The sequence below is a fragment of the Eleginops maclovinus genome, chromosome 11 (assembly GCF_036324505.1).
Source record: "Eleginops maclovinus isolate JMC-PN-2008 ecotype Puerto Natales chromosome 11, JC_Emac_rtc_rv5, whole genome shotgun sequence".
Lineage (NCBI taxonomy): Eukaryota > Metazoa > Chordata > Actinopteri > Perciformes > Eleginopidae > Eleginops > Eleginops maclovinus.
In genome coordinates, this window is record NC_086359.1 from 16,588,205 (window position 1) to 16,835,227 (window position 247,023).

The 247,023-nt window shown below is 38.3% G+C and overlaps 7 protein-coding genes across 9 annotated transcripts; 3 read left to right on the plus strand and 4 right to left on the minus strand.

Moving 5' to 3' along the window:
- The first annotated feature begins 15,785 nt into the window (after nucleotides 1–15,785).
- Nucleotides 15,786–102,632, plus strand: LOC134872766 (protein turtle homolog B-like). The gene is made up of 20 exons (XM_063896197.1): nucleotides 15,786–16,005; nucleotides 38,463–38,654; nucleotides 48,718–48,864; nucleotides 55,829–55,980; nucleotides 57,647–57,764; nucleotides 63,483–63,624; nucleotides 65,950–66,095; nucleotides 69,112–69,254; nucleotides 69,668–69,808; nucleotides 69,935–70,051; nucleotides 70,555–70,705; nucleotides 71,443–71,554; nucleotides 72,551–72,726; nucleotides 73,741–73,967; nucleotides 77,139–77,223; nucleotides 79,189–79,353; nucleotides 79,936–79,981; nucleotides 88,647–90,281; nucleotides 95,282–95,409; nucleotides 96,270–102,632. Exons 1-20 carry the CDS (start codon nucleotides 15,942–15,944, stop codon nucleotides 96,482–96,484), a joined length of 4,302 nt encoding a protein of 1,433 aa, XP_063752267.1. The 5' UTR covers nucleotides 15,786–15,941; the 3' UTR covers nucleotides 96,485–102,632.
- A 3,633-nt stretch (nucleotides 102,633–106,265) lies between these two features.
- tbc1d8b (TBC1 domain family member 8B) lies at nucleotides 106,266–124,130 on the plus strand. 2 transcript variants are annotated; one of them, XM_063895143.1, is made up of 21 exons: nucleotides 106,266–106,503; nucleotides 109,186–109,296; nucleotides 109,455–109,573; nucleotides 109,835–110,060; nucleotides 110,340–110,580; nucleotides 111,322–111,529; nucleotides 111,621–111,788; nucleotides 112,239–112,400; nucleotides 112,629–112,779; nucleotides 113,655–113,869; nucleotides 114,812–114,929; nucleotides 115,012–115,297; nucleotides 115,392–115,521; nucleotides 116,193–116,291; nucleotides 116,371–116,439; nucleotides 116,549–116,789; nucleotides 116,874–116,939; nucleotides 120,545–120,637; nucleotides 120,794–120,841; nucleotides 120,940–121,037; nucleotides 121,149–124,130. In XM_063895143.1, exons 1-21 carry the CDS (start codon nucleotides 106,377–106,379, stop codon nucleotides 121,563–121,565), a joined length of 3,393 nt encoding a protein of 1,130 aa, XP_063751213.1. In that variant the 5' UTR covers nucleotides 106,266–106,376; the 3' UTR covers nucleotides 121,566–124,130. The 2 variants fall into 2 exon arrangements, with proteins under 2 accessions (XP_063751213.1, XP_063751214.1); XM_063895144.1 differs by lacking the exon at nucleotides 120,545–120,637.
- A 3,905-nt stretch (nucleotides 124,131–128,035) lies between these two features.
- On the minus strand, nucleotides 128,036–131,529 carry gja2 (gap junction protein, alpha 2). Its single transcript, XM_063894245.1, has 2 exons — nucleotides 131,314–131,529; nucleotides 128,036–129,628 (listed from the first exon to the last, which is right to left on the minus strand). The coding sequence occupies exon 2, from the start codon at nucleotides 129,575–129,577 to the stop codon at nucleotides 128,531–128,533; it is 1,047 nt and encodes a 348-aa protein (XP_063750315.1). The 5' UTR covers nucleotides 129,578–129,628; nucleotides 131,314–131,529; the 3' UTR covers nucleotides 128,036–128,530.
- An 812-nt stretch (nucleotides 131,530–132,341) lies between these two features.
- On the minus strand, nucleotides 132,342–136,995 carry gjb1a (gap junction protein beta 1a). The gene is given in 3 exon segments (XM_063894371.1): nucleotides 132,342–135,695; nucleotides 135,698–135,787; nucleotides 136,968–136,995. Coding segments are annotated over 3 exon segments (759 nt in total). The 3' UTR covers nucleotides 132,342–135,054.
- Nucleotides 136,996–140,609: 3,614 nt separating this feature from the next.
- On the plus strand, nucleotides 140,610–169,551 carry LOC134872093 (oligophrenin-1-like). Its single transcript, XM_063895222.1, has 24 exons — nucleotides 140,610–141,308; nucleotides 142,794–142,889; nucleotides 143,657–143,718; nucleotides 145,244–145,315; nucleotides 146,193–146,294; nucleotides 146,385–146,495; nucleotides 147,605–147,709; nucleotides 147,801–147,930; nucleotides 148,020–148,120; nucleotides 150,950–151,041; nucleotides 151,813–151,891; nucleotides 158,509–158,542; nucleotides 158,687–158,749; nucleotides 159,332–159,406; nucleotides 160,319–160,403; nucleotides 160,678–160,736; nucleotides 161,956–162,061; nucleotides 162,206–162,365; nucleotides 164,305–164,449; nucleotides 165,409–165,717; nucleotides 167,146–167,293; nucleotides 167,924–167,974; nucleotides 168,498–168,545; nucleotides 168,677–169,551. Exons 1-23 carry the CDS (start codon nucleotides 141,155–141,157, stop codon nucleotides 168,538–168,540), a joined length of 2,382 nt encoding a protein of 793 aa, XP_063751292.1. The 5' UTR covers nucleotides 140,610–141,154; the 3' UTR covers nucleotides 168,541–168,545; nucleotides 168,677–169,551.
- Nucleotides 169,552–173,652: 4,101 nt separating this feature from the next.
- On the minus strand, nucleotides 173,653–200,261 carry LOC134872141 (androgen receptor-like). Of its 2 annotated transcripts, none has more exons than XM_063895294.1 (8): nucleotides 199,131–200,261; nucleotides 192,341–192,492; nucleotides 192,086–192,202; nucleotides 185,304–185,582; nucleotides 183,121–183,265; nucleotides 179,533–179,663; nucleotides 179,286–179,437; nucleotides 173,653–178,111 (listed from the first exon to the last, which is right to left on the minus strand). In XM_063895294.1, the coding sequence occupies exons 1-8, from the start codon at nucleotides 200,183–200,185 to the stop codon at nucleotides 177,953–177,955; spliced, it is 2,190 nt and encodes a 729-aa protein (XP_063751364.1). In that variant the 5' UTR covers nucleotides 200,186–200,261; the 3' UTR covers nucleotides 173,653–177,952. The 2 variants fall into 2 exon arrangements, with proteins under 2 accessions (XP_063751364.1, XP_063751363.1); XM_063895293.1 differs by having other exon boundaries at nucleotides 192,086–192,205; nucleotides 199,131–200,248.
- A 23,787-nt stretch (nucleotides 200,262–224,048) lies between these two features.
- Nucleotides 224,049–243,058, minus strand: msna (moesin a). Its single transcript, XM_063894750.1, has 13 exons — nucleotides 242,776–243,058; nucleotides 234,310–234,393; nucleotides 233,686–233,781; nucleotides 233,305–233,579; nucleotides 233,105–233,188; nucleotides 232,197–232,343; nucleotides 231,998–232,094; nucleotides 231,751–231,914; nucleotides 230,808–230,938; nucleotides 230,521–230,681; nucleotides 230,296–230,388; nucleotides 227,161–227,394; nucleotides 224,049–226,148 (listed from the first exon to the last, which is right to left on the minus strand). The coding sequence occupies exons 1-13, from the start codon at nucleotides 242,785–242,787 to the stop codon at nucleotides 225,984–225,986; spliced, it is 1,743 nt and encodes a 580-aa protein (XP_063750820.1). The 5' UTR covers nucleotides 242,788–243,058; the 3' UTR covers nucleotides 224,049–225,983.
- Between the last annotated feature and the right edge of the window lie 3,965 nt (nucleotides 243,059–247,023).

Consider the following 247,023-nt stretch of genomic DNA (forward strand, 5'->3'; position numbering starts at 1 on the left):
TTATTATATCATATACATAATTATTGACCAGTTGGTCATTTTTCTCTGACCAAGGGCGTCACTTTGTCTTGAAAAGTAGGGGGAGTGAGAATATTATTAAAGGGTCTTCAACATGCACAATTGTAAGGCAGTGTAATAAGGGAGATCAGTTTAAGGTCAGCGTTGATAATTACTAAGAATGGTAAACAGAAACAAAAACTATGTCAAGAAATGTTTAAAAGTTACCGATCAGTTCATACATGATTTTTGTTTTCTTTATAATGAGTATTATATGCAGCTGAGAATGTATAGTCAGTCTTCCAGAATGAACTTATGCTTTAGCTTCATATATCAGTTAGTCCTTCAACTAAGCCTGCCTCCTAACTCATATTAATTTGGTATTTGGTATTTTAGTTATAAATGATTAAAGCACATTATTTATTTGCATGCTCTTGCTGTGACAACAATTTATCAACAAATAAGCAATAAACTCGTTTTCAAATTTGTGACAGACATACATTAATAATTATATGTTTGAGTGCAGGGTATTTTTGGACTATTGCATGTTTGGTTTATGTACAGGTTATAATGATAATATACAGTAATTGGTTTATGATGATGATATAAATTGGACAAATGAGCACATTTAAATAAATCTTAAACAAAGGGTAAATAGGCTTTTTAAGCAACATATAGAACACACACACACACACACACACACACACACACACACACACACACACACACACACACACACACACACACACACACACACACACACACACACACACACACACACACACACACACACACACACACACAAAACATCCCTCTCCAACTTACTTAACATCTAAAACAAATTGTTTAAATAAATGATTTGCTTCACTGTGATAATTATGAGACTGCAAGCAGAAACTTAGCAAAATACGCATTTTCAAAGCAGGCTATTTCAAATATTAATCAGCATGAGCCAGACAGTTTAGTTTATTCATGTTGGAGATCTCTGTGAAAAGTTAAAATTAATTTAAGTGATTTTCTATTTGTGCAATCTGGGTCTCTGAGGAGCAGACACATTTTGCAATAACACAGCAAAAAGAAACAGAGATCCGGATGCTTGTGTATAACTTCAGAGAGTCATTCATTGAGAAACTCTTTCACAAAGCTTATCATCTCTGCTCCATTGTAAACCAGTGTGACACTGACGATGCGGACTGACTAGTGGAATTTCTGTTTGAACTTTTGTACGCAAGGTACTTTCATCATGTCTTCAGCAGCTTTTTTGTTGCTCCCAGTGTAATCATAAAAAATCTAACCAACATTAATAAAAACAGTCCACCGGAAATACAAATATGGCTATTTTATGGTTAAAACTGCCAGGTTAATCCTGAAAATGTGTACAATTGATTCAGCATCCTAAATAACCTCCAAAATTACTGCAAAATTGTATTGTTTTTGTGCTATTTCTGCTAAATAATGCAACTTGTACTAGTTGTGCAAATTGCCCAACATATGAAAGTTAGCATCCCGCAGTTTTTATGTGCTGGGGACCCATACTTTACATTTTTAGGATAAAACTTTGGGGCACTCAATATTTCCAACAGGAGTTAGTAAAAAGTATTTTTCTTTAACCTGTGTGTGGCTCCACCATGCAAAAAAGTGTTAGATTTTAAAGTATTTCCAATCACAAATCATCCTAATGTTTAATTTGTCTTCATTAAAGTATCTATCATGAATATGTTTTATAAAACATTTTTCCTACAATAGAGCTAAAAGAGTGACTATTGGTCATCCACAGTAAGCCAAAAAACATGAATAATATTAATGTATTTTAGGGGTGTCTGACTAAGAATTTATATAGCCAAATTTGATTGGTCAACTTTTACCATGTCTGATGCAACAGTAAGGAAAACATTTAAATCATTTTAAAAGATGATGGACTTCCCACATTTGGATCAAAATAACAAGATACATCACATCTGAAATCTTACAGTATGTATCATATACGTATGTTCTCACTGGTGGATATACTGCCATCCCACCGAGACCAGAGATGTGGAAGTCCAAGGAGAAAGGATATACACTCACATTATGTTGTCTTTTAACAGCTGAGTTTTTACACATACTGTATGTGCCAAATGTGATACCAGATGCAGGAAATGATGGAGGGGTTGATGAATTCCCAACAGCATTGATACAATACATCTGCATTGCCTTCAGTAACATTGCCCAATTTATCTGGCTAGCTCTAATACCAACATATGCAGCTTTGGTGTATAATACCTGGTCTACTGCGATTTGGCTCCATGACTCCATCAATGTTAAAGCTCACACACAGAAAAGATGTCAGGCCAATTCGGGCTGACATCTGTGATTACATGGCACAGTGTGCTCTGCATCATTCCTCACCCAACATTAACCAAAGTGCGTAGGTACTGAAGCTGCGAACACATCACACCGGTACACCCTTTACTTTGGTGTCAAAATACTGACCGTGGCCACCTGGCAACTACAGACACTGAATCAAAACCAATGCGGCCCATGCTTCATCTCTTCATGTGAAGCTACAAAATGATCCTGTGTATTTCAACTGCCAGCAATGCAGCAAGAACTAATGAATTAACATGAGGGTTAATCCAGGCTCTGCTGTCTTTGTCCAAAATAATTTAACAACACTAAATGGTGCTGCGCCTTCCAATTATTACCCAGTAAACTGTTTGAAAACAATAAATTGTGAATTCCGGCATAAAGATTATATATAATAAATAAATAAATATTATCATTTTACTTAACTGTGTAATACTAATACTTTGACCAGACTGTCACAGCCCTTCTCTATATTTATCTAATGTATATAAAATATGTGTTTCTGTAGCACAGAACTTAGAGGGGCCCTATTATGCTTTTTGGGGTTTCCCTTTCCTGTAGTGTGTTTCACAGGTTTTTGTGCATCCAAATGTCTGTAAAGGCTAAAATCCATAAGTTCCCTCCAGAGGGAGTTTCCGAGTTTCTCTCACACTACAAATTATAATCAAATTGATAGGCAATTATGTAATATGATACAGTATATTTATACTGTATCTTAAAGTTACAACCGCTCCTTTGAGGGGAACCATAGCGCTCATGTGGCCCACTATTAAATTGAGTTTGACACCCCTGTCATAGAGGATTGGTTGATGGTCACATGCTGACTGACGATATTCATGCACACTCAGAGGACCAGAGGGAATCTGAACCTGGAGTTTCAGTTAGTCACAGAGTACGCCCAGCTCCTTTTCACTCACACTGTCCACATATGCAACAACATGTAGGAGCAGAAGAGGGGGACAGAGGGGTGTGTGACTCATTCATGCGTCGATGGCCACACACTTATCGGTCACAACGACTCAGTCCTGTAAGTGGCTGAAAGGAGGCAATATCTTCATATCTTAATGACAACGCTCAAATGAAACGCGGTGACAGGTCGCTAAATAACATCAGGTGTTGGTGGGCGGCTCCTGATGATGTCAGAGGCAACAATACTGCTCCGGCTGTAGGGTGCATGGCGTTGGCCGGACCAGAAAGGTCATTAATGTTAGTCACCATTATTCACAGTTAGATCCCACACACGGAAATATCAGCTGCTGACTCATGTTGGCTTCATGCTGGCTCTGCGTCAGCAGGAGGGCAGGACGTAGGCCTATGCGGTGTCCTGGCCATTTTTCTAAAGTAATATAATAAAAGGTGGAAGACCAAGAAGGTTTTACAATATGTTTTTTGGTTGACGTTTTAAACATCTTCCATTTACAAACGTATACTGTACCCTGTTGATGATTGGTTTTCATTGTCCTGTTTAAATCACTTTTTAAACTGATTTGTTGTAGAAGAAATAGATATCACTAAATGTTGATTTTAATGGAACATGTGTCAGGCAGGAAGTCTGTCAGCTAATTTCTGTTGCGAAAATGGATGAGTTAAAGGAAAATGCTGATCTATAGCACTTACTGTAGCTACAGTATATGCAACTACGCATTATGCTCATTTAAACCTGCACATTTTAATTTTACCAGGCAGTACAACAAGTTGTTAACAGAACATTAACATACATTATGACAGTAGATATTCAGCAGTTACAGAACAAAATTACCATTTGATGTTGTGTTTCTGAGCACCTGATGAATGAAAGTGAATTATTTTCCCTCCTCTTTGATGATGTGACATGAGAAGGTAAGCCAAAATTAGGAGACCACTTCAGCAATATCACTTTCTCTTGTTTTATTTTTTATAGGTACGTCTTTTGAGTTGATTTTTTTAATGTATTCTATAAACTACTGACAATTTTTTCTCTGTGTTGGAATTCAACACACACTGTAATGGCTGCCATATATGTAGAGATAAAGATTTAAGAAAACATTGGAGTGGTCTCTTAATTTTTTCGCGGCTGTACACTCTCAAATGTATGACAAGTTAAATAAAAATGTCAAAAAACAAGTACTTGAGTAAATGCACTTTCAACCAGCTGTTTCATATAAATGTCTCCATTGTAAATTAACGCAAAAACACAGATGATGAGGCAGCCCAAATCAGCAGTGTCAAGCTTTAATCTGCTTTAAAACAGCAGAAACCCTACTGAGAAACTCCATGTGCAGATGAGACTTAAATTGTGATCTCCCAGCATGCAGTCTGGATATACTGGCTTACATCTAAAAAAATCCACAATCCAGTGTTTGGGAAGATTATTCAGCAATTAAACAGCACTTACCATCTGTTTCAGAGTGAGCTGCATCATGTGTTCAAGCTGCTGTGTTCGGACAGCCAATCAGAAAATATGCTTTGCCTAATGCCTCTATGAGCAAATGTGAACATTATGCTTGTTAATTCATTAAACAGTCACTGGCTAATAAAGATATATATAAAAAATGTGACTTTAACTAGATGTATTATATCAACAGACTTCGCATAACTGTATTAAGGGTGAGTTGAGAGCTAATATTTTAAGTTAAAATAAAAAACATTCAACTTAAAACTATTGCTTTCAACTACCCTAAAACAGTTGTGTGAAATTTGTTTGCAAAATAGATTTAATTAAAGACAATGTTTAACTTCTTTCAGTCTATCCCAATATGTTCCCCTGTATTTATTGTAAATGTAAAAAGTATTCACTCCCCTAGACAGTTTGAAATAAAATCAATTTTACAAAAATAAATCCTAAATATACATTATATATGTATTCCGAATTTATGTACTAATTAACACAAAAAAAGCTTTAGCCGTTGTGTGAAAAGCCGTATTCATGAAGTACTCTGTCTAAAAGCTCTATTATGGACTAGCTCTTAATTATTTTTCCTCTCGTCCACACCTCCTCCTCTACCAGTGTCCTACACACCTCATTAGTAGGATACATCGTCCAGGGCCTCCTTAATTGATGACAATGCAGTTTTTTTCCTCTCATTGACATGCAAAGTTGTGCTTTGGGACGGAGAGGTGATAAGAAGGTGGAGTGACTAAGAGACATGAAAGTGACAAATCAGTGATCCAAACAAGACATCACTCATAACAAGAGATGTCCATTTCGAGTGCATGGCACTTTTTATGATTCCCCTATTGCACTAAAACCACCACTCTATGAAGCTATGGTAAATATTCTTGGTTAAATTCATCTCACGTGCAGAGATGATGCAGCAGGTACATTGTGTCCAATGTAGCAGAATAATTTTGTCCATAGAATTGAAGGATTATGCATATTATTCCTAAATTGGCCACAAGCATCGAGGTAATAATACTAAATCAGTCAGAGAAGACGTTAACCTGCAATGTCTCATAGTATTGGAACTTTAGTTGATTAAAGGACCTGAATATAGTCAGTCCATGGTCATACTCCACTACAATTCAGAGATAAATCATGTACTTTTACTCCATTACATTTATTCAATGTTTTAGTTACTGTGCAGATTTGCAATAATAATGTGAAATATAATCAACTCTCAAATCAGACTTTAGTTCCACCTAGAGTAAATTCACAATCTACCCTGCAGTATAAAAAGTCATTAAACTAGCTGCACCTTTACCAGCTTTGATAACACTTTAATGCATCAATACTTATAATCAAAACATATCATATATATTATTCTGAGATGGACCAATCTGCACAATGAGTACTTTTACATTTGGTACTTTTATTTTGATTCTAATACTTTTGTACTTTTACTTGAGCAACATTTTGAAGGCATGACATTTACTTATAACAGAGTATTCCTACACTCTGGTACTTATTTTACTCAAGTACAAGATCTGAGTACTTGTCCCACCTCTGCAGAGTGACATGCTCAGACATGGTAGAAAGTTCGATTTTTTAAAATTGTTGGCATTGGACAAAATTGCAGACAGTTGCATCACATCATGCTACAGTATATTTTCCTCCAGGGAGGTCACGATTGGTTTCTCCACCTCATCTGCTCTTGTTGAGGTAAGCTGCCGAAGTGTTGCTGCTGCTGCTGTGAGAAACTGCACAGCACAGGGACGTTTGCATGTTAGTAGCAACATGTTAAAAACGCATGCCATACACTTGTGGGAACATTTTGATTCTCATGACACCAGGGAGCTCTAGAATTCTTTAATGGCTGATGGGCATGAGCCATGCATGTCATATGTCATGCAACTATATTTACAGTAGACAGCAGAAGGGAAAAATACAGTATATATGAAAATGCTTTCACTGTGGGGTCCAACATGGGTTCCACATATATTTCCTCAGTATGTTCAAAAATGATGTTGGTAAAGAGGTAGGCAACAGGGATGAGTACAATTTAAATGAATAAATAATTCTTATTAGGCACAACCAGTCAAAAACAAGACCTTCCTGAGCTGGGATAGCAGCAGACTCGGCATACATTACCATGAGCTGAAAGTTAACCTAAGAAATCCATCGTCTGTTGTTTTAATGACTTGCTGTGACCGGACCGGAAAAATGGTGGCGCTAGGATACAGTGACATTACGTGGTTCTCATGAATACAATCCTCAGTTGGTTTTGTCTTCCTATATTCTAATAGATCATGGTGTAAGGAACACCTTGCTAACTATGTTTCCGGTTTAGTAAAGCCTTTAGTTTAAAAAGTATATAAGTTTAACGTACACAATAGCCATGTTCGGTTGCCAGCATATGGAATGAGGCCATGTAGTAGAATGCTAGCTACCTAATAGCTGCTGTACATTTAACACACTGTTCCTCCTGGACTGTTAAGAGGTATAATGTTTAGCATGAGAGGCTGGTGGTCCCTCCAGAGGTCTTGAGTGGCTTTCCCACTACGATGACACTTAATGCCTTGATTGCATTCCTCTTCAGTGGGTGTCCATTAATTTGAAATGAGACAACCTGCTATCACTGTAGTAGTGCATTGCATAAGTATTGCATTATGATACAAGTGGGGGTTGGAAGGGAAACACCAGGCAATTTTGAAAGAAACAGTCTCTATTCAATCCTCTGAAACACAAACAACCCACACATCTCAGTGATCAATTGGTTGTTTTATTATAAATTCTTGTTTTTCATAAAGCTGTGAGAAGAACAATTCAAATCTAAACTACACTGTCCCACTGGTGACCCTTCTTTTTGATTTAAATGTGTATTTTATGTAACTTTTACCTACTAGCAACCAGACATACAGATTTGTTTCCTTGGCGCTGATGGCATGTTGTTGACACTGTAATGACCTATCAGTCAGTTACATTAGATAATAATGGTCACTATTGATTAAACTGCTAGTTAGTGAGAGCCCCACAGGGGTTTTCAGATGCTTTCGTATTAGTTCATTAATTGCATTTGATTTAAATATTTGACATGTTGTTACATGCAGTTTTTCTATTCTTTTCTTTGTCAGCAAATAAAGATGGTCCATATTTAGAATACAATCACTGCTTATCTCATACATCCGTTGATACTGAAGATAAGTAGCATAGATGGCATTTTTAAGTACTATTCTGTTTAAAGATTATTATTTCACCGCCCTGTTTAAATGTCATCGGATATTGCCAGTTGTTTTTCTGCCCAATAGATGTTGTTCAGAAAGTGCCTGCAACCCCACCCATTAGGCTCAACATGTTGAAGTCTTTGTCTTCATAACGTTGTGTCAAGATCGGTCTGTTTTATTATGAAGGGTGTTCACCTCCTATTTCTCTGTTTTCCTAATGTTTGATTACCTGATTGTGTTCACCTGGTGCCTTTGTGTTTTCTGCCCTCCCCAGCTGTGTCTTGTCTTTGAGATTAGTCCTGCATGTATGTAAGTTCTGGTTTCCTGTCATTGATTGTTCGATCCGTGTTTGCTGATTGCAGAGAGTTTGTTGTTTTCACTTGTTGTAGTCGTGAAATTAAAGTTAGTTTGGGAGAGCTGATATTCTGCTCAATGTTTGCATGGTAAAGCCCAACCCACAGGAAGTGATCATTATTCACTATTATTCACAGTGACAAAGCGGTGGTACTCCAACTTCTGTGTCAGTCTGGTGCATCATTTGGGCCCAATCAAACCTTTTCATATTGACCTAGATTAGGAAAGAGGCGTCTGCAAATCAGTGTACATTGTTTAGCTAAATTAACTTCACAGTACAAAACAATTGAACAAGATGATCTGGATTCTCCACAGTCAAGCTATTTTAGCTTCTTGTGCAACTTAGCAACCTGCATAGGATTGAACACACGCACGCACGCACGCACGCACGCACGCACGCACGCACGCACACACACACACACACACACGCACGCACACACGCACGCACGCACGCACACACATGCACACACACGTCACACACAGAGACAGAGAGAAAGAAAGGCTCTATACATAAAAGGCAGCTGGGTACAATCGCTAATTGACACAGAGAAATGCAGTTCGGGTGGGAACAGGTCAGACTTTTGCTCGCACAGCAATTGACATACATCTGCTTCCAGTCTGGCAGGATAACCACTGATACCTATTGTTTGATTGTCTGCCCACAAAACTTTGTTGACTCCAGTAACATACAAGTTAATAATGCATAAGCAAACTGCATGTGTTTCCAAAAATGACTGCAATATTCAAACTACCACCTTCAAACTGTTTCTCTGAAATCTACTAGGGACTTTTTCTGGAGTCTTCTGTTTGTCACTGCATTGTCATATTGACATAAACGCTGTGTAAATTGTAATAATCCAGATCAGAATTGAAACCTGATATCAAAAGACATGAGGACATAACACCTTAATGTAGATGGCCTGTACAGTATGAATAAATTCATTTGGTTTTAGTTTATTCATGAATATTGTTGTTACCGTCTTCCATCTATTGTTTCCCCTGTCTGGCCACTTTTATTCTTCACCAAGATGAAGTGGACTTGCAGCCAATAAATAATACACAGTGTAAATACAATTGTAATTCAAAGGGTCTGAAAGATTGTTGAGTGAATAACGCTGTCCTCCTAATAAATACATGAGCTTTATAAAAAATACAGAGACTTTTGTAAAGGCTGGGTTATTGTACACTGCTCCTATGAAGAAAACATATAGAACTCCTTTCTTTGTGTCCTTTGAAGTTTACTGAGGCTTGAAAGCTTGAAGCGCACAATCTGTGCTCTTCTGATAGTAATGCCATCTCTGATATTCATTTTGAATTATACTCCACATCCTTGTTAAGAGGAGGCTGCAACAGCAAATCATAGAGGATATTTACCCGTCAAAGCTCTTTTCAGAGTAGATCTGTACTGCAGTAGCCAGCCTGAATAAAAAGAAACACTGTTAAATAAACACCATTCTGGACTATTACATGTTCATTTAAAACAAACGTGTACCAGACATATTGGAATTCACATTCCTCCACATTCATCACATCAAACAACAGTCTAGGCAGCTGTTTTTAAATGGATTTCTCTGTAAATAGGAAACTATAAATGTAAATGTTGAGCTGATGTGTCATTTTGGGCAGGTTGAGTGAGATGTGTGTGGAAGAGATAGAGAGAAAGCCTGCAGTTTGCAGTTGGAAACTGCAGGTAAATTGAGCTATTTAGAGAATGAGTTGTGCTTAGACATTTGGAAGGATTTGCCTCTCCCACAAGCCTCCTATAAATGGTTAGAAAATTAGTCTTGCATTTTTAAAAAAGCGACACACAACAAAAATAAGCAGCACAGAACACAGTGACCTGACTGCAACCACAGCGTCTTTAAAGAGGACATATTATGCTTTTTTTCTCCAGGATTCATATATGTATATTGTGCTTCTACTGTTTCCAGGCTTTAATGTTCAAAAAGCTCTTTATTTTTCTCATACTGCCTGTGCTGCTGCACCTCTTTTCACCCTCTGTTTGAAACCAGAGCCAAATCTGCTCTGATTGGTTAGCTGGCTGGCTCTGTTGTGATTTATTCAGACATCTTGTTGCACTTGAAGCTGTAAAAATAATATATAACCTTCCTTAAAGCCTTGTGTTTTAAAGACATTGCCTCTATATTCTCATTGTTGGCATCCAATGGGGAGACTGTGACTGAGAGGTAATGCGGTCATCTTTCAACAAGAAGGTTGTGTGTTCGATCCCAGCCCGAGCAGTCAACATGTTGATGTATGTTGATGGCAAGAGACTTAACCCTGATTTGCTCCTGATGGCATGGCCAACAGTGTATGAATGTGTGTGAAATGTTGAGCAAAAACTGTTCTGTGTGAATGACATGTAGTATGTAAAGTGCTATATAAGTCCATTTACCATCCCACACACCTCTGTTTTTTCTTACATAGATGGTATTTTCTCCTAAAATATGTGGCAACTCTAATTTGTAGAGGTCTCTGAGAACCCAAACAAGGGACTGAACTACTGGCCCATTTATTTCTGGCATCCAAATTATGTGTCTCATCAGTGGCTTTGTTTTCCCACGTTCTCGTCAAACCCTGCACTCCATGGCACATTTAATGCTTTGGTTGGCGTAGTTTGGCAGTGGTGGAAAGAAACAAAGACATGTATCACTCTTAAGTACTATTTTGACTTTCCTTCAGTATTTCCATTTAAGGCTACTTTATACTTACTCCACTACATTAACTCAACACTCATAGTAACTATTTACTCTTTACATACTACAAAATATAATTTGCTCATATGATATGATGCAGAACTGCAACACCAGATAGAAAGATACAAACCAGTATTTAGAAAGTATCTAAAATTAGCTTCCCATTAACAATTTACAACAAAGAAATGCCCTGAAATGTCACACAGTATGTTAGTGATACAAGCAGGATAATATAATATTATCAGAATATATAATATTGTGAAAAGAGCCATTTGGCTTAAATAGTACTTTTACTCTTGATACTGTTAGTAAATGTAGCTGATACTACTCCTACTTAAGTTGCATTTCACAATTAAGACTTAGACTCGTAATGGAGTATTTCTACCTTTACTCAAGTAAAGGATCAGAGTACTTCCACCTCTGCTTTTTGGCTTAGGTTCAAGATAATACAGTAGATATAAATAAAGAATTGATCATTCAAACTACTATGCTTATTAAAAAAAAGTTGTCTACTGTATGACATATTGGCTATCTTAACCAAGAGTTTCCCAACAACTGAGTTTTAGCAACAGATGGTTTTGAGCTTAAATTTAGTCTGGCTTGATTTTATGGTGGCATTTCACAACTTGCATCACAAAACCTTTGAATGCAAAACAACATACGAATCCAACTTTGTTCTCTTTTCATCAACATACATCTCCTTGCGTTATTTATAAATGATATTCGCTGTTATTGTTCTTACTTTGACTTTTGCCAAGTTTGAAACTCAATTTAAACAGCATTTTATTATTGTCCTGTTAATAGCCAAGCATGTGTGATTAGAATTGCACTTTTAGTTTATGCATCAGTTGTTGTTTGGTGACCTGGATATTATTTGTTTGTGATTTTTAGTTCACTCCCCATGGAGGTGGTCAGAGGGGGGGGGGGGGGGGGGGGGGGGGGGGGGGGGGGGGGGGGGGGGGGCACGACCTGGGCTGCATGCCAGCTGGACAGCCATCTCTTCTTGGTTGTGGGGAAAGGTTGAGTGAGGAAGAGACACAACAGTCTGTGTGTGTGTGGGAGGAAAAGAGAGAAGGGGGGAAGTCCAGCAGACAACCCTAATTGATCTCCTCCACCCCAGTGCCAACTCTACCCCAGTCATGTGCGTGGCAAACCCAGAGGACAGAGAATGTGATGCATTATGAAAGGGCTCAAATGTATCCTGAGTTATGACTGAAAGCTAATGATGTCCTGAATGGTGGTGGTGCTTATTAGTTGTGTACCCTTTCCCAGTACTGTGAGAATTGAAGTTGGGAGGTTATATCCACTGCTTTGATCCTGTAGCTGCAGGTAGGCAGATCGGACAGCTTAAATAGAGCGCCAGATTTAGGAGACTGTTAGGTTGGTTGCAAGAGTGGTGAGGGGCGTTATGTGCGAATGTATCATTGGTGCTCGGGTTGACTGCCTGAACTAGCTTGTAGGCTTCGCCCCATTTGTTGGTACTAAGAGAAGACAGAGGCTTGAAATAACTTGAAGAGGACATATTTTGTTCCTTTTTAGGTTAGTATTTGTCTGGAGGAAACTTTGGGATTTCAGCTTTTCACCTCTTTTTTCTCCGCCCTGTCATGCTTGGAAAAGCCCATTTTTGCTCATTTCCCATTAGATTGTCAATAATGTGAATCCTTTGCTTTCTGAACCTGTACATTATCTTGTCCTGTTCCTGACCTGCTGACCTGCTGTGCCTTCTTAAATTTAAAATGTTGACTTGTCAGGGTAGATGAAAAAAATGTATTATTTGGAAGCATTTAGGCATAAACTATGTATATGTGTATATATTTCTGTAAAGGTTCAACATTAACCTTGTTGTTATCGACGCATTATAGCAATCAGCACAAAGTACAGCATCGATTCCCTCCCAGTCTGCACGGAATGCTCCCAGGCACATGATAGAACAGATTAACCAGATCACTCAGCAGGAAGCACAGACTTGTGGAATGCCCCTATGAAGTTAACTGACAACATGCCAAGCTACTGGAAATGGTGTTTGACTAGTAGTCATGTTTTTTATGGAAATTCAGTTCAACTTCTTGAATGCAAGAAAACAATGTGTTTTTTTACCAGCATGACTTTAATCTGTGCAGCTTTCCGCACCTGCTCCGTTCAGACCATAGACAGTCTATAATAGGTCAAAGTGATGTCACCCGTTGGTATGTGGACTACAGTTTTGAAGCATCAGATGGGCATTTTACAGGGACTACTTTGTTTTAGTTAGTCAAGCCAAACAAGGCCGTCTGAAGTAGGGATGTGGGAAAGTAGGGAATAAGCCATTGGCCTCAGATGCTCCTATGACATAGTGACGTAGATTTCAGTACAGAAATGTCCCTGCCCTAGATAAACGACAAGATCCGTGCTTAAACTTAAAGAACAGGCAATTGCGCTATTTGCACATCAGACAGCTCCTCAAAGCACACTTCTCAGTGTGACAGTTAGCTGTGGGACATGGATATACTCCCATCACCATGGTAGCAGGAATGGCTGCTGAGCATCAGGATAAGGGCCTTCAGCTGCATGCAGTGATGTCTCTGTTCTGAGTGAGATGCTAACATGCTGGGGCTTGACATGTCAAACTCCAGGTTGTTTTTCTAGAAGAGCCGACAGGAGAAGCTGAGGTTTTACAGACTTTATGAGACATGGCAAAGAGGAAGATCAAAGTTACAATTAGAAGTATAGTTTGTCAATCACAGTAGTAGCAGTCAATCAAAGCCCATTGAGGCAGGGCTTGGAGCAAAGCAGTTGGAAAAAAAGACTGCCTCTAGTGACAAAATAAACGTTATTCGGACGCTCAATTAATGCATTGGAAAGACATATTTCTTCTACTCAGAGAAGAAATGGGATGATATGCAACTATCCAACAAAATAAACTAACAACTTATTGATTCAAAATGCTGCTGTTTTGCTTCGGCTAACTGAAAATGACAGTTTTTTTTGGAGTGAGTTTTTCTGTTAGGGTCCAAATCTGTTCACATTTTCTTTTTCCATGAACCAACTAAAACAGAGTTGTTCCTGTTAGTGCTGATTTTATTTTATTTTCTGGGGACAGCCATCATGAATACGTGCTCTCCACAACAAATTAATATTCAAAAAGTGTTCAAGGGCGTTTGTGGTCAGCAGCTGAAGTTAAATCAACTGGACTTCTTCCTGCGGATTGATATGACTGCACATAGTCCTTGATCCTCCTTAGCAACAGCCATGTTATCCTTAGGAGCAGTGTGTTAGCGAGTATTAACAACCTCTGAAATGTCCAAATTGACCAATCAGAATAGAGTGTTCAACTAAACTCCGTAATATCAAATGGTTTAGTTGAATTTTTGAATCTGAATGCTCATTTACAACATTCTGTGTTCCTTTCTTTATAGAAGACTGTTGACAAGGATGTTCCGATAATAGGAGCATGTCCCCTATATAATTAAAAAAAATAGTTTGTGTTTCAGCCCTTTGATTCGTTCAAGGTAGAATACGTCTTTTATAATAAATCTAAAGGTGCAAGGTGCAAAATTATTTTATTAAATTATTTTTTTACACTCTACATGAGGGATAAGGGAGGAGTCACAAAGACAGATAGAGCACATGTAAATCAAGTTGTGATGGGACTTTAATGCAGCCTAACCTCCTTTAGAACAGCGAGTGTAAGGATGGCAGTGATGTGGTGATGCACAGCCTAGGATTCCTCCCGTCTAATTGCGCAGGATGATACCGCAGCTCAGCTACTGCTTTACACTTCAACCCACCTTAAAACCGTCCCTCTTGTGCTGCATTCAGGTCCTCCATGAAAACCAGGATGACACCACAAAGTCAAAAACACGAGAAGTAGATCCTGACACCTAATACTTATCTATATGTTGATTTATGCTTCCATCTTTTTGTTTTATTAAGTAACAAGTGTGACAGAACATATGTAATGGTGTTACATGTAAATGAATGTCTTGACTGTCTGTTGATGTGTGTATAATGTAGAGACATGAGTTGGAAATGATCTAATAGCTAAATAATAATAAATATTCTCTTCTCTTTATGTTATTCATGTATTAAAGGCGTGGTTCATGTTGAATAAAAACTAATAGTACAAACACTAACTTATTCAAACTGTTTTTTGAACAAGGAATTTCATCACAACTACAATTTAGTTACCTACCTACAGTAATTGATTTTGCCACACTGTGGTGGCAATAGTAATATATTAAATTGTTGAGTATATTTTGAAGGCTTACTGTAGCTACTAAATCATAACAATGTTTGCCTTCTGTTTTATGATAAGCTTACATATTTTTGTCCAGCTTCTAGTAAATGGTTAGTTATTATTTTTGTAGTTACTTTTACTGCTTTTAATGATGTTGTTTTTGTTACTATCTTAATTACTTTGTTGTGGTTTGCTACTTTTTACAGCACTATAAAAGTATTTACTACTTACAATTTAACATATTATTATTATAACTACTATTATTATTGTTATTCACATTATTATTATTATTATTACATCAGGGTCTCTTTCCAGCTGCTGTTAGCACACTGACTTGGTTTCTTTAAAAGCAATACTGAAACTTACGAGTATTACCGTATTCGTTGAAGGTAACACTCCAGCTTTGGAACAGACAGCACAGTTGACCAATCAGCGCTCGGACCTCGTCCCACGCCCATCAATGAAACGAATGTGGAGGCGGGCCTCGGTTAAAGAAGCTTGCTTGGTTTCACTGCGGCTTCGTCAGCTCTCATCACATTGGCGCAGGTGATCCGTCTCAGGATGCGAGAGGAGCGCGGAGGAGAGGGGCAGAGAGAGGGGAAAGCGCCGATGGGAAAGTGTCCGGGGCTCGGTTAACAAGAAGACAGCATCCGGTCCTCTTCAGTTCGTCCTGGGACACTCGGCGATGAGAGATTCATCGAAAGGGGCACTTTGAGATATGATGAGGTTTATTTCTGGTCGGCAATAGTACTATGATTTGGTATGTGGCCACTTTGATAGCAAGTGTATTCAGCACCCGAGGAACGGCCGCTCAAGGTGAGTCGAAGTGCAGAATTTGCATCCACACTGCTTACTGTGCAACTTTTAACTCAGGGTTTTTTCTTCTAAACCAGCATTTACACACCTGTCTGTTTGCTAACTTTGAATATATCGCTGTTAAAAATGACATACTTTACGTCATGAAGTTCATGCGTGTTCATCACCTGAGTGGAGCCGGGCCGGTGATGAGGAAGCACCGGCTAACCGCTCAAAGATTTTACACAGCTTAGCAAGGACGATATTTAAACCATTTTGGATATAAGACAGCCGTTTTACCCACCAGGATATAGTATGGGCATGTGTGTTTAATGGCATGTTTTTGGCGTCATGGTGTTGGTTTCTTAGGGTTGACATGATTTTCCACCAAATGTTCAGTTTGCTCTCAAGGAGCTCCAGGACATGTTACCGGTCTGCCTCTGCAGCAGCAGCCGGGCACACTGCTGCACACCGGCTGCCAGCGCTCCATGAAACGTGAAGGCAAATGTGATTAGCATGATGCGTGTGTGTTTCACATTAAAATGCTATGAGTGGATTAACTTCTTCATGGGTAGCTGTTCCTGTTAAATCAGAGTGTGACAGTCTGTGTCCGTTAGAGGGAGCGCTTTCTGAGGCACTACGTTAAAATGAATTTAGCCAATTTGTTTGTCATGTGTGATGCACATTTGAACACATATGTGATTTCCCGTGAGTTTTCTTTTATACATTTAAATGTTATTTTTTTGTGGAAAAGAGCAGGGGTCTTGTTTGACAATGGTTTTATCCTTGATCCTTCAACCGTCAACCCTGCAGCTGATCTCTGACTGCAAGGCCCCTGTAGAATCAGTTTCAGCTTTCATAATAGTATTAATAGAATTATATTCATATATTATATTGTATTCTCATTATCATTAGATAATGTGCTGATCACTTTCAGTTTTTTCAGACCTTAACATTTCAGATAAATGTGAATCACAATTTCCCAAAGCTCAAAAAAAAAAAACCCGTCATATTGCTTCTTATTTCAGACCAACATTTCAAAGCCCAAAATGTATTATTATCATAGGTTACTAAGAAAAGACGGAAATATTCTGAACACAGTGCTTTTTACGTCTGCTTTAAAACATAACTTGGATTTAAATTAAATTTAAATTTCTTGATCCATTAATCAAGTACGTATAACTCTCATACAGCTCTAATCCAAAATGACATCACTTGTAGTCGGTTGACCCACGTGGTATTGTGTGAACTGATGGTGTGTAATGTGTGCATGTGAGCTTGTCTCATTGGTGAGAACTGTCATATGTGGTGAGAAAGAAAAGCTGCTGCGGCATCGCACCTTGCCTGAAAAAAAAAGGAATCCCCTCATGTTCTATAGAGAGGAGAGATGCAGACAATCAGATCAGCTGATTAGATGATGAAGAAAGATGCGTTTGGTATAAACTCATTTTCTATCACGTGTTAAACTTTTGAAAAATCATACAGGTTCAACTATGTTTGGTCTTGCAGGGTTGCCACTTGACTTGGCTGGCTCCACAGTTATGTAATGCTCTGCCTAAAGAGGATACACTTAAGCATCGTCTGCGAAAAGAGGGAGACTTAGGGAGATGTGTTTAAGCGGCTTCCCTCCTCTCTTCCACAGTTGGGAGAGCAAGCAACTTGGCAGAAACACACTTACTTCTGGAGAGGAGCGACTGTGACTCGCCCTGCTTAAAGACACTCCCCTCAGTCAGTGTAGCTGGTTATGCATCTGGCCCCTGTCCTGAGCTTTAACACACCCACAGTGCTCTGCAGCATCCATGCTGTACACACACACACACACACACACACACACACACACACACACACACACACACACACACACACACACACACACACACACACACACACACATACACACATACACATACACGACAGCATCCTTCTGGCCTAGCGCTAGTCTCCAGCTGGCAAAGGACTCGACTTTTGCCAGAGATAACCCTGGACCTGCGCCAGACTCTCCCACTGTCCTCCCCTCCTCTCGGGTTTCCTCTACTCCTCGCCTTGTTTCATCCCTCCCCCCTCTCACTTTTTTCCCCCGTCAGGCAGAGGTGGGAGGTAACAAGTACCTTTACTCAAGTACTGTACTTAGTACCAATTTGAGGCACTTGTACTTTACTTAAGTATTCCCAGTTAATGGTGGTTATACCTCTACTCCACTACATTTAAGATAAGATTACATGTTAAAACAAGGCATTGCACATCATTTGAGTAGAACATAATCAAACACAAAAGGAAAACTTCTCAAAATAGAAAATAAAACCAGACTAAAAAGTAAAGTATATGCAAGCTGACTGTGAAAGATACAAATCTGTAGACTATCTGTCAACTATACACTATGGAAGGCCAAATTACAGCCACCACAATTTAAAAATAGGATATTATTTACATTAAGCAATAATGGAATGTTACTCCACTACATCTATTTAACAGTTTTGCTACTTTTAACAAAATGCCTCTGAAATACCTAAACAAGTGGACTAACACTTTCAGTACTAAAGAGTCAAATTATACAATTATTTTACAAAACGTAAATCAGAACTTTGTCTGTCTAGAACTGTAAAATGCTACTTGATGCAAAAATATTATCTAGAAATGTCACATACTGTATAAATATAATTACATACACACATTTTCTGCACAATGATTACTTTGATTTTTTACACTTTACGGACATTTTGCTTATAACACTTTGTAGTAAGATTTTGAATTGCAGACTTTTGCTTGTATTGAACTATTTTGACAGTAATGTATTGCACTTTTACTCAAATAAAGCATCTGAATACTTCTTCCACCGCTGTATTAGGCTAGTTGAAACCAATAATATTAAGTTTAAATAAAAAACATGAGGTTCAGTTTAATATTATTGCTTTCAACTAACCTAATACTGTTATGTGTATTCCTTGACATTTTACATTTAATTAAAGTCAACGTTTCAGTTTTTTCAGTGTCATCACCGCCCTCCCACCCTCTTCCCGTCCCTCCTCTCTCCCGCTCCATCCTGTCACTTTCCTGTTCCGCACACTCGGGTGAACACACTCGTCTCCCTGCAGGTTTCCCGTGGCCTCGCTCCTCATGACTGGGTAGCCGAGGGAGGGGAACATGGTGGGTTGTGTTAATGGAGGCTCAGGGCGCGCTCCACAGCAACCGTCTGCTGCCACACGCACACACACTTGTTACCCCTACCCACGCACACACTCACACAACGCATACACACACATGTCAACATGCCCCTGGGGGAGCTGTGTGTCTTTTAACCAGGATCTGAGCATATGCCCACTAACAGGCTGCCTGCCTTGGACTAAGTTGGACTAATTATGATTAAGCTGTGAGATAAATGCCACTCTGTTGCTCAATAAGTACATATGCCAGAAAAACGATGGTGATCGAGTAGGAGGGGTGATGCTTTATTATTCATATACCATCTATCCTGTTTGCGATGTGTCATTTCAGTGTGTCTGAAAAACACACTGACTCACTAACCGGCAGCTCAAAGAACACACAGAGTAGCTTACCACTTAGCCTTCAGATGCACTTTCCGCTCATTAATTTTTTTATTGAATTAAGCACAGTTTAGTTCTTCTTAAAAATCTTCTTGAGATCGTAAAAAATGATAGTCTGATTTAGTAAAATGTGTCAGAGACTAGAGGGGGAAGTAACTGAGTCAAGAAGTATGTAAATAAATATAAAACTTTAAACTGTAAACCATTTTCCGTGGTAGAAGATTCCTCTGGCTTTTTAAAGCTTTCGAAAGGAAAGTGACCTCTCCTTAATGTTAGCACTAGCTCTGTTTTGTGAAAGCACATATTTGAATAATTTGCTCTCCCTATCTATAAAACATAGATAGGGCTCCAACACATTGTATGTGATAGGCTAAGGGCCCGGACATCTTTAAGCGGTTGATCCATCACAACAGAGCCGGCCAGCTAACCAATCAGAGCAGACTGGGCTCTGGTTTCAGAGGCACAAAATACAAATATGAACCTGAAAATGAGAATAATATGTTTTCAGCTTTTATAAACAATATTTGACCAGTGAATATTATCACATTTTCAAACTGATTTAGCAAATTAGTCACCTCACAAAACCATAATGTTGAAGAGGTGACTAATTCATAGTTAAAAGCAGTTCAAATGAGGTTTTTTGTACTGTGGTGTGGTTTCTGTTGTTGCTATGGTAACATGGTCACATGCAGTGGCAAGTTGAAAAAGTTCAACCATCATCAACTCAGGCTGCAGAGCCACACACAGCAGCAGCCCCCCACCACCACCTCATCTCCATGCTACTGCTGAAGTTGTGCTTATTATGGAAACAGTGTAAGTGGTGCTAAACCCCCGCTGTGTGAAAACACCTTTACATCTCTCTGTGATCTCTCTGGGAGTTTGATTTAATTGGATTACATTTAAACCTGACTGTGAAACACATCTCCGTTCCACACTTTACACTGAGAATTTGCGGAACTGTAACACTTAGTCAGTTGATTTGAGTTGGTTATTCTTTAAGAAGAATAGCAAAATGTCTGTTTCCAGCACACCTTTTTTAAAGCTCTGTTTTTGCTTGAGTGAAATGAGATTCACCCAGTAGCTCCCAGGAAACTTTGGAATTTGGGTTTATGATTCAGGGATGTAAATCTGGTGTATTTTTAGATGAACTGTGTGGTGCCTAATTAATTTCATGCTCCGAAACTTCCCTGATATCCCAGGTTTTTAACGAACCACACCGTATGATGACCTGATGGCTGTTCCTCCTTCCTTTGTGTGGGTGGCTGCATGGTAAAAACAAAGCTGCTGACCAAGAAAAAGAGAGTTTCGTTCACAGCATGATTTAAATCCTGGGGATGTTCAGCATTTTCTCACTGATGCACTTGTGTGTTGAATGATTTGTGTGGCTTCGATCTGGCCTTTTATCGATCTGATACCTATCCCTGCACTTAATGACTCGTGACTCAACATATTTCAACGTAAATCTTGTCAGCATCTCAGCCTTGCACCAACATTCCCCTGGACTGTGCGAATGGCTGCCTTTATATGGAAATTACTCTCTCCATGTCTATTTTTTGCCTTCAGGACTTCAAAAGGCTAATTTCCATTCTGGAGTGTACATGCAGTTTAAAGTTCAGTTCAGAAGCTTGAGTTAGATTGAAATGGCCAACAGTGTCAGTGTACAGCTTCAGATAAAATGTTTCTCTAATTCCAACCTTCTACTCTGATGATTGAGGCCACAGGTCCTGTTAAAATCAGAGGAAGCATCTTAGCTTAGCATCTTGATCTTCAAAAGAAATACGAAAAAAACCCCACCATGTCAAGATTTAAGATGGCAGTTTTCAGTCTGATTGTTGAAGTTAAAGGTTTACCCTATACACTTGTCTGTTTTCCCTTTACAAAGGAAGGGTCGTGTATGATCATGGATTCTTTTCTCGCGCAAACTGAATATTCACAGAATTTTACACAAAATATGTAATATTCCAACCTTCATTGAAGGTTCAAATGTTGCCCACTAGTTTTTGGACTACACATGGAACACAACTCATCTTTTATTTATTTTGTCCGCAATAATAAAGTTTGGACACAATAGAAACATAAATCTATAATTGAACCCATAAAGCTGCACATGACAGGCAACAAATCTCTGCTCTATGGAGAGAGCGATGGCGCCCAACTACTAGGAAGCACTACCCTCGGCATCGCACACTGCTAAAAATGTACGCTGAGCGCTGCGCTCAAAGTTAAAATGATTTCAACTTTGAAACAAGCTAGCAGGAGAGGTTACCGTAGAAACAAAACACAGCTGGCTGTTTTCACCGCAATACTCTGCACACTGAGCAAAGAGCAAATTGCGTATCATGTAAATGCAGCTTTAGGGTGCTCGATTCTGTGGGGAAACACTCCCTACTCATGTTATACACACAGACCGAAATGATTTACTTTATTATAATATAACGCAAATAAACAACATTCTTACATTGGAGGAGCTGAATTGGGCTCAATGGTTCATGTGTGTGTACTGTGTAATCTGTTGCTGCTCCGTACAGAAGCCTTCACTCCCATTGAGTGAAACTGAAAGCTGCACCCCTGTTGCTTAGGGCAAATGGCACACTTCATAAAAGTCACCAACCTTGAGATGGCAATCATTCTGCTATTTGGGCCAAGGAGCAGTGAGTGGCGGCTGCTGCCGGGCCCCGGGCTCCCAGCAGCCCCTGTTAAGGTTCAGTGAAGCAGTCGGTGAGCTTGTTTGGCTCGATGAACCGATGGAACAGATTGGCAGCAAGAGAGGCTCCATGTGTGGTTTGAGATTGTTGCCGGTCCTTTTTCAATTATAAATGGGCAGTCCGGAGAGTATTGGGGTTGTGCTCAGGTCAATGTGTTTTTAGTTCAGTCCAGTTAACCCCGAAACACTTGATTCATGTTTACAGCATGATTATTATTGCTGTCATGTTTAAGACAGATTTATCACTAAGAATGCTGTTTCCATGTGATATGTTTTTAGAGGTTTTGGGATAACAGATTAGATACAGTACTATGAAGCAACAGTATATTCCTGACACCCTTTAACAGAATAATGTAATATGGAACTTGGACTGAATGGGTTCGGCTTTTGATTGGTTCTGTTACTGTATTCAAATCAAGCTATAACATATTATATACCTGAAGAGAAACAATAAGTAATGTTCCGTTTCATTTTGCTTTCATTGGTCGTCTATTATGGTGACCTCATTGTTGTTGTTGGTTGCCAGAAGTTTCCATAACATTGACTTCTATACAGTCTCAAACCACATTTTTACAATACTCTACTCTCAGCCTGTTCTGACTGAAAGGTGCTGGCAGAGCATATTGTTACTATGACAATGATATCTCAACTACATATCACCACAGTTGTAACATTGCCCCTTTGGATTTTATCAGCAGTTTGTACTATCTTATATTTGTTTGACCATTTTTTTTTCACTATGAGCACCGACTAAAAGATACTTACTCCCACGCTTTGTATGAAAAACCCGCGACAGCTGACAGCCGTATAGCGACGGAAAAAGGATGATCCGTGAACAATAAAAGTCACACACTCACGGACAGCAACATCCAGTGTCCGCTGGCAGATCTGCTACAACAGGCTTTTTAGTCTTTGTTATGATAGCTTCCGTCGGACAGACACAGCCAAAGACAAGCCTTACATTCAATTTCTACAGTGACGTCACCGACGCTTTTGTGAAATATTTTAAACTCACAGCGTTCGGAGTGGGCACACAAAAAAGGCGCTGGACGCGACACATCTTCTCGAGGCAGCCGCATGTGACGGCATGTGCTCTGTTCTCAAATAAGACGCTGATGCTCATAAAAGGTGCTCTGTGGACATGGGCCTTAAGTTCTCGAGCTGAGAAAACACTTCAGCTTTACCATGATGCTTCTTTTTTTGGATTAAGCTTAACTAACTGGGTCCCCTATCGGAGGGCTCTTAATCAAAACTAGGGTATTAAACCAAACTTTATTGATGGATGATATAATGCGTACAATACTGGACTACTAAAATATTCGATAGCTGCTGTCCTGTCAGAAACAAATGGCAGATGTTTGGTTGATGACTCAAATAGATTCAGTTGTACTTAAACACAAGTCTGATATACTGATCACGCTAAGTTTATGATTTGATCAGACCTTTCAGCTCAGCTCTTATGAAAGTATTGCTCTCTGGTATTTGTTCTGAATGTATTGTACCAGTGTCCTTCAGCTGACTCATCTTAAGCTAGTAATTGCTGTATCTCTTCTGCTGCAGTCAGGATAAAGTGTGTGCACATCATCAACATATTGTCTAGTTGCATTGGCTACTCGTAGTGCTCCTGTGGAGTTTCCATTGATTAATCTATCTTAGTTTGGTTGTGCTGTAGCACTAGACTTAAAGCAACGTGATATTTCACTTTAACTGCACATACGTATAAAGGTGTGTATTTATCCAACTGCATTTCTTTTTTCATTATGAGGCTCCAAACTTTGAGCTTAATGCTGATGTCACCATGCTATCATGCTCACAATAAAACAATACGGAGGAGATAATACTTTTAACTCACCTTCATAGTTGCTACAGTATGTTGATAGGTAAGTGTGCAGCGCCCCAGACACATGACAAGCCAAAAGAAAGACTTACCTCAAGATCCTCTGGGTTAACAGCTCTCTCAGCACATCAACCTGCACTCTCTAACTAACGGTTTAAGGACCTTGGTTTTTTCTTCATCAGTACAAATCAACTCAATTTTCCCTGGGAATCACCAAATTGAAAACTCTGGCCTGATCATGACGCTACATGATAAGGATCACCAGTCATTTCATTAATTGAGGAAACGGAAACATGAAAATCTGAACCAAAGTTCATAGAAATCCATCCAATTGGTGTTACCTCCTCTGGACACTGTAGGGATCTTTAACACATGTCATTAGAGCTCAGCCCAACAAAGACTGCTGTTCCTAATCCTTTATAAATTCTACTTTTATGTAGCACTCTGATTTAATTAATGTGAAAGTGTTAACTCTTGTGTCACCTCTCAGGCTTAGCTGTGTAAACACAGTGATGTGTGTGTGTAGTCTATTTCCACTAAACTAAGCCTGTTTTGGGTGCAGGTTTTGAATAGCGCATTTCCAAAATATATGATTCATATCAATACAATCTTCATTTAGAGGGTTGTTGGTGCAGCAGTGTATCTTTTGGTTTCCTGCTCAAATGTATACTTTCTCTGAATACTCCCTTCCCCTCCCTCCAGCCGGAGCTACTGGCTTCCTGTCGGTCTCATTTTACAGCCCGGCCTACTGATGCAGCACAGTCAGCTTCCTCCTGGCCGACATCTCCAGACCCATTAAACATTCATTGGATAGGGCCACAAGATACCTCAGATAGCCTCAGCTCTGCTAATCTAAATTCAGCCCAAGATATGAACTTCACACCCTCACCCTGGTGCTGCGAACCAAGAGGCGAGTTCTAGGTATGTTTTGTGTATGGGTTCAATGGAAAATTCATGCAGCAGACCAACTGATGGATGTTGGTGTGGCACAGTATCTGACACATGATCCATTCACTGCTCTGTAGTACATTGATTGATACAGTTTTCCCAAGAGAAATGTGGTTAGCAGTAATTAGGCCCAAAATCTTAAAAGCAGCTAAGATTACCAGGATGTTCCCTCTTGAACTGAAATGTTAACTTTAATTAAATGCATTAAGTCAACAAATTTCACATAACTGTATTAGGGTATAAAGCAATAATATTACGTTGAAACTGAACTTTTCGATTTAAAATTAATATTATCAGTTTCAACTAACCTAATACAGTTATGTGAAATCTGTTGACATTATACATTTAATTAAGGTCAATGTTGCAGTTCTTTCAGTGTAAATCTGAACTTTCAGTGGAGTTGTTAGGGAACTGCGGCTGTCATGAACATTTCCACTCAGTAACACTTGTTTTATCGATTGAACATGTCATTTCTCTAGCAAAAGACATTTTTATGTGCTTTTCAAGGTGCTGCATGTGTTGCCGCTGTGACTGCTTCCGCCTCCACACAGCTCGTGGACTAACTGTAGCGGCTCGTCCACACGGTTCCGTTGCGTTGACGCTTGACGCACCTTCCCATTCACTTTGAATGGGGTGACGTCAAGCTTTGCCGAACTGCATTGTGGCTCCGTTGCTTCGCTTTGGCTGCGTTGCTCGCGGTGAAAGTTGAGAAAAGTCCACATTTTCAAGCGTCGACGGAAGCGCCAGCCAATTAAATCCTGTTTATGCAAATATGCCAGTACAAGTGCTAACCAATCAAACCACGTGTATGTATGTCCGGGGTGGGTGATTAATGTGATTGGTTGTTGGTCACGTTAACCCCACGCGCCAGACACGCCCACCGGCAAGCGTCAACGCAACGGAACCGTGTGCACGCTGCGTAACGCTTCTGAAATATAGTCTTTATTGCGACCCATAAAGAGCTTATGAAAAAATTGCCCCTTGTATCCACTTTTTGGTGTTGTTGTACTGCAAATTTGCTAGATGTTATTAATAATGAATAGCGACAGGACTGTAAAGGGTTTGTGGACCAGATTTCAACCAGGACCCAATAAACCTGAATGTTCAGTATTGTTTTTCTGTGGGTGAGGCTATTATGGGACTTTGCTTGCAATAAAAAAAGGAACATTTTGATTAAAGTTTTACGATTCTATATTTTGAGGGGGAAATTGTAGATTTAAAAATATGTAATGATTTATTAACTCATTTGAAATAACTCAGTTAATTGCCCAATCAGTACCATGTGACTGATGTTTGGTTGTTCAAATGTTACTCAACCCTGGTTGGTTCAGACAAACATTTGACATTACCTGTTTCCAACTGAACCTGCCACTCCAAATCGAGATACATAGGAAAACAACGTAGAAATTGAATGTTTGGCCGACGCTACATTTTCTCATTTTATTTCTCTGATATCTGAAGATCCAGACATACAATGACTAAAATACACAATCTGGTAAAAATAAATAAAAACAAGATAAAAATGTATTTATGATGCCATAACCAAATGGAAAAACCTTGATTTTAAAAACTACCTGTTTTTTTTTCTGGGTTTGAACATTTTGGGAGATTTTGAGAATGTTATTATTCAACTCAACCCAATCTCACATAGCTTTAGTGTTTAGGCATTTAAATTCTGAAATGTTACCTATTTACCTTTGTATTATTTTAAACAAACTGCTGTATGTGCAGTAGCTTTATCCCTGTGTCTGTTGCAGTGTCCATGACTCTCAGATAGATCATCCTGCTAGCCTCTGCTTCCAATGTCTCAAGTAACAACTTAATTAGCCAACTGCTGACGTGAACTTGTTGTTATCTTTCCATCGAAAGGTCAGATCTTTACTGTACAGCTAAGGAACAATGCAGACACATGCATCAATGAAAGGCTCTGACAGTTCACTAAAATATCACAGAGCAGCTTGGAGATAATGCATGGAGAACAAACGTTTGTCTTCATATGTGATTGTTATAGGAAGATTGTAAAAAAAGGAATGAAAAATTGTGAGCTTTCTGGAAAGTAGAGGACATCTGGCTGTTTTCAGAGCAGGGGGAGCGCACTGTGGACATGAGGACATGAAGTGAGGCGGGAATAGCTGTCATGTCTAAATAGAGATGTATTAGGGGAGCTGGCATTGTATATCCTCTAGCACCAGGTAAAATGTGCTTACTGTGGAGATTGGACAGCAGCATTTCACAAATAATACAGGATTTGTGTCCTACATATCTGTCAGGAATCCTGCTGTAAAAAAAAATCCTTAGTCGTAGTGTGCAACTCTCCTGCTTTCTTACAAAACGAGGCATCTATTTATATTTATTTGAGTTAAACTGCAGGACTTAGAATACAATGGTTTCCTGGTAGACAATTTCAGTGTTTGGCCATCTTATCTGGTGTGAGCCGCTGCCATGACACTGTCAGAATTCTGATATAATATCACTGACTAATAAGCAGCTGTACACATGTTGCCATCCCAGAGGCTTATAGATGGTGGGTGGCTTCTGGGCTTCTTCCTTTCAAATTAGGACTTGACATTTCTTCATTGATTGGGGTTGGCAAATGCAAGTCTGTGGAGACAGATGACTAAATGCAGAGATAGCATGTCATGTTAATTCTAGCATGTTACATGTCCCTTTTTCACAAAATGCAGCCAGATCAGTAGACCAAATGTAGACTTCCGGCATCTGATAAAGTGGATATTTACACTTATCAGATGTATTTTCTATGGTTTTACAAGAAAGACTTCAAGCAGGACTTTTTTTTATTTAGGAAGATTAAGTCCTTAAAAGTGCAGCAAAAAGCCTTTTTCTGATTCTTTCCATGAAGCAGGGCAACAAATAATTGTTGTCCTGAGACTGTCTAGATTAGGTGTGTGTGTGTGTGTGTGTGTGTGTGTGTGTGTGTGTGTGTGTGTGTGTGTGTGTGTGTGTGTGTGTGTGTGTGTGTGTGTGTGTGTGTGTGTGTGTGTGTGTGTGTGTGTGTGTGTGTGTGTGTGTGTGTGTGTGTGTGTGTGTGTGTGTGTGTGTGTGTGTGTGTGTGTGTGTGTGTGTGTGTGTGTGTGTGTTGTACAGTGTACATGGCAGAAAAGAAAATGGAAAACACACTAATGCTTTTTAGCTGGTGATCAGCAGAAGCAATAACTTGATGTAGTTCACAAAGATGTGAGGACAGTATATCTAGTCCTACACCAAGTGATATGATTACATAAAAACTCAGATTGCGACATACAGCATTCCCTTTTACAGGGACTGAAGCAATGTAAGAGGGAATGCTGTTGATTTGAATTCACATGTTCAACCAGTTTACTGAAGGATTTTGATGAGGACTAAAAGTAATCTTTAGAAACAGCAAAAAAGAGCAGCAAGTGGTTTTGGCTGAGAAGAGAGGAAACCATCTGAGTCAACTCCTTCATGCTCAGTCAGTGTTTGGAGCTGGAACTGTTATCTGTAGTATAAGGGAACACACCGATGTAATGTTGCATGTAATCCAACACATTTGATTAATTTTCAGAATACTTGTTGCTTCATGTCTTTGAAGCTGAGAAAAGCTTCTTATTTAGAACATTTCTATTGCTGTTTGTTAAGCCATTCACAGCTTGAAATGGTACAGATTCCAACAAGCTTTTTAAAAATATAGCGGGCTTGATGAAAACATTCAAATCAATTTGATAACAGATTTTCTAGGAAACATTCTGTATCAGGTAGCAAATTAAACTTGAACTGGATTTCTTTTGATTTCAGTGAACTATACTTGTGTCCCCTGGGCCTGGCATTAATTATCCTGTCTTTCTGCTTTAATTAAGATGGATATCAACCGGTTCCCAATCGGGTTGTGAGGATGTTCTTTTGAAAGTTTAAGCTGCACTGTCCGAACAATGGATGTGACGATAACAGAAATTTAGTCCATACCTATACACTGTATGCGACTCCTGATACCAATTTGAAAAACAACCTAAAATAAAACAATTAATCCTATGTTCTGGTTAAGCAGATCATAATTGTATTGCATTGATGTGAAAACTGTTTTTTTACGAGAACACATTTGAAAATAGGATATCATTATAATTAGCCCTTGCCAAATATTTTCACTGAAAAGAGCATTAATGAACCATAGTGCAACTATATGGACACTTGCTCCACTGGCTGCTAAGGAGCAAGGTACACAGAAGCCATTGTAGAGGTTCAGCACCAGACATATTCCACAAAAGTGACAAACGCTGCTATAAATAACAGCCCATCCATCCATAGCGACAAAAACTGGTGGCTGTTGAAGACAGCGTGTCATTCTTCGCTCAGTCCATCACCCTTGACACCCTTGACTTGAATTATTGTAAATTATTTCTGTGGCTTGTGTCATCCCCATAACCATGGCATTATAATGGCAGAGAGAAAGACCAATAAATCTGAAGGGAACAACCGCAGCTCAAGCAAGATGTTGAATCTCAAACTGCTCGAACTGGTCGGTCCTTTGTTTGTATGAAGAAAGGGGAGGCAAATTACAAAATAAAAATACGGTCTTTCCAAGATGTGACACAGAAAGAAATCTTCAAATGTCATTTTTAATGAAAAATCAAATTACATCTTTAAATACAATCTATACAAGACAGAGTTCTAGGAGTTCTGTAAAGACAAAGAAACTCATAAGACCACCTGTACCACTTGCACTGGTTAACATTTGAAGTAAAAATGGAAATGTGTGTGTAGAAATGTATACTATTAGTAATTTTCATCGGTTTAAGTGTTTATTTACAACTGTTTTGCTGGATATGTGGGCATTAATGGCAGTGATCAGTGCATAATTATATAATGTTCTGCTATTGTAACTTATAGTAGCTTTATCCTTGTCTTCCTGTACTATGGAAAGAATGAATGACTTTTAAAATCTCTGTTTGACAGTGACTTACATCAACACTCCTTGTCCTGTGTGCTGCTTTTAACTTCTGCTGTAGTTAGGAGAACCAATCACTGTGGTCACTCCTTCATTTGATGACTATATTCCCTCAATCATGCTAAGGACATCTTCAGGTAGCAAAATGCTCAAGGAATACTTGAAATGATGGGATGTTATGGTGACCTGTTCCCAGTGTCTTTATAGAGAAAACATGCGGGGCAGACTGAGGCCCTGTGTCTGCATAGCATCTTTTTTCTGGCAGAAAGGCCCTGGCAGGGTGATGGGAAGAGCTTCCTTCAAGCAATTCATCAAAAAAACTCTCCTATAGCTTTTTAAAATGTTTGTGACATCGATTTATTGACAACATATCACACATTTTATAAGACGGACTATCTTCTCCCTTTTTGCCTTTTCATTTATCTATCTGAGCTACTTCATATTTATTTGACAATGGTTTTTTCACCATTTAATCCAACCAGAAGATACTTGCTCTCACACTTTGTCTGAATGATCTTCACCACTCAGTCTGACAGCCGTAGAGCGAGGAGGCGGATGGGCGCACAGAGATAAAAGTCACACACTCACCAACAACAACAGTGTCCGCTAGTTGATCTGCTCAAACAAATGAGCTTTCAGTCTTTGTTATGATAGTTTCCGTCTGAAAGACACGGCCAAAAACACAATTTTTCCTCTAATTCCTACATCAATTTCACCAGCGCGGTTCAACTTTTAGAGCTCGGAGCGAGAGAAAAAGACGCCGGGTGTATTGCTTTATCTCCAGGCGGACGCATTCAACATCTCCTCTTTATAAACAATTGAAAAAAGGTGCTGGTGCTCCAAATAAGGAACTATGTGGACACAGGCCCTGAAGCTCCTAATGATCCGACAGCTAAACAGACAACACATGTCCATTTCTGAGCAGAATGCATCTCTACATAGCCGGCCCAACTAAGTCAATTCTTGTGGTAGAAATCATGTGTAGATGCAGTATGGTAACTGATTTGTAGTTGCTGTCAATTAATATATATCACTGAGAGTCATCAAGATGAGTCATGCATTGGGTTTCCCCGGCTTATTTGTGAGCATTCCTGAACTTGAGTGTCCGCTGATCCTCCCCATCTGCCCTTAATTCCAGCCAGTCAAACATAGTTAAGAGACTCAAAAACATTTCTTTGCCCTCAAGGTAGAAGCCTGTAGCCTGCAACAGCTTTAAAAGCAACTTGCCGAACAAATTTCAAAACATGATCTTCGGACAATGTATGTGATAACTATGGTATGTGTTTCTAAAATAGAGATAAATACACTTGTTTAACTTTCTTGTTTCTGCTGTCAGTATTGAAGAGTTTTTAACATAGAAACATAAAATTGGTTTGGAAATGTTTACCTATTCTACTATTTGAAAACCCAGCCCCTCCATCACGGCCGGTCTCTGATTAGTCAAAAAGAAAAGAAAATAATTCTGGATAGCACAATTTACAAAGTTTTCAGGGATAATAAATGTTCAGAATTTGATTTACCCCCCCCCCCCCCCCCCCCCCGCTCCCCCGCTGATTAACAGAAATCTCTTTCCCATTAGCGATCAATTGGATTAGGTCTTTTTGGGAGCTATGATGTCACGATGACACGGAAGGTGTTATGCCATCGTTTGGCCACTACGAAAATTTGCATCAATGGCCAACTCAATTCTTTGGGACTTGTGGGGCGTGAATTTCTAATGCTGCATTATACAGCTGTTCTATGAGGGGTTAAAACGAGCCGATGGCGATTCTAGGTACAGATAGTGATACTTTTTTGATGAAAAATAAACAAATTGTTCAATTTTAAGTCTTAAAGTGATAATACAGGGTTTTTATTTTATGTGCGAAAACGCAGTGGGTCGTAGTTTTCCACTCTGTAACACAGACTGCTTTGCCATGACGGGTACTGTTAGGGTGAACAGTATCAAGGGTGAATCATCAGTGCAGCTAGAGAAGCAGCAGCTAATTGGTGGAATTGTTGGCATTGCATCAAGGGATTGACTGTAATATCTCATCAACAGTTATTCATTTGATGGCTAACAGAATCTTTGACACATTTTGCTCTGTGGCAGAGAACACCGAACTCTGACTTTCATGCAGGATTTTGTATGGCCATGGTAGATAAGCAGCAGCACCAGGGAAAATGGGTCACGGAGAAGGACAGGATTATTGGACAAAATCCGTAGTGTACATTCTGCTGACAGCAACACCATGATAGAACTGGCTGACCTGAAGTCTGTTTGGTTCAAGTAAAGGGTCACCTTGACAGTTGGCTTCAGCTGTTTGCTTAGACATACAATGCAGTTAAATGTCTATGGAAGTCAACAATGTTGTCCAGACTATTCACAATGTTTGCGGTTTTATAAATCCAGGGTGGTGCAGTACGGATCACATGCTCCCTGGAAAGTTCTCCTGTGAATTCCAAGTAGGAATAGGAGACCAGAATTAGGTCAAGTCTCAGCCTTTTACTGTTTTAAGCCCCCCTGATATATCTAAGGGGTTGTAGCACATGCTGACAAACACAACTAAGCAACACTGGTGTAGCTCTAAATGGAATATCTTATATGTTTTATTAAAACAAATTTATTGGATATTAACTGCATTGGATTTTAGTTTTGATGCACTTAAGTCATCTTATTAGTACTCGGTTAAAGTATCACTTTCTTATAGGGAATGATCAAAGTTGTAATGTATAGTTAAAGGCTGGATTGTAATCTGATGCTGCTGCAGATTCATTTGTAATTGCCTCCGTCTAGCAGTTTAAGGAGATGAGAGTAGTATCTGGGGAAACAAGAATGAGTGGATGGCTTGATATTCAAACATTTCAAATCAAATCTTAGTTTAGTTTGACCATCACCATCATTTGTTTTAATACAAGGACATATTGTGCTCAATTTCAGTTTTATATTGTATTTTTTGACATGTTTACATGCTTTAATGTTCAAATAGGTCTCTGCCATAAGTGGAAGTCACTATCTTCGCTGTTAGCTAACTAGCGAGCAACAATCTTACGCTACCAAATCATTACAATGCTGAATTCCCCCATAGGCGGCTTCTTTTCAACACCAGTACTGTGGTACATTTATTAAACAGTGAAACCGACTTGTAGAACGCTTAATAACTGATGGGCTTCAGTATATTCAGTCTCAGCTGAAACAGTACTAGAGTGTGTCTTATACATGGTAATGTTTCATACTTGTTTTGTTTATTCGTTGCATCTCTCTGAGTTTTCATGCATGGCTCATTTGTCAGCTTTACTAAATATAAAGGTGCGGTTTTCTGTAAGGCTTGTTCTGTCACATGGAATTATACTGTCATATAACCGCAGTTATACTGTGAGTAACAGCTTATCTTTGACACCCAAGGACCTGGAGTCAAATATAAGTTGTAAATCACAGGACTTTGGAAGGGCTGTGTAGTGCGGCACCATGAGGGGAACATTGGTCTGTCTTTTCTTTGCAATAAAATAGGGGCAAAAAAAACATTTGAAATGTCTTTAAAATGTAAATACTGTTGTCCTTCTCCGAAGTGTTATCCAGTGAACTACTTGGATGGCTCAAATATGCCAACCTTTGATGATCCTAGTTCACCTGTTGCACCTCTCTGCTGGGACTGTCATATTTATACACTGCAATATTTATGGCCAGAAATGTCACTGTATTGCATCACTTTGCATCCTCAAATTCTGCTATTACCGTAACAATATAGTAAAATGACAAAATTCACATTTATTGGAATTTGAAAAAGCATTGATATGAAAATCCATGAAGCACAACATTAATATTCAAGTTAAGTGATGGTGGTTAATAAAAAGTGTTTATAAAACAATTGAAAATGTGCGCAGAAGAGACAGACAGAGACTGTCACTAGCACCGCCCTTTCCTCGTACGCCAGCTCCACATTAGACTAATGTGTGGGTGTTGTGAGCAGGGATGAAATAAAACTTTTTCTAAAATCAGAGAGGAAGAACTTAATGAATTCAAGCTTACATTTTTTGATGCTGTCTGTATCTTACCTACATAATTCAACCCCTGCAAACTAGTTGTACTACCGTATACTAGTGTAAAAATGAGTAAAACAAATATTGGTGAATTTTTTTAAACCTGCTTTTGTGTTTAAGTATATAATGACATTAATTGACAGTCACTATGTTTCACAGGTAATTATAGTTAAATCGCAAACACATTTGCACGGGTTGCCATAAAGCTCGACACAGCCTCTGCCCAAACCAACTCTGAAGTTCTCGTTCATTGTCCACCACTCCTAATAGCATAATCAACATTATGCTAAGACGCTGCAAGTCCTGTCAGTGGCAGGGTCAAATCGTCCTTTTATTGTCTGAATAAGAGGTTGTTTTATGGTCACGCCAAGACGTTGGAGCCCAAGCCTGCCTTATCATACCGGTAGTAACAGCTCTCCCAAGGCCCTTTGCCTGCCTAGGAGAAAATAGTGAGAGGAGATGATGGGAAAAGTGACTTCACTCAAATGCACGAATCCATCATAAATACCAATTTTTTTGTAATATGTGCTACATGTTTGAGGTTTGACTTGCAATTTTAGAATGAGTCATCAATGGAAATTCACATTTTCTGGAAAATTCAGTTAGATATGCACTACATTTGGATGGAAATCTAGCTCTGGGGATCTCTAAATTGGCTACAATTCTTCCTATAAATTGTTCTCAATGCCAGCTCTTCAAAATAACAATAACTTTGCACATGTTGCTCACTTGTGGAGTCCCTACTGGTTTAGGTAATATTGCAGCACAATAGCATTTTTAGTCTGATGGCAGCTTCAAAGCATAATTACCCAAGTGTTACAGTCCTCCTGGTAACAATCACAAATACTCAGCAAACACACACTCCCCTTCCTTCTCCCACATTGCTTACTGTGTGTGTGTGTGTGTGTGTGTGTGTGTGTGTGTGTGTGTGTGTGTGTGTGTGTGTGTGTGTGTGTGTGTGTGTGTGTGTGTGTGTGTGTGTGTGTGTGTGTGTGTGTGTGTGTGTGTGTGTGTGTGTGTGTGTGTGTGTGTGTGTGTGTGTGTGTGTGTGTGTGTGTGTGTGTGTGTGTGTGTGTGTGTGTGTGTGTGCACCTCAGTGGTTACACCTTGTGATGGTGCACTCCCCTGGGTCTTTGATTGTAAATGAGCTGAACCCTGATGGGTGGGGGTGGGCACATCAGCTGCTCTCCTCTTCTCTTCTCTCTAGCTCCCTCTCGGTTATAAACAGTGAAGTCATACCTTCCTAGGGGCCTGTTTTTGTGCTATCTGCCATGATGTCACCATCAGCCAATCAACACACAGCGCGGCTTGAGGTAGTGTGTCTGAGGAGGGGGGGCTCACCACTGGGAAAAGCATAGTTATTATCTGGTTCTGTCGTCAAGCATGAGAGCACGTATGAACATCAAATCACCAATCCACAGGCTCCCTTCGATACACAGCCTCTCAATGATGTAATGTACTCCATACATGTTACATAAGAGTGCTACATACTCTATGCCGTGTGCAAGTAACCAGTCTAGGAGAGTTAAGGTGTATTCACACATTCTATGTTGTGCATTGTATTTCAGGGCTCTTGAAATGCGCCTCTCTAGGGTTTAGTAAAACTATGCTACTGGTAATTGTTGATTTACATTTCACTCCTATTAGAGTGTTTAACTATTATGCTTTATTATAAGATAATAATTTACTGATAAACCAAGACAATTAGTTTCTCCTCATACTGACCTCAGTTCAAGGTGACTGTGGAACCCTTTCATGCTTTCTGCAGCCTCAATATGCCTTAGAAAGCCCACTCTGTGAAGTAGAGACTGTTAATAAGGTATTATGAGCTGGCCTTAAAAGAATCAATGCAGTTAGTTGTGCTGTTTCACAACAAGCACTTATAATTGAGAAAACGTCAAGTGGGGGATTGGGGCTCAGCCGATTGGAGTCGTTTGAATATTTGTGAGTTAGCCCACTGAATGTATTCCAACTATGTATATATTTCACATCCTCAAATCTTTATTGTTGATATTGTAAATATTCTTCTCTCTTTTTGCACTATTTTATTTATCTTATTTGCACCATGTATGTTGAGTTGTTGGAGGAGCACGGGACATAAGATTTTCATTGCCAACATATACGCTGTATCTGCTGTGCATATGACAAATAAAACCTTGAAACCTTGAAACCTTGAAACTGTTATTCCTCACCTAATTCATCACTTTTCTTATCTCTCATCATCTAGTAAACCAAGCTTCACACTACACTAGTTTTATCTGTTTAAATACTTGAATATTGTTTGTGTAGTGTACCATGGCTTGAAGCAAGGTTTATTAAGTTGCATTTTATTTTTTTATTTTGAACCTAAGTTTGGAGGTCAATCATAAATCAATAAATAAGTATTTAAATTTCCGCCCTGCAGTTTTATGGAAGGTGGAGATTTGTTTACATTTTCAAACAGGGTTTTTGTTGTTAGTTATTACTTTTATGTGGTATGGCATTCTGATTCCTCCAGGCCACCACTGATCAGGTGTTTTTTTGTGGGGCTAAAATGTACAAATGTAAATACATTTTCAAACATCGAAAAATAAATAAATACTGCGATGCCGTAATAATTTGGAAAAATACTGTGATATGATTTTTTTGTCATACTGCACAGCCCTAGTACACGTAGCCTGCATATGAGACCAGATTAGTGCACAATGAACCAGGAACCAATCATTTAGGGAGCCTTAGTTTTCTCTATCCGCTTCTGACTATACTTATTTTGTTCAGTCTCAGAAAATGTTTTTACCCACTCAAACCTATGCTATACTTTGTTACAGAATATAGTGCCAGATACGCTGATGTCTAAGTCTATTGCAGATATTATAGAATACATTCCTGTTGGGTTCTTGTGCACAATGCCTTACACTGTTTACTTTCAGTAATTAGAGGAAATGTTGGCCATCATCTGTGTGCAGCAGTAATTAGCTGCCTACTTCCTTACAGCCACAGAGGGACGTGCATTGTGTACATGTGATTAGCTGAATCGCTAAAATGCTACCACGCCGGGTTTCCACTTTTAAAGCCGAGCTACATTGTAATTAGCCCGGGATCAATGCGGCTTCACAGACACACTATTGAGCAAACATAGTGAATCCTTTTTGTAAATAGGTTAAAGGTCAAAGTATTATTGGACATCAGGCGCATTACTGTCACATTCCTATTTTATGTTTTTTTTCTGGCCACATTCTGTCAGACGAATTAGATGACTATGTCAAGATAAATCCATTCATGTGTCTGCAGGTGCCGTTAATCTTTCTCTTCCCAGCCCCTTGTCCTTGGCTCTGTATTGGACCTGTCACTGGCAGTCGTTGCAGTCCTGAGTGATGGAACACGTAGCTTAGCACATGTTTGTGTTATCGCTCTCTTCCTGGGTTAATCTCATGCTTTTCTAAACACCTTCTTGCTATTTTTCCTTGTAATCTAAGCCATCTAGTGTGCACGGTGGCATTTCTCATGAAACTAATGGAATCTGTTAACCACTCCTACCTTGTTTACCTTCAATTGACTGATGTCTTGATAGCTCGAGGAAGTAAGGAATAGACTGTCAACACTGGCTCAAACAAGGAGAAGGCTTAAGGGGAACATGTGCTTACACCCCGCCTGCCTCAAATACTACAATTCTGGCAAGTGCACCTGATTAACTTTTTGAAACACCCAAATGGCAGAGAGTTAGATGAGAAGTTTTAAAGAGAGTGGTGTCAATCTTATCAACTCATCGTTTTCCCTGAAAAGTAAATAAGCATGTTGTCTGACAGGTGTCAAAAGTATTCGCTTAAACAAAGCATGCATTTTTTTACTGTGTGTTGTTTTTGGACAATGCATGCTAATCAACAAGAAAAATGTTGGTGTTAATTACAGTAATAGTCTGTGATTATTCAACTAGTTTAAAAGACTATTATTTACTTGTATTTTTGGGGGAGAAAGAACAACTAATGTGCGGTGTTGTTATATAGAATTGCATGACAAACTGGAAAGAGGAATCAGAGGGTTTTTTACTTTATTATGTAATCTAACATAAGTTTTGACAATTTCTGAATTATTGATCTGCCAATTTTCCACCAAGCAGAGCTGTGATTCCCCTCTGTATAATGTTCGCTACACAGGGCATATTATCTCTGCTGCTATCACACTGCGAGCATTATCTGTTCCCACAGTGGTGACCCTGTCTGCTGTCTCACACCCCTGTGAACTTCAAGAAACTGGACCATGGTTAAACAAAATTCCTTTTCTCTGTTTCCATCACGCTTAAAGAACGATTGCAGGACTTTTGCCATGGATCAGGTGTGCCGTTACACTGGGGTTGTGATGGTTATTACTGATGTGCAGTGGTCTCCAGTGTATTTGGAACTTAATTGTGTGAAATGCTACAGAGCAACCTAAGTTGTGTATGCTTCAAATTGGCCTTTAGCCACAAGCTGGGTGGGTGATCCCCTGGGATTGTTGACCTGGCTAATCTGTGGCTGTTTCACCCTCCAGGTGCCCACGGAGTGCGAGAGGAGCCCCAGTTTGTGACGGCACGTGCAGGAGAGAACGTCATCCTGGGATGCGACGTGTCCCACCCCCTGAACGGCCAGCCCTACGTGGTGGAATGGTTCAAGTATGGAATGCCCATCCCCTTCTTCATCAATTTTCGCTTCTACCCTCCTCATGTGGACCCGGAATATGCTGGTAAGATGGTGAAGGCAGTTTCATCAAAACTGTATCTGTGACTTGATACGAAAAGGGTTGGAAATGTATTTACATTTTACATCAAATATTTTTTCTTGTAAACACAATATGACATGAGTGTAGGTAAGCTAGTACCAACCAATTTCAACGTATGATAGAGGACATCCATCAATCAATCTGCAGTTCTTAGCAACATTGAAGGTGCGGATGTCACTGTCCTCTGTATCTCTGCATCAAGCTACATCTTAAGCCCCCCGACAAGCGCAAAAGATTTAAGTCCCTCCTGAATTGTACACTGCTGAAATATTCTGTTTCACTGCATCAAATGTCACAGTGCAGAAGTCAAAGTTCCGTTTCACTGGGAATTGAATTCCCCCCGCCAGTTAATAATGCGTTTTGCTTACAGCTACTTCACTGAGGTACAGAGGTTTTCTTTTTACATTAATTTGCTCTTCTTAAAACACAGTTGTATCTACTGGAACAAATGGCAGGATTTAGTGTTGTTTGCATCTAATTTTAGCCCAGCATTCAATTTACTCACAGTAAAGTACTCACATCTACTACTTTATTAAAAGTAGAAATACCAGAGTGTAGGAATACTTTGTTGCAAGTAAAAGTATTGTCATAAAAATATACTTAAAATACCAAAAGTAAGAGTAATCATTATGCAGATTGTTCCATTTCAGAATAATATATATTATATGATTTGATTATAATTATTGATGCATTAAAGTGTTATCAAAGCTGCTTAAGGTGCAGCTAAGTGTTGACTATTGTTTCACATTATTCCAAATCTGTAAAGTGACTTAAAGTAAAAAATAGATGTAGTGCAGTAAATGTACACGATTTCCCTCTGAATTGTAGTTGAGTGGAAGTACAAAGTACCAGAAAATGGATGTAGTCAAAGTCAACTTTATTGTCAATCTTTCAGTTTGTGTGTACAGACGGAGAGATCGAAACTACAGTTTCTCTCAATCCCGAGGATTAAAAAATAAAGGACCTCAACATTTAACGTATGAACAGTACTTGAGTAAATATACTTAGTTAATTTACACCACTGAGTAACAGTGAACAAAAAGGCCTTTTCAGGGAAATAGAGACATGAACTAATTAGCATATTCATAGATTCCGTTTTTGGCTGAGACTAGCAGCTTTATAGCTCACTTTGTTGGTCAGTCCTCAAAAATGTTCCCTTCTTATGGATCCCACAGTTTTCTCCAAGATGCTGAGGTTTTGCATGGAGACAAAGTGTTTGTGAGATTGGATGTGAATGCCCGGAAAACTTAATATTCACAGCATTGTATTTGTATCTTTTTTGCCCAGAGGGGATCTTTAAATAAGTCTTAATTTCTTAAAGACACAATCAAATGTAAAAACGTTTTTGTTCAAGTATGAGCGCTGTGTCCTTGTGGCAGTTATTAATGAATTACTTGTTGAATAGATGCTAATTGTGTCAACAAAAGTCAGTTTTTTCTGTAAAGCATGAATATTTGTTCATAATTCATAGTGGAATCTGTGCTGGTTACATATATTATTGTGCTTTTGAACTTGACGGAGCAACAAAGTCTTTGTTAACGTTTCCTAATTCATTGTTTCCCCATGATTCTCCTGCTTCCCCTCCTCATCTTGGATGAGGGAAGTAATACAACCGTTAGTCCTCTTTCTCTTTGTACAGCTCTCTATAAATCTGTTTTTTCTGTTAGTAAACATAAAAAGCGTATGCTGGCTTTTGGTTTTATGTTGAAACTGTTGAAATTATTTTTCTCTCAGAAAGGTTCCTAACGGATTCAAATGACCCGGGAGTTTCAAATTGTCAGCATTGATAAGAGCTATTTGAATTCTCTAGATCAGAGGTCTTCAACAGGGGGGTCGCGACCCCCAGGGGGTCCGCGGAGGTACTGCAGGGGGGTCGCGAAATCTTTGGTTGATTAGACAATTTTTTATATATATATTTTTTTTTTACAAACCGTTTTTTCCCACAAATTGCAATGTCTTTAAATGCACAACACAAATCCAAAATATTATAGCTAACGGAAAAATGGAGGCAGATGTGCCAATCACGAGGCCGTGTGACACACGCTGGCTCATAGACATAATATTATGTCTATGCGCTGGCTCTGTCAGGTTCCCCATGATTGGACGAGAGCCTATTCAGGCCCCAGTTTACTGAAGACCCAGACACAGGGATGCACGCAGCGACATTATTGAGAAGACCATACATATAAAATGGATCGTTTTGTAACTCGAGCGAAAAAATCAACAAGCACAAGCGAGATACCATCCACCAGTGAACATGCAAGTGACGAGGCAGAACCTGCTGCGCCTGCAGATGTTGCAGCTAATAAGGGTAAGCGCAAAAGGGAGAAGACACGAAAATATTCAGATCATTATCTGAAGTTCGGGTTTACCTTTAAGGAGACAGATGGCATTGAGTTTCCAATGTGTGTCATTTGCTCTACTGTTCTTTCAAATGAATCTATGAAGCCATCAAAGCTGCAGCGTCACTTGGAGACAACACACAGCCACTTAAAAGACAAACCTGTTGAATACTTCCAAGCTAGCCTCAAATCCCTCCAAGGTCAACAGACATTGATCAGAAAATCAGCCAAAGTTGGGGAGCTAGCTTTGAAATGCTCTTATCAAATTGCCCTTCGGATTGCCCAGAAGAAACAGCCATACACACTTGCAGAGGATTTAATATTGCCTTCAGCAACCGATATGTGTAAAACCATGTATGGAAATGATATTGACATTAATAAACTGAAAACCATTCCAGTGTCGGACACAACCATAGCTCGCCGTATAGACGAGATGGCATCTGATGTGAGGATGCAACTGATAGAGAAGCTGAGGTTGGCAGATGCATTTGCGTTACAATTAGACGAGTCAACAGATGTGTCGAAGGACGCCCAGCTTCTGGCGTTTGTGCGCTTTGTCGATGATAAGGAAATGCAGGAGGAATTTTTGTTTTGTAAGTGCCTCCCTCAACGCACAACTAGTTCTGAAATCTTCAAAGTGATCGATGTTTTTTTCAGAGAGAATGACATTCCGTGGACAAAATGTATTGCGCTGTGCACTGACGGTGCAAGAGCCATGGCTGGTTTAAAAAGTGGACTAATCGCGCTTGTAAGGGATGTGTCTCCGCAAGTGATTTGGACGCACTGCATGCTACACAGGGAGTCACTTGTTGCCAAAGATATGAGCGCTGAATTGGCAGATGTCATGGACTCGGTAGTGAAAGTAGTCAACCTAGTCAAGAAGAGCGCATTGCAAACACGTCTCTTCTCGAATCTCTGTGCTGCTGAGGGAGAAGAACACACTGCGCTACTCTACCATTCCGAGGTTCGGTGGCTTTCACATGGAACAGTGTTGTCACGTGTGCTGGAATTGCGCAAGTCTATTCGGGAGTTTTTACTTCTCCAAAAGCGCACAGAGCTGGCTGCACTTTTCAGTGACAATGTTTGGGTCACCAAACTTGCCTATCTTGCTGATGTTTTCGCTGAGCTGAACAAACTGAACAGTTCAATGCAAGGCCGCAATACCCATGCCATTCAACTGTATGACAAAATGGAAGGCTTTCTAAAAAAAATCAAAAGGTGGAGGGAGCTCATCGGGGAGGAAATATTTTCCATGTTTCCATCAGTGGATGAGCTGGGAGATTCTGCTGTGCTCTCGCCCCCCATTACACGCGCAATTCTTGCGCATTTGGAGGCGCTCGAGGGACAATTTGGGCACTACTTTTCTGAGGCTGACTCCTGGAGCAGGGACAAGACATGGATACTGTTTCCATTCACAGACAACGCAGCAGACGGCACACACCTGACAGTGACGGAGGAGGATCAGCTAATCGAACTATCCACTGACAGTACGTTCAGACACATATATGACACAAAACCACTCACCCAGTTCTGGATCTCTTGCCAGAAAGACTTTCCGCAATTGGCAGGAAAAGCCATGATGAGCCTTTTGCCCTTTGCCACAACCTATCTTTGCGAAAGTGGATTTTCCTCACTGACTTACTTGAAAAACAAATACAGGTCAAGGCTGCAGCCTGAGGCTGATATGACCCTCTGCCTGACAACCTCCATCCGTCCAAGGCTGGATCAGCTGTGTGCTGCTCATCAGGGTCAGACATCTCACTGATGTGAGAGTACGTGTGCCATCCACAGATGGTTTGAGGATTCATTGTCCCATCTACATGCATGTTTAGTGTTAAAATCTCATAGCTCAGTGTTTGTTTATAAATGACAGTGGCACAGCCACTCTGCACCTTGCACTTGTTTAAAGTTCAAACTTTTATTGTGATTTATTTTAATAGCCCTGTGTTGTGTGCAAGATATATGTTCATAAATGGCAGTGGTACGGCCACACTGTACCTTGCACTTGTTTAAAATAAAAACATGAATATATTAACCTGTGTATTATTTGAATAGCTTAGTATTGAATGTACAATAACAGTATCTATGTTTACACACTGCACTAGGCCCCGTTTAATATAAAACACAATTGTATGCCATATTAATAGTAGGGGGTCCCTGCTCCAACTCTCCATCAGTTTGGGGGTCCCTGGCCTGAAAAACGTTGAAGACCCCTGCTCTAGATGAAAGGAAGGAGCTTAAAAGCTTCGTTTATAATCTCCTTTAGTTTAGCGCACACCGGACATTCCTTTATGAACAGAACGGAGATACTGCTGTCTCAATATTCCTTGTGGCTGCAACATTTAAAGTAATGCACCATTAGGCCGTTCAACGAAACAACCGATCGTGACCGAGAAACACAGACATGTAAATGATTCAGCATTTTCCATCTAGGCCATATCCTGCCAAATTTGCTTCTATGTTTTGAACTTCTAACACTAAAACTGCAAGGCAAACTATGAACTTTACTCTGACTACTTTAAAATGATTCGGTAAAGTCAGATTTAGGTGGTGGTTCAACATTGTGTGTAGGCCTAACAGATGTATGCATATAAGTGCACTCATTGCTTTTATTCCGTCTACGGAATATTGTAGTTTCTTTATATCAATAACATCTGCTGGCACACCCTAAATACATTGCTCAGTGTAAGTGCAATTTTTTATTTAATCATTATGAATTCCCCTTCGCGTCTCTTTTCAACCCCATAACTCTTTTTTTCACTGAGGTTAAGGAACAGTGGTAAGGAAAATATTTTTTTTGGCAACCCATGTCGTCACACTTTAACTTTATAATTGTGGCATCCGCCGTTTTTAGTATTTTCCAATATTAAAAAAAAAAGTAGTTTTCTTATTAAATGAAAGCAGTCACTGATATGCTAAGTAATAGGTTTAAATGTTATAAATTAGAAAGCAATATGTGGGTGGAGGAAGTGGGCTGGTAAGGTAATCAGTGTTTACCCAAACACTGTCTAACACAGAGTGCCGTGCCAAGTCTATTCACCACAGGACAAGCTGCAGTTTAGAGCTGTGTTTTTTGGCAGTTTGTACTCAAAGCATCAGACTGTTTGAGTTAAAGGGACTGTGAGTCTTCCTCTGTGTTGACTGGCTGATGTCCAGTGAGTGTCTGACATCATATTCAGGACATAGGGTCTTAGCCGGTCCCCTCACCAACATTTATGATACTTACCAATTTTATTCAGCAGGATTATATTGTGGAAATGCAATAGCCAGAAGTAAAAAGCTAACGTTATAGATATAAACAAACTACTTCATAGATGGATAACTTCAACTCACCTTAACACTGCTAACTTAAAGCAGCTAACTTGTGCTTTTAGACACTTGTTAGCAGTCGCCATTGTTATGACACATAAAAGCTTCAGACATTCACTGGTGGGTTTTTTTTAAGAACATATTTTATGTCTTGGAACAAAACAAGACAATCTCTTCAGCTTGTGTAAACCAAAGAATTTATTTCTGGCTTTTTAGCACAAACACGTTAAAAAAACTTGATTTTGGATGAGGGAACCGAGGTGGTAAAACGCTATGTCATTTTTGCTTTTTAGGACTCTATGGCATCGCTTGCAAAATGTGTTAACAACTTGCTTGATCTTTGTAGTGTGTCTGTTGGGCTGTTCTGTGTGTACCTGTTCATGGGACATGTTGACTTGTCTGTGCTCAAAAGTACTATTTCTGTTTGTTAAGACTGACAAAGGGTGCGTCCTATCAGAGATCAGGATATATCATCTAATACTTACGTTCCACTTTTAATGTCATTATATTTTGTCCTTTGCTGGTGTTTCTTCTGCAGTTTTATCTTTTTTGAAATTATATTGTGTTTTGACCTTCAGGGCCACAATAGAAACAAATGAACATATGCTCAACAAATGCTTCCATTAATACATCTGTATTAATGGAATCACATTGGATCACTTTTGCAGTTGCTATTTGTTCTTTCTCTATGTTTTGGTAAAGAGTTTAGACATTAAACCATCACATTCTTGACAGAGCTTTGTCTGATCAGTGGTGTGCAGTGTAGACTGTAATGTATTTGCTTACTAACAAGTGTAGACAGCTTTATTAAGATGACATTTCCTTTGGAGGCAGCCACTCTTTCCTCCTCAGATTATCTTTGTGTTGTGCTCACGGTGACGTTTGCTGGGGAGGCGAGAGGGATTTTGCCCTTTACTGCTTTTTCATTTTACTTTCCTCTGATCACTGCATTTTATATAATCCCTTTCTGTTATTAGTTTGATCAAATAGCTCAATGTAATCCCAATGTTCCCAAATCTATATTATCTGTAAGAGTAAAACGGCCACTGTGTTTCGATTCTTAACTTGATACCGTGATTTCAATATCATGATCACAAAGATGATACTTTTTTTTCATTTTGAAGCTTCTGAAAATAATGAAGAACAAAACTATTCAAACTGTTGTCGATCATGTGCTGCTTGATTGGATTAACGTTAAAGACAGCAGTTATTAAATACCAATGACATTTGAGAGACTGTGTGCACAAACTCTGCTTGGTTTATGTGCTGTTTTAAAATTCATCTTGCTGTGTCTTCAATCCTGAGACACATCAGTTGCTTAAGCCTTAAGCAAAGCCACGATTCATCTTGTTTCAGAAAGCAGAAGTGAAACATCTGAAGTTATAGCTGCGTACAGACGAACACCAACCTCCCACTGTGCTGCAGTGTGACTCTAATGTTGCATCATGGAATAAAGTCACAGGTCACATTTGAAGCTTCTGAGAGTTACAGTGGCTCACATTGTGCCCTGTTTAGACTTATGAGGATGTCGAGGGGGTTAATGAGTTGAGCCTACCACAGGGTCACTGTTTCCTTCGCCCCTCTGCCCTTGGTCTCAAACAAGCCATTCTCTTATAATTTTTTTCCACAGGAAGAGGTAGACAACATCTGAGTGGAAGAGGCAGAACAGTATAGAACTATTCAATGAGAGTACAGAGGAAGACATGGACTTCAATTGATAGCTAGAGAGAAAGAGAGCAATACAACATTGAGATGAATGCGGAAATGGAGGCATATAGAAAGAACAAAGAAATTGCAGTAGTCCAAGATTACATCTTTGAATGCCCCTTATCATTGTTGGGTTCCTGTGCTAGGTCCAGCAGAATTGTTGCATTCAAAATGAATTGCCCCAGCAGACTGTTCCTGAAGCTATCAAACCTGCTTTTCTGTTCTTCTAAATGTATGCAGCTTACATTAGAGTGTAGCTTGTTTGGTTGAAATTTGATCGCATTATGCATCTAAAAGAATCATATCTTTGGTTGGGTTCATGGTAAAGGACAGTTAAATATCGAGTGCATGAATGAGAATGAATGCAAGGTACAGTTTATCATAGGGGTCATGATTTCGATTCCGAAGCTTAAGGCCTTTTGTACACTAAGCGGCTTCTTCTATCAGAATGGTTCTGGCAGGGTAGCATAGCCCCCTTGGATGTTATTACCTGTACGTGCTGCTGTATAATGTATATGTTTTATCTTGTTTTTTCACCATTACAATATTTGCTCTCTCATTTGGGAGATGAGTTTTTGTCAGTGCTCAGTTTGACAGCTGTAGAGCGAAGGGTAGATACTTATCAACAGCAACATTTAGGGCCCGCTGGCTGATCTGTTCAAACAAATCAGATTTGTCGTCTTTGTCATGATTGATTCTGTCTTAAAGAAATGTTTAAAATCACTGCTGGGTGTAGCGCTTTTTCTGGAGTAGGCCCAATTCAACAGCATGTGCTGCCTACTCATTGAAAACAATTTCAATTGAAAAAAAGCAGGCGATTCTCCCAGTATTATTTTCTCTGTAGCTTACAATTTGCTCCCAAGACCGGTAAAACATTATTTCATTTTGGCCTTAGTGTCTTACATTCCAAATATAATTTAGTGGATATATCAGCTTGTTACCATATAACCTTTGTGTTCAAATCGAAACCAATCCAGACTGCATCAATGGCATAGCTCAAAGTTCTGGAAATAAATATTAAAATTGAATCATGGATTTTTGAAATCAATGACATTTCAATGACATCGCCTTGGATAAACACCGCAGCAGTGAACAGTCAACCCACAGCACCTGAGGCATCTCAGGCAGTCCTCTTGCGTTATCACAGTTAATGCCAATCATGACGAGTGTCGCTCTGTGGCAGACTGCTGTGTGCTGGCTGCAGGACACTGATAGAAGAAACAAGACATAGGGTAGACTGAATGAACAGAAAACGATTGGAGAAACAGCTCGACTGTCTCAATTACTTCAATGAACCAAAGTCCTGCTGACTGCCGCTTTGTTGCCCTAGGGAAATGCTTCTCTCACTTATTATATTGTTCTATTGACAGAGTTCAGGATGTATAATCCTACTGTAAATTGATCAGAGATTTTAACGAGATTTTGAACAAGGCGTGTTTGCTGTTCAATTTATTCAGATTTGAAATATCTCTTCAATTGTTTTGTATTATGTGCTACTACTAGTGAACACACATCCCTATTATCTCTGTACCTTAACTCAGTGCGCTTGAATTATTTACCTGGTCTGTGATATTGCAGAGGGGTTTAATGAAAGCAACATAATGAGTAAGGAATACCCAAAAAGTGTAGAGAAAAAGGGGGAGGGGGTGGATTAATGAGGCATAGCCAGGCTTTGATATTGCTGACGTTTTGAGCTGGCCTGTGCCTCCTTAAAGCCCTTTGTTTAGCCTGTATTGCCAGTCGCAATCTGTTATGATTCAGTTGCCAGATTGCCCGGAGCAACATCATCAATCCCCCTCTCTCAGCTTTTGATCTGTAAAAGGAAATGCAGCTATTCCTGACTCTGTCCTCCAAATCAAAAACCGATATCTGTTCTGACGGATTGCAAAGCCTGTCTACAGCTGAGGGTTCTCTGTTGTCATGTTGGAGTCTTCCCACTCCTCAAAGGAAGTAATGACCTGTCCTTGCCTGAGAGCATCTCCAAAATAGAACGGCACAAACATGGAGATAAGGACATCTCAGCCACACTAGGGTTTAAGTGATGCATTTCACTTCATATTTACCACGGCAGGTAGATGTCATTTCCATAGATGAAAAAAGATAAGAACATTACAACATAGGCAATCCAAATGACAAAAATCCTAATGTGAATATTTAAAGAAGGGTTCGATCAAGGTGGATTTCGACAACCTTCCAGGTTCTGCCAAAAATATATATACATAACATGGTTATCAGGCAGGTCAACAACTCATCATACAAAGTTAAACTTTAATACTGGCAACCTGCCAGGTGAGGGACACAAAAACTCCAGGAATGATGCCACGGATGCTGAGTTAGTTTATTGGACATGAGCACAAACAAACAGTCGGACCCTATAGCAACATAACGAGTGGCTGTTTCAAAATAAGCCTGAGCCATCCCTAACTATAAACTTTATCAAACAACAGGTCTGCACACTGACATTACCCTGAAACTCTAACACTGTGATACCTACAAATAATATCTGAACATTTCAAAGGTTGACCACGTTTTAGACATTCATCTGGTGTTTCTTTCCTCCTTGTCCTCTCCCCTGTTCCTTACCTTCCTCATTTAATTCTATCCACCCAATCGACTCACCTCTGTGTGTCCTTTTCTGCTGACACAACATCTCCTTCCCTCTCCCCCAGGCCGGGCCAGTCTGCACGACAAGTCCTCCCTGCGGATAGAGAACGTGCGCTCAGACGACCAGGGCTGGTATGAGTGTAAGGTGCTGATGCTGGAGCAGCAGTACGACACCTTCCACAATGGCAGCTGGGTGCATCTAACTGTCAACGGTAAGTGAAGTCCGCATGCTCTATTCATACCGTTAAAAACAAACAAATAGTGCTGGAGATGCAGATATGATGTTACGTATGTGGACTTTTGTATTGTTTTATTGTTACACAAGTATATGGACTTTTAAATGTATTATCATTTGTAGCAGAGGTGTTAGCTAGTGAGGATGGGCTCCAGAGTAATGGCAATAGGCACACAGTTTAAGACGCAACTGGAAACGTATATGTCAGTCTTTTGAATTATTATTTGTAACACACAAGGACATGGAACTAGACACATTAAATGAGCTACTGTAAAACTTAAAATAAGCCTGCTGGAATCTGTAACGATGAGATTTTGCATTTGTTATGAAAATGTTTTGTGTGTTTGTGCACGTGATAAATGGATGTTTGCAGTATGCAGAAAGTTTAAAATTAATCAATCACAGAGGTAGTAACTTTAGTCATTAAAATGTGTATTTTCCAAAATGAAGGACTTTCTATCTAAACAGAACGTTGGTGGGCAAAAGTATGTGAAAGGCCTGAAGTCAGCAGATCACTGCTCCTGTAATGACGTCACTATGTCACTATACTTCTATTGGTTAGCGCTCCAACACATTGTACCTGATAGGCTAAGGGGCGGAACTTTAAGCGGTTGACAAATAACTGCAGGACAGCCAGCTAACCAATCAGAGCAGACTGGGCTCTGGTGTCAGACAGAGGGTGAAAAGACGTGCTGCAGCACAGGCAGTATCAGAAAAATAAAGAGCTTTTTGAACATTAAAGCAGTTTAACACAGTGGAGGCACAAAATACAAATATAGACCTGATATGAGAATAATAGGGCCCCTTTAATAATGAATTCATCTGTCCATTATTTATCCAATTCACTTGTATAATGTGTTCTGCTATTAGTTTAATTATCTTAATCTCCTAACTAAGGATTGAGATGCAGACCATGATACACACCATCTGTTGTTCAAGTCCAGCCCAGATAAGGATACCACAAGGTCAAAGGTTAAATCCCCATAGTGAGAAGTCCAAAGTGTTCTTGACACTGATTCTCGCTCATTGTTTGTGGTGACTCACCGGCCTCATGGTGGCTGTGTAATGACTAGAAGGTTGATAAAGTTGTCCCAGTTACATTTTCTGAATCATCTTTCTGAAGTTGTCTCTGGAGAGGAACTCCAGACAAACACAGAGTATAGAGAAGTAACCCACACTTGTGTCAACACCCACGGGACTAAGAATATGTTGCCTTCACTTGGTAGCTCAAGCATTCATTGAGACACATAATCAGACAGCATATGATGACTCTAGTTGCTGTGGTAACAGATACAGCAGTTAGGGTCCTTTTACCCCCCCCCCCCAATGTGGTTACGGTACATTAGCTCAGCTTCATCAGTGTTGTGTATGCTTGGCCTTGCCTCTTCTCTCTCTCCCAGAAGTGTTTAAAGGCCTCCGGCATCCTCCTCTGCCTTCTCTTTTTCTGTCCATCACTCCTCGGCTGTCCTTTAGTGTTGTGTTGACACGGCAGACATAAGCCACAGCACTTTTATCAGTTGTAGTAACTCAGATTGTCAGTGCTAATGTGCAAAACACAGCTCACTTACTCAGTCTACAATACTGTGATAATCCTTGTTCAGATGTGGACCAACAAAGTTCATGTTGACTCGGATGAAACTAACATTTCACTGGACTTATCAGGCTGTGAGTGTTTGTGTATTTAGAAATGGCGCACCATAAAATCATATCACTGAATTTATTAAGGAAGTGGTGAAAATGTTTTGCTTTCAACATTCCCAAACGCTCAATCTGCTGCACTTTTGGGCACGTAGAATCAACTAATTATTAAGTGCAGGTTCACATTATGAGTCTAGTTTTGAAACATGATTCCACTTCAAAAACAGGATGTAGTGTACTTCTTACTGTAATCACTTAGATCCTCCCTAAAGGCTTTTGATGATTAGCAAATGTGTTTAATTGAGCAGATAGTCTAGACATTAAAGACACCATTGTGTTTGTGGAGTTTCCAGTGTCTATTCTTTCACCACTAAGAAAAATGTTATATGCCAGCAGAGTTGAAGGAAATGGCCAGTACTGTATGTGGGTGGGAAGTCAACATGAACAGAAGCTTAAATTATAACAATATAACCAAGGGTTAAAGGGGCTCTATTATGCTTTTGGGGTTTTTCCTCTTTCCTGTCGTGTGTTATATAGGTTTCTGTGCATAAAAAATGATCAAAGAGGACATATAGTCCACTGACAGAAAAGGTTGTACCCCGTTAGTTACAAAGAAAGGCAGAGAAAGGCTTACGTTTGCTGATTGGGCCACTTAATATTTAATTCAATAAAGTCAAAATAGTATTACATGTGCTTGATAAAGCTTCCTTGAGAGATGGTTAGAACATATTTTACTTGGTGAGATTGGCAAAAGTGTAATGAATAGAAAACAACAAGTTCAATGTCTCTAACTTGTGTTTCTGTCCTTGCATTTTCATTTTGCTCCTCTCAAACTGGCTGTACATTGAAGGGCATTGTTACTTCCTGAGCATGAATTTGAACTCATTGGCCAGTTCTGACATACTCATGAATAATAAGAGTATTTTGCAGTCATGGAGTCATGATTTGATTAGCTTTTATTTTTTATTTTGCGTGAATTTAAGATGAAGAGAAATTTTTTTAATCTTCATCTTGGAACTAAGTCCAAAATTTGACTTTAATTTTACAGGCTGTAAAAAAGGTCCTCAGGGGTTGACTGAGAATATGCCTGCACTGTTTTTGATCATACAGTGTAATAGTGAAAATGAATTATCCAGGCTTATGAGTGCCATTGGCAATGAAGTGTAAAATCGAGCTGAAAGAACCTGTGAAAAATGATTGAAGCCTGCTTTTTACAGGGTTCAATATTAATATATGAGATGACACCCACAGTAGATAATTCCACATAAACGTTACATCCTCATGTCCAAGTTTCTGTCAATATAGTTTAATAATACAGCGCTGATAAGTCAACATTGACATTAATGTATATCATTCACTAGTAAAGCTGTATTACCTGTGTACTTCCTTTAATCCCCTAGGCATTAATGTTATGAGTATGTTGAATTATTGGCGGTGACAAATCTTGAAGGATCACGCCCTGCTTTATACTCCTGCTGCATTGCTATTTATAGAGCTCCATTTGCCATCCACCTCTCACTATCACAGTCAAACATCAGTGGTTGTCGGTGATTACTCTGAGCACTTTAGCTGTCAGCCTTGGTGGCATTGAAGAAGTAAGCGATGCATATAGATTCCGTGTGAGATACATATAGATTGTGGGCGGGAGTGCTACAGTATATCGCGCTGATGCATTTCCCTCTGCAAATTCACACCTATCCTGCATTCTTTTGAACCATTATCATCCTCAGACAGAGTGCGAGTGGAGAACAGGATAAGCAGGAAGAGAAAATAATCATGGCTGCAAACACGTAATGTTATTATTTTAAATGATGAACACATTTTATTTAATTATAGTAAACAAGATGCTTCAAACATACAGTATCAAATGCAGTGCAGCACACACAGCATTGAAACAGGATTAATGTAAAATACATTTAAGAAGGTTGATAGAGTTACCAATGAAAATAAAACTTTGATATTACAAATTAAAGAACAAATGACAAAAAGTGCAGATACCTTATTTGACTAACTTTAAAGCTGGCCAGCTCCACGTCTGATATTTCTGGGTATAAAGAAAAGGATGGGGTTAAGCCTTTCTTCAAAAGTGCAAAGCAATGCCTGACCATGCCTGCACAGTGGCATGCTTAGCACTATTAAATACACATTCTGCTCATTTTCAGGTTCATATTTGTATTTAGTGCCTCTACTGTGACATGTCTCCATGCTTTAATGTTCAAAAAGGTCTTTATGTTTCTCATACTGTCTGTGCTGCAGCACCTCTTTTCACCCTCTGTCTGAAACCAGACCCCAGTCTGCTCTGATTGGTTAGCTGGCCGGCTCTGTTGTGATTAGTCAACTGCTTAGAGATATCCCAACACTTAACCAGTCAAGTACAATATGTTAGAGCGCTAGCCATTAAAAGTGCAAGTGAATCATATGTCACTATGTAAACAAAGGAGTCCAACATAGTGGTTTTAGGCAGGGTGGGAAGGAACACAGGGATTTTAGCCTTTGGAGACCATTGACTTCCTCGAAAAAAACCTATACAACACACTACAGGAAAGAGAATAACACCAACAAGCATAATGGGACCCTTTAAGTCATGCCATTGTGCACAGGGATGCTGTACACTGGTAGGATGCAATCCAGTATTCACACCTCGGTAGAGTGGGATGAAATCATATGGTGTCTTTGTTACACCATAAGGCCTCTGAATGTGTCAATATAGATTTTAATACATAAAAATGTTTGTATCAAAATATTCTGTAAAATAAAATACTGCACACTCGTTCTCTGGTGGTTCAAAATCTAAAATGCATGGAGATGATTGTGTCTCAGAAGTTGCATGGTGCTTATCTTCACCATCTCTGTGGCGTTCCAAAGCATGTGGTGGGGAATAAGCACTATGGCCCGGGTTTATGGTTGCAGATAGAATAACATGCTAGCAATTGAGAAGCTGAAGGATTACACATGTAAGCAGATCAGCTTCAGTCCTAAGGTGATTAGATAGAGGATATCAAAACAGGAATTATGACAACAAAATCTGCATTATATCACTGACAGTGGTATTGACGTGTGTGTGTGCATTGAACTGGGAATGTTAAGGTTAAATGAAGATGGGTAAGCTAGACAAGAGTATAAAGTATTTAAGAGAATTTGGAAAGCTGTGCCAAATGTCTTGTATGACCATCCCTGTTACGGCCACAACAGTTGTGGCTCACGCGGTGACACCCAACATAGATTTATCACCCAACAACCAGTGGAGTTTACAATCAACATGAACTTTTATTTACACAAGATTATCTTAAATAAGGAAGGTCTGGAGGACTGGCCAAAAAAGAACAAAAGGGGTGGAGGGAGCCTACACCATGGGCCGTAGTTTAAGCCCCCCCTAAACTAAGGGCAAGTGAGCAACATAAACTGAGGAAACAAAAACGAGAAAACAAAAACTAGCAGGTCCTCCAGGCATCACAGTCAACGTGCAATTAGGAGAACGCTAAAGCCATAAGGGGGTTGACAGCGAGAATGCCAGCCGCCGTCAGCCAGAGAGATCCTCCTTCTCCTCCAGCTTCCTCCTATGGGTGATCAGCCCCACGTTGGGAACACCTGGGCAGAGGCGGAGCCAGGGGCAGTTTAGGTGCGCCTGCGCACTAAGGAGAGAGAGTGAAAGGACACATAACAAAAATATGTATATGATATAAAATGTTTATTCTTTAGCTTTTAAGGAATAAACAATGTGACAAGCAATCCATTGCTCCTTGGCTTCCACCCTTCCGGTACTTATAGAAATCTTAAACTGTTATTACTATTTCGTATTGTGTATATTTGTATTGTCTCTATGTTTCTAATGCTGCTGGAACAAAAGAATTTCCCAAATTGGGATCAATAAAAGTCATATCTATCTATCTATCTATCTTATCCCTTAATCAACCAACCCAAATGCCAAATAAAATCCATTACACATTAGGCAGTGTGTTGGTAACCTGTTGGATTCATGGCTTCAAGGAGGAATGAGATGATTTCATACCCAGTTAAAACATATCTTTAAAGACTTTTAAGTCTCCTAGAAAGTAAATATCATCATTATAACCTGTTTACATCATTTAAAACTAAAATACCTTCAAGTGAAATGATTTTTGGGGGGAGTACAGTGAATATGTGAAAGAATTGGCAATCAGTGGTGAACATCCATGCTACATCCATGATCATTGTCTTAAGAATAGTGCAACAAAACATTTTAACAGCTGTAAGTGTTTGATGGTATTACATATAATGTACTGTGCCATTTACATTACACACATGTTGTATAAAAGTTACTCTTTGAGTATTTAAGGATCTCAATCACCATGACAACACAGTCTCTTAGCTCATTTGTTGCCAACATTAAGGCTGTTGACTTTAATGACTCTATGTAGTGACATGTCACCTGCTTGAGAAGAGATATATATTAAATGCAATCAAGAGTCAAGTGATGAAACACCCACTGTGTTCTGAAGGGTGTCAAACTTATCACAAAGCCAACTTATGACAGATGACAATTTTCCTTAGCCTCTATAGCACAGTTGATACATGTATCCCATAGTCTAACATCCGCTACTAATTGGTCATGCAAATATTCTATAATCTACCAGGAGATTGTATGTATTGCTTTGTAATATGTTCTATGAGTACAAAAGAGGTTTTCAACATTGAGGACCTCTTTTGCATTTCTCTTAATCTAAATCTATTGTGTTTTCTCCTTCTCTCTGTCCGACATCCAGATTTGATCAAGTATATTATCAAGCTTAAGGGGACATCGCACACTGTCGTTCATAACTTACTATTATTTGTTACAGATACATATTTTATCATAAACGGTAATCGAACAATATATAGCTTGCCAGAGCAGTTTAGTCTTCATTTGTGGAAGGATGGAGGTACCAGAAGGTTTTGAACTTATAACAAGACTGACCCAGCAAAAGAGATGTGAGATCAGCAGAATTTGCCCATCCACAACATATTTATTTTCCAAATTTCCCTGGACTTTCAGAATATGTTTCAAATATTTTGGCAAAAACATATTGAGGGAATATTGTATTTATTTCAAATAATCAAAGATAAGCTAATGTTTGCAATGACTGTCTACGTCTTATAGCAAAATGCGTACTCTACAGGGTATTCTATTTACTCAAAACTGCTTAGATTTGTCAGATGAATGTGTTTTGTTGCTGCTCACAGTACACACCATTTTATATTGGGTTAACAATGATCTACACAAGGAACTCTTGTCCATTGTACTACCTTTGCTTGATCCCTTTGAATTATTTCTGTCTCTTCCTCAGCCCCCCCTACGTTCACGGATACACCACCTCAGTACGTAGAGGCCAAGGAGGGTGGGAGCATCACTTTGACCTGCACAGCCTTTGGCAACCCTAAACCGTCTGTCGGCTGGCTGCGAGAAGGCAGCCTCATGGTCAGCAGTGCCAAGTACAAGGTAAATTCTGTCTTAATGTATCCTCCGACTAGTGATCCAGTTATTTCTCTTAGCATGGTTTTCAGACTTACAACACTGCTGTTTGTAAGGATCACTCGTTTTATTTAACCGGGCAAGGCAGTTGAAATAGACAAATGGTGATTCATACTTCACAGAAAGTTGAAACACTACACAGGATCTATATCAAAATCACAACTTACACTTACATTTACTTTGAAATAATCATACAGTTGCGTTAATTTGTGAATATTATCCTCCTGAACTAAACAATTGGAGTAACATAAGTGTGCGTTTGCCAATTATATGTTTTTTTGGAATATTCCAAAATCCAAATGAACAGTCCCGTTGCCCCATCTTCTAGAAAGCTTTTATAGATTTTACTTCAGACCCCTTTGATTATTATTTTAATTATTGATCAAGTCAGTCTTATTTATACAACCTAATATCAAAATACAGCATTCCACACCCTCAGTCATTAGACCTTCAATACATATTGCGTAAAAATCTTTAGCTGGAAGAAAATCAATGAAACCTTGGGAAGCAATTGAGGTGGGATCCCCGGATGAGAAAGTAATGACAATATGTAAAATCAGCATGACAATTTATAGATTGTAATCATAAATGGCAAATCTGCTGCCAGACAGATGGGACCTAAGCCTCATGACCTCCTCTCCACCACTGAGACCTGGAAGAGGACAGAGCTAAAAAAAACAAACACTAGAGACAAAATCAAGCATTCCATTCAGAGACAGACAGACAGACAGACACAGACAGACAGACAGACAGACAGACAGACAGACAGACAGACAGACAGACAGACAGACAGACAGACAGACAGACAGACAGACAGACAGACAGACAGACAGACAGACAGACAGACAGACAGACAGACAGACAGACAGACAGACAGACAGACAGACAGACAGACAGACAGACAGACAGACAGACAGACAGACAGACAGACAGACAGACAGACAGACAAAAAAAAAGAGGGGAGCTGCTGAATCTCCTGGAGAATTTGTGAATCTATTAGAGAGTATGATCCTTGTGGGATCAGCTGTAAGTGGGGAGTGTAGCAGCTCAGTGAGCACATTGTCGTTGCAGCTGGGATCCTTGTCTCTGTCATCTTTTACACTCACCATGGCAGAGAAGGGTTTTAGATTTTACGTTTAATGAGGAAAAGAAGACCTAGTGTTCCTCCACACAGTAGACAACTTCATCTTATTAACAACTAAGAAAACCAAGTGTTTTACTCCTGCCCCTAAATATTTACACTGGCTTCTGGTGGATTATAAATAGATTTTAAATGTGCTGCTGCAGGTTTATAAATCATCTAACAACATTTGACTAAAACTATTCATCTTGAGGAATAGAAAACACAGAATATCTCTTATTTGTTGTATAATCAATGAGATGCAAGTAATGCAGTAGTGCACTCTACTACATGAATAAAACATTAAAGACCCTGCTGTTCTCATGTTAATTTTATTTCTCTGCTGCACTTGAACATTCTTTTTTCAAATGTGGGCACCATTTCCAGGTTATTATTAATATTTATTATTATATATGTTTTTAAATATTATGTTACTTACTTATTATTTTATATTTATGTTTTGTTTTTTTTTACTTCCCTGCACTCTCAGTACTTTAATGTGTGTGTGTTCAGGTGTCGGATGGGAGTTTGACGGTGCTATCCATCACTCGCGAGGATCGTGGAGCTTACACATGTCGAGCCTTCAGCCCCCAGGGAGAAGTCGTTCACACCACACGGCTGCTAGTACAAGGTAGCTACATGTGTCGCTCAAACTTATTTTAATTAAGAGAGTATTTGAGAAACAGCTATTAAAACATTTCATTGGAAGTTTTTATAATATCCATCATCCCATGTGTTTCCATCCTCAGACAGCATGATATATAACAGCTGACACTGAGCCACATCTTCAATCAAACTAATTGATGCTTTAAACTTTCAGTTTTTCTGTTGGCTTTCATGGCTTTTGTAGCTGCCAGGGTTCATTATACAGATGTAACGTATGTAATGTACAGATTCGACAAAGTGTAGCTATTTTGGTGGGTATGAATGGGATGCTGAGTAGGGATGCATTGCGAGATTAGTGTTTTATAGAAATGATGCTCTTGTCTGCTCATTTGTGACATTTTTGTTTGATGTCTTCTTTACATTATCTTAACTTATATTGGATTTTGTGTAGTTCTATACTTTCTTCTTTGTTTCTAAGACTACAATATCGTGTGCTGACAATGTCTTTTGCATGGCATTTCAGTAAGAAACAATAGCTCCTAACATCATACGACACAAAGCTAGCTCTAAGTAACAATAGCATGTATGCACAGCACTATTCCTTCCATGGATTCATTTCTGATTTGTAAAGTTTATTGCAGAAAAAGTCCTTATGTTGAGCTATTGACATTAGTCATTCTAAGTTATTAGCTACCACATGCATACAAAAGTATGACATTGTTCAGAAAACCCTTATAAAGAATGTCCTCCACTTGCAGAGTATGTGCAGGTTTAAGTTTGGGCAGGCCCCCAGTACCTTTTAAGAGTCATTAATGAGCAAAAGGAGAAAATAGTCTTTGCAAAGGAAAACTGTGCTCGTGAACAAAGCTTAAGGTCAGATAACACATTTGAATAATATGAAGCACATTTACAAGACACAGATATCTGCTTTAGGCTTCTACAGTACAATTTGTGTAAAAATGAAATTACTGCCAGTACTGTTGAAAAGAGCAGAGCAGATAAGATAAGAGAAAGAACAACATTATTACAGCGAGAGGTTCAGAAGTGAAACAGTATATAGAGAGAGAGGAAAAAGAAAACTGTTGTTTCTAAAATCAAGAAGGATGGAGCAGATTTTTGGGTTCACTATTATCCAGCAGAAATGTTGTTTCAAACTAATCAATAAAGTAAACAGCAGGCGACCAGACCTGTACAGCAGCAAGGGTACACAGCATTGATCTGTATTGATCCACAACAACAACAGGAACTATGTGAGCCCCCAAATCAGTGTTTTTCTACTTAATCGAGTTTCTCAAAGAGGCCCTATCATGCTTTCTGGGTTTTCCCCTTTCCTATAGTGTGTTTTTGTGCATGTCAATGGTCTGCAAAGGCTAAAATCCCTGTGTTCCCTCCAAAAGAAGTTTGTTTTGGGAACCTCTGTCTTAGTGGTTGCAAAATTACAAAAGAACGGACCAGATAAGAAATCACCTTTGCAACATTAAAGCATGTAAATATGTCACAGTAGAAAATAAAAAATGAAGCTGAAAATGAGCATATTTAGTTTTAAGTATTGAATCTATAGGAAAAGACACTCAACACAATAAGGTATCGTGTCGTATGAATGATAGGCTATGTGGCAGAACTTTAGCTAAATGTGCATCTTAGCATAACGGTATAACATTTACTTTAGGTACACCTTGTGTGTTGTTTATAAACAGATACATATGTAAAAAAAAAAAATCTTTACAATAATTGTTGGCGCATTTCCCTCAAAACAACAAATGTCATAGTCATAGTGGTGCTAGAGGAATAGTTAGGGCATCACCGTCTGGAACAAAGTTATTGACCAGGTGACCGACATAGTACTTCCACTGAGTTAGAATAACAGGCTTAACAGCAACAACTGAAATGGTAAAAGTTTCATTTTATTTAAAATGTGTTAGCTAAGTACATCTTCTCTGACGTTGTGCTATCACATCAGGCTGAGTAGAATTTAAATAGTATGTTTATTAGTGGGACTAGACAACTCTGAAATTAGTTTGGGGACGACTGCATTTTAGAACATTTAACGCTAGATGGACCGTAACGATTATATTCAAACTTTTGAGCAGATGATTATTTATAGAGGCCTACAGAGAAATGAAGTCAGATGATGAGAGAGCTTTAAGCTGGCAGCTCCTAAAAAAATGTAATGGCAGCTTCAGTAACTCTAGCATCTGTCTTTATCAGCTCACAGTCTGCTACAGAATCAACACATTAATTCTCTAAGATCTGCCTCATCACACATCAATGGTCATTATTTGTAAGTTTTTCTAAATTGAAAGTCAACACTAATGTGTAACTGTGCCGCAACCTTAGATATGATGCACCAATTGGATGAATTATGAAGCAGCAAACATTCCAGGTCATCTCGTTCAGAGCGCTGCCTCAGATCAACACAGCTGGACGGTCCCGACCTTAGATGAACTGAGGCTCCAACTCTGAATCTGTAAACACTTTCAGAGTTATTACCAGCTTGTTGCAATTCTAAAAGAATGATGGAAATCAGAGTACAGAAGCAGAGACATGCTTATGTTATGATAAATGGCAGTTAGATAGCAGAAAAAGGACTTAGCAAGACTGGACTATGAGACCTGAAGCTGGCTGACACAGACTGACCAGGTCTCAAAGTCCCTTCAGTGTGATGTAAAACAACCCTAACCCTAACATTTCCAGATTTTGCTGGTTCACTATAAAAGCTTTTTAAAATGTGAAAATGTATAGGAACTAAAATGTGTTATTTCCACATTTTACTTACGCTCCTTTGACCACAAGTCAGAGCTCGCTCCTTATAAATGCCATGGACTCAAGACAAGAATACATCTATCTAGCATTGTTTGTGACACTGTCAGATCTCCCGATATTTGAAAAAGAATATTGATTTGTTTGGGACATTCAGTAAAAAACTGCTAGTAAGTAGGCTGGCAAAAGCTACCGTAAAAAGAACAACCATTAGTACCCCAAAGAACTCGAAGCCTCAATCTCAGTGTTTTGCTAAAGGCATAGACAAACACCCTGTAAAATTAACAAGCAGACATGCTGTCAACGGGTCTTTTCTAGCTACTTTACGCTGTTTTGTTGAGTTGCTTTCTATCGAGCTTTCTGTTAAAGTGATAACTGCTTATGTTTATGTCTTTTATTGTGAAAGGCAGGTTGGGCCCAAAGGACACAATGTAATAAGAAACCAATCTAAACATTTGGTGTTATTCTTCTATGACCATGTCTCCACTTCTGCTCTAACTCACTCACTCAACCCCAACCCTAACCCTGAGCTCTGTAGTTTAGTATTCATTGCTTCCATCAATTTTTTGCTAGACTACATCAGTATTTGTGTTTTTTTGGATGTTAGTTGCTTCCTATGTCATAGAACAGGCAGTGAAAACGTTCAAAGAGATCACATATTTCCTTTAGTGACTGGGTACAGACGGGCCGAGCCAGAGCCCTTGTTTGATTTGTATAATTCAGGGGAGAGACGGATTATTAGAAGTGCTCTTGGAAAGCCACTGAGCAGCAGATCAACTAAGAGACTACAGTGCCAACAAATCTCCAGCACTCAGCTGGGTACAAATATACACACACACACACACACACACACACACACACACACACACACACACACACACACACACACACACACACACACACACACACACACACACACACACACACACACACACAAACTCAGACACCATCAACACATTTATCAGCGCAGGCCTGGTGCTGGTCGTCCCGCTAAGGGGCTGGCAGATGGAAATGCTGTGCCTGTTAAAGGATCAGGCCCTGGGCTGCAGATCAGTGCTAACATATGGCGCTAGCAGTGTGTCAGTGTGTGTGTGTGTTTGTGAGGGGGCCGTATTTTGGGTCAATCCTTGTGTGGACCAAAAGTAATGAAGCAATATTGAGGATAAATGCGTGCTTGGGTGACATTTGAAGGTTATTATTAACCAGCCCCTACAAATTCCGTCTCAATACTTAGTGTTCATGCAGGCTGCAGGATTTTCATTTGACATTCTGACTAGTATTCAGTGTTTTTAAGGAGAAGAGCAAAGTTACTGACAGCGTACTGCTCTGTTCTTTAGCTGACAGTTTTTCTTTTTCAAGATGGAAATGCTGTTTTTATGGATACTATTTTAACTACAACTGTTTACTATTGGCCCACATCTGTCCCTCATTTGACATAGAGATGCCTTCCTTTCTCAACTTCAGGAATTAGACCGTTTTTGAATTTATGCATGGCAACTGATAGTAACATCCAGCAGATACTTCAACATTCTCAAACTCCAACAGCTGGCTCAGGTCCTTGCTCAAGGATTGGAATGTGTTTAGTTTTAGTCATGAACAGGTAGGTTCATAATGGTTCACTGCCAGCCAACAGTGTAAATGAAAGTGTCTGAAATATTTAAATCCAGAGACAAGCACTTAAAATAAGAGGTATTTGGTACAATCAGACAGAGAGATATACTGTAATAGAGGTTGAGTATGAAAATGTTTTTTGAGTATTGTACTGTCAGTGCACACCATGTTTTTCACTTAATTGGTCTAATTAAGGAAAACACACAGTCCCTGAATGTTAGCTAATTTCCTTTACTGAAGTCATCTCATCTGCTCCTGGAGCAGTGAAGTTGAACTGCTGAACTCAAATATTTTTATTCATCAGCCAACTGAGGGGGCAGAAAAAGATCTCTTTGGTATTTGGCCCCTTAACTTTCAGTCTCACTTAACATTCATTTGGCATTGTTATGTTTTGTATGGACTTTAAAGTGAATGCCACTTTCATCTGTTTTGCTGAAAATCTTTGGATTCAAATAACAAATCCACATATTAGAAAGCAGAACTGACAGGATCAAATTTAGTTAATCTTTCACTAGCAACAGCTCAATTATCCTAAGCTATGTTCATGTGTAATATTTCGGGTGGTATTGACACATCTGCTCACTCACTCCAGACACCTATTGTGTGCTAAGAAGCTGAAATTATATGAACCTAAAAAAGGCTGCTTTTCAAACTCGGCATGCTTATGGATGTATTTATGGTCACAGCTAGGAAATATCTTCAAATCCAGCATCAGAGTATAAATATACAGTATCCGTACGTGCAAGGAGGATGATCCGTCTGGCACAGCGAGGATCACTCAATAATTCTCATAATCCTTTACTGAGTGCAAAATAAGTCTTTGATATGACTCTGGAGGCTGCAGTGACACTTAACAGAATGCAGAGCGGTGTTGATTCTGTGTGTCTGTGTATTATGTGCACATGGCCACATGACCCCTGCCCAGTAAGTAACTAATCACTGTGTTGTGTCTGCAGTGGGTGTGATGGGGATGAGTGGAGCTTTCCCACTGAGAGGGGTCAGGCTGTATCTGTGGGACGTCTTTGTGAATGTCACACCGTCCTATGTTCCCCATGTGGACAGGAAGCTATTGTAGATAGCAGAATATAAAGCTGAACACAGATAAGATTCCTCTCATATTGTGTATTCAAAAGCAAAGTTTAATCAATTTGAAAGATGATTATGAATTGAATATTTCATTTTTTTATTAATTGTAATATTGTCTTGTAATGTTTTAACCAAAGTAGTTGAATTTGAAATGAAAGTGACAGCCCCTTTTTTATTTATTTTTCAAATTTCAATTGTCCCAGCAAAAAGAAAATATTTGGTTTTAATTTTGTTGTTTTTTTTAAACCCTTTTTTTGACAATTGCTTCTGGGTTTTCCCGAATCAGGCCCTCCCTTCATCGTGTCCCCACCAGAGAACATTACAGTGAACATCTCCCAGGACGCCTTCTTCACCTGCCAGGCGGAGGCCTACCCTCGTAACCTGACCTACACCTGGTTCTGGGAGGAGGACAACGTCTTCTTCAAGAAGTAAAGTTATGATCCGTGTCATTATTGTCTGCCATATCACCTCACATGTTCAGCAGCCGCTTCCCAGAGTCATGTGTTATTGTGGTCTGCAAACAGTCTGCAGAAAGGAACACACACTAAAAAAGTATTTTTAAATATTCAATGTTAAAACAATATTATTGTTTTTATAAATGAATGAATTAATTACTTGGATATTTTAAATGTTTTTATTTATTGAATGTTGAAAGCTATTTCAATTTGGTAATCAGATGTTTTTAATGTCAGTAAATCATTTTAATGCTTTGAAAAAATCCACACATTTCCTGAGGTAAAGCTTTTAGTTTGCTGAGCTGTTGTTATCACGTTAGCTGTGATTAGCTCTGCTGTTTCAGATCCAATGATGTGGCGGACTGAGTGTGTTGAATAATCTCTACACCTGCTGATCTTTATTCACCTGCACACAGCCTTTTAGCATGCTGCGCTGCTGTAAAAACACACCACAGGCTCTGCAATGTGTGTGCAGCAAAAAGCATTTGATTTTAACATTCATGAAAGGTAAAGTAATTAAAGTATATAAGTGCCAGTTTGAAGCATATTTTGATGATAATTCTGATCACTTTTTGTAATCAGGATACAGTGTTTGCTTCTCGTGTGCTACAGAAGTCTAAACAACACAGTCGAAAAATAATATTATGTGCCTTTTAATAATTCAGCAAATATATACACAAAATTAACATTACCTGCAGGTTGTTGCACTGCAGCAGCTTAGAATCTGTCAGGTCTTGTGGCTTAAGGCCAACAAAGTATTTACTTCAACATAGTGTAGAAAAATGTTTCTGGGATTTGTTCCTTTCTTTCTCGTGAGAACATTCCTTTAGGCAGTTTTTTTTATTGACTAGGGGATGTATATTCACACATTTGCAATGTTTGAGTTACCATGATCAAAATGCGTCTTGCTTGCAACACTGACAAGGCAGGCAATGTAGATTCAAGAACCTTTTTTAATGATTGTAATGGTGTTGGTTTGAACAATATTGCCATTTGGCCAACAAATGTATTTCTCTCATGTTTTATTCAAAGCAGCATTAACAGCTCTTTGCATTTTTTTTACATGCAAAACCCTTCTAAAAGACACTAGTGACCAATTTGGAAATGATCTCTGACTTCACATGTTGCTTTTACAATATTTGTATTTAATAAGCAGATACTGCTACTCCTATAGTGACATCACAACAGTGATTAAATGGAAGCGATGAGGTGTCTCCATCAGGGATCATTTATTTCATTTCATTTTTATTTGTTCCGCTCATGATAAAGCACAACGTAAGAAAAAAAAAGAAAAGAAAATCAATTCACATTCAAAAACACAACTCTTTACACGTTCCATGAGCGAAAGGGAGCAGGGAGAAGAATACATCTTATTTTGCCTGCCCCTTACTCAACACATAAGTAAACAATCAAAGTAGATGGTCTGTCAATTATAGTTACTTACTAAAGTTTAGCTTCTCTTTTTTTATACATTTTCTTTAACTGAAAAATATTTATACAACCCTTTAAATCATTCTGTAGACAATTCCACAGTTTGACACCAACCACTGAAATACACATCTGCTTTAAAGTAGTCCGTGCATACTGATGCTTAAAATTTCCGTATCCTCTGAACTAAAAACAAACACTTTTTGAAAATGTTCTGGTAATGCTTTGCTTTTTCACCTGAATATAACTAGTAGTGTCTGGAACTCAACTAAATCCTTAAGTTTCAATTTACATTAAATTGTATTTCTCAAATGATTAAAAATTGTATGATAACGTCTATATTTTTGATTGGATTAAATACAGGAGTTAACAGAATGGTATTGACTTCCTTTAATTACAAAAATAGACTTTGTGCCAAGTCATATAAAATAGTTTCCAGGGCCAAAACCACTTCTTTATTTTTCATTGGCTCAAGCTATCAAAATATAGATTACCATTACTCTAAATGTTTTAATTAGTTGAACTAAAAACTTTTTTACCCACCAAACATGTGCACCAAGGACAGGAACATGTTTCTCTGAACAACTACACAGTCCCCATTTTCTTAGAAGCATTTAACCATACATCAGTGACAGTATACGCGTGCATCCATCCATTAATATTCCCACTTCATTCTGAAAATGTATGTTCAAATTGTGTTAAGTATTGGGAAGGATTAATCACACAAAACCGAAGCTTCTGAGTGGAAGTCTTTTTAGGAATTTTACTTGAATGTTTGTTAAATGTTTTTTCTCCACACTGATAGATTACAATCAGATAAAACACACTTATTCTTAACACTTATTTTTCCCCTTTCTTAATTTTTCGCAGTGACTTAAAGCGCAGAGTCAGTATTCTCATTGACGGTTCCCTCATCATTGCCCAAGTCAAACCTGAGGATGCTGGCAAATATACCTGTGCTCCTAGCAACAGCCTGGGCCGACCACCAACTGCCTATGCCTTCCTAACAGTGCAATGTGAGTTTGCTTTAATGTACTCTCTGACTTTTGATTCACTGTGCTAAACTTTAGAGTCTGTCCTGGTTCCTTTTGGATTGTTTTGGTCAAAACCACACACATAAGTCTACTATTATTACCTAAATGCAAGGGCTTATCTTGATAGATGCTCAGAAAGGAACAGCGTGTAATGATTTAGATGTTGTCCAATGCAAGAACATGGATCACATGAACTGTGGTTCAGTCTGTTTAGTCCACATTGACTACCACCTCCGCCCACCCACCTGTCATTATCATTCTACTATTACTGCTGCTGCTCTGTCAGCAGCTGCTGAGCATCTGAGTGAACAGCAGCATACCAACCGTCTTCACCAGTCTGGCTGATGTTACACATGTTCTAGGTAAAGGTAGCTTTCATTGGGCAACACAACACATTAGCTCACTTAGTACAGCTGGCAGCCCATGTTCTTTCTGGGGCTCAATTCTTGCTGTGGATGTCCCCGGGTCAGATTCGAACCTGGGGACCATTCAAGCTTTTCATTCCCTCTGTTTCCCCCTTTCAAATATCTCTCCAATAAACACACTGGTGGCCCAAAAATGATCTTCAACAAAAAAGAAAGTATGCTTTGAAATAAGCTCCATGAAGAGTATTCCTGAAGAAAACCAACAACATTGTTTTAATTTGTTTAAGTATCATTCTTTTTTTCTTATGTCTTATGGACTTATTTTGTATTTGTAACCTTTTTGGTCATTAATGGGTTAATGAAAAGGATATTTGTTAAAGAATATTGTGAAAAGCTGCTGCAGTATAATGTTGTGTTATATGTTCTTTATATACTGTATATAAATATATTTTTTTATGAAAAAAAAGAAAAAGACAACTGTAAAGATTGGTAAACATGTGATATATTGATTGCATGATAGATCAATGTGTCTTATAGCAGAAACATTCTGTTGAAGATGCATTTCAGACTTCTTGTATGCTTTCTACATAAATAATGTCTTGACTTACAAATGATAGCTTTCACAGAGTACTCTAGATGACTAATCCTTTTTTACATAGCTCAGAGGGATTATGGTTTAAACAAAGGCTTATCTGTAATTGGTAGTTATCTGACACTGTGGATAATCATAGATAGTCGTCAACTCTCATATTTGGGTAAAAAATGACACTTTTTCATCCTCTGCAATGTGGATTTCAAACACTGTTCCACCTCACAGCCAATTAGTGTTCTAAAAAAACTCCACTTTTTTTACGTTTGCTGTCTCTATCCCCAGCGTCCCCATTTCTTTCTCCAGTCATTTCCCATGTGTACTTATATTATACTTATATATATATATATATATATATATATATGTATAGCAGCACATCTATTTCCCTCCCTCTGCCTTCATCTCTCTGCTTTCTCATTATTTTCTCCTCCCATGAAGCACTCCCTGAGTCACTGGGATCAGTAGAGAGATGTCGCCTTGTGGATGTGTCACTCTGGCGACTCTTATTTGGAATTGACGACAGATTTTTTAGCATCATCGACTGGTGACCGACCACTGGCAGTAGTCAAGGCAACCAACATTTTGCATTCCTTTGCTCTCCTTGATAACTCTATTAGACTGCTGTGTGTGTGTGTGTGTGTGTGTGTGTGTGTGTGTGTGTGTGTGTGTGTGTGTGTGTGTGTGTGTGTGTGTGTGTGTGTGTATGTGTGTGTGTGTGTGTGTGTGTGGGGGGGGGCGAACAGAGGCAGGCAACACAAGTCGTAAGAGGAGAAGGGGGGGTGAGAGTGGGGATTACATCATTGCTGTGAGAGCAGGGATTTCTCTGTCAGACTGCAGACTGCTCTCTCTTTCTTTCCTTTTATTCTCATCTTTTCCTTTTTCCCTTTTCTTTTCTCTCAATCCTCAATATTTATTTCACTCCATTTCTCTCTCTTCTGTTTCATTCTGTTTAAACCTCTCTCCCTCCCTCCGTCTCCCCTGTCCTCCCTCGGTCTCTGTCCCTGAAATGCTTGCCAGAGAATAAGTTCCCTAAAGCATGGTGCAGTGGGCACCAGTGTGTCGTGAGCGATAGCGCTGTCTGAGGGCTATTTTTAGAATCCTGGCTGATATTCCTGTCTGTGGTGCTGGTGGCGGCGCTGCTCTGGGGGGCTCTTTGTGGCAGAGTGCTGCCGGGCTGGCGGTCAGGACTCGGTTGGACAGCAGCTGCGGGACAAAGTTGTTGTGGCAGCAGTGCGGCCAATCGATCTCTGTGTTTGTGTGTTTTAATCCATCCCATCATATCACACATTCATACACTCACTCTGTCACCCTTCATCCCCTCCCCTTGCTCTATTGTATTCACCCCCTCATCTCCTCTCCTTCAGCAGCTCATCTCTACCTTACGTCATCCCCTTCCCTCTCTCTCTCACACCTGTCCTCTTTCCCACGCTTGTGCTCAGCTGCTGATGGTGCTCAACCCCCCCCCCTCCCCCCCGTCTTCCTTTCACTCCCATCATTTCTGCTCCTTATTACCCAGTGTCTACTTTGATGTTCTCTTCCTTGACCTCATTAGAAACCACCTCTCACTGCTTCAGAAATCCGGATTTAAGATGGACACATTTTAGCTTTTCTTTTTTCCCCTCCTTTTCATAATTGTAGCTTCTTTCCTTTGCCACATGGGATCCCTTTTTTTGTCGGTGCCTAGAGGAAGTGGCTCGACCATATCGAATCCCAATTATTTGATACTTGGAATATAGGGGAGAAAAGTTAAATGATAGCCACTAATGTGGAGCAAATATAGTCATAATATAGTCATACAAGTTAAACGGTTGAGACTGGATCTGATTAGACTGATTGAGAATAGGCGGTCAGGTGTGATAAAATGCTGTCAATAAATAATTGTTAAAATAGTTTCATTCATATTAGATACCTTACTTGGGAAAACACACATTCAACTCCAAATCAATTAATTTAGTATTTGATGATAAGCCCATTTCCCATAAACTACAGCAGTTACCAGGTTACCAAAGCTACAAATAACACATTTTTTCTTGTTTTCCACCAGATCCTGCCCGTGTGGTTAACATGCCATCCGTCATCTATGTGGCCATTGGAATGCCTGGCTTCATCCGCTGTCCTATAGATGCCAACCCCCCTGTAACTGTGGTTAAGTGGAAGAAAGATGGCCTCCCTCTCCGGATAGACAAGGTGAGCAGATGTGCTGCTGCAGCTTTTGTTCCGCTCACTTTACCCTGCCTTACACTGGAAATGAGTGTATCATTTCTTTAAAGCTCCATGTGATTTTACTTCCTGTAGTTTTTAGTGTGTCTCTTGGAAATATTCAGTTGCCCTTTTGACTTTAATTAGATGTTCTATGACAACAGATTTCACACAACTGTATAAGGTTAGTTGAAAGCAATAATATTAAGTTCAACCTAAGATTTTATTTTGTATCGCTTTCTGCTAACCTAATACAGTTATGTAAAATCTGTTGATGTAATACATTTACTTAAATTCAACATTTCAGTGTGAGGTTTCAGGTTGGTTAGGAATCATTATCATTAGTCTGTTAAAAAATGTTACTCTTCCTTACACATCCTCAATTACTTCTCCATCCACAGTTCCCTGGTTGGAGCCAAATGGACGATGGGAGCATCCGTGTGGCAGAGGTGACGGAGGACTCTCTCGGCACCTATACCTGCATGCCTTACAATGCCCTGGGTTCTTTGGGATGGTCATCTCCTGCTCCCCTGGTGCTAAAGGTACGCCCAGAGCCAGTGTGCATATCCCACAGCAAAACAGCTGTGATGCATCCATGAGGCAATACAAACTTACAAAAGCAACTCATTCTTTTTATCTAACCTGTGTTGGTGCCTCCCTTTGGACAGGAGCCTCCTAAATTCTCAGTGGTTCCCGGAGGGGAGTACAGGCAGGAGGCTGGGAGAGAACTGGTTATCCCCTGTGAGGCAGAGGGAGATCCCTTTCCCAACATCACATGGAGAAAGGTAAGACACCTCCCCCCCTGCTTGTGTATATGATTTGGCAACTAGATTTTTTGAGAGGCTGTGTTTTTGCCCATCATTTGTTTTAAGTTTCTCAAACCTGTGCCTGTAGAAGGTGCTTTGACTTTTACTTAAGCTACAGTATATCATTTTGATTTAATCACATCTAAATGATGTCTATAAAATATGCAATCAGGGGAAGATATTAGTTTTCCTCCATTGGTTTTTTGATTATGAGGCATGCTTTATCCGTCTCATTGAATACTGTCTGATTAGCAATTATGAAATGCATCATTCTGTCTAATTTCAACTTATAATACAAATTGAAAGCCATTATCTTGTGGTATATGTGCAATTGTAGATGTTTGTTGTTGAACAGCCGATTACCCTCTTTGCTGTATTTTAAAGTTGTGACTTGTGAGTAACATGTACCAACCCTTTACTCCCCTCTCTCCATCTCTACTTCATTGGCTGACTTTGTCTCACCTTGGATGGGTGGACTGCAGGTAGGCAAGCCTAGTAAAAGCAAGCACAATGTTCTGCCCCGGGGCAGCTTACAGTTCAAGTCACTCACCAAGGAGGACCATGGGGAATGGGAGTGTGTCGCCACCAACGTTGCCACGAGCATCACTGCCAGCACGCACGTCCAAGTAATAGGTACCCAACATATACACAACTTCACAAACACATTTACATATATAAACCTACACATATTACATGCATTACATGAGAATCTTCTCTAGAGTAGTAGAGTAATTGACAGTTCACCAAATCCCCCCCACTGAGTTACTGTTGTTATGCCTGCCTGTTACATTCTAGCATGGCACGTTTAACACAGTGTACATTTTCTACCCAATGTATCGTTGACTTCAGAAAAAGGAGGCAAAAGCAACATTTGACTTCTAGCCAGTAAATGAAAACATGCTTGCATCTGTTAACATTAGCCTAATGAGCTAGCTAGCGGTTCAACAAGCAATCGTCTGGTTGACTTTTTAATGCTTCAAATTGACTTATTTTCAAAAAAAAAAATCATGTTAAAGGGACTTGAATATAGCTACCTACTGAAATTAAGGCTAAAGCTACAGATGAAACAAGGTATTCTTGACTTTCATGTATGATCAGATTTGACTTTTATGATCAGACAAGCTAGCCAAATTCTGATTGCTTGGCTTAAAATCTTTACCAAGAAAAAGGATTGATGCATGCTTTCTTCTTGCTAGCGTTTTCAATTGATACATTTCATTTTTACAAGAGAAAAAGCTTGATGAGTCTACATTGGTTTGCTGGCTTGTTCCATCACTCAAGTAAATTACATGTAATGGAACACAGCAAGACTACTTTGTGACTAATTTGCCATTTTAACTACACATCCTCACTGCTTCCCCTCTCCGCAGGCACAAGCCCCCACGCCCCCACCAGCATCCATGTGGTGGCATCCTCAACCTGGGCCAATGTGTCCTGGGAGGTGGGATATGACGGAGGCTTCCAGCAGACGTTCTCAGTCTGGTATGGCCATGTGTGAGTCATTCCAGCATGCTTTGCTTCCTGCTTCTTTTTCTTCCAAAACTTCCTTTGTTGTTTCTGAAAATGTCTTTTTCCAGGGTTGTGTTCAGAACAGTTGTTAAAACGTTGAGATCGAAATACAAGGAGATCGAGGTTCAGTGAGTTTTCATCTCTAATCTTGGATTTTCTGCAGGAACGCATAAAGACAGTTGCAACAAACCTGAACATGACCCAAAATTGTCTTTCCTGCTGCTGCTGCTGCTGCCGCTGCCGCCGCTTGTGCTACTGCTACTGCCGCTGTCTTAAATTAACAATACTCATTTAAATGTAGGCCGACTTTAGTCTCAGTAAGCTCTTTGCAGCTGTATCATATAGGGTAAACAAATACAACCTATATAATATTAAGGAAGTCAGTATTTGACAAAAAAAAATGGGCAAAAAACACATTTTACTGATAACTTAATTATTACATGTAATTATTCTGCTTCACACAGTACTATAGAAGCCATGTTGCTTAAATGAAAAATCTCAGTTAGGGATTTGTTGCATGACAAATGTTTCCTGCAACATCAAAACTACTTAAATATAGGCTCTGCTTTATAATCACATCAGGGATAAACAGTAGGAGTGTTGTAGCTGCATGTTACAGTTTTCTGCTTTATCTGGTGAAGTCAGTCAGCGCTGAATGTATGGCATGGGCAAACAGCAATCCGCAAAGCTGAGCGCAGCATGGGCTTAATACCATCAAGTGAAAGTCAAGATGAGAATGAAGTGAAAACAATTCATTCAAGAAATAATCAATTTTGTGTCTGCAATGATGGAACTAGAAATGTATCTGAAATGATTTAGCTAACTTCATTTATATTGCATCGATGTACAGACATCAAATTTAAGTCAACTTTTTCCTCAGTCCTTAAGAAAAAAGAGAAGTATCCCCACTATGTTTTTTTCAAATCCTTTCTGTCTGTCCGCTCACCTCTCCTGACTCGCGTCGTTCAGGCTGAAGAGGGAGCGTTTAGGTCCACATGACTGGCTCTCCATACCCGTGCCTGGAGGCCAAGACTGGTTGGTGGTGCCCGGCTTGGAGCCAGAGACAATATACCAGTTCAGCGTTCTGGCCCAAAACAAGCTTGGCACAGGCCCTTTCAGCGAGGTTGTCACTGTGAACACACTAGGTGAGGATACTTATAAATATCTACGGCTGTTAGACTCAATCAAAGGGATAAAATGATTAATTGTGCAGCTTTATTAATGATCAAATCTGATAATTTTGACATTCTGAGGTCTGTTATTTTTGTGAAGCAGACTGCAGTATAACAGACCTTTGCTAAGCACGCTCTCATCATGTAGGATCAAATCCAGTCACATCAATTCCCAGTCCACATCTCACAATATAAGCTTTGCCAAAAAATGCATTCGTTTTTCAATATTACATTGGAAAACACCATGGAATATTTTTATTTAATGTTCTGATTATATATGTAGAGTGCACAGTTTCAACTGACGCCAGTAAAGAAAAAAAAGTGTAGAAATACAAGGTTATGGCTTAAAAAAAGCAAGAGGTTAAAAACCGCAAAGCCTCTTTTTTTGATGCCCAGAAATGACCAAAATGCTCAATAAGAAGAAAAGGGGAGAGCCAGACAGAGGCCTTCGGGGTATCAAGAATAATTGACAGGGGTCTATACTGTACACTGTCTTTTGAGGGAAATGCTTCATATTACATCTTTTAAACAAGACTTTGTTGAATCACTCTGCATTACTCATAGCAGTGGGCAAAAGGAAATGTACTAGGTCGAAATAAAGCTGTCACTTGAAAGACGAGTGACATACTAATTTATGATTAATATTCACGCTTTATCACCTTCTGTGTCAGCCAAGAAGTAGAACGAAAGAAGACAAAGCATTGAGACAGGGGCTGATTATAAGATAGCATCATGCAGGCCAGAAATGGACTCTCAGGATGCAAGAATGTAAGGATTCAGAGACTAAGTAATGTACAAGATGTATGTGAATGTACATGTGAATATGTTAGAGATGCATTTGATATAAAAGCTTAATCACTTCACACTGTAGTTGTCATACATGTCAGTGTCAAAGTGTAAAGGAGGATGATTCACTGGTATCATGCTGGTGAACAGTACACTGAATACATAACTGAGTTGCTCACAGACACTTTTGTGCTCTTTCAGTATTTCCTATAAGTACCCCTGAACCATTGGTGCTGCTTACCCCACCACGGTGCCTCACAGCCAATCGCACGCAGCAGGGAGTTCTGCTCACCTGGATCCTGCCTGCCAATCATACAGCACCGATCCAGCATTATGTCATGGAGTTCCGACTGGGGGAGCGATGGGAGGTCTTGGACGACAGCATTCCGGCAGGGGAGACGGACCTGCTCGCCCGAGACCTCATCCAGGTAACAGACCGGACATGGACTGTAGACAGAGTGTTAAAGAAGACGTTCATCTGAAGGGATGTCTGGCCTGCGGTGGAGGTTAATTGTATCTTTCAATATGCAGAATCTAAGTTAAGTTAAACACAACTGAAAAGAGAGATTAAAATCCTGATTAAAATTCTGACTACAGCTATTACCTGATTTTACTTTTTAATGTGTAAGACATATATTTTTAGAACTTCTACTATGTCTATTATTCTATTATCATCTTAGTCAGAACATGGCTGTTACTTCAAAGCATTTCACAATAAAAAATAAGTGTTAAGAGTACAATATTTATCAAAAAATTGTCAACACCCCAGCATAAGTTCTATTAAAAGAACACATTTGATTTTTAATTTTCTTTATATTTTGATATAAGAGCTTGATATACATTATAATAAGAAATTGCAGGTGTTTTTCTGATGAAATAAGGCAAAAGAAAGTATAGTTGCAAGCAGCATGAGCAAGTCTTTCAAATAAACAAGATTATAAACACACCACCTGAAAAAGCTTGGCTAACTATGCTTGCTGTTTTGTTAGCAGATTGGCAAACGACTGCTGACACTGTAAGAAAGCTGTGCTGCTTGCTGCACTACAGGTTGTTGAGACACGTTTCCTTAAATGTGAGTTATAATAATCCAAGACCAGTATAGTATAATAAAATCATGAAAATGAGTCCAGGGTTCTAGCATTCCAGAATATCCCTTTAAATAAACATCCAGAAAAGAAAGTTGCCGCCAATAGTATTTGTGGTAGTTATAATTAGTTTTCTCAGATTAAATGTTCCATCATTTAATTTCACTGCTTTGTAATTCACTATAAACTAGCCACAAGTGTTTAAACATTAAAGCGTCTCTTTTAAATTGATGTCTGTGAGGTTTCATTGTAAAACTTCTTGGTGTTTTTAATTGTAGCAACTTGATCCGTGTCTCAAATTATACCGTGTTGGATCCTTAAATTTGTGTGATTTGGTCCTGGAATATCCTTGGAAGGGAATAAAATTTGATGATTTAAGAAGGTAGTTGTCATAGTAACATTGCAGGTGTGCACACGCCGACTTGACTCTCTTTCTGACATCTGTGTTTTACTTTGTGGCATTTTTTCTTCTTGCCACAACACATTGTTAAACCTGAAAAACACACACATGCTTTTACTTCTGCAGAGAGGAGAGAATAGCATCTGGAACATGGAGTCAGAGGCAATGTAATACACTGTAAAAATATGAATAATGTATACAATACGCTTTTTGGATGACAGTGAATTCACTACAGCAGAGAAAAAATCAATATATCCTTACGGATTTATGAGACACATTACTGCTTTTTATGCATTTCACATCTTTGCTTATGTCAGCTAATCTCTGTCCATATAATGTTTGAGCTTTTTTTTTTTCTCCAACTACCACTGTCGGCTCCATGCAGATGCTTTTATCTCTCCTTCCATTGCACAGCCAACACCCACTCAGTCTCTCCAGCTCTCTCAGCACACACACAAAGCACCTCGCTTGCTTAACTTTTTAGCTCTAAATCTCTTACTGCATCAGATGAGGTAATTTGGCCAGAGGGACGCTCTGTTTGGTTGTCTGCGTCTAGGTGGTGCTTTGTTAGGTACCTTTTAAATTCAAAACTCAGTCTTGAGCAAGACACCGACTGGATCCGTGCCAGCTCCACAGCTGCTGTTCTGTAGCTGACCTGCACTGTGGAGCGCAGCCAACACCAGCAAAATGAAAGAGGTTCTAAAAGGCTTAATCTGTTGTTTTATCATGACTTACTCATAGGTGATTTATCAATTTGAGACGCAATAGGCTATTTGAAGAAATCAGTGCAACTGCTCTCTTTTATTTTCTATGGAGACTTTTCTTTTTAATCTTCTGCTCCCCCTTACAATATATCTCATACCTGAAATGATTTTAAATTGGAACACCAAATCACTGATACTTCTCTTAGTTTGATGTTTACAGATATTAAAGTTTCAAACATCTTTTGAGTTTCTATTAGTAAAAATTAGGCAAAGCAGCAGGTGTTTGATATTCTGATGACGGGTCAAGCTTCATAATGCTTGTTTCTACTTTCACATGATGCAAAATTATTGAAAGATTCAAACCCAGATGGATAGACAGCAAACAGATTGAAAACAGTCAAACAAATCCAGGAGGGGCATGCAGGGGAGCAGGTCAGGAACAGGCAACAAAATGTAGACATAGATTGGGCAGACGTTCAGAAGGCTGGAAAGCACAGGCCTGCGCAACACTGTCAATCTGTCAAGGAGAAGGTTGATATGAGCAGGTGAAAATACTGCAGGGCTGATGAGAAGCAGGTGAGCAGGTGAATGAAGGAGTCAAGTGACTTGTGTGAAAGTAAGACCGTAAGGCAGAACTTTGAAAGCCTTTCTAACAGTTCCTGCCTGATAATTCCAAAACCCTAGTCCTAGTGCCGTTTTTCTGTTATTTCTGTGCTGTTTCTCATTATACATCCATGCAGTGAACACAGAACTATACAAACAGAAGTTATACAGTACATGGGTTTTTTATTTATTGGTGTCAAAAAACTGTAACTTTATAAGGTTAATTAAGCAGTCTGTAATGATTTGTTACTGCAAACATTAATAATGCTAGCTAGCTAACTGCAGTGTCACTTCCAGTGAGGGCACAGCAGCGGTGTGCGATTTGTTGGGTTGGTTGGTGTTGCAACTGATTTGAAACATTACATGGTCAAAATGTACAAACTGTACATGTGTTCGTAGCGTACGACATGCAGTGTAATAAATGAAGTGTCCGAATTGAGACACAGAATATTAGTGTCAAATCAAATCAAAGATAACCCTGATCACTATGACATAGCTTCAGGAGTTATCCTTGATTTCCTTTAGTGCTTATTAAACTGATCTTTTTTTTTTTTTTGTATAATTAATGGATTAAATAAAAACCTAAATCCTACCAAAGTTTGCAATGCAAAACTTGTAGTGTCCATTGTGACATACATGTAGGACCAATGATTTTTTATTTTAGATGTTAACGAAATGGTATCAGTCAGTGAGTGATCTCCAAAGCCTTGTCTATCAGCTGAGACACTAACAGAATGAAACGTGACTGACACCACATGACTCTACCCCTGGAATGACCTCTCTCTCTTTCTGTTCTCCTGCTCTCAGGAGGCTTGGTACGAGTTCCGTGTGATGGCAGTCATGGATGACATCATCAGCGAGCCGAGTAACGTAGTAGGTGTGTCCAGCACAGGTGAGACATTTCAACACATGTTGCATATATATGGAATACACATATATAAAAAACAAGATTATACAGTATATGCATGTAAACAAAATATGTAACTGAGAGAAGGAAGGGCAGGTCGACATTAAACTGCTTGATTCAAACCAACCACCTCTGGCAGTAGCATGCATCTCTAACCTCAGGCCATCTTTGCAGTCCTGATCTGACTAGAGGCGGTAGATGTATTGCACACTCAGCAACTCCAACTTTACATTTTTCCCACTCAGCACTATTAACACAAGCTCTCTTTACATGCACACTCCTTTCTACCATCCTTTAAAAGTATGACATCATCCTTGTGTCTGCCTCACGGGATTGTACTGGGCTGCTTTCTGCAAAAATAAATCTGAAATAAAAAGAGAAATCAAAGTCTGTCTTTTCTCGGTCCTTATAATTAGAGGCGGTTTTAAATCTGAAATGAAACCCCTGAAACGTGATGTCACTCCCCTGCAGAGGTCACTGGGTACACATAATTTGATAAGAGCAGCTGTTGGTAGCATTTATAATGAAGAAGGTTTGCAGTGGAAGAACTTTGCTGCCCCCTACTGGTAAAGCTGGAGATTAATGCAATATCAGAAGCTGCTGCTCATTTCTCTGTTGCTCTTGAACTAATTTGACTACTTTGTCGTTGCATATAACACAATTGTATCTTAATTTAATATTTAGTCTAACAAAAACCAAAAAATGAAAGAAACAAACATGCTTTCATTTCCATTTTCGATGTTGTCATAGTATGTCCAAATAAGTACAATACCTTTGATCCCTCACAGTAATCTCAGTGGATAACAACATACAGAAGTATCAAACAGGCATTATAGTGCACATGTACTTACTGCAGCTTTCACTGTGAGATCTCTATGCAGATAGTTTTGGAAGAAAGTTGACTTTCTGCTTCGTCGTCATGGTTTATTGCTTGCAGAAATGTTTATTTTAAAAGCACACACAGTTTCAAAGGTCAGATAGCATCTTATTGGATATGGAAGGACTTTTCTTTCAAAAGGCCCTTCAAAGCCTACAGATTATAGCACAGGGTGTCTTTTTTTTTTTGGTTTGGAAGGAAGAGAAAGAGAAAATAATCTCTAATGCATACCCCCAAAAACAGCCTGATTCAGCCATATTTGAAAAGCTTCCTAATCAGAGAACAGTAGGTTCTTGAGGGAACAGTGTGCTGTTTTTCAGTGGAATCATGTCGGATTAGTTATCTAGAGTAAATAACCTCCCATTATCAGAGCCAGAAAATGAATGTTGGCAATAATGATAATAATAATAATAATAATAATAATAATAATAATAATAATAATAATAATAATAATAATAATAATAATAATAATAATAATAATAATTATTATTATTATTATTATTATTATTATTATTATTTAAAAAATATATTTTAAAAAAGTATTGTGCGGTAAGTCAAGTTTTACCTTGTTTCCTTTATTCTCTGCCACATAAAGTTTACAATTCGGCATCCTAAGTATTTCTTCAAACTCTTCATCTACTGCCACATACAGAAAAATCAAATTTTGTTTGTTTCTCGAAATGAAAGCCAGTTAAGTAAACGCCTCCCCCAGGATGCTTTAGAAAGGACCTGTTTTTCAAATAAAAGCGCCTATAGTAAAACTGTAAAGTAACAGAAAGATTCAGGTTTAGGCTTGTTTTTCAAAATAAAAGCCCCAGAAAACGCAACACATCAGCTACTGCTATCTATACCTGCTTAGAGCTGGCAATATTACTTGTGGGATGGTTGTACAGTGCCAGTCATGCAATCAAAATGTAGCTATCATTAACATGTCCTCATACCTCTGGGTAGGCCAAGTGTGTGTACACTCTGCAGCTGTCGTTCCCTTCGTTGTTGCATCGTTTTCATTCTGTAGCCACACTGTGACTTTACCCAGTTTTGCATCCCTGACTCTCCCCCTCCTCCCCCTGCAGACTTCTTTCCTCCTCCAGAGATGGTGGAGGAACGTGGACTGGCGCGGCCTGTGGTGGCAGGCATTGTGGCAACCATCTGTTTCCTGGCAGCAGCTGTCCTCTTCAGCACTATGGCTGCCTGCTTCGTCAACAAGCAGCGTAGGAGGAAGATGAAGAGGAAAAGAGGTGAGTGAAGTCCTGGAAAATAATGGCTACCATCACAATCACTCCCAATCATTTTTAGGGGGCAATTAAACGATCAAAAATAAAAAAGATTCTACCTAAGTGATTTATGCACTGCACCTCATGCTGCTCTATCTGAGTCTCAGCTTCAGTTACATGATACAGTAGGAAACATCAATAAAAAGTTAATGCTGGAATTAAAATGAAAGCTAAAAGTGGACTGATGACATTTCAAAAAGAGACCATAGCTTTAATCAGTCTCTTTTCCATTTAGTTATTATTATGTTACTCTATTACAAATGCAGCAGCAGCAGCAGCAGCAGCTACTGTGATGTCATCTTTGGAAATTCCAAGTTTCCATAAACCTTTGTCCAATCTTCTTTGATCAGTGTTGTTTATCATTATAAATATGAGGTGCGGGGACTTTGAAAATGAGTCCCCGCACCTCATGAAAAATCTGTTTCCAAGTTGGTAAGTTTGTTACAGTTCTTAAAGAATACCTCTAAAAGATGAGTGACATACTAATTTGTGATTAATATACCAAAAATTCACCTTCCTTATCTCTCTTTCTCCCATCCCTTCCAGACCCCCCTCTATCCATAACGCACTGCAGAAAAAGCATGGAAACTCCGTAAGTAGCACACAACATCGCTTCACTGCAATACACAGTGATCTACAGCCAACCCATAATCAAACAGCAGAGCATTCAGCATTCATTTGATCCCTGATCAGAAGTGTAGTTGTATGTCTACCAAAAATAATTGTAGTCAACAAAGCAAGTACTTCTATGTGACATTGCATGCAGCAAACAGCAACCTTTGTGTGTTATGGTTGGAAGGACTGACAAAGGAATGGATGAATTTAACAATGCTGCTCACCCTAAGTAATAAAAGTGATATGTTTCAATTTCACAAAATACACTCCAACACCTACTTAAAATTAATCGAAATGTCAAATTAAGCTCTGTTAGCTTAAGTTATAATGACATGACCTTAGTAAATTTACCTCTGAATGTGAAGGATAAACATACACAACTGGAGGCTGGCTTATATAGGGAGGCACTCAACCTTTACATACCCCGATGTGAACTTTACAGCAGCTCCATGTAGCTAATTTCCCCATTCATGTCAACTGCGGTGAATTTTTATATACAGTTGACATTTTGGAATATAAAATACATTTTGAGGCTTGCTTTATATCAAATAAATTGAACAATGAGGTGGTCAAAAATATTAGCCCCCATGATGGGGTGGTCAATAATATTACCCCCCCCATGTGAATTGTTGCTTTCAAAACACACCTAATTAACCAATCAGCTTTCAAAGCACACCTTTGCAGTCAATTGGCTTCATAACAACAGCTGAGCATTCAATCAGCATAAAAGGACTCCAAGGAACAGGGCACTTGAACACATTATTGAGAGGGACTACTTTTACTCACCTTGCCAAAGACAAAGGAAATCAGTCTTGAGCTCATGGCATTATGAAAAAAGAAAATTATGTTGAAATTTTGAGGGATAATATGCTGAAATCTGCTCATAGTCTTAGGTTGTCGCTGGGTCTTCCAACAAGACAATAACCCAAAGCATACATCGAAATTGATCCAACAGTTCCTGAAGGTGTTTCAATAGAATATCCTAATCAAACTTAGTGGACATTTTTTCTTTGTTATTTTGGAAACAACACTATAAACACTTGTTGTTAATGGTCATTTCCATGGAGAAATCAACAGTTTTGTCTAATTTCATAAGGGGGGCTAATCATTTTGGCCTAAACTGTAATTCACCTGTTTTTAAATATTTTAAGGCTTAGGGTTATAGATTATTAGGGTGGATGCTGCTGTGATTATGATGATTGTGTTCATTCATACAGTTGGTCAAAGGCTGTTTGGTTTTTTTAGAATCAGGGGAGCTTCATAGTGATATGTTTTATCTGAAATTTGTTGATGTGATTATATAATTGTTAATAGCCGCCCTGTCAAGCTGATACCGGCTGTTTTCATTTTGGCAGTGATGTCAGTACCTAACTCCCACCTTATCCGGTCTTATCCAAAAATTGCGGACAGAGGTAGACCCAACTGCTGAAACATGCCCACCTAGCTCAAAGCTAAGAGCTAGATTAGGCAAACAAGCTAGACAATTTTGCTCTGTAATTTGCTTAGCAGCTAACCCAACACATTCATGACCTAACTTGCGTTCCTGTTGCTCCTGGTTCATACACCGTCCTCCCATCCCAAATAGCTCAAGGTAAGTTAACTTGAAATGACAGTAATACTTGGAATGTACATTTCTGTTACATAATCTTAAAATGCTTCCTAGTTATTTCAATTTATAATTGCAGCACATTTAAAAATTGGATTTTGTTTTCAAGCTATTGTAACCATGTAAAAGTATACCTGTAATTAGATGTTCACATAATGTTACTTACGATTGTTTATTTGTTTTTGCTTATTTTACTTTTAATAGCTAAGATGCATTATGATGGTAGCTAGTTAGAGTTCTTACTATAGATGTTTTTATTTATATTTCCTTGCATTGATACATCTGTGTATTGCAGTTTGCTTTAAAGTTTGTAATTCCACACACCGCTATTGCAAACACTTCACATATGTATGGTTACAGAGGTCTGCAGGGGACTATAACTGATCTACTAGTCTACTGTTATCTAAAGCTCTGTGTGAAATCGTATTGAATATGACTGTTAAGAATGAAAAACACTTATTATGTAATTATCTTTATTACAACATATTTATATCTTTTCAGTTCAGGTCCTCCAGGTCAGGGCCACCTTTGACGTCTCCACCAGGCCTGCAACACACAGCAATAAACTGTACGGGAGTCCTGCTTAAGTTTAGACACGTGAAAAGAAAACAGAAACAAAAATATTTCAAACACTGTTGTTTTTATCTGAGGTGTTGATTCCATTTAAAATATGAAGTACTTGGTTAAAGTATGGTCAACATGAAAAACTTAGCAACCCTTTATAACTTGATATTTTTTTATTGTTAAAAACATTTATTAATCTTGTTTATATTTCAGCCATATTCACAGTGTGGATAATTTGAGTGCCGACGTAGACTGAGGTCCAGTCCTTTCATGTGACTAAATGTATTTACTTATACATTTTAAAGTGTGAAATACTATCCATCTTTTTGTGTTTTATGTCCTTTTTTGTTCATCCTTAATATCCACTGCTTCTCGTTTCAATAAATTATATGGTATATGTACTGGTTTTGTTCTTTGATTTTCACTGTTAGATCTCAAATTCAAATCTGACTATTACTGACTATCATTAGTTTGTGGTGTTGTAAACCCTGTGGTCGTCCCCAGGCTGGGGCTGGGCCGCATGTCGACTTTTTAAGGTAAATCGGAAGACGTAGCTATAGTGTTAGCTGGCTAACAGCCAATTGTTGACAGTCTGTTGGAATCGCACAGCAGGCCATAGTATAGTAATCCAATATTTGCACGAAAAGTAGAATCCTGCCTGCACCACATACGTCTCAGAGTCTTTATCCACACTTAATACAGTCTATGGTACGCCTGACAGTCCAGTTCTCATAAATGAAACATTTCCAAAACATGTTAAGAGAATAGCATTTCCTTTCGGCACACCTTATCTTACTAAAAACCCTTTTGGCCATACCTTAATAATTCTTATACTAACAATGATGATCTCAGACAAATGTCTAATAGGATAAAATTATGAAGGGATAACAGTTTGGAAGGACATGGATTTTAACTGCAATTTGACTTTTGGGCAGCCATCTGCAAACAAAGACATTCCCATTTCTATTTGAAGAAAGTCACATATATCCTATTTAAGATAACAAAGAAATAATCCTCCATGATAAACAAAGGGGAATAGATAAGTAACGGAGAACTTATTATTCATTGGATCTAATCCGTTGTTAATTCAGCCTTACAGTTTATACTCTCTGTGTGAAATGTTGCTGCACACTGCTGTGATGGTAATGACAGCATGATTGCAGATGGCAAAAGTTCCATCCCATTATTTCCTGTCTTTTCATTTCTTTGTCCTTATGTGACCCTGAAATCAATCCAATCCACCATCACAAAGGACACCTAGGGTCATTTTGACATGTGATAGCAGCAAGAGCACAGGTATATCTAATAACATTAATTGTACTTTATAATCGGTATTGGAACACCTGAATGAAATGTATCCATCATTTTGTTACAACTGCATTACACACGTGGAAATGTACGCCATGGTCTGTTCCCCTCAGATGAGCGAGGCCTGAGTAAGATCTATGATGAAGAAGAAGAATCAGAGGATGAAACCCTCTTTATTAGTCACATACATGCACACAGCAGAGCACACACAGTGAAATGTGTCCTCTGCATTTAACCCATCCTAGTACTAGGAGCAGTGGGCAGCTACTGTGCAGCGCATGGGGAGCAATGGGGAGGGGGGGATTGGAGGTGTCCGGTGCCTTGCTCAAGGACACCACAGCAGGGCCTAGGAGGTGAACTGGGACCTCTCCAAGTAGCAGTCCACCTTCCATATTTTCAAGTCTGTTCGGGGACTAGAACCGGCGACCCTACGATTCCCAGTCCAAGCCCCTACTGACTGAGCCACTGCTGGAAATGATCATCCTGTGGAAGTGTTTTCAGAAGGACACTCCCCTGCACTGGTTATCTTTAAACTGCTGGGCCATTGTTCTCCGTTGCTTTCCATTAAAAGCACTGTTTTAATGATTGACATGTTCCTCTCTCACCACGAACACACCACAGTATTTTATCTAAGGTCATTTTAACTCACACCATCAAAATACCGTTACTTCACCCAAGCCTGAAAATACCAATGCCTCGCACATAGGGGGAATTTGAATAGGCTTTATGGCCATTTACCTCATTAAATGGAGATCTGTCTCCAAGTGCATCAGTCACATCTCTACTCGTATTCCTTCCTTCTCTTGCCTTTTTCTGTTTTTCTTTTCTAGCCATTCTTGTCTTCAAGATTTTTCTCCAGTTCTCAGATTATCTCTGTGACTTCCAAAATTCTCTCCCCATTTGGGTCTTTTCCAACCAACTAAATATTTACTGTTGCTGTTTCAGACACACCTCTCGTTGACAAGCTTCCTGTTAACCTCCATACTCTCCTCACTTCTTACTGTCTGATCTCCCCACTTCTACAGGAGTCCAATTAGCCTCATTCCAAGTGTTGAACCCTACTGGGAGGGGCTGGACGCAGACAGGTACAGGGCTCAACTTTCCAGTCCTCAGTGAGTGTGCCAACCATTGTCGCTTGTTCTTGCACACTGTTTACCCCCTTTTGCACTTTGGCTCAACCCCCAGATCCTCAGACTCCTGACCTGGCTGCATGCATCCGGCCAAAATGTCCCCACAATGCAGCACAACATTTGTGGTTTGGGTTTTCAATGATCAAAGGTGAACGATCTCCATCATCAGAAGATGTTAAAACAAATATTTCAGCCCTGATTGTTAGGGATTTAAAAAAGAAATATCATTATCCATCTTGCAATGCAGAATGAGAATCAAAGAAACATGACTGCATGACAAAATCTGTAAGCCAATTTCTCTTAGTTTAAGACTTAACACCATTACTATTCAGTAAATGTTCATTATGCTGTATGTTGTTCTCTAAGAGGATCTTAGTGCTACCCAGCCTTCATGTATGTATGCTATTAAAAAGGTAGGGCCAGTGGACTGTTAGCTCAGCTTAGCATGAATAATAGAAGCAGACATAATAATTTATGTATATCTTGTTTATTTGTGAGCTTTTCGCCTTAGCCAGTCTATCTGAATTCATCTGCTTCTAGCATTAGTGCTAAGCTAACCTTACTACCTCTTTGTCCTTGCTTCGTGGTTCGTATATCAGTGTGGCATCACTCTTCTTATCAACTTAAACGTTTGCCAGGCTCTGAGATTCTGTTATTCAACTCCAATCAGACTAATGATCCTTCCCTGTATGGTAACGGTGATTCATTTCTTGAAATATCAATGAGACCAAGGCTAATCATGAAATTGAAGTGAAGTTAAGAGTTTTACTGTGGTAAATAACATCATACACTGCATCCACGTGTAAGGTGTATATTCAGTTGCTTTAAAAAAAATATATATATATATATATTTAAACAAGAGGGACTATTTAGAGCAGTGCAATCATTCAATAGATGAACGTTTTACCACAAAACTAAAACATGTTAACAAGACCATGGCTGTCACCACATGTTTACCATACTGGTATGAGAGAGTAGCATTTTTTCAAAATGTCAAACTTTTCCTTAAAATTAATAATTAATAAATCATATCTGATGTTTGAGCTGTTTATGTAACCAGGTCCTTTCTCACTCTTTTAATCACTGTTCACCCCCTCAAGTGGCCTGAATCATTTTCTTTTCACACTTTAGAATTGAATGACTTCACTCCTATCCCTCTCTTATCCCAGATGCTGTCACAGACACGTTTTCTATTCTGCCTGTTAATCCCTCTTTTTCCATTCAATGAAAATGTTGAGTTCACAAGTTTTAATTCTTAGCTTATAAAAATTACAAGATAAGTACCAACTATTAAACACAAGTTAAATCAGTCGCAAAGGTTTAAAACAAGCCCACTTGTACCCTGATCACCTTACCCTTTTGACCCCTGTTTAAAATTAGTTTTCTGATAAAAAGAATATTATAACCATTTAGAATGATGGTCAAATCAACACTTTTTCATTAAGAATACCATACCATTATTTATAATTGTTACATTGTGTGAGATTTTTTATATGAGCAGAGTATAAGACAAGCATTGTTGTTGTGATTTTACATTATTATTAGCAGGTTATGAAGACAAGCCACTTCACATTTTATTGTCTTTGTAGGCTAATAAATCAGAGGTACTTTTTTACATAAACCATATCTGAGAATCCATTCCTCAGCCATAGGAAACAAAGTTGGAATATCTATTATATGTATCAGTGTTTTTTCAGTGTAAGATGCCTTTATACCTCTGTGTATTCAGCAGGGTGTATGCAGGAGGGACTTAGAGTTGTTGTATATATTGTACATATAATGGCGTTTATCTAGCGGTAAACACTGAAGAAAAAACATGTCAAGCTATGTGGCGTATCAGAAACAATGCGCGACGTGTATAATCACAGAGGAGAGAGCTTACCTGATGCTCCAAGGGGGCGTGGCCAGCTTCAGGTCTGCTTAAAGCGACAGTCACAGTATCAGCACTTCAGGAACAGGGCTGAAATAGAGGGGTATGAGGCATGGCTACAATGGGTGATCTGGTATTTTCAGCATAACACTTCACAGACAAGTTTTGTATAGATATTGCCCTACAATATATTGGTCAAATATAGCATAATTAGGGACCTTTAAATCTCCAAGCTGTGATTTGTAATGTCCTCACTCTTCAGAAGGGTGGAAGGAGAGTCTTTAATTGAAGGATCTTTGGCTTGTGGAGCGTCTCGTTCCTCAGCCTGACATCACACCACAGCCTTTCATTGCTCAATCCTAATGCTACATTTTTGTTCAAATATAGTCTTTTGATACTACATGGATACTCACGTTTTGGCCTGTGGTCTGGAAAGCTGTTCTTCCCAAGACTGACTCCCAGATTGACTGGAGAGGATTGGTCAGACAATTTCCATTCCAGCCATCCTGACCTTTTCACCAAGAGCATCAAGTAGTGCACATGGCACAAAATGAGTCTTCCTTCCAGCGCTGACACAGAAGAGCAGAGTTGGCATATTCACATATTAACTCAAACGTGTGCCATACAGAAACATACACTTTCATTTCAAAGCCATTCTTGAAGCGAACATACTTTATGTTAGGGTGTTTATATCCATATGCATACCCATGTTCGTTGTTATTATTATACATTGTCAAAAAGTTAGGTGAACTCTAGGAAAGAGCTGCAAGCAGTGGCATTGCGTGACTTTTTCTTTAGGTTTGGCTACAGTCCTATAGGTAGGTCTTTATATTTTGTCTGCTCTTGTGTTTTTAACAAGAACGGACATTAGTTTTAGTATTTACAAAGTATTTTTCATTTCACAGAAACCTTGGGAATCATGTGTTTTGGACGTTCTTATCATACTTTCAGTTTATTTGTGTATTTAACAACCACTCCCAGAATCCACATTACGCCACAGAGCCCTGGCTTTTGGTCTTTTCTTTGTGCTCTACTCACAACTTTTGAATTAATTAAAATGTGATGTAGTATATTGGATTGAAACGGTTGAAAGTCTATCACTTTCCAAATATTTTACCATTCAGATATCTAGAGTGAAAGGCTCTGTGTATGTGTAGCTGGTTATTGTTCTCTTTCTCTATTTTGTTGTGGAAATGCATGGGATGGATAAACTGTATGTTAGATTTTCACATTGGTCCATTTAGTGTGTCATCATTTAGTGTATGTGTCTATGCAGCCTGGTGTTCTAACAATGACATTCTCATACAACTAAACCTTAACTAAATAGTCTATATAATTTTGGGGGGTAGTAGCCTAGCATAAAAACATTTGTGTGGAAGACAGTGGGATATACAGTATATGTTGGTCAAACACTGGACTTTTCAGGAAACCAGTGTTTGGTCGCATATGAAGCTAAGAAAAAATGTTGCGTTGCCTAAACAACAATACAGATTTAATGTGCTTGGTAAGCTTCACCATGTTTGAGTGTGTGGAGGCAATGCTTCAATCAGAAATACTGTATAATCTGAATAAGGTTTTGAGATCCTCTACTAAAGTGTTTAAAATGGCTTAGTTTTAGTCCAACAGAAAATATTATCCCATTTCAATGCTTATATGGCCAATATGGAAAGTAATTTTGAATAAGATGTTTAGGTGGTGTTGCAGCAAATACAAATACGTTTATCATTTTTAGTATTAAGGAAAATCAGAAACTGATTTTAGTCGTTATTTATCTCTATTTCCTAAACGGTATTTTCATATTCAAGACTTTGGAGGTTTATGAGATTCTTATCATTGTATTAAGATGTTGCAAATGGCAAAAAGTTAAAAAACAACTTGTTATTTGTATTCTTAATTGTACTGCAGAAAACATATTTTGCTGGATATTTGTTTACTATTGAATCAACCAGAAGATTTTAGGCTCATAGTCCTGTAAATGAAGTGCAACTTTCACTGATGTTTTTAATGGCTTCTGTGTTTTTTATAAATCATTTTCTTGTGAAAGATCTGTTGTCATTTTTGTTTAATTGTGGCTGAATTTGTTTTCAGCGCCATCAGTAAAGCTTTGTGCAAAGTACTGGCTATTTGATCATTTAAAGCTTCACTTATGTCTTCTTTTCTCTAGGTCGTCTTCAGGAAAGTTGAGCCCGGAGAGCATTCGTTCAAAGGCATCTCCGTCAGAATCATCTGAAGATAGTCATGACCAGCGGGAGGGAAAGAAACCAACCACTGTTCCGGGGAAGAGGGAGGAGTTGTCTTTATACAAGAAGACGAAAAGAGCAATAACAAGCAAGAAATACGGCATGTCCAAGCATGAAGCTGAAGAATCACCAATTGAACTCATTAGCCGAGGCCCAGATGGACGCTTTGTCATAGATCCCACTGTTGCAGAAATGTCTGTAAAGCCCCGGCGAATTGAGGGCTTCCCATTTGTGGAAGAATCAGATCACTATCCTGAATTCCGGCAGTCAGACGAGGAAAATGATGATCCCAGGTCTCTGCCCCCAGTGATGGCCCCTTTACGACCTCACCAGATTTCCCCGATCTCCAGCCAGGAATCCTACTTGCAACCTCCGGCCTACAGCCCTCGTTTCCAGAGGCCGTTCGAAGGTATGACCATCATGGAAAGCAGTCGGCTCCAGGCAACGGGGCAGATCCGAGGTTCTCTCCACCACAGGGCTTTCTATGGCTATTTAGGCCACCCTGGGGATCATGACCCCCCACCTCCTTTTTACATGACTGATACTAGCCCACTCAGTTCTGTCATGTCCTCCCCTCCTTACCTTGCTGAAGGTCCTTTTGGTCACCCCATGATTCCTGAAGAATGCAGGGAGGGTGATTTTCCACAATATGCTGTCCCTGGTTTCCCACTTCCTCTGACTATCACCTCTTCCTCTCGTACACCCGAGATTTGGCAAGGACTGGATTTCACCTTTGCAAGTCTGGAGGGTCCCCAGTTCATTTTCCCACCGCACCACCCTTTGCATCTCCGCCACGACTCCCCCTATCCTCCTCCACCTCATGTTCTTCCCCTAAGTGCTTTCCAGCCCTCCCTTCCAATGCCTACTTATCCAGCTGTCCTGCCACTGGAGGCCCCAAAGAGCCGCTCAACTAAGTCTCCCAGCAAGGCCAAGCCTCATGGCTCCCCAGCCAAGCATTTAGCTATGCAAGAGGCACATTTAGGGCATCTAAGACACACAAGCCACGGAATGGGTGTGCCGGTTTTGCCTTACCCCGATCCAATGGCCCATATTGTACCTAGTGCATTCAGTAGCCTTGACACGCGATGGTTTGAAACCACCCCTCGTTTCAATCCTAGACAGGCTAGTAGGGTGGATTCTGGAATGCATCAGGTGGTCCTCCAGCCCTCCCGACTCTCGCCCCTTACCCAAAGCCCGCTTAGTTCTCACGAAGGCTCCCCAGAGATTGTAGTACGTCCAAGGCCACGTCCCAACATTGTCCAACCTCGCATACCACCAGAGATGTCTGAGATTACCCTCCTCCCTCCTTCCACAGCCAGCTTCTCAAGGAGATCTTCCCCCTCTTCCTCACCTGCCCATGGCCAGGGTAGCAGGAGAGCAAGTCCCAGCTACCGTTCCCACATAGCCTTTGCCACTTCTGCAACCAGCTACCCAGCTTCCCAGTCCCCGTCACCCCCCATGGAAAGCAGCAACATATTTGGGCAGATGCCATCTCAGAGGAGGACTGAGGAGGGGATTCTTCCATCTGAGCCCTCTCCATCCCAGTTGTCAGCTTCAGGGTAGGTGCATTAGGCATGCAGAGAGGGATACCATATGAGTCATCTGCCCCAACCCATAATGCTTTAATGTGTAAAGCTGCTCTGACATTTTGGTTACTGAAGTGATGTCTAATATCTAAGAATTGTTTTAATTATCACTGCAGCAAAGTAGTTTGATAGTTAAGTTGCTTCAAATATATATATTTTTTCTTCTAATTCTCATTTCTAATAACTTATGTGAAAAATTACAACTGTATTTATCCAACTATGGAGGTTCAGTTAAGTTCCAATTTGGTCAATGCTGCTTTTCATTTCAGACATCAAGGTATTCACCCATTGAATCTGTGAAGCATTATTCCAAAGGTATCACCTTAAAAAACATTGCATTTACTACTTTTACAACTAAAGGTAAATTGGACCATGATGTCTTTGTTGAATTGGCAATAAAAATGCATTTGCTTCACAGATTAGATTTCAGTACGTTTGGGGACAAAGTTCAGCTAAAGAAATAAAATACATAAATGATGGTGCTCTGTGTAATGTCTTCGCACAAGCCCCTAAAATACAGGGAATTTGCAGACATCACCACAGGATCCCTGTTTTTCCATCTGTATCATGCGTTACCCTGCTTTCACCTAACAGGAGGAATCCCATAATATTCATCCAATGGATTCCCCAGACAAAACAAGCACCCATTGTTATGTCTAGCTCCAAGCCTATGAAGATGCCTTTATCATGCAGATGGTTGCTTTAAGAAGAGTTCATCTTGGCAGGCCCTGCGGCCCATCCTCGGCCTTAGTAACCTGACTGTATGATCAATTCTCCCTCACCTTCGAACCTCTCAGATTTGTTCCTATCCTCCCTTCCCTTCCCTTTCTGTAACCCTCCTCACCCCAAATCCTTCAATTGCCTCCAGGACAACCCCAGGTCTGACTACCAAGGAAAGGTTGTTGGGCAAAGTGTGTCACAGGGCCTGTCCGCTTCTCATGTACTGCAATGTCTCCATCATTATCAAGTAGGGCCAGTATGGTGGTTCTTGATGGCTCCTGGAGTCTTACCTGCTTTGTTTTTGATTGATCTCAGCTATCTGGGCAGCGTTGTTGTGACCAGGTCCTCTACACAGCAATAGGTAAGGGTTGGATCCATGTCTGAAAGGGGGGGGTTAGCAGGTGGGACTTTTTTGATCACCTCGTCCTTTAAAGGGGAATACTAGACTTTAAGTCTTTGTTTGATTTGTTCCTTACTTCAGTCAACACATGTAGTTCATTTCAGTTCTTTCCTTTTTCCTCTTTTGTTAAAGTTTGTTAAGTTCCATAGTCTTCAGTACATTATGCATTTTGATATGCATATGCCGTCATAGCTAATAGATCAGGTCAGACATGTATCGCCAACATGATTTCATGCTTGAGTGGTTTGCTAACTGACTATGTTCATAGAAAAATCACCCATAAGTAAGACAATAGAATAGTAATCAGCATCAAACCAATTCAAATATGTATTGAAGAATGTATTGGCAATTGTGAAAATATGTTCAGAAAAGGTCACACATTTAGTTTTAGTTAAATGTTTTTTCATTTGTTTTATGCACCTTTGGTCTAGAGATAAAACCACAATTAAAAGTTTTAATTTCAGAATTCAAAGCATATCTATAAATAAAGTAATTACGTCCTCATGGCGATGTCTAAGCCTGCTACTGGCAGCAAACTTTGCGAAAAGTGCAAACAAGGCCCTCAATGCTAAACCAAAGGGTGAGACTTGCGTTTCCACAAGAACATTGTTGGTCAGAACCATACAAATATTCACATGTACGCCCAGCTGGCCTGGATACATAGCACAAAGAAACAGCAAGCGGGAGGTTGACTTAATTCTCTGCTAAAATGCACAATACTCCAATACCTTTTTACGCAGCAAATATTTTTTGCTCGTATGTTAATGTTCAGAATTACATACTGATAATCTGTAAGATGTTTTCTGTGTTCAACCCGCCAAAAGTTAAACCGTTGTTTATACAGATGTACGCCCCTTAGGAGTTCTTCAATAATGAAATAAAGTCTTGAAAGCGTAATGTAGATTGATAGTAATATGTAAGAGCTCAGCACTCTCCTGTTTATTTGAAAGCACAACTGCCTCTGCGACCTGAGACAGACAAATGGTAGTAAACCTTAGATAGGTGGGAAAATTGGTGTATAGCTCAGTGCAATTTAAAGCAATGCAAATCGTGCCCCACTCCCTTTTGGGAGTATAAAGCTTGGGTTATAAGTCCTGCTTTTTAATAATTCTAAAAAAGAAAAAATGCCTTGCTTTCTGCTTATCACATGGCGATGCCTTTTGTTAGCAAACATCTTTCCCATTCAGCCGTCTTTCTCAGGAAGGTATCAATTGCTTCTTAATCCTGTCCAATTTCTTATATGCTAATGCCGCTCAGTATGCAGCTCTTAACCTAGCCGTATTAGAGGTTCTCCCTCGCCACTATAAAACTGAATAAAACTAAACTGAATGCAAAAGAGATTATCAAGGATAACATTGAGGCGGTCACTTTTGCAGAATGCTTGTAGTCTTCATTATCAACTATGAGAGAACCTTGTGTGGTACATCCAGTAGGCCGGACACAGGCACCTTTGGTTGTGCCTTTGGATGCTAAGTGGTTACCACTTTTTTTTGAAAAAACTAGTCCTCCAATTCACTATCCAGCAAGATATTGTACTGATATTCATCAGTCCCTGGTTACCCTTGTCATCTCATTCCTCCTTGTCTAAAGATGAGCCTAGTAGGGATTTGGAGGAACAATCTCATCCACCTCTTAACCCTGGCCAATGGCAAAGAGTAATCCTAACAATAAAGGTCACTTTAACACATGATATTATACCTATATGAAGAAACGGCCAATAGCCCACAACATGGCCCCACAAATAGGTATAGATGTGGATCTACATCCAAGTGCTTTTTAACAATGTTTCATGATTACAAACAAATATGATATTCAAAGCCGGTATGGTCACCAATTTATGTTGGTGTCTTGTGCCTTTCTGTAGTGTGGCATTATGTGTATTCATCAAAGGGTAGTTTATGTTTACGGTGATATAGACATTTTTTATTTTCATATAAAACTTTTCCAAATCAGTTTTAGCATTCTCCTCAAGCGTGACAGATTTGATCACTTGTATTTTACAGATGCTTGTATTGTATGACACCAATTGAAAATATGTGCGGACCAAATATCTAAGAAATATTTTTTAAGATTTATATTACGACAGTAACTTAAGCTGTGTGTCCACTGGAAGGGATCATTCACAGCTATATTTTTTGCATTAACATTAAGGGAAGAAATGCTGTTGCATGTTCTTAGCAGTGATGAAAGCTTAGCATGTGTTCTCAGCGCAGCAGTTTCAAGAAGTTAAGGATAATCCTTGGCTTTGTCAAAATGTATCATATTCGGTTGTAAACAGAACGCGAGCAATAGGAGGAGTCTTGACTAGCACTTCCCGCAAGCATCTCTAGCCTGGATACGTAAAAGAAGAGTCCTGGTGGACACATAGTATTAATGCCAGGTATAAAGCATCTGTATAGAGCACGCATCAAACCATCTACTGTAAGTGTACAAATGGCCCTTGTTAAGTTTGGTCTGCAGAACAGCTCCTCACTACTATGTGAAGCAAGTGTCCAGCCAAAACTGCTTATGCACTTCTTTTTATCCTAAGGAACAAATATTTTGCCAAGGGCTTGCAGAGGGTGGACACACAGGGGGCTTTAGACCCACTTTATGTGTGAAGGAACTGCCCAGTGCTTTTGAATGTATTCCCCTTTAAAGTCGTGTTTCATGTGCAAACTGCCATGCATGCCATCGCTAAATATTGCTCCTTCGTTTCCAAAAAAAAGGAAACAATTATATGGATAAATTCTTGTTACATTTGTTGTTCTAGTGCTTCGCTTTTCTTTGGCTTATTTTTCATTATGTGACTGTTCCCGAGTAGTCATTTTCCCCTCCCGCCATCTCTCCCCCTGTCAGCATGGTGAAGCCCATTGTAGACAGTACCCATGTCTATGAATACATATTGATGATGCTTTGTTGCTCAGCTGTGATTCTCCCCTCTACTAACAACCTTCGGTTTCTCTCTGCAGCCACGGTTGGAAGATGGCCTCTCTGTAATGCTTATTGTTTTCTGTGCCTTGAGAGAAGTGTGTGTGTGTGTGTGTGTGTGTGTGTGTGTGTGTGTGTGTGTGTGTGTGTGTGTGTGTGGTGTGTGGTGTGTGGTGTGTGGTGTGTGTGTGTGGCAGAAGTCTGTGGGCTGCCAAGTCATAAGTGCCTCCTTGAATGGGGGAAAGGTCTTTGCAGTCATGAGCGGCTGAGGAATGTACACTCAAAACCAAGGAAACATTTGCTTCTGTTATTTTCAGATGGAAATAGATACATTTACTAAGAATTCAACCAATTTACAAACATGTCATCAATTTTAAAGACATTCTTACATTATGTCCGGGAAAAACAAGAAAATCCTTTGCATTTTTTTCTGAAACTAACAGTGCAAGTCTTTTTAAATGTTGTACATTCCCAAACATGTTTCTCACTGTTCTAGTCTGCACCATGAGGTACATAGATGGTCTCAGGGGTCGTGTAACCCTTTGCTTTCCTTTTGGTAAAGATTGTTTGGATCAATTTGAGAACAAATATCTTAGATGTTCCTGGAGGGAAATATTTTTCAAGGACCATCTGGTTAAGACTGTATTTTGTGAATCGTAGTCAACCCTAAACATGACTTCTAGTCAATCCAGACGATGCACAATGTTTTAGTAATAGAAGAGTTAATGAAATCATTCCCAAACTTAAAAAAAAGCAATCCATTTTTTGTTATCTCATATTGATCCTTTGGCAATGTGCTGCACCTCTTGCTTAGCACAAGCAGTGCTGTTTTGGGATTGTGTGGGTCTCTGGTTCTGTTGCACTCCGTAGTGCAGAAACACAGTCCACTGTATACGTTTGGCCTGGAGTTACCCGTTTTCCCATCTCTCTGCTCTTTATCCAGAAAATATCGAGGTGTGCCGACTCCCCTTTCGGGGTCTGAGAGGATTGATGCACTGAGATACCAACGTATAAAGAAGGCCAAGAAGATGATGATGAACAACAATAACTCAAAGTCCAGAAAGAAAGCAGGTGTGAACCCAGTTCCTGTTTGTTTGAACTTTGAAGTTTAATGGGGTTTTCCCTTACCTGTAGTGTGTTATATAGGTTTATGTGCATGTAAATGATTTGCTAAGGCTAAGATCTCAGAGTTTCTTAACCCTCACACTCTCCCCTTGCCTGAAATGCCTCCATTGGACTCCTTTGTTTACTTCTGTAACATAATGACATCACTATGTAACACCTGTGTTTTTATTGGCTAGAGCTCCAACACATTGTACACTGAAACGTTCATTGACTTTCTCAAATGTATTATGTCAACAGCTTCCACATAACTGTATTAGGTTAGTTGAAAGCAATAATAATAAGTTTAAACTAATATTTTTTACATGATGGCTAAGGGGCGGGACATTGCCAGCTCTAAGCGGTTCCTTCCCCTCTGCATGTTTGTCTGTGTACCTGTAAGCAGTATATATATATATGTAAATGGTAAAAGAAAAAACACAAAGGAGGGCATAACAGTTGGTTAACAATGAAACGGGTGATACAGTATCATTTCTAATGTTGTGGTGTTTATACTTACCAAATTTGTCTTATCCAGATGTATGTGCTGTTTCAATCCCCTGTTTTGTTGTATAAGCTATTGATGTGTAACGTGTGATGTGGTAGATAGACTAATGATTTCAGGTGAAAGAAACTGAAACGTTGACTTTAACGTTTAAATCAAAAATGAATTTAATTAAACACAATATTTCAGTTTTTTCAGTGTGGTAACATTGGGACAGGAAACGACTAATAAAGTCATGTCAGTGGGATAAATATGCAGAACAGCCTGCAACATGCCACCGTGAGTCGTTGAGGCTATGACGGACTTTGTATCTCCCCTCCTCTAGGTGTCTCCACCTCTCAGACCCAGCAGGCCTACACCTCTCAGGTACTCCAGCCCGAAGAAGTTCTCTACCTCCGCAAGAAGAAGAAACGACCCATCCTCCACGACCCTTATACTCGCTTTTCTGCTCTGCTGTACCGCCGCCCTCCGAGGGAGGACCAGAAGGCTATTTTGGCCAGCATGGACAACATAGACCTAGACCATGCAACCCTCCTCTGAAAGCCCATAAGGACAAAATTACAACCATGCAATATTCTCTCATTCCAAAATCACTACCAGAACGAACAAAAACCAACAAAGATGTTTGCAATTTATTGTTTTTAAAGGGGATTTGCACTCAATTTCAGCAATCAGATTGGGTACATTGTGTAGCTACGCCCTTGGTCAGTTCAATCTGCACTAGTAAGCATTCTGCAGAATTCAATCTGTGATAGCAACAACTGTACCTGGAAGAATTATATCAAGAACCGGGAAGATTTACAGATTGTGTGTGAAATGCTGATCCAAATTTACATTTTGTGATATTGCAGCATTTACAACTTGGAATGGCATCACATAATGCAGTCCTAGTTCCAAGGATTATTTGAATACTACTGATTGGGATGCACAAATGCACAACTGCGACATACTGTATGTATTAAGTACGGTAGTGCCCCCCTCAAAAAATCAGTTTAAACTTTAGCGATTCAAATCAAAACGATAGCTGCCACAATTTTCCAAAGTTTTACTCCAGTGCAAAAAGATAAGTTAAAAAAAGAGGCAATACAAGTGCCCGTTTTCCACATCTAATACAATTCTAAAAAAAGTCCAGTGTTACCCTTTTCAAATTCGAACACGTTTCTTGTGTTAATTGCCCCCCAAAAATCCCTGCCGGTCTCCGTTTACAGCCCCTTACAACAAATCTTCTCCGCCAGCAACGTTTATATCTGCAGAGAAACTCGCCTCACAAATGTGTTATCTCACTTCCTACTAAATATACCTCAGAGCACAGGACACGACACCACACAACCACCAGGATCAGCCAGCAGAGCAAACTAGCCTTTTTATATATCTTTAATCATAATTACTTTTCTTGAAACATGGTGAAGATTTTCTTTATTATATTTACTACTTTTTAGTTTGTTAGAAGTCCATATCTGGATTTATTTCAGTTTATCTCTCAGAATGATAATGATCTTTAACATTCTGTTCTTCTGTAAATGATCAGGACTGACAAACACACAACCCTGGACTACTTTACTCAGCCTACTGAAGGAATAATCTTAATCCTTAATGAATAATGTAATTCAGCAGCGAATCACACAGGGGCTTATTGTACTTTTGCATTTCATGTACTTGTAACAAACAGGCAAAATCTAAATTAAACTATTTTCAGTCATTCTGTATAAAGCCATGTAATTGCTCCAATTCGCTTAAGCTTCATCTCATCACTGTTTGCACTGGAGCAAAATCTTGTCCATTTCCTCAGATTTGTGTCGCTTCTTTACACAAGTTTGTGAGCTTTAGGTAGTGTAGAGGACACCAAATCCTATTCACAATAGTTATGCCAAAAATAGTCAAATAAAAAAATGAACAACACATAGTCGAGGATAAGAGTCTGTGCCATAGTATATGATAGTATTTTATTCATATATATATATTCGAGGGCATACAAAATAATGGCTTTGTTTGGCCTTAATTGAGCTTCTGGTAACCTGCTTCACTTGTGTCCAATTTGTATTTTTTATTTGTGCATTAGTGCATGCATGTGTGAGTATCAGCCTCTTTGTATTTTGTCTCTTTATGTGTTTGTCATTTGATGTGGAGATGCTGAGAGGAGTGTCATCACTTAAGGAAAAAGAACGTGGCATTAAGAGAAATACAAAGTGAGACAAACTATGTGTGGGTCACTGGAAAAGGCAGTTTTGTTTACATGTGATGGTTAAATTTGCCTGTCAAACTGAGATGGAAATATGGACACTAAGGGGCTAAAATGTGTTTTGTTGAATAAGTAAACACAGTGCCATAACATTAGAAACTAAACTATATCACACATACTGCACCTCATGTAAGATTCAACAAACAATGGCAGTGTATTGTACCCATTTCGTTGCTGTGGGTCTTGTTTTTGCTCAAAAGGTGCTCCATTTCTCCAAAAGTTGTTTTCATGTACAGAAGTTATGGACTCATATCTTAGGCTCTTTATTCTAAATGAAAGCGGTGTCCATGTTCTGATGTTATTGATATGTATTTTAATCATGTATTTATTTGTTTGATTTCTTTATTGTGATTTTAAGCAGACTCGTACTGTACCACTCCAAGTTAGTCTTCTTAAACAAACCACATGTTAAGTGACTAAATGTGGTTGCTTTATTAAGATATTTCCACAATGATTGCTTACAAAATGAGGCATTTCGAGTTTTTCAAAAAGCTGACCTCTCATGTCATATTAGATATTTAGAGTTCAGAAAAATTGATGAAGAGATGTGATGTGATTTATTCAACACAACAGGAAATACTAACTTTGTCTCCTGAAAGCAATCATCATTCTTAAACACACAAAAACATGACAGAAATGTACTGACTCAGAACATATCCAGCATACTGGAATAAAGTTCCAAATCAATCGTACAGATACATAAAAGATACTTCAGTTTTTAAAAAAAGCAGCAATTATATTTAAAGAGCTTGTGCCTTTATGATTATTATTATCCTCCAGCATTGGAGCAGCTAATATTTAAGTATTGTGTCTGTCAACATAATGCACTTATTGTGGAAATAACTTTACAATACAATTACACCTGCAACTAAAAGTAAAACCACAGTCTCTTTTTCCAAAGATTCTAAAGTCTGGCGAGCCTAGAGGAAGGTTCATGTGACAGCAACTTGCTTTTAGCTGCTTCGTAAGGCACTGAGCGAAGTGATGACTGAAACATATCAGAGGCCATCCCATCAGGTGCTAAGCAGTGGTGTCAAACAGGCTGCTCTTCAGCCTACGGTGCTAAGCAAACCATGAAGTAAAGCTGTACTAATGAGTATATATTTAAATAACTACAAATGCCACTTCCAGTTTAACAACTGTCATTGCTGTGTTGCTGTCTTGATTTGTTCTGCTGCCTGTGTTTCATAGCATAGATGGTTAAAGGGCAATGAACAAATTAAAAACCCTCTTCTTCCACAAAGGCTTTTTATAACTGCAGGCACTCTGATGCAAAATGTTCTCCAAGTCAACATGTTGTATGGTACTTTGTTGCTATCGAATACCATTGGTTTCACGCTTTTTATAGATATGTTTAGGTCAGATATAATAAGAAGGGTGTCATAGTTTTGTTTGAAAAGGATGTTCACTGCAGACTTTGTGTTGATCTATGGAGGGAATTCAAAGAATGACTGTAGGCACTTTGTTTGATTTGTTAAATTACTTTGGCTTTGTACCTTCCAGAATGATAGAGGAGCCATTGCAAATGCATGTGTTTATGGAAAGACAAGGTGACTAGCCTAAAGGGAGAGTTTGATTGCGATCAATTGACAATGATTTCCCATATTAGATTATTTAATAACTTAGAAATTAGCAATATGTTTTGTTTTGAGAGCAGACCATTTCCAAAAATGTAATTCAAAAGAATCACTATTTTCCACCAGTGCTGGAAAGTTTTAGATTTGTAACTATTTTAACTCAGTTGATATAAAAAATAATCTAAAACAGAACTAACTGACATGGCCAAGCTGTATTTTATCAACATATTAACCGAATACAACAAGTCTCATCTTACAATTACCCCACATTTAAAAACCAAAGCACAGACAGAAATTACATAAGATCCAAAATATACATTATTTTAATTATTCCTTAATTGTAAAAGAAAAAGTGATTCTTGTTCAAATTGGTCAATAATATGCATGTAGATAGAATAATTAATTTGAAATATGGTCAAATGTCTATCTTGTTCTATTTAGATGCTCCTGTGACATTAGACTGTCTATCTGAGCCCAGTGAAGGTCCAAGCAAGAAGAAATAAACAGGATTAGCCTCTATCATCTCCAAATGCTTTGGAAAAAAAGCGCTGAAATGTACATTGCTCTGTTCATACTAAAAGTTCAGTGCTATACCTTGTTTTGGTCAAATATAGATATTGAGTTCACTAACAAAATCCTGAAGATTCAATGTCACATGACAACTCTTAAAAACAGAGGTGATGGGAAATTGTCTCTGTGTGACTGTTGAGCTATTTCCTCACCAAGGACTTTAATGAGACTCATCTGAACAAGGCTGAGGGCTGAGTCAGATCTAAAGTAATGTATACTTCCTAATGTGCCAGTGAGAATGGTTTCATGTATACTGAAAGATACTTACATGGGACATTTGGACGGTCCAGAAATAGGGAAAATAGGGCCAGTGCCAGAACAACATTCTGTATTTGTGTAAGAGAAGCATGATGCAAACAGCTGTCTGTATTTTAAGCTGAAGCCAATGGAACAGCTAGGATTAGCTCAAAGTTAAAGTTGAGCAATCAGTTTATCCCAATGATTTAAAATTCCAAATTTGACACGTTTTCAGTTGTGCCACAGCATTGACATGCAATAAAAAGCACATGTGGTGCGGTTAGATGCGTTCAGTGTAATTGAAGCTGTTACTAGAATTATTTCTAAATGATGTGGTGATTTAGGGGAGGTAGATTTGCTCTTTACTACTCTGTGATGTCGATTACTTTATATTTCTATTGTACGTGCAACTTCACAAACTAGTCTGGAGAAAACAGAAGTGGTCCATATTAAAGCTCTAGTTGTCCAATTGCAGTCTTGTGTTTAGTACAGAATAGATGTTTTGGTGAATTACCCCGGCCAGGATTTATTACAGATGTATGTACCATAAGGAGGGACAATCTGAGTAACTTTGTGAAATGGTTCTACACTTAAAGAAAACAGTGATGATTTGCAGTTGAAGTAGCTTAAAATAGTTATGTTTGTGGTGTTTCTAAAGAAATAGAATCAAATTGTTTTCATCATTCTCAGTACTGTATCACTCTTGAGCTGAGGAGACGTTATGCTCGGGCTGGACGATGCTTTAGGGGAGACTAAGCATGGCTTTGTTGAGGACGTTTGGCTTGGGGAACTGCTTTTATTCCATACGCTGTGGAGAATCTCTGGTGCTAACACATGCTGCACAACTACAACCTTTTTGTTGCCTCCATGTTGGAACCATATTGAGTTGATGTTGAAACTCACCTCTGAATTCTCTGCATCTGATAAATAAAACTGCCTCATTATTTTCCTTATTTCCACACTGAAAAAAACTAAACATTGACTTTAATGAAATGTATTATGACAGATTTCACATAACTGTATTAGGTTTGTTGAAAGCAATAATATAAGGTTTAAATATAAAAAGATTAGGTTCAACTTAATAGTATTGCTTTAAACTGACCTTATACAGTTATGTGAAACTTGTAGACATAATACATTTGATTCGAGTCAACGTTAAAGTTTTTTCAGTGCAAAAGAAAAGCAGATCTTTAGCAAATTTGGCCGAAATGAGAAATTTAAAGACTACTGAAATATTACAATAAAAAGAAAACATTTTCTCATCAGACTTGGCACTGAGGATGCACTGAGGCAGATACTTAAGTAAACCACATTTGAGAAAAACTTGTATAAATCATCAGTGTATTCATAGCAACACGGCGGAGTATTGAGTATCAACTTTTGTCCTAACTCAAGTGTACAAAAAAAGCATTACAGATTTGAGATATGAAAAAAAAAACATTTTGTTACACTGTGTAAATAATATCTCAAATAAGCTTACCTTGTCATATATATTTTTTGTAGAATAAAATATGATGCACATCAACTATATTGAAGACTTGAGTGGGAACTGAGTAGTGTAGGGTCTGCTTCAGTGATATATCATGATGTACCAGACCAACGTCTATGTGTGAGTGATGGAAATCTTCTAGAAATGAATTTAATATTATAGAGCAAGGAATTATAGAGAAAAAAAAACATATATAAATAGATATAAATATATTATCATGGAACCAAAACGGTTACCTGAGTATCTATATTTGGTGACAGTAATTGTTTTCAAGAATGTATAAGTCTATATTGTATAATTTTTATATCAATGTTTTGCTCTATACTGTAGCAATGCAGAATCTTACATAACGTAGAGAAATATGTTTTTCTGTTCAAAAGAGAATGGTGCATCCACTGTACTGTATATCTCCCTGTCTGATACACAGAAACCCAGAGAACATACAGCAATCTAGTTATTATAGCAACCTACATTTGGTGTGATTAGCAACTGTAATTGTTGAGTTATTTGTGGGCCATCATCTAACACTGAAAAAACTGAAGCGCTGATTTTAATTAAATGTATTATGTCAGCAAATTTCACACAACTGTACTTGGTTATTTGAAAGCAAAAATACTAAGTTTAACCTTTTTATTTAAACTTAATATTTTTGATTTCAACTAACCTAATACAGCTATGTGAAATTTGTTGACATAATACATTTAATTAAAGTCAATGTTTCAGTTTATTCAGTGAACCACACTTCTCATTTGTCCTTTTGGGGGACAGTGATTTTGCTCGCGCTATTTTATTGTTTTCAATATTTTTTCGGCTTGACGGAATTGTGAGAATATGTTTCCCTATGTCACTCCCTTTGCAATCTTTAACACAGCAGAGCACAACAATATAAATGTATAATCATCTTCACAAACTGTGCAGCGGGAAATGTTTCACAGCGTGTATTCACAGTATGTAAGTCAAAGTGCTTCATGATGCTGCTTTGAAACGACATATTGGGCAAGTTAATATGAACGTTCTGTTGCCTTTTGCTTAACTTTACTCTTAATTCAATGCTGTACATTGCCAAAAAACACCTCATATACATTCAGACAACTGGTGCTATTACAAACATCTGTGGTGCTTTTTTTTTTAAGTTAGAATATTTCCTTGTTTTATACAAAATGTAGCTACACAATCCTGTACTGTACTGTAGGTTACTCTACTGTAAGTCATCATGTGACCTGGTTCAGTCGTTTGTTTTGATGGTTCACTTTGACTGCTGTTGTTTCAGGGAATACGCAGATCAGATAACATTTTGAGTGGCGTTTTAAAGCAAGGAAATGTGATAGGACATTCATTTGAGCATACATGTCATTATGAATTATATTGGGATTGAGTTTATGATTTTGGTGATCATTTTGCACCTCAAAAGTCTAATGTATTGGTTGTGCACACATTGTGTTTGGTGCTGAGTTAACACTCACCGTGACTTTTTTAATCATCTTAGACAGTCAGATCTCTCTCTAGTCTTTCTATCAGGTCAGGTTTAACACACTCAGTCCCTCTGCAGGTACCCTTTTATTGTTCAGTATAAACAACATGATGACAGGAGGGACTGATGTAAGACTTCCACTCTCCTTCAGGTCATTATTCTTCTGCAGCTGAGCTACGCCATCACCCACCACCAGATGGGGCTGTTGCTCATAAGGGACACCTGTTACTAAGACCACAACAAGCGTTGAAATATTTTCTCATTAAGATACTTTTTGAATGTAGTTCAACTTTTTGGAGTCTCTTTTCACAAAATATTTATGTTTGTGTACATGATGTTGATTTATCTATTGTTTTTCATCACAAAATGCAATACAAGTTGAAGAACAAACTGAAGTTGTCTCCTCGTAATTGTTCTGCCCTCCTGAAATGTGTGAATAGGTTTGAGTTACAGAGTTTGTTTTAATTTTGTATTGTTCCCTTCCGGAAAACAACCAAAACATGTGTGTGTGTTCACTGTTACAGATGAGCTGTACCTCAAAATGTCTCTATTTATGGGAAACTTCACTCCACACATGTAACTATTAAGTTTTTTATGTTCACCATCTCAGAGAACTTAGCACTCATGATGCCTTTTATATTTGTCGGCACAAACACTAAAAAGAATGTATGGCTATTGTATATCCTGCTCACTCCCACTCTTCCTAAAATTGAAGCTTTTAAAGCAACCTGTCAGTTTTTTTGTATTTCAAATGTCTTGGTATGCTTGTTGTTAGTTGTATATTCAAAATGGTGTATATTACATCAGTCTTTATTTATTAAAATGTTTAAATTTTCTAAGATGACTTCATGTTATTGATCGAAGTGGTCCTCATCACTTGATGCTCTTTATATATATTATTGTAGAGCTATTCTATGCATCATATTAAAGGGGCCCTATACATTAAAGCATGTAAACATGTCACCGTAGAGACACACACTTGACAATTAGCAAAGCAGGGCCTTTTAAGGGCCATATCATTTCTATTTATTTATCATGTACGTTTCAGTCAAAAAGTTGTGACAAAGGCTCAGAGGGTCTCGAAAGTTAGTGTGTTCCATTGTAATGCTGAGCGAGATATAATTATCTCAAACACAACATCAAGATCTTCAAAGGTATTGGGTAATAGATATGAATTACATTTCATGTGATAAAGCTTGTAAAACCACTGGCATGGTCCTTTAGAGTCTAAGGCAATGAAAGAATTCAAGAGAGGCTGATTTAAAGCATGTGAATAAAGCACCAAACATTTATTAAACAACTTTCCAAATATACTTTTAAACGGCAGATCTAATTTCAACTTACATTGTGAGGAGAATACACAGACCGTTTATTGTTGGCAAAATAAAATACATATTGCAAAAACCTGTTAAGAGACAAACATGGAAAAATTGTAATGTGGTTATTTGAAACAGTAGTCATGAAAAGTAATTGTAAAGTGTTTCCAAAAAAGTATAATTAAAAAGGCCATAGTAGCTGGAGCAGTTGTAACTCTGGTATAGTATGTCTATACTGGTTATTATGGCATGCTTTAATAAGGCTCCCATTTGATATTATGTTACAATCTCAATACAAAACATTTTTCATACCGCTTACTTAAAAGTATGCTCAAAGGTTGTAAATCATATTCTTTTGCAGTCTTTTTTTTAGCTAATTAATACATGATAGGTAGTTGTACCAGTTTGTGGTGCCAGCAGGGGGTGACAAGTTGGCCTTGCCCTTTTACTATAAAATAATGAAGGGCTCTAATTACTTAAATAGGACCTCTTCTGTCCAGATAAAGTTATAACAAATAATCAGAGTCAGAGAGGGCATTATTTGCTTCCTTGCATATGGTCAAAAATATATTGCTCTTTGTTTGGGCCATGCCTTCAATAAAGGGACACCTTAAAGAAACACAATCCAACAGTAATGGAGAGGATATTATGTGTCTCCTATGCTTGTAACCAAAGGTTATTTATTTTATTTTGAATGTTCATTGTGAAATGTCTGTTTAAGAGTGATGAACAGTTATTCAAAGTGCTGATCCAAATCAAAATCGTTGCTTCAACTTCCTGGAAAGTGAATCACTCATTTCCTTCAATGAAGTAACAACAGTTTTAAAAGATGCAAAAGTTGAGAAGTACATTTGTACTTCATAACAGCTGAATTTTTGTTTTCCAATTGGCATAAAGAAAGCAAGATGATTACAAAACCAAGAGCACAAACAAATGTAATTAACAGTCACACAAAATTTACTTTTTGAATTATTTTTTTTCTGAAACATTTTTGTATTTTATATTTTCCTCGTTTCCACGTTTGAATTATTCTGTATAATCAGATAGTTTAATATGTTTTTGTTTTATCTGTTTCAATGTTATCTGGGCAACTTTTTTTAAAGAAAGGCAGTGGAAAAAATGCATATGCCTATTTGTATACGTGAATGATTGAGAAAAAGCAATACAACGTAATAATACAAAATACATATCTGCGTTTATGTGTATTGGAGTATTAAAAAGACATATCGCAGCTGGATGAACACAAATAAATGATGATCACACACATAAGAAATGAATGAACCAATTTTTCAGTAGTTTTCCCCCATTTCATTCATGAATCAGGTCCTCGACGGAAGGAATCTCTTGGACCCACCTTTTTCGTCAGAAACTACAATCCCAGAATGCCTTGCAGCTTTGGCAGCATTTCTTGTCGACGTGGGAAGGGAGGCACTCGGACACAAACAAACGTCCGCGGGTTTGATGTTGTGCTACGTTACAGCTAACTGTAACATGTCATTTGGATTTGATAGCTAACTTCATGACATTTCAAACATGTGGCTCAAACCGGACGAGAATTTGCTGAAAAACGCGTTCAAATTATGGGTCACCGAGGAGGATAACGAGTACTTCGTACTGCAAAGGAGACGGGGCTACGGAGAAGGTGGAGGCGGGTTGACAGGTAACGTTAGCGGTTATGTTATCACCTCCGCTAGGACAGACACAGCGGCAAAGCTAAACAAGCAACCACGTTTAATGCAACAAGCTATTAACCGGTTAAACCGCCATACGTTTGCATAGCTAGCTCCATGTCTGCGTGTACAGGGCGGGTTCTACTGTAAAGCCTAATCGTCCACAGAAACATTTCTTCATAGCAACAGGTTTATGCCAACTGTCGATATGACACCTTACATGATCAACAGCTGCTTCCTCATGTTGACACAGCAGCCTGCAAGAGTAAAGGTCCCTCTGAGTGTACTTGTCAATATACAGTATTATCCTGTAAGGTTTGATACAGCATAGAATTGTGGTCACATGATAGAAAGTCGACAACATACATACGCGGGAGGAGTACTCAGATGTTGTCATTCAGTAAAAGTAGAAATACCAGAGTGTAGGAGTAGTCAGTTACATCCTGCAATTTACTCAAGTCAAAGTATTAGCATCAAAATATACGTACCTAAAGTAGCAGTGATGCAGATTGGCCCATTTCGAAATGTTTTGATTATATTTGTTGATGCTGTGATATCTCTTTCATTATTTATTACTACTTTACTGCTTGGTAGTTTGTGTATTTAGTCCAGATGTAAGTATTTTTTAAGTATTGATTAAGTTGTATATCATTATTCACAATCTGCAAAGTAACTAAAGGTATTAAATAAATGTAGTGGAGTAAAAGTACAATATTTACCTCTGAATCGTCGTGGGGTAGAAGTACAAAACAGCAGAAAATGGAGATACTCAGGTAACGTACCTCAACATTGTAAGTACAGTACATGAGTAAATGTACTTAGTTACTTTACAGCACTGACAGCATAGTTCATTTCCTTCTGATTGTACTGACCCCGGACCTGTGGATAGATTACAGGATGTACACACGGCTAATAACTTTTATCCGTCTTGTGCCAGATTTAAATTCACGTCACAATACTAGCTAACAGGAACCAGACTGAACACAAGCATATCATTTTTACCAGTCTATTCCTCAATGAATATTTAAGCAGAATATTGTGTTGCTGTGCCCTTTGCAGTTCGTGATTATTTGGACCACTTCCTACCATACGACACCCTTAAATTTATAATGTCATGTCAATGTCAGGGACTGCTGCTCCCCGGGCAATAGATGTGTCAGGGACATTATGGGGACACTGATGCTTAGTGGAGTTGTCACATTGTAGCCTAATGTAGGTTATATTGGAGCTAAAATGAATTGTAACCAAATGTATTTTAGCAGCGAGAGAGGAGGCAAGCCAGCGTCTGTTTTTATAGGCTGCAACCATTATTGTTTTCATTATTGATTATTCTGACAATAATTACCAACATTCTAAATCATAATGTTCCTGAAAGACCATTTGATTTGATTTGATCTCTTGTTTTTATGTTTAGTTTTTTTATTTGTAATTTTTCTTCATTGTAAGCAGCATAACCCCTGAGGGACAATAACGTAAACACATTTTGTACCAGTTTAAGGGAAGAGCGGTTAAATGTCTTAACATAAAACAATGGGAATTTTAAAATTAACATCATTCTCTTTTCAAGTCCTGCAAAATCAAGTCCACCCTCTGGTTCTCACTTCTGACCCCAAGTAATGACACTTTTATCAAATCTTCAAAAACTACTGTGGTGCTTGTAATACCTCGAATAACAAACAGTTTCTAACCGCGTACCACAGTGTTATAGCTTAGAGGTTATAAATAGATAATTAATGATGATGAATTGTCTTCTAGCTGAAGACTGTTGTCCCCCTAATGATAGTGTAGGTTACGTACTGATGACATACTGCACTTGAAGCCCTGTCCAGCACAAGAGCCTTTTTTATCTGAAGTATCCTGTGTTGAAGTCAATGTTCATCTCCACTCTCTGATGGCGATGGGAAGAAAATAAATGATGTGAGCTGTATTTGATCCTTTGAATCCTTTCCTCCTTGGCAGCTCGCTAAAGGAGCATGTGGAAAGCTTTGACCGTGTTCAGCAGGCAGGCAGACCGTTATAATGCTGAGGCATGAGAGTGGTTTCACAGCAACGTTGTTAATTATTCATGGAGGGCATGGAAGAGAGAAGTTATAAAGGTAACAGATTTAGCTCATTTTAGCACTGACGTGGACCTGAGACGTATTGGATTTCTGCACCGTCAGTAAGAGTATAAAAGCAGAGCCCTAGATCAAAATAAAAGATGACTGATATGCAACTAACATTATACCATAGCAGCATCCTTTTTAAAGGGACAACAAACCCTACATTTAAAAAACATCCTATGTTTACATCTACCTGTTCTGCTATTTAACAATCTAGATGGTTTTGGTGTGAGTTTTTGAAATGTCAGCCGTAGTGATGCCTACCTTTTCATTAATATTATGGAACTCAATTGTGATAGGGTGGTGGGGCTAAAGCAAGACAACCTGGATTGTTATCAATAGCGTTAATGGTAAGATAAGGAATATCTATTTTTGATTAAGGGGTTAACTGTCCCTTTTTAAATGTATTCATATTTTTTGATGCTGTTAATTTGTTTTGGGTTGATAGACAAAATATTAAAGGTTGTTATTTTTTGCTCCTGTTGAATATCCTCTATCCAGTGTCAGGTGGCTGAGGCTGATGTGTGATAATGCTGGTTAAACATATTCATTTACCACTGTACGTTACAGGCCTTCTTGTGGGAACTCTGGACACTGTGTTGGACTCCACATCCAAAGTTGCTCCCTACCGTATTCTACACCACACACCAGACTCACAGGTGTATTGGTCAATAGCATGCGGTACGTATTTCCTTTAAGTTATTTGTTATTCGTTTGTATTCCCAAGTTTATAGATTTTACTGTAAATAAAACAGTTTGTCACCTAAAACTCTTTTAGCTACAAAACAATCTCCCATGCATGACGTTTAATACCAGTTTTTGTATATTTGGGGGGTAAGGTGTCACCAAAGAGGAGATCAATGAGCATTGGGAATGGCTGCAGCAGAACATCATGAGGACGCTCTCTGTTTTTGACTCCAGCGAAGACATCACCAGCTTTGTACAGGGCAAGATAAGAGTACGGACTTTTTTTTTCTCGGCAGAGCTGACTGTCATTGTTGTGCTATGAAATACCATTTATAATAAACATAACTGTATCACTTTCAATGATTTAAACCTTTTATTCAAGTTGTTCTCCACTAACAACAGCCACACATTTAGTACACACAATTATGATTTCATTTAGGAATATCAAGCTGTTGATTAAGGCAATTTTAGGAACATGATTTGTTGTTCTATTGTCACCATCTGCAGTAACCCTTGATGTTTAATCTGTTAGGGTCTTATCGCTGAAGAAGGGAAGGCATCGCTGGTGCTGGAAGAAGATCCAGAGAAGTTCCGAGAAGCACTTTTTAAGTTTGAGAAGTGGTTTGAGCTGCCACCGCAGGAAAAGCTGGTCACATATTACTCATGCAGCTACTGGAGAGGCAAAGTGCCCTGCCAGGGCTGGCTCTACCTCAGCACTAACTTCCTTTGCTTCTATTCATACCTGCTGGGATCTGAGGGTGAGCCATTTCTGAACATGAGCTGCCATTTGTCTTGCTCATTTTAATTGATGATAGTTTCTGAGGCAACCACAGCTAGCTTTTATGGTCTGCAAGGAACATTCTTTGGAAATTATTTTTTACAGAAACTGTTTGAAGTAATTACAGGTTCCATGATTATAGGAAGGAATTAGTCCTTTATTCATCATTTCACAGTAATATTCTTATTCATTTAAGAGTTTTGTCCTTGCAGCTGTGAGCCTAAATCACTGACTTTCATTCATTGTGTTGCCTGTGCAGTGAAAATGATCATCTCCTGGGATGAGATCTGGAGACTGGAGAAAACCTCCAATGTTATCCTGACTGAGAGCATCCATGTCCAGGCTCATGGGGAGGATCACTACTTCTCCATGCTGCTGCACCTTAACGAAACCTTCGTTATCATGGAACAGCTGGCCAACTACTCCATCAAGCGTCTATTCGATAAAGAGGACTTCAAGAGAGAGCCGGCGCTCTCAGACCCCCTTCAGATTACCAAGAGGTAAATGACGTTTGTGTGCGCTGCTCTGCATGGCTTTACATGATCCTGTTAGTGCCGGCTGCCAACCGGTAGAACCCGGGGGAAATAAAGTCTGACTCCAGTCAAAAAGCATCTGTGTTTGTGTTAACATTCCTCTGGTTGCAGGTAGGTCATGGATGAAAAAACCAGAGGTATTTTTAAAGTCAGCTTACTGTTGTTGTTTACTTTAACTAAGTACATATTCTCCAGTACTGTACACAAGTACAATTTAGACAAACTTGGATTCTCCTTATTTCTATTCTGTGCTACTTTCTAGTGTTTACATTTACAAAGAAACTTATGATAATGATGCAGTTCTAAATTACTTATCCAACCATTTGTATAAAAGAGATCTAACATTTGTTCCAAATAAATAAAAAATGGTCTTGCGTATTCACAAGAGGAGATCAATATCATATTTTACAATAATACAACACTTAAAAGGAGTCATTCGGCATACTGAGTTCCTAAACCCTCTTAGTTTAAGTACCTTTTGTTGATAATACTTGGGTTCATTTTTGTGTTTAAATACTGCATTATTTCTACTTTTTCTCAAGTTAAGGATCTGTATCCGTACTATATATATCTGTTGTATTCCAAATCACTCTTAGACGCTAAAATATCAGAAAATCTGTGTCTAAGGCTGCTGAAAGGATGTTCTTTGAAAACGTAAACGTGACGTTCTGCTCGTGACATTATATACTGCTTTACTTTTGCCCACAGAGGACTGGAAGCTCATGCAAAGAGTGAGCAGTTCCGGACATTCTTCAGGCTCCCTAAAGAGGAGAATCTGTTAGAGGTGCATGAGAGCTTCCTGTGGGTACCCTTCAGCCATTTTAACACGCTTGGCAAGATCTGTCTGTCTGAGAACTACCTGTGTTTCGCCAGCCAAGACGGGAGCCAATGCCACATCATCATTCCAATGCGAGAGGTAAGGTTTAATAACAATATTGCAACCTGCACACTGATTAAAACTTGTGATGAAAATGGCTGTGTGCTGTGCCAACGCTGCCTTCTCTCAGGTCATTAACGTGGAGAGGTCAGACCCCAGCAGCAGGGCTTTAACGGTGTGCGTCCGTGGAAAGAGGGCGCTGCGATTTTCCGAGGTGCGGGACTACCAGCGCCTGGCAAACACGCTCCGAAGCAGGTGTGGGATCAGTGCCAGCCCTCAGCACTCTGCATCATCAGAGGTAACATGTTTGTGTGTTATTTTTGCCACTTTACTCTTGTAAAGTAGAAGCAGTAGAGAATTATATTGGTTATATAGTTTGTACAATCTTGTGACATTTGGTAACACTTACTATCTGGTCTGATTTGCAATAAAGACATTCCTATAATGCATTATAATCTGCTCATAGCAGATAAATAAATTATAGTTATCAGCATTCATAGATTTTTACAAGGCCTTTTTACAATATTTCTGAGACATTGTACGAATTTTTGAATCATTAATTAGATTACATATCAACACTTAATTGTAGCTCACTGGTTATTCCGTGTTCATTGTGTGTTTTAAGGAAAGTAAAAAAAAATATTGTTCAACTATTTATCGTTCAGATTTTTATACATTAGTATATTTGAAATGCATTACAGACATGGGCTGCATAGATATTGCTACTGAATATGTATTTATGACTAAGGTTATACGAGGCGAGTGCCAGTCGCTCATCAATCACTTTGAGGACAACCCAGAGGACGTCACACTGATGGTGGGACAGAAAGACAGCAGCAAGGCTGTAAGCACCGAGGCGCTCATGACGGTATTCCACCCCCAGGATGTTGAAAACCTCGACCCAAAAATGGTAAGCTTCAGCAGCAACTTTTGGAAAACCACAAAATTCTGACTGGATTACCTTAATGTCATTTTGATGCACTAGAGCCTGTTATGCTCTGGGTGGGTGACTAATCAATTCAGGGGTGGACATAAATAAATATAGGGCATGTATCTGTTTGGAATACAAACAGTGTGAACAGTGTTGCAGAGCTGATGCAGTAACACTGAGGTGTTTATCATCCTGCGTGTCTGACAGCTTAAAGAAAAGATGAAGGAACAGTCTTGGAACATCCACTTCTCTGAATACGGACGTGGCACGAGTATGTTCTTCACCAGGAAGACACGAGACCTGATCGTCCGAGGTGTTCCTGAGGCCTTGAGAGGAGAGCTGTGGATGCTTTTTTCAGGTATTTGTACAGCACACATTATTCTCGCCATGGTACGTAAACTAAGGCCAAATTAAAAAGCCGGCCCCTACACCCTCTCACTCCCTGATGGAGTGAACTGGGTCTGTAGTCACAATCACAGCCGAATGAGACTCCCTGCTTTCAGGTGGATGGTGTAAATAAAACAGGAACTGTTGTAACCTTTCGTGACCATTGTTGAATAAAAAATAATAATTAAACCTTAAAAATCTTTATCCTCCTTTTTCAAATCTAATGTTTTTTAAGCTGCTTGTTTTTTTTCAGTCTCTGTAAATACACAAAACTTTACAATCAAATGAACACAATATTTTCTAGACTACACAGGGGTATACAGCTCTGAAAAAAAAAGAGACCACTCCAAATGTTTCTTAAATTTCAATCTCTACATGTATGGCAGCCATTCCAGTGTCTGTTGAATTCCAACACAGAGAAATGTTGTCAGTAGTTTATAGAATACAATACAATTTAAAATATATATTTAACAGTATGTGTGTTCCATAAAGGACAAAAACAGCAATGCTTAAGGTGGCATATTGTTCCATACGGTAGGGCCCTGGGTAAGTCAGGATCAATGCAGACTTGCTGCCAGAGGTTTTAATATCCCATTCCCACTGCCCACTTGTTGGCTTGGAACATGCCCTTGATGTGGCCGGTCCTCCACGCAAATGCAAAAAACATAGTGGGGGTGGAAGGAGAGGGTGTAAGACGAGTCGGTTCTGGATCTCAGCCTCCGCGGCAAGCAGTGTCAGTGATTTGTTTGGAAGCCTTGCATGGTGCTCACGCAACATAAATAATGAAGCGAGTGTGGGATCTGTGCAGCATGTGTTATTGTACTGACTGCGGCTCTGCCTCTGTAGGAGCTGTGAACGACATGGCCACTCACCCCGGGTATTACACTGATCTGGTGGAACAGTCCCTGGGCACCAGCACTCTGGCTACAGATGAGATCGAGAGAGACCTCCACCGCTCTCTGCCAGAGCACCCCGCCTTCCAGAGCGACACGGGAATTTCCGCTCTACGCAGAGTCCTTACCGCCTATGCATACAGGAACCCCAAAATTGGCTACTGTCAGGTACTTACACACACATACATACCCTGGTGGTAGCATCAGAGCATCTGACAGTTACCTCAACTGTGTAATAAATTACTCTATACTACTATAACTGACACAAATTATTCATCATTCTGTTGTTAATTGTTCTTTAGAGGAACAACCAGAAAACAGATGTATTGCTTTTATTTTTTGTAGAGTAAATATGATTTTTTCCCCCGTTGACACATATTCATACACATGCCTGCCACAATTAACCCCCAAGATTCCCCCTTAGGCACTGGGTAATTACACACATTTAAGTAACAATAACTGTGAGATATTATTAGAATTATAATGAATATTATTCCATCCTTTAGTTAGTGTTTACTTGATATGCACAAATACAATAGAGAACATTTTGACTTTACAGGAACAATAATAATAGGAATGGGGGGAAATAAAATGTAAGCGAAGGCTTGCGTAACCTGGCTGTGTGGTTTGTTTTAGACAAATACAAAATGTAGCCACTAAAGAATATAACACAAAAACAGTGTGCAGTCCATTAGCTCTCATGATCATCCTCCATCTCTTTGTCTGTATTAGTAATTACCCTAGTACCTTATCCCTGCTGTTCCTATTGTGACAGGTGAGGTGAAACGCACTTCAACAAAAACATATCCTCCTTTACTTTTACTTACAGTTTTGGACCCCTGTGTCCTTTTCAATTTACTGACATTGATAAGTGCATCGAGTCTGGATAGAGGAAGAGATTTTTAAAAAAGTACCTTGAAAATAAGGTTATGGACCTGAGAAAAGGCCACAAGGGATATAAAACCATCAATACAAACCCTTATAAAAGGCATCGATGCTCTGAAAACCCTTTTTGAATCACATACACCATTTATATTGGCTTTCCTCCAGTTAACCGTATGATGTAATGAAGTGGTCTGTTTTTAAAGTGTGCTATTTTTCCTTGTACAGGCCATGAACATTCTCACCTCAGTTCTCCTGCTCTATGCGAAAGAAGAGGAGGCTTTCTGGCTCCTAGTGGCTGTCTGTGAGAGGATGTTGCCGGATTACTTTAATCGCCGAATTATTGGTGAGAGGGGGAGCGCTCCACGTACTGTTCCAAAGATTCCAGTGTTGAATTATCACTTTAATGTTGCATAATATTTCTCCAGGTGCTCTGGTCGATCAGGCGGTGTTTGAGGACCTGATCCGAGAAAACCTCCCCCAGCTGGTGGAACACATGACAGACCTGAGTTTCTTCTCGTCCGTGTCCCTGTCCTGGTTCCTCACCCTCTTCATCAGTGTCCTGCCCATTGAGAGCGCTGTGAACGTGGTGGACTGCTTTTTCTACGACGGCATCAAAGCCATTCTGCAGCTGGGCCTGGCGGTGCTGGACTACAACATGGAGGCTCTGATCAGCTGCCATGACGACGCTGAGGCCGTCACCATCCTTAACAAGTCTGTGTGAAAGCAAAGGAAGCAGGACTGACGTATTTCAAACATTACTCCTGTGTAAATGATTGTCTTTCTTTCTGTGGCGGTGTTGTTTCAGATTCTTCGACAGTGTGACAAACAAAGACAGCCCGCTGCCACCGACTGTGCAGCAAGCTTCAGTGGGCAGCAACGATAAAGCCTCGCACGTCAGCGTGGATATCAGCGAACTGATTCGAGAGGCCTATGAGGTATTAGGACTGCAAACAATTATTCTTTATTTCTGATTGATTTTGGCATATTCTACATATAGAGCAAGAGAATACCCCCAAATGGATGACATGCACTAGACAGAGCTACACATATCTAAGTTAAAGTCTTACTTTTGATAATTCAAAAGACATGTCTAATTGTTATACATTCCTTCAATGACAGATGTTTTCACCTGGACACTTGTTTTTATGTTTCTGCATACACTGCAGAGACATTCATTTAAAACCAAAGACGGATACCGCTTCTACAACCATTTGCCTCTGTTTGAACAAATATCACAATTCATTTTATGTTAAATCACGTCAAAGTTTTGTTTTGAAACAATATTCAAACCATGTTGGTTTTTAAAAAGCTTGAGTAAATAAACATTTCAGAAAATAATGAAACATTTCCATCCCACTTTCTCAAAGACCAAGTTTTCCCCAAAGTATTCACCTTTTTAAGTGACATTAAACACATCTCCATATTTCAGATGCTGAAAAGAGCATTATTGCCAATTATACCTGAAACTATTTAACAATTAATCCATTTTCAAAATAAGTTGGGATAATTTTTCTGCCAACCGACTAAATAACCAATTTTTCTGTGTCAGTTTTATTCATTGATGTCGGTGTTGTTATTTTGTTATACTTATTGTTCTTTGTTGCAGAAATATGGAAATATCCGTTCAGAGGAAGTCGAGAGTTCGCGGAAAAGAAACAAACTGCATGTGATCCAGACACTGGAGGACACAACCAAACAGAATGTGGTAGGTGATCCTCGAGATTAAAATAAGTTAGTGCGCATTGTCACGTTGAAATGAACAAATCATTCAAATCAATTTGCAGATTCGGGTAGTGACCCAAGAAGTCAAATTCGGAGCCTCGCAACTTGATGAGATCTACAACCTGTTCAAAGTGAGTCAAAGTCATGATACGGTATCCTCACCGTCATCATACCAAAATGTCAACGCTCATAATAAGAAAACATAGAAATGGAAATGGTTTCTTGGTTTTCTGCTTTCAGAGGCAACATTTTCTCTGTTGCTACTGGACAATGCAGAGTCCCACTCTGCTGCATCATGACCCCAGCCTGGCCTATCTGGAGCAGTACCAGCTGGGTTTCCAGCAGTTCAGCGTGCTCTTCTCGCTGCTGGAGCCCTGGGCTTTCTGCAGCTCCAAGAGCACCCTCTCCCTCTGGGTCTTCCGCCTGATAGACGAGAACCAGGACGGCCTGGTTAACTTTAAAGAGTTTTGCTGCACCCTAGGTGAGTCCACGTGCTCTCTGCTCTCTCAGCTCATGTTAACCTCATTTTCCTCACCACTAAAATGTCTCATTGCTTCTCCCGCAGATATTTTATACAGTGGATCGTTCACAAATAAGCTGAAATTCCTCTTCAAGCTGCACCTGCCACCAGGTGAGTGATGAACAACAAATCTAAAAGCTCACAGCCTGGGATGCAACAGTCTGACTCTGTCTTTGTCATTCCATATACCTACAAGCATATTGTATTTCTTTAGCACCTTTCAAACTGAATTACAAAGTGATTTTACATTGAAACAAAAACCACATTCAACAGACAGAGAGAATGCAATGCAGAAAAAAATAGCAACTTAACACATTATATAAGAAACAGAAAGTAGTAATAAAATCACATAAAAGCAATTCTAAAAAGCTGGTTATAAAGAAAAAGAGTAAAAGACCAGACAGCGTTTGCAGCCCTGATCTCCTCAGGAAATTTGTTTATTGCTCTATTATGCTCTCCTAACTCTCTAAAGCTATTTAATAATTAAAGGTATTGATATGCATTTAATGGATTAAACACATACATTGAACACCAGCAACATGGTAAAAACTCAACAAGTTGGTCCAAATTAAATTAAATTTAAGTTAAATTCCTGATATTATTTGTACGGTATGTAACCACTGAACTAAATTAAAAAGATTGGCCATGTTGCTGCTATACGAGTCAGTAATGGGGCATCGCTACCCACAGCAGCAACATTTTTAAAACGATAAACATTTCTCATGTGACAAGTTGACAACTCTCCCCCATGGTGGTGTCTCAGGGATTTTGTGTCGTGTAAACTGCAAATATATTGGAGATTGCACAGCTTCAGCCTCAACCTCTGACCCAATTCTCTTATGACATATCTAGTCTACAGTGATGCTACAGGTTCAAAGTTCAAGCACATCAAACGTTTGAGGACAGGATCGTTATCATTCAATAGATTCTGACCGGCATGACAGCAATAACTGATGAGCAGGTGTCAGAAGCAGCCGAAAGGAAAACACAAGGTCAGATAAACATCAGGCTTGGATCTGCAGAGCTTGAGAATGTAGCAGTCGTCCATGACTCGGCATTTGTTGAGGGAGCATATTGCCGGGGGGTGGAAACTGTCCTTGAATGTGTGTCTCTTGTCTGCATGATGTAGCAGCAGCACGTGCCTCAAGGCAGCGGTAAGAATAGTCCATGTTGGGTGAAAAGACTTTGCCATGGCAACGACGTGTGTAAGGCACTGTGAGGGCATTTTGCAAAGGGCTAGTTTCTCCAGAGAGTCTGTTGAGGAGGAGGAAGTGCTCGGATTACAACTGACAGCTGAGCAGCAGACGAGCACTGACTCACCATCTGTGATGGGAGAGCCAGGCCGGTGAACGAAAAGCAGGAAAGCATGTTTCCTATGTCTCACAGAGAGAGGGCACATCGCTTCAGCACCAAGGACAGATCCTCAGCACTGAACCCTCAGACATTACCCAACGTCATCGGTGACATCACTATGTCTGAGGAGGGTGTGAGGGCTTCAAACGCTGTCTGAAAAGTGGGACAGCGCTTTGAGACAGTGATCTTTCTATGCACAGTGGGGGCTTATATTTTAACATGGAGTGTAATGCTGTAGACAGTTTGCTGTTTGCGTCAGTTGTAGATGAATATGATTTATGTCACCGTGTGGCTGTCATCAGAAGACACACTTGCTTAATTCTTTATTTACTTCAGTTTTTTATGCTTCCACACCAACAACCTTATGTTTTTCTGGTTTTCCAGCGTGATATTTGTTTTCAAATTTAGCACAATTGTCAAAATGGTCAAAATGATGAGCAGATGAGAATTTGGTGAGCCAAGGTCACTGCGACTTTGCAAAACAAGTTAATGGCCATCACTCAATAATATATATTTGCTAATTGGGATTACTCACACACAACTCGAATACGATCTCTGTCCTAAAGGGATGATGCTTGGGACAGACAGATGTCAATTATACTAAACTAACTACTTTCAAGTAATTATGGTTTACAATGCAAAATGTGGTTGTCATCACCATTGTAAATATCCCAAAGCTATGCATTGTGGGCTTTTCCCTCAAGCTAAGTCAGCATTGTTGTGGACTTACTGTAATTGAACTGAGAGAACTCAAAGGTAGAAAGACATTAAACACTCACACATTTCTCAGTGGGACAGTCCTGAGCCCTGAAACTGGGCCAAATGCTCCATTGATCATGGAAATGAAATGATGGGGTATTTAGAGCTGAAAGGCTGCAGATTTTTTAGGCCAAACATTAAATTCTGCAGCTGTATTCACTTACAGTACCAGTGCCAATCAGAGAGCCGAGACATCAGCTGTCTCAAAAGGTCTGGCTGTACCTTTGACATATAGCTGTTGCACATGAAATGTAGTAATGTTTTCAAAGACATTAGTTATAGTTGGCGATGAAATGGTCAGAATGTTAAGATCATTTTTGTTGAGATGTGTTTTTGGCAAATAAGACTCTAAATAATGTTTTGGATTCTAAAGAGAAATTATAGTTGTTAATATCAGCAACAAATTTCATGTCACACACACACACACAGGCAGACAGGCAGACAGACAGGCAGGCAGGCAGACAGACAGACAGACAGAGTCTGACGGACAGACGGACGGACGGACGGAAGTCAAGTAACCAACATGACAATCTTCAGGCTGTGCCGCTCATGCAGCTCAGAGCTATTGGGCAAATATAATGACACCCCTGGCCTGTGAGGATAATTGTGTAATCAAGCAATGAAAACTAACAAGCACGCATGAACACACACATCGTGGGGTCGGAGCATAGAAGAACATCTCAAATTATAATAGAGTGAGCCATTAAAATTAGACCGGCAGTAACTATTAAGTAAATGCATTATTTTAGATCCTTTCTTTAGATCCGTAACACTTGCGCTTCTATTGGCTATTGCTCCAACACTTTGTAAATTAAAGGCTAAGGTGCGGAGCATCTCTAAATGGTTTCAGTCACAACAGAGCCGGCCAGCTAGCCAATCAGAGTAGACTGGGATCTGGTTCAGACAGAGGGTGAAAAGAGGTAGAAAACAGGCAGTATGAGAAAAATAATGACCCTTTTTGAACATTAAAATATGTAAACATGTCAAAGGAGAGGCACAAAATACTGAATCTAATCAGCCTGAACAATCCAATTTTGGTCAAGAAATGTTGCTTATTAGTTTCATGGATCAGCTCATGATTTGAAGAAGACATGAACATATATGTAGTTTGTGTTTTGGTCAAATGTGCCAAATGAAAGAAAAATAGAGGCACAAATTACAAATATGAACCTGAAAATGCGCATTATACTGTAGGGCATTTTAAATGCAAATTCAGATCCCACTATTCTAATATATTTGAGAAAGTTTTTGTTCCTCAAATGTTATTTTCCAATATTCTTTACTTACAGTATCGCATTTAATGAACCATACTATATAATTAAGATTCAAAATCATATCATGTTTTGAAATAGAGACCCCTTCTGGCAGAAAATTACATTTTGTGTTTTAAATATGGAGTTGATTTTGTTATACAATATTTTCTGGATTATAAAGTGGGATTGCATTACACTGAAACTACATTATTGGGTAACTCCTCAACCTCTTGTTTTCTTTAATCTTCTCTGAAACAAATGGAATCTACCCTGCTCACATGTATCATCTGTCATCCTGGTGTCTCTTCACCTATCCTCTAAATACACTCACTGTCGGTATCTTCTCTCTAGTTTTCACAGGTAGTCCTTTGCACTTAAAGGATCAAAGCATCCAGCACTTAATCGCAGTGACTGAAGACTCTTCTCACTTGAGTAGACTCGCTGGTTAGCCTCTTTACTCTTTCTTCACCTTTCAAACTCAAATTTCCCCATTTCCTCCTGAATTTCAAAATTGATGCATGCCCGATTTCCTCGAATGTTTTTAAATGTTCTTTAAGCATTTCTTATACATTTTGTTCACATGCCTCTTCTCTATTTCAGCATTTGATCTACCTGAAGATGGTGTGATAAGGAAAACTCCCGAACGAGGTATTATTTCACCTTAAAATATCACAAATACTTCATGGCTATAAAAAAAAAATCTTAGTTTTGTCTGATAGTGTAGAGGTTGTGTGTGAAAACGACAGGTAGAGGAAAAGTGGACCTGCAGGCATACTTGAAACAGTGGCAAAATGAAATTCTTAAGAAAGAGGAAACCATCAAGGACCTACCCCGGATTAATCAGGTACTTTATGTTGTATTGACTGAAGTGGCAAAATAAAAAGATACAGCTTTCACAATGAAATGTGATATGTTTTTTATCTGATATATTTATGTATATATATATATATCTCAGTCCCAGTTCATCCAGTTCTCCAAGACCCTGTACAACATCTTTCATGGCGATCCGGAGGAGGAGCCTCTGTACAGAGCCGTGGCCCATGTGACCAGCCTTCTGCTGAGGATGGAGGAGGTGGGACGGAGGCTGCAGGAGCCCAGCAGCCCACCCGAGTCCGCCAAGCCTGCCAACACAGCTGCTGCTGTTGCGGTGCCTCCAACAGAAGAGGCTTCGAGCACATTGGAGAGGTCCGACACTTGCAGCTCCACCAACAGTCAGGAGGCGGAGACTGATTGGTCGTTTTCGTTCGAGCAGGTCCTGGCCTCTCTGCTGAACGAGCCGACCATAGTGAGCTTCTTCGAAAGGCCTGTTGACCTAAAAACTAAACTGGGACAAGCTAGGGTGGCCCAGCTGAAGCTTAAGGGGATTAAGTGAAAAGATAAATAAAATGAATTGATACTTTTTACTTCTGATTCCAAACCAGACGTCACCATGAATCTCGTTTTGGATAGGGCGATGCAAACAGCAATTACTGCTAAAGTGGTATATAAATGAAGAGAAGACAACTGATTTTAAAATCGGCTGTTCAACCTGTGTGTGGCTTGAATATGGCTAATCTGTAATCTCTGTAAACACTGTTGTCACAGTCCACTGACCACCACTTTCAGTGCGTTTCCATGTACGGCCTCGCTACATACTAGCCCTGTAGGCTGAGGTTCCTCGAATCTGAATATGCATTTTCAGCCTCTGTGATGAAATGTGTTCCTTTATGTAGCGTTAGATTCTTCGAATTTCATAGAAGTATAGTTTGACATATATTTTCCAACCCTATATGCCATGGATCACATACTATATAGTTTTTTAATGTGTAAGGAACATATTTAGCAAAATGAACAGAAGAGTTTTCTCCGGCTCTGATGTTATGCTGACCTTTAACTCTATAACAACGGACTGACCGATTCAACAGGAAGAGTCTCACTCTGGATAATATATTTTTCTTTATTAAGATAACTATTTAATGCTATAGTGAAACAAACTGTAAAAGTGTCCTGTGGATTCAGTGTCTCCTGTTCTTAGGCAACATTAGTGTTTTTCTGTACATGCCAACTTATTGTGAGAAACAATAGCTTTCCAGTTGAAGTGGAACCGGTGTAAACAGCGAGAGAGGACAGTGTTGTCAATGGAAGCTTTAATTTGATTTCAGAGATAATCTGAATTGAGGGAGGTCAGATGCATTTAATGAAAATAATTACATTTTAAATAATGGTATTATATATTGCAATAATACAAAAGAGAATATGCTGTACTGCCACTCTCACCTCTCTCATTCCTCCAACAGCAGCACACTACAATATTAGCAGGACTGTGGTCTGCAGAGGGAAAATAAAGTAGAAGTGCTGCTGCAGGGAAATATTCTGCATCCTCTTCTAGAAAATGTGCTGTGCGTGCTCTAAAGTGTGCGATCGGTCGATGTACTGTTTGCTTATGTCCGTCAATACGTAGGATGTTTCGCTCGTAAAAGTGCAGCGTTTTGTACTTAAGGATCCGTTTCAATAGCCGTGTGATTATTGCATTTTTGAGGCTTGTGTTGATAATGTAAAATATGAGCTAGTGGACTGTTGTGCACATTTTGTTTGATCAAATCTCAGGGTGTAATTTGTGTAAAATAAAAAGGACAAAAGGGATATTTTTTTCGACCTGGGACAAATAAAGTATAAGAGTTATACATAGCTTACAAATGTCTGTAAAATATAACGCATGTGTAGCATATTTACAGGATTCACCACATTAGGCTAGTGTTCCTAGACAGCAGCTATTTCTGCTCACTACAGAAAGCCAGAGCTGTCTGACAGTATTTCAGTTGTTTCCTTTTTTTTCCTGTGCATTCTCTGCTTTTTTTGTTTGGGCTTCTGTCTCAGTGAATCATTTGCACAGTCATTTGAGATTCACAGGTAGTAGATATGTCTGTATCTCAGCCAGATCTCAAAGGCATTGAATTCTAAAAGGACATGACCGCTTCAGCTGCAGCTGCTTGTCCTCTCTAGGGGCCAAATTGACAAATTCATAGAGCTTTATTTCTGCTTGTCTAGGGAAAAACTGTTTTAGAAGCTCTTTAAGTTCAAGTGCAATTCTCTGCGTCTTATATTTGTATTATTTTTGCAATTAGCTTGGAACGTGTTGTGGTTATTTTTTCACTTAGGACCAATCAGAAATGTTTAGAATGGTGTAATTATTTGATTATTCCTATAGATATTTGAAGTGAGTTGCACATACTTGTTAAACTGTTTACATGACTAATGGGTAAAAAATAATATCAAGATGCACCCTATTCATCTTAAATGTTGTCACTTCTTAAATCCAAAGCTCTATTGACTGTTTCCCAGCAGTTTCACGCTGCATTTGTAACATATCTGAAATGATTATAAAATGCAAATAACAACCTCTTATCAAAGACTGCGCCTTAGTCTTTCTGTTAGCTTTCTGAGCTTTGCATTTCAGTTTATTCCTGGATCTATTTCTGTTAAATGGATCATATATTTTAATGATTAGAAATCCTACAAAAACATGTTGTTGGTCCTAACTATTTCTTTTGAAATACTGAACTAAGATTTTTTTTTTAAACAGACAAAATAGTTTGTGCTTTCCACTCAGTATGGAAAAAAAGGAAGGAGATGACTTTGAAGGAGCAGAGAAAGCCACGGAAGATTTCATCTTCCTGGCAGGCTGTCAGATTTGCCATTAAGCATCTGAGTGTTAACAGTAGACATGGGTAACGCTCCAGCTCCTGCATTAGTTTATGATTAATCAAGTCCTTACATGTGCAAGTGTGGTTTCCAGCTTTTAAAATCTGTCACTTTTGATTTAAAGCTTGTCTTGCAAAACATGTGTAACACTATTACATGTACTACACAATATTTCAGTTTACCTGCTTGATTATGATTTATTTTTATTATGTCCATTCAAAGGTATCAGAATAAAGATTGATTATAATATGAATAATGAGGTTTTGGTCATTGAGTGTTACATGAGACACCTTAGATGTACACACAGCAACATGTCTTTAAATGTAGCTCATGGCATGTTAATAGGTATGTGTTTATTTCTGTCTTTGGATAACATCTGCCGGTTTAAGCCATGTTTATATTTGTCTATAGGCTTTGCACAGACTATGTTCTAGGTTTGGATTTTATTGTTTCATAAATATAGTCATGGATAGATAATCATTGCCATTTATTTGATAAATGGCAACAACGCTACTAAATGCAATGTATGCAAATATTCCTATGTGCTAAGCATCTGACATTTTCTTAATACTGGGGACCCATACTTCAGAGGGGAATATCATGATGGAGGAGGAATTAAATCTGTTTGTTGTTACAAATACATTTACTTGTATATACCTCCCTCTTGAAACAGCTTCCTGGTAAGATTTTCAGCTTTCACATCAAAATACAACATTTAATGGATTTTCTATTCCGAAGCTTCATGTTAACCCAACATCACTGAGGGTAGTGTATGTCACAGAACACAGGATGATTTTATATGTTTGAGTTTTTTCTTATTTATTATACTATATAAGCGTATAGGGTCTGGTGCTGGAAGAGGTTCAGTGGTCTGCGTCCTTGCATCAGATTGTTTTTTCTTCTTCATATCCTCTGCCCCCTTTTCATGAAGGTCAAATACCGATCGAATAAATAAAAGGTCATGAATAGATGAGTATTGTTAATCTTCTCTTCTCAAACGTTTGTCAAAAGAAACTTTCAAGACAATGACAAACATTTTTTGAATCTACTTACCTAAAAAAAACACAGGTGTCTAAACATGGGTGTCTACTTCTGTCCAAAGCAGCTTGTTGATGGATACTTACAGTGTTTCCATGACACAGCAGTACAAAGATAGCCTCTTAATAGCCTGACTAAAACATGGGACCATACAGTAAATATACTCCCACAATTATTCGTCATTAGCAGTAAAATGTGCCCTCATTAACGTCCTAAAGCGTGCACCCTGTCATTTTGATTTACGAGTGTGACTCAGTGATGGATGGTCTCTGCGTATCACTCACACTATTCTTGCTCACAGATTTGGTTGCATATGGTTGTTACCCATAGTTCACAACCTTCACCCCCGTCACCTGTTCAGTTTAAGCCTTGTCCTGTCAGGAGAGCAGAGTGCTCTGCAAGTTTGAGAGTACTCATCTTGGTTCATAACATTGATGGAAGCCAATATAGACCGAAGGCATTTCTCCTGAGTTCTCACAGCCTTATTTTTTATGTTTTGTTTAGCCTTTTGCTGTGATGGAGTTTTGCGTCTCTTAGTTATTTTATGTTATTTCATAAGCTACACTTTTTTAAAATGTGCAATGCACTCTCAAGTAAACACTAGCCTGGACGCTGATGAAAGAAGTATTGCAAACGAGTGTTATTATCATAAATGCCACTGGCCTTGGATAATCCAATATAATAATAATGTGTAATTCTAAAAGTCTTGTAAAAACACAAAAAAGTTCAAATAAAAAGCAATGCTTCATCACACCCATAGTCAAAATATTGTATAATGTATTTCAAGTATGTGGCTGAATGGATGAAAGATACACTGCTCCATGCAAACCAAGCTTCTCTACCTATATCTGGGCTAAATTGTTCACAACAATTCGTTATTGTTGTTGGCAAGTGGAGAAGAAATTTGGGTTAATGGGTGACTCCTGAACCCATTAACCCACAATGCTCCTGTAAGTGTGCATGAGAGTTATTAATAGCGGCAGTGTGGACGCTTTGAAGCAGAGCTCTCACCAGTATACGATGGTATGTGTTTTGTAAATGGCTCCATCCACACCAGAGTCTGTACGTGTTGGCTGCAGCTGCTGGAAACCAAGCAGTTAATATGACAGCTTCAGGAAGAAAATAGCAGGGCTGCATTGATACAATGGGCAAATCCAATCATAGCAGTGTTTGCACAATTACAAAAGTCTATTTATTACATCACGTCATCGCATTTTCATATTGTTTGAGCAGCATTATTGCACATGAATGATCTCAACGTTAGTTTTCTGCAGTTCAAAAACAAACGGATCCATTCAATACAAGATTTGTTGTTGATTGGCTACAACAGATTACACTTGACAACTCCTACCCAATCAGGTGAGAGTATAGCATTTGAACAGACATGAAAGCAGTTGAGCAATTAGAGTACAAAATAGGAATTTTCTGCCTTACTTTAGCATTTTTGCATTATTCTAGTTATGTTCTAATGATTAGTTTCCTCTCTTTCTGATCCTGAGTGCTTGGGTAAGTCACATTAGAGAAATCAGCAAAAGTTAGCTAGATTCAAAAAAGCACGGAACAGCTACGGAGAGTTAGCTGGTAGCTGACAAAGACTGGGGTGTACAATACTTACACAGCTGAGTAAAGGAAGGTCAAATTCTGGTGTGCTTTATTTTAGCCGGTAGAGATCTAAATATGTCCAGATCGGCCCAGATAGTGATCCATAGCAGCGACTCAGGATGTTCTTCCATTATTATTCCCTTGAGCTATAACAGACAAAAAAAATACCCTGTGAAAAATGTGCCAGCTAAATCTATAATTTATAAATCAAAAGAAAAATGTTTAATAGTGAATTCTGAATTTAATAACTTATCTGTTGAAAAAACGTGTAGTACCTAATCTCTAAACACTTTTCATTTCTATTATTTCTATTTTTCAATAGAGTGGGGCTTTGGAAAACACTTGGAAAGCCTTGCTTTCCCAGTGCAATGTCTGCCACTGGGTACGATCTTCCAAGAATACATATTCTCTATTTATGACACAAAGGAAGTGAGTCACAATCAATGGTGGTTCTAGACCAATTTCCCCGGGAGGCCGGGTTAGGGCCTGTCATTTTATTAGAGGGGCACATTGAACTTGCCAGTGGGGTCCCAGCTTATGGTTATTGGGGAGATAGCCCCTGTTAGGCCCCCCCCTAGAACCGCCTGTGGAAGCTGTTGGTAGCTCTCTCAATTGACCATAACGTATCAATCTTAGATCTTTACATACCCAGTAAAGAAGGTGGGCGATGGAACCGCTGAACAGCGGAAAGCTACATGCAGTTTTCTGTGCAGAGTTGCCAACAGTTTTCCAATATATGTAGCCAATAACATCATACCTTCATTTCCATATTAGCTACATCATTGCATATCCGATTTATAAAGCTTCATTGTGGTGTTTTTGCCGTGAGGAAGATACTTCCGAGAGAAAAAGGCAAGACTTTGTGGTGCATGGGGAAGTAAATATAACAAAATGTACTTGAAAATATTTCTGACTTTTTCCCTGAAGGCTGAATAAGCCTTTTACATTTTTCACTAGTACTTAAGGCTCAGAGGAAAACTGAAAGCGATCAACTGTCTTTGCGGCAATGGGGCTAAAAATGATGCTATTTAGAAATGTAGGAGGGGAAAAAGTTCTCTATTGCCACTTTAAATTCACATTTGATCGTTTAATGCTGTGATGCACTGAAACATCAGTCATGTTATAATAGGTTCAGTGTTTCTCTTAAATTGACTGCCTGTGGTCTTGGGGCAAATGGGACATAAATAAATTAAAGACAAATCAAATGCAATTTCGGCCACCCAAGGCAATGTTAGAGTAATCACTGAAGTTCATTTTCATTAGCTGCGGATGATAAAACTTTAAAACATTTACGGCTGTTTTTATGACAGCACAAACTTGCCTGCAGCACTGGCTATGCTGTGTTAAAGCTGCATGTGAGTAGAATAAATATCAGTAGAGTATATCTGTGGCACTTTTTATGACAGGTGAGAAAGAAATTGTAATAGTTGACCTTGTTGATCTTCTATCCGATAAAAACACGAGTAAGAACCAAACACTGTTTTAAATCACATCAGTTTAATCAAATAACAAAGTCACAAGTATAATGAAGAGGTTCATTTTTGTTTAAAAACACATTTTTGCTTTTGATATCTCTTGCATGCTTTTCAGGAAGTCAATTGCTTGTATACTTAATCACCCACAAAAATGGAAGATCATCAATTCAAAAATACAGAGTGAGTTGAAAACTATTTTGAAGTCAAGTTGACATTTCAGAAAATGCATGAGCAGAGTTGTTAACACGGGACGGTCTTTCAAGACAAACAAAGAATATCTAACTCTTAGTGAAAGAAGAACCCCATTATTTATGTGTCGCCATATTTAACCCTGAGAAATTTGACCATAGGAGCCATTTATGGGTATGTCATTCAAAGCTTGTTTGTAAAGCCCTCTTACATTTGAGTCAATATCACGGCTACATTTTGGTATGCAGTCACCTAATAGTTTTGTCCATAATAGTCTTCCATACACATGCAAATATTTTCACAGGCAAATGCATGTTGTTCCTGAATCTCTGATGAAACGCATAGAAGGTCTCTAAATATTCAGGCCATCCATCCGGCTCCTGTGACTGCTCTGCCTGCTTGACTGACAACTGTTCCTATGCTGATTTTGCAACTCTAATAAGGCATGTCTGGCGAGTTTATTCTCCTCCGCATCATCTTCCTCTTCTTGACCTTTCTCCACCGCCATATTGTCTCTGTTCTGCTTGAAGACCACTTTGCTGCTGTAGGGGCTGAAGGCTGAGGTTTGCTCCGTGTGGAAAGCTCCAGGCACTGCATGATGCCCAGAAAAGTAGCTATATTCTGGGACATAGGGTATGACATCAGTTAGGGTCTTGGAAGCCTCATTGGCAGCATGTGATCGTCTGTAACGGAGGCCCTGCTGGCACTTTTTGAAACCTAGATGGTAAATTTCCACCAGGTTGAGCAGCAGAGAGACGCAGGCCACGGCCAACATGAAGATGATGAAGACCGTCTTCTCAGTAGGTCTGGAGATGTAGCAGTTCACCATGTTGGGGCAAGGCCAGCGGTCGCAGGTGTACATGGGCCTGAGCTCAAAACCATACAGGAAGTACTGAGCTACAATAAAGAACACCTCAAAAAGTGTCTTGAAAATAATGTTGAAGACGTAGGTACGCAAGAGTGCGCCTTTCAAGCGAACATGGCCCTGGTTGTCTTTAATTGAGGCCTTCTTGGCTTTAGTGACATGTAATTGCTGGGTTTGCTTTTCACTCTGCATTGCAAGGTCTTTCTCTTTCTGTTTTTCCTTTTCCTCCATGCGGACTAGATGAAGGATGTGGCCGAGATAAATGAGAGTTGGCGTTGAGACAAAGATGATCTGCATTGACCAGAAGCGGATGTGAGAAATAGGGAAGGTCTTGTCATAGCAGACGTTCTGACAACCGGGCTGCTTGGTGTCACACGTGAAGCCGGACTGCTCGTCGCCCCACACCTTCTCAGCGGCGGCTCCCAGCACCAGGATGCGGAAGATAAACAGCACTGTGAGCCAGACTTTGCCCACAACAGTGGAGTGTTCCTGGGCGCTTTCCAGCAGCTTCCCCAACGAGTTCCAGTCCCCCATATTCGCTCACAGATATAGACACAGTTTTATCCACAAAACCAGGAGATATGCCTGAAAGGAGAGGGAACATTTTTTCTTTCACTTGGATGAAATAAACACAGTGATGTTGAAGACTCTGGGTTAGACTTTTAAACAGACTTCCTACAGCATGTCCTACAGTCACAGGCCCTTTCTTTGACAGTGGTTAGCTTCGAAACCTTGGTTTCACTTATTTTTCCAACTTCTTGAACCTTTCAAAAGCACATTCTTTGGCCTAAACAAGTTGTGAAGAAAACACTTTTAAATTGATATGGTGAACAGTTGTCTGCCTAGTTTGAATGTATCGCTGTCTTCTATCCATTGTGAATGGTCCCCGCTAAATCCAGAGGGCAGATATCTTCATATTTAGTCAGGGATGCACTGATTATTGGCTAAAGATTGATGGTTGACATTTGCTTTGTTGACTGCCTTCAGCCTTATGTAAATAAGATGACGTTCACCAACCACACTATGTATATTTGTTGTGTCTTACAAGGCCACATTTTTTTTGCATTCCAATTTTTAAAAGTAGCCATTGGCTGGATTTGACCGGTATTTTATAAAAGCGAAATGTATGCCTTTTTGTTTTATCAATTTCTATGATTACATTTGTGCTCATTTAAAGATGTTGCATTAAAAGGGACAAAAGGCAGATAACAAAAACATCAGTGTTGGCATTTGTACTAACTAGGTAGCTAGCTACTTGCTAACTTGGTTCTGATTGTAAAAAATAATGCTGCCTGAGGAGAAAATGAACCAAAAGCAGTGAAACCAAAACTATGAGCAGAATGTGGCAAATGTACAGAAATGAGGAGAACATTTTTATTTTACCGGTTCTTAATTTCCCTTCTTTTCGTAGCCTACTTACTGCAGGTCGGATGATCCTTCAGTGAGTGCATCATTTTCAAATTACACATCATTTAAAATGTTAAGATTCTATCAGCTAAAGGAAAACTTTGAAAGGTCATGATCCATTAATGTTTTCATTAAATACAATATCTGTTGCTTTTAATGCATGCACAATGTGTGTCTCACACAAATTAAGTACATTTGTTAAGGAATTGTGTGATACATCATATAAATAATTACAATTACACTTCACACATAATCACATTGAATACATTAGGCAAAATATGTCAAACCAATTCCTTGCTGTGCTATTGACTCATGACATCCCTTCAATGCATACAATCATAAATATGGTATTTGTCTGTGACTAAAAAACACAGATTTATTATGAATTCACTGTTTGTGCTCCCAGAGTTTGTGTCCTGTCTAATGTACTCCGAGACACAGCTGACTGTGTGTGAGAGATCGCCCTGCAGCAGACTCTTATGATCTTGTGACACAGTACCCGGCAGTGCTCCCCAACTCCAGAATTAGGTTTCTAGTTTATATTGCAGGGCCTATTGGTTTACAACTTAGCAGAAATGTTCTTTAAATATAATTGTATGTGTCTTCCAGTCATCGGCGGTTGACAAACTATGAATCTGAATACCTGCTTGAACCTATTGTCAGCCAGGATTAACGGGATCACTTGAAGGATTAACACTTTTCACAGAGTAATTACTAAGTATGTTAAATACCCAGCCTGGAATTACATCCCTAATTAGAGATTCAGACTGTCATATTAACTCCAGAACTGTACGATGCTTTTTGATTATTAATTTAGGCATTACAAATATGTATTTTGGATATATTGATTAAGAAAAACATACCTGGTAATCATCTCCTGCAGATCCAGTCAGTTGGTGGCTGAGCCTCTATGGTTCACAGAGAGGCCATGGTCTCCTTAGCCACTGAGGAAACTGCAGTGCTTAGATAAACTTTTCTTTTCTCTCGAGGCTCTGTGATCCCGCCTGCTACCCACCCACTCTGACCCCGGTGTTCAGCAAGCCACCACAGCCTGGTCCGCGTGCGAGCAGATGTGAAGATTCCCACTTGTAGATCAACTACAAGATGACCCTACTTAAGAGGTGTTCCTGTTCGATGGAGTGGCAGCTCAACGGTCCACTGCGGATGCAGGTTAGTCTTACATGTCAGTGGGGTCTAAATATAATTCCTGGTGATGGGAGGGGCTTTGTTGTCACTCTCATGCTGACCCTTGACTGCGTGGTGGGGCGTCAGACACTTACCCTCAGTGCTGCACTGAGCGTTACCGCTTTCCAAAGTTTTTTAATACGATGGACATGTATTTATCATCTGAAAGTTTTGTATTCTTTAGCACCATTTTTATGTTTGACCTTCTTGTGTTTTGTCAATTTTATGAACTGTACAGTATCAAATAGAATGTATTAGATGTTTAGTCTTGGTCTAACTTTTCACCTTCTCTTTCTTCAAACCTTAAACCTCACTATATGTCACTAGTTTATGTTGGTTGCACTTTCTATGAAGACCATGTCTGTGATGTATTGTGAACATACCTTCACTATTTATTGTGCTTTATAATATTAACACATGGTCATCATTGAACACATTTTATAGCACTTTATAATGACTTATATGGCCAAGTATATAAAACTTCCTAAATTTTCAACACTCACTTAATTGTATACTGCTGTAACATTCAAGGTCAATTATGATACCAATAGTTATTTAACAATGTAATCTTTTCATTAAGCATTATAATCAGTTATAATGCAATATATTGTGACTAAACCTAACTTTAATTAGTAATTTTGTGCTTTAAGAAAATGGAAAACTATCATCATATGCAAGAACAACACACAGTATGACACATGTTTAATAATCACATTATAATGCACTATAATGAACATAATTACAGATTACAGCTGTTACGATTACAATACTTTATGATCTTTGCACAAAAAAAAAGTGTCATTGATAACCAGCAATTATGAAGTATCATGGTCCTCAACCTTGTAAGTCATAATAAAAATGCTGTATATGGGTTTTATAATGGTCATAATGCGTTACGAACATTTATAGTGAACATTAATTTACAGTAAATTAACAGTGCTATTTGCAGATATATCCAGTACATTATAGACCATAGAAAGATATTAAAATATTAAAAGTGCAGCTTTAGAATGTGCTTTATTGTTACGGATTACACTGTTAGACATAAAATAAATGAGTTAACATTTTCTGCACACTTTAAAATACTGCGTATGAAAAGTAAAATAATAACAACATCACAATATACTTTTGACTGTTTTTAAATGCCCTTTTATAATGTGTTTATGCTGCACTGTTTTTTTTTACTGCTGTTAATGTCTTTCATGTTTGTAAAGCACTTTGAATTGCCTTATGTTGAAAGGTGCTATATAAATAAACTTGCCTTGCCTTGCCTTTTGTATACTGTTCATCATGGTTTAATATTCTAAAGGGACTGTAGAGAGTACTTTTAGTCCAGGTACTTTAGGTTTTGCCGTCTTTTTCTTTAACACAATAACTGACTCATTTTTAATTCACATTAATACAAAAGATCATCATAAAAATCAGCCTCATTATGATGACCTTCTCTAAAATAACTTTTCCAATCCTTTTAACAACATGCGGGATTGAGATACACCTCATATAACTTCTAACAGTATTAAGGAATTTGTTTTTGCTGCCAATTGGAACTCCATACATGGTGTTTGTGTTTGGAGTGGTGTCGACGTGTTCCATAAAAAGAGAAGTGTCCTCATGTGAGGTAGGCAGGTCATGGCAGGTCCAGCTGTCCGTGGTGTTGACCATTGTCACCCACACACTGACCCCGTGCGTGGCCTGGCTATTGATAACATCAAACTCTGCCCTCTGGCCTGTAAGAGCTTTTAAGAAGGACTTAATCAGCAGGAGACAATTCCTCACAGGTGGCAATATGGCTCTGGGGATCTCCGAGTTTCATTCACATGATTTTTATTGTTGATTTGGTCCCAGTTGCACTAAGGACAGCTAAAGAACGTGGCACCACTCTGATTCCAGTGATAATTTCTTTTTTACAGATTACTGTTGCTTTCTGGCTATTTCAGGTATTACATGAACTTTTTCCACTTGGTCAGGCAATTAAACAACACAACCAGCAGTTTAAATCTGTCATATAATGGAGCACTCCCTCTGGAGAAATTGTCAGAAGCCAAAGACATTACACAAGAGTAATTTCAGCATCTATAATAGTTGTTTTCTTATTTGTTAATAACATCTACGATTTAGTGACTATTTGCAATGCATTGACAATAAACAAACATCCAGCTTCAAAATGGATACATTTAAATCACAGGTGTAGCGATAACTAGTACATTTAAAAAAATAAATAATCGCAATTCAAGTTTATCTTAATAATGTAGGCAATTGCTTTTTTATATCTAAGCAATTTAACCACCAAAGTTAAGCATCGGTATTAAACAAACACTGGATCATTGCACGTGTTTTTTTATGTATTAGTACTAAATCTAGCTTATGCCTGCTGAAGAAAAGCCATCATTCCTTTAGTCCTTATGATTTAGATAAAAGCATGAAATTTGGGATCATATACACTGATTATTATACATTTCAATGATCATGATATTTATCCGGCACACTTTTAGACACAACCTAATGATTTCAAATAACACGTATCACATGTCAAAATTTAATTATTTCAAGACTAAAAATCCTCATCAAATTACAGTCAACCATTGTAGGAATCAAAGCACCTGACAAGAAAAAGCCTCTAATGTGATCAATAGAAATATTTCTTATCTATACAATGAGTACACGTAACTTTATTTGGACTGAAAAAACTGAAATAATATATTAGTTAAATGTATAATGTTAACAAATTACACAAAATTGTAATAGGTTAATTGAATGTAATGATATTAAGTTTAAATAAAACAAACAAGGCTCAACTCAATATTATTGCTTTAATCTAACCTGATACAATGAAGTGTAATTTGTTGACATACATTTAATTAATGTCAACGTTTACATTTTTTCAGTGTGACCTCAAGCTTTGAGGTTGTGCCAGTATAACGCGCTGCGGTGTACAGATTTTGAGTTCACTGCAGAAAATGTTTAAAGAATACTAAATAGTTTCTTTGGGAATTATTTGAAATATATTCTTAAATCTGGTAAGGATATAACAGGTTCACTGAACACTGCTTCGTCTCCGCTTTGGAGTAGAATGCCCTGTCTCTGAAATACCCAACCATTAGACAAATCACTTGCATATGAAACAGCGATATACAGTTTATTATATACACCTTACTCAAGTTGAATTCATGGCTGTCACTTGGATTTACACTGAAAAAAACTGAAATGTTGACTTTAATTGAATGTCAACACATTTAATATAACTGTGTTAGCTTAATTGAAAGCAAAAAAATCAAGTTGAATTGAATATTATTGCCTTCAACTAACCTAATACAGTTATGTGAAAACTGTTGACATAAAACATTTAATTAAGGTCAACGTTTCAGCTTTTTCAGTGCAAGTATGCATCCCTTTGGACTAGTTTGAAATCTGTGTTGTTACTACGAGCAGAGTTTCTGTTGGATCCAAGCCCCCACAGTCGACTCTCCAGCAGAGTGCAAATGCTTACCGCAGGCCTTCCCCACCAGGAACAGCACCTCTGCAATGTTGAGTATAATACAAACCCCTGACACAGCCAGCATGAACACTGTGAAGACAGTTTTCTCCGTGGGCCTCGACACGAAGCAGTCCACCGTGTTGGGACAGGGGTACGAGTTACACTTCACCAGGCGGATCATCTTGTACCCAGGGTAGATCATGTAAAACAAATACATAAAGGTGACCTCAAAGACAATGCGGAAAAACAGGCTGATAATGTAGGTCCACCAGAGAGCCCCTGAGATTTTCATCTTCTGAGTCTTTATCTGCTCCAGGTCTTTGGGGTTGGATCGCCCTGAGAGTTTGTAGATCCTCTTGTCCACGTGGCGACGGTGGGCCACATGCATGGCTACCAGCAGGGCAGGGGTTGAAACCAGGATGAGCTGGAGCGCCCAGAGGCGGATGTGGGAGATGGGAAAGAAGTGGTCATAGCAGACGCTGTTGCAGCCCGGCTGCTGAGTGTTGCAAATGAAGCCGGACTTCTCATCGCCCCACACGCTCTCCGCTGCCACCACCAGAACCAGGATGCGAAAAATGAAGAGACAGAGAGCCAGATGCGACCGATGCCCGTGGAGTGTCTGTTCACCCCGCTGATGACAGCATAAAACGATGCCCAGTTCATTTTTGGTTCCGGGTCTGATGGAGAACAAATCATAATATAAACATCTGAGAGAGTATTGTGATGTATAAGCAGCTTTTCCAGGAAAAAAATAATATAGTGAAACACAAGACAAAACACACCTAAGGCATTAAGGAGCAGAAGAAGAACAAATAAATTCCTAAAAAATAAGGATAAAAACAATACACAAGAAGAACAATACAAACATAACACAGCATAAAAAATTTAAAAATGCCCACACTAAAATTAATATTATCTCCCTCGTCTTACTCTGTAAAAGTACAAAAATTAAACCACACTGCCCTTTATAATTATCCGGCCTTGCGATTAGAGAATTAACTAGTAATGTTTCCCTTTGTATTATTTTGCCACAGACAAACTTTTATGAAAGATTGAGGGAGATAGAGGCAAGGTCCTGCACTCTGGAGAAATTAGAATAAGAAAATACAGTATAACATTTATGCACAAGCGAAAAATAGAATGCATTAGCGCTGAAAAAATAGGATGATTATTAATTAATTAACAATTAACTTTCAAATTAATTGTCAATCAACAATTGTCAAATCAAGCTACCATTAGGAGATGTTTTTCAAGCAAAATAGAAAGTGTTGTACAGTTCCAGCTTTCCGAGTTTTCTTGCGTGATAAACTAAATATTGTAGGTCTTTTGACTGCAGGTCCGTCAAAACAAGTGATTTGAAGAGGTCCCCTTGGATCACATGAATTTGTGATGACCATTTTTAGATAATAATCAAAGTTCAAGCAATTAACAGTATAACTGTGAAAGAAATTGGCAGATACATTGATATTAAAAATAATACCAGAAGCATCACAGTTAAAAAGTCACAGGTTCAATTTCCAATCTTCTCATCAGTCTTATCTAACGATGCTACATTAAAAGATTATTAAAGAAGCAAAACCTAAAAACAATATTTCAGTGTACTATTTTAGATACAAAAATATATGTAAAATTGTACCTTTCATAGAGACTAGTACACCTAAAACCTAAGCCTAAGTTATTGGATGCTTAATAATACCTTTTCCCACTCTTTCTTTCGATCTTAGTAAAGTTTCAGAAATAATGTCTAACATAACAAGCATCACCCTAGTTTTTTTTATCTCCTATGTGCTGATCATTAATAATTGAGTCCCCAACATGTTTGAATATCCAAACTAGTACAAATTGCAGAGTTGTTACCCGGCTCAGCAGGAGGTGTAAGAGGCATAGGAGGCAGCGTAGAGGACAGTGTAGAACTGCTGGTCTGGCATGGATGTGAATCCAGAGGAGAAGGAAGCCTCTCTGCCCCCCTCTGCAGTTGGCAGGCCACTTAAGAGTGCAACACTGAATTCTGGCACCATGCGTCATGTGACATGCTTTCACCAGTTGCAATGGTGTAGAAATCAAAGAGGCCATCAGTGCCTAACGTAACAGTGTCCGTATGGCCCTCAATTCTTGGCAGAAAAATAGTTTGTGATCCATAAGTATTGTGCATTAAATAAGAAATGTTATGGTGCTAAACTAATGATGACATAAAAACTCCGAACTTGGTGAACCAGGAACCGCAAAATACATGCTGCTTCGTTTGATTGTCACAATAATACATTTGTCTTCGGCTGAAATGTCTCAAAAACTAAGTCAAAGTTTTAATGTGATTTAGTTTTCAAAACTCCTCAGTCAATTTAAGACACGACAATAAGGAATAAACCAAGCACAGATTTAGCCATCCAAGCACAATGAAAACAGTCTGTCTGTCTTGTCCTCAGCTGTAGGATCTGAGGTAGAAATGAAGCACACTTACCTTCAGCTGTATTTGGGAATAAAGCACATCCAGCAACATTTACGTTGACATTAGCAGATTTTTTTTTTTTTTTGTCAATCTGTGACTGTGAACAAGAGTATCATAGCACCATGACTTTGCATTGCTAATGATTTCCCTCACACTAGCCACTGCCCTGCACTGGAGAGGTCATATGCTGCTGTGCGCAATATTTGCATACAATAGCCCCATTGAATGATACCAAACAAACAGCTTCAGAGTTCAGATCAAACGCTTTATTTGGGCTCAGCTGAGGAATCTGTGTGGGGACTGCAATCTGTCCTCCACCCGTCCTCATTGTGCTGTGTTCTGCATGGGAAGTGATGGGTGTTTTTGACGCAATAAGGAGTAAACCATAAAAGGTCTAAAACAAAGAAAGATCCATAACATCTAAAGATAAGAGAACTAGGGTGAATTATCATAATTATTATCTAGTTTTTCCGCCTCAACCTTTACATCCACATTGTTGCTGCCCACCTTACATCTAACCAAGGATTCAACCTGCTCACTGTGATCTCGATGGGGCCACACTTTGACGTATTTTCCTGGGAGAATGAATAACCTCTTTAGTTTACTAGCATAGAAGACTTCAAATACAACCTGCAGTAACCTTAAACATTTAAATTTACATATGTACTTTAATGCAGTTATAGAGAATACACACAAGTCTGTTGTGTTTATTTTCACCTTTAAGAAAGTCACAGAGTTACCTGTAGAATAAAGGTTAGCTCACATTAGGTTTTAAATGCCCTTCTACTTCTTGTTTGTGTAAATGGCCAGTTTAATACACTGGAAAGCTTTGTAGATGTTACGGAAAGGAAAAAGGATTTGACATTTGACATTATGCATTCAGTGGTCTTTCCTCCTTTAAAAAACCTCTGAAAGCATTGAGCCACCTCCGCTTCCCTGTGCTGGTTAAACCTGTGCTGCATTTACCAGACGTGTGACCAAAACATCATTGGGGTTCGGATTCAGCAGCGTCATTACATGGCATATTCAAAGCGACAGCAACAACCACATCTATGTTATTTCGTGGTTAAAATCATTATCACATCTGCAGTATATCTCCAACAGCATCAGCAGCAGCCTGAGGGGAAACTAGCACGATCTCTGATACAGTATGTAGCCAAACCACTTAGTGCGATATCTTACACCCACTGCATATGTCATTGCTAGGTTCAGACTGAGTTGTCATTTTCATGCAAGTTGTCTTTAAAACAAATGCATTTGCATCCATCTTTGCGCCCATGGAAGTGAGGTGTGATCCCAGGCATTGTTGGAGCGTTGTTATCTTGAGGCAGCAGAAGCAGCTACACTTTTGAATGATAGGGGGCCCAATATTAATCCTAGTGGGATACAAGTGGACTTGATTGGAAGCTTTGTCAACAAAAGTGGAAACACGGTGAGAAAGATGTCATCTGAAGAAGCATATCTATCAAAATTTATGAAAACCACAATTTCTTTATATTAAATGGTATCAAAGGCAAGAAAAATCGTAAGTCAGTCAAATATTGTAAAAAAAAGTTCCCCGATTCCTAAAACTGATAACTTTATTGACATACAAATTAAGCAATACATTATCATATATTATTACAGAGCTACAAGCTACCAAGCAGTGGGCTAAAATACATGCAAGCACCACCTTAAATTAAAGTAAAGGAAACATTGATTCATCAGTAATTAGGTTCCTGTAATATCATTTATATTAATTATGAATAATTAGTACTTTTACTATTGGTAAAGTAAACTTTGATTCGTATACTTGTTTTACTTCATGAAAGGAACTCATGGCTTTTAGCTGAGAATATTTCTCCGTACTACACAACATAAGCTTAGTGTTGACTTTGATTGCTACTGCTCCCTGTCAGACAAGAAACTTTAATATGTGGGGAAATTCCTGGGAAGCCAAGCTCATTTAGAATTAGTACCTGTTCTGCAACATTTCTAACACCAAGTTTGTTTTTTTTTAGTAAATTAAGACCTGGAGTTTTCTCAACTGTACATTAATGAAGTTTTTATATATACTAACTATACATATATGAAAACGAATATAACAAATACATAAAAGCTGTGCCTTTTTTGAGCTAGAATACAAACTTAATTGAAACTGAAAGAATGCTGTTTATACTTATAATGTAATCGGTAGAGTCAAATTAACCATTTCAATTTGTGTGTGTGTTTTCAGGACAACTGCTGCACCTTGCTTCAGTACAGTGTGAATGATGACATCTGCAGGTCCTAAACAGTCATTGCAACATTTTAATAATTGTTATCTTGGTGAAATCACTGTTGGAAATAGTGACAGTACACTATCAGCAATATGTTCAGTGAACCAACACCACATTCCTTAAACGGAACACCTCAACACAATAGGCCTCTCAGTCATGTGATAGTATAGCATTTTCAGAGACATTTAGATATGTATTGGAAATTCCTATATATGCTTATGTATGCTTGATTCTATTCAGTGCTTATGTAAGCTCAGTCTTGTGAACCTGCCTGTGCAACAAAGGCCAGTAAGATCATCATTATCTTTAATGCAGTAACACACCCAGTCACATGCAGGTGTGACCTGACTCACAGTGGAATTCTTACTTTCTTGTGATAGTTTCACAGCCTCACACATTCATATTTGTGCAGGTGTGTCTGTGCCATGAGCTTCTTTGCCGTTTAATTTGTTTGACTCACACACACAGTGCTGCACCTACAGTAACCATATTTAATTACTTAAGTAAGTCCATATTCACTGTCTATGGGGCAGATTATAAATGTTTTTTAATCTTATTTATTTTATATATTTTATTTCATTTTATTTTTAAATGTTGCTTATGTAGATACTGTTTTATTCCTCCCATTTATAAGTTGTATTTACGAATTTCATTGTTCCCATTTAAGAGTTCAGAACCCTTGCTCTCGATTTCCGACAGCACTTGAATGCAGCATCGTCAACACAATGACAGCAACTGTGCAGCAGCCCCTTTAAGAACCTCCGGCCTGGGTGTGGAAAAAGGGAAGTTTGTGGAGAGTCCGCGTCCCATTCCGCTTTGTGTTAGGCTCTTTGTTAAGATGTGGGGCCTTGAAATGTGAAAATGACCTCAGTTTAAAAATATATATACACGTTAATGCATATTCAGTTGTTTGATAGGGTCTTGCTTATTTGAAAAATAGAATAATGATTCCCAATCAAGAGTAAAGAACGAATGGAGGTGGCGCGAAAGTGTTAAATATGTTGAAATGGTACGCGTCCAAATGTATTCTAGCCGCTCTTAATCACGACAACCGCAACAAGAAAAAGTGGTAAGGAGGACCAGGATACAAGCAAATTACAGCCCCAACACTGCGTCAGACGAGGGGAAGAGGGAAGTGAAAGAAATACGCTGCCTTCTCACTGTTTAGTGGACTTCATTGGTGAACAGCTGCAACCGCAGGCTCCCACCGACACCATGGTTCCTCTGATGAAAGTCGCTACAGCTGAGCTACAATGACCAGTGTGCGGTAGACGAGCGTAGGCTGCGTGGCTCACTGTAACACATTCAGTGTTTCTATTGTCTAAAAACTACCCTTGAAGATGGGGCACCCTCCTCTGGAGTTTAGTGACTGCTATCTGGATAGCCCGGACTTCAGAGAGACTCTCAAGTGTTATGAACTGGAGCTGGAGAGGACAAGCAAATTCCTAAAAGAGTTGATAAAAGATGGCAACAGTGTGATCACTGCAATCAAAGGTAAGAACACTTCTTTATAGTTTTTGAAAGACCAGTTTTGCTCATTGCATGTGGATGTTGTGGAGTGATGAGTTTTGACAGAGGATCTTTTCTAGATCATCATTGGGGCCTTTTTTAAGAGCCTCCAGGATCATTGTGAGTGGGAGGGCACAATCAGGGAGGTGCTAGTGCTCCCCTGGGAGAGGACCAAACAGCCTGGTCTGAAAGGTTATGGATCTGGTGCAGATGTGCAGGGTGAGCTGTTATCTTATTGTGCTGCAGCTCCCCTCTCATCTCTGCCTGATGTTGATTAGACAGAGCAAGTGACAACATCCAGCAGATGTGTATATTTGGGTCAGTGTGTCACCCACAAGATAACACTGTTTTTTTTTTTTTATTCCCAAGATAGCTTTCTGTCCATCTTTATCACCACCACACAGAAAGTGTCATTGTAGCTTCTCTGGCGGTGCTGCACAGTGCTGAGAGTCCATATTCAGTCCAGAGAATAGCCAGAGGTCACGAGTGCTCCTCAATTGTTGGTGTACACTGCCAGAAAGTCACATATTCTTCCTCAGGCCTCACTGCTCCGTTACTGTTCAATTTTTACACTTTTAAACACTTCAGCTGTGCGATTGTTGAATATGCTGTGCACTTTGTCTTCAATAAAAGCCTTGTTAAAAGATAATATTAAAGGAAAACATCTCCCACAATATTTGCATATCTTTACTTACCCTTTGTTAAATATTCAAGAATACTATTTTTTCACATGCCAACACTGAACTGCAAACCAAAAAAATTGTCTTCATGTATGGAATTTAAACTGAGCTTTGTTTAACAACAGCACATCTGTATAAAAAAAATACATTTATAGAATATCAAAATTGTGCAGTGCAATCCAAGTCTAATGTTTCCATTTGTACTGTATGCCCACTTCTTCCAAAACACATGGATTTCCACACACAGAGACACACATTTAAAGAGACGTGCTACTTGCCAAAGTGTATTAATTAATCAGGTTTTTTAAAGAAGTCATTCCATTTTTAGTTGCTTTAAACAAGAATTGAAAATAGACTAATTAAACAGACGCACACATTGTTAATGGGAAAACCAATGTGGACTGATGGAAAGTTGTACACTGTCCCATAACAAAACATTGAAAGATGTTGAATATATTACTGGGTATCATAGCCAAGTTCCCCATGTTCAAAGCCATGCAGTATTAATCTGCTTGGTATTTGTTTTGTTTATAAATCCTAGACAAAGCAGGGATAATAAATTGCAAAGCCTGCATACTGGCTCCTGTTGTGCTGATCAACCGGCCAAGGGTAGCTTTCCTAACAGAGCGAAAGAAAATACAGTAACAATAATCCTGGACCGCTCTCACTGTTTATGAGAGTTGAGTAGGTTTAAAGAGGATAAAGAATTGTATACTGTAGCTGAAGTTGTATCGAGTATTTGATACTCCATTTAGATGTTTTTAAAGACTACATGTTGTTTTTCTTACAGGCTATTCTTTGGCAATACAGAAGTTCTCCCAAACTCTCAGCATGTTCCAGTTCGACGTCATCGGTGACTCCCTGACAGATGATGAGATTAACATTGGTAGGATAATGAGCACATCCTATATTTACTGTCTATTAAACATGCCTTATTATGCTTTTGGGGTTTTCTCTTTCCTGTAGTGTGTTATATAATTTTTTGTGCATGTAAATGGTCTGCAAATGCTAAAATCCCTGTGCCCCCAACTCCCTGGCCTGAAATGCCTCCATTGGACTCTATTACTTACTTCCTTGACAAAATATCATCAACACTTGTGCTTCTATTGTCTAGCGCTACAACACATTGTACATGCTAGGCTAAGGGGAGGGACATCTCTGAGCAGTGGACCAATCATAACAGAGCCACCCAGTTAATCTATCAGAGCAGAAATAAGTGCATGTAAATATTTCTAAGAAGAGGAACAAAATACAAATATGAATCTGAAGCAGAGCATTGTGTGCTTTTGTAAGTCAATATGGGGACGTAACTAGTTGTAAAAAACTTTCAGAACATTTTATGTTATTTTCAAGTAGGTTTATTTCTTATTAGTATCACTAAATGGATAAATACACATCATCTTTGGCAGCCACTTAGTAATTCCTCTCAACTTGAATGTGAGGAATCAGCAAACAGCATAGTTTGGAGAACACAGATCATAATAACAAATGTGAGTTACACAGAAATAACATTATCGTCTATTCAAGCCTATTCTAATGCATTGGAGCACATTTAAAAAAAAGAATAATAATCGTTCTGTATGTTTCCTGCTTCAGACACTTAAGATAAGAATGTGTGTATTCCCCTCATCATCTTTGTGTTTTCATCCGCAGCTCAGTCCTTCCAGGAGTTTGCCGGCCTCCTGCAGGAAGTGGAGCACGACAGGATGATGCTGGTGGGTTATCCACTTCCTCCACACTGACTCTGCATCCTATTTTAACACTCAATAGAAATGAACCCCTGGCAGATAACCCAGTCAAATTTTTCTTAAGTAGTAACTGTTAATTGTAACACGTTACCACAAGACACATCCACACACTCGGATGATGTGTTTCTTTGCTTTTTTGAAAGCAATACTGATAATTATTTTTGCTATCATTTCCCCTTTTTGTTTCTGGTTTTGTTATTGGTTCCATATTGCAAGCCTCATTTTCATAATGTTTCATCACTTCTCAATTTTCATTTCCCATTATCTGACAGTTATTTTCTAGATTTATGGTTTGGTTTATAAAATGTCAGAAAATAGTCAAAAATGTCTGTTCCATTATGTGTGCGGTTTAAAGTTACAGAGACAGTGCACACACACTCTGTCACACTATCTCAAGTCCAGTGTGATACATTTCTACTCAGTTCAAAAAATATTTATAATAATATGATATAAAACAGAGAAAAGCAAGACATCTCCATATTTGAGAGGCTCAAACTGAATACTGTTTATTGATTTTGGATCAAACTATTCCACAAAATACTCGTTACGCCCTCACATCAATATAAAATAGTCCTAACATTAGCTGTAAGCAGCATATGATACTTATTGTAAAATTCTAATACCAAGATTATTTTTAATTGTAGGTAATATTGTAATTGTGATACATCATTTATTTCCCAATCATTGAATTGTTTGTTTTCATACAAATAACTGTTAAAGATGAGAATAATTTCTGACCATTTACACTGATTTTGGGACGTTCCCTTTTTATCTCTCACACTTTCTCATGTTAAATAGGCAAAAATATTTTTGTAATACTTGATTAATATATGGTAGAAAACTCAATTACTAAAATAGTTGATAGATGCAGGCATAATTGAGTATCAAAACAATTATTTATTTATTTGTTTTATTATTCTGTAGGTAGACTAAGTGGATAAGTCAGTCGACTAATGGTAAATGGTAAATCTACTTCAGAGACTAATATTTTACACACTTTTTAATGTAACAACTGAAAACATTATCCCCCTATGTTATATTTAAACCTTTTTTCTTTATAATCATAATCTACATTTTGTTTTTGCAGACATTTTCACACACATCCTTTCTTTCTAACCAGGCTAGATATACTCGGACATGAATATTCTCTTTTTGTTCCTCTGGTTCACTTTAACAATGAAGTGGCTGCAGTAGCATTTCCTGTTGGACTGGGTTTTCTGGTTACAGGTGTGATTTTAAAATGTTGAGGTGATCTCTTGTGCGGTATCTGGGATGGTATGTAAGAGCCGCATTATTATGAAACGTACATTATTACACTCACACTTGAGATATCTAAGCTGTTTTCAACATGAACCCCGCATATAACAGTTTATCTACGGACATAGAGCGTGGAAAAAGTGTGTCCTACATATGGCATTACAATATGTATAAGTGTGTTCCGTGTATGTACAGTTGCACCACAGTAACATCTGCTCCATGTTTGCCTTTCCAGGTTCAGAACGCCTCCGATCTGCTCATCAAGCCGCTGGAGAAGTTCAGAAAGGAGCAAATCGGAGTTACAAAAGCGAGTTTTCTTTACTGAATTATTTTCTCTGAAGTAGTCCCTTCATGAATCCTCAAATAAACACTGATGCTATTACAACATATGAAACCTTACTGAGGTGCTTCGAAGTAAAAAACAGCTTATGAGCCACTTCCCCAAATCTGTGTGTGAAACACGTACTCGTTTAAGAGCTTTTTCCTCTTTGAAAGTCTTTAATGTGTTGAGACATTTTGCTGAAAGCAGTTTGTAGTTGAGAACCGCCGGTGTTTTTCTAACCTGACCGCCTGTGTGCTCCACCAGCGTTTTATTCTGACTCTGTGGGATATCTATTTGAGCACTCAGCATGACATTTCAGTTTCTTCCTGGTTGTGCTCTGGTGGTTTTTTTCCCTCAGTATTTATTAATCAGCTGCTTTCTTTTCCTCTGGCCGCTGAGTTGATATTTTTTTAATCCGCAAGTGTAATTAAAATAAACTGTCTATAAAATTGTTTTAAAAACAATGTTAAATGTATGTCACTCACCTCTCAGTGCAGCCTGGGCTCTGGTTTCAGACAGAGGGTGAAAAGAGGTGCTACAGCACAGGCAGTATGAGAACAATAAAGAGCTTTTTGAACATTAAGGCATGGAGACATGTCATAGTAGAGGCATAAAATACAAATATAAAACTGAAAGTGTGCATAATATGTGCTCTTTAAAGCTCTCAAATATCTGTAATCAGCCTGAAAAATCCACTATTGTTCATAAAAGTCTCAAAATAAGAATCTTGCTAGTCTTAGTTTTGTAGATCAGCTCATTATTTGAACAAGGGGTGAACCTCAATAGCATTTCAGTGAATTTTCCAGATAAAAAAATCCTGATTAAAACTCCTCTTTGCTGATTTCCCACATCTGTCCTGCAGGAAAAGAAAAAAAAGTTTGAGAAAGACAGTGAGAAATATCTCTCCCAGATAGACAAACACCTGAATATGTCTGCCAAGAAGAAAGAGAGCCAACTTCAAGAGGTGCAGTACAACAAACTCCATCTATTGTGTAGTGTTTGGTGGTAAGAAAGAGATGAATATTTTTGCATTTATTTTCCTTTAAATCGACAGGCTGACGATCTCCTTGACAAAGAGCGAGTGAATTTCTGCGAGTCGTCGGTGGAGTATGTATACCAGATCCATCAGGTGCAGGACAGGAAGAAGTTTGATGTGGTGGAGCCGGTGAGTGCTGCCGGCGGTCTGCCACGCTTCCTCTTTGCTGCTGCACACATGTGACATGAGGTGGAGGAAACATACCACACATTTAAAAAATACTTGATGATAGATGATGAAAGAAAAAATCCAAGTGGTTATGGTAATGCTTTCTTTGCTTGGTCAGCATTTTTCAAAAATAAATTAAAACCCACAGAACAAAAACAGACAACAAATTAATAAAAGCAGCAGAAGTAAAAATCTAATTTGGTGTGAGTATGAATACTTATTCTGTTATATTTAAGCCTATAGCTATAATCAAGAATTCCTCTAAAAAGATGTGGTGATCTCTCCAATTGCAAAATGGACATCAGATTTTCATACCATAATAAGATATCTTCATCCAGCCATTTCTGCAATATTTTGAGTTGTGCAGTTTACAAATAAATTCCAAGAATTAGCCTGTGTCTCAATTCATAGATTGAGTTTAATCTGAGAACAAAAGTATTTGGATTTATACGTATATCTATCTCAAACACTTCTTTTAATCTCGCTTTGAACTGACGCCCACAATGATACACAGCATTCTTAAAAGTTTAATACTAATATGTGTGCATTCAAATGTCTAATAAGGAATAGAACTCTGTAGCTGAGTTGTCCGTTCACATTATCCTCAATGTTAATGTAACCAGACAAAAGATAGGTTCACCTACTGAATTAAAGAAGAACAAATGAACCAAATAAAATGAAAACCATAAAGCAGATTAAGGCAGTAGGTGTAAAGATTCACACTTAAAATATTAGCCTACAGAACAGTACAGCTTACAGAGAAAAGATGAAATCTGATCCTTTTACCACAAACACTATTGGCTCTTTTTAGTTTTTAGTAAGATTGTTTACTTTCTTATAATCCCTCATTTTCAGAAATGTAACAGAAATCTGATTACGTATTTTTTTCTGTAACTTTAAGGTGACCTTGGGGTACTCACACTGCTGGCAGCTGCACTATAATGCAACACTTCTTCACAAATCTCTTTATTGTTGTGATTGAGAGACCGACACAAATTAATGTTCCTTGCTGGTGGCATGAAATTACATATTGTGCATTAAGTATGTGTTTTCATACTCTGGTTGCATAGGTGCTGGCGTTTCTTCACAGCGTGCTCACGCTCAACAACCTGACAGTGGAGATGACTCAGGACTTCATGCCTTACAAACAAGAGCTGCAGCTCAGCTTGCAGAACGTAAGTGGCAGAAAACGCTGCCATTAGTGAGACTTAATAGCCTTTAATCACCTCCAGGAGAGTCTAAAGTGCTGTCTGATTTCTCCCACAGACGAGAAACAACTATGAGAGCACTCGTGAGGAGATGGAGGAGCTGATGAAGAGAATGAAACACCCGTCGCAGATCCGTCAAATGCACAGCTTCCAGCCCCTCGAGGGCTACCTGTACTGTCAGGAGAAGTGTACGTGTGCTCAGTGTTTTTACAGAAGCCCGATACTTGCAGGAATTCTCTCTGACAAGGCCTGACATGTTTCTTTTTTGTCCCAACAGGGGCTCTTGGTGTGTCCTGGGTCAAATATTATTGCAAGTATTACAAGGAGGGAAGACAGCTGCTCATGGTGCCGTGTGAACAGAAGACCACAACCAAACAGGTGATTTTATAAAAATGAATGAGTAATTATTACTACTAGTGATGCACGATATATTATCAGCCAATAATGGTATGTAATTATGTGTTTTCTGATAATTAAATAATGGACGATAATACAAAATATTAAGCACAGCATCTACCCACTCACATTTCCACCATGATTCATGTTTAGATGTTAGTAAGTATAATTCTAAAAGGCGGAGAGTAATAAAAATGTATAGAAAAGTACACTCCCTTTTTTTTGTCTGACCTTCCCACCATCTTTCCACCATCACCACCCGTTATGTTTGAAATGCCCTATACAGTGGGGCAAAAAAGTATTTAGTCAGCCACCAATTGTGCATTTCTCCCATTTAAAAAGATGAGAGAGGCCTGTAATTTTTATCATAGGTACACTTCAACTATGAGAGACAAAATGAGAAAAAAAATCCAGGAAATCACATTGTAGGATTTTTAATGAATTAATTGGTAAATTCCTCGGTAAAATAAGTATTTGGTCACCTACAAACAATCAAGATTTCTGGCTCTCACAGACCTGTAACTTCTTCTTTAAGAGGCTCCTCTGTCCTCCACTCGTTACCTGTATTAATGGCACCTTTTTGAACTCGTTATCAGTATAAAAGACACCTGTCCACAACCTCAAACAGTCATACTCCAAACTCCACTATGGCCAAGACCAAAGAGCTGTCAAAGGAGACCAGAGACAAAATTGTAGACCTGCACCAGGCTGGGAAAACTGAATCTGCAATAGGTAAGCAGCTTGGTGTGAAGAAATCAACTGTGGGAGCAATTATTAGAAAATGGAAGACATACAAGACCACTGCTAATCTCCCTCGATCTGGGGCCCCACGCAAGATCTCACCCCGTGGGGTCAAAATGATCACAAGAACGGTGAGCAAAAATCCCAGAACCACACGGGGGGACCTAGTGAATGACCTGCAGAGAGCTGGGACCAAAGTAACAGAGGCTACCATCAGTAACACACTATGCCGCCAGGGACTTAAATCCTGCAGTTCCAGACGTGTCCCCCTGCTTAAGCCAGTACATGTCCAGGCCCGTCTGAAGTTTGCTAGAGGGCATTTGGATGATCCAGAAGAGGATTGGGAGAATGTCATATGGTCAGATGAAACCAAAATAGAACTTTTTGGTAAAAACTCAACTCGTCGTGTTTGGAGGAGAAAGAATGCAGAGTTGCATCCAAAGAACACCATACCTACTGTGAAGCATGGGGGTGGAAACATCATGCTTTGGGGCTGTTTTTCTGCAAAGGGACCAGGACGATTGATCCGTGTAAAGGAAAGAATGAATGGGGTCATGTATCGTGAGATTTTGAGTGAAAACCTCCTTCCATCAGCAAGGGCACTGAAGATGAAGCGTGGCTGGGTCTTTCAGCATGACAATGATCCCAAACACACCGCCAGGGCAACGAAGGAGTGGCTTCGTAAGAAGCATTTCAAGGTCCTGGAGTGGCCTAGCCAGTCTCCAGATCTCAACCCCATAGAAAATCTTTGGAGGGAGTTGAAAGTCCGTGTTGGCCAGCGACAGCCCCAAAACATCACTGCTTTAGAGGAGATCTGCATGGAGGAATGGGCCAAAATACCAGCAACAGTGTGTGAAAACCTTGTGGAGACTTACACAAAACGTTTGACCTCTGTCATTGCCAACAAAGGGTATATAACAAAGTATTGAGATGAACTTTTGTTATTGACCAAATACTTATTTTCCACAATAATTTGAAAATAAATTCATTAAAAATCCTACAATGTGATTTTCTGGATTGTTTCCCCCATTTTGTCTCTCATAGTTGAGGTATACCTATAATAAAAATCACAGGCCTCTCTCATCTTTTTAAATGGGAGAACTTGCACAATTGGTGGCTGACTAAACACTTTTTTGCCCCACTGTATATAATCAGCCGATAAAGGGAAATGTATATTATTATGTACAGTATAATACAGACTTAATTTTGACAGATTATTAAAAGCATTCTTCACAAACTGTCTTCTCTCTGTAGAAAAGAGATCCCAACTGTAATTTGCAATATACTTTTATTTTTAACTAGGAAAAAATTAAAGAACATCAGGGCTGTTCGTATTTGTTAACGATACTGATCAGTTAGCTATCGATGATAAGTATCTTTGCTAACTACATCGTGTCTTTTCTATCCTTCAGGTGTGCATAAATTACAGTTGACCAACAAAAAACATAATTTTGCAAAAAAGTCATATTATAGGTAGAAAGCAGGGATCTATCAGTTACCATCTTATAAAAATCCACATTGTGAATTCCTTATCACTACAATAAACCACTCAAAACCCAGTCCATTTCCACTTTTTGCTTGTTTTGGGGACATTTCTTTTTTTGTCCACAAGGCTTTTGGAATGAGTGGGCCATTTATTCTCAGAGATTCTACTCCTGAAATCTGAATTTTCTTTTACCTTTTTGTACCGTGGTAAAACCCCCCAGAGTTCTCAATAAGAGCCACACCTACATTTTGAAGGTTATTGTGACTGCGAGGAAAAAAAGGCTCAGAAGAAACATAATGAACTCGAGTAGGGTGATAAATATTGGTAAAATGTGATTATTGCCAAACGTCTAGAATCCCAAGAATATCTTGTTTTTGTCTGACCTCTTTTATATGCAATGTGAACTGTGCATGTGCTTTTATTTACATTTATAAATGTCCCTGTGTTTTTGTTTGTTGTCATAGAGAGAAACAAACGTATACATACCAACTGACATATACAGCATCTGAATGCAGTTGGAATCCTCACATTGGCTCTGTCATTGTCTCCTTCACATGACCCAACTTTTCTCCCTCTCACTGCAGGGCCCTACGCAGCTGACTTTAAAGTCCTGCATCCGCCGCAAGACGGAGTCCATAGACAAGCGCTTCTGCTTCGACGTGGAAACCATCGAGAGGTAAGCGCAAACAAATCCGAGCTGCTGAGAGATGAGGCAACACCGAGGCCTTGTGGGATAAACAGGTTGGGGCTGCGAGGTGAACAGGTGGCTCACGAGGACCGAGTGTGAGGGCTAAATGGACCGTAGCCCAAACAATCCCTAAGCAGCGGGCACGCACTGCAAACAGATGGCAAACTCTGTGATTTCAGGGGAAGCAACACAACAAGCTCATAATGATATAAGCAGGCAATTCAGTACAAAGTGCATTTTAAAAGACTCTGACGCCATAGGCTGCTCCGACATATCATCAGGAAAAACTCAACAGGGCATTTTTAAAGGAACAAATGCTGCTCGAATTATTCATTAAGTGCTCCAAAGTGTCCCTGAATGTTGAGCAATTTCATTTCTGTCAATGAGGAGGTACATGATAAACTGAAGGTGGCAGTGCTGTCTTGTGTAGATGATGCTCTCGGTTGCAGATGTCCCTGAAAGGCTCCAGATGCTTTTACATGACCTATGACCTCCTGTAGAATGAGTTTATATTTCTCCTCTGCTTTTAATATCATGCATCATTAGTCCGCTGGAATTGTCACAATGTGAGCATACATTTTGATTGGCTCCATCAAAAACACATGTAATCAGTTACTACTTGTTATTTTGTCCAGCTTGAGAAGTAAGTGTAAGACGTGAAACCAAACGTTCACAACACTCAGATACTGCAGCAGTGTGACTGAACAATTAATCCCGGCCTTTGTCTCTTTTTAATGGCATTTGTTGCTGTTTCCATAGAAACACGCCCGTCACTTTCCAAGCTCTTACGGAGGGAGACAGGAAGTTGTGGATGGAGGCCATGGATGGAAAAGAGCCTGTGAGTTAATTTCTTGTTTCCTCTCAGTTTGGATTACTCTTCTCCAAGATATCATGTTTGTGAGAAGTGCTTTGCTGCCAATGGTTTCTGCAATGCAGTGTGGAGTCTGCTCTCATGAGAGAGGCATGGCTACTGGCTATTGTGCACAAATCTCCCATCGCCAGTTTCCATTTCCAATCAGTGGAGCAGAGTCTATCCAAACCCATGTTTTACGTTAATTAGCTTCAATGTTTCTGCTAGTGAAATCTGTAATTACACCTTTTTCTTAAAAAAAGACGCCACAATTATCAAGATTAACCTCACTTGCTAATTCTAAATTGGATTTCCCATAAAAAGACGTTTTTTATTCACAATAACAGCTTCTGTTGAAGCCTGGAGGAAAAACTGGAACAAATGAGAAAAGTTGTTTTGTTGTTATGTTCATCCGGTAATAATAATATGTAACAGTATTTCTTATTTGTATAGAACTGTTCATGTCATAAGCATACATCACTGTCAAAGGAAATTCAAAACAAAAGCAATAGAAGGGTAAACAATGACAATAAACAAATGACCTGCATTTCTACATCGCCTAACATCCCGCAGTAAGTAAGATGTAAAACATGAAGTGGCCACTGTTTGACTCCAAGCAGGATCTTTCAGCTCATGCTGTCTGTCTTCTGTGTTTCCCCTTTTAATTCCATGATCACAGTTAAGCTACATGCCATGTTTTTACCTTGGTGTGAATTAACAGACTTTGAGTGACAGATCAAGCATGATGAGTTTTGACAAGCACCTTTTTAAAACACAATTAGAGTGCTTTCCAATAAAACAGAACACATTTAAAACACACAGCCAATAATAATAATAATTATAATAATAATAATAATAATAATAAAGCTTTATTTTGAAAGCAGTTTTCACTAATTAAAACAGAGAACAAGAAATTCCCTTCAGGTCAGACGGTAAAACCTTTTTAAACACATGCAGCATAACAACATGATAACAGTTTAAGAGACAGAGGGGTTTAAAAAAAACCACAATGAAATAAATGATCATCCCTCTCGGTAAAATAAAGGAAGACCAAATTAATAAATAAAATAAAATACAAAACCTAAAAAAAAAAAAAAAGTAACTAAGAACACAAAAAACAAGGAATGGCTTTTAAGAGAAATCGATATAAGAGGTCGGATAAACAATTTGGAGTGATGCCTTGCACGGCTTTCAAAGTAATGAATCCAATCTTGAAATGTAATCTAAAGGCAACAGGAAGCCAGTTTCAGGAAAGCAGGATCGGTGTTATGTGGTCACATTTGCGAGCCCAAGTTCAAATCCTAGCTGCAGAGTTTGGGATGAGCCGGAGGAGGGAGAGGGATTTATTGCCAGAAAATGTCTTTACAGTCAACTGTTGATGAAGGCTTGTATAACAAATTCCACATTATTGGGAGAAATAAATGGCCTGATCTTGGAACGTTTCTGAGGAAAATAAGCAGGATTGAATATGTGATTTGACATGCTTGTCTTAGCTGAGATTTTAGTGTAAAATAACACCAACATTCCTGCAATGCTGAATTATGGATGATATATAAAACATAAACATTTCACATTTTGTTGATTTATTGGGATCTACTGAACCAACTAAAATGGTGGTTTGAAGAAAAGGCTTTAAAACAGACTGTTTAAATATAATAACCAGATTTTGAACAAAGTGGAATTGTTAAGGCATGTAAACAAGGTATTACAGTCTATGAGGCCGGACCAAACTGATGTTATTTGAGAGATATCCCTCAGTGGATAAAAACATGACCAGACTAATTTCTTAACATGTTGCTGCAAGTAACGATCAGGAGTAACACCAAGATCTGCTGTGACATTTGAGACATGATCAGGGCAAAGATGAACTGCAAAGAACTTCTGTCTTGTCAGTGTAAAAAAATATCTTTATATGTAGAGACGTTTTCATTTATTTCATAAGCTATCACCTCAGAGTACATAGAAAGAATGACAAGGTAAGAACAGTTCAATTAATAATCTCTCAAGGGAAATTTCCAATTTTCATAAAATACCAATACACATGTGCAAATAGAACCTTTACACATTAGAGGTGAAATACACACACTGCACAAACGCATTGTGGAGATGTGTCAGTATTTTGCCAATATTTCTCAGTCAAATGCTATTAACCTCAGATATAATACACAAAAGCTTGGTACCTTTAATATCTATCAGAGCTTTGAAACATTATTTCAACAAGCTTTTAATTTCACACAGCATGTTTTACTCTACATTGCCCTTAAAATGAAATATCGTACAAAATCAGGCTTTTTGCAACATGTCAAAGCAGCAACATGGAGTAAACTGAGTGGATACAGCTATAAATATTGTTCTGAGGACATTGAGATGACAGATGGCGAGGTGAACTGGCTCCTCTCTAGCTATCAGTCCACAGAACATAATTTTTTCGTCTGAACCAATGACCCACGCTGGGTCCCTACAGATGTCAGGAATTTGTTTTGAGTTCCAGGCCGGGTAGGAAACTTACAAAGTTTGTTATTAGGTTGCAGGTTTTGTAAAATCTCCTAATGTAGCCTTTGACGGTCTATCTTTTTGCTTCATCTTGATGTGTTACATCTCTTCTCTGATCCATCGCCTGTGTGATGGATGGGTTTTAGTCTTTTGTTATGGAAAAAAGGCCAAAAATTGTAACTCAATCAGGACCTCTGTAGTGAAGTGGCTATAAAAGACTACCTTTCCCACAGTGCCAACCTTATAAGAGACACAGATATGGGCAACCTATGTGGAAGATGCTGTCGAGACACAGTTTTTAACAGTTAAGTTACATTAAATAATGTAAAAGTTCTTAGTTCTTTATTATTTCATCTGAGTTTGTCCTCTTTTTTAACATTTCTTCTACTATAAAAAAGGCCTATTTTTCTTTGTTGAAAGTGTGGAAAGATTTTTACAGTTTTTTGATTATTCGTGAGTCGCACAACGTCACCACAGTATGGTGACGCAAACAAGTCATCACAACTGTAAGTAAAACAAATAAATTGGAAGATAATTAGTCAGAACCGTTTAATGGCTTGATGGAAACAAAGGACGGGAGCCGCAGTAGGTTACATCAGTCCATTTATTCAGAATTTAGCATCTAGCTTATAGAGAGAAATGCAATAACCTCAACGTTTTGGGATATCCAACTTTTTACCTCATATAGGCAGGAAGCTGCGTAGTGAAGCCAATCTTCTGAATTTAGAAATGCTTACATGTGAGATTTGTTTCGCATAGCAGGATGTAGTCACAGGTGATGTGTGAAATGGTATTAAGCTTGTTAGGCACATTTAGCCTTTTGTGTACTGCTAAATAATGGCACCCTACAGCAAGACGCACACTGTTAGCGATATTCGTCTTTCCTTGTTGCTCTTCTAATCATTTTGAGGTGTTAGTGGAAACCTCTGTGAAAGTAAAAACTGCCAAATTATCAGACACACCCTGCTGCTCCCACAGTCTTGTCTGTATTCAGCAGTGATGAAACAAGTTGTCAGTTCCTCTTTTGGTTGTAGCTTTAAACTCTTTTGTTTCTTCTGTCATATTGGATGATTTAGGTTTATAGAGGGTTGTCGTGTGGGCAAAACATGTAGAACGTCAGTGCCAGAGGATGTGAAAGCAACAAAAGGCACACCTTTCGGTTCCTGTGCAACTTCCCTATTGCCTTCTTCTCAAATTTCACAAGACGTTTTCCATTCACTATGCCCAAATATTGTCAAGCACAAAGATACACTGCACTGCTGCCGAGGTCTATACAAGATCATCTCGGCAGCTGGAATAAACTTCACTACCACACATTCTTTTCAATTTTATTAAACTCTACATGCCACTTTAGCATTTTGAAAGCTGAAATATATACTTTCTTTGGCCTTGAGGTGCAGCATTTCCATGCTTGCTGTTATGTGTTTGAACCTGTGTCTGTTCATACCATATCATTTGAAACTTCCTCATACTCTGCTGTCTTTTGGTTAATCTTTTGAGCCCAGCTCTGGAAGCATACTGGTCTTCTTTAACAATTAATGTGTTAAAATAGTACTCTACGATTCCCCTTCCATCTCACACTTGTTGACTCACAATCTGGAAAAAAAACCTATTTAACAGGAAGGGTATTCAAAAATAGACCAATTCTAGTCATTCTGGTAGAGAGAAATCAAAATGTCCACTGCTTCCAGGCCCTTTTAAGGTGAGGATTTCCTGCAGTTCTGCAGTACCGTATTTTCCGGACTACAAGGCGCACCTGAATATTAGCCGCACAAGCTAAAATTAGGGGAAAATCCTGTTTTGTTCATACATTAGCCGCACCAGACTATACGCCGCAGGGTTCAAAGCTTGTGCAAAAAGTAGCGGCTTATAGTCCGGAAATTACGGTACTCGTCTTGCTCTTGCTAATCTAGTCTCTTTTTCGCGCTAATTCGTACGGCACTACTTTGCCTGGCGGACGGACATGTGACCAACATACCACTCTTTTCCCCCGTGACTGTGTGTCTGATCACATGCCCTTCCGCCAGGCAAAGTAGTGCCATACAACAGCGGAACAAACCAAAACAAAACCTCTTACGATATCACAAAAATCATGAAAAATCCATAGAAAAGCCGCACAGGACTACAAGCCGCAGGGTTCAAAGCTCGTGCAAAAAGTAGCGGCTTATAGTCCGGAAATTACGGTATCTGCATGTATGAAAATATGTTTTGCTTCTTCGGGTTTTCCCTTTCCTGTAATGTGTTGTATAGGTTTTTGTGCATGTACATTTTCTGCAAAAGCTACAATCCTTATGTTCCCTCCTGAGGGAGTTTCTCTACAACACACGTGTTGTTCAACAACATGGTGACATCAATATGCAACACTCATGCTTCTATTAGCTAGCTCTCCAACACCTTGTACATGTTAAGATAAGGGGCGAGACATCTGTTAGTGGTTGATCAATCACAACAGTTCCAGCCAGCTAAGCAATCAGAGCAGACTGGGATCTGGCTTCAGACAGAGGCTAAAAGATGGGACAGACAATATGAGAAAAATAAAGAGCTTTTTGAACACCAGCGCATGGAAACATGTCACAGTAGAGCCATAAAATACAAGTATCAAAATGAAAATGAGCATAAGTTCCTCTTTAAGACCAATATCCCAGAGAGGAGCTCTAGAGGCAGCAGCAGGCTGACCCTGGTCTCTGCAGACAGCCAGCTGGTCCATTACTCCATAAGTTTGTCGCTTGGAAAAATAGTAACATTTCCAACCCAAAGAGTGGTCGTATTGCACGAACCTGTGTGCCAGTATGGAAAAGGCAATACATCACATTAAAAAAAAAGCTTAATTCTCTTCTGAGCCACTGCAATTTATAGTTCAATGGTGGGTAAACAAATGATCTGATCTAGCTTCAAAATCTTTGCATGAAGAGTTCATATTGGTCCGTTTTTAATCATAGCTTCCATCTGACCTTTATTGTTTTATTAAAAGTTACCATGTGAAAACACTGAAACAGAACACATCCGATGAGTTTCCCCCTAAACAAAGTACAGACTGTGGTAGTTGTCCTATTTTGGGGTCTAAATAAATAACAGGGTGTGATGTTGATGTTTAAACCTGTGACAACAAGCACTCATCCCCGGTGTTAGAGTCCTCGAACAAGACTCTACTGTACTGTCCGAGCTGCTCTGTAGCGGTCCCTGACCTCAGATACCCATCAGTGGGGAGGAAAAAAACAGAAAAACAAATTCAGCTGTGTTTGGGGAAGAATAAGACAATGCTTTGATATAAAAATGTTGGACGTCCTGACTGTGTTACCAGTATGCTCGAAGTCTTATTGCTTTTTATTTGTTTAATATTTTTGATTCTGAAATAACCTTTAATTTTCTCCACCTCCATTTTTTTTTCTCTTCATTATCATTTGTATGCAATTCCGCACATGAGTGAAACTGGAAAACTGTGTTAGTAGGGGTCAACATTTCCACCCTTTATAATTGTAGCAGTTTAACATGTACTTTTGATTCCATTAGGATTATACGATTGATATGAAGCGGTTTAACCTAAATATTTCGGACCTGTTACGTAGTGATAATGGAAACACACTCCAATATGATTCATGTTAATACCACTCTTTTTAACACAGGATCCTTTTATTAAAATTGCATATGGATTCAACTTGACAGACTTTATATTGTTCTAGTAATTGATCATTCAAGCTTTAAGGAAACAAACAAAAGTTAAGCTTTCAAAGTTCCCATAAATCCAGATAAAACCTAACTCACTTACAATCATATCAGAGTGTATAATGACATGGGCGGGAGGAATAGAAATTAAATGCCTCCTTTTTATTGGTTCAAATATTCCCCATCTGCAGAATTTTTAATTTATAGCAAATCATTTCATTGCCCCCTGACAGTATGCTAGTATCCCCACTCGGAGAATCCCTGCAACAAACTCTAGGAAATTGGTTTCATTGCAGCATAATGTTCCTCCTGCCAGCATCGAGTGTTGCTCTGATTTTGAGTCTGAAGAAAAACATGTTCATTAATCAGGCTGAATACCAGCCATAGATATTTTCTAGATGTTTTTTGGACATCAACTCGTTTTTACATTTATTTTTTTCTCCATTCAGATCTATCATTCCCCAATTCACAAGCAAGCTGAAAGTAAGTCTGTCATCATTACCCCGTATCACGCTGTGATGTATAGGAACTGTATGACACAGTGATACATTGATCTCACGTTTAATCTCATGTTGAAAATAAGTTGTCTGCTGTTAAAGCTGTTTTATCTTTATCTTACTTCAACAGTGGAACTGAATGAAACAGGATTCAAGTTTGTGCGAAAATGCATCAACTTCATTGAAACAAACGGTAGAGTCTCCTTTTTGAAATTTTTCCCAGCGTTCTTTAACTCTGTTAGTGTTTCTACTTCCCCTGAAGGGGGCACAGTTTAGCCATAGATGCATAGTCTTGATGCCAATCCTGCAGGCTAAACTCAGGGAATAAATGTCCTCTTGTACAATACTCAAAGTTTGAGTTAATTGTCTATTTCACATTGTACATACTTTTTATGATCACATTTTTATCCCAAATGATTAATATCTTAGCTCTGATTTTTTTACTCTCCAAGTATGCTTACACAAGTTGAATCCAAATAACTTAATTGTACCTTGAAGAAAGAAATAACCTTATTATTCTACAGCCCTATCTGCAAATTAAGTGATTCATATCACAAGTTTGAAGAGGAGTATCCAAGTCATAAACATGGAATTTGCCTCATGATCCACAGATGGCACCATATTCAGTCTCAAACTTAATTTTCAGATGAGGGCATTCTCAATCAGGTATCATAAGAATGGCTCCTGTAGGTCCTGCAGAGAACCATGTGGTACATTTCCACTACTCTGTATTTGTAGAGACTTTTCTTATTACCTCCCCCTCTCCTCTTTTTAGGCATCTCACAAGAAGGAGTGTACCGAACAGTTGGCAGCAACATCCAAGTGCAGAAGCTTTTAAATGCCTTCTTTGGTAAGGGAATAAGCCTGTGAACACCTTTTACATCCTTCCCTTCACTGTGTGCCTTACCTTGGACTCATCTTTCTCCATAAAACGAAGCAGGTCCTGCCACTTTGTAAACCTTATCTTCATTAATGACAAGGAGTGATCAGCCGGTCGCTGACCTGCTGTGCCCCTGCTCTGGCGCCAATTCTAAAAAAGAAAACAGTCATCTCTTTGTTAATTTAAGCTCAACATTGCCTCATAGAGTCTTTTAAATCATTGCTTTAATGCTGTGGTCCGAATTTTTATTTTAGATTTGCAATCCCTCCTCTGTCATGGCATTTATTCAGCCCCAACGGGCAGCTGTTTGCTATTTTCAGTTAACAGCAGCTGTTTAAAATGAGCAGCTAGTTCCTTTGTGAACCATGTGGATAAAAGAAGTGCAATTAAGGGGTCTGAAAATTCAAACCAAAGTTGTTCTAACCGTCAGTCTTTCCAGTTGCCAGCAGTGGGCTGGCCTAAAGAATGCAGATTTTGTAGAAGTCTGTGAAAAAATGACACTACTTGTCACTTGATTCATTACTTCTTTCAAAATGCATCTTGGTGTATATTGCTAGTTTCAAGTGATCTTCAATTAATGATGGTCCATTAAGAGTCAAACAGAAGACAAATCAGGACCATGAAACTGAAAAAGCGTAATGGAATTTAGCCATTGTTATTGTTATTATTTAGCCCTGATTTTCCTATTGAGACATAGCTTTTCTTTTATTTCTTTAAAATACAATTACTCTATGTTTTCTGAGTTCATGGCCTCACGTGGCTTATTATTACATTTTAGCTAGCAGATGTGACATGTGTAACTGGTTATCAGTGTTTTCTACAATATTTTCTAGTTTAACCTACAAAGTTTTCTACTTTTTGTTTTGATTTGCTCCATCACAGACCCAACAAACCCAGGAGACGTTGATTTCCACAGCAGCGAAATGGATGTTAAAACAATCACAAGTGCACTGAAGTTTTATCTGAGGTACGTTTGTGTGTGAGAAGATGCATGCAGGTTGGAGACACAAAGTCAGAGTGTGGAAAACGCTGCATAGTCAATTTTCCATGAAGCCGCTTCTCTGTGTGGACTGATCTGAATCCAGATAAACATAGGAGCAATCTGTCGTTCTTAATACATCAAATGTGTGCTTGACTCTGTAATCTCTAATTTAATTGGCAAAAAGTGTTTGAAGTAGTCGTTTATGTTTAATTGTGGCCTTGCACTTTTGTTAGGAGTGTGTGTATTTTTTTTTCTGCAGGAGCTTGTCTGAACCTCTGATGACCTACAGTCTGCACAGAGACCTCATATGTGCTGCAAGTAAGACAGATTTTGGCCATTAGATTAGGCAGTTTGGTTTGCATGTTCATGTTTTATTTGGTCTCCATTTTCAACTCTATAAAACTAATAGTCCTCTCCTTTTAGCACACAACAGGAAAAAATAGTTCTCTTTTAAATGCATGCTCATTCACGTTTTACCTAAAGTAGGCAAATACTGAATATTTTCTTTTAGCAACAATAAACAAAGATAAAGTGATAAATGCATTGATCACACGTTTGCGGATAGCTTTATTAATAATCTATAAATTATAGGATGGATGCTTGGATTATATTTGTTTACATTTTATATCACGGTTGCAATAAAGATAATTGTCATTTTCCATCATTCTGATTTTATTTTATAGATGAATCAATTACTCGTCCGGTCTATAAAATGCCTTGAAAAAAGTAAAAACTATCTTTATCAAACAAAAGATAAGATCATTGTTATGACCACCCTATCAAAAATAATTCAGTTTAGAATCATAGATGAGTAAAGAAACCAGAAAATACTTAAATTTAAAAGATGTAATCAGAGAATGTTTACTTATTTTGACAACTATTGACGGTTAGACGAATCAGTTGAGAAATATATCTTTGCAGCACTATTTCAAATTCAGTTTTTTTTTAATAGCTTCATTTAAACGTTCAATTTGTATCGTATTCTCCTTCAGACTTAAGTTTCCATGAATAATAATAATCGCCTGGATAAAAAACTGGATGACAAAAGCATTTTAAATACAGCGCAGGCTGCAGGTTCAGCAGTTTACCAGCAGCACCAGGTCTGTCTGGAAGTCACGAAAAGAAATCGGAGTCGTCTGCTTTCTAAATCTGTCACACAAAGTCACTGTAAAACAGAAAACACAATGACTTTATTAGCCTCAGCTTCATTCCTTCAGGATGTTACTCTGAAAGGAATGTTGGCTTCAGTTTCTTTATACAGTTTATTACACAGGCCTGATGTTGATTAGGATCATTGTAGTTTTTCCTCTCTGTCGTGCCTTTGCAATTTATCGCTATTCCCTTTTCCATATGTTCTTTTAGTTATTTTTAAAAATATATAATAATATTATTTATGAATGATTTCTGTTGAAATATTTCTGATAGTCCATATATTTTAGTAAAAGAACCATAATGTTGAATGAACTTTAAACGGTTATGATTTTTATATATATACTGTTCTTTTATTAGGTAATTGTATGTTGTCTTTGTGTCACAGAGTCCGATAATATCGATTTTCGGCTGAGTGAGGTTCATTCCCTTTCGTACAAACTACCAGAGAAGAATCGGGAGATGGTGGAGATGCTTATCAAACACTTGGTCAAGTAAGTGCTAGTTTACATTTATTTAACTGCCAATATCAGACCTTTTGCTGTCTTTCTGAAAGGATCTGGGATTACTGCACATGAACCTGCCCTTTGCGAGAGTTGGTAACATTTTATTCAACCCACTGTGATTTTTGTCCACAGTGTGTGCAGTCACAGTGATGAGAATCGGATGACCCCTTCAAACATGGCGGTTATCTTTGGACCCACGCTGATGAGAGCACAGGAGGAGACGGTGGCAGCCATGTTGGATATCAAGTTCCAGAATATTGTCGTTGAAATTCTGATTGAGAACTGCAAAAAGGTACTTTTTAAGAGAATCTAAAGTTTGTTTGGTCTGAAACAAAAAGAGTTAAACCCCATCAGTGTTTACATTTTCTACTACTTAAAGGGAATTGAAGGCCATTTTAGAAAATGTGCTTATTTGCCTTGTTGCCAAGAGTGAAATGAGAAGATTCATAGAACTCATGTCTGTAAATATGAAGCTTACGGCAGCAGCAAACTCACTTAGCACAAGGACTGAGAACAGACGTGAACAGCTGGCTTAGCTAGAATTTGTTGGGTCATTGCCTGCAAAATGGGGAAGGTCATATATTTTGATGCCATAGATAATTGTTCACGGCAAAGAAAATGTCTATCACAAAAACCAAAGTAAAATTCCAGAATGAGGTTTTTACATGATTATAATGCTTTATACAACGACACCATTGATCAGACCCAGGCTAGCAGTCTTTATGCTAAGCTAAGCTAGCTGGCTGCTGACTATACTACTACTAGCTACACACAGACAGTGTTGTGCCAGTTCACAGCTTTTCTGAACTAGTTCAAGTTCAGTTCATACATGCTCAAAGTGAACAGTTCACGTTCAAAGTTCACAATTTTAATTCTGAACTAGTTCAAAGTTCAGTTCATTTCACTTTTTTCGTGAGATATTCAAATAAATACTTTTTTTCACACTACTAGAAATCACTATACGTTCTTTGAAACTGTTCATTGTAGACATTTGCTCATAACACTGCTATTGTGGGTTTCTTAACAGGTGCTGAAACTTGTAGCAATACAGACAAGATAGACCAGTTCTATACTTAGTGCAATGAAATCTACTAGCATTCAATTAAATAAAGAATATATAATATGAAATATGAATATATTATTTGATATATATGATATTATATATACCTATGTGTGTGTATGAAATGAGCAAAACTCTTGAATTGCATTCACACTGGATGGATGTTTTAATTCAATGTGCCGTTTCAAATTCGAGAAGGACGTTGTCGATGTCCTAACTTGTTTTTGCTGCGCAGGTGGACACATCTTACACAGGAAGGAAAGATTTTTGCCGTCGGGGTCTTGGTTTGCAAGAGTGTAAAATTGTTTTAAATGTTCGTGAGGAGAATCGGAGTCCGTCTCCGTGCCATCACTTCCACTAGCCATCTTGTTTTGGTTTTTTTTAAATCGCAGCGCTTTCTCTCACTCTCGTCATTGGTCTCTGTATCTCTCTATCTCTCTCTCTCGAGCCTCCAGCCCTCCGCGCTCTCGGCGTTGCTATGCCTAAGCCGCTCTGCTGCAATTCATCATGGGTAACGTCGTGCGGAAGCCAGTACGTTTCAACTATTCAACTCAACTATTCTCAGGCGGACACTACGTTGCCCGCAATGCATTGCGCATACAGTGCCAAAACTATCTCTGCGTTGATACATGATTTAAGCGGCACCTACAGGAGGGAGGAACTTTCTCTCTCGTTGCGTTTCAAAAGAGAAAACAGATGTCACTCAGTTTTCAATGGAAAACAAATGCCAACGTTCATTTATAGTGATGTCTGCCGTTCATGACACATAATGTGAACTAATTCACGTTCAAGTTCTTTATTGAAAAATGTGTTGCGTTCAGTTCAACGTTCACGAAAAAATGAGCGTGTTCAATGAACGCGTTCTTTTGAACTCGTTCATGCACAACACTGCACACAGACATGTTAGAAATAGTGTCATTGCTATTATATAACTATGGGTAAGAAAGATAATATTGCTTCTGTTTACTTTCCACCCGACTACTATCTTGAATCAGTGTATTTCCCAAAATGTAAAACATTGTTATACTTCCTGATGCAGTTTTTGTGCAGCAGAAGCATTTGTTTGAGCTATTGGTCACTAGGTAACTCATTTGGTATTTGTACACAGTCTGTGTTTTCTGCTCCTTCTCATGTATAAACATGTATTACTTCAAATTTTTTTTGATGACAGATCTTCAGTTATGTGCCGGAGGACAGCACTGCCCCACCTGTCCCTCCCCCGCGCATCACCCCGAGGAAGCGGCAACCAATCACAATCTCCAAGCGGCCACCTCGTGTTTTTCAGGCTCTTAGTCATGACCACTTTCACACAGAAAGTAATTATTAGTCTCCCTTGCCTTCACTGTCATCTTCATCCTCATCATTATCCCACCCTGTCTGTGATAAGTGTACAGTAATTATTTTTACTGTTTTTTCTTCTTCTTAACATTCTCAGCAAATTTTAATTTACTGTTATTTGTGTCTTTATCTATCAAATGCCATTTAAAAAAAAAAAATCACATATTTCTAAACATGGAATACTTTGTCAAATCCAAATCATCAAAATCCTTTCCGTATTAATTGTCATTTATTGTTTATGGATTTGGTCGTTTTTACTTCAAGTACAAATAAATGTATCCACTCCACTCTATTCGTGTGTCTGTTCCATTTCACCTGGACTCAAGGATGAACAGATATTATTACATCATCATCATCATTTTAGTAGATCAAGATAACAAAACAAGTTTTTGAACATTGTATAATAATATCAAATACAAAACATTATACACAGATATATTTAAGACTGGATGGAAGACGTGGATGTAAACTGCATCCTCAATGTGAAGCGTTGGTATACAACTGTGAGGCGGTGATCCTACATTAGTCCTTTTTTCTTTCAAGGCCCCTGACTCAATCGTATAATCTGTCTGTCTGAACCGTTTATTAAGTGGGTGTGTGTCCTTCCTCTCAAACCCTGTAGCAGAAACATTGGGCACTATTAGCCTTTCCTTTTTGCATTGGTTACACATTTGGCTTATCTTTATTTTCTACTAAAGTTAACAAAAGAATCAAACTAGATCCAAACCTGTGAATGTGTTACCAGTGTAATGCTGGGTTAATATGACCTTCAGTCTATTTTCCCTGTTCCTTTTCTCCCATATTGAACATAATTTGAGGGAAACATTTCCATTTGGCTGGAAGTTATTGAACTGATTTATGAAGAAAAACCTATTCTTTATCTCCTTGTCTGGCACTTCAATGACCTTGCATTAACCAGTGTGTTTTCTTGCATCAGATGGCCAGAATGACAGCTCTATTGCAGCTGAGGAGGTCTCAAGCAACCCCGTCCCCCTGCAGCGGACGAGACCTGTGGGCTGTGCTCCGCAGCTTCCAAGAGAGCCTCCTCCGAGACTAGCGCTGATGCCCAGGCCAGGTAGCCGTCATGACAAACACTCAGACCCTGACGCTGGCAGGATAGACGATACGAGACAAAGGCCGGATTCTTCTGCAGCGGCAAATGGGGAGTCTGGAGTCTATGTGAGCAGAGTACCGTCGTTCCAGGGCAGGAAACTACCTCCTAAAGTCACGCCAGTCAACCGAGAAGGTAGGATTTAGGAATAAAGTCTTCTGTCTTTTGGTTTGCTAGGACATGAAAATACGCATAGTAACATTGTCAGCAAACAGAAAACTTGTGTCTGCTTGTTTATCATGTGGCTGCATCCAGTCCTTTAAAGTCATTCTTCTCTCCTTTTCTTTTGTATTTTGTTTGAGCAAGTAGTTCCGTTGAGTTACTATATATCTTCTGCCAGAGGATTCCAATCAAGTCATGTCTATAATGCATTGAACTATTACTTTGAATGAGTTATAATCTGTAGCTGTAGTTACGTTAAATTCTGAGCATTTTATAATAACTGTAAGGTCAAGTGCACAACCACCTCATAGTTTCTGGTCACTCACTGACTTTGTTTAGCTTATAAAGTCTTATAAAGAATTGTAGTGTTTTCTGATCCCCATAATATATTGTTATGATTTTATAATGCATTATAATCATTTATGATGGGTTATAATGTGCCTATGAGTTACTGTTGGAGGCCGTTGTTTTCTTTATACTATGTGTAAGTGAATGCTCACGTATATTTTTATGATGGCAGTTAAGACACACTATGATCCTTGCAACAACAAAAGTAAGCGTTTCAGATTTTATGAAACTTGACCTTTACAGTCATTTTAAAACGCTTTATAAGGATGATTGTTATAACAAAGTATTACGATTTATAGATCATTTATTTAGTGCTACAAGCAGATTATAACACATTTAAGTGGGTTTATAATACTTTATATACATAACTTCATATCCAGTTTTACCAAATTACCATAGTACAATCAGGGAATGATAACATCACAAAGAAAAAAACGTACCTATCTTATACAACATGAGATGGAAAACATATAGGGATAAGATGCAAATATTGGGTTTTTTAGTATGGTTGTGGAAATAGGAGGCTCAGTTGTGTTGTTATAACAAGTCCCACTTGTTCATCCTTGCTTTCAGCGGTAAGTCATCTGCCGTGGTTTTGTTCCTTTTCAATCATTTTCAAATGAATGAAGTCTTGGTTTTGAAAGTTTTAAGTGAACACTTTTCCTATGAAATCAATGGATCATAAAATAAGTGTCATTAAAGCAATCATGGTGAAAGATAATTTGTCACTGTTCAGCTTTGTTTGCAGCCGTAAAGGCCTATTTGCTGGTTTCTTTTTACCAAAAAAGTATGTGCTCTAACTCTCCGCCTGTAATTGTAAAGCTCTTTTGTTATTTGAATTGAACAGCCATACTATAGTGAACGTCAAGATTTGTTTCCTCACCTCTTTTCATTTACAGCCTTTAGTGTTTCATTTAGCCTTTTACAATTTAACTTAAGTCATTAAATTGCCCTATATGATCATTTTCAGGATCATATTTTGTATTTTGTGCCTTCACTTTTTATGTTTTACATGCTTTAATATAATCTGAACAAATGTTGTTGTTTTTTTAGCGGATTCCGATGGTCTGACCAGGACGAGGTCCACAGAGAAACAACCCATTTGCAGACCCCCTGTCAGGCCTCCTGAGCCACCCTCACGGTTCCCCGCTTCACTAAAGATCCCGAGTGCAGCCAGCAGCGAGAGCAACGCCATATCCTAGTAAGTTGTGGTTCAACATCATATTTAAACACACCAAGCTGCTTCTCTGTGGTAACAGGGCCGTGGGAACCAGAATTCTTGTTGGTTGCAAGGGGATCAAATACTTATTTCCCACAATTAAACTCAAATCAATTTATATATTTTTTTGATGTACATATTTGGATTTTCTTTTTGATATTCTGTCTCTCACTGTCAAAATAAACCTACCATTAAAAGTACAGACTGTTCAGTTCTTTGTAAGTGGGTAAACTAACAAAATCGGCAGGGGATCAAACACTTATTTCCTTCACTGTAAAATAAAAATATATTTGATTTAATTGTATGAATTCATATTTATGTTTAACATTGTTATATTTATTAAAACATTTTTTTTAAATACATTTGAATGTTTAGTTATATTTTTCTTTTGGTTCAATTGCCTGTTATTTTTTTATTTGTTTTTTTTCAGTCCACATGAAAAATACATTTCTATAGATGCGCCACACTCAGCCAAGAGGCTATTTTTCATCAGTAGTCCCTGGAAAGATGTTCTATGGTCACCATAACATTTTTTAACAAAGAATCTCACAAATAATTTAAAAAATATGTTTATCTGCAACACTACAAATATATCTGCTTCTTTTTCCGCAGTGTTGCTTCTAAAACCAAGTTTTTTGAGAATGCCTCTCGGCATGTTGCCAGGTATGTAAAAGCCACTTCTTTGTTTTGTCTTTACTCTAGTTTGTCCGGTTTTTCCCCACATGCTTTTACAGTACAGTTGGTTATAACTCAACAAAAGATTAAAATCTGACTCTTTTCATAATGATGTAATTCTGGAGATAGAAACATGTGTGTCATCTTTGATGATTTGCTTGGATGATCCAATTTAGGATCCCTGTTGCACTCCCTGCACACACAGTGATGGAAATGAGGAATGTGTGAGAGTTTCATCAAAGAGAGTTTATATTTGTCTTTATTGACCAGATTTATTATTTTACAACTGTGTAATACGAAAATTGGTTAGACAAATGTGGACAGTTTTTTTACAAACAACAGTACTACAATAACTCGGGCATTGGTCATACAGTCTGACTTTTTTGTTTAGATTTTATAGACATGCTCTTTGCTTATTTGGACCTTTAGGCGGATACTGGGCTGTCTTGTGGGTGAGCTGGAACCAAAAATGTAATTTATAATTGACTTGTTTTTCTGTTTTCTAATTTAGTCCACCGGCATCTCCATCCTCATCAACAAGTTCAAATGTGTAATAGAGGTGAGCTGTTTTCTGTTTCAGATTTGACAGCATTATAGAAATGAATGCACACAGTGTACTTGTGTATAAAAGGCATCTGTTTTAATGTGTTTTTATGAACTTGACGAAAACTTTTTGCTTTGTTTCCTCAGAAAATTAAATTTGTCGAGACTCAGACCACATCATGTGACTTCTACATGTGCTGTTGGGTGCTGATCAAGCTGGAGGGAGTCCCCGCCAACACTCTGAGGATGTGACTCTTAAATTAATGGATCTATTTGATTTTTATTCGCAAGAGTGGTGTGCAAGGCAACACAGTAGCAAAGGGAATTTTGGAGTAAATGCAAAGTAATCCTGTAAGTGTTTCATTATTATTCCAAAGTTAGGATGGAGTATTATTGTTGTTTTCCCCATGTTTCATGCCACTTTACAATTGTGTCAAATAATATTACATTTATTTTTTGTTATTTCACAATGTTAAATATTAGTGTAAGGAAACTAATGGGTACAGCTTACTTAGGCTAAAATGATTAAATAGGTTTAATTTTTCATTAATTTGAAATTGTGAAATATTATTCATAATATTGACTTTAGATTTTACAAGTATTGGTCTGTCAAGGAGCTGGGTGAAGCAAATTCATTTTAAGCTACAGCTTGGGAGTAATTACTTCTTTTTAAAATAATATTTAGATTGAAATATGTTTGTCAGTTTAGACATAGTGTGTCATTCAGCCATAAGTCACTTTTTAAGAGGCATTACAAAAAGTATTTTGCTTGTCAGTGTAGTTTGAATTTACACCATGAATATTACATTAGCGTAAGTTTAAAAGGGAACATAAAATAGTGTACATTCCTTTAATTCTGATTTTGTGTCACCAGAGAGCCTTGACGTTCACCTGCGTCTGTTGAAACTCAAATAAATTGTTGGAGAAACAAAAAATGTTTTTAAATAAGAATTTGTTACAATTGTTTGTTGCAATATGTAAAAAATAAATAATACTTGAGTGAATGTTATTACTCAAAGCTGTGTATGGCCTAGTGTTTTGACATTGAAATCAATTCCACAGTTTATATTTCACATTTGTACTTACTTATTACCATTTATTTTTATGTGTTCTCTGGGGTGATGAAAAGCAGTAACACATCTTCTTAATGTGGTGTTTATTGCTCTCTAATACAACTTGGTGCCAGACCCATTTTCACCATTTAAAGTGAGACCGTTTTAATTAAAGCTAATGTGTTATATACCAACTAAGAGTGCAAGAACAGTTTGCAAAGTTATACAATTAACGAAATGTAAGTGCTGTCTCAGTTTAGGTTGATTTTAGAAACATATGCTGTGCCCCCTCATCCGCTGTGCCCCCTCAGTTGATTCATTTAAAAAGCACCTCAAGGCACACCTTTTCTCTGAGGCCTATGGACTTTAACCCCCTCACAACCCCACCTGGCGCCCTGCGCACTTGCACCCTCACTCGCTCTCACACACGCACTCACACACACACACACACACACACACACACACTCTTTGTAAAGCGACCTTGAGAGTCCTGAAAGGCGCTATATAAAATTAATTTATTATTATTATTATTATTATTATATGAAGGTCTGTCACCATACACTAATAATGCATGGTATTTATTTGAACGCTTTTCCAAGTTCTCAAAACGTTTACATGTCCAACATATCATTACATATATTGGACATATAATACATTGAATACTGAGGACAATACCCACAGGAACAATTTTACACTAGGGCTGTATATTGGCAAGAATCTGGCAATACGATACTTATACAATACGAGGGTTAACATTCGATATATTGATTTTTATTTAAAAACTGTCATTGTATCAAGAGTTTCCTTTTTATATGCCATGGGAACAGTGGGATCAGCAATTGCATTTGCCACAGTTAATCACAACTTTTGATACAATGTATGCCAAAAACCTTTGCATGTTAACCGTTGATAAAATTGATGCAGGTTGTTTGAGAATGTTTGCATTATCACAACACATAGCAATGCTAATGTGTACTGAAGAGGACATGTTCTGCTCATTTTCAGGTTCATATCTGTATTTTGTGCCTCTGCTGTGACATGTTTCCATGCTTTAATGTTCAATAAGATGTTTATTTTTCTCATACTACCTGTTCTGCAGCACATATTTTTACCCTCTGTCTGAAACCAGAGCCCAGTCTTCTTTGATTGGTTAGCTGGCCGGCACTATGGTTATTGGTCTACCAATCGAGCCTATCATACAATTTGTTGGAGTGCTAGCCAATAGAAGCACGAGTGATACATAGTGAAGTGTTGCGGAAGTAAACAAAGGAGTACAATGGAGACGTTAAAGGCAGGGGGAGAGTGGGAGGGTTATTCCCTCTGGAGGGACCTCTGTGATTTTAGCCCTTATTAACATGGTGAATTATTTTGGCAATTATAATTGTTTAGTAAAATCGAATAGGGTATCTTGACGGCCAAACAATGAGCCCTGTGGTGTCCCAAACTAAATGTTTAATGTAAAGAATAAACCTTTTCCCACTTAATGGTTTCTGGAAATGTTTGAATTGAGAGAAGTCCAAGCTCTTAATACTACTTTCAACTCCGTCATGACGTTTTAGACCTCCCAAAGGAGACTGAGGGCAGTGCTTCAAGCGAAATGCATGCTCAATACAAATTCCAACATAAATGACATTACTGATGTTCAGCAGGTATAAGGTTTGCAATTTACTCCATCTCGTAAGCTATCTAATTTGGTCCAAAAAATATGTTTTATCTGCAATTCACCTCTGGTGTTGATTACACCTAATCCAATCTCTACTCCTGGACTCTTGTATCCTCATCCACATCGTCTTCGTAACTGCTCCATGGTATGTTATTGGTATTCTACCCAATTTATTTGTGTTATTTCACCCCAAAAAATTAAACTAAAAATATATTTGCAATTGTGTCTCAAATAAACACAAAATAAAGCCTGGCTATGTGTTGTAATATTTATTTTTGCATCACCCAGGGCTCAAAACAGCACCTGTTACGGCTCACACACCATCCTGTTACGTTACCTGCCAAGTGAGGAACAGAGGGTTTCACAATATGACAGCACATCACCAGGGGTGCATGTAGACTAGTATCAAACATTCAAATGTATGAGTTTTGTGTACCTAATCCAAACAACAGAGAGATGAGGATATATATTGTTATGATTCATTTATTGATGAGCATATTTGACAAACTAAAGTTTAAAGATGCTCTATTTCCAGCGCTTGTAAAAATGTAAGTAGGCTACTGTCTTAATAGCACTATTGAGACACTTCTGTGAAATGTACCAAAATGTTTTTTACCATGACAGACATTTATTTTTTCCGGAGCCCGGGAGTGGCCATATAGAGGAAAAAAATATACGAGATATAGGCCTAATTTGAAGCCTCGATTAAATTAAAAAGTTTGCACGTTTGAAAAAATGAAAGAATAGAGAGCTGCTGGGGAGTGATGAGAAAGGAAGGGGTTGAAAGTTCGGTAAAGTTAGAAAGATATTGACAGATTCGAACTTCGCGGATCAATAACTCAAAAGAAATACAAACAACGTGATTTTACAACCATAGCACAGTAGACAAAGAGCTACAGAGCAGTTTTTATCAGAACAGTTCCATAAGCTCCGTCCTCCACGCAAATTCATTGGTTTCTGTATGCGGAAGAGAGACTGTAGGGACGTCAGCAAACAGCAACGCCGAATCAATTCTTGCTTTTTATTTCAAACTATTTTCAATTACTTACACAATAATATAATGTAACCAAACCCCTTTCACACATCAATGGTGCATTGCTGCTCAGAGCAGTTTTATGGAAATATACTTTTAAAACATTTGGGGAGATTGTTTTATTGTAAACTTTTTTTATTGAATAACCTTGCACTAATTTCATATTGCAACCAAACGTATTGCAGACATCAATAGTCTCCTGCCGGTGGCACTAAACCAGTAGTTTTGAAGGAATAGAACATTTTACTTTAAAGTGCAACCAAACTCATTACACACATTATTAGGCTCCTCTTTTGGACCTCACCAAAAAGGTTGGTAAAATATGACAGGTGAATATTTATTTTGAAATATTTTGCATAGCTTCACTGCTTTACCGTGTAGCGCAAACAAAGTCATTTCACACATTAAGGGATTCTTGCTGTTTGGACTACACCAAAAGGTTTGGTTGAATATATGTAGTTTGTTGATGGTCCCTGCAGTCTCTCCTCCGGCCACAGACAGTAACCAATGAATAAACTCGCATGGAGGACGGAGCTTATCGAATTGTTCTGATAGAATCTGCTCTGTAAAGCCAATCAAAACAAAGCTGTCTGACTGAAACCTAACCACATTGGCTCCATGGACATCATTTATGTGGCGTGTTTCCATGATGTTTGGCCTTTATACACTCCCATTCGAATATCTTGTCAACAGGAAATAAATTCATAATTTATGGAACAAGATAAAATGGTAAACTTTCACGCTTAAAACCAAATGAAAAACGGACCACGTGTCGTGCATTATGCAACCAATTTTAAACTCACATAGCAATTTCTTTGCCTCCTCCACATTCCAACCTTCACCACCTGTTAGAGCCTCGCCACCCCGCCTCAAAACTTTCCTTTCAACATTCAGCTTGTTCCTCAATTTGTAAAAGTGACTAGCTAATGTGCATCCCCAGTATTTAGACTTGGACTTCTTTTCCAACAATAATCACTGGCAGAAACTCCCTTGCCAAATTCTTGCCAATTCAAATAACCTTGAGCTGCAAATTAATATGCGGCCAAGTGCGAGGCTCTCGTAGAGAGGAGCATCCACACAAAACAGTGTGTGTTCTCACTGAAGCAAGCACACTGTTTACTGGACTTCCAAGATGAATTAAACATGTATTGAGGGCTAAATTATCCCACTATTGCTTCACTTTGGGAATGCACAAAGTACCATCTGACACTTGTCAAATATTTTTTCAATTTTAAGATAATGGCATCATGTTTACCAGCTATATATTGCACTTTTATCCATTTACGTGTGTTATTAATATTTCCTTGTTAAATTCCCCTGTTTGCCCAGCTTTCATGCATGTTGGAATCCAAATAATTAAAATGAAAACAGCCGATTCTTGACCTAAGCCTGAGTTTAATTGACATTTCTTTTTTGCATCTGTACTTAATATCTGCTTTATATCAAGTACAATGACATCAAACAAAGAGTCAGAATTATTTTAATTGTCTTTAAAAGACAATGCAGCTTTACACCTTTGATAAAAACACATATTGAAAAACACAAAATCACAAAAGGTATAAATCATACAAGAGATGTCTTTAAAAGTTAAGTGCTGGGACACCAAAACAGACATTAAACAGTTACGCTAGCATGTACAAAGGACCAGGTTAATATGCAGTACATTGGGCACATGGTGTACCAGCTATTGTCCATCCACATTATACAAACACTGTAGCCTACTGTGACTGAACCATATTAGTATTCAAAATGTACAGAGCAACTGCCTTCAAATAAAATTAAAAAGAATACAACATTATTTAAAACCAGTGTTCATTTCAAGGATAACAAAATGTTATCTGCAACAACAGTCTTACAATATAGTGCATTAGGTAATTGTGACAAGATTTCTGGATAGTTCAATTTAATCGAAACTTTAACATGATGTTGTTACTTAAAGGAATATTGCCAAGAAAATGACCATTTGTTTATCAATTACTCACCCAGTGTTACCCTTGGTTTGTTTCATGCATAAAAAAACAGAGTATTGAACCGTTTTCTAGGTTAACACAGGATGAGTAGTTTTCCAGTTCTTTTGCATGTTTGGATTTATATATGATATACAGAACATGTTTTAATGGGATTTCTGTATGTTCAATATCACACTCCATGACTGCTCCCTTAAATAACAGAAGACACATTTGTTTAAGTTGAGAGGGTCCAGGATCATGGATCACCCGGATTTGTCAACCTCCACATTCATTTTCATTTAGCAAGTATTGTATAAAAAGACAAGATGAAGGTATTGACTCGCAGATGAAGAAGAGTACTTTTGACGCACAGCCAAGTTTATGAATGGGTCTAATACAAAACACTGAAGCTGACTGTTACGGTCAGCTTGTTACTGTACAACAAGATGGCATCATGCTTCCTGACAGATGGTCCATGCATTGAATGATAATAGAATATACAGGAGAGATTTCCTTGGATGTCCATGCATTGCTTTGTGTAAAGCTAAAAATGATGAACACAGTTCTACAAACACACAATGCATGCATCTACAAGCTATTGAAAGAAATGTGGACTTTTTTAATAACTGTTGCATTTACAGTATAAAGCAGAGCTGCAGGATGTGAAACAGAAGTGATTTTTAAATTGTGTTTGTTCTGGATTGTGATAAATACGCTAATCTGCTACACGTGTGGTTCATTTACTGACGATATACTATTTCAGTGTCATTCAGCAAGCAGGCAAAGGTATATGTACAAAGTGACTTGTTTAACCAGCTCAATTTGCGTTCTTTAAATAAAAAACAAAAACTGATGATTGAATTCGGCTTCATTAGTTTTCAACTGTTTAAATCAAGTGTCTTTGATGAGTTATCTTCAAGGCATTCCACTGATTTTTTCCCCCCCTTTGTTCTGAACTCTAAGGTTTGGCAGGGCTATTCAAGGACTTTTCAGATTCTGCATCAGAAGCCCTTCCAGTTCTACTTTGGCTGCACGTTACTATTTGTTGTCCTGTTGGAAAAATACCGCACTAATCTAAGATCCCAGGCACTTTGAATCAACTTCTCATTGTGTGTGAGCCAGTCTCTGCTGCTGCAACACACACAGCAGAATGTGTCAACACCTTGTTGTTAGTTAGGGATAGTTATCTTTGTAATGTGCAGCGCTTACTGAGTGAACACAACTTTAGTTTTACCAATGAATCCTCAAGGGTAAGCTTTGCCTTAACAAGCTTTAAAGTATCTGCATAAGGAGGTTTGATACTTATTTAATGCACAATTAGAACTAACAAAGGGGGATTTCTTTGTGGCATGGTTAATTTTTGTAGCTTTGCAGAGGAGGATTAAAGTTTCAAAGCAGCTTACAGTATAATTTTTCTCTAATTTCACTCATGCCAAGTGTCCACCAGAACAAGTTTACCCAATACATATTTATAAGTTAATGCTTTAACATCAAGAAACAGCTCTAAACAGCTGCTGCCAGTGTGATGAGAAAAGCTTTTAGGTGCAGCGACAGTAAGCACGCAGTGTAACTCAGGTCTCATAGCTGGAATGATATATCCTTCTGTGTTGTATAAGTTGTTATATTTATGAGTACTTATAGCTATAATCATACAGAACACGTATTTTATTAATGCATGGGTAAATACCACGCATAAAATAAAATACAAATGTTACCAGAATGTAACTAAATATCTTGCTTAGCTTAGTTTAGTTTATGATTAGAATTCAAACATGGTTTCTTTATGTTTGGAGGTAATAACACATGTTGTTTCATATGTATTCTCTTTAATTTATCGACTTCTGTACATTCTCACTGCAGGACAATATCATATTTAAGATACATTTGACACAAAGTATGATTAAGGACATCAAGTTTGTTTTGTAATGATTGACTTCCATATCTTTGATTGTCTCAGCAGTGGATTTTGGCCATTCATTAGAAAGCTTGATAACAGTCTTTATTTCTGAGTGTAAGGCACTTTAGCTCTAAAAAACGATGGCGTATTAGGGCCTTTGAAGGGTAAAAATAAATACATTACTGAGCCATGGGAAATGGTAATATTCAGATAAAAAAAGCCTTGGATATTCTCTGATATTTGTAAAGTCACATATTTACGAAAATTAAAATTGGTTTGGGTACCACATACTGTCAGTTCCATCGACCTTAGTTAGTGAGGAGCAGCAACATAATGGAACATGGCAACATCTTTCATTTGTCCATTATGGTGTACATCCTGATGCAGAACAACATCTAGCAAATGTATGACTGTATAATTATTACACAATATAAAATCATTTCTTATCATCACTTTAATTATTCTAAAACCATTTTATTTATTTTTTCGCATAAATGTATTACTTTAGTTTCTGGAACTTTTAAGGTTTTCTCTTTGTATTTCCCACTCCCCCAGCTCGTAATGTACCTCTTTTTACCTAAGTAGTCCTAATAGGCCAACATACTTACAACCCACCAAATTGTAACAACTTTCATATTTATAAGCAGGAACTTAGTAAATGCTCCTGAAGGCAGCATTAGGGCTGTTCAAAACCACAAACCTACTTACTGCATGCTACATACTCAATCACTATATCGTGCATAGTGTTTGCCAAAAAAAACAATAAGATATGCCAGCACCAGCGGATTGTTCCCACTGTAGTTAATTAAATAAATTATTCTTTTCTGCATCAAATAAGTGCATCAATCAACAAGTGCACTGAAAAAACTGAAAAGTTGACTTTAAGTAAGTGTATTAAACACATTTTACATAACTGTATTAGGTTAGTTGAAAGCAATAATGTTAAGTTGAACCTAATACTTTTTTATTTAAACTTATTATTCAAGTCAACATTTCAGTTTTTTCGGTGTGACGGCCCAGGCTACAGTTGAATAAAAATCCATACAATTTAATATTTTCCAGTATTATTTGAAGGCAATTTAAATATTTTGATATTTCATTTAGGTTAATATATGAGTATTTATGTGCTTTTTCAAAAATATTTTGCTCATGCTTATTTATTTTAACCGTCTACATCGCCGCCTGTTAATGAACAGTTTAAAAGAGCCGCAATGCATTTTGGGATGCCCAGCAAAATTAACCTCACAAATTCTTGCTTATTTACGGCACATAAGGGTATTTCTCACGTACACAACATCTACATACTCTGAAAACATACACTTAATTTGACAGGAATTGTATGTCGGGGTGCGATTTTGAGCACAGATTTTGGAACATTAAAGGGCTGTAAGTTTTGTTTTGTTTCCGTGATCCAATTATCATCTGCTTTTTGTGCCATCTCTTGTTCTTTTAGTAAAGTTAATACCTTGTCAAGTGTTTTAATGTCATATGCAAAACAAGTTTTTAACCCTGCTACTTTTAGTGTGCTGTAATCATGATACACAAACTTATGTAAAGTAACAGCTCTGCTCAGGTTGAAAACACAGACTCAGGAAAAGCAGAGCTGTCTACAGGTGAGGACTCGCAGCGCTTCAGATAAAAGCTTTAACAGTTCTGAACAAACAATCACAATTATGGCTAAAAGGAACAAAAAAACATGAGCAACAAAATAATGATTACATGACAGGGCTAAGAGCGATTAAACTTGGGGTGTGGGGAAACAGTACCTTCGTTAGGGTTTACACAGGCAGCAAAGACGAGTCACTTTTTTGATAAATTCAAAAATCCTTCTACTGGTGAAACAAGATCGGTTTAGCCAAACCTGCCAGGATCTTTGGTACGTGGACTGAGATTATTTCTCCGATCATCTCTGGAAAGCTGACCTTTGTGTGGAGGGACTGAGCCTGGACAAAAAGGTCGAATGTAAACTGATGGAGCTTCTTTACCGTCTGAAACAGAAGAACACATGGCATTATTTAAAGATTTACTACAAAATGTTTTGACAGTGACTCAGAAACATAACTCATTAAGATAAATTATACGCCCAACTACAGCAATAACAAATTGAGGGTTAGAGATCTGAATCATATTCAACTCATCCATTAGTCTTTTTACAACTGTGAATAAAGGGAAGACATTTTTTTTTTTGTTGGTTGTCAGATTCTGCTTGTACTAACTTAGTGTACTAATAAATCACACAACATCCCTTCCAACAATTTTCACAGACAGAAAATGAATAGTGAATGCGTTGTCTGCCAGAAGCTGTCATGAATTCACTTTAAGTCCAGTTTTTCACATTTTCACATTAAACATCCTGACCTTGATCATGTTAAACCAACTATTTTATTTATCAATGTCTGCATTTTTACTGATCAGAGAAACAAGCTGAACAAATGCTAGCGCCACTGGACAGAGTAGAAACACTCATTTAACATGAAATTTAATTTTTCACTGTTTTCACTAGAATTAATCACAGATTTTTAAGAGAGTCATGTGGGTAATTTGGCTTAAATCTACTGATTTATGATGACTGAAAACATCTGAAGCAGGAGAATGCAATAGTAGTGAAGTCAACAACTCCCATGATCCCATACCACCAGCAATGTCTTTTGTTATTGTTAACAGGCCCTTAGTTAGAGGGGTCATATAATGTTCATTTTCACGTTCATATTTATATTTTGTGTTTATATTTATCCATGCTTTAATGTTCAAAAAGCTCTATTTTAAAACTGTATATTTTTTCATATTGCCTGTTTGCTGCATACTGCTCTTTCACCCTCTGTCTAAACCAGAGCCCAGAGCTGGCCGGCTCTGTTATGATTGGTCAACCGCTAAGAGATGCCCTGCCCTTTAGCTTATCATGTACAATGTGTTGGAGGAGCACTAGCCGATAGAAGCATGAGTGTTACATATTGATGTCATTTTCGTCGTGGAAGTTAATAAAGGATGGAGGTGTTTAGGCAGGGGGGGTGGAGTGTGTGGGAGAGAAACTCCCTCTGGAAGAACTTTAGGAGTACATGCACAAGAAGCTTTACAACACACTGCAGGAAAAGGAAACCCCAAAAAGCAGATTAGAACCCTTTTATAGAAAATGATATATTGTGAATAAAAGCAGTGTCTCACCATCTGGAGAGAGTCCAGAAGTCGGGTGAGCTGGTAGAACCTCTGAGGACGATTGTGTGCCATCCCATAATTAATGAGGCGATCAAGCTCGTTGATGTAGGTGAGACGCAACTCATCAAAGTACTTCTGACTCTTCAGACCCTCAACAGGAACTGGTGAAAACAGACAGAAATGGTTAAGACTAAATCCCTGACAGTTGTGGGGGGTAAAGAACGGTTTGATGCTCAGGACACAGGGCTGTGCTTACGGATGCTGAAGAGGAGCAAGGCCTTCATGCAGAGGAACTCCTCGTGAGTGATCTGCAGCAGCAGCAACTCCTGTGAGAGATGTCTCATCCGTATGCAGTGCTCATACATGGTGGAAATGTGCATCCGATTTCTGCGGGTGTGAAAGGTCAGGATGACAAATGTGAAATAAAGTAAATGTTCAAATCACGAGAGGCGGAGGAACAAATTGCCTTACACCTTGGACATTTATTCTGTAATGAATAACTGCTGCAGAGGTAAAAATGTCAGAGGTGGGCTCAGTGTCCCTTAATGGTGTAATGGGGACACTTATGGAAATACAGATCTCTGCTGGGTGATCTTTGACATTTGGAGACAGATGTTAAAAACACAAAACTTTGTAACACAAGAATCTCATACTCTATCATTGGCTATAAAGTTCAGTAGTATTTTGGTCATTATAGTGCAATATTATAAGAAGGGTTTGGGTATGTTTGTGTTCATCATGCTTTAACGATCTTCAGTTACTTCAATAAGCTTGGGAGAAGAAGAGAACAGGGATAGTAATCAAGGTTGGCTTTCTCTGTTCAGTCAAATGAAATGATTGTGCCTTTATTATGAACAATGAATAGGATAGTTTGTATCATATTCTATGGCCGTGAAGAAGGAAATTAATGTTCTCCATCTCTCTGGAAGTGGAGGCAGAGTTTTAGATATGTGGTTTTATAGATTTTATACTCAGACCAGTGTATACGCCAACTATTTGAAAAGTTTCTGGATAGGTTATAAGAGTTAAAAAAAAGGACAAAACACTTCTCCTTCTTGCAAAATGTTTGAAAAGGTTATTCTGTAAAAAATTGTAATTTGTTCTTCAGTTAACACAGGATAGAAAAACAGTTGAGATCAAACTTAGAACATGGTTCCCCTGATTTTATTTACTTCCCAATTTTTGTCAGGGCCTACTTATTGAGTTCAACATTTTGGGAAATATTGACACTCTTGCTGAGGATTACATTTGATTTGAAATCCGAAACCACTGCTCTGTCTGTCCGGTAAATATTCGGCCAATGCTTGTTAGCTGAGCTTAGCTTAGCAGGAAGACAACTAGCTGGGCTCCGTCCTACGTGCACAAAATCTACCAACTTGTTCCTAAAGCTCCCTTATTATAAATAACAGAACATGTTTGTTTTTTTGACTAATCCAAACCAAATAAATTATTCCTGGGCCAGGAGCCGTGTTTATTTCTTGTTTATATGTCAAGCACTAAGTCTGGAAATACAATACAATACTGAGATTGTTTCTGTTGAAGAAATGTAAAAACCATGACGTCAGCAAAGAAGTCCTGAGGATAGTTGACATCAGTAACAGGCTATAAACACTACCAAATTATACACAAGCCCTAGATTACCGAATGTTTAAAGAATTTAAAAAGAACAGAAGAAGAGATTTTATATTCCATCTGCTACTAAACAACTACTGCTACTACTGCTGTTTATTATGATGTCTTTTAAAGATGCAGTATGTATTGATTGTTAATATTTTAGTACCACATTAATTAATTAAGTGATTTATAGGGATGATAATAGTATTTCTCATGTAGCATATTCCAAGTTATACTGACAGCTAAACATGTCTGTATGTCAACCGGCTTCTGTATACAAACCTAGACTCAATTTCTGACAGCAGAAGTCCTCATTTGAAAATAAATATATGTTAAAACAACTAAAGCAAATCATAGAACTGTTTGCATTGTAGGATTTTCTAAATGGGAGGTGTATAAGTTAAGTACACCTGCAATTTTAGTTGAAGGAAAAAGCTTTCAATTTCTTTCAATTTCTCCTTAATTCAGTCTCCAATTACGAAGATGTGCCAGGGTTTTTACCCCTCTTAGACTTGGCTCAGCATGAGAAGGTAAGCAGCACAACTTAAAAATTACAAGGAGTCCTTCAGTCCATTAACATTTCATGCTCAAATTTCATTTAAATGCCTACAATTATCCACCTTTCTGACTTATATGGCCTCCCCAGCCCTAATTCCAGCCTCAACATCGGAGCATCTAATCCATTTCACAAAAAAATGAATAAATTGACTTATTTCTTGGTATGAAACTTTTTCTTCTTTTAGTTTCAAACTCCCAACTTGAATCTGTTTGTGATACCATGATGTCTTCCACCTGCTTAAGCTCAGTGCATACACACTGAAATGGGTGTGGCCAGAAATGTGAAGCAAGGACGGTCTGCATAAGTCAGTGTATAAATCAGTTGTAGATTTTGCAAGTATGTACATGCTTGCCTGAGTCTGGATGCGATATTATGTAATGACATACATTTTCAACTTTTTAAATGATCTTTTCTCTTTCTTTACCTGTATTTAATTATTCCAAAAAGAGTTTCAAAAATGAATTACATTTTACTTAAGTTCTGTACTTAAGTAAAATGTAGGTACTTTTACTTTACCTGAGTCTTTTCCGTTTATGTTATTTTATACATTACTCCACTACAATTTGGAAGCTGACATTGTACTTTACTTTGTGATTTAGATTATCAGCTAATACAAAGTATAAATCCATTAAATAAACTTAGAAGTATATACAATTAGAAGTTCAAATATCCAGCAGCAGTACATAAAGCCATTCAAATTAGCTCTACATTTACCAGCTGTGAGTTAAACACTCTAAAACATGAATAATCATATTATTAAATATATACAATTCTGAAATGGGCCATTATACATAATGAGTACATCTACGTATATTTTGATGCCAATACTTTTGTACTTTTTTGTATCTTTTTTAATGCAGAACTTTTACTTGTAATAGAGTATTTTTACAATTAAGTATTCCTACGTTTACGTAAGTCAAACATCTGAGTACTTACATAACTGTAATGATGTGATCATTGACTAAAGGGTTTTATGGAAAATACTATATAATGGATTTATGGGAAAGGATTTGAGATTCAGTGTTTGGATGTTTGGGGGTTGAAAGCCAGGAGATCTCCATCTCTGCTGCTGTGTCTTAGTGTCTGCCAACTTGAACTTATGAAAGTACCATTCCAAACAAACATATTAGTGAGAGACATAATCTTGATAATTATGTCTGAATATTTTTCTGCCTTTTAGATAATTACAACTTAGTTCAAACTCAACACTGAATGCTATCCATTAATATTCCCCACTTACACTCAGTCAGACCTGACCACTGTTGTCTGTCAGGAGTAATATTCGGAACTGAATCAGTTTCACTGGCGCTCTGAGAGTTTTAATGCTTGAGACTAATATTCCTCACTTTAATCTCACTGTAACAAAAGAACACCTAAGGAGGAAATTGGATGAACAGGGACCTAAAAAGCCTGCAACAATTACTACTTCACATTTATAAAATTCTAGAGATGTCTTTGTGTTAGAGCATGAGTAGGAAAGCACATGAGAGTGAGATGGGGGAGAGAAAGTGATGAAGAACTGTATTGTGTAACACTGTGGCGGTACGACAGCACAGGCTTACTCAATGAGGGGGATTTCTTAATATAATAAGCAGCAAAGCATGTTAATCACAACCAGATAAAAAATGTCAGAAACCGTAACTGAATTTTATAAATCAGACGTGTGCATACTCATTGAACACGAGATCCGGGGCGAAGTAAAGCATCCTGCCGTTGACGTTCTTATAGGACCTCCATCCCAGGGCAAACACCATCACCCCCATCCACGAATGTTGAATGACAGTCATCTGGTCATCAACGTGGAGATTTCTAAAACCTAAGATTCAAATACAATACTGTATGGGTTATTGTGTTCTAAAAAGACACAAACTCTTGTACATTTTAACATTAAATGATCAATACTTTAAACAACACTTTGACTGTTCTATAAGAGTTTATAGTTGGCTTCCTTCTTCTATTTATCTCCGTTAGACAGCTCTTTGTCTGATGATTTAGATGATAACTTGAGTGCTTGTTAATTACAACTACCTTTGATGGACCATATATTGTACCAGAAATAATAATAATTGTTGTTATGTTAAGACCATTTTATGCCACTCATATAATGATAGAATAATAGCATTATAATGCCAATACATCCTTTCAGAACAATCATTTTAATATAAATGTTAAACAATGGAAATTACATGTGAGAAAATTCTGAATGCTCCTGCAACAATCATAGCATCTTGTTGGATTCTTGCCTAAATATTGTTATAACCTTATGTACACAAACCCGCAAGTATAAGCAACGGGCAATTTCAAGGTCAGCAAAAAGGATCAAGGTCATATCCCCATAATGTACAATAAGTCGATAACGTATTTATCCTGACAGTCCCACTTATGGAATTCCCCAAGGATAGATTTTAGGGCCGCTTCTTTTTTATCTCAATATTATATCAACTTGAAAGTGTCATCAGGAGGCCCAGCATCTATTTCCATACCTATGCAGATGACCCGCATCTTGAAGTTGACTTGTGAATTACACAAGCAATTGATTCCTAATACTTAGGTTTATCTATTGTTGGCCCGCGAATCTTAATAAAAACTGACCCGACCAGAGAAAGCAAGGACGACATGCACATATTAGGAAAGATGGCCCACAGCACAAGGCCAAAGCAATGCAGGAGTAGTCAAAGAACAAGAAGGTGAATTTTCTGACGAGTCAAAGTCCAGATCTCAAACCATTCCCAAATGTGTCACTTTTTGAAAATACTTTCCACAAGCGTCATCCAACCAACCTGAACAACCTAGTGCAAATCTGCCAGGAAAGATGAGGAATAAACACCGGCAAACAAGATAGATAGAATCGGAGGATGAAACCCTCTTTATTTGTCACATGCATGCACACAGCAGAGCACACACAGTGAAATTAGTCCTCTGCATTTAACCCATCCTAGTACTAGGAGCAGTGGGCAGCTATCGTGCAGCGCCCGGGGAGCAATGGGGAGGGGGGATTGGAGGTGTCCGGTGCCTTGCTCAAGGGCACCACAGCAGGGCCTAGGAGGTGAACTGGGACCTCTCCAAGTAGCAGTCCACTTTCCATATTTCAAGTCTGTTCGGGGACTTGAACCGGCGACCCTACGATTCCCAGTCCAAGCCCCTACTGACTGAGCCACTGCTGGACTGTGTGGGAGGCTGGTAGATAATTACCCCCAAAGCTGTTATTGCAGCATCAGATGACTCTACTAAGTACTAATGTGTTAGGGGTGAATATTTATGCACGTTTTTTGTTCGTTCTTTGAAAGGTCTGCTATCTTGAATATTGTTTCTTTAAATTTGGTTTGGACAAACTATTGTAACAGCATACAGTATGGCTTTGCAAAAAAAGGGATAAAAAATGACTTACTGTAGCAGTGTACAATTTCTACTATGCATTTTATAAACACACCTATAATACATTGTTATTGACTTACAGAGCAGTATAACTAAAACAGTAAGCACTTATATGTTTTTATAATGCTTCATAACAATAAGAACACATTGTAAAGCCTTTTATAATGACTTATAGTGATGTTTAGTATTATAATATTTCAAAATTGCTGCTCATTCACAGACATAGTTTTACCAAAGATCATTGTGTATTGCAATTCCTATAGTTGTAACGCAATCAAACATCACAGCAGTTAAAATCTGAATCCATCTCCATTCAGTTAACTGAGCTGAGAGCAGGAGATTGGAGGGAATCAAAAAATGACTTAAAGCGGAGCACAGAATTTTCACCTGATTCTGCAGTTAGCGAGTAGCTGGTGAACAAAGCTCAGCATTAAGGGGCTTTTCAACACAGTTTCAAAAAAATTCAAGTAGCATCCTACCTGGCAACCCTTTTGCCCATTTGACCACTTTGACCAGTTGTCTTTCTCCAAGCTCGTTGAGGCTGGTGAGCAGGGTGGCAGCGGAGTCTGGCTGGCCGTAGTCGTGCCCTGCGTTCACCACCTCGGGTTCAATGGACTCCAGGATGTTGAGGAAGACCATTTGGGAGTTGTAGTTCAGGCCTGAAGTAGGAGAGGGGTTCTGGATGACCTCTGAATGTTCCTGAATAGGGTGATCCTCTTCTGGGTTTTTCTGTTGTCCAATCTTCTTAAGTTTACGTGCTACATACAAAATCAAGAAATCAGGAAACAGTTAAGTTATTATTAGCATGGATATGCTATTTTGCCAAATAACTAGCTACCAAGCAATGTGGCCTGGTCTTAAAACTCCAATTCAATTGTTCTGCAAAGGAAAATTTAATTTGAATCGAACAGTTGTTGCTTTAAAGACTGCCTGAAGCCATAATGGCTTTTCTGCAATTGACTTTAAATATCCTTTACTGCCTAACTGGAACAATTACAGCTAAATGTTGTTTGTAAAATGACAAACCAATACTCTGGTGTTGATATCAGGGAATTTACTTAAAAAGTACTTCCTCTCAGCTGGTTATCATTGCTGAATAACACAATGTAAATATATAGTATACATATTTTGAGTAGTTGTTATTCCCATTGAACATAGGAAACGTGTGCAACTTAAAATACTGTGCTGAGATTTCATGTAATTCAACTTTCCAATCATCTGTTGGAAATGTCTTATAATGCATTTATGGGTTTTAAGTAACATTTCAAGAGAAATATCAATTTTACCCAACAATAGCAAGATTGATGTAATAATAGCATCAAATAAGTTGAATCATATTCAATTTGAAAGAGAATTCTCTGAACAGATGAGTCTCATCTGGAGGAAAGGTCATGAATGAGAGCTCGCTGTTGATGTATACGTGGAAATTAGCCCCTGTTATCACATCTTTTCCCAGTAAGGTTTTGCAGTTTTGAAAATACCGTTTTTACTTGAACCATACATCTCAATAAATCATGCATATTCACATTATATTTGTATTCCTTATGCACTGCAGAGCAAATAGGTATCAAGAGACAACAAATGGCAAGTACCGTCTATGTATGAAAAAAAAGACTGCTGCCCCCATCTTGATTAATGACAAAACTGTAATGTATAACCCCACAAATGCTGACAGTCCTAAGGAAGCTGCTCTATGTTGGAGCCTGCAAACCATTGGCATTGAAATCTTTTGGTTAAACCATCGGATTATGCCAAGATATCTGTAAGCAATCACATTATTGCTGGTTAACTCCTAAACGGTTCTCTGAGGCTGACAGTTTTCCTTTCATAGCTACGCCATTCACATCCAGTGCTTATCACACCAAATACCCAAGGTTCGTGCTCTGTGTCCCATCCCTGCTACTTTCCATCATCCCTTCACTACCACCAGTGTCTAGACTCCATCGGTAGGATACTCCTTTGAGTTACATGGCTTAGTTGAAAACTTGATTCCTACTGGTCAATTTGGACATACTCGATTCCTATTGGTCCATTTGGACATTTAAGAGGTTGTTAATACTCGATAACACACCGTTGCTAAGGAATATTAAGGAGGATTAAGTTGGAAGAAAAGAGATTAAAAGAGCGTTGGACATCAGAGACATCAACAGAAGAAGGCTGCCAGGAAATGAACACTAAAGGGAACACCCGTCGTGTGTTCTTTTTTCAGTAATCATCATGTCAACACCTTATTTTCACGGTTAAATTAAGTATTTTCTGAATGCAATGGGATCAAGGTATTTTTGGTGGAGTACAGTGTCGTTTACTGAAACAATCAGGAAAAAAATGTTGAACAGCTCCCAAACACATTTGGTTTTGGTTTTATTATCTTTGACTGGTTGGGGGTGGTTTGTGTGTGTCCGGTCAGTGTGTGTGTGTCTCCGTCTGTTTGCCATATTTGATCGCACATACTAGTGGACCCTTCAGCCAAATATCTTTGTGCATATTTATGGTTGTATGCTAAAAGACCAAAAGCTCAAATACCTTGTTTGGGAGGGGAGAGGAAGATCTGCTCTGTACTGAGTGCAGGTTTATAGATACAGATACAAGTTATAGAGTTGCCAACAGTTAAACTTTAGCTACGGCTGTTTTTTTAGAATAACAGCCCTACCGGAGATTGAGTAACAAACAAATATTAACGTGTCTTTTTGCTCAATGCATTGAAGAACCAAAATGTGTTTTTGGTCACAAACTTTGAAGTACAGTCTTTAAAGAGGCTCTATTGTGCTTGTTAGGGGTGTTCCCTTTCATGCAGTGTGTTTTATATTGTGTGCATGTAAATGGTCTGCAAAGGCTAAAATCCCAAGTGTCCTCCAAAGGGAGATTCCCTCAACCCCTGCCATAGCCAACTTATTTTTACTTCCGTGACATAGTTACATCACTATGTCACACTCACACTTCTATTGGCTAGCACTCCTAACAGTGTATGTGATAGGCTAAGGGGTAGGACATTCAAATTTCTTTTTGAATATTAAAGCATGGAGACATGTCACAGGCATAAAATACAAATATGAACCTGAAAATGAGCATAATATGTCTTCTTTAACAAAAGTGTAATCTCATTAAATGACCAATCTGTTTCAGCTTTTTTCAGGTTAATAAAACCTTAGACAAAACATATTTCTTAATAATCAATAATAATCAACATCATCAACGTTGACTGACCGTAAAAACTAATGCACTTTCCACTCACAGCATCTGTGTAAGAATGTTTAATTAAAACTGCAGCCTGGCTTTGTAGTTCAGTTGGATAAATATTGAATTTTGCCAGTTATAGAAACAATTTAAGTCTCTCTCATAAACAGCCGGGTTGGAAGACAATTGCAGATTATATATAAAAGATAATTGGCAAGTCTCACATTTTCAAAGTCTGATCCGATGACAAACATTTGAAATAAAAATGGTTAATTAAAAACTCCTCCCAGGGATTCTTAACTGTGACAGGCAGGTTCCTGATCTTTGCAGAGTGCAGAGTAAATAGTTTGGGTTGAGCTCACCTTAAAATCCCCATGCTTCCATTGAAGCCAATACAAACGTGAAACTGACATTGAAACGACAGGTTCAAGCACGCCATTTGCTGCAATCACAGATTACATTCAGACAAATTAATTAAAAGGTATTGTCCACTGTAGCGTTAGTATCTTTGAAGGTTTCCACCAAACGCTGACCTGCAGTGAATAAGGAGGAGCTGCAGAAAAATCCATAATAAGCCCATTTTCAATCAAATCACAGGGTTGAGATGTATTGGACATTTTCTCCTCAATATTCTAACATTTTTTGGCCCCGTTCCCAATATGTCATTACCTTTCTCATCACCATAATAATCGCCATCTTCATCCTAACTTTCTTTTTCGGTTGCCAGGATGGAATTGATTGACTCGAAAGTCAGTTTAGTATTTTTTCCTCACTTTTTGAGGCGCCTTTTGTAATGTGTGCCTCTGCAGATCCCACTTTACTCTCACTTTGGTGTCCAGGTTGTAGCTGTCATTAGATCATTAGTGCACAGATGTGAGTAGTGTTTCTGGCAGGGTGTGAGGGAGCAGAGAAGCTGACACAGAAGAGAGAGAGGGATGCGGATAAACCCCCGTCACTTCATTCTTCATAAATGATCTCTCTTTTCTTAATGCGGTGGTTATATTAATGCTAATACTTTTAATGCCAACTTTAAGGATAGGTTATTTGTTGAGTTTCCCCCTCAAAGTAAATATGAAATGCCAGAACATTTACTTAACCAGTAATTAGATTTTCTCTGAAAAATGCAAAACACTTGTTTCTAAACTGCAGTGACATATTTTTGAAAAGCTTGGGCCATTATGTCTAAATTATGCTTCTTTATTCAACTTTACACTAAACCTAACACCATTGGACCAACAGTTGATATTGAATTTTTCCAGCCCTGAGTTATTGTTATTATATAAAGACACAAAATGCATACATTTAATAAGCCGTACGGTGTCTTCAAATGATAGTTTTTACAGTAGAATTTTTACAATATCCCCTTAAATGTTTGCAATGGCGAATAAGGGAACTATTCTTTTATATTATTAAGTGATATGTGAAAAAAGAATTCTAAGGAATTAATTGTGGTTTATATATATATATATATATATATATATATATATATATATATATATATACCACTTCATAGTTATTGCTCTGGCTGCTATCTCTTAGTTAAACTATTCAACTACTGTAACACAATCTTTAATAACTGTGCAATTTATACTATTACTTTCACTACTCTTAACTGGATGCTATCACACTACCATTTCCTGCTAAACTTATTTCATTTTTTTTAAATGCTCTTACTGTACTTGTTGTTGTCCATGGCTACTTTTGTAAATGGTAATTTGTGTCATTTCTATCTATAAAATGTATGCATGCCTCAATATTTTGCCTCTTTACTTTTGCTGTAACAATGTACATTTCCCCTCTATAGGACAAATAAAGGAATTCTGATTCTGATTATTTTTGGTTTCAGCTTCTCTAAAGGGTTGATCAATCATTAAAACCGTTGGATATAATTATTCTGTCGTTTACCTTGCTAAAACGTCTATATGCCGCTGTGTCTCAGGGTGCTGGTAAGGAAGCCTCACACCCATTACCATTGTTACTGCCTGAGCAGGGACAGCCTTATCAAATTCACAGAGCCTTGTCTGGTCTATAAGGCTTGGGTCCTGCAGCCCTTAGTGTGTTCTTAAAGCCAAAAAAAGTTGTTAATATATGATCTGTGGCAGCAGGGTATTGTATAATACAGACTGAGATGAGAGCAGCTCACACATGGTCTGCCAACACTTACCAGAGGCTGTGACACACATTGCTAATTTAAAATGAATCTCATGGCAAAAAGACCATATTCTGTAATGTATTCAGATACCATGCTTTGTTTGAAGTTAAATATATATATTCTTTCCAAGTCATTTAATTTTAAAAAGTATTGATATTCCTGTTAATATGTATTTTACATGATATTTAATAAGTGCAATAAACCATGATGACACAAACTCAGAACAGCAAAGAAAAACCCTTCACTAAATGGTTTATGGTTTTATTGTAGCTGTGTAGCTGGCTAAACAATGTCTATTAATGTACACTGTCCTTATAACTTTTAAATGTATAAAAGAAAATAAATATAAAGCTTGGTCATCACTGTTTTTTAAACCAGGTCTCCGTAAAAAGATCAACTGGGTATAGGCTTAAAGCTTTAGACATTCATTCACCATTTCATGAAAACACCTCATTGCCACATTAAATAAAATATTTTTAGAATAAGTTATATATTTAAACTGACAGTGGGGTGGTGCCAGGACCGTCCCACATCACCGACTGCATTTTTCCATTAGGAGTTCTGGAAGAATAGCAGCTTGAGTAAATCATCAACTCTCTACGGCTGCTGCTGAAACAGAAGCTCAAGTATCTTAGGATGCATGTCTCACACAAGTGTACACTCTTGGTTGGGGACACAATTTGCAAGCCTTGTGAAAGCCAGGGGCTGATGTCAAAAATTGAAAAAAAGTTTTTAGTAAGATAACATCTTTGAGATATTTCCGCATTAAGTGCAGATGTGCAGCGACCCTCTTCAGGTTTCTGCAAAATGAAAGAGCTATCATGGTTTGGCCACAGCAGCCTCCCTGCTCAGCTTCTATTTGTGGATGTAATTAACATTCCAGGGAGAATATGGAATTCAAATTATAAAATTTGAACTCTTGAGCAATTTATAATAACTTCAAGTCTTGAACAGATGCCGAACGCAAGCATCAGACGATTTCATTGCTTCTCGACAGACCTTCCAAAATACGAAGGTTAAATCTAATCTCATTGATAATATTTATTGATCATTTAATTGATATAACTTCAAATACATAAGCAAATTTGTAATAAATCAATAAAAGTGAAAATACTGAACTAGAAACGTCCTTTAAGATCAGTATTTTGAGTGAAAACCTACTTGGATAATATGACCTAATGTATAATATGTCTGACTCCACTTCTGCAAATGATTGTGGTACATTTTCCTGTGAAATGCCACGAGTGAATTACATGTCCAGGATGAGAACATGAGTGAAAGAGGCTCTTCTTAGCCACAACTACGAAAGGTGTGCCTTTTTACTTAGAATCGCATCATTAGATCACATTTTCCCTCCATGGGTTTGACGGTGACTGGTGGCAAAATTACCAGCATGTCTGCTGCTTTAATTCACATGTCTCATGTCAGCTTTGTGCTTCCAGTACAATTTCCACCACCCACAGAATGAGAAAAATGGAAGAGAGTGAAAATTGAACACAAGACTAAAATTAGTCCACTACATGTCAGTCTTTAAAGCCTGACGAACAAGGTCTGGGTGACAGTAAGGAGAAGTGAATGGAAGATGTCTAAATTGCATGGCAGCTCAGTCAGGGGCTTGATTATCAGTAACATCCCCTATTGTGATGATGCTGCAATTGAAGAGAGCCGGCTACGATGTGAAGTGAAGGGAGAATAGTACTCTGTCTGGGGAAGCCATTAATAGTTTCACTTCTAGGACTTTCTCCAGAGTGTGCTTTGATCATACAGTATTCAGAGCACAGATTTTGATGTGAATGTGTTTTAAATGCACATTCGTACAGCACACATCCTGTTTCTGAAGTTACTAATACCAGCTTATACAAATATAAAAGTCAGCGTTATAAGAAACCCGTAGCAATAAAATAACAGCGATTTTAAATTGTGTCTCTATCCTACCTCCGAGAGTCATCCCAGCTTCGAAACACTTCTTCAGCCGACAGGACGGACAGTTCTTTCTTCTGAGCTTATCGATGGTGCAGTCGTTTTTGCTGGCGCACAGGTATTTCTGTTTGCCTACTTGGACAGAGAAAACCGAGAATGCTGGTAAACAATCAGTTGAATAGTTAAACATATCGAAAGAAAATCTAATAAAACATATTTTTTGTTGAAATAAAAGGCAACAGGTTGAATACACAGGTGTTTGAGTTTTACCTTCTGCAGCTCTTTTGAAGAAGACCTTGCAGCTGCCACAGGTGAGTGCACCGTAATGGCAGCCAGATGCCTCATCTGAACAGATGAGGCACGTCCTCTGTGGCGGGAAGAAGAACTCCATGGGGAACATGTGCTCTCTGGCAGACTCAAACCTGCAGTGAAACATATGAAACACGACTTTAATAAACCATAAATACCACTGCAGGACACTTGTGTATGATAAACAACAAGTTGCTCATCCTGTGTTTATGTCTGACATTTTATTGTTGTTCTCTACGGTGTTATATCCGGTAATACATTGCTGCAGGGATGACGTTTCTTTGTAGGTCAACCCAAAACTCACTAGACAGAATACCCAATCAGATTTTTCCATGGATTTCGTATTATTCTAAGAGTAAACTCTGTGGCGTAAAACAGTTCATGACCCTTTCAGGTTTTGTTCAGCCAGATAATCTTCACAAATGATCACTATTTTTATTGTTGTTAGAGTAAAAAGGCAATCGCGGTGAGTAAAAGGCGTGTGTTGGGTTGTAAACTACACAACAGCCACATGACTTGGTGTCACCACCGCTATAGGAAGACCAGTGTTGTCAGAGTATTTGATAGGATGACGTTCACACCGCATCACAACAGGGGAGAAGTGAAGTACTGCTTTCACTGCCATGCAATCTGTGCATTGACCCTAACCTAATACTGCCTGTGCTGCAGCACCTTTTTTCACCCTCTGTCTGAAACCAGAGCCCAGTCTGTTCTGATTGGTTAGCTGGCTGGTTCTGTTCTGATTGGTCAACCACTTAGCGATGTCCCGCCACTTAGCCTATCATGTACAATGTGTTGGATTGCTAGCCAATAGAAGCACCAGCGATACATAGTGATGTCATTATGTTAGTGAAGTGAGCAAAGGAGTCCAATGGAGGCGTTTCAGGCGCGGGGGGGACCCCTCTGGAGGGAACACCGGGATTTTAGCCTTTGCAGACCATTTACAAGCACAAAAACCTATAAACACACTACAGGAAAAGGAAAAACCCTTGCGCTATTGTCCAATAAAATATATGTACTTTCATTTAGGAAATCACCTCTTTTATAAAACACATAAGAGCTATAAAATTCACTGGTAGGGTATTTACTGCCATAATTTGTATCATAAAACACAACATAAATATGTCTTGTGTTAACCTAATATTTTATTTCAGGCTTCTAACCAAAGACTCATTTAAAATGCCCATTGACGCAAGACGAGATAACCACATGTACACAAATGCTGACTCTTTCTGGATTAATTGCTGTAGCACTCTGGATAATTTATGTCATTAGAAACCACTGACAATGTTCCCCAGCTTAAATGTAACAATGATTTTTTTTACTTATTAACTTTTTTAAAACGTTTTCTTTTGTATTCTGGCTAGATTTTCTAGCATATTTTAGAAAAAAAGTGTGTATACCATGTCCTGTCCATACAGTAATTACTTCTTATGTGTTGATTACCATTCAAAATCTACCCACAGAGCAGGTACTGTTCAACCTCCAGAAACATGCTGCGGCCCCTCGGTTATTGTAAGGGAGACAGAGAGTGTATGGCTGTGAGGACGGTGTGGGAAAGATTTCAGCAGCCACACAGCAGCCACACAGCAGTCACACAGCAGTCACACAGCAGTCACAAAGCAACCACACAGCAGTCACACAGCAGCCACACAGCAGCCAACAGGGTCGGGGGGGACGGGGGGGACGGGGGGGATCATGTTCAGCCTTGAACACAGAGAGAATGGAAAAGGTTCAGACACAACGTTGCCTCAGTGATGTGTAACTCAGACATCAACGTTCGCAGATATAAAGACAAAGGGTGAAGCTCCATTGTGTCCCGGTGACAGAGAACATTAGGGCAAAAATGATTTGGACAAATTAAGCAACTGATGTTACACAACAAAAAAGAATCCGCACATACAGTATTATGAAACAACGAAGATCTTATTCAGACTACTGCAGTGTATTGTGAGATCAGAATGTGTTTGTGGTCTGAGATCCACCATCAAAAAAATGTAGTAAATCTGCATTTCAAGATCTGTTGGCAACACTGAGAGACTTTTTAATGTGATAACACTTTTTGACTGACTTTGTGAGTTATGTTTGATATAGCCTGATATAGTACGTGTGGGAGGAGAAGGCCTAAAACACTTTAATCCAGTCCAGAGGATGCTGTGTGAGTAATGAGTATAGCACTATACAGACATGTCCTTTAGTGTTGATCAAAATAAAATCGCATAATTAATCAGAGGTTCTGATCAAAGGCAGGAAAAGTGTGAAAATGAATCTGTAACAGCACTGTAATTACAGCTTTACATGTGTGGATAAGCATGTGAATACAGAGAGAAAGACATAAATGTTTTCTATTCTAGACACAACTGTGTTGTCTGAACAACCTCAATAATTTCCCCATGAAAATAAGTTCTGCCATATTGTAATGTTTTTTGAGCTCTTATAGTCAGTCAAATCTGGTTTAATGGTTTTTTATCAATGTAGTGCCACTTCTGTGTGTTTTTCTATGCAACAGCATTATTTTAATTTGAATAATGAAATATATTATCAGACTATTTAAACCCAAAATAAATTGGACGAAAAAAACAACAACCAAAGTGTATAACTGTGTGTTTGAAATAATAAGAAACTTGTTGAAATTGAACATTTGGAGCTTTAATATCTGGTTGAAATTAGTTTTAGCATTTGTGCTGTTTGTGTTGGAATTTAATAAAAACAAAAAGAAAATTCTATTACACTTTCAATTATTCAAATAATGTTATACCATTAAGTGGAAAATTCCATTAATGGTCAGCGTTTATTTCAAAGATGTAATAGTGACATTGATGCAAAGTCTATTAATTATAAACTGTTGTCAGTATGAGCAATGTAATGTTATTTTTGCTGTACATTTACTTAAATATAGTACAGCAAATCCATGTGACGCTTTTCACCATAAATAATCAAAAGTCAATAACATCCGCTTTAACTTAAGAACAAATGGATTCTTTGTCATTTTTGTTTATTTCTCCCTATTGGAAAATGAAAGGAATAAAAAGACATTTTTTGAGAAAAACATTTCTCTGATGCAGATCTTCAGGCAGGGAATTCAGAGCTGAGAGGCCTCAAATGTAAAAGTACCTTGAGCCAGGAACAGCCAGCAGCACTGCCTGAGGATCCGATTGTCGCTGGATGAGACACTCCCATGATTGTTACTCTCAGGGAGCCGCTTGAAATACTTCCTTCCTTCCATTAACTTCAAGGCGTTTGATTTGAATTTGTTTGCCTAATTTCGCTTCATATGCTTAAGCAGTATGCACTAGTGCTGCACAATTTGGAAAAAAGAAACCGATCAGAACAGACTGGGCTCTGGTTTCAGACAGAGGGTGACAAGAGGTGCTGTAGCACAGGCAGTATGAGGAAAATAATAAGAGCTTTTTGAACTATACAACATGTCACAGCAGAAGCACAAAATACAAATATTAACCTCAAAATTAGCATAATACTTCCTGTTTGAGAAGATCTGAATAAAAATAATATTGTTGGCTTAGTCTGTAGACATATAAGGTCTTGATATCCAGTTCAAATCTGTATTTTAACACATATTTAGCATTTTACACTAATTTTGTGTCCTCCGATTTCAATATGGCGTGTCCATATTGCGATTTAGATAGTATTTCTGTTAATTGAGCACCTATATACATTGATGAAATTGTTGAGGTTGGAGTAAGTGAGCCTGGAAGCTAAGCGTTGTTAGATGGAGCTAAATAGTTTAAGCAACATCTGTTTTCTTATTTGAGGTAATGGATGCAGTTCTTCTTTGGTCAGAGGACAGAATTATCAATCGCATACTACACCAGTAGTATCACTGACTAGCTTTCTTTACTGAATCACTCTACGGTACTTTTCTCTCGTGGAGATGTGTACTCGTTCATGGGTAAGTGCTCCGCTCCCACTGCACTCCGGAAATAATTCACCTCTCTTCGCACACAGATGATAGGAGGCATGCACTGTCTCCTTCTCACTCTGCTCTTTGCCCCTGTTAAGTCTTCAAATCCAACTGGTTATAGATAAAATGAATCACTTCTGTCTGTTTGTGTAACAGTTTTAATAAAGCACAGGCCTTCCCACCAAAGCAATCCTAATATAGAAGTCTTTCATAAGGCAATTCCAGGAAATGAAATATCTGTCCTGGACTGGAATCACTGATGTGGTGACAGACAGCTACAAGTCACAAAACTCAACTGACATGTCATGAACCCTCAGCCAGCTGCGCTGCTTATTGCGAGATGCAATGGTAAAAGAAGTATTTGCTTAAATTAAAGCAGCAAATATTCTTCTACAAAAAAATGGGGACATTTTTCCCTGTACGTGTCCAACTCTTATTTATAATTTGTTTGCATTAAATATATTGCTTTATTGATGCGTTGATTTTGGCTTTTAACTTTCCATTTAAGGAAGTGTTTGAGAACTGATTTATACTAATAATAAAGAGAAATTCTCTCAAAACCATCAAACAAGACTAACAGTTAATCAGTGATTTCTAACTGGCAAATAGTGTCCTAACACTGCATTTTAAATTAAACAGTTTTTTTATAACGCAACTATTATTTTATGTTTATATTTTTCAATAGAAGTAGGGTCTATTAGTATTCTGTTTATTTTATATTGTGCGTTCTCTAAATACTCAAAAGATATATATCTTTCTCGAGTAAATTAGCTACATTCCACAAAATGTGTAAAATCCATTGTTATTTTCCTCGGATGGCACTATCAGTAAACGGTTCATGTTCTGCATGTTTAGATAAACTGCATATTCATCTACTGCACCCATTTTTTAAAAAGTATTATTAAAGACACAAATTAGGCTTACACAGCAGCAGCTGCCACAACTCTCGTTCACCTGATTTACTGCCCTTAATCCCTATTTACCCCCTCAGTATTTATACCAGTTCCTCTCATCCTGCTTCAGGTCAGATTCTTAATGTTACCCCAGGCCTTTATTTCTTTGCTTCTGTCTGTATTTAAGTCTGTTTTCTTTAACGCCTTGAACACACCCTTCATGACAAGTAGAAACACAACACACAACGACTCATTCATGGCAGAGGAGATATTTTTAGCAGATCATATATTTATTTTAACTTTGTATCAAAAGCACAGCCTCAACGCAACAACCAAATTAATTGTTCAAGTGTCCATGTCAAATAAGCTCAACACCAAATTATTAGTTATGTCTAGGATGCTGATGTGTTTGCTTTGGATTAAAGCCTCAACTAAATGTCATGTTGCATCAATCTTAAATCCTAGAACTGATGGTAGCTATACAAATCGAAACAACTATATAATATTTAAATCCACATGACAAGGACCAATTTTATGTGTGAAAACATGTAGAGGCTTGTCTCTGGATACCTTTGCTGAGTAAAACTGGAGCATCAAAGACCTGCCTTGGTTCTAGCAACGTGTGCCCTGTAGGCAGGGTTTGGTGTGTTAAGCAAGATGCAACCTGGATCTGAATGTCTTTATGCATGTGCAATAGGTAACTGATTAACATATCAACCCACTGAACCCAAACAGTCATAGTTCAATAGTCTCTTTATTTCCCAGTGTCAATACCTGAAGCGCAAATACTCAATAAAGGCAAAATACCTAAAATAAACCAGCATGTATATATCGCCTATTGTAAACTAGGTAAACTGCGTGATAAGTGTCAGCTGCAGTACACGTCTGGGGTAAACATAGTCCTTTGTGGAAGTTAGTCAACATGTATCTTACGTATTGATTGAGGGCATAGCTTTGAAATAAAATATCAACCCAACAATAACATCCACTTTAAACTGATTGTAGACAAACATGACTTTACTGTAGGTCCATTCCGAGTGTATTCAGTGGATTCATGAGATTCACCCAACAAATTCAACAAGCTTTTTTTCTCACAAGAAGACTAGATTTATCCTGGCAAAAAAAGCTGGCATGTATTAGAAGAAAGAGAACACATTCCAATGACATTTTCATTGTAGTCATTTAGAAACAAGTTATACTAAAAAATATAATCACCAAACACTGAAAACTTTGATTAAGGCCAAACTAAATAATTCTCAAACATAACTTCAAAGATTCCATGTTTAAATTAAAGATATTATTACTTTATTATATTTTTTAAACTGTTAAAATTGATAAAGCTCAGTGTTAAAATGACTTTGAAATGAACATGGAATTGCTTAAATGAAAAGAACATCAAAGTGGAAAATGTATTTTAGCCAGTAATCATATAATATGAAAGAACTTCATTTAGTGCTATATTGTAAATATAAAAACGTAATGTATTGGTGGCATATGCATTTAAAATGTCATGGATGGAAACGGACGAGCTAAAAAATGTTTTCCCCAAAAATATTTTTGTTTCAAAATGCAGCAGAACTTTATTAAAAGTGCCCTGATAATGTCAGAAAATATGTCTGTTGTGGGTGCAGTAGAAAATATGATTCCCCCAGTCCCCCCACTGTTAATTTTGCCATTTTGTTGCTAAATGAGACAAAAAAAAACATATTTTAACACTTTTTTTTTTATTATCCTAAAGTTGGGTTAAAATGATGATAAAGTAAATATTCTATTTTTTCATCATTTATAGGGGATTACTTAACAGATGACACTGAAAATGCCCATGTCTGGGGTCAGATTAAGGTCACACATAAGGGTCACATTGGATAAATGTCAGCTACGCACACATTAAGAAATACATGGTATTGTCTTTATTATGTGTATTGTTAAAGCTCACCTCGTGTCATTGTAGGCGACATCCAGCCACTCACCGACTTCCGGCTTCATGTAGTTGGAGTTGGGATACGGCGGCCTCAGCATCCCGCCCGGGTACCACTGCTCGGGACGCACGGCGCTCCTCTCGTATGGATTACATATAAACGCGGTGTTGGCCCCTGTGCTGTGCGCGTTCATGCACTGCCTGGAGCCCCAACACTGCGAGTTGTACCTCTCATTAGAGGTGTAATTACTGTCCCAATGTGCCCGGCCAGCTTCCCCTTCCTCACATTTCACTTTGACTCTGTATTGTTCCGGCTGATAACCCCCGAACTTTTTCTCCATAGCTTCCCCGAAGTCTCTCTCCTCGTCGGTGGGCTTGTAGCCTCGGCACTGTCGCTCCACGGCTGCTTGTCCGAAGTGTGCCAAATTGTTTGGCGCATTTGTGGCATAAGGGCAAGAGACAGCACTCGTTGTGTCCAGATGATCTATCTCCTCTGAAGTTATGTCATCAGCCTCGCACAGTGCGAAGTTTTGCTCCTCCGCAGATGTCCGAGTGGAGGTGAGGTGTTGCAGGCGCGCGTCAGTTTCTGAACTTTTGAACATTTCCACCAGTTGCTTGTGGCCGTGTTGAGAGAGCCGGTCATTGGGGCACGTGTACTCGGTCACGGTACCCGGAGCTCCGGGACAGTTCAGAGGCAGGGATCCGAACAAATACTCTCCTCGCATTTGGTCATTCGCACACGGGTGGAGAACAGTGTCCATGTCGGCTGTGTCAGCGGACTCCATGGCCAGCCCAAGAGACACGGAAACAGCTTTGCACAGCTCCCTGGCTGTTTCTGAGATTGTGGCGCAGGCAGAAGAGGAGCAACTGTCGCCCACACGGCTGTCTGTGTCTAACAACTCCTCCAGAGGAGCAGCAGCTGTCTGACTGCACTGCTCCATGTCACAGGCTGCTAGTGGATTATCAAGTCCGGAGCCGTACATGTTAGCGAATACATTGTCGGCTTCTTCCACACCGTTTCCTGTTGAGTTTTTGGTTAAATACCCCTGACTCTCTTCAGTTAGTAGCGCCATGCTGTGTGCGCTCACAAGGACGCCCGTGTGTTTTCTCCCACCCCTGGACAAATGTTTTGCAAACTGTCGGTTAGTTTGGCTAATTTCCCTAAAAGTGTGTACTCTTCCAAGAGACTGGACTTTGAACGACAAATATTAATGTCTCCGCAACGTTCACGTTGGGGAAAAAAACCCCGTTTTGGTGAAAGGTCCTAGGAGAGCTACAGAAGTCACAAACTCCTCCTAAAGTGAGATCCTCAGAGTCAGAGGCGCTCAGACTAGATTTGATAAGAGCCGAAGTGAGGAGAAGACTTCTGTTGCCGACAGTCTCCCCACTGAAATAAAAGCAGACCGTTGATTTATTCATTTGACAAATTTAAGATTCTTAGATGTTTTAAGCAAAGAGAGATGTGCTTCTACGTTGATTTTTAACGTGTTGTCTGTATGCTTCAACAAACACATTAAACTACGGTGGCCCTGAGGGATTCGGTGAAACGCATGCAAAACAAGAAATAATAAAAAAACATTGACCTAAAATGTCTAAATCAGCTGTATTGTACACATTAAAAATTAAAAACATACGGTCAATATGAATAAAAGCAAGTTACAGGATGAACATAACTACAATATAGGCTTGGGCCTAAAAAGGTAACAAAACATGCCAGGTAACTTAAAAGGTAAAGGAAAATGTAAGATTGTTTTGCTATTGTCCTTATATAAAGTTCCACAAAAGTTTACCTTGAAAACATGGTTTTACTTTTCTATACATTTATGAATGTGAACATTACAAAAAACATAGTGAGCCTATAAGGAATACAAGGCACAACTCCAATGATGTGCAACCCTGTACCCTACTTCCATTTGTGTATTATTCACATACAGTGGACACCCAGAGGCTTTGAAGGCCCCCATCCATCACGCAAAGCAGCCACACCCTTAATAACGCATCACTTAGCCTTCATTTATTTTAAAACTGTAATGCCACCTGGTTTCTGTTATTAAAGCATGTAGAACTAAGGGACTATATTGTTTCAAGGTAGCCTACATACAGTTTATCAGAAAAAGATCTGACCTGTGACCCATAGTGCATTATCACATATCACAGATTAAGGCATATTTATAGCGCATGTGCCTTTACATACGAACATCTGTTCTCCATTGCCACGGCAGTGATATGTTTTGGTTATAGCTCGTTTTCTGTCCTTGGTTCTGTGAACTTGTTTCAACACTTATCATGATAGTGGATCCGAGGGTTGTTTTTCTCTTAAGGTTGAGCACTAATGTTACATTTTCTTTAAGGATGGACTTCACAGAGTTTTTTATATCTCCCTTATCTGACCATTTCACAAATTGCCAGCTGGGAAAAGATGACTCGGTGTGGGAGGCAGTCTTCTGTCATTCTAACACCGTGGCCAATCCAGATGAGCTGTATATACAAGAGCAGGGCCTCAATGCTCGTGCTGTTTGTCTCTTAAAATATGCTGGCTTTTTCCGTCAAATGCCAAGGATGCTCTTTGCTGTTGGATCCCTTCAAATTGCTTGAAACACGAAGCCTACACGGGGCATTGCATTACACAGAATAAGTCAGAAAATTCACCTTTGAAATGTTCATTAACAGTTTTGTTTTTTTGTCTTGTCTGTGGACAAAAATAAAAATCTCACTGACTCCATGTAAAACTACATTGAACTGCCTCAGAAAGGCTACCCTTAACAGAGAGACACATAACATAACGTTGGGCTTAAAGAGGTCCAACCATTTGAAATAGACAATGAAAAGAAAACTAACAATAAAGGAAGTCATAAAAGCTCCAATTTTGATTGAAGGAATTAAAGTCTATAGAGGCTTAAAGTTTTCACACTTAATGGTACGCTGTCATCACCCAGGATTATCTGTTGAAATATGGCACCTCTGAACAGAGGTCTTCTAAGTCTTTCCACTGGAACCACAACATGAGCTGCACAAACAGTACTCTGAGATTCAAACAATCTGGAATTTATATGACAACAACATTGACACAGGCAAATTTAAATCCACTGTCCAGCGTGCATGTGTTCAAAAAAAGATACAAATGCTTGTTGATCCTCCCTGCCATCCTACGTTTCCCGTGGCTCTCTGTTTTGAATTATCAAATAAAGCCAAAAGACCAGTTTTTAAGTACGCTGAACTTTCAGTCTTGTACGTTAATTCACAACAAATAAAAAATAAACATGAAAAACATAAACTCTTGGGTCTTAACTGGCTGAAAACAGATCCTTCTGAGTCAGTTAGTCAACTTCAAAGTGTGGAAGATTGATTTATAAAATGTAGAAATGTATTCGTCCCACAGCAGGGAAATTTACAATGTCACAGCAAAAGGTGCAGACTGAAGGAAGAAGAAGTAGAGTAGTAGAGTAATAAGAGTAAAAAAGGGGCAGGTACAAAAATAAAAAATCTAATAAATTAACATCCATGGTAACAAACATATTAAAGTGAAGGATTATAAAAGTGAACATATGAAAGTAGCAGCAAGTGACAACAATAGCAAAGTGTATAAAGTATGAAATGTATATTGGACATAGCACAGGCATCTCTCAAAAGTGGTGTTGCAGTGTGAGTGTTAAAGTATCAGCCAGTAATAAAGTATGAGTAAATACTATACATTACACATTGTACATGGTAGAGTTATGACAATATGATGCAGTTTATAAGGTTATAATATCAACAACGTTGGGCCACAATAACTGTTAAGATTTTACTGCATCGAAATCCCTCATCCACACTGAAAAAACGGAAAGATTGATTTACATTAAATGTATTATGGCAACACATTTCAGACAACTGTATTAGGTGAGTTGAAAGCTATATTATTTAGTTGAACCTATTTAATTGTAATGTTATTGCTTTTAACTAACCTTATACAGTCATGTGAAATCTGTTGACTTAATGCATTTAATTACAGTCAACGTTTCAATTTTTTCAGTGCATGTGACCAAGCCTTGGCTTGTTACCGAACGTTACATGTAGGCCAACGATCCGTCCTTTTGATCCAAATGCACAATGATGGTGTCCAGGACAACCATCTCTGCTGTGCAGCCTGTCTGATCATCTCATTAAGCCTGAGGACGAGAGCCGTGATCTATTAGCCAGTTTAAGGAGGTGAACCTGGGGAAAAACAGGTGGACCTTTTTAAACTCATGACATTCAACTTGAAAAACCTTATTTTGCTGTGATAAAGCAATTTGAATTTCTCTCAGGTGCACATTACTGTCAGCTGAATGAAGGAAAATCTGGATTAATATGTTTGTGTATCAACTTAATACAACACTTTGCTAAAGATGTCTGTGGTTTCCCCAGTGAAGTCTTAGAGTCCAAACTGGGAACCCCCCATGCTGTTGTAACCTTGGATTTTCACTTTCACAGATTTTCCTGTTTTTCACAAGGAGACAGTCTAATGTCTCAGCCTTGGCATTTTGCCTCTCAAAAACCTTGCTTTCTTCTCTCGGCCCTCCCACACATTCCCAGCTTTATCTCCACCCTCCTTTAGCTCGAGGATCAGGGTAATATTAAGCCCTTTATACTATCAGAAAAAGTAATAGCGACAGTATTGTGGAATCTTGCCAAAGAATGATGCAGGGAAATGTTATTTGCATGTTGGTTTTCTCACCATGGATCCTTTAAGGCTGAAGTCAGAGCAAATGGAACATTTTAATGTCATGCATTGGAATATTGTAATTTAACCATGCATGCTTTATGTATACAATACACTGACCTAGCATCAGGAGGCAGGTTAAGAACTTAATTTCACTGAGCACAGCTTATAAAATCTATCTTGAGACTTCCATTGCAACAGGCTTCAGCAAGGCTACAGTAAATCTGGCAAGAAAAAAAAGTACAAAATGCAGGTGTTAAATGTTGCAGTGGGCTTTCTTATCTGGGATATTTCTGTCTGGCAGTCATTCATGACCTTCATAGTGCTTGCAGTCCTTCAAGAGTGGACAAATAAAAGGGAAGGAGCTGACAGCTGGGTTGAAACGCATGCTATATATTGTCCATATATTGTCCATATAGGCACATCGCACCTACTCAATGTCAAATCTCAAGTCCACAGTATGTAATATCCTACATGCAACATGTAGAACGAAAGGATATCGAGGATGCACTGATATGAGATGAATATGTGGCCATTTTGGAAAATAATGGCTCAAGTAGTGGATACTGCAAGTCACATGATGCCCTTTGTTGATAAATACATGCATGTTCTTTTTTTATGATCTTATATCAAGTCAAATCATTTTGGATCAGATTGGAAAGGAAGCTTTAAGAAGCTTCATATCTGAAGGTTTTTTTTGGTGAAAGTGGCTTCAATTTTAAATTCTGATGTTTTTTAGGGTTTTATGCTACATTTGTCATGTCAAGAATTCATTCATTAACTCTATTAAAGGAAACTGTAATATGAAGTTCACACAAAGTGATAGCCGTGATTGATCATCATTTAAGAACACCAGATATCTAAGCTTGAGTGACACCTGAATCTCTCTGTGTCATTGTTCCACCCACTGAAAATCTATACCTGTGCATAAAAAACATCAAAACATCAAATCTACAATGCAAGGCAGGTTTACTACAGCACTCTATAAAACAAAAAGGTCCATCATCTGTTTCACATTTGTCGAATGTCAGGAAAAGCACTAGCATGTCAACCTTAGCCTAGGAGTGAAACTTTTTTTGCCAACACATGCCAACATGAGCACATTTAGTCAATGAAATTTATTTTTTCTTTTAATCATTTAATAAATTCTCCAACGAAAGCAACTGAACTTTTTCATTACTTTGAAATAAGTAATTAGATTTTAGCAGAGGATATGAGCTAATAAGTCTTAAACATATTAAAAAAGGTCTACGTTGTACCAAAGTCAAATAAAATATTAATATAGCCTGAAAAGGAAGCATTAGAAAGTATACTGTTTTGTCATTTAAAAAACAGGTTCATACTTTAAAAAATAAAATAAATCTGCTTGAATTATTATAAAAATAATGGTCAGTTTATCAGGATATTAAAATCATATTCCTGATTGATTGGCTTCTGCCTTCCTGCCTTGACATCTTAAGCATATTTCCAATAAACTGAATGTTTTGCATTATGTATTATGTAAAGTGGAACTTGTTAAGGAACAAAGGAGATGTTGTCTTCTGTTTAATGAATACAGGTAGTCATGAAGTATGTCAGGAGTCTTAAAGTTTAATCCAGTCCTCTATTTAGTGTGTCATTCTCAAAATGGTTTGAATTGAGGTCATTATGATTTTTTCTTTCAGGAATAAGGATTTGAACAGTATCCTTTGAGAATAAGTTAATTCAAAGCAAAATACCGTAAAAGGGTTACACTCTGCTGCTGAGTATCTTATTTTGAAATTTTGGGAGTTGACATGGTGTCACATCAACTATTTCTAGTAATAGAAGTTTTGATTTAACGGGAATCATGTTGAAAACTACAACACACGTACTTTAACACAAACTGTATCACCTTTTTTATTCTAAGCAGACATCAGAGCCTTATAAACCATAAATAGCCAGGGGAGAGCAATGTGATAGCTTGTTAGTTCAGAAGGGACACTGGAAAGAAAACTGACTTATAACAAAGTGTCAAGAAATTATTAAACATAGCCTACTTGAGAACAACCTTTCTTCATGATACAACTTAATATAGACCCCCACTCGTACATTTTAGTCATTGACTGAAAAAAACTGCATATAACTGCTGTGTAAAGTAAATATTAATATTTTTTTGGAGCACATAATAAGCTTTTGTTATGGCCTTCTGTTACCAAGGTCAGGGAGGCCCGACAGCAGGGGAGGCGTACACTGGTCTTTGATGATAAAGCCAGATCCCTGTTCTAACAGGAGAAGAGCTAGTTAGTGTTAGCTGTCACAGCACGGTCCACATGTGGTAAATAAAGCTAACATTAACAAATAACAGATATTATTATCATATCTTGATATGGAAAAGTTTTCTTTTCCTCAATACACATTTCATACATACATACAAGTTCTACCCATCCCTTATTTAAAGTATGTGTTGTTGTTTTGTCCTTCCATACTCAGAAGAAGACTGTCATGCTAATGACAATGCTGATGTAACCTGCTGTTAAAGGTCACCTATTATGCAAAATCCAATCCTATCATGTCTTTTATATATAAATATGTGTCCCTCCCTAAAGAGATTCGGGAATTTTCAGGAAAAAAGATTCTCGCTCTTTTTATCCTGATCCATTTATATAAAAAACCGTCTGAACATTAGTGGATCAGATTTTGGCCAGTTTATGATGTCACAATGTTTTTTGGGTTGTGCAACCATTAGTCAATAACCAAGAGAGGTAACAATCGCCCACATTGTGTTTTTTTAAACCAAACATATCAGAGAGGGGCATGGCCAGCAGCAGCTCATTTGCATTTAGTGCTACAGAAAGAGAATCAGCACTTCTGCAACAGGGCTGAAACAGAGGGGTTTCTGGCATGCTACAATGCATGATCTGTTTGGTATTTCGAGCCAAACAATTCAGAGACATGTTTTGTATATATTTGAGGCCTATTATATATTATTGAAAAACAGTATAATAGGGGACCTTTAAAGGATCGGTGTGAATGATTATAGTCACCTTTATATCTTCATAGCGTGCAGGTCCTCTAATGGCAGTTGGCCAGGTAGGACCATCATGTTTCTACAGTAGCCTAGGACCGTCAATCTATCCCTAGCTCTAGAAAAAAAGGCTGTAAGTCTCCAACACGCTTGGAAAGAGAGGGATGATGGAGTGAGGAGTATTTGGTTCCAATCTGCAACCTCATTGCTAAATGCCTGTAAATAGTACACACTGTTCCTTTAAGCAGGCTAATGTTCAACCATGTTCACCATCTTAATTAGCCGTGTTAGAATGCTTACATTTAGTGATTAGCGCAAAACAAATAAGCACACACAACTGAGGCTGAAGGAATTTGATAATTCAAAATGATTGGACAAATAGTTTTATTACAATTAGCATTATCACAAGTATATTTAAAATAACAGCATTGTTTGCAAAATGATTAGCTTCGAATCAAGTGAGTTGTACAGATGTAAATGAGCTAAAACATGCAAAGTCATGCTACCTCCTCTAAGTCCTTTAGGTAAACTAAGGCAATTAGGGCCAATAGATGTTTAAAGTCTAACAAAAGTGTTTGGGATTTCTTTTACGTTCTGTAAGAATAAAATATATTTCAAACTTTTGGAGAAATTATGAGGTGAAGACTCCTAGTTCTGGCTTAGTAAATGCACACTATGTTACCAAATAGGAGTTTAAATCTATCATCAATCCTTAAAGGTTTGTTTTGACAGTAGCACCTTAAGTAAAAAGACAGCCAGTTTTATTCCAAGTTTTCTCCATTTGACAGCTATATAAACACCTCCACCTTTCCCAAACTTTGCTTAGCAAGTGTCATGACCCTAAACACAACCCTGGTACTCAAAATGCCTGCAAATGTAATCCTACTTTTCGTATGAAATTGAATGAATATTGTCGGCATTAAAGGAAGAGTTGTTGAGTTATTATTGTTCATCCTACCTAGCCATGGTTAAGCTTTCAGACAAACCTACCCAATATCATCTACTGAAACAATTATTTTTCTCAATTCCTCAATTAACTATCATTGCAAGAGCTATAATGTAACTGAACATATTAATGATATTCAGCCTGCCACTGAAAAAGTAATTATGTGCGCTCAATTCTGTTTTTATTTGACTTACTTTTTTAGTAACAGGCAGGGAACAAGTAATCCTCCTTCAACCATGTTTCTACCTCAATTAACGGTCTCCAAAAGGATGCTGGGCTCCTCCAAGCACAAGTCATAGTGACATTGAGAGTGCAACATCCACAATGAATGGGGTCACGCTGAACCACTGAGTAGGAAAGGCAGTGCTTAGGTAGTTTCCTTCCCTGCGACATCAACCTATTTGGCACATTGTATGTGTTTCATTCTACTATTGTCAACACAAGACAATGAAAGGAAAAGAAAATGTATTAATCTAGCACATTCAACATATTTTATAGGAACATGAGTTAATCCATGCAACACTGCCACACTAAGTTTGCAATACAACATGTTACCACTTACATAAGTGCTACTTCGACATGTATTTCTCTTTGAGCTTTCACATTCAACTAACATATGATTCGTTGTTATGATAGTTTATCTGTTTAAACATTGCTTCCCCTGCGGATATACGCTATATAGACAAAAGTATTGAGACCCTCCTCTTAATCTTTGAATTCAGCTGTTTCATTCAGTCCCATTGCCACAGTTGTATAAATTAAGCACTAAGTCATGCAGTCTGCCTTTACAAACATGTGTGAATGAATGGGTCGTTCTAAAGAGCTCACTGAATTCGAACGTGGTACTGTAATAGGATGCCACCGTTGCAGCAAGTCACAACCAAGCATCGGATGGAGTGGTGTAAAGCATGCCACCACTGGACTCTGGAGCAGTGGAAACGTGTTCTGTGGAGGGCCAATCACGCTTCTCTATCTGGGTTTGGTGAATGCCAGGAGAAAGTTACCTGCCTGACTGCATTGTGCCAACATGTTTGGTGGAGCACGGATAATGCTATGGGGTTGTTTTTCTGGGATTGTTAATGCTTCATCCCACCAAGTTATTCTGGACAATTCTATGCTTCCAACTTTGTGGAAACAGTTTGGGTAAGGCCCTTTTCGGTTCCAGCATGACTGTGCCCCAGTGCACAAAGCAAGATCCATAATGGTATGGTTGGATGAGTTTGGTGTGGAAGAACTTGATTGGCCCGCACAGAGCCCTGACCTCGACCCCATTGAACACCTTTGGGATGAACTAGGGATGAACACCTTTGGCCTGGCTCAGAGATTGCGAGCCAGGCCATCGCGTCCAACATCAGTGTCTGACCTCACAAATGCTCTTCTAGACACACTCCAAAATCTTATAGGTAGTCTTCCCAGAACAGTTGTTACAGCTGCAACGGGGGGACCAAATTAATGCCTAAGAATTTGGAATGGGATGTCATAAAAGCTCCTGTGGTGTAATGTGTAGGTGTCCCCAAACTTTTGTCTATATTGTGTTTCCTATTGTCAACACCAAAATGAACAAACTCAAAAATGTTTAATCACACTAATTCACAGGAAAAACTGAAAGGTAGACTCAACAGATTTCACATAGCTGTTTTAGGTTAGTTGAAAGCAATAATATTACGTTTAAATGCAAAATAGTAGGTTCAACTTAATATTATAGCTTTGAAACTAACCTATGAAGTTGAACCCAATAGCAATTAAAGCAGTATTCACATCAGTTGTTCCTTCTTGGCTGTGAGTGAGACTGTAGTAAATTTGACTCAATCCAATATACAGTCAAGATACTGTATCATAAATACTCACTAGCTCATGACTCTTTACAATACATGTATGATTATTGTTTGTCACAGTGACCAGTCCTTCAGAAAATGACTACCTTTTTTAAAGAAGACTGCAACCAATGCTAGCAGCTTTTTGTAGTCGGCTGTTAGGATAAGGTAAGATAAGGTAGACCTTTATTGATCCCCATAGGGAAATTCCGGTGTTAAAGCAGCAACAAATAAGAGTTGACACAAAAATAATAGGAAACAAATTGATTGAACATGTAAACATACAGTATCTACAGATGCTTATGCTCATATTCACAATTAAAATATCAATAAACTGATGATGACCAATAAAACATTGAAACTTGAAACCTAAAGGCAGAGGTGGAAATCCTGATGTCTTCTGCTTGGCTGCACACTGCACACTGCAGATCAGTCTGTTATGTTTCGTCGAATCAATAAATAACATGGTGAGGCTGGCCCACAACATCATCTCTGACCCCAACCATGTCTTCACCAGTGACCACAAATTGTTACCATCAACTCAGAAATACAGGGTGCAACGATTAAGAGGGTCTTAGACAAGTTGTCTTCAGTGATCGTAATGTCCTGTTACTTGTACGTTCCCTTGTTTTTTGTCTTGGTATTTGTCCTTGTTGATGTTGCAATTGACACTGCTGTGATGCAAGAAACATTACAGACATTATCTGACAATAAAGAATAATCGTATTGAATCATAATGTAAACCAAAGTATTGGACATAAATATGTGTTTGACCTAAAGATCACTCTAAGTTGAAAGTTAAGACATCATCAAAGTTATTGCAACTCATCCTGAGGAGGATTATTGTATGAACTAAATCTGTCCAGATATTTGTATACATTTTGAAATCACACATGTACACCACCACGTGGTTGTACTTGAGGAAACCGTTTGAAATGATGACTTCATTGAATGAACTGATGAGTTTCCATTCAAATAGATTATTTTTAAAAAGGGACATCTATGAGCTACACACTTTTTACTATTTTGCCAGACGGGGACAGTTGGTACATGCACATGGTGTTTCTTTTTGTGGTTTCATACTAGGCAGGGCTTGACTCACTTTGGATGGGTACAGCAGCTCTGCAGCTCCTTTCTTATCCAACTGGTTTTATCAGTTAGGAACAACAATTGTGAAATGGACAAAAACCCATATTTTTGGACAAACATGGACATAATCTGCTCACTTGTTCAGAGGTTGAAAAAATTAGCAGCAATATAGATGTGTAAACTGTCAGATGAACAATATCTGGAAATGACTTTGATTCAATCAAAATCTAAATAATTAATTGTCTTTAACAATAATTGTACCTCTTATGAGTTATTGGTTAGCTCAGCTCCACTAAATATAACAGAGTAAGATTTAATTGTGTCAATCATGTAACGTGTACAATTATTTACCAAGCAGGCCTTTCCTAATTCAGTGAGTTCCTCTTTTGAACTTCTTCATGTTTCACAAAGCACAACTACGATTTAATGAAATGATATTTTTTAACAAACCTTAACTTGGCTAAATCCTTAACTGAAAAAAAGCTGATTTTGAAAACTGAACTGATTATGCTTATCCAATTAGAAGGAGCAGTCAAAAATCTCCAATTACTACAAACATAGTCTTACTTTCATTAAGATTGAGAACGTTTCAATCCATCCAAGTTTTGATGTAATTTAATCAGCTCAGCAATGTCTGTAGTGAATATGAACTATTTATTTATTTTCATAGACAAATAGATTTGTACATAATGAGCAAACCAGCATATACTATAGAGAAGAATAGTTCCCAAAATGAAATCTTGAGGGACTCAACAGGTAAGTGCAGCCAGAGCTGAAGAACAATCAGATAGAGGACAAGCTCGGGACTGGCTTTAATGCCCATAGAGTGTTCAAAGTGTGATTTGGATCCTGTGATTCACAGTGTCCAAGAGAGCAGTCTTAAAAAGCGACATACATCAGAGTTTTCCCGAGTCAACAGAGTCAGCAGTCCCGGGCACAGAAAGATTCAATGTTCACTGTTAAAAGGGATCAGCAGCTCTTGTGCCAGGTTTTGCAGCATGAGAGGAGCGGAGCTGTGGGTACCATTAAAATACAGAGCATGTAGGCTCATCATGCAGGGTGGTTAACAAACGTCTTGCCCATCATTACTGACTGCTGTTGATTACATTTTTCCTTGGTTCTGCAAAAAACATGTCACAGATACCAAGCTCTTGCCTTTTGCTGATCACCACATGAAATAATTGTGAAATTCTCTATAAATACTTTGTGCAGAGGATGCAGAATCACATGCTTACATTAAATATAATGTAGGGAAGAGCTACCATAGTTTGAATTACTTTAGTGCTTTGATGATAAGGTAGTAACCCTTTTCACATTTTCTGAGAGACACATTGTGATGTGAGTGAGACAGAGTGAAAGCATAAAGTGCCACACAATGCCTTGCCATTGCCTTATTATTAATAAACCTCTTGTGTGTTTATTATAGCATGATCAGGATGGCAGCAGCAGAACAAAGTGCAGGGCCATACTGAAGTCACTGAGAGTGATGAGTTTGCATGGGGCTGAAGGCCACTTCAACACATCTAAATCTCCGTGTTACCAAGGTCATTTTCTAGGTTTCCCTCCCAACAACTGTCTCTGACAATCTCAAAAAACTGTGGCAAACTTTATCTCGGGAGAAAAACAGACTGTTTTTATTGGGATCTTGTTTGAAGCGTGCTCTTTTGGTCTTTTGTAGTGGGGAACTACGCGATTGGTTGAAACCAGAGAAAAACATGCACCAGACACATCCTCTTTGAATGAAGCCTGCTTTCATTGTGTCAGTGGACTGAATTATTCTTGGATCAAATAAAAAGGTTAGACTTTTACACAATTTAATAACTTAAATGATCTTAAATATTTTAGCCACATAGAATTTGGAGGTAGGATTTCATTTTGATGGCAAATCAATTATTATATCTTGATTTTCCCAGAACACATTTTTGTGTATATGTTCTCTAAGGTTCGAAAAACAGCTGTTCTTAAACTATGACATTCTATTGCTGGAGCTGAGATGAAAGGTTAAAAAAGGTCCTTCATTTCCTAAACAGCCTTGCAATGTTTCAAAAATATCAAAACCACCTTGTGACCTGCTGTCAGAGCATGCTGTTTTTCTCATGTGTGAGGCATTTACTGGTTATTATAAAATAATTTGGACATGGCTTGATTTTGTATGGTTAAACACAATATATGTAATACACCCCTAACATCCGTCTGATTTTCAGGATAAGTCTGTATGCACGCACATTAAATTAAATCATGTTTTTGCCAAGGCTACAATACATTTGCATCCCTCAAAGCCCTCAAAGCAGTTACAAACTATTACTCCTAAATTCAAATGTTTTCTTTCCTTTCAGATTTAAAAGTGATCCCATATGCTGGCATGTCTACTGTTTTGCTTTCTTTGGAACCAAACAACATCCCATGATTCTCAGGTTACTCTTGTTGAGCATAACCTTTTGGTAAAATCTTTAAAATGATATTTCCCCTCTAGATCAAGGTTTTAAAAGGACTGAGGACATGTTTCTGTCACTCCTTTCCACTGTTTAAATTAGACAGCTGAGTGTCAAAATCAGATAGCACTTTTTATCAGCCCTTCTTAATTTTGTGATTCCACCCGCAACACTACCTGAAGATATTGTTAAAAAATAAATAAATATTTGAAAAACATGACTTGACTGTGAGGGTGTACGGTCAATGTCAATCACTGTGCTGTTGCTCTGTTCATTGGTTTTCGAATATTGAATGACGGGGAAAACTAAAGGGTAACATGAGTGTTAGGTAGAATCAATCACTTTCCTTTGTGATGTTTATTGGAAAGTATTGTTGAAACAGAGGACTGAAAAGAAAATATAGAACAAGAAGAGAAAGTTACAAAGAGCATAGCAAACTTTCCTGCAGCCAAAACAAAATGTATGTGTAAATATGTATATAACATGCAAGTTGCAAAAAATGACGTGCAGTTTATGTTTTCATATTGCAATGCATAGATTTCTTTTGTATGATTGTGGTTATGGTTGTACATTAATTTAACATGGTAGAAAAATGTGTGTGTAATGTGCAGTGTATTACAAATTCCTATTGTAATTATTCCAAAGTTGCTTCTGTCTTAGTGATCCTTTTTCAAATGTTTGGTCCCCGCCAGTGTTGACACACGGAGTCCTTATGAGGCATTGAAAAATAAAGCTCAGTCGGAAAACTTGAACAGTAAAATGCATTGCAAAATGTCTTATTGTACACTGTATTTCACATGCTGATGACCTTCATTTTAGAATATATTTAACAGTAACTAAACACACTTTATCCTATGCATCACTATGAATAATAATTGAGACTAACAATATACATTATAGCAGCAAGAAAATAGATCATGGTTTAGAAATTGACTACACATATTTTAACTCTGTCTTTTATCACCAAAATATATATTAAATCATGGGAAATGACACATTTAACACAAACATGTACATTGCTCCCACACTAACAGTTGCATTTAGAGAGCAGTGTAATAGAGATTGTGTACTATTAAAGAAGAAGATCTTTGAGCCTGTGCTGTAGTAGTTATGCACTGATATAACTTGTAGATTTGATCTTATCTTTGCAGTGGAAATTAAATTCTTCCACAAACTCAATATGTCAGATTTGTGTAACGTGTTCAATATCAGACTCTTAAATGTAAAACTGGCCTCATGGTATGATGACATGAAGGAATGGAGCTCTACCACCACTTACTGGTAGAGTTTCAGCAACAGATGCAAGACGGAACACAGGAAAGAAGACAGGAACTGGAGAAGAAGTAGCAGTTTAAAACAAAATGTGCTGCAATCCTGAATTAGATCACTAAATATATCTGAACATAATTGTGGCGTGAATAGAGCAAATTCATACTTAACTCTTGAGTCTGCGCTTTATTTAAAAATGTGACTCACAAAGCAGACTGTTACACATTCTATTCAAGTCACATACAGGTGAGGTTTAGACCTGAAATTTGAAACTGGCGTGATATAACATGAATAAGAACTGTGCCAAATCTGTCATTCTGGTTGACTTAACAGTTAAGGAAGGTGCACATATGCATATGGCTGGTGTGTGTTAAATGGAGACCTGATCAACATCAAATTTAAATGTTTTTTTTTAATTATTATTCAGATGGTTTTAAAAGATTTGTCCTGTTTCAGAGCGTTGTTCATTTAGTAAAACATTTTTCCAAGAGCTTGGAGGCATGACAAGACTTGTCTACAGTGCAGAGCCTAACAATGTGAAAGAATTTCTTTCCTTAACACTAGAATAGGAATCAAGCAAATGACATCAAGCCATACATTCAACTGTATATACAAAAAATAACAACAGTCAAGCATATCCTACTGGTTCAATGTATCCAGAGCCTCTTATCACCAGCGATAACTGTCTGGTATGGAATTAAAACTAAGCTCAAAGATCAGATGCTGAGAACTCCCCACACTTTAATCCATGAAAATTAACCTCAAAGATCAGATGCTGAGAACTCCCCACACTTTAATCCATGAACACTAAACGCACCCTCTCACGATCAATCACGATGACTGATGACCATCTTCCCCCCGACCACCATCTTTGCACATCTCCACCTGGCAGCGAGTAAGGGTCACTAGGGGGCAGGAGTCTTGCAGAAAGCCATGCAGCTCAGTAATACTGAGTCAGCCGAATAGTTATTCCATATGGACATTTGTACTATATGTTGTTTCAGTAACACTTTCTATGACCCGACGACTGATGATGTAATATTAATTAAAACGTCAACTTAAAATGGATTAACACCTACATAGAGCATTGCATAATTAAAGTCATAAGCACTCTTAAAATGAATAATGCTTTTAAAATACAACAAAACCTTTTACATTCTTTATTAGTGGTCAATGTTTTCTTTGACTAAAGTGAAAACATTTTTTAATTTACTTTATAAACAGCTGACAGCAACATATTTTCAAATATAACTCGCTATGAAAGTAATAAAGACGCCTTCATAAAGATATATTATAACTATGGGAATGGGTCTTCTTTTGAGACAAGTGCTAAACAACAGTCAGTCAGTGACTAGCAATTATGAAAATTAAATGATAAAATCCTTCATATGTGTTATAGGATTCTTACTATTTTATAAATAAAGTGTGAAGTGATAAAGCATTATATTTCTGAGTGCTTGTAAATCTAATTATAAAGTGCCATAAGAATGTTACAATGCATTCTAAGTATGTTCATAACGCATTAAAGATGTTGGTGTTATAAAAAGTGTTACAGAAATGATTTTAACAAATAATGGGTTGGTTTTAATCGTTCACTACTTAAGAGGGTCCAATAAAATAATTCTGCAATGTGGCAAAGAAACCAAGGCATACATGTATGTCAAAATATAATACAAATAACACAGCAAGCGATCGGACTCTATAACCATCATGGCCCCCGGTAGACCCCCACACATATAACAACACTGACTATAACACCCCCTGTTGTGTTAATAACTGTGCAATACATATCTGGCTGCTATACTTTTATTTTTGTGTATTTTGTAAATTGTGTGATTCTTGTATATATATATATATATATATATTTAATATCTTGAGTGTGTAATACTAAGCTGTCTTTGATTCTTTCTGATGTAATAATAAAAATGTCCCCTCTGTGGGACTATTAATGGTATTCTGATTCTGATAGATGAAGTGAAATAGAAGTAAATAAAATGTTGCAGCGTAAGTTAAACAGTAAAGACAAAAAGGAAACTCACTTTATCAGAGACACTGTTTGAGGCAGCCCAGGGGGTATTCACAACAGTCACAATTTATTTGTGCAAGTTTGTCCTTTATATTTGCACTGACGTTACTGTATATGTGCTGTTCTGTAAGAAGTTGCATCTATAGTTAGATTTATTGCACCAAACTTTAAACTCTAGGTCAGTACCGGCTCAACAATGTGCAAATAAAACATGACACCACAAACCTAACGTACATGGCAGAATACTTTTGTCTCTGCAAGAAAATTCACATGACTATGTGGGAGCAGCCTATTCATGCAAAATGCATAGTTGGCATGAATAAAGTGAAGGATATTAGAAATATGTGTCATGCAATGGTATGTCTTTAAAAGCATTTATGGGGCTACGCAGCCCGTCCCCACAGGAACAGGAAATGCAAGGCGTAGCGATTAGTGTTGTCAGTTAGATGATAAGCTTCTGTCTGCTAGCAACTTTAGGACACGTTAGAACCCTTGAGATCACAGATGCCAATATAAAAATAGCACCGCATTCATCTTTATTACACATTTTTGGCTGATCATCAAAAAATGTAACAATATATTAAAGATCAAGGTAAACATGAATATAACAAATATTGAAATGGAGGTTGTCAAAGTGCAATTAAGATCATATATATATTTACAATTCAATATGCAGTCTCCGACTTCCACCCCTCTGACACACACACACACACACACACACACACACACACACACACACACACACACACACACACACACTTGCAACCCCCCTCCCTCTAGCATACTCTGACACACACTATAGATTCCTACTATTTGAATGAACTTTAAATTGTACCATAGAAGAATTGCATTACAATCACTATTTCACAGAGCCTTGACCATTTTTTATTTATTTATATTAAATATTCATTTGATCAGGCAGTGTAATTAAGATGAGTCTCTCCTTTCCCAAAACAACCATCAAAAACAACCCTGTCTTATTGAACAGTTATTGAACTTATTGCTGAAGGAACAAAAATACTTAAACCTTGCTTTCTTTCCTCCAAGAGCTGAGTTGGACTCAGACTGAGGTCTTTAACCTGATATCTAGGGAATCTATGAGGTTTTTTACAGCATACACAGGAGGCACTGTACATTTCATTGGGCTGTTCTCTTCCCTTCTGCCTGTTCCCCGTGAAATTGAAAAGACAGCTGCTCTCACATGTTGGCAGGGAAAGAAATCTTCCATCAAGGCTGAACCAAACAATTGAGCAAAACCCTTCAGGAATTAATAAGGCAAGTACCTAAAATGCAAAAGTATTGTTTTACAACGTTTCATAAGAGAAAAAGTTATTCTTCATAACAGGCTGAAAATCTCCACAGATGTGCAATTATATTTTTAAGGCTGGTCCTTTTTATAATACATGGGTTCACTCTAACACAAGACATGTGTGTGACTAATAAAACACATTTAGTTCAATGTTTGCATCAGTGGCAACAGATCATAATAAAAACCAGATTGTTTTCATTAGTTTTCAGCAACATTTTTATAACCTCTTTAGTTGAATTTTGTTTTAAAACACAAAACAAATTAAAATGATCTGAGAATGCATAACAAACATAAAAATGATGGCATTAAAAAGCAGCCTACATGTCCTGAGAATAACAATAATGCCGTTTTTAACTGAGATTTATAGCGACTGTGCTTAAAGCCAGGAAAAAAAAATGACTGCAAACAAAATTGGGTTTAAAAGTTTAGGCTTTAACTTACTCAAACATCGCTATGAGGCTTTTGTTGCTTCATTAACTGAACCTTTTTGCATTCTCATGGGATAAAATAGAAGCAATGAGTCATTTTCATTATTTACTAAATAACTAATAGTTAAACAGATGATAGGTTGACTTTGTTTGTCTCCATAATCAGAACCATTGACCACGTTTCTTTTCCATATCCTCAAAGTTTCACAAGAAACAGGTTCCGCTGTGTTTTCAGCTTCCTTGGAGTGGTAGCCCCCGCTGTGGAGTGTCCTAGGACGGGTCACATTTGTAGAAAAATGACACCTCACTTGGGGTATTTGACAAACTGACACTCAGCGAAACAGAGTGTCAAACTCAGCTTGTCAAATACACTAAGTGGGGGGCCTGATCGCGCAAACTGGCTCTGTGGAATAAACAATCTGCACCAAACCAACAATAAAGACATAAAAAAGCATGATTATATTTTACATAAAGATCTAATGTCTTTTAGAAAGTAGATACCGATGTGTTACCTGAGTGTTTGAAGCATATGAGTCCGAGTGCCTCTTCCCCCCTCAGGAGTTCACAATGATGACACTGTGCACAAGACAACTCGTTTGACCATTGAGCTGCGGCACAGCAAAGAGGAAGTCAAAACAAGGAAGATAACTGCGAAGCTAGAGCTCAGGAAATATGTTGAAATTAAATGTCAACATGTCATGGTTGTGAAATGCCGTTTGTGGCTCACAGTTTTGGAGATAATGGTTTGCTAAGACACATTCGTCTTTTGTGGCCTTTCATGTGTTTTCACTGCTTGTGTACAGAATGTGCTCATGGAACTGCATGTATGTAAAGTCACAGGAGAATGAGTATTTCAGATCAGATGGTGTAGAGTTTTAATGGCATTTTAGACTAAATGTAATCTAATTGCGTCCCACTGTACAGTATTTAATTTTACATTCTGTTTTTCTGTCCATTCTTTTGCGCCATTTTATTTCTATTTCTTCTTGCACTAATTGTATTTCCTCTTGTGTCTGAAGCCAACCATGCTGTTGCTATGAAAATAAAGACTTTGAATCCTAAGATTTGTGTTAAAACTACATTATGAGATCAAATTAACTACAGTGGTCTTTTCTTGGTATTGTACCTCCATAAACGGCAATGTTGGACACATTTTTCTCAAATGTTAGGCCATGTTTCCTTCTGAACTATCAGCCGTCACTGGCCATCATGTGCTACTTCCTGCTTCAAGGAAAAACATCAGTGTTTAGCTTGCACTGCTGATTGGTGGACCATCTGTCAGTTTGCCCCCCTGTGCAGCAAAGCAACAAACATCAGGGCTATAAAAACCAGTTCCACATGTTCAAACAAATGTTTTTAAATTGGACACAACAACATGTTCTATTAGACTACGTGTCAAGCCCACCCAGGACTCCATGCAATGATTTAAAAATGTCTGGACTCCTGAACTTCCAAGTAAAACTCTATCAGAGTCACTTTGTACTGCCTAACCTTTATTGTAATTTTTGCAACGACCAGAATGTACTACACAGTGTAACTTCCTCTTGTTACTCAGGACCAACGCACCACCTATCACTCACTGGACTTCCCTCTGCAGCCACCACTGGGCTGTGTGCTCGCTTCTCTAACACACAGGGACTGAACATACTGTATACTTGATATACTGTGTCCTGGTAATACTTTATTCTGGAAATACTGTATTCTGGTTATACTTTATACAGGATATACTGTATTATTAACATACTGTATATTGAAAATATTGTACGCAAACTGTTCAGAGTGCACTGTTTTACAGTTTACACAGCTTGTATCCCTTGTATTTTAAACCTGTTTTCATCTGTTTGATTCAGATTGTATTGCCTCTAGTGATTTTGAAATGTCATTGCATTACGTGTTTCTTTTGCACTTTCCTTTTGAGTGTTATTTGTAAAGCAACTTCAACCGCCTTGTTGTTGAAGTGTGCTGTATGAATAAGCTGGCTTTGCATTCAGTATTGTACAGAACAATATAGTATAGTATTGTTGTGTATTGTATTATGTTGTATTGTATATTTCTTTTTACAACCTATAGTATAGTATAGTACAATATCCTATTATAGTATAGTATAGTACAATATCATATTATAGTATAGTATAGTATAGTACAATATCATATTATAGTATAGTATAGTACAATATCATATTATAGTATAGTATAGTATAGTATTGTTGTGTATTATATATTTTAGTTTAAAGCCTATAGTATAGTATAATATAGTATAGTATAGTTGAGTTTATTATAGTAGTAAAGTAATATGTAATATAGTATATTATAGTATAATTTAGTCTGTTATAGTAGTATAGTATAGTATAGTACAATATAGTACAGTTTAGTATAGTTTAGTACAGTATAGTATAATATAGTAGAGCATAGTATAGTAAAGTATAGTATAGAACAGTATAGTATAGTATAGTACAGTATAGTAGAGCATAGTATAGTATAGTACAATATCATATTATAGTATAGTATAGTATTGTTGTGTATTATATAGTTTAGTATAATATAGTTGAATATATTATAGAAGTAAAGTAATATGTAATATAGTATATTATAGTATAGTACAGTTTAATGTGTTATAGTAGTATAGTACAATATAGTACAGTATAGTATAGTTTAGTACAGTATAGTAGAGCATAGCATAGTATAGTATAGTACAGTATAGTAGAGCAGGGGTGCGCGAGCTGCCACCAGGGGGTGGCAAGATGAAACATGTAATGGCGGTCTGGTATAAAAACCTTACACAGTTTTGTTTTTCAAGTGGGATTTTTCCATAGGCTACAATAAAAAACAGGAACAATAAACATTTCCTTTGTAATCCCTTTTATTTTAAATAAAAAAACTATAATTTATTAGTTTTTGATAGAAACGTAGAAGAAGACAGCCGCTGTCTCATGACAAAGTTATTTATATGGTGATAAAACAAAGCTTTGTCGCGTTTTTTTGGGGGGTGCGTCAACCCGGTTGGGACGTAGAAGGGGGTGCGCCGCAAAAAAAGTTTGGGAACCGCCGTAGTAGAGCATAGTATAGTATAGTATAGTATAGTATAGTACAGTATAGTACAGTATAGTATAGTAGAGCATAGTATAGTATAGTATAGTACAGTATAGTACAGTATAGTATAGTAGAGCATAGTATAGTATAGTATAGCATAGTAGAGCATAGTATAGTATAGTACATTATAGTATAGTAGAGCGTAGTATAGTACATTATAGTATAGCATAGTAGAGCATAGTATAGTATAGTACATTATAGTATAGTATAGTAGAGCGTAGTATAGTATAGTACATTATAGTATAGTATAGTAAAGCATAGTATAGTATAGTAGAGCATAGTATAGTATAGTAAAGCATAGTATAGTATAGTAGAGCATAGTATAGTATAGTAGAGCATAGTATGGTATGATGTGGTATAGTACAGTATAATATACAACAGTTACAGTAGTAGTTCACCAGCAATTCCCAATTTGTTTCTAAAATTGCGCATTGACCCTGACTAAGTAACATATGTTTGTAAAACAATAAATGTACAGCAGATCTGATAAGCTATACAACTAAGCTGAATAGTGAATACAATTCTGCAGGAAGTTTGTGTAAAGCGAGTTCTCAGGATTCTCTCCTGTGGATATTGCATCATTGTTGAGCTGTTTGTTGCAGCACAGCATCGTGTGTGCAGTCTTCACCGTGCACTAATCTATTGAGAGTTCTTAAAGTTGAAAAGGAATATTTTTTTTCACAGAAAGAAATCAAATCCTTAGATATAGTCTTACTGTGTAAAACAACTTTGAGTTATTCTAATGTGAAACAACTTTGTCTTCATATTTTAAAGTTCACATACTGTGCAACAAGTTAAAGTAGATTTTTTGTTATTTAAATCATTTAAATATTGAATACTCATTCATGTTTGAAGTCGGAAACTTTCAAACAGCATTCAGGGGTATTCACTTTTTTAAATACATTTCCCGCCTCTTAAACTGCCTACAGTTGGCATTTTTCATGCCTTTTGTGAGCCACAAGTTAGGGGGTGTCACAATATACTGAAATACAACAGACTTTCTCCACCTCACACTCCTAATTTTGAGTGTAAGCATTTGAACTACCACGTTTTTAATAGATAGCATAGAATATGGTTAACTTAATTTCTATTGGACATGATAGTTATGTAGTGGCAATCTGATATAGTGATATGTGAAATGATTAAGAATTAATTTGACAAAACCCCTCTAGTGAGGTTTAGAACACTATTTGGCGATCGGAAAATAAGATAAATTAAAGGACTTGAAATATGTGGGATATATTCAGAGTTCTGAAGAAGAAGAAGAAGAAGAAGAAGAAGAAGAAGAAGAAGAAGAAGAAGAAGAAGAAGAAGAAGAAGAAGAAGAAGAAGAAGAAGAAGAAGAAGAAGAAGAAGAAGAAGAAGAAGAAGAAGAAGAAGAAGAAGAAGACAGAAATTACAGAAGTTCTGTGTCATTCTGCGTGAAACTCTGCGAGCGGTGAGTCTCATGGCAGCTTATCTTTTGGTGGCAGTTCAAAGTGTGAACCATTTCAACACCCTTCCCTGGCCCTGAATACCACAAACATAGGGGAAGTGGGGGATGAAAAAACACCACCACCCTTGCTGTTGAGAAAGAGATGTTCCGATTGTTTAACAAGAATTAACTGAACTTCCCACAGTCTAGTTATCTTGCACTATGTATTTACCATGAGTACTTGCATATCATAATGTGCAATGTGTTAGCACAAGTACAAATGTGTACTGCAAAACGGATATATTGTGACAAACTGAGAGCTGCATCGGTTTTAAATTGCAAACAGAAAGCGTTTCCTGTTTTACTGCCTGTCAGTCACTGTGTTTATTTGAGTCTGAGTCTAAACCTGAATGCATTTTTAAAATGTAACACATTTGTGACATGTGAGGGTTTTTCCATGAGGGAGAAATCCACTCCTTTCTATTTCAGTAGAATTATTTTCATTTTGTGCAGCTTACTTTTTGGTGTGTATTGAGGATCTGGATGTTTTTTGACGTCATGTACAGCCATGTTTTCTTATCTGATTATCAATCAGAAATTGCATTCTGAGAATTTGCGATAGACAACTGGAGGAAATTAAACTCAAAGTCACATTATTCAAGTTTTTCCCATACTATCACAAGCGTCGTTCAAGACTGAGGGTACACTGCCATCATGCGGCTCATTGCAGAACTGCAGGTAGAAGCAGCGCAGCAGGTTGATTGAAGTTTTCTGAATTATTATATTTTTTCATTCAAATGAGGCAGTATTTTATTCAATACTTGTATTTGCATAAATATGAAACTGATTATTGGATAAAGCCAGGTACAAAACACTTGTTTCTGTTTGGTTTGTAGACATAGGATATTCTGGATTAATGTTAACAAATTGTGAATATCCATTTGAAAATCAAATGTATTTGAGCCATGTTTTTTAGAATAAAATGATATATATAATTATCAGGCTATTAATGATATATGTACTAACCCCTCTGTAGATTGGTTTCATAAATTCAATATGTGATCTAAGACCAAGACACTGAACCTAATAAGCGAAAAAAAATCCCCTTAAATTAATATATTTCACCATGAAATTCACCAGCAAAACTATTTATTTAAAGCCATTTTGTAATGTCATCTTTAAGTATTCGTCGGGGATTATATAATGCAAACTTTGTTGAAATGAAGTGATATCTACAAACACAAATAGATAAAGTTAGTAAAATAAACACCTTAATGTATATTTTTGATGTTTTATTTCCACTATTCTGAACAAAGGTATGTTATGGAAGCAAAATACCTGCAAAATGCTCATGCTTATGAGAAACAACTAAATGACCTGGTTTTATACTTCATTTATCACAGACATAAAGTACTTCAAACTAAAAGTAAGGAACTAGTCGGGTAAAGAATGAACAGTTTAATTTGACTTTTATTCGTTGGTAAAAGGAAGACTTGAAGCAGCAAGATCTGATGAAAATCTTGGGCAAGGCACTGTCTCTAGATTTACAAAATTATGACTCAGCCCTTTTTTAATTCAAGACAAAATATTGAGAAGCAACTTCTAATACATTTCTTTTTCAGACATGACTCGGGTTGAAAGTACACTTAATTCTTCAAAGAAGGCTGTCAATACACGGTGCTTCAGGTATAACATACAGTGTAGCATTATAAAAGTAACTGTTGAAGGAGAGCTATTTAAAATAGCAACGACTGCATTATGTGATGGCACATACACAAACTATACCATTCAATGGGCGAGAATACTGTATATCAAAATGCATATCGGTACAAATGACGATAAGAGAAAATAAAATAAAAAAGAATCTAAAACACATTTACTTTAAACTCGCACAATAATGTAAATAAATCTTTCAAAGACTAATTTCTAAAAAAATCTGAGAACAAGCAAACCCCTTCCTATTTCTGGAGGCCGAAACGAATCAGCAGGAATGGCGGGATTTTTAAAAAACATTTTTATGCAAAATGTTGAGGCCAGGTTTACTATTTCCCCTCATGGTATTTTACCTGTCTTTAACAACAAACCATGAAGAGCATTTTCTGTAGCTTCTGGATTTTCATTGGTCCTGTCAAAGGGTTTGGGGTTGCTTGTTCCATCAGCAGTGAGCTGTTCAATTACAAAAAAATACTGTTTTCAAAATCCTGTTCCTTCACAACCAAAACAGCTACCTTTGACCAGTACTTCTAGGTTTTATAATACAAAAATATCCTCAGTGGTGTCCGCTTTCCACCTCATTATAATAGCACTTCTGCCAAATCCAAATGACAAAATACACAAATCAAATACAAACGGTATATCAAAGATGCATGCATTGGAAATAAAGTCCAGGAAGCTGTCTTGACTCATTGGGTTTCCAGTGCATGTATAATGAAATGATGTAATTCTATGCATTAGATTCTACGAAAACAAAAGCCAATCTGACTCGTAACGACTACAGTGTGATTCCTTATGCTGTTCGCCGGGTTATATCCATGCAATTTTTGATTATCAAACTACACCCTCACTGATAAGCAGTATTACAAAATAAAAGCATAGCAATAAAACTAAGGTAAAACTCTTAAAGTTACAGTGAGATCAACTTGCTTTTAATTGAATGCTGAATAAAAAATAGATATTGGCACTGGATAACAGCAACATGTAGCTTGTAGCTGCAAACTGACTGCTCAGAAATGTAAAAACAGACAAATAATTTAAATGGAATCGATTTTTAATATCACCTTGCGGCGTAAATACTAAATGATTTGTAACAGTTGGCAGATCCAGAATACACTCAAAAGATAAATTGGCAAAAAAATAATACTGCTCTGAAAATGCTCCACACAAACACATTACAGTGCATTTGGGTTTTAACCTTTGAGCAGCAGATCATAACGAAATCCAGCTTGCTGTGAAGAACCATTGCATGTGTGCAGCAGGAAAATATCGACAGGCTCAGAGACCAATCAGAAAGTAGGACTGGTCTCTGGGCCTTTTATTTTGAAATCATGATACAAAAAGGCGACAGAAATTTATAAAGAAATTAAAAATGCTAACTCAATGTGTCATGAAATGAGGCGTGAGCCCATAAGTCATATGCTACATAAACCCCTTGTGAGGAATGTACTACTAAAATACAGTATGTCCCTTTTCAACCAGTGACTTGCCTAGATTCAAAGTTAGGAATGATAACAAATGGAGTATTTTCCTGATCCATGTTTGTACACTGTGCTGTGCTTGTGCAACCATGTCATGTTGTGGATCTGATTTATTTGGGCAGAGGGGGAACAGCTCATGTGAGGCAGGACTGCAGTCCAGCTGTGTGGGCTTTAGCGGCGCCGAGCGAGAGAATCACATGCACTCGAACTCGTCGATGCGCTGTTTGGTGTTTCCTGACCGGATCTGTCTGAGGGTCTTGTACTTGTCTCGCCCCGCCTTCATGTTCTCCGCGTGGATCATGTCGTTCACCGTCTTCTTGCTCTCATCCCGAGCGTTGGCCAACTCTGAGCTAAGAGCCTGTAACACAGTCACCGCAGGATTAGAAACAGCTCACAGGAGTGTGTCAAAATTACGGAAGAGTATAAGGGCCGTGTGAGAATAGTTTGGAGATCTGACTTTAATTGCAGAATTCTCAGCAAAATCACATTTGGGTAGATTTTTTTTAAATATCACATGTGGCCCTTATCATCCTCTCTTTAGATTATTTTCTCTGAATGTAAAAAACATGATCAACTTTTTCTTTTTGGAATGACACCTTTTTTTTCTTGTCACCATGTCATCTTTAAATTACAAATCCTACATCTTCTTCTTTTCTTTATCTATCCTTTCTCTTTAATGATGGATTTATTAAAGGAGTACCTCCCCTCATGCCTCCACAGACACTGACAAAACAAAAACTGATAGCCTGCTTGATCAATTACAGTAAATAGGGGCCGGGCTTCTGAGTGTAATTTACAGTGTAGAGGTGAAAATGCATGTTTGGAAAGCATACGACAGGATTAGAGAGACTTGGTGTCTAAGAGTTGTTTGAGAGTTTGTAAATGACGTTTTGATCAAAGTTTGCTGTTTTTAAATGTGGTCCCGCATTACTAAAATGAATCCTGCACTTTGTCAGTTTATCAATCATTTGTTCACTGTGGATGCAGGCAGGAAAAACGGATTTCTTCAAAAGTTAAAACTAGATGCTAAACTAACACGGTGAGGGCGAAGAATTCCTTCAAAGGCAAATCAATAAGATATGACGGATTCACCTTCTCCGTCTACTCTATGGGACGTGCAAGTGTCCCATCTTGTAAGTGCAGTAGTTTAAAAAACAAGATGAAAATCATTCAAAACACGTTTGCTTAAAATAAAAGTATACAAATAGCCTCAAATTTAAGGTTATAATCAAAGATTTGTATTAAAATGATAAACACATGTCTATATCTATGGGTGAATGAGATGTATGGCCCACTTGCCTTTGAGTTATTACAAACTGTGTTTCTGTGACTGTGGTATAATTATGTTTGAGATATGAGGGAAGACTTACGAGTAGATGTTTCTGCAAACGCTCGTTCTTCTCAGCCTCGGTCATGCGCTCCTCCTCACTGCGGTCCTGGTACGCGACTTCAGCCCCGAACTCGGCGCTGGCCTCGGCGCTACTCTCGTCGTTCTCATCGTCGTGCTCGTTCTCTGCGTTCAGGGGCTCCTGAATGTGAGCCACCATCACTTTGCTTTTCAGCTCTTCTTTGGTCTTCTCCAGGTCCTCCTGCACCATGACGGCCTGAGGGAAGAGAGACAGTCAATGAGGTGACTTTCTAAGGCTTACTAACATTTTGACAGAGAGTGAATGGATAGAATGTGTCGAGAGTCCAAAATATTCAAGTTAACGTGAACAACTCTTTTTCAAATCCACAGACTAGATTGCTTAAACCTTAAATGTTTTATGTCATCCAATATAAAGTTTGCAACTGCTCCATAGACAATGAATAGAGGAAATTAGTTTTTGGATAACACTAAGATCAACCAGGGGAATGTTGTGAGCAGGCTTGGAATTTCGTCATTTGAGGGGCAAAGCCATTTGGCCTTTTGTGTCACAAATTTTTTAGGGCACAAAGGCCACATGCCAGGGCACAAAGGCCACATGCCAGGGCACAAAGGCCACATGCCAGGGCACAAAGGCCATTTAGGGAAAAGTTAGGATTTTGAGTTTACAAATAAACAACTTCACTTTCTGATAATAAAAACACATGAACAACATGGAAAACAAATGAGTTTTTTACTACACTGCGCATTGAATAGAGCAGTTTTTCATTCAATGTGTGCGGCAAAAAATAAATCACAAGTGGAGCAAAGCGCTCGCAGCCCCACTGAAACGTCATCTCATAAGTCAGAGCTGATTGGCTGTAGGTGTGTGTGCGAAAAGTGTAGTTATGAGGAGACGAGAGGGCTTAGACTACATCACCAGCGGTAAATAATACAAACAGAACATGAAAGAAGTTGACCATCTACTGGAGCTTTGGTGAGCGGAAGTATAGTTAGTTATAGTTTATGTATCGATGGATCGATTGCTATTGTAACCATGGTGACGAGTGTCTGTGTTTTCCTACAGTCTGATGTGTTCATGCTGAGGCGTCACGGTTGTTGTTATTGTTAAGTTTTGCTTTGTGATAGCGCTCTTTACTCCATGTATTAAGGTACAAAAAGCCTTTATATATCTAAGTTGTTCGTGCCCCACCAGTTTTGTACATATAAAAACGCCACTGGGTGAGGAGAAGGGAGGTTCCTAGAGAGAGAGAGAGACGGGGGAATGCTATGGGAGAGCTAACGGTATATGTGTGTGCGAGTGATAATTAACGTTCTTCTGTGTTGTTTTGGCGTGGTTCCGGGCGACAGTAACCTGTCTCAGAAGTGAATAAACTCACGGACCAAAAGAGACACGAGGCCTCCTTGTATTCTCATAGCGAGACGCTGCAGTGATGATTGAATGATGCGACGATGACACGTGAGGTGCGCGTAACCAATCCAAGCTACAAGGACTAATGCAGTTCAGAGCCCAGACCACCGCTCTGACACTTTTAAAGCAACTTCGAGATTTTAACAGAATCAGGGCACAACGGCCATGGTGGCCATAGGACGTACAATTATTTTCGGGGCATCACAGCCAGACCGAGGGGCAATGAAGGCCATGGCCGTCATGGCCGCCGTGAAATTCCCACCCTGGTTGTGAGTATACAGGTATATCAAACTCAAATCAGTTCAACAGATCAAACTCTTTTGAGTGTTAAAAAGAAAAAAAACTCTGTGGGTCCAACAATTATTTTCCCATGAGTTGCTTATGGAGCGAACCAGACTCGATACTTGGTGACATCACAAGCAATAGTTTATAAATTCTCTATTTTCTTGCTTTGATAGAGGCTTGCAAGTATTCATTCGATTTACCCAGGCTCTGGAAATCAGATTTGATATGTTTTTGACTTGGTGGCATTGCGCTTTAAAGCAGCTAGGCATCAGAGGCTATTCTGAGTAACACTGTAATTTGAAGTGGAACTAAAGTGTTTGCCAAAAATACACATCATGGAAACCACCACTTAACATAGCATTCTTCTATAAGCCGGGATATCATAATGGTGCATTAGAGTTATGACAGGATTTCCTTCATTTGAAGAGAGCCATCAGCGCCATAAACAGCATGAGTCACACTGCCAAAAAGAATGTCAGGACTGGGCTGGCACACATCGGTTTTTACCAAAAAAGACAAGAGGCAAGCTCTGAGCTTCAACCCCTCCCCCAGAAACACACAACAACAAGGTCTAAGGAATGTCTGCCCCTCACTGTGTCACCAGGGAAGGGGGGTGGGGGGGGGTGACACCGTCAGCAACACTGAGCTGAGTTTGCCAATATAGCTGATCACCAAACACAGGCGCCACTGACCGCTCCCCTGCTTTAAAGGGGACATATCATGCTCAATTTCAGGTTCATATTTGTATTTAGTGCCTCTACTGTGACATGTCTCCATGCTTTAAAAATGTTCCCAGTTTGGGATTAATAAAGTACTTTTCTTATCTTTAATGTTCAAAAAGGACTTTATTTTTCACATACTGCCTGTGCTGCAGCACCTCTTTTAACCCTCTACCTGAGACCAGGCTCTGGTCAACCGCTTAGAGATGTCCCGCCCCTTAGCCTATCACGTACAATGTGTTGGAGCGCTAGCCAATAGAAACCCAAGTGTTATAGTGATGTTACTATGTGATGGAAGTAAAACAAAGGACTGCAATGGAGGCGTTTCAGGCAGAGGGGGGAGTCTTTGCAGATACTAAATTTAAATAAAATGGACATGCACCATAACCTAAGGGCCTCCTTAACACATGGGCCACAGAACGTAATATAAGTAGTTGTGGAGAGGAGAAAGGGAAAGATATTTTACCTGTCTTTCTCACTTTTCACCACATGATGGCTATAATGCGTGCTTTTAGTTTTTACCAATTGGAAGAAGGAGAAATTAATCTGTGTACCTATGGGTGCAAGTCATGTGTGTCAAAGGTTAAAGTCAAACACTTTCTTTTCATGTCATGTCTCATGTTGAGCGGGAGATAGAGGTACTCTACTTTGTACTCTAATGTTGCAGTCACTAAAAGGAGGAAGATTATTGGGTAACCACAGGAAGAAGTTGCACTGATCATACCTTCTGTTGCCACTCCACTGCCTCATCCTCCTTCTTCTTCTTGGCATCCTCCAGGAGGGAGATCTTCGAAGTCAGGTCGGCCAACTCTGTCGCCTAAAAGCATATTTTATTTTAGATATTTGAAATATTTGAAGCACTGAAACACACTTAATTGATGTCGGCAAAAAAGCCTTACAATTTCCAGTTGCAATGCCTGTGGTTAAAAAGAAAATTGCGATCACTGACCAGGTGTTCTTGGTTCTTCATCTGGTTCTCTGACTGCTGCAGCAGGGCGGACTTGGCGTCCTCGGCGCTCTGCAGATCGTTCTCCAGACGTTCAGCCTCCTCCTGAGCGCGCTTCCTCTCCAGCTCCAACTCATGAGCCCTTTCTGTCTGCTCCTCCAACTCTGTGCACAGACACACACACACACACACAGAGAAGCACTAAAGGTCAGCATTATGGGAGGATTAAACATGTTACCCTCTATTACGGTGCTCCCACAGTCATTTCTTTAATAATGACAGTCACCCACCTTGTTTGGCTTTTTTCGTCTGCTCCTCGATCTGCCTTAATCTATCCATCAGGTCCTCCTTTTCCTTTTCGATCTTTTCCTTTTCTTTTTCGGCAACTTCTCGTTTCCTCTTTTCGTTCTCCAGAAGAGCTCTAATTGTAGTAAACAAAATGTATTGAATTATACAGAAATGATGGTCATTTGTGCAGAGGATCACCATATTATACACAGGGTATTTATATACAGCTCCGGAAAAAATGAAGAGACCACTCCAAATGTTTCTTAAATCTGTATCTCTACATGTAGACATTCCAGTGTCTGTTGAATTTCAACACAGAGAAAATTTGTCATTAGTTTATAGAATACAATTTAAAAATATAATAATAATTTAACTCAAAGACATACCTATGAATAATAAAACAAGAGAAAATGATAATGCTGAATTGGTCTCTTAATTTTTTCCGAGGCTGTATATAAACCATAACCAGAAAACACCTGACCCTCTTATAGACATTTTAAAACCAGGCCATATACTAGGTCTATCACAAACTGTGGTTATACATTTGATACATGATCAGTAGAAGGGTATTTCCTGATTTGATAGACACCATTTCGGTTAAAGTAATTGTATCTCAGATAAATTATTATGCCAATTAAACTGAGACTTTTCAATATTTGCTGTCTCAAAGACTTTGATTGATGTTGACCTCTTTTAACCAGAATGTACTTACGTATCTAGCATAAGACACTTGTTTTAAATACTGTCAACACTGGACACTGAAATGTCGTTTCGTTAATGCTTTTAGTAAAACAAAACATTAATCTCTAAAACCAGGCCATATTGCTATTTAACAGATTGTGCTTATTACATTCCACACATGTTTAGCAGAAGGGTATTTCCTGATCCCTCAAACGTCTCAGGTAGCATATTGTAGTGTCGCCGCCAACAGTTTGTCACCCTTACCTCTCCATCTTCTTGTGATTCTTTTCCTCCCGGGCCTGAGCCTTCATCTGCTGCACTTCGATGGTGTCGGGTTTGCGGCGGCGCATGTACAGCTCATGGTTGCCCATGCAAAGAGCCAGGATGCGCTTGTTGATGCGCAGCCTCGGGGCGTAGAATACAAAGTCCTAAAACCCACGTTACAGATGTTGATCAGTAGGAGTACAGGGGATTTATACCTTGGTATTACTCATATGAAGGGTTTACATACAGGTGCTTTCTTGTCAATTGGTTTGATGACAAACTTCTTGTCGTTGAAGGAAATGTTCCTGATTTCACTCCAAGGGAATCCAATTTTGGGCGTCATTCTGTTGAAGACAAGGCAAATATAAAATCCCTCGGTTAGATGCATTGTGTTTTTAATAAACTCTGATAATGCTAAACACCTTCATTCATGTTGAATCACTTACTTGTCATTCTGTTCATAAATGTTAAGCCCCAAAGCGTCCACTCCCAACCACAGCTCTGTTCCTTTCTTATTCTTGATGTTGAAGTAGTTGACTCCGTACATCTCCAGATCTTGAGCGATCTTCAGATACTCCATCATGGACTCCTCTCTGTGGACGAATAAGACGTGTATTTAAATAGAGTGTCAGACAGTAAATAAGGAGAACACAAAACTCTGAAATGTTGGAAGTGTGGAAGAAGAAGAGTTGGTAGCACAGGTCTATAATCAGGGGGATGTGTTAAGTGTTCAGCAACAAGGCTGAAAATAAGTCTTGAGAAGAGCAAGACGAGTAAGATTTCCAAAGAACAATGGCTTTGAGAGGGCTTTGATATCAGCTACGATGGATGAAGAAAGATAACCCTGACCCAACCCCCTGCTGTTCAGCTTTACATGGCAAGTGTTTGTGTTGCTGCAATGGTTTCAAAAAGTGCACAAATCACAAGATCCCTGCCTTTGCATGATGCCTACTATTGTTAACAGTTTGAACACTATGTCAAGACAGACCCTTTTACCTTCCCTACTACCCCCGACTATGCGGTATCAAATTACGATCATTCTTCCCGTAAACAATATGACTTGTGATAACTTAATTACAATTATCGATAAATCAATCTGCAGCTTTGAGCGGTATAGAACCGAGACCTAGCTAAGATCATTTGTTAGCTAGCTAGCAACATGTTGTTGTATATTTGGGTCTTTGCCACCTCAACACTTGTTAAGTTTTCCTAAAATACCCTGCCAACTGGCCTGAATTTGTTCAGTTTAAAGAAAAAAGGTATCAGAATGCTCTAGATCACGCACTTGGCATTTTACATGTAATTACTGATGTCTTATTCATCATGCAGCGTTCACTTGTGTGTAAGCGGTTACCTCATCATGCTCTTGTGTTCTTCGTGCCACACTTGAATCCTCTCCTCCCATTGGTCCTTGTTGAGCTTGTGCTGGTCCAGAACTCTGAGAACCAAGACATCCAAGTGTCAGACGTCATGCAGGGAAACACATCTTGTAACAAGACACAGGGCGAAAGGTGACATTTCTCCTGTGGATACGGTGAAATACACCTGTGTTACCTCTGAGGGAGCAGCTGTTCACTGGACAGATAGCCTGGTGTGTGCACTTCCTTGTTGTAGTCAGCATATTTGGCTTGCACGGCGTAGGAGGCCAGGAGCACTGCTGTCTCTGGAGGGCAGTAGATGTCATCATTCAGGATTCCCTCCTTCACCTGCAGGAAGAACAGCCGCTGTGTGGCGTCCTGGATTAACTCCTCTGTCACATCCTCGGGGAAGAACTTGGCACGGAACTTGAAAAGCAGCGGGCTTTCCTTCCTCACATCCTGGGCTGTCACCTTAAATTAAATGGGACACAAGTGAGGTTTAGCTTCTGTTAACAGAATCGAGTTGAGCAGCGTAGTTCAAGTTTGACCAAGAATGGCAGAGCTGTGTATGAGCTACCTTCTTATTGAGCTTGAGCCATGTAGAGAAACCCTTTGTATCCTGGTATTGGAGTCCAAAGTACCAAACCTCTCGCAGACCGATGGTCTTGACAACCTGAAAATATAACAGCAAAAGTATAAATAGTGGGCCTCCTCACCAGAAACTAGGACACTCTGTTCTATAACAGGTCTATGAACCACAGACAACAGGTGCAGTTTGTGTTACTCACAAGAACAAACATCCAACACAAAAAAAATATTTAGAGACATGATATAATTGTGCTTTATGCGAACTAAGAACCTCCTAACCCTTCAGATAACAGAAATATAAAATGTGACTGCATCCCCACACATATTATACATTTGTATATATCTTTTTTTGTCTGTTCCAGTTTTTTTTAGTTTTTTTTTAAATGAATGCATTTTGCTGTACTCGATGCATTAGTATATCCAATGTGTGGTTTCTATGGCAGTATAAAATGGACTGCATTGACAGTAACAATTGTTATGTACTTAATACTAAGTTCTAAAACTATTTGGATAATAGGTATAACTTGTGCTTCCAAATTACATTTCAGTCAAATGAATGTTTCACGAATTAGAAAGCACATTACACTGGTGGCAAGTCAGCACTTTTTCATACCTGGTCAAAGAGTTGTTTCCCTGTTGTGTTTGGCTGAATGGCGAACTCCAGTTCAGCATCCATTGTGGTAACTCTTACACTGATCTGAGGAAGAAAGCACGTAGAAAAGATTAGCACATTTATAAACTATAGCTCTATGAACGTATCGCACATAAATCATTGTGTTATTTTAAATCTTAAACAGAGATTTTTCTGACTTTTGTGTCCATAAAAAATGACTCAGAGATTTCCGAACTACTGACCAAACTATAAATGATGTTTAAGCATTTAGCCTATTTCAAATTATTCTCCATATGTACATATTTAGCATGAGAAAGTTGTCTCAAAGTATAGATAACACTGAACACTGAAATGTCCATCTCTCATTCTTTTACAATTGTTTTTTTAAAACATCTTTCTTTAGTAGGAAGTTACAATACATAGAATTTGAAAATGTCCCACTGTGGCCCCCTAGTGGCAGTATACCAAAATGCAATCTACAGAATGCCACTCAACATTTTTATAGGTAGCATCATGACTTTTTAAATGAGCTGTTGGGAGGGTTTCAAATAAACCCGGCTATGCACAAGCAGCAAAGGTGCAACCACCCACAACCATCAGTGCACACACTCACACAGTACTGTGAACATTCAGCCAACCACACCATCGTCACATCAAAAGAATATATCATTTGGTGTGTGTATCGATTATGAAAAAACTTGTCTAGGGGTCCCGCAGCGTGTGGGATAAAGGTGCCAATCAGGCTCTGTCTCAGTATAGAACTTATCTGCAGGAAGTAACCACATCCTCTGGTGGCTGCGAGGCACTGCTGCTGAACACTGAGCTCTCATGAGAGTCGCCTACATCCTGTCATGTATCAAGCAACCTGTCAGCTTTCTGCTAAGCTATTCGCCTTAGCAGGAATCGAAAAGAATAGAATGTGCTATGTATCATTACAGAGAGGCCTTACTGATTTAATGGACAGTTTGTGTTTTTAAAAAATGATATGTTGAGTAGTATGTGAATATATTTAACCTTATAGTCCCTTGCCCGGAGAATAAACTCAGTCTGTAATGAGTAAACTGACCGTGTAGGCATTTTTCATTTTCTCTGTCCTCTAGATGGGAAACAGCAAACATGTCTGATGGGAAATAACTGTGCAGGCTGAGGCCCACGCCGGCGCTGAACAACAATGGTATGCATTATTTCCCAGTTGTGGGGCTGATTAGAGTTGCGTTCTTTCCCATACATGTCAGCAGGACCCCATTTACTGCTCAGGATACTTGCCGCTCTTGTCACTTCCTGTCATCACCAGTAGAAAGAGTTGTAGCGAGACCAACAACCTGGGCCTACACACTGAACTCTACCTCAAGTCATACCACTCTTTAAACTTCTATGAACCTTTTTTCATGAGTGTAGATAAGAGTTCAGTTAGTGGCCACCTTGCTGTTTCATTTCCTGAGTCAGTGTGACTAATTCTGCATAAAAAGGAACTGCAGTCTTACATTTTCTGCCTGGTTAGGGTGTGTCTCTCATGGCCTGAATTCAAAAACACTTAGCACACTATTATTAGCACATGCTCGAAAAAAAAACCCTCCCAGGCCCACGTGTCAAGTTTCCATGACCTATTCTTAACTTTTTTTAATCAAAGCAGGACCATTAACAGCTTTTAGCAAGGTATCACTAAGTACATTTCCACGCACATCTCAAATGTTGATACAATTCTGTCGTATTTGATCATATACTTCTTAGGAAAGATCAAGAGTTGTCAAAGAATATCACTAACTGCGTGAGACATTTGTTTTTTATAACACCCTAAAAGGAGGTTAGAAAGGTTTTCAACTTGGCTTGTCTGTCAGTAGGTGTACAGAAAAAGATTCTGGCCAGATTGAATTAAACTTGGTGATTGGGTGTAGGATGGACCAAGGAAAAGACAATTAAATTGACAGTGGAAGAAAGGGCATTCACTGCATTCATAGCGTTCTAATAATGAATAATGTGTTCACAACTGGGCATTTGTCCATAACCAAACACTGTTTTAAACATTAATGTAGCGGTTATGACAAACAACAGGCTGACATTGCACATATCTGCATTCATTTATTCACTAGCATGGATATGGACGCAGATCAACACAGCAATAAATCCAAATGATCCATATATCTGTAGATAGGCAAATTAAGTTAGACCTAATATCAGTATAACAACAACTCATCAGTATTCGTCCAAGCTGTAATGCTGAAAACTTAATCAATGAATAAAGGGTAAAAGAGAAAGACTGACATTATCAAAAAGCTGCATTATTCCAATCAGCAGAGATACAATTCAATAAAAATATGTTTGATATAATATAGCTATCAATAAACATATGCAAAAAATGGAGAAGTAACCCACATGGGAAGTCTGGGACACACCCCTAGTTACCTTATTAGTTAGAGGAAGCAAAACTACTGGAGCTGACCGAGAGGGTTTGGTTTAAAGCAGTACAACCAAAAGCATGCCTGGTGTGAAGTACGAACATTCTAATTCTCACATTCTCTACTCAGAACTTCCCCTTTTTATTAAGAACAGTGTTTCAGGGTGGAGATTAATCGTACAAATGGTCTCTGGGAATCCTTGATGTCCCGGAATTCAGTCACGCCCCTCACATTCCCACACTGGTGCTATCTCTGTGTGCCGCTCACAATCAAAGCCATGACGACAAGGAAGATATTGCAAAGTGGTTTCCGTAGCCAGGGGGAAGAGAAATGTTGGCTCGACAGCATCCTTATGTATATGGATGATACCAGGATTCGTAAGTGAGCTTAGTAGCACAGTGTGGCACGTTTATAACAAGTTACCATGCACAAGGGTTGCGTCATATTTCTGAGTAATGCTATGCACAACATTTGCACAAGGTCAGCAATCACGCTTAACGTCTCTTAACAATGGCTCCACCCTGGTTACCACAGCAACCATGCTACTGACATCTACCACCACCTGATCCACAGCATATCTGAAAAATGATGTGTGGATATCAGAGGTGACAAAAATATGATCCACTTAGGAGACAAACTAAATGAAGGTTTCGGTTTAAGGAGGGGGTACAGCTGTGTAATAATTTGTTTACAGGGTATAGGTACAGATATTTCCACTCTAACCGTGTCACGTACAGTTAACAGCTAGGCTATGCAGTGATGCGAAGCTGTGAAAATATGCACTGATGAACAAATCTGTGAGAGGCCCTGCATAACAGCCATCATATTCCATTGCTTGCAGCTAATAATTAAAGGGAAATCACGTGGAAAGACTTGTGAGCAAGACTGTAAGCATGATTATATCCTCTGAATTCAATATACAGAGATTCCAGTTTTTTCAGTGAGCCAAAAATAATATATTCTCAAAAAACAATTAAGATCCTAGTACTCCTTTTCCTGTAATCTGTTCTCATCCTGTCTACTATCCAGATCACCCTGTGGTGGAGAGCCTTGAAGAATTACATTGAAGAAACAGGTTGGGTGACAGGAAGAGGAGTTTTCTCCCTAAGCAGGGGAACAGTAAACACAAAGGGCAAAGGGTATTTTATAACCGTTTCCCACGACCGCTTTAAAAAAAACGATTAAATGTCAAGAATTATAAACTAGCTTTCTAAAAACCGTTGTGGTAGACGCTGCTGCTTCATCCTTTCCAATCTTCTATATCTTATGGATTAACTCTTGCTTCATCGTGTTTTTCTCTTTGGTAGAGTATTTGTTCCCTGGCTGAACCCGGCTGGGCCTGTCATTTTGTAAAAAAAATTCCCCAAGGCTTGAATTAGCCGGGTTTGCGCCAATTTCCCAGGTTTTTTCCCACCATTTTTTTTTATGCAGACCCTATAGTCTGTCACTGTGTTGCCATCAGCCCATTTAAACTATTGAACATGTTGAGAAAAAAAGGACAAAGCATTAAAATAATTGCTCATAATTGATGCTGACACTTTGGTGTGTCTAAAATGTCTATGACGGCACTAACAAAAATTCAGTTGACTTTATCTTGTGACACATCTTTTTCCAAAATCTGGATCAAGCCCATAAATGCTGCCATGATCTGGGGTTCCAATCTGTTTGCCAGCACACTTAAGTTCTAATCCTGGTCATATTGACTATGTTGTCTATGTTGTTAATAAACGTTCATCTTATCTTGTGTTGCCGGGCTTTCGAGCCCTTGCTCTGCTCTGATTACATATTGCCTTCCTTCTGACCTGCTGCCCTGCATTAGTTTGTCAATCGTGCCTACCATCATGTTGCCAACTGTAAGCCTCCTAATGACCAAGTAAGGACCGTTTTATCCCGACTGGTTAAGTCTGCCAACTCTGCCTTTGGGTTCAAATAAAAGCAGACCATATTGTCTAATTTACATTTCTATGTACCTGATAACATTTATTCTAATACAAATCCTGCAGTCCCATCAAAACGATATCCCCTGGCAACAGTTCTGTCGATGCAGACATATCAACAGTACAATAGCCTGCAACTCTATTCGAGTATTGATGACTTAAGACACAATGTTTACCCGAGACGAATAGTGATACAAACCACAGGCTATTCAGTTCGTATGAAGGGATGCAATACTATGTTGGCTAATGCATGCAGTAATGATTTGCTTATGATTTTATTTTGTTATGGTATGTTCAGAGTTTACACTTTGTTGTCTTGAAGGTTGTACTACACACTTTCATTATCATAACATAGGGGCCATTGTCAATTAAAGTAGGACGTAGGACTGCCCACTCTAATCAGCCATTTTGGTCTTAATATTTATTTAGTTATTTAGTCAATAAGTAGATTTTAGGCTTTATATGCTGAATGACTGTCTGGTAAACAGCTGATTTGAATTAAAAGTGGTTCTCTTTAAGGTTTTTGTATAGAAACTCCCTTTTACACATCTGTGTTTTAAAACAACAAAACAGTTAGGCTATTCGACAGACGGCATCAATGGAGATTTCTTTAAAGTTATTTAAAAAAATAAAATAAAAAAATCTAAACAGAAAACATAGTTTAAAAGTATTTTCATTCTGAAAACAACTATAGAAATAAAAAAACAAAAACCAGAGGATAATTACATATGAGATCAAAATGAGTAACAACAAGGAACTTACTTTCAGAAGTCTGATTTTCTCACCACCTTCTAACAGTAAACATTGAACTATTTGTGTCAAGACCCCAGAACTTTTGATTGTAGTTTGTCCAGCAGCTCTACCTCAACACACTGTTAATCTGCTCTGCTATGTGCGTTACACACTCTTTTAATCCCCTGCTTGCATACCGCTGGGTCTTTCCATTGACCATTTCTCCATAGCCACACTTGTTAATAGTTTGGTCCTCCAAACAAGAAAACTGCTTCTGTCGTGATTTCAACATAATGGACTAAAACGGTAAGTTATAGGCTCGAGTTTTGTGTGCTAGTTTCTGTTGATAAAAATGTGTTCACAGTTAATATGATTAACCTAATTAAACAGTTGGGAACCATGAACAACTGGTTCAAAAAAAGGCTGGTTCCTTGCTGTAGGCTACTTAAACTAAAATGCTGCTATTGTTCAAACAGCATGTAGGAAAGTAAAAGACAAACTGTTACTGTTGTCAAGGCCTCCTGAGCATTACTGTGAGTGAACTGGCAAAAACAGCTTTATAACAACATTCTGTTAACTTCTAACAATCACACTTAACAGAAAACGTTTAAAGGCTTTGGAAGTAATTAAGGCAAAAATGGCGGATTTAAGAGGTTATTTTAAGTATATTGAGAATGCTTTGTTAGAAAATGGTGAGATGCAGAAACACTTCACAGCTAAAAAAATCTAAAAGCAAAACTAATACCCACTAAATGAAAAATACCAATGAAAATCACAGAGTTCAAATCTTGACTTGTTGCACTGCTTTAAGGCAATCTTAAGTGGAGCATGGCATCGGAGGACCTGCTAGGGGAAAGCAGGGAGGAGAACAGCTAGACCGTGATGTGAAAGTCCTTATAAGGCTGCAGGCAAGGAAATTAGCAGAGGAACTGATGTAAGAGCAGAAACCTTGAGTCACAACACAACTTCCTTTGGAAGCCTAAGCACTGCCGAGAGGAGTCCAGCAAAGTCAGGGTTTCACAATAATAATTGCTTTTGTGAAATGTCAAGACTTGTGCAGTTAACACTGAATAAATCCCCAAAACTGTTGATGGAAACATCAACAATTTCCTAAGCCATACATTTTACTCGTTGAGCTGGATTGCTGTGAGTGTGACTAGAAATCTGGGAAACAATTTTCCCTGGGTGCAGAGTGATCATTTGCTGAATCAGTGTCTGAAGCTTCCTTCTTTCATACGTCTTGTTAACTGCATCCTCACATGACGATTGAAAAAAACACGTCTGGGTGGATTACTTAGCAGCATATAGTCTGATGAATTTAGGCTTTGCTGCATCTGCACAAAAGTGACAAAACAACCACACCCTATTCTATATTTTTATATTGGTCTAAAATATATTCCACAATCCATTTAGATCACTATTTATTGTTTTAGAAAACTTCAATGCTTCCTCTTTTTTATTATTCATATTTATTGTGTCCACTACTGGTTTCCTCTTTTCAAACTCTTTATTATGTACAGGCAAAGGTCTGTGCTACACAGCTGCACCGACCCTGTGCTTGTGAACAGATCCTGACAGATTCTGTAGAGGTCATTCAGGTCCCAGCTGTTACCTCAGTAGCTGCTACACAGCCCACTACTCTGGTGTTGTTGAGGATACAAGCATCCCTCAGAAGAGATTTGGACCAAAAACTGACACTGAGTGAAGGACTTTTTACGAGCATAGTTAACACAGAAAAAAGGAACAATTTAATTTCATAAAATGTAGGTGCAGCGCAAAATGTCTCAATCCCGCCCTAGCAGGAGACTGAATACAATTCCGATAAATGATGTTTCAGTGCTAAAATATATTTTGAAAATAATTGTTTTTATATTGTTCATTGAGATAAAAAGCAATAATTTACATATAAATGAAATGATTTATTGCTAATGACTAATACATAATCTGTTGCCCCAACAAGTATAGTTGACTGACATAAAGGACCCTGTTAAGTTTATTTTAAAATGATGATATGATTATAGGGATTGCTCTGTAAGGATACACTTTAAATGCCAGGATGCTATGACATTTTTTTCAGATTGACAGCTGGAAAAAATATTGAGGAAGTTCTAGAAGAAAGAAACTTTTAATTTGGAAGTGCAAGGGCTCTCAAGTTAAGGTGAATGATGTCAACAGTGATACATGCATGCAAGTTTTAACAATTAGGCTCTAACAAACAATAACCTAGTGTCACACCGCTCAAATTGATAATGAGTTTTTATAATGGGGATGAATTGTGAGTTTAAGGCATGTACCCAGGGTGTGATAATCTGAAGCTCCTCCATTGAAAATGAAAACTAATAAAGTGACTTAATGAATTGCAGCGTTTACACTGTCATGTAAATGGATTTGTACTTCATCTAATGGCCCATGAGTGACTCTTAATGTTCTTTTTATGATCAGAGTGTGCATGGGGTAATCACATCTCTGAACAGACTGTGGATGAGAAAGACTGCACACAGATTTCCCTCTATTTTATTTATCTTAATTCAAAAAGCATTATGCTGAGTCAAAGCCTAACTGTTGCTTTCATAAGGGGCGAGCCATGCAATGAGTTAGAAAAGACTTTCACTTCTGTTTGCCACTGGTGAAGGCCTAAAACGGAAACATTGGGCTTTTCCTGTTATGGTGCTGTTTGAATTAAACAAAGAGACATCACTGTGTGCGGCCAATCGGCCATCCTTCTCTTTGTTCAAAGACACACCAGAACAAATCTATAAATCTATGGGGGCTTCTTAATTTAGTATCACAGAGCAGAGAAACGTTACTCCTAAAAGTGACAAAGGCATACTAGTACGTTAAGGCTCCCCTTTTGCCCCCTTCCTATTTTAAGTTTGCCTCCATTTGCTTCACGTTTGGGCAGCACAGCTGGCGTGAATGACAGTTCAAATCCCTCCTTGTACTGAAAAGGAGGCCTAGCTAGTTTGCTACTGAAGGCCACACAGCGGCTTCCGCTCAAAGCCGGTTCTCTAAATGAGAATTCGAGCTCTTTATTTGTGTAAAGAGGCTTATAGTAACATTACTATACTGTCGCACTGAGCCCACAGGACTGAATGAATTATGTGATTAAAGGCGCTACATTTTAATGAACAAACAGGCGGGAGCGCGCACGGGCACACACATAACGGAAAGTACCCCGGTATTTATCGGGGGAGTCTGAAGGGATGTAAAAGGGTGCTAAAAGGCTCTAATATGAAACATAAATACAACTAGGGTTAATTTAATGCTAATACACTATATGAAGTAGCCTACCAGTGTCAAACAAGCAGTCACAACTATCATTTGTTTGCGATAACGGAGAAATAAACAGAAAAAATACGGTAGTTTTCATATGATAGTCTTATAACATTTTTCAGTCTTACCGTTTTCGGCATCTTTCCTTTCTTCTGCGTCCGGTTGAGGTTTAATAAAAAAGTTAATAAATCAGTCGAGCAGCGGAAAACTTTTTCCCATCAGAACAACGGCGCCAATCTAACGTCTTCCGGTCGCGAGGACCCAATTGTTCCTTCTAGCTTGACAACGAGGGACTATTTTCAACCTTACTCGCGTAAGAGTATTTTTTTCTTTGTTTAGCCTTTAAGTGAAATGGACTGGAGCTTGATTTCCTGCTAACGGTACCCCAGACTGCAAGACCACACCCAGGCCGATGACAGGACAGCAGCCAGCCAGACAGAAAGAGAGGCTTCAGGCCGGCAGACTCCGCCTCAGCAGCCGCATCATCATGGCTGCAGTGTTGCCTCTACTGCAGACAAAAACTCTTGTACTGATCGTTTCTAAAAAGACGATACAACTTTAGTTAGAGGACATTTTTATTAACATTAAATGTGATGGATTTTATACAAATATAAGCAATATAAAATAATAAAGCAATCAAAACTAAACATGTGATTTATAAATATTTCAATTTAATCTTTTGTTTTAATCACTATTTTCTTTATGTTTATTTCTTTATATGTGTGTATTCTCTATAACTGTTTACCCCTGATGCCAACGTTTTGTGTGTATATAGTGTTTAATATACATATATTATATTTAAATAAAGGAAAAATAAAAATACTGCAGCAAAATATTTAGGGACCATAAAGCAGTTATGATAAGATCAGTCTAGTTTTTAGAGCATTTGGTTAGTTCTAGATGTTTTTAGCTTGTGGTGTTTCTGTATAACACATGAACTCTGTGAATGTGTTATACAGAATATTGAATGTAAATACTTAATGTTTGGTGTCTAGGCCTCTATTTTATAATTAGCGTAGCTTATTGAGGTGTCCTATTTAAGATATTTCCATTATGTCTAATGATCGCACTATTTTTTTTTATTTGTGAATAAATAAATAAATTGAGTTGAATTGAAGAAATTGAAAACAATGAAAAAGTAACCTCATCTAACTACCACAATATAAAAGTAATGTAACCTGATAGTTTCCTGCAGGTTTAGACAACCTCAATATCAAACACCAAAAGATCAAATGCCAATAAATACATCAGTAAAGAAACAACAATACAATATTACTTAAGTGAATTATGCAGGATAGGAAAACAAGGTAAATTCATTCTACTTTTACTTTTGATACTTTAAGTAGCCTACTTTAGTGAAAGTACTTAATTCTTTAAAGTAAAACTTTTAGGAATTCAGGACTTTTACTTATAAAAGTGCTTTTTAGGACCTTTTTACTTGAGTACTCTTGATTGAGTGGTTAAGAGAAGGGGTCTTTGCAGATCAAACTACAAATACTAGCCTAGAAGAGTGTAAAACGTCTATTTTTCCAATCAATATTTTTATTAAGTGATCTTAATTGTGTGGTTGACTACATTTACTTTTTCAATTGATCTGTTTCATTGCATCTGACATTGATCTGTATGTTTTGCACTTAAAGAAAGTAAATTCAGTGTGCACTGCAGCCCTAGTGGTCACAAATGGAGGCCACGTAGATATACTACACCTGCATCCAGGTAAAAAGGGTTTGAATCCATAGCTGCAGTTTCTTCACCATCCTTTTTGTTGTTGTTGTTGTTGTTACTTTTAAGCAAAAAGAGTGCATTTGATATGACTTACATACTGATGTAACGTCAAAATTTCACTTCTGTAAAGTTGGGTTATATGAGGTTGATCGAAAATCATAAAAGAGGTCACACTATTGTTTGAAGCACAATTAGCTAACAGAACCAAAAAGACACCAAATTGTCTTAGCGCAAACCATAAAGAGAGTCAAATGTCAAGGGCTAAATTGAAGTGCTAAAAACGTCAATGACAAGCAGATGGTTATGTCACACATTCCGTGTGAACCTGTTATTTCTAACTACTATTCAGCTGGAGATAACGTGTTTTATGTAGGTCAACTAAGAAGATAGCATAACCCTGGCTCCTTCTAAAAGCAAGGGGATTTTTACCTTGAATTTGGATTGTTGCAGATTGTTGACATTTATAACAGATGCACAGGCTCTGTAAAGGAACAACATAATGAATTGCAATACAATCATTGTTAGTACACACATTATTTGTGTTGTAATGAATCAGAGGGGCAAACTTTCAGGCACCACTCCAGAAAAATTCAGAAGCTGAGCTAAGATGTGGTGACCTGGGTGTTTTTGCACATATTGTAAGTCGCTTTGGATACCACCAGTACTCTGTAGAGGGATAAACTATGTTCTCCTTCTAACTCCAATCCCATCAGGAAAGAAAAACGTTGAATGAGTGTACCATCCTTTGCAGTGGTTCAGTCGGGCTGAACTGTGCCACAACATGTTTCTCTCACCTTAACAAATATTCCAGACTGTTTCATCAGACGTCTTTGGGTGTATATTTTGACTCATCAAACACTTATCCACAGCACTAAGTTTACCAGAATGTGTCTTTGTATTTTGTTTTTGTGTGTTATACATGCAGCATCTTTGTGTGGCTGCTCTGCATGATATTTTTAGCTGGGACCAGATTGAGAATTTGTGGTCAGAGCTAAAATCACATTAAAATAACCCATGTTCCTCCACAGCGTCCCCTAGCTGATGATGTCCTTACCTGTGATTTCTTCAACTTTAGTGCTTAGCTTCTGCTCCTGCTATACTTCTCTAAGTCATCAAGGTATTTAATGAATGTCTATTCAGTCAAGCTTAATGTGTGTTTCCAGCATTTTTATATATTTTACTACAGCCTCAACAAATGTACTTTATTTATGGTTCCCAATTAATAAAATGGTGTGAATTGTAGTGGTATGAATGAAGTGTGTTCTAAGTATTTCATTTAAAAGGCCACAATGCTTTGTAAAAGGATAAAAGATCTTGTAAAAATAAAAGTATTATTGTAATACATCCTTATATAATACATATATAACTGTTGAATTGAATAAAATGCATTATAACCACTGTTATAATTACTCATATTGTGATTAAAATTACTCTATATCTTAGTTGCTATATAAAAAGAACCCATTTGTCTTAAAACAACACAAAGAATTGTGTATAATTTGAAACAAACAATGACCACTTAGAGTAAAGTGTATGAAAATGTATGACCACTTTTAATTTTAGAGCCGTAAGCAAATCATTTATCCATTTTAGACAGAGGCGTAATAAAAAGGTTAGTAAATTCTTTCTTGCATACAGTTGATGACAAAAATGATAAATGAGGTTACATGAAGGAATCCCAGGAGAGCGGCTGGTGCTTTGGTCCTCCCAGAGAGAGCACAGACGTCACTGCGTGAGCATGTTGACTCATCCCTACACTCCCGGGGCAGGATGAACTCCCACAGTCTCACCTCACTGAATAAGCTGCTCGCTGACAACCAATCACAGGCACCATGCTGTGTAGTTCTCCCTCTCTGAAATCAAGGTTGATGCTGACCAGACCTGCACTTCATCTGACAATTGATGTCTTATACTGATAGTACACTATGCTGTAGTACAAATCATGTAGGTGTAACTGCTTTAATTCTCTTTGTTTGAAGTCCCAGCTGCTGTATCCTTTTTTGTTGTTGTTTAAGTGTTCATTTGTAAAAGGAATTAATGTGAAATCATGAACGTAAACCTGTGTGTGTGTTAATGATACATGCCGTTTCGAGCCATTACACCCTGTATCCAGCAGATAGTGTGCATGTGCTGTTTAACTATAGGTTAAAGGCATTTGATGTGCAATTAAAAAAGCTTCATAGGATTCGAGATGGATTCAAAAGGTATCACTTTAAATATGTTTAAGGATTCAGTCCTTATATCCACAGAAAAAAGGCAAAGTGCTAAGTCTGCTCTGATTGGCTAGCTGTCCAGCTCTGTTGTGATTGGTCAACCGCTTAAAAATATCCTGCCCCTTAGTGTATCATGTACAATGTGTTGGATCACTAGCCAATAGAAACGCGAGTGTTACATAGTGATGTCGTTATATTGGAAAGTAAACAAAAGACTACAATGGAGGCATTTCAGGCAGGAGGGGGAGTGTTTGGGAGAGAAACTCCCTCTGAAGGGAACACAGGAATTTAAGCCATTGTAGACCATTTACTGTACATGCACAAATACCTAAATAATAACACTACAGGAAAGGGAAAACCCCAAAAAGAAAAAGAGGACCTCGTTAACCATTTGGTTGGGAATAGTTCCTATTATTCATCCGGCTTTGCCATACCAAA

What these genes read in the sequence shown, in the direction of transcription:
- LOC134872766 (XM_063896197.1), top strand. Translation starts at nt 15,942, where the DNA reads ATGATTTGGTATGTGGCCACTTTGATAGCAAGTGTATTCAGCACCCGA. An exon ending in CACACGGCTGCTAGTACAAG is followed by an intron (nt 57,765 to 63,482) that starts GTAGCTACATGT and finishes TTCCCGAATCAG; the next exon opens with GCCCTCCCTTCATCGTGTCC. An exon ending in TCCCTCTCCGGATAGACAAG is followed by an intron (nt 69,255 to 69,667) that starts GTGAGCAGATGT and finishes CTCCATCCACAG; the next exon opens with TTCCCTGGTTGGAGCCAAAT.
- tbc1d8b (XM_063895143.1), top strand. Translation starts at nt 106,377, where the DNA reads ATGTGGCTCAAACCGGACGAGAATTTGCTGAAAAACGCGTTCAAATTA. An exon ending in CCAAAATTGGCTACTGTCAG is followed by an intron (nt 113,870 to 114,811) that starts GTACTTACACAC and finishes TTCCTTGTACAG; the next exon opens with GCCATGAACATTCTCACCTC. An exon ending in AGAGTTTTGCTGCACCCTAG is followed by an intron (nt 116,790 to 116,873) that starts GTGAGTCCACGT and finishes CTTCTCCCGCAG; the next exon opens with ATATTTTATACAGTGGATCG.
- gja2 (XM_063894245.1), bottom strand. Translation starts at nt 129,577, where the DNA reads ATGGGGGACTGGAACTCGTTGGGGAAGCTGCTGGAAAGCGCCCAGGAA.
- LOC134872093 (XM_063895222.1), top strand. Translation starts at nt 141,155, where the DNA reads ATGGGGCACCCTCCTCTGGAGTTTAGTGACTGCTATCTGGATAGCCCG. An exon ending in TGTGATCACTGCAATCAAAG is followed by an intron (nt 141,309 to 142,793) that starts GTAAGAACACTT and finishes TTTTTCTTACAG; the next exon opens with GCTATTCTTTGGCAATACAG. An exon ending in GAGAGCAACGCCATATCCTA is followed by an intron (nt 167,294 to 167,923) that starts GTAAGTTGTGGT and finishes CTTTTTCCGCAG; the next exon opens with TGTTGCTTCTAAAACCAAGT.
- LOC134872141 (XM_063895293.1), bottom strand. Translation starts at nt 200,185, where the DNA reads ATGGCGCTACTAACTGAAGAGAGTCAGGGGTATTTAACCAAAAACTCA. An exon ending in ATGGGCAAAAGGGTTGCCAG is followed by an intron (nt 183,266 to 185,303) that starts GTAGGATGCTAC and finishes TTTGAATCTTAG; the next exon opens with GTTTTAGAAATCTCCACGTT. An exon ending in CCGGATCTCGTGTTCAATGA is followed by an intron (nt 179,664 to 183,120) that starts GTATGCACACGT and finishes TCACACCCGCAG; the next exon opens with AAATCGGATGCACATTTCCA.
- msna (XM_063894750.1), bottom strand. An exon ending in GGAAACAACTCTTTGACCAG is followed by an intron (nt 233,782 to 234,309) that starts GTATGAAAAAGT and finishes TTATATTTTCAG; the next exon opens with GTTGTCAAGACCATCGGTCT. An exon ending in GACGAAAAAAGCCAAACAAG is followed by an intron (nt 230,682 to 230,807) that starts GTGGGTGACTGT and finishes GTCTGTGCACAG; the next exon opens with AGTTGGAGGAGCAGACAGAA.